We start from the raw sequence: 271,262 nt of genomic DNA on the forward strand, positions 1-271,262 counted from the left end.
ATGCGTGTGAATGCTGGAGAAATAAAACACATTGCTTCTCTTTGCACTACTTTAGCCTCGGCACCTTTGGGTGTGTTGTGCATGTACTGTTCAAATAGCTAAGAGAGGGAGGAGGACCTCACTAGCTAATCCCTGGCATGGTGATGGGAACAGGAAGCAGAGGTGATTGAGCACCCTTAAACTTTTGCCCTGGAGAAGCTGAGCATAGCACAAACTTCTACCCCTTGGGCTGGGGTGCCTCCTTTAACTCCAGGATGCTTATTGTATGTGAGCATTGGGGCGTCACACCCGCCCCAGGCGCACCAGGACATGGCATCCATCCAAAGGTTGAGGCAAGCCGCTTGAGTTGACTCCCAGAAGCAGCTGCTCTGCCAAATCTCCTGCACTGATCTCGTGGCTAAGTTGACAGCGAGGGAGTGTTCCTAGGGGGCAGGGGAGAATAAACCCTCCCCATGAGTAGTACAGGCAGCTACTTGGCTTCGTATCCCTAGCCAGCCCTCATCTCTGTTCAGCTTTGTCACTGTGTGTGCGCACACACGTCATTGTTATCATATGTGTATGAGATGAGTCAAGTAGAATTGGGTTTCCTCTCAGGAAGAGGGTCAAAGCAAATGTGGTGTCAGCAAGCTGTAAAATTCATCACTTTATATGAGGTAGGGCTAAAAAAGTAGTGGGGGGCAATTTTCTGAATACACACCCACCCACCCCAAGGTGGAACCTACAGATACCTGTGTTGCCCCTGCATTTTCCTTTTTCAGCTAATTGTTCTGGCTGTGAGTGGTTTGGATCAAGGCCACAATGTAGGGAAAGGGTTATTCCCTCCCTCTGCCTATGTTGCATTTCAAATCCAAATGGTCTCCCCTGTGGCTGCTTTTGGCCAAGCACACACACACACACACAAAAATTGTTTGGGAGATGGATTCACGCTTCTCGGACATGAGTCTAGTTTGGCCCTGAGTTGACTCCGGAGATGGGAGGGGGAGTATCAAGTGTCTTAGAAACTTGCGTTGTGCTTTTTGGGTATGGAAAGATTGGGCTGTGAGTCACTGGTTGGCTTTCTAATAGTAAGCAGGAAGTGTATGTATTTAAAGGTGGCAAGAACCCATCGCCAAACTTGAGTTCTCTTGCCTGTTTACCTGTATAATCCATGTATTTACAAGTATGTATTTGTTGCACACATGCTGGGTATGTATATACATAAAATAGTTGGCAGTTTATTAAGTGGTCCTCATTTATTGCTTTTTGTAGATGCTATGTGATTATCAGTTGGAGGTCACCATGGGTATATGATGGCAAAAGTCAAGCCGTTTTGTAGCGAGTGGAAAGTGAGCGGATTTAAGCTATGATTCACTCCTGCTCCAGGGTTTTTGTGGAGCTCATTCTTTCATAATTACATGGGGAAATGGGAGGGAACCCCCATTTCTCCCCGCCTGAGGATTTTGTCAATTTCTTAAGTGGAAAAATTGACAATAACCCCGCAAAAGCCCTTAATATATATTTTCTCTTTTAGAATGAAGAGTGGAGTGTTTGCAAAGGGCTATGGCTGTTTGTAAAAAAACAAAAAACAAAACTTGATTTGTCTTTGAGAAAATATGTGCCAGGTCAAGAAACAAGCTAACAAGTGAAACAGTAGAGGGTTCCCCCCCCCCCCACAATCCATGCAAACCTTCTGAACTCCATGGGGATAAAAATGAAAGTTGAGAATAGGAAGCTTTAGATTTGTCTGAAACTGATCCTTACTAGAAAATTTGTTTGGAGAGGGCAATGTTTTCAAGGATGTATTATTTATTGTTTAATTGACATGATGTGGTTTTCATGTGGATACGTTTCCCAAATATAACAGGACACTTTAATGCACCAAGTTATAATCATGTCTGTTAGTTCCCCCCAAAATTTCCAATTCTCATAACCACCAGAAATGGTGGTCCCCTCCCATTACTTCACTTAAAAAAAACAAAACAAAACTTCAACATCTTGTGGGACTGGGGGCTGTGCATTCCTCCTTGTGGGGTCTTGGGGAGGTCACTTGGAAGCTTGTGGGGAAATCGGATGAAATTACTTCAGTTTAACCTTCTGCCTACTGTGCTTGTTGACTGCAGGCGTGTGCTGAGCCAAGATGAGCTGGAGTTTCCTCACCCGCCTCCTTGAGGAGATCAACCAGCACTCGACCTTTGTGGGGAAGGTGTGGCTGACTGTGCTAATTGTCTTCCGCATTGTCCTGACGGCGGTGGGCGGCGAGTCCATCTACTACGATGAGCAGAGCAAGTTTGTGTGCAACACGCAGCAGCCGGGCTGCGAAAACGTCTGCTACGATGCCTTTGCCCCGCTTTCGCACGTCCGCTTCTGGATCTTCCAGATCATCATGATAGCCACGCCCTCAGTGATGTACCTGGGCTTTGCGTTGCACCGCCTCTCGCGCCAGCCGCCTCGAAAAAGCCGCGCCCCCGTGGTGCACCGCGGCGCCGTCCGCGACTACGAGGAGGCCGAGGACAATGGCGAGGAGGACCCCATGATCTTTGAGGAGGTGGAGCCCGAGAGGGAGGTGAAGGAGCCCGAGAGCCAGAAGCACGACGGCCGCCGGCGCATCAAGAAGGACGGGCTGATGACGGCGTATGTGCTACAGCTGCTGTGCCGCTCGGCGTTTGAGGTGGGCTTTCTGCTGGGGCAGTACGTGCTGTACCGCTTCGAGGTCATGCCCTCGTACGTCTGCACCCGCAGCCCCTGCCCTCACACAGTGGATTGCTTTGTCTCCCGCCCCACGGAGAAAACCATCTTCCTCCTCATCATGTACGCCGTGAGCGGCCTTTGTCTCCTGCTCAGCATCTGTGAGCTGTTTCACCTGGGCTTCGGCGGGATTCGGGATGCCCTGCGCGGCCTTGATAGTAAAGATGGTGGTGACCCCCCCAGGTCCCAGTATGTCCAGAAGCATCCCAGTGCACCCCCGACCTACCATTCTATCAAGAAGGACACCTCCAAGAGACAGCTAGCCAAGGACAAGCTGGGCTACGGTGGAGAGAGCTTGGCTGGGCTGGCTGCCGACCGCTATGCTGTCGCACCGACCGTCCCGAGCCATGAGTTGGAGCGACTGCGCAAACACCTCCGGATGGCACAGGAGCACCTAGAAATGGCCTTCCACCTGCAGCCGGAGGACACGGCCAGCCCCTCTCGTAGTAGCAGCCCCGAGTCCAATGGGCTGGCTGCAGAACAGAACCGCCTCAACTCAGCACATGAGAAGGAAGGCGCAGCCTGTGAGCGACCGACTGGTAAGTGAAGCCTGGGTTAGGCTTTCCTAGGATGCCAGCAAAGGCTGTCCGTTGCAGCCTGGAAGAGCCAGAATCATGATGCCATCTAGCCGGTGCTGACTGGTTAAGCTTGAAAGAGCTGCTAGTGTAGAATGGAGTGCTGGGGTTTCCCGCTGCCACCTTTAGGTTCTGAGGTGAGCCTTGTGAAGGATTACATCAAAGTGCAATGTGGTTAAGGATGCTGCCCTGTGGCAATGTGTTTGAGAGAGACAACCAGAAAATAGGTTGGATTAAAGTGAAAGTTGATGATTAGCATCCAGATGTAGCAAGCATCAACAATGAGTAAATTTGACGCTCGGGGAACAATTGGGGAATTCCCTAAAACAGACCACACCTTTTTTTTTTTTTTTTTTTTTTTTTTTGGCTAGAACTTCCAAGATCCACTACCTGGAGGCAGGTACAAAACACATCCACACAGTATTAAAGAATTCTAAGCCTGGGAAATGGTCCTGAGTGCTAGAACTGAACTAAGCTCACGGTCCATTCTCCAGCCCACAGCTTTCTTCACTGATGGTCCTCAGTCACCCTTCCTGGGATACAAACACATTTGTGAAGTGCGGGTTTGGACTGAGAAACTAACATGTTTTTCCTTCCTTTTTCCAGGCCTCTGAAGTACTGGGCCTCACTGGGCAGCTGCACAGATGACAACAGGAAGTGTCTGTGGAGAATTGGCAGTGTGTGAATGTCTGCTCCTAGCCTGAAGTTTGGAAACGCCTGGACAGAGTGGGCGGAGGGACGAGGATGTTCTCTGACTTTTGTTGGGTTGAGGGCAAGGAAGGGAAATGATGGAAGCCTCCTCATCCATGCCTCCTGAGGGGCACGTTTGGAAGTCTAGCTCCATGTATGTATGTATGTGAGTGTGCGAGTGTCTTTTTTTAAAAAGGTTCTAAAAGGGACACTATTTTTTTTACTTTTATACATGTGGTAAAGGTACTATTTTGTTCTCTTCCTCTGCTGATTGTCTCCTCTTAGGAGGGATTTTCATGTTTTCTCTAGTCTAGCCTTCATCAACATGGAGTCTTCCATGTATTTTGGACTACCAACTCCCATCAGCCCCCAGCCAGCAAGGCCATGGAAGTTGATAGTCCAAAACATCTGGAAGACTCCAGGTGACAAAGGCTGCACTAGTGGGACAGGGATAGGCAGCTATATAGCAGCATTCACTGTTTTTGTTGGGGTTTACTGTATAGGGGGGAGAGCAGAAAGAGGAATGAGATGACCACAACTTTCCTGTCTTCTCTACACAGCCGCACACAACCTGGTCATCTCTTTCTCTTGCCCTCTCCCCCGACACCAGATTTTGCAAGCAGTTGGTGGTTGGGCCAAAGATAATTGTACTACATTCCAAGATGCCAGTTTCTAAACGGCATCTGCCTTCCTGCCCTCTATGGGGTGCCGTGCTGGGTTCCCCACTGAATTGCAACGGGACCCAAGTCACGTTTTGATCATCTCAGCGATCAACATGAATTGTGTTTGTATTTTTTGTCTTTTTATAATTTGCGGAAATAGTTCATGAAATTGTGTTTTTTTGCTCTTTTATATGAATATATATATATATTTGGTATAAATCAGGAGATTTGTTTTATAGGAATCCTGAGTTCCTGACTCTGTTTTTTGTTTGTTTGTTTTTTGCGCATCCATGGAGGGGAGGGACAGTGTTTGGACAGTGATGTGCCCGTATGAATCCTTCACTGCAGTCCTAAAAACCTCACTGACCACATGAAACCAAGACTGGGCGAGTTGGATGGGAAGGGATCAATTTAGCACTCTGGGTGTCTGGCCTTGGAGCCAAGGCAGGGAAAGACCAGGCCATTAAGGAAAGGCAGGAGCCAGTCACCCTGTTGGCATGACAACCATGGGTGTGTTCGCTTGTGTTTCTGCCAATCACAGGGGCATCGGGTCCAGTTGCCAGGCACTGGAGAAGTGTTCCATAGTCCTGCAAGTTAACAGCAGTGAAAACAAGGGAACTGAGAAGGAAGCAGGAAGTGGGTGTTGGTTGAAAGGCAAGCATTAAAGGCTAGAGGTGGCCAAACAGGGAGCATTTCCCTGAAAGCTGAGGCTGGGTAGGAGGGGAAGGGAAAAATGATACTGTTTAATCCCTCAAGCTGACCTCTGAGCAGGATGCCCAGGCTGAAACCCCCGCAGTCCCTAGGAAGTCCTTTCATCACATCCTCACAGGCCGCAACACCTCAGGTCTATCACATGGGAGAGCCAGTGTGGTGTAGTGGTTAACAGCGGTAGACTCGTAATCTGGGGAACCGGGTTTGTGTCCCACTCCTCCACATGCAGCTGCTGGGTGACCTTGGGCTAGTCACACTTCTTTGAAGTCTCTCAGCCCCACTCACCTCACAGAGTGTTTGTTGTGGGGGAGGAAGGGAAAGGAGAATGTTAGCCGCTTTGAGACTCCTTCGGGTAGTGAAAAGCGGGATATCAAATCCAAACTCTTCTTCTTTCCAGCCGTGCCTCCCACTGTGAGGCAGATGGTGTATTTGCTGTTGGTTTGTACCACCTCAGGCTTAAAGTGGAGGGTTCAGATATTGGATACACATTCAGTACATCAGCTTTCCCCAACCGGATTCCCTCTAGATTTTTTTGAATGGCATCTCCCATCATTCCTGCCCATTGGCCATGCTAGCTAGCTGGGGCTGGTGGGAGCTGTAGTCCAAACATGTGGAGGGCACCCAGTTGTGGAAGACTGTCCTACACATTTGTATGTGGGGAAGGGATTATACCAGGGCTGGGAAGCTGTGACTCCAGTCCCAACTCCCATCAGCCCCAGCCAGCATGGCCAGTGGGCAGAGATGATGGATGGTTTGGTCCAGCAACATCTGGAAGGCCCAAGGGTTCCTCAGCTGAACTGAGGATCTGTATACATGGCAGAGCATATACTCGCATCTTGACTGCTCTGCAACATCACTGTGGCCTCTTCTCTCTCCTCTGCCTCTCCAGAGTAACACATCCTGTTGTACTTGGGTGGTTTGTAAGCTCAGCCAAGCCCTAAGTGATTAACACTGTTCTGATTCATGCATTGACTTCTCCTGTGAAGGGTTGTCTATCCTGACATCCTCAGAAATGGGTTGGGTTGGTGAACTTGGGTTGTGCAGGCAAGGCAAGAATGAGAGGATGCAGGTTTGGTCCACTCACTCTAGGAACAGCACTATAGCTCTATTGCCTACAATGGCTGGCTGTGCAATTGACACAAGATAATATCACCAAGGCCGCTATCTGTAAACAAACAATAAACACCCCCCCCCAAAAAATGGCAAAAGTAGTTTATTTCCAAAATAGGTTTTATCTTAATTGAAAACGCAGTAAATAACGAGTTCACTTGTGATATACCAGTGGTTCAGTGCTGAGACATCGTTCCGCTAAAGAGCTTAGTCAACGAGCTGGCAAAATCAGTTGTAACAGAATTGCCCTGAATTAACAAGTAAAATAAGGAAAATTAAAAATACATTGAGAATGCATAATTAAGACATACCTTTGTAGTAAATAATATACAAGAGAAGACATTATGTAAATGACTTAAAGCAGGGATACATCTACAAGAATAAAGGTAGTCTATTCGCACATACATAGTTAATACCCCCAGTGCCACTAATACAAAAAATCTCTATAGAAACTTACCTGTCCCTACCTGCGTGTTTCCATCAGGAGGATATTATCTTAGGTCGATTGCAGTAGTCTTTGTATCGCCACCCTGTTCATTGTTTTATTGTTATACACTGACCGGCAGCAGCTATCCCAGGTTTTCAGAGGAGTCTCCCACCCCTTCTTGAAGGTATGCCCAGGATTGAATCCTTGTGCAAAGGAGATGCTGAACCCTTGGGCTATCCCCATCTTGTAAAGCATCCCTGAGAAAGCTTCTATGAAGTGGGGGGTAGACTTCCTGAATTAATGAAATTTGTGTTGCAATGACCCACGTTGGGCATGGATAGAGCTGAACCAGGGTACTGAAAGGAAATGGGTTCTGGATGCTGCTTGGTGCTCATGGTAAGGGAGCATCTCATTCTGACCATATGCAGCAGAAAGTCTCTGGTGGTTGGAGCGGACAGTGGTGAGGATGGCTAAGGGCTTGGTTGGTTTGGGGGGAGGTGGTATGCCTTTTCTTACTGTGCCACTGGGCTTCTCCAACCCCTTCGTACTGACCCCTGCACCTTGATAAATGGAATAGAAACGCTCCTTGCCTCCCAGCTACACTTTTAAGGAATGCAAAGAGAGGCCTCTTCACATCTATGTAATGACTCTAGTGTGTGTAAACACAGAAGAAGGGGGAGAGGATTTTCCTTTCTCCTCCCCCAACATTTCTGAACAATTCAATGCAAGCAGTCAGCCTTGCCTCTCTTCTCCTTTAAGTCCTTCAAGGAGAGATGAATTGGTTTAAAAAGGAACGTCAATCTCAGCCTGAAAGTAAGCAAGCCCGGACCATGTTCTTTGTGCTGCCGGCTGGCTACCTTGAGTATTTTGCTGCCCTCTGCTGATCAAAACCTTGTGTTACAGTCAGAAATTACTACAGTATGTGGTTTGTGTGGTGTGGAGAAGAGATTGTTTTCACACAGCTGCTAGCTCTCGACCTGCCTGTGCTATCATGGAGACCAACCTGGTCCTCTACCTAGCTGCTGTGTACTTTACATCACGTGCAAAAAGTTATTTACAAGCACACAAGTGAAATCAAGAGTGAATCATTCCCCTTCCCCACTATACTGTTTATTCAGTCTGCTCAGCAAACCGAGTGAGTCCAGGATGTCCCAAGATAAACATCTCTTAAAGATGTAAGATAGCACTGAGGTTTCAGGAATACTTTTTAAAATAAGTTTATCTTGCACAGTTTAAGAAACACCTAAATAGCCTTTTTTACAGTGTTGTAAGGAAAAATCTGCCCTTATTCCCTTATGGGGTACACAAGAGCCCTTGCAAAGTCCTTTGCAGGTTCTCCATTGGTAGGAGTAAAAAACAGAGGCCAACCAGAGAAGATTGAGAAGCAAAGCAGCTAGTAAGCTTGATCTTTATTGAAGCTGTTGCAACAGCGGCGATTTTCAGGGGAAAAGACCCAGAACAAAGCAAGCATGCTCTTATAAAGACATTTCAAAATCCCTCCTGGAGTCTAGCCCACCCCCAGAAACATCAATCATGGAAGAGGTGTAACCCAAGCTCATCACCCAGATGCATCACACCTACACCACACAAAAAGGCGTTATCTGATGCCTCTTTTCAGTAGCCTGGCCATTCCTTTGAGATGGTAATCTTTAATTCCTGGAACAATTAAATCCCTCACCCCTCCTTCCTTGCAGAGACCCATTTGGTAAACATTTGGTCATTTTGAGAGTCAAAATGGTGTGAGACATGTCTGCCTCAGACATGTGGCCTGTTTGCTTGGAAAATTAATAACTAATATATATATATATATATATATATATATATATATATATATATATATATATATATATATATATATATATTCTTACAACAACAGCTCAACTGCTGATGTTAAAATACAAAGTTCAACAAAGCAAGGAGACTCCCACACTTTGGCTGTCACGCAGTGTTCTCATTACAAGCATCCAACAGCTGCAGGCAGCAGGACTTGGAAACTTCTGGGTTGCTTTCTGCTCCCCCCCCCCCAGATGCTCTGGCCAGCAAGAGGAGGAGCTAAGTCGCTTTCCCCTTATTGCAACAGTTCTAATAGTGGAGCTTAAACACTAGTGTCGATGTCAGGCCAAGAGGCATCCCCACCTTCCATTACACCACAAAGCTATTACAGTGGTACCTCGGGTTACATACACTTCAGGTTACATACTCCGCTAACCCAGAAATAACGCTTCAGGTTAAGAACTTTGCTTCAGGATAAGAACAGAAATTGTGCTCTGGCGGCACAGCGACAGCGGGAGGCCCCATTAGCTAAAGTGGTGCTTCAGGTTAAGAACAGTTTCAGGTTAAGAACAGACCTCCAGAACGAATTAAGTTCTTAACCCAAGGTACCACTGTATAAGGAATGTAGAGTTTGGGTAGAAAACCCTGCTGATCCCACAGTGCAGTTCCCCTCACCTTCCCCTCTGCCCTGTGCTGCTTCCAAATACATCTCGGGGCTTAAAAGGGAAGGCCCTGAACTTGGATTGCTTAGGTTAAAGACTAGGCTGCCCATGCCTCCTGATCCCTGCAGAGAAGGCAACTCGGTTAGAATGTGGTGCTGATAAGGCCAAGGTTGCAGGTTCGATCACCCTGGGCCAGCATTACAGGGGGTTGGACTAGATGATCCTTGGGGGTCCCTCCCATCTCTACAATTCTATATTGCTATGATTCTGCAATGTGGCTAGATATTGAAGGATGCTGGAATAGAAAGATCTGGTGTAGCAGGAGGGCAACATATTGGGATTGAGGACTGTTAACAAAAATGGGTAGACTTCGGATTGCTCAGACTAGAGTAAAAAGATCTCCTGACACTGTTTTTGTTGGGGCGAGGCCAAGTTATGAAGAATCCTGGAGGCCAGAAAACATGCTGGGCAGGTTGGCTACAAGGGCCAGATTGATCACCTGTGTGAGGGAAGAGCAGGTTTGGCAGGCTAAACAAGCCTTTGCTTATATTTTCAGGCAGGAACCCTATTGCAGATCCAAAGAGCTGTCCCAGCCTGATGCCTCTTGTGACAGAAGTGGTCTGTACTTGCAATGCTAACACAGCTGGGCCGAATGGTCAGCAGCATCAGGTTCTCCATCCCTGCCCTAAATAGTGCTCTGGCATTGGGAAACAAGGCTCGGTTTCTGGCTCTAGCAAGAGAAATGGATCCAGAACTATCTGTTTCCCCACAGGAATCTAATTTACAGTACATGGTTGCTGAAAAGCAGCCTTGGCGGCTACAATCAGAAAAACGCAAGGGGCAGGGTGAGGGTTTGCTTAATCATTTCCCCTTGTTGCCTATCAGCTCTAAATTTCTCCCCAAAATTCTGCTTTTCCTCCTGCGAGGGAAATTAGATGGGATGCCTTTTTGACAGGAGGGAAGCAGGAAAGGAAACTATTAAGCAGCATCTCTGCCCAACATCTGCTTTTCCCATTCTCGGTTGTAACATCAAAAACTGCTCTTCAGTAAAATAAATTAACATGGGACTAAAACTTCAGCTGCATAAGATCTGTTGATCCCTCCCCACACCCTGCCAGCCCAATGGCTGGCTGGAAAACCTTTACAGTGGGTAGGTAATGATCATTATTACTATTACTATTTTACCCACCCATCAATCTACAGTCCCACCATTGCAACACATTATAAACAGCATTAAACACAACACATTAAAACAAAACACATTTAAACAACATTGGACACTTTCCACCAGACATTCAATGGCTTTCACCCCACCATCAACCTAACAATGAACCAATCTATGCAAGAAATACATTTTTTGGACACTACTATACAAATACAGGATGGACATTTAGACACCACCTTATAACGTAACCAACAAACATATCTACATGCTTCTAGCTACCATCTCAAACATACCAAAGAATCCATTGTATATAGCCAGGCCCTACGTTACAGCCACATCTGTTCCAACTTTACAGACAGAGACTCTCACCTAAGAGATCTACAGCAAACCTTTTTAGAACTAAAATATCCACCTGATGAAGTTAAACAGCAGATAAACAGACTGATACCCAGAGAGAACTTGCTGCAAGACAGACCCAAAAAAGAAAACAACAGAACACCACTAGTAATCACATACAGCTCCCAAGTTAAAACAGTACAACACATCACCAGAGATCTACAACCTCTCCTAGACAATGACAGTTGTCTTTCTCAAGCTCTGGGAGGAAGACCTTTCATCGCCTACGTAGACAGCCACCCAATCTTAAACAACTCCTCACCCACAATAATACAACAATAGGACTTAACATGGACACTGGTACCAGAGCCTGCAATAAACCTAGATGCCAACTTTGCTGCCACATACACCATTACTGGCCCCAACAACATCAAACATACCATCTCAGGACTATTTAATTGCTCATCTTCTAACATTGTGTATGCCATCAAATGCCAACAGTGCCCTTCAGCTCTCTATATTGGACAAAACAGGCCAAACCCTACGCCAAAGGATAAATGGACATAAATCTGATATCAGGAATCACAAGACAGAGAGACCAGTAGGAGAACACTTCAGTCTCCCAGGACATTCTATACAAGATCTCAAAGTAGCTGTCTTACTACAAAATAGACTGGAAAGAGAAGTTGCTGAATTGCAACTAATTACCAAACTTTAAACCATGGAGAGACCTGGTCTGAACAAGGACATTGGATTCTTATCTCATCATACATGACAAAGCTATCTTGGACGTGCCCAAAGGTAAAGGAATTCTGGGGAAAAAATTATAACAAGCTTAAAAAAGTGTTGAAAAACACATTTATTAAGAAACCAGAGGCCTTTCTGCTGGGTATAGTCAACCAGGAGATTCCCAATAGAGACAAAACATTTTTTATGTATGCCACAACAGCTGCTAGGATTTTAATTGCAAAGAACTGGAAAAGTGAAGATCTACCGAATGTGGAAGAATGGCAGATGAAGTTGATTGAATACATGGAACTCGCCGAACTGACTGTGAAACTCCGAGACCAGAGGGAGGAAGCGGTGCAAGAAGATTGGAAGAAATTCAGAGACTATATGAAAAAATGTGAAAAGATAGAGATTTGAATGGGAAATCAGTTGAACTAATGGCAACAGCATAGACTAGGTTTAGAAAAAGTAGGATATAATTGTTAGAATTGATAAGATTTATAGGAATGATATAAGTTGTTAAAATTAGAGATAAGGTGATAGATAAATAAGGTATAGGTTAATTGTGAATGATGATTTAAAGTTGTTATAAATTTACCAAAGTAAATTTACAATGAACGCAGCATAGAAGATGGGAGGAAGTCCATTAAGTAAGAAGGAAATAAGTATAAGGATGATCAGGATTTATTTGTTGTATTTTTGATGTCTTAGTTTTTTGTTGTTTAGTTTTATTTTTTGGATTTGTAGTGTTTGTATTTTGTATTTTAGTATTTTGTCTTTTTTCTTTGTTATTTTTGAAATACAATAAATTCTTTTTTAAAAAATATACATGACAAAGCTATATTTAGCCATCTCACCCCTTGCTTTTTCCTGTAAGACCAATTGCAGTCATTAACAGTCAACAGGTTTTCCACACCTATCAGCCAATCGCCCATTCCCACCACCCTTCTGAGTAATACCCCTCCCCACTCTCTCACTATATATAAGGGTCTGGTGACTTCTGTTTCAGTGTATCTGAAGAAATGTGCATGCACACAAAAGCTCATACCAAGAACAAACTTAGTTGGTCTCTAAGGTGCTACTGGAAGGAATTTTTCATTTTTTATTTTTTAACATTGAAACACGACACTTAAAAGGGAATCGGCTTGGGTTTGGACAGATGGGCTCAGTCACAGGTCCAACCAGAAAGGAAACTTGCTCAAAAGCTTAAGGTACATGTGGAGGGGGTGGAGGAGTTATTCTGAAGACAGATCCTTGCTACATGCAGGCACAGTCCTGGGTGAGGATGTTGGGTAATGTCTCATACTTGAAAGAGTAGCCACCGTCTGAAGTAGTGCGGACCCGCAGGGAGCGCATTGTGGCTGGCAAAGCCGCACAGCACATTTGCAAGTTGGGCTTATGGGTGAACATTTGGGCATCGGAGCAGGTCCCGTGGCAGTAGTGGAATATGAAGCTGCTGGGGTGCACGATCCACTTGTCCCAGCCCAGCTCTTCAAAGGAAATGTTGACGGAGGCCCGATGGCAGTTGCCACCCGAAGGTTCGTTAAGTAACTTGAAAGCGGCTGGTGTCCCAGGCACCACGGATGAACGCCGGGCCCGGTCACGTCCTCTGGGCTTGGTTGCTGTGACAAGGAAGGGTATCTTCTCGGCATCCGCCACACAAGGGCAGCCAGGGCAACGGACAAACAGCACAAATATCTTCTGGGAAATGTATGGCAGGAAGGAGTCCCCAAAGTGGAAGACGGTCCAGCCCTCGGGGGCTGGCACTGCCATGGTAGCCACAGGGACCCGGCCTTGGTCAGAGAGCTTGAGTATCTCTACCTGTGGCTCAGAGCCATTCGATGCTGCTTCTGAGAGGTTGCTGCTCTGAACGGTCACGGGGCCTGTGTAGAACCACAGCTGAGCCGAAGTCACCACACGACTCAGGGCGTGGGTGGAGGACTGGAAGATGTAGGTGAAAACTCCCGCGTCCTCCGGAAGCTCATCGGGCTGAGATGGCCCACATGGCACATCTGCAAAGGACAAGAGAGGTCAGCAGGGGCTTTGCTTGCTGTGCAGGCCCAAACTTGGAAAGGCAACAGAAAACAGTATAGACCAGTGTTATGTAATTCTTCCCGTAACACCAGCCATGGAGAACTTGTGGCCTCCCCAATGGTGCTGGGCTACAATTCCCATCATAACTGATCATTGGCCATGATGGGAGTTGGGAGTCTGATAACATTGGGGGGAGGAGTAGATGTTTCCCACCCCTAATATAGGCAAACCTATAGGCAGAAAAGTCAAATGCTGGTTTCCAGATCTCCCTTCTGGTTGCTATTTTTCGAATCTTCATAATAGCTCCCAGCATCCGGCTTGCCCCCCCCCCCCACACACTTTCTGCCTGATTCATGCTCTAAACAGATTTTTTAAAAGCATGAGATCTTGGTCCCCAGTCAGACCCTGTTTTCCTTTCCTCCTCCCAGCAACAAAAGTGTGGGGTCCTCGTTTTAATCTTCATCCTGCAACCGTGGGCTAGGATTTTAAAATGGAACACTGCCTTTGAAGAGCTTGAAAGAGCTGGAATTAGCATGCTTATGTTGGGCTTGCATTTCCTAGTTCCAGCTTTCATGTTTGTACCTGTTGTACTGAATCTGCCTACAGTTTGCCCACTTTCCTGTTCTAAAGTAAATGTGCCTGTGATGTAGCTTGGAGATAATTCTCATCACCGTTATCACATCTGTTGCTAGAGACTTGGAGTATACCTGGGTCAAGATTATACTCACACGCCACAGCAAAATGTGCTGATATTTGCATATCTTGAGCAGCGCCCCCCCCCCCAATGGCTGGGCTGGATTTTCCTTTATGGGACACACTGAATGCCACCCCAGTGTGCTACCTCCTGACCCTTCCTTTTGAAATCCAGTTGGCTGCTTCCACCCTGCCCTAGGTATGCATGCAATCCTGTCTCCTGCATGCCTAGCTATATCCTGGCAAATGTCATAGGTGCATATATTTATACAGACATACTTGGGAAAGTGGTACAAAATTCAGTCAGGTGTTCTCTTTTATTAGACCAATTAAATTTGGTTGGGATAAGGGTAAGCAAACACTCATGGGCAGTGTCACATGAGAGCCTGCATGTCCTTGCGCCAGCGGAAGTTGGGTCCAATAAAAGACTGCTGACTTATTTTTGTTTCTCTTAACATGCCAGCATCTGTATACGAAGACTAAGTTGCTGCAGAAGAGCTAGTCAAGCCATAAAAAAACAACATAATTTTAAAAATCCCCTCCCCACCTCCTGTAAATAAATAACCTTTTTTCGTAGAATTTAAATTACCAATTTCCCATTTTTCTTATGTACATCCCATTTCATGCACAGCTGGAAACTCCCCAGTCTGCTAATCCTGAATGGGGAAAGTCCGGATCTGTCTCAAAGAATGCTCAGTAAGCACTGCAGTCCTATGCACAATGCCAGTGAAGCACCCTGGAAACAATGGGGCTTGCTTCTAAGTTAACATGTGCTAGGTTGGGCTGCAAGGTTGCAGCCCCACTGGAAATGCAGCCTTAGGTGTGTCTGCACAAAAGTATGTCCTGTTGAATTCACTTCTAGGAAATATTGCATACTTTGCATTGCAAAGTCTCTTTAAACTTAGTTGGATATCCAAACTCAGAACTGGGCTACACAGCTACAAGAAGGAAGGGATGTTTAGATGATACTGAACTTCAGTGGGAGTCCCAGTTTCGACTTAAGGCTCAGCAGCATTTGCGGATTTCTATATACAGTATATAATTTTTGTATTAATTTTACAATTTCAAATCAACATTTTACAATGACTTCCCTTCTCTTTCCATGGTTCATTTTACATATAATACATCCCTGCCTATTTTATTATAACCATTCGAAACAGGTTTCCACTTTTACATCCATCAAAAATTATTTACTCTGTTGTTGAATTTATCTTTATGCTGCCAGCGTTTTCAGCTGTATACATTTATTTTCCATATAGTCAATAAACATTTTCCAATCTTCTTTAAACGTATGTTCTTCTTGTTCTCTTATTCTATATGTTAAATCTGCAAGTTATGCATATTATGTCAACTTAAGTTGCCAATCCTTCTTAGTTGGGACCTTGCTCGCTTTACATTTTGGGGCTAACAAAACACGGACCGCAGTAGTTGTTGCATACATAAATAACCTTTTCTGGCACCTGGGAATTTCAGTCTGGGTTATCTCCAACAAAAAGGACTTTGGTTTTTGGGGGGAAGGTTTTGGATTTCTAGAGCTGGAGAGGAACGCTTTAGCTCGGGGAAGCAAATATGTCAGGTGTAAAGTCTGCTAACTGGAGCAGATGGGAGTTGGTAATCTAAAGCATCTGGGGGGCACCAGGTTGGGGAAGGCTGCACCTGAGGCAGTGTGTGCTAGGTGATTGAAATTCCTTCCATGAGAAATCAGTCAATTTTTAAGACGCCACACAATTGCTACTTTGTGTGTGGCTTAACTCCCATAGTAAGCCCTCAAGTAATGGGTTTGCTTACCTCTGGAGGGGAAAGCGATCACCTGGGATGTGTCCTCTTCCTCCCACCTCTGAGCAGCTGGTGTGTCCGAGGCATGGCGGCGGCGGATCCCTCTTTGTCCCACCTGGACCCTTTCACCTTGAAAAGCAGGACCCAGGGACTCCAGGAAATGTGCCCTGACTTTCTCCAGGATGAGCTGCCTGTCAACCTCCCCACTGCTGCTGCAGCCAGCCACTGCACCCGGAGCCAGCAGCAGGACCAGCATGGAGCTGATGAGGGTCCGTGTGCGCAGAGAGCTCTGATCCAGCATGTGCAAATAGAAGGATATGCAGGGTGTGCAAAATTGCTGCTGGATGGATGTAAGAGTGGGCTGAATCTCTGCGGCCAGGAGCTGGTTCGTGGTCCAAGGGATGCGTGTGTGTTTGTGCGTGCACAGAGGTCCTATGTGTTCTGTGATGTGGTCTTGCTCTTTCGTTTCCTCCTGTGCATCTAACTTGCTGGGCTCCTTCTGCCTCCTGACTCCCTTGCTGGAGTAGGATGGCATTGAGACTGTATCTGACACTGACGCAAGTGTCTGCCAGCCATGAATATTATCTCCTGGGCAGCAAAACACAGGAGACGTCTGGAATGCAAGGACAGTGCTGCCCTAGGGACAGGGCTTTAGGGTAGGGTACTCCGAGGGAGAGAGGGAGGCAATCGAGGGCTGGGGTGGCAGCAGTGGGGCACAGCAGAGACCAAGAGGGCAAATGCTTCCTAGTTTTTCTCCCCCTCCCCTCAATAACAGCCTGGAGATCTGTGTTGGTTCTTGAGTTACTAAAATCAGAGCTAGTCAATCTGACCAATCCCAGGAATCATTAGGGAGATTCAGGCTACAATCCGATACCCACCAGCCTGGGATTTAGCTCCCTTGAGCTCAATACTTCTGGGTGTCCAGGTATTGGATTGCACTGTAATGTTGCTGTGCGACCCAGGATCCTGCATTCCTAAAGTCTTCACTAGGCAGCTTGCATGGATATCACACACAAAAGAGCACAACCGCATTGCACGTTGCAACTCACTGGTTCAGTATTCACAGGTGCTGAAGTAGACTGAGGTCTCCAAAAGCATGTGTTAGAATTATTGGAGTGGATTAAAACATTTAAATATGCATTAAAATGTTTTTTTTTAAGTCGCACCCTTTTATTACAGACAGTATGGGTGGTGGGAAGGAGTAACTAATTGCATTTTGCTTAGTTGTGAGTACTGTGGGATGATTAAACCATGTGCACACCTGGAAGGATGCTCCATCCACTGCTCCCTGCTTCTTGGTCCTGGATCGGCTTTCGGAGATGGGCTTGCCAGATCACAGCCTGCCTGGTTACAGGGCTTTTAATCCTAAAGAGACTAAATCCATGGCTGCCCCTGCCCCTTCGGACCCAGAACAAATTCTTACACCAGTGAACCATACAAAGCTGCCTTTGCAATGAATCGGACTCTTGGTCTATCTTGCTTGGTGCCATCTGCTCTGCCTGGCAAGAGCTCTCAAGCTCCTTTTCAGCTTGGTGAAGAGGGATCCCTTTCACCGGAGATGCCAGAAATTGAACATGGGACCTTCAGCATGCCAAGCATGTGCTCTACTGCTGAGCTATGGCCCTGTCCCAGCTAGAGCTGGTCAGTCAAGTGAATTGGGAAGCAACACTACAGATTTCTGCTCATAGTGCTAAACTCAAACCCTTCCCTACATCCCAGGGTTGGGGGCGCAGAATGTGTGAAGTGGTGACTGGAACCCAAGCGCAGACAAATAGCTCATGGTTTTCTGAATACTTAGCAATCTGTGGCACTGCTTGCCAGTCTTTGGGACTGCTGTCCAAGAATTGAGGGAGAGACTACAAAGAGTGTAATTTTTCAAGCACGTATCAAAGAATTCAGAACATCTTGCTGCTCTGGCATTTGTTGGCTGAGGTTAAATTTCAGTGCACTCTCAAACTATGGTGTGATCTGGTTCACACTGGCAGTAGGGATTTGATGGGGATGATTCCCGGACACAAAGGATAAGGAAGCAAGCCTGGCCTGGACATTATCTGGGGTGGGGTGAAACTGCAGCCAATGCCATCTCATCTGACTTTGTTTCCAATTCCTTGGCAGTATTCATGTTCAAACAGCCCAGGGGTCATCGTGGACTTGTATCACAAAACCCTCCCACCTTCTTTAGAAATCCAGGGAAGACCCTTCTAACTAACTTCCCGGTGCTCAACAAAGGCCTAACTTCCCTGTGCTCAACAAAACAGCATCAGTTGGAACAGCTTACATGAAGCAGAATAAATAGTGTCTCACTTCCAAGTACAGGTGGGTACTGTATTATAGTGGGATTAGTTGGGATCTCAGCGGTCATCTAGTCCAACCCTCAGCCAATCCAGGGAAGCTACTGCCTCATCCTTGACAGCTGTTTTCCCAGTCTCTGCTTAAAAACCTCTAAGGAAGGAGAGTCTGCCACATCCCAAGGCATTCTGAGCAAAGCTAATGAATTCACCCCCATGGGTTTTTTTTTAAAGTATGGGGATTTGTTTATTTGCATTATTTGCATTATGACATGTAAGTCCCAAACCTGAGCCTTTGATAGCACAGTTCGGGGTGGGGAGAATTTCCCCTTTAATTCTGTCAAATGCATAAGCTAGCTTTTGCGAACCTGATGTCTTCCAGATGTTCTGGACTACAACTCCCATCAGCCTCAGCCAGCACATCTGGAGGGCACCAGGTTGGCAGAGGCTGTTGTAAAGTGACCTCTCCACCACCGCTATGTGTTCCTCATTGCCGGATCTCCGGCTCCTTCCTTCTCAGGCCCCCACCCTGGATTCCATTCTTTTCTTTTTTAACCTCTCAGCTGAGAGCAGGCTGCCAGTTGTTCCCTCCTGGGAAAGAAGGAAGCCAATCTCTTGGGAAATGGGGAAAGTTGCAAATTATCCTGAAAACGATGTGTGTGCGTTTAAATGGCACCAGTATTGTTTGTTGATAATGTTTGTAACATGGAAAGCAAATGAAGAATGCAGTTTATGGGGAGAAAAACAACTTAACAGCTCGGTACTTGCTGAAATGGTGGCAGTGAGAGAATATTGAGTTTTCCTGTGACCTTCTGCTTCTCTTTTGGCTGATGTTGCCATATCCTTTGTCACCTCCCCATTCCAGTCTTCAGTGATAAAATACAGTACTTTCTAGCGCTGTAGCCTGGTTTCTGATTTTACTTCCAAAGTAGTATCCAGCAGCAGAGATGGCTCCAGGTTAAAGGAGTCCCCAGTCAAAGTGTCCTCTTGTGCCCCCACCTGCTTTTTGCTGATAGGCTCCTTCAGGCTTACAGGCCTCTAAATTTCCATTTCCCACAATGCTCCGGAATGTCCAACATAGCGTCACCTTGGTGCCTTGGGGAAATTAAAATGGAGGCTGGCAGACCCAGTTGCCCCATGTGGAGGACAGGTGTTGAAGCTGGCAGGCCCTATAAGGGCTCTGGGGTCCCAGCAGCTGTCCTCGAGTACCAGGTGCTGATGCCAGACCTCCTGTCCAGCGTTTTAAGCCAGTCACTCTTGCGGTGTGACGAGAACCAGAATTTCAGGCAGCCTTGGGGGGTGGTATCCTGAGGGGTGGTTTACCCTGCTTTGAGGCCATGGTGACCCTTTTCTCCCTGTCCCCTGAGGTGGGTTCTGCCTGAGGCAGCTCCAGGGCTGAGGGATGCCTTTGTGCTCCTCCCTGCTGGGCTCTATACTTAGCCAAGACCCAGCCCCCGCTTATCAGCCCAGCCATGTCATCAGAGGGTATTTTTGGGGACAGCAGCTGCAGGCATTTGTAACGTCGAGTCCCTGCTCTCAGACGCCTGGTGAGGAGAGGAGGAGGAGGAGGAGGCCAGGGACCCACAGTATGTGAGGGGCAGAGGGTAGGTGTGGGGGGAAGTGGTGCAGGATTGGCAGACCGGCAGCAGGGATGCCCAGTCTGGGGCGCCGTGGTACATACACAGAGAGAAGAACGAAGGAGAGCAGCTGGCATGAGGATAGATGGATGGATGGGCAAGTGGAAATCGTCTGACTGGAGGAGGAGGAGCTGATCAATTGACAGAGTGGGGCAGTCGTAAAGTGGATGCACAAGGTGGCTTGAGGTTAGTGAATGCCGGGAGGAAGGCAGGCCGGTCCCCTCACAGCCCCTTACGAGGTAAGTGTCATGGTGGGGATAAAGGGGAAGGAGCTGGAGGGAGGCAAAGTTATGGCGGCAGCAGTGGTACTCTGGAGCTGCTGTGAGTGGTGATGGCTCCTCCAAGATCCTAGTCACTGAGGGATGAATCAGATGAGAAAGTATTGGGGCTGGCTTTGGGATACCAGCAGAAACCACAGCACCAAGCGCCTGGCTAACGTGAAGTCTGGAGGTGGTGTGTGTGCATGCTGCACGGAGTGATGATAATAACCCAGAGCCTTGCTTTGAAGCAAACCCTTTCTCTCCATCCTGTCCCTGCCACTGACTCAAGTACACAGCACACAGACGTACTCTTCTCATCCCCCAGCTCCTTCTGTGCGAGGAGGATGTTCACACAAAAAACTGGAGCCTTTTGAGTGAGAGCTGGAGGAAAAGAGAAGGCTCTCTGGAATGTTCTCCCTCCCTCCTGCTGCTCCATGGGGTGTCAGCCTGTTATCAGTGAAGCATTACACAGAACAGGATAGGGCAGGAATGCATATCGCGGGTGCGAGCCCTCTGGGGGCTGGCGTGACGTTTGGGCACAGAAAGCAAGCTGTGAGGTACCCAGTTCAAATCTCGCCTCAGACTCTATGCTCTTTCTAAGTGGTCCTTGAGAATCCACTATCCTCTTAGCATCAGTTCCACCCCCTCCCCTCCCACACTGTGTGGATGATAATACTGACCTACTTTATAGTTGGTGGATGGCAAAAACATTTCGAACACTAGAGATATGTCGGATGAAGGAATAATCAGCCTCATTTAACGTGATCATCCCCATCTTTGTGGACTGGTGGCCTTGGAACTGTCTCATAGCCATCCTGGCCCAGAGTGGGGAAACCTGGGTCTTCCCTCCCATGACTTTTGTGTCTTGGGGTCATGGGGGGGGGGGCAGAATAGAGTTGCATGTATACATGATGCTTCTTCCCAGATTTCTATGAATGCCCACAAAATGAAGGCGCAATGTAGCCTTGTCTCTCCATTCATTCCCTTCTGATTGACACATATACATTATACAGCATGTGTGAACTATCTTGAGATGTCCAAAGAGAGAGCAGAATAAAAGTCTGATGGGACAGCACTCATGGTGGGTGCAATTGCATAAAGGGGAAAGGGTCACCTCTTCAGGAGGCGTAGAATTGCACACCAAGACCACGTGTCTGCCCCTGACCTTGGCCTGCTGCCAGCATGGAGCAGCTGCTGAGATTAGGGCAAGGGGAGAATTTGATGGACTCCGCCTGCCCAAAGAGCATTTGTTGATATCTTATTTTGTCCAGAGGACCTGCCCACAGGATCATAGAGGCCAGAAGGTAGTCCAGTACCCTGTCCTACTTACAGCAGAAACCTTCTCCTCATTAATCCCCTATAGGCTAACCTAAACCATACAGGCCTAGCACAGGGCACAAAAGGGCCAGCATCACTGAAGCAGGTTGGTATAAAATGGGATTATCTGGCGGGATTGGCCTGGAGGCACAACCAAAGGAAGCCTGTGGTGGTGAGAGCAGCGTGGGTGGGTTGAATGGCTCTGGCCTCCATCTGCCATGTGATAGCTTCACTGGCTGCTGAAGAAAGGTTGGATAGCAGTGTGATAAAAATATGGGTAGGATAAGTGATCGCATGGCCACTTGCCTGCATGCCAAACTGAGCTCTGATCCACTTAAACATCACTGTTGGTTTGAGTGAACTGAATCACAGGGAAGGTCTCCTTCCCCGTCCTTCACCCCAGTTTCTCCAGCAATGGTTCTTTCTTGATCTCTGTAGGTCCCTGGCCTCAGCTGTATCCCGAGTGTGTCAACCATGGATGCCTTTGGGGGAGCTCCTCGATTTCTCACCTACCCCCGTACTTTTACAGTGCCGAGTGGCACCAATGCAGTCCTGAAATGGCAGGTAGCTGGTGAGCCACGTCCCAGCGTCGCCTGGGAGAAGGACGGCTCTGTGCTGGACCTGCCATCAGGGCGGATGTTGGTGGAGGCTGATGGGGATGCGTACAGCCTGCTGGTGTATCAGGCTGGTCCGGCGGACAGTGGGCGCTATGTGTGCAAAGCTAAGAACAGTGTGGGCGAAACCTACGCAGCTGCTACTCTCAAAGTGGAGACAGCAGAGCTGAGACCCAAAGGAGAGCTCGACGCTCAACCTCCGGTCTTCCTGAATAGGCCGGTCTCTGCACGCGTGACCAGGGGAGAGGATGTGAGCTTTGCCTGCAGGGTCTCGGGGGAGCTTGAGTGGGAAAAGGATGGGTGGAAACTGTCCGACATCTTTGAGAGCAGCCATTACAAAGTGGGCAGAGAGTCTGGTGACTGGCACTCTCTGCAGATCTACAACACCCGTCTCCCAGATGCCGGTGTTTATGTATGCCGGGCACAGAACAGTTTTGGAGAGACCATGGCTGCAGCTGTGCTCCTGGTGGATTCTGTAGCATGTGATCCCCACAGGGATGCATTTACACACCAAAACAACAATTTCAAGAAGCAGCTGGAGGCACAAGATGAAAAGTGGAGGTGGCATCATCCTGGGCAAAAGGTGTTGTCAGAATCCAGGCAAAATGGAGAAGTGCTTCCTAGCCCACCCACGCCGAAGGCCTTTACCGTCAATGAAGGGAAGCACGCCAAGTTTCGCTGCTATGTAACCGGGAAGCCCAAGCCGGAGATTGTCTGGCAGAAGGATGGGATGGTTCTGTCCCCCGGAAGGAGACACCTGCTCTACGAGGACAGGGAGGGCTACTTTATCCTCAAGGTGCTATACTGCACAGCTCGGGATTGTGGCCTCTATGTATGCACAGCTTGCAACACTGCTGGCCAGACACTCAGTGCTGTGAGCCTCCATGTCAAAGGTGCGTACACTGTGGGGAGGGGGGACAGAGGGGTGGGTCTCTGAATCCAGGAGTCAGAACGAGAAGGGCACTTGGCATGTGGGAGGGCAAAGCCTGAACAATTATGGGTGCCTCTAAGGGAGAGGAGGAGGAGTTGATCTAGTTGAAAACATGGGGTTTTCAACAGGATTAAAGTATTAGAGGTAGGACAACCGCTTGAGGGTATAGAAAAGCAGAGATAGGGTGGAGTGGTGGGTGTTACAGCATAAATTCTGAGTTTTGAGTTAAAAGTAAACCCTTCCTCTTACACACCCTTCAACATTTCTCTGATGAAAATAGGGATGTCCTATTCTATTCTTCTCCTTCTCCTTCTTCTCCGCCTATCTGACTGGTTTGCCCCTGTCACTCTGAGGAGCTTCCAACATATATAAAAACATAATAAAACATAAATCATTTAAAAAAAACCTTCCCTATACAGAACTGCCTATGGGGATCGCATATCTCCATACCCTCCTACATTTCTTTGATGAAAATATGGGCATTCTAAGAAAAGTGGGACATTCTGGGATCAAATTAGAAATTGGGACGGCTTCTGTAAATCTGGGAATGTCTCTGGAAAATAGGGACACTTGGAGGGTCTGCTCTTAGATTATGAAACCAATTATGCCTGCATGACCTCTGATCCACCCTTGACCTAATGGGAATGATGAACCAAGCTGCCAATTGCTCCAGGCTGGGAGAGTACAGACAGCTTATTATGTAAAATAAGAACCGTGATGCAATAAAGAAGTACAAGCTTCAGAGTAGTTGGTTCACTTGCCAGAGGGGGGGGGGGGCAGGCCTGGAGCCAAAGCAGTCTCATATGGAACTCATATGGCCTTATCTTTTGGGGCCTGAGAGACAGTAGTAGCAGACTCAAAGGCCACTGTAAGGGTGGTGGGTACTGCTCCTTGCTTGTTGTCTGCTTTTATGCTGAGGTGTCTGGGTGACCCTTCTGGCACATTCCTGGAAGCCTTGCCTGGAATGGGGAGTGTATGCCACTCGCCACTGAGAGTGCCTATGAAGTGCTGAGTAGTTTGGGTAGTAGCCAGAGAGACCAGGTCAGATGCCAAGTACAGGGCTGAACATGAAATATTTCCCATCCGGAAGGAGACATGGCATGTGAGATAATGGTCCTAGAACATAACTTGGCAGGATATTCTTCCATCTTGCAAGAAAAACGATAGCCCTTTTTACACATACAATGAAAGTGTACAGAAATTACTCAAGTAATCAATAGGTGTGTGTAGGTGGGGGTGGGGTAGGATAATATCTGCAGCTTTTGTGCCTGCTCACTTCCAACAACTGCACATTGACAACTCTTCTGAGTTATGTGCCTACAAGCTATAAGCCCATGGGTTTTCTCTCCATAATTCCTGATCAACACATAGAAGTTGAGTGTGTATGAAGGTGATGGGCACAATCCCCTCTTTTACCCATTCTACTTAGTTTGTTGAGTGAAGGGGGCTCTTGGTGTCTCAGAGAACTGAAGGAAGGAGATTTTGTTTGCTGGCTAGCAGGATAGGTAAAGGTAAAGTGACCCCTGACCATTAGGTCCAGTCGTGGCCGACTCTGGGGTTGCGGCACTCATCTCGCATTAATGGCCGAGGGAGCCGGTGAACAGCTTCTGGGTCATGTGGCCAACATGACTAAGCCGCTTCTGGCAAACCAGAGCAGCGCACGGAAACGCTGTTTACCTTCCCGCTGGAGTGGTACCTATTTATCTACTTGCACTTTGATGTGCTTTCGAACTGCTGGATGGGCAGGAGCTGGGACAGAGCAACAGGAGCTCACCCCGTCGTGGGGATTCAAGCCGCCGACCTTCTGAGCAGCAAGCCCTGGGCTCTGTGGTTTAACCCACAGCGCCACCCGCATCCCTGGCTAGCAGGATAGTGAGGCCTAGTTACACAACGGCAGATGAGGTGGAAATACTCCTGGATTGTAGGTGGGGATTGCAGGACTGAGTCTTCCTCTATTGCACATGGAACCCTAGATGTCAAGCTGAGAAATTATTGTCCAGCTTGCTCCTAAATCTGTTTAAAAAATAAAAATGAATGAGCATTCGGTGCCAGATTACCAAGTAGGCACTGGCCTATGGGCCCTACGCCTTTTAGGGGCCCCGCGACAACGGATCAAAATAATATTGATTTGATTTTGAAAGGAAATTACAAAAATGTATTAGGACACAATTTGTGCCCCCCACCCCATTCGACTCCCCACAGGGTTTAATCCGGCGCTGTGAGCATTTAGCATTTAGCCACCTGCAGTTTGAAGTGGTTTTTACTTCTTTTGCCCTGCTGTTGAACTAAACCTCTGCCTCTGAAAGGATGTTGAAGGGAAGGATCTGGCTGTGCCAGGGTCAACAATAGCCCGTTCTTTGTCAGATCTGGAAACTGGGCTATGAAAGAGCCTGTTTGGCCTTGGGCTGCCCACAGTTCTTGGTGCTGCCGCAGAAGAAGTAAGAATTCCTTGTAGAAGCTGCTGGCCACCTCTGGGCCTTTGTGGACTGGTATGGGATCCTTCATACTAATGCATGTCATATTGGCTAAAATGAGGACAAAGTGTGACAAGGGGAGAGAAAGGGAAGGTGTGCTTTTTTTAAAAAAAAAGTTTTTCGAAGTGTGACAGCACTTATGGATGGGCCCATTCTTTGATGGCTTGAAGCCCTTAATTTTGAAGAGGGTTCCAAGGTGATCAAGGGAGATAATGATAAAGGCTTTGCTGAGTTGTGCACTTTTGTTTAGCCTGGAGAGCAGTATCTAGGAGGTGGATGCATGATAACAGGCTTCAGTTATACGTCAAAGGCTGTCCTTAATAAGAAATGAACCAACTGTTCTCTGAACCTACTGAGGGTCAGGCAGGAGGAGAAATGGGCTTTACAAGACGGGGGTGGGGGTGGGGGTGGGGGTGGGGAGAGATTGAATACCAGGAAGGTTTTTCTGTCCATAAGAATAGCCACGCAATGGAACATGTTACCCAGAGAGTTTGAAGTGCCTGCATTCGTGTTGTTGTTTTTTGTTTTTAAATAGTTGAAACATCTGTCAGGACGGGAGCCTGAGTGGATAAAGGATGGAAAGAAAAAATCCCCTCAGAAGAAGCAGAGAAAGAGAGGTGGCTAGTTGTACAGAGTGGGCCAACTGTGGCCCATTAAGAATAAGTTGAATAAGTTATTGTGGCATGCTGGTCAACAGAAGAGAAACAGAATACAGATTGTTTAAAGCCTGGATTAAGCAAATAGTAGATGAGGCAGTACAACTGTTCCCTGACTGTACCCCTTCAGATTGAATTAAATGTTTATTATTATTATTATTATTATTATTATTATTAAAAATAGCATACTGCTATATCATTAAAAAAAACCAAAGCAGTTTACAGCAATAAAACCATAAAAACTATATAAAGCACTCTTTGCTCATAGAAAATGGGACATGATAGAAAAGTGTTACAGCCTGGCATTTCCCCTGAAATGCTAGCTTTCTTTCGGTGTGGGAGGGGTGGGGGTTTGCCCGACTGAAGTGGCTCAATCAGGATTAGTTTCACCACCTGACTGCTTGTGTTGACCTGGACCAACCAGAACATTATTTCTAGGGGGAATTCCCTTTAAAAGAATGACAGACATTTTAAATGATTATTTGTTGTTAATCTGACTTAATGTCTTCTCATCCAGGGCTTAATTTGTGCTAGGCCTCAGTCCTGACATCTATTCTCAGTTCTGAGATCTTTGGATGAAGGGCGATATACAAATTTAATTAATAATAATAATAATAATAATAATAATAATAATAATAATATAGGGTGCTGCCTTATACAGAGACAGGCCTTGGTCCATTTAGTTCAGAACAGTCTGCCCTAACTACAACCAGTTCTCCAGGATTTCAAACAGGGGCAGGGCTTTATTTCAGCTGGAACTTGCCGGAACTCAGTTCCAACACCTCTCAGGTGCGGCCTTTGCCATTGTAAGAGAACAAGAGAGGCGTTCATGGTGAGTTCTCGCACATTTTTTAAATAATTAAAAAGAGCATTGGAAAGGGGTATCTCCATGAAGATTCCGGGTGATTGAGTCGGAGGCCTTCTGGATGCAAGGCACATACTTTTCCACTGAGCTATGAGCAGGGGTGGATGTTGGTAATATGGTGCCCTGAGCAAGGACAATTTTTGGCACCCCCTCCCAAATAATTCTTCTTTTCATAATAATTCCTTTTGCTACAGTTACTTTTTTAAATAGATCTTATTATTATTATTACTATTAATATTTTGCACCTCCTCGGTTTGGCGCCCTGTGCAAGGGAACTGCCTGCACCGCCCTAAAACCAGTGCTGCTATTGGAGAGAAGATGAAACTTCTTACCAGTTGGGTGCAAAGTATATTAATCTTATCACTGAGTAACCTTATAGAAACTCCATGCATTGGAGATTAAGGGAAAGGATATTATTTCCAGACTGACTTGAGCCTGGCGTCTTTTTGTCCTGAAATTAATCACTGAGCTCAGCTGCGCCATCAAAGCAACCCCTGCCTGTTCTTCCCAGAGCAATTTGCCCTTGCTGTTTCCCACATTTCCATCTCTGTGTTGCATTCCCTTGGGCTGCTGTGTGGGTGGCAGGTGTCCCTTTGCACTGGGACCCGGATAGCTGACAGTGAAGAGGTTGAGTGTGATAGATACCACATGCCACCCACTTAGCACTCTGCCGCTTCTCAGAATAACCCTTGGTAGGAGAACCTGGCTGCCCTCCCCCCAATTCTGCCTCCCAATTCTACCTTCCAATTCTGCTTCCTCATTCTGCAGGCAAAGGAAGGGCAGGTACTAGCTGAATATTCCTCAATACCTTTCCCCAGGGCCAGCAGCTTTGCAAACAATTGAATTAGACCTTTCATATTTATCTAGTCCCTTTTTCAGTTTGATGGCAAAACATTCCAGAAAGAATGTGGGCAGGAGATAACCACTAGTGCTTGTTAAAACAATTATGTTTAAACCCTTACATTCATATTCCCTTTCAAGGTTTGATGACAAAATATTCTAGAAAGAACATAGGCCAGGGAGATTGCTATCATGTTAGTTAAAATTGCCTTGTGCATTTGTAAATGTTGAAATTCAGTATTCATTAACGCCTCTACTCATCTTACTGATTATTCCATGTGGCAAAGCCCCAAAGAGTTTAATTAGTTACTGATACTTTCTCATGATGGTTGGGGGGGTCAGTGGGTGTCACGACACCAATAAAATGTGGCGTGGTGCTCAGCTCTTTGGTCTTCCCAAGCTCCAGAAAGAAGAACCAGACAGTGGTGGATGGCACCAGGGGGTGGAGAGCAGGCAGGGGCAGGGCTGGCGCGTGTCCCGGGGGCGTGGCGTGCTGCCCGCAGGGGCGGGGCATACTGCCTGCAGGGGCGTGACACCTAGTGCAGGCGGGGGGCAGCCGCAATGGCACCCTGCCGGGATCGTGCTGCTGGGGGCGGTGCGTTCCCCCCCCCCACTCCTCTTCCTCTGCCAGTGGAACCAGATAGGGGTTTCTGGGCTGCAAATGTGCTTGATGGTTGAAGTAGGAGCCCAGCCAAATGGGGAGGAGAAAATATCAGTTGTGTTGGTTGTGAAACAAAACACAAGGAAGCCAGAGGGCTGAGGCAGGAGGGTTGTGGTAACAACAAAGGAATGGACCTTTGTGAGGGAGAAGAGTGATATTTTATGGATCCCAGCACCCTGACTCTTTCCCTTAGCTCTGGGACCCTGAAGATTTCAGTTGTCTCTGTGGAGATGGGCCTTTTCTTATGTTCAGGTTTCCACATACATTCTGGTCCATCTTTATCTCTTTCTCACAGAACCCCGACTGCGGTTCCAGGCACCATTGGTGGATGTGGAAGTGCTGGAGCGCCAGGATGCAGTCTTAGAGTGCCAAGTGCCTCTGGAGACCATCCCTACAGCGTGGTATCTTGAAGACAAGCGCCTGCAGCCCAGCCCCAAGTACCTGATGGAGGAACAGGGCTTGTTGCGGCGGCTGACAGTGCGGGATGCCCGGGCCGATGATGATGGCATTTACCTGTGTGAGATGGAGGGCAAGGGCCGCAGTGTTGGGGAGCTCTCAGTGCAAGGTAAGGAGAGTTTTGGAGTCATGTGTGGCTATGATAGAGGCTCTTCTTCCTGTGCTAACTGTCCAAACTCTTTCTTCAGGTCTGATTGTGAAGCGGTTGCCGCGGAAGTTGGATGTGATGGAAGGGGAGAATGCTGCCTTCTATGTGGAGACGCGGGAACCTGTGGAGGCACCGAGTTGGGGCCGTAATGGTCAGGAACTGGTGGAAGCGCCACATACCCTTATCAGAAGCTTTGGCAAAACCCATCTTCTGGTCCTGGTGCACGTAACACGGCAGGATGCTGGGGTCATCACTTTCACGGCGGGCGAGTCACAGACCTCAGCACAGCTCCGTGTCAAATGTGAGTGGAGAGGAGAGATGGGGATAGTTGCAGGAGGAGAAGGAGCATTCATCTAGCCACAAAACCCATTACGTTTGGCCGTTGACACAAACTCCAATCGTTAGTTTTCTCACTAAAGGAAAAGTTTGTTATTTCCTGTCTTTCATCCTGGACTGGATTGGAATTGATATCTCACAGAAAAGAGGTTTCTGTGTCAAACCAGATTCACCCATAAAGAATAATAAAATCATAGAATTGTAGAGCTGAAAGGGACCCTGAGGACCATCTAGTCCAACCCCCTGCAATGCAGGAATATGCTGTAGTGTTCTAGTTGGTAGGCCAGACCTGGATCCAGCCTGATTAAGACTGCCCTGAATGACTTGGAGTCAGGTCATGACTGAATTGTCACAGAAATTTAAACCAATATTCTAATAATGACTAACATATTTCAACCCCTCTTTTGGCCTCAGATTCTGGTTTTGTGCTGTCTTTTATCCATTCTCCTATGAGAGCCTTTCACAGGTCACACTCTGCCTTTCAGAGGGTGTCACCAGATTGCCAATATTTTGCAGGAGGGATGCAAGCACATATCGTGAAATTTAGGTTTGTGCAATTAAAGTAGGTTAAAGTGCTATGTCACCAGAGTGCAACAAACCCACTTTAAAAAAGAAATGGACTTCTTTGTGTTAGGAAAGTAGCAGGAAATTACATTGAAGCAGGTGGAATGAATGAATGATTAATGGAAAGTTGTATAGTAAACACCCTGCAAGCAAATCAGGATGAATGGAGGATCAATGTTCATTGTTGTATAACCACCCTGCCAACATTTTAGAAAGAATGTTAAATAAAGACCAGGTATGATCTAACCTCCATGTAAGCTTTGTGCAAGCAAATCAGGATGAATGCTCAATAAATAAGTTGTCTAGAGGAGCCCTGAACATCTCTATGCCAGAATGAGGATCAAATTGCTGTAGAATCACAAGAGAAACAAATTGCAGCTAAGCTACAAACTACGGTAGCTACTTGTAAGACTTTACAGCTGAAATCTATGAATAACTGATAAAGAGTTATTGTACTTGAAATGTCTCAGGAACAAAATTAATCATACATAGAAGGCTTTGCTGACAGCAGCTGTTTTTGTTTTCTGTTTTTCCTGCTGTCCAACAATCTAAGCTGCTCCCCGTTCCCTGACGTATGCCCCAATTGTGTGTTTCTTTGCCTTGATGGTTTGTTTTGCTAACAGTTTCAGAGGCTGCAATTGATCATGCAAAAGTACCTAGTTGGAATGGGCAAGGGCTGCTTAATATTTTATCTAGGTGTTTGTTCCTCTCCCATTCCCTCAAGCTTCATTCCCATGCTCTGGAATGGGGGAGGGAGAACAAGGGTTAAATAAGCCATGCTGGCCAGAGTTATCCATGCTCTGGATTATGCCCCAGGTTAATAAGATGGAAAATTGATAGAATTGAATAATTTTCTCTAGGTGCCAAGAGGATCCCACCAAGTGCACCCGTGGCAGCAAGGATGTGCATATCACGCAACAATGCTGCCCTCCTAACTTGGTGCCCACCACCTGATGTTCACCGCAGCCCACCAAGTAGTTACATTCTTGAGAGGCAGGCAGTAGGAGAAGCTGAGTGGGTGCCTTGCCTCACCACTGATGTTGCCAGCATGGTTGAAGTTCCAGGCGATGGTGTGCCACAGGAGGCTGACTACCGTTTCCGCGTGTGTTCTGCCAATCAGTATGGATGCAGTGGCCATGTGGAATTCCCAGGCACTGTGCACCTTGGTAAGCCTCTCTGCCCCCTAATAGTGACTGGACACTGTCCCTTATTCAAGCATGGACATTGCAAGGATCTATGACCTTTTATTATTGAACCACTGGGCACTCTCTTCTTCCACTGTCCTTTGCCATTGGCCTCTGCAGCTGTGGAAACACGATAAGTGTTGCCACTTCCTTGCTTTCCTGGGCTGTGATGATCCACCTGCCTGCTAGACTACCCTTACCATTTAAAGGGAAGGAGCACTACTCTGTCCAGCTACCTTCTGCTTACATTTGCTCAGCAGGACACCTACTAACTAGTATCTTTAGCTTCACTATGTTTTTCCTGCAGCCAGCTTTGGAAGCTTGTGTTTTTCTTTTTCTTTCTTTTTTTGGGGGTGGGTGGGAATGCTCATTTCCTTTTTTCTTATTCAATATGGAGATCTGCACAAATACGTAAAAGTGAGAAAGAGGTCTTGTCTGAGACCTGCCTATTCTTTTTTATTTTAAAGCTCAGTGTATGTGCTGTGATTACTATCTCCACCTTAGGCAATTCACAATATACCGGTACTGTGTGGCGATCGTGTGACAGTATCTCCTTCAAACCAGGCATGCTTCCAGCATGTGGCATATCTGTGGAAGTAGATGCATTTTGTCTGGTACTGGGGCCTCCGTAAACGAAATGGCTAGGTTGTGCTCAGGTGAGGAGCAAACTGCAGTAGCGGAATCTGGCAATACAAGCCACCCACTGAAGCATCACTACAGATGTGACAAACCACCCACCATGAGAAATGTGCTAACAAGCTTTCACAACAGTGAATTGTTTTCACTTATGGATTTTTCACAGTGTGCAGAAATCTATATTAAATATATAAAAAATACAAGTTATCATTTTGATGGTGGTGACGTCATATGGATTCTACCCCCCCCCCAAAAAAAACCACCTTCAGATGTGAGCAGCACCAATTCCACAATAACTTTCCACCTGGAAGTACCCATTGACAGTTGAATGCCTCCCATTCCTTTTCTTCCACAATCTGAACTTCCTTCCAATTTGTGTGTGTCAGTTCAGTGTATGTATACACGCATGCATCACCCATTTTGAGCTGACTTCCTTCATCTCTGCCTGCCTTTGTAGTGCCCAGGGCTCGTATACAAAAAGGACTGCAAGATGTGAGGGTTCATGCCGGAGAGGATGCTACTTTTTCAGTGCAGCTTTCAGCCTCTCAGAGCGGTTGCTGGTTCTTCAATGGGAAAAGGCTGGAAGAAGAGGAGGGGGAAGAAGGCCAGCAGTACCAAATCACACACAGCGGGTTGGACCATGCTTTGCGGATCAAAGGAGTGCAGCTAGCAGCCAATGGGTCTGAGGTGCAATTTGAGGCTAATGGCGTGAAGGAATGTGCTGCATTGTGTGTACAAGGTGAGCCTTTGGTTGGATCTAGGTAATGGGCCAGGAATTGGTCAACTGTACCTAAAATGATTACATGCAAGCAACCATCCCATGAAAAGAGCAGTGCTTTGCCCATAACATACAACAGTGTTCAACCTTGCGTCCCCAGATGTTGTTGGACTTACAACTCCCATTATCCCTGACCTTTGGGTAGGCCTGTTTTGGATTATAGTCCAACAAAATCTATGGACCCATGGCAGAAGGACAGAGGTTGGGCCTATGGATTGTTCTGCTGTGACAATAATAGTTTAGATGGAATTTAGATGGAAATAATGACATGGAGGTTAAGGTTTAAAAAACTCTTCCATAAGTGTTGCTGCTCCAGTCAAAACCAGAGCCCCATTTGCAATTATTTTCAAGTAAAACAAAAAAAATATAGCAGGAGATCTGATTATGAATTTCCTGTGCCATATGTGGTCTAGCCCTCCAAGCTGCCAGCTGTTATTCCGATTGGATTCCCTGCAGCTGAAATCTTTCTAGCTGTAACTGATAACAACTGGGAATCTGGATTCTTCAAGGCATTTTCATCGGATCTCTTTGAAACTCCCCTCTGACAGTTTACTCTGAATTGCATTTGTTTATTTTGAGTTTCTGTGATTTGCACCAGTCTTTGCACAAACCAAAGCCAAATTGGCACAATCCAGTTCTGCCGAAACTAGTAGATAAGATGTCCTCCTGCACATGATACATTTCAGCCAATCTGAAATCTCAGTAAAAACCTATGTTGTCTTATGTTGTCTTATGTATGTATGTATTTAATTTCCAAGATCTCTGTGCCCTCCAAGGCACCTCCCCTATATGATTAAAAACATATAGCACAGCTAAAATACATAAATACATGCAGTAATACAACTGAACATAAAATACATCTGTTGCAATTACAAAACAAGTAAAACAATCCAAAAAACAAATCAATCAATCAGTCAATCAATGAGATAAACAGAGGTAGCAAAAGTTTTAAGCAATTAAAATAAATGGGAAGCTTGTCTTCTTGTTTGCCTTGTCTGTACATCTTAATTTTTATTGCCCCTTAAAAATGTTTTTTTCTATACTATAAAGGCTACAATTCATTGTGCATAAATAGATATAAACATACCTGCTGTTGTATAATATATGTATGAGGCATGACATGATTAAAGGATATTTCCATTGCATTTCGGTTATTTACAAGGATTACCCAAGGAAGGCTTTTAATCTGAAACACTGCTACTAAAGCAGAAACTGTCACAATATTCTTCTGAGTAAAGGAGATTATGAACAGTTGGATTAAGCCTATGGATCCATTGCCTTGGCACCAACTGTGTTGAAAGATGGAACAAATCAACACAAGCTTCGTATCTGTCACTCAGAGTTGTGTGAAAATACAGATATCCTGATGATTCTTCCATACCAGCCCTTTCTTGTGGTTATCACCACAAGTTATTACCATAAGGTAGTCACCTCGGTGCTTTTCACATGTGACACTGGACACAGGTTTTCTCTCACAGGTGTACCTGGTGTTTTCAAGGGGCGTCATCTGTTCTGTCTGTGAAGTTAATGTTTCATTTTGAATAGGTTTCACACACTCTGTCTCCCCAGCCCCACAGGTACATATCACCCCAGTGCCTGAGGCCAGGCGACTCCGAACACTCACAGCTGGCATGCCTCTACTCCTGGAGTGTGAAGTCTCTATACCTGACACCCCCATCAACTGGTTTAAAGAAGGGAATCCTGTGGCCTTGGATGATAGTCGCTTTGGTGTCCAAACTGAAGGCCGTATCCACAGGTTGTTGATTTCCTCTGTTTGCTCTTTGGACTCTGGGACATATACATGTGATGCAGGCGATGATGCCATCAGCTTCACTGTGACTGTGGATGGTGAGTGGAGGAAAAAGAAGTTGGCCTAGTTTTGAGGATCAGCTAGTGTAAGTTCTACTGGGGTCACCAATAGAGCCATTGCTGTGGGCAAAAGGGTGTCATTAAGATCTTTCCCTGACACCTGTGAACCCTCTGAGGCCACCCACTCACTGTCACCTTGGCCATGGGGGGTTAGGATAGTTAACTATTCATTCCTTGAAAAGCAAATTACACAGAGCTGAAGGAGGAAATTGGAAGACTGATACTCTTTCCCACTTCCTCTTTCAACTCTATGCGCTTATCAAGGCTCAGATTAATTGTACGGGGTCAGACTTTTACCAAGATCCCTTTGAAAACATAACTGTGTGCATGCACACCTTCTGTCTTTCTGTCTCGGGGCAAGGAGGAGGAATAGTCCAGGGGAGAGGAGGGAAAAGAGACCAGAATGGGTGGCACCCACAACATTTGCTCAACAACCCGAATGTGCCCATGGGCCTAAAAAAAGTTATGCAACCCTTGCTAGCATGAGGTCTTAGAATCAGGTCTAACCTATTAAAATAAAGGGGTCCCTTAAAATAAGGGACACCTGTGAGATTTCTGCCATCCGGTCCCAGAAGGAGTTTGGCCTGCAGGCCAATCTTTTCCACCCCCAATTCAGAAAATGTGCTCCATCCTCTGAATATTCTCCACCTTTTCTGCCATTATAGTCACTCTTTGCTGTTGCAGAACCTCCTGTGAGGGTTGTTCACTCCAATGCTGAAGAGGCCCATACTTACCAGGTCACAGAGCGTGTGGTGCTAACCTGTGAGCTGTCCCACCCCGATGCTCCCGTGCGCTGGTACAAGGATGGGGAGGCAGTGAAAGAAAATGAGAGCTTCTTGCTGGAGAGTGAGGGCCCCCACCACCGTCTGGTCATTCCTGCAGCACAGGTGAAGGATGCAGGGGAATTTGTGTGTGACATCAGTGGAGATTCTGTGCTCTTCAACGTCACTGTTACAGGTCAGTAATTTCCCCCAAATGAAGGGCCACCACAATCTGATCATGCCCTCAGTCCTTGATAGCTTGGTACAAAGAATCAGATAGCTAACAACCTTTTTTCTGGCTCAGATAATGGGGCAAATGACAAGTAGACTTGTGGCACTTAAAAACAATACAGGAATATATATCTGCATTCATAGGTAAAGAAAGGCCTGCTTCATCCAATGCATGGACAATGAAGATGGTGGATATCCATTTTTAATTCTGATTCTGATGAAATACAGTAGGCTCTTGTCTGTCAAATCTCATGACAAAATTAAGTAGCTTGTCTTTAAGTTGCCACATGTTTCAGTTTGGGGTAGGGTTTTAATTTTTTCTCTACAGCAGACTACTTAGCTCCTTTTTCTGAGGAGTAGGAGCATTCTTCTCAGTCATCTGGACTCTGGCACCTAAGTTGCAGAAGATTTTACAACCGTGATGTAGCAGACCAGGAAAAATAGCGCACAGAGGTGTGTCTGGCATTTTCATTATGTAGTTTTCATTGTATGCTGAAGTTGCACCTCATTGTCCTTGTCTGAGAGATAGATATTTTCAGGATACACACCCTATTATTGTGACTGTTGTTTTTTTTAAGCAATTTTTTAATATTGTGTTTTAAAATTGCTTTCTAATTCACCTTATAGTGAAAGGAGGGTAAGAAATATTAATATTAATATTAATAATAATGTAATCTCTTGGGGGCATATTTGTCAGTCCTTCTCATGTCAAATAAATAAGGCCTCTCACCAAGAGAAACACACTAAATAAGTTAAGCCAAGGAAGATGTAGGCTACATTAGTGTGCATGACTAAGGCTGAAAGTGGATCTTTTATTTTGAAAAAAACCTTGAAGTTCCTTTACCAAAATGTTACAAAATAGTGAGCAAGCTTTTTGAGTCCACAAGAAGTCTTAATCAGGCTGAATGTTAAGCAAAGCAGATGGGCTGTGTTATATGAGGGGGGAAATACATTTTTAAAACATATAGTCTGAGAAGGGGCATAGCTGTGGGGTTATCGTGAAGAGCACTCTTGAATTAACCACTCCATCACTGTTTTACAAACCTGAAGTGCTGAGCTTTTCTGAAATTGTCTACTGGTGCTTCATTGTTCCAAACACGCAATTAGATTTTCAGAGGTTATTTCAAACACACCCCTCCCCTTTTGTTTTTTTTCTCAGCTAAATTGCTGTTGTCACCATTCCAGAAAAAGAAAAGAAACCTGTTCAACAGCATTGTTGGCCCAAAGGCTTAGGAATGAAGCTTGAGTGAAGTAGCTGCTGTGAATGACCTAAAGCAGAGGATTTCAACCTTTTTGAGTCCATGACTCCCTTTAACCAACTACATTCTTTCTGCGGCACCCCTGTGGGGCTCAGGAGCCCAGTTATGTCAACATGTTTGCCTGCAGAGCTGGCAGCTTCTCACACTTCTTCAAGCACCCTCCCTCGTTGAGAAAGGGAGACTTGCCCAATGGCTGGGCAGTTTGAGTTTCATGGCAAATTCAGAATCTGTATGTGGGCCATTCTGTGTCCAAACCCTACATGTTAATGACATTTATAATTTCTAAAGTACTTTAACTGTTTGCTAAGTGAGCAAATTCCCATTCCATAACAACCCTGCAAGATTGGTCACTGTTATCTCTGTTGTGTGTAGATGGGAAAACTGAAGTTGACAAACAGTGGCTTGCTCAAGGCCAAACAAAAAGTCTTCGGCAAAGGTGACGTTTGAAATCCAAGTCTTCCAAATGAAAATTCATCTTTCTGTCTTATAAACCAGCTGATCTCTTAGTAATGGGAGATATGATGGCATGAGCTTCTGTCACTGAAAGCAGGCCTCCTTCCTTTCTTCCAAGGTGATATGCATAGTTCTCTCCATTTTATCCTCGCAGCAACCTTGCGAGGTAGGTGAGACAGAGAGGCAGTGACAGGTCTCCCACGTCCCACTGTAACACTTTGACCACTGCACCACCTTTCCCCCTAACACTGGTTCTTGTTTCCATAAAGCTCACAGTTTTTTGAGTCCGTTTCCAATTCTAGAGTGGGGGTGCAACAGGCTCTGGGTCAGTAATAGACTTTTCATGGTGTGGTTCTCCTTCCTCCTCCTCCTCCTCCTCCTCCCCAGACCCTCCTGTAAGGATCCTGCACTCCAGTGCTGAGGAGACCCATGCCTACCAAATCTCAGAACGTGTAGTGCTGGCCTGCCAGCTGTCCCGCCCTGATGCTCCCGTGCGCTGGTACAAGGATGGGGAAGAGGTGGAAGAAAGTGAGCACCTCCTGCTGGAGAGTGAGGGTCCACACCACCGCCTTGTCATTACATCTGCACAAATCCATGATACAGGGGAGTTTGTATGTGATGCAGGTGGTGACTCTGCCTTCTTCAACATCACCATCACAGGTGAGAGCTGTCCCCTGCCCTTCCCCACTTTTTATATATGTACATTATTTATTTCCTTTATATCTTGCCTTCTTGACAGCCAAGGGGTACTTGCTCAGGGAGGGAGAAGTGGTTATCATTTGAGGGAGACCCTGTCTCCCCCAGCACTGTTCCTTGAAGGTGCCCTGTGCAGCTGCTTTCCACCTCTGACATAGGAGGGCAAAAGGAGCCCCTCAGAAAGACTTGCAACATCCTGTGCAATCCTCCCCATGCTTTGTACCTCTGACATTGTGGGTGGAAAGGAGGGTTGCAGGAGGACCGCAGAGGGCTTTGCAAGCCTCCCCATGCTTCCCCTTTGCACCTCTGACATCAGTATACCTGAAGTAGCGTCTCCACCTCCGTCGTTCTGCCTGGACACTGAGGTCCAGCTCCGAAGGTCTTCTGGAAGTTCCCTCACTGCCAGGGCCGGTGCGTCCATTTAGGCGAACTAGGTAATTGCGTAGGGCGCCAAAATGGAGGGGGCGCTGGCCAGGCTTGGGCGGGACGGGCTAGCAGCAGCTTCTCCACTTTAGCGGAGAGGTGCTGCTTGCCCCCTACACCACCACCCTGGCTCCCGCTAAAGCAGGCTTTGGCGGGGGGCGTGGTGGGCGAGCAGCAGTTTCTCGCTACAGCGGAGAAACTGCTGCTTGCCTCTCCACCCCCCCGGCTCCCACTAAAGCAAGCTTTGGCGGGTGGCGGGATGGGCAAGCAGCAGCTCTCCGCTACAGCGGAGAAACTGCTGCTTGCCTCTCCACCCCCCACCTCCCGCTAAAGCAGGCTTTGGTGGGGGGGCGGGGGCGCCAGAAGGTGGTTCGCCTAGGGCGCAAGAAGCCCTAGCACCGGTCCTGCTCACTGTGAGAAGTGAGGTTACAGGGAACCAGGCAGAGGGCCTTCTCGGTAGTGGTGCCCGCCCTGTGGAACGCCTTCCCATCAGATGTCAAAGAAATAAACAACTATTTGACTTTTAGAAGACATTTGAAGGCAGCCCTGTTTAGGGAAGCTTTTAATACTGGATGAATAATTGTATTTTAATATTCTGCTGGAAGCCACCCAGAGGGGAAACCCAACCAGATGGGTGGGGTATAAATAAATTATTATTATTATTATTATTATTATTATTATTATTATTATTATTATTATTAGAGATTCTCACATAAGCTTGCCTATCTGGCTAGTGGCTGCTCTCCAGAGTTTATTGCTGGCCTCTTCTTCAGCTCTACCTGGCACTTTCTGCATGCAAAGCATGTGCTTTACCACAGAGCAAAGGCCCTTCCCTAGAATCATAGAATCACAGAATCATAGAGTTGGAAGGTACCCCTTAGGGTCATCTAGTCCATCCCCCACCAATGCTGGAATCTCAACTGAAGCATCCAACCACTGCATATAAACCTCCAAGGAAGATGACACTTCTTTTTTTGTCACAGAGCCACCTGTGCACGTTGTGCACTCCAATGCGGAAGAAGATCATACCTATCAGATCTTGGAATGCGTGACATTGTCCTGTGAGTTGTCCCGTCCTGATGCCCCTGTGCTCTGGTACAAAAATGGGGAAGAGGTGGAAGAGAGTGAGGGGCTTCGGCTAGAGAGTGAAGGATCCCACCACCGGCTGGTCATCGCCTCAGCTTGTGTGCAGGACACAGGAGAGTTTGTGTGTGATGCAGGTGGCGATTCCGTTTTCTTCAGTATTACTGTTACAGGTCAGTGTGAGATTTGTTATTTTCCCCCAGACATGCATTTTAAGGCCAATAATGGTCAGCAAATCTTTACGCTAGAGAGCCTTTCACTTCTAAAACTCAAGACAATGCAGCCTTTTTGTAATTTTTCATAGCCATGTTTGAGTTGGCTAAGTAGAGTTAAATGATACCAAAAGAGGATTCAGTCTGTCCCCTTTATTTGTTATTAGTGTTTGTGTCTGAGCATGTAGTTGAGAACTTCTTATTTATCTCTCTCCTTTGTAAGCATTGGTTATTTCTCCTGAACCTCTCTTCTCTGTGACTGTTCCATGACACTTTCCTGCCCTATACTCGAAACAAAATAGGAAACAAAATAGGAAATTCTTTCCAGTAGCACCTTAGAGACCATCTGAGTTTGTTCTTGGTATGAGCTTTCGTGTGCATGCACACTTCTTCAGATGCATGCACACGAAAGCTCATACCAAGAACAAACTCAGTTGGTCTCTAAGGTGCTACTGGAAAGAATTTCCTATTTTGTTTCCTATTTTGTTTCGACTATGGCAGACCAACACGGCTACCCACCTGTAACTGCCCTATACTGAAATTTGTTGAAGGTCTTTGCTGAATAGCTTTAATGCAAGCAATTCAGCCACTTCAGATTCAGAACTCTTGAGTGAATATACAGTATCTTGTCAACTAGGGAGACTTCACTTTGTTAATTATCAGTTCTCTCCAGTGCCCCAAAACTTGGTGGATTTTGCTACAGCAGACAAACATGGCTTCTTCTCCAAAACACTTTGTTGACAATTTCTCACTTTAAAGGCAATCTAGATTATATGTCCAGTATAAATTACAGAATTGGCAAAGGGTTTGATGAGAACACGAGTTCTGTCAAATAATCCTGGGAACTGTAGCTCTGAGAGGTAAACTACAGTTTCCATTATTCTTTTGATGAAGCAGTGTGTGTTAAATGTATGGCGTGTGTACACAGCCTTGGTGTCCAGCAATATATGAAGGGCCCAGAGTCTCCCAGCCCTATTTTATATAGTTCTTTTCTAATTTCCAAGATTTTGGTGTGGTGTTGGTGGAGGGGGCATGTTTCTTTCTACTGATCCCCATCTATAGAATGTCTCTTCTTGCCACAGAACCTCCTGTGAGGGCTCTTCGCTCCAATGCTGAGGAGGCCCATACGTACAAGGTTGCAGAGCATGTGGTGCTGGACTGTGAACTGTCCCGCCCTGATGCTTCCGTGTGCTGGTACAAGGATGGGGAAGAGGTGGAAGAAAGTGATTGCCTCCTGCTGGAGAGCGATGGACCCCATCGACGGCTGGTCATTCCTTCAGTGCAGATGAAGGACGCAGGGGAGTTTGTGTGCGATGCAGGCAGTGATTCTGTTTTCTTCAACATCACAGTTACCGGTAAGAGAACTAATCAATTTGTCTTCATAGAGAGACATCCCCTCCCATACCCATGTCCTTTGCTCTTCTCTGTGCTGCAGTCCATGATGCTTCAAAGGCCTCATTGGTGTACTTTGGTCAGAACCAACAGGGAGAAGAGCATAACTGCCATGCTGCATGAATTGTACTGACCCAGCTTGTTTTGTGCTGTGTTTATGAATAATCATCAGACAGATGCCTGAAGGAAGTTCATGTTCACTGTTGATAGTATCTGGTGGTTAGAGGTCTACTGACTCCAAATAAACACAGGAGTTGCACTTTGGGCTGTTCTGATTAGTAAGCCACTCTATCCTCCATTTGTTATTCAATCCTTTTGCAAAACTTTTGTTGGTTGTCGTCACAACATCCTGTGTCAATCAGTATCATAAGCTGATTATACCTTGTGCAAAGAGGTTCTTTCTTTTGTTTGTCTGAAACCTCCCACTTCTTATCCATTTCAGTGGATTAGTTTACAGTATACATCTTGAGTGGGAGTGAATAATATTTTCCTATTCACTCTTTTTCATGCCATTAGTGAATTCTGTTCATTGGTCTTTCTTCTTTTTAAGCTAAAAAAATAAATAAAATCGAACTACTTCATGTACAAGAAAGATACTTGATCTCCTGAACTCTTTTAGTTGCCTTTTTCTGCCATCATTTGCTCTGTTACTTCCAGAGGAGTGTTAGTCTATTGCAGCAAAAACAACAAAGAATCTTGTGACACCTTAAAAACTAACAAAAGTTATGGCACAAGTGTTTGTGAGCTACAGTCCGCTTCATCAGATTCATGAAGTGTAATCCTCAGGTGCAGATGTATGTATGTAGATACGTAGAGTCTCACACAGAGAGATTGTAAGAGGGGGATTTATAAGCAGTGAGGTCAGAGACAGATGAAATGGAAAAAGTACAGATAATGACAATTAGAGCTGAAATATATGCAAAATAAGCACAGTGACCCTTTACAAAGCAGTGATAGGTGATAATCAGGTTGACAGTGCTGAGTTAATTAACATCTGAAGTGGGAAGGGAAACAATTGAATAGAATTGATGGCCTTGATGAATTGTAATTCAGCAGTTTCAGGCTGGAGCCTCTCTTTGTAATTCATTCCTTCAAGTATGGCAATATTAAGATCAGTGCCAAATGTCAAGGGCAAATGGAGCTAAGCTTGGAGCTCTGAATTCAGACTGAGTCAATTTGAGAAAAAGGTCAGACCTATAGGCTTTATGGGGAGCTCTGAAGATCCTGGGAGCTGCCTTCCAATAACCTAAGTGAGGAGCAGTGTGTGTCTGTTGTGAATTGCCACTTATGTTCAACCTGTAAATTTGCAAATATTTATAAATTCCAGTAAGCTTCCAGTGACCTTAGAAAGGAAACAGAGCTTCAGCCAGTCCTCATTCACTGCACCCCTGAACCCTCTCAATCCAGGCATGCATAACTGTTGTTATAAATGTGGGTTCATCACAGGTTTATATAAGGAAGTTGTGTTATTTGCTACTTTATTTTCAGGCACTTTCTCAAAAATTCCTAGCACGGCATTTGCCTTTCAAAAAACAAAAATGTGGCAGCACGCTGAGATGACATTTTCAATAAGCTTTCCCTGTCTCTTTTGCATGCACTCTGCCCCCACACGTATGCTTCCCATGACACATTGGTTTCTCCTGCCCCCTTCACTTTGCTGTCTGGTTCCTGATCCACTGCTTTTCACTTTGAGTAGAAAAAAGGCAACCTGCCAAGCATCCTCCCCCAACCAGTGGTGTAGTGGTCTGAGGTTTGGGGGGGGAGGGGAGTGCTGGTGGTGGATGGATTTGAAGAAGTTCACTCTGCTTGTCATGTGATACTTTGAGTTCCAAGCACCCACTGAAGCAGGCAGATAGTCGCAGGTCAGCACTTTACTGTTCAGGGGCTATCTGGCTATGAGGCAGGCAGTAGCTGACAAGTGAGACACAATGATTTCTCCCACTGGTGAAGACAACCCATAGCATTTATACCTAATGCCAATCAGGTTGAGCTTATAACTTGTAATTGCTGCCTCCCATGTTGTTTTTGCTGGGCTGCCCAGATTACAAGACCACCACTCTCAGATTCACTGGTGTGATCCAAAGCAAAACAATACATTTGGCACCAGCTTGGTTGCAGGAGTTGCCGGAAGGAGGCATACAAGACACCATCCAACCACCTTAGGGACTCCTGTCTGGATTTCTATAGGGTTTACTCCTTAGCCTTTTCTTCTCCCAAAGATGTCCTGCAAGGCAGCAGGCACAGATTGTTCCTCAGAATTTACTCCTGAAACCTTTCTGAATGAGTATAGCTGTGAGGCAGTGGAGGTTTAGGATCAGAGTTTTCTTTCTCCTAGATGGGCTACCTTCCCAGGTTGTTGACCCCACTACCATTACTGCAGCGGGGTTCCCCTGCAGGGTCTCCAGTCTCCTAGAGCCACCCAATCAGCATGAGGGGGGGGCTTTTTAGCCACTTTTGATCCAACGTGAAGCATTTAGGAACACTGAAACCACAAGGTGCTTCAGTTTCAGTAGAATGGTGTGCTGTTAGCCTGAAAAAAGATATTGAAGCACTCCAAATCATTTTCCATGTATGTATGCAGAAAATAGTAAATCTAACTAAAATGAAGATTTGCATTGATCATAATTATTATTGTTGTATAATTATAAGATTATTGTCTAGTCTTAGAAAGTTGCATACCCTTAGCAGGGGCATAGCTGTGAAGGTGTGTGGCTGTGACACATAACTGTGAAGGGGCCTTGCACTTCTGATTTTGCTACTACACTACTGGCCCCAACAGTCTCCAAATCTGCTTCTAATTCCTGAAACTTCTTGTGCTCTCTCTCTCTCTCACACACACACACACATGCCCTGTAGAGCCACCTGTGAAGATTCTGCACTCCAACGCAGACGCGTCCCATTCTTACCAGGCCTCCGAACGTGTGGTGCTGTCCTGTGTGCTGTCCTGCTCCAGTGCCCCTGTCCGCTGGTACAAGGATGGGGAGGAAGTGGAAGAGGGAGAGCACTTGCTGCTGGAGAACGAAGGGCCCGTCCGACGCCTTGTCCTTGCTTCAGCCCAGGTGCAAGATTCAGGCGAGTTTGTGTGCGACACTGGAACTGACTCTGCCTTCTTTGTGGTTACAGTTGCAGGTTAGTAAATGTACAGTGGCACCTTCCTTAGGATTATTCCCCTGACCACTCTAATACACGGCATATCTTTCCTCAGAGTCCCACTTTGAAGCCCATTGCTAAGCTTCTGTCAGAGTAGACAATACTGAGCTAGATTAGGGGTGGGAAACTGGATTTAGACAACAGGCCAGATTCTGATGTCCCCACACCCTCCATGGGACACTTTGGCAGGTGTCTAGCCCCATCCGCCTGCCAATCACCTGATGTCAGCATGCCATCAGGTGAAATATTTCGCTTTGCACACCATCTTGAATTCACTGTTGGAGCTAATCCCTGCAGGCTGGCATTCGGCACTGAATTTAAATTCATCATCAGCAAATGTTGCAGCAGGGACTGGCTCTGCTTGAGAATTTAGAAGGCACCAAAGGGAAGCCCCACTAGCAGTGGAACAACTGGGAGCTGGCTTTAAGGCTCCTAGTTGTTCCTTAGCAGCCTCAGTTTTACCCACGGATGTCAGCTGTGAGAGAGAGGGTGTGGCTGGGGGAAAATAAGGACTCCTGCCAGGCCAGGCCTAATTTGGCTGGCAGGCTGAAGGTTCCCTAAGCTGAGCTACACCAACAAGTTGTGTGACCTGTTATAAGATAGCTTCCTATGTTCCAAGGGCATGGGCACGTAAGCTCAAATTCCAGGGATCAGATTTGCATTTAGTTTCTATAATCTATATTGCACTTCACTGCTGAGCCATATATGGCAGAGATAATGCCAGTTTGAGCTTTTCCTGTGCTACATCCAGAAAAAAATTCTAAGCCTTATATTGAGCCAGACAACCTGCCCATCTAGCTCAGTGTTGCCTACACTGACTGGCAGCAGCTGTCCAGGGTTTGACACGTTTTTCCTCAAGCCCTACCTGGACACACTGGCGATTGAACCTAGGATGTGAAACATATGCTCCACCACAGAGCTATATGGGTTCAGTGGTTAGAGCAGAAGCTGGTGAATGAAGCCAGCTAGAGCTACACCCAGTGGGTGGTTTTGAAAGTGGAAGTTAATAGACCTGGATTCAGATTTCTATTAATTGATTTATGTATTGGAAAGGGTGGGGAGGAGACAGAAGTCAACTCTTGTCCTCCCATGGGCCACTCCTGAGCCTTAGAGGCAAGCAGAGATATTTAAATGATATTTACTAAGAAGTTTAAATGAAAGTACAATACGTAATTGAATATATATTGAAAGAGGAATAGATGTTGATGAGAAAATGAAATTAAGAAACACTGAAAATAGTGAAAAGCAATACAGTTTGTATATATTGTCTTTCCTACCATATCTGAGTGGGCTCAGAGAGAGTTACAAGATACCCACAGAAATGAACAGAAATGTCTCTCCTAGATCCCAATCCAACACTTGGTTTTGCTGCACAACACGGATCCTGCGCCATGCTGCACATTTGCATCATATGTGAGTGTCTGGCTTTAGTTAGGCGGGGCTGTGCCAGCCATAACTTTTCCCAATGCCAAACCATGGTGCTGAGCCCTATGAGCCCTACTGCAGCTTCTGTGCTCAAGCTAGTCCCTTCCCAACTCTAGAGCCAGGGGCTGCAGTAGCTGTGAAGATCCTGTCATGGCTTTGTGGACCAAAGGTACTGGTATATGTCTGTGGGGTAGCTTCTCCCGCTTAAGCCCTGGATCTTTGTGGAGGTGTGTTTTGGCTTTAGGGCAGGGCAAGCTTTTTCCAGCCTAAAGGGCCACACTCCTATCTAAGCAACCTACAAGGTGCCACATGCCAGTAGTGGGCAGGCCCAGAAGGAAAAGTGGGCAGAGCAGCGAATACAAAATTCACCTTTGTGCAGTAGGCTGGTTTCTGCACACATTCACAGAACTCTCTTTGTCCTCCATCCAGAGAAGCAAGAGGCATTATCAGAATTCTCAAGGTTGCAGTCCCAGCCAGGGAAAAACACTTGAGAAGGATGCAGAGCAGGGCCAGTGAAGGGTGTGGTGGCCTGGGAAGAGGCTGCGTAGCTGGGGACAACCCTGAGAGGCAGATAGACCAGAGAGCAACCATTGGCTCTTGGACTTGAGGTCGGGAACCTCACCCCTGGCGGAGAGGATGGCCGCAGCAAGCCACTCTCCAGCTTTGACTGCATCATGACCCAATGGGTGGAGTTTTCTCACTATCTTAAAAAGGCCACCACCACCACCACGCTCCTACAGTCTTGTGTGAGAGAACAAAGTTCTCATTGCAGCTTTGGGGATCCAGTGGGGATCCATGCAACTAAATGTGCTGTCATATGGCACAAAGCGGGAGGTGAGGTGGGAAGGGAGCATATGGCAGGCTAGCCTTTATCTTCCATTTTCACCCTAAATCCTGGCTCCAGAGGCTGAGGACTGTTCTCCCTTATCAGCGTTTGCTGGCATCATGAAAGCAACATGGCATTCACCCCCTTGTGATTTCTGCAGGTTTGGGTAGAGGCAGGGTTTCCCCCCCTCCCGTCCCTACCTCAACAAACCAAGATTTTGCTCCATCCCTCCTGACTCATCACAAACCCTCACACTCCTATCCTCTTCTTCTGCTAGTTTTGCTGCCCAGCAAACCTGCCCACTAGCTGCCTACTAGAGCAGTGGTTTTCACACTTGAAATTTTTGCATGTCTGTATTTATTCAAGATACTGGGCCAGATTCAACTAAATTGTTGTGTTAGCAGAAGCCAATGGAAGGGCTCCTATTAGTGCAATAGGATTTTCCTCCATCACCCCCCCCCCCCGTGCTCCCCCCACTCCTTTCTCATGTGTTCCCTTTCTCCCCAGATCTACTCAGCAGGGTCAGGAGATCCCCTAGAATAGCATGAGAGGGGAAGAGAGGGGAGATAGTTCCGCTCGGCAGGCGGAAGTGCTTCCACTGACAGTAGTGTTTACCCAACAACTTTATGGACCCCTGTGGGAATCCATCCTCCTCCAAATCTGTTGGATGAGGCTAGCCATGCACTGGAAACATTAACAGGGCTACAGTGGCCCACTGATTGATGATGTCCTTTTCTCTCCCGCCCACCTAATGGTCTCTGCAATTTTTCAGTTTCCAACATTATTATATACGCACATACACCCACATATATTTTATGTAATGAATATATGCAGTAAACAACCAATAGCTATAATAAACAATAAAAGCAAAATCTAAAATAATGATCAAAGCAAATTCTTTCCCAATGGGCGATCAAGTCAGAGAAGAGAATTACGGCTCACCTAAAAGTTACTATCGCTGGTTGTAAATTGAATTACCTTCTGCATACCCCTCTGAATATCAATTCTTCATTCAATACCGATTCAATTACATATTGTGCTTTCATTTTAACTTCTCAGTAAAGTTAATTTAAACTTCTTCGGTTGTCTGTCAGATTCACGGGCACTCCAATAAGCTCCTCATCAGGGAACTGGAGTTCAGCTCTGGATCTTTTCCAAGGCACAATTCAGAGAAAAGTCTTGGTTCAACATTACAAATTGCTGTAACTTGAGACACATCCCACTCAACTGCACCTCTGTTATAAGTTGAGTCTGTTGAAACAGGGGAAGAGAAAAAGACAAGAGTAACATAGAGAGTTCACTTCCTGCTCCCTGTTTGAAAGCCACTATTTGAGAAGCAGAACTATGATGGGGGAAGATGCTTGCTCACACATGAGTTCGGAATAATATCCTGTTTGTCTGCCATTGGTTGCCTTACAAATGGTTATATGCAGTTGAAAACGGGAAGTGCCAATTAAAGTGCCAGGGAGCTGGGACCCCATGGAAGGCTTTCTGTTTCACCTGCGCTCATAACCAGGGCTCTGTTTTGAACTCTAGGAAGCAGAAAAATGATGTGCCTCTGAGCATGTGCAAAGTGTCTCCCCACACCCACATCTCTGAGCAATGACCAGGCCCTTTCATTTGGCATTGCAGGTCAGAGGATATGACATTTAGTTATTCTTGAGCCCACCTCTCCTTTCAGAAACAGAGCCCTTCCTATAAATTAAAGGGGCAACTGAGATAGGATATTTTGTTCCATAGCACAGATTCCCTATAGGTCAATTTGAGATCATGTGTCCTCCTTCATGCTCCACCCATTCACAATGTCTCTCTTCAGCTCCCAAGGTGCACATCGCTCCAGTGTCAGAGGCCCAATGTCTCCAGACAATCCTGACGGGGATGCCTCTCCTCCTGGAGTGTGAAGTCTCTGCCTCTGATGCCACTGTCCAGTGGTTCAAGGATGGAAATCCTGTGGACCATGACATCTTCACGGTGCAATCAGAGGGCTGCATTAGGAGGCTGTTGGTTCATTCGGCCTGCCCCTTGGATTCTGGGACATATACATGTGACACAGCTGATGACACTGTGGACTTCACTGTGATGGTGGATGGTGAGTTGAGTCAAAGAAATGTCAAAGGAGTGCATGAGGCAAGCCCTAAACCAGTAGTCTTCAGCGTTTCCAAACCTGAGATGCATTTTTAACTCAGATGGACCCATTTATCCCTCCCCCTGTTTCACCATCTAGTTGTATGGTGGTGCAACATACCTTATGTTAGGTCATGACCTCTTTTAGGGTCCCAACCCACTAGCTGAAAATCAGAAATGTTATTAGACCTAAAGTGCTGTTCCTGGCTGAAAAAACTCAGGAGCTGGTGACAACTTCTCAGAACAGCTGCTCAATCTCTCTCTTTATTGCCCTTTTAGGACCTGAACCAAGTTTATCTACTTGAGGCCACCCATACCTCTGTCTTTCTTCATGAACTCATAATTTCATTGCCATTTTTGTGTAATTTATAGGTGCCATACCTGATTGTTAATAACCTCAGCCGCACCAGTCTCCTCTAAAGCAGCAGGCATGCTGCAAGCACCAAGATCCCTGCTTCCCACCTGTACCTCATCCAAGAGGTCCCTTTCACTACCTCCTGCTCCAGTGGAATGCACAGCACTGAGCCTCCTGTTCCATTGCTCCCCCAACAACTCACATAAGAAATGATGCCCTCACTCTCTATTCCATGCTTTTGTGACATTTCTGTGCTATGGTGGTATTATGATGGAGATCCAGTGTGGTATAGTGGCTAAGACCTGGTACAACAAGGTTCAAATCTCCAATCAACCATGATTCTCCCTGGGTGATCTTGGGCCAACCATCGTCTCTCAGCCTAAACAACCTCACAAAGTTGATATGAGGATAAGACGGAGGGGAGGGACCACCTTGGAGAAAAGGTGGGATATGAATGCAATAATAAATAAATAAATTTCTCCCCTGCAGAGCTGCCTGTCCGAGTTCTGCATTCCAATGCAGACGCAGCCCATGCCTATCGGGTCTCAGAGCGTGTAGTGCTGGATTGTGAGTTGTCCTGCTCTGATGCCATTGTGTGCTGGTACAAGGACGGAGAGGAGGTGGAAGAAAAGGATGGCCTCCTGTTGGAGAGTGAAGGGCCTCATCGCCGTCTGGTTATTATTGCGGCTCAGGTTCAGGACACAGGGGAGTTTGCATGTGGCACTGGGGGCGACACTGTCTTCTTCAATGTCACTGTCACAGGTAATCAAGACTCCAGAGTTCAGTCCTAGTGATCTTGTGCCCCAATTCACCCTTCCTCTTTGACTTAGGTATGGATTTCTGTCTCTTACTACTAACCAAGATGTTCGTTCTTCGCTAATTAGAGGAAGCCAGATTTGAGATTTCTGGTTCCTATCCTTTCTGTTCTATCTCAGAGCTTCCTAGAATGAAGTGGCTCTAAGTCATCTCACACAGGGGATGAAGCCTCATATATTCCTACATTTGTCTTGCAGAGCCACCTGTGCAGATTTTGCACCCAGTGGAGCGTTCACTAGAGAAGCATATACAGGCATTTGAGTGCCTGGAGCTGAGCTGCAAGGTGTCCATTCCAAATGCCCCTGTGCGCTGGTTCAAGGACGGCCTAGAAGTGGATGAGACAAACAACTTGTTGCTTCAAATGGAAGGTGCTGAGCGTCGCCTAGTTGTCCTGCAGGCAAGTGCTGAAGATGCTGGCGAATACATCTGCGAGACCAAGGATGAGTCTGTCTCCTTTGATGTCAGAGTTTCAGGTGAGCACTCTGATCTTGAACCTGCAGTTCTGAGAAGAAGAAGGAGAAAAAGCACGCAAAACCCTAACCCAGTTTCAACTTTAAACCAGTGCAAAACTTAAATTCTAAGAACACCAGTCCCAACACAGCCCAGAATGAATTCCAACTGGCTAATCTGTAAATGAAGCCTCTCCTGGGATGGGGAACCTGTGGCCTCTGACATTGGCCATGCTGGTAGAGTCCCAACAGCAGGTGAAGGGTCACTTGTTCTTCGCCCCGGTCTAGTCCCAGCCATAAATCTGTGTTTATATATTAGTGTATAGATTTGGGCACAGAATTATTATTAAAGCACTCGCGATGTATATGATACCCATAAAATCTCTGGAAACGGAATTAATGCCAGGGACAAATGGAATAGTACAAGAGACACAGAGTTGCCATTACGCTGTGTCTCTTTATACTCTTTTCTTGTAAGGTGATCCAAAGAAAGTGTCATTGTGCTGTGGGTCTTCCACCCCCTTCAGACAATGTCCAGCCTTCACACACATATATGCCCTTTTAAACTTCTGTCATGTTTCTCACCTTTTTTTCCAAACTACAAAGCCCTAAACACTGTACCTTTTACTTTATAGATAAACTTATTGTGTTCTTGCAGGCAAACCCTGAGAGAGCTCAAATAATCAATACAAAGGAAGGATTGTCATTCCGTGCATGCATGTTACGTGTTCACCGTGAGGTCCCATCTCTTAGGGATTGGCCTCCGTAGTGCTAGTGGTGGTTTGGGAATCCCCACTGGACAAAAATTCACAGGGGCAGTAAAATAATAACTCTTATTTAGACCAACATTTGTTTACAATGCATTGTATGAGCTTTTGCTGGCCAAAGCTTTGGCTTTGCATACTGTGGAAATGCCAGAGCTTTGCTAAATGTGTTTCTAAGGAAGCAGTAAATAAATAAATAAATGGGCAATCTACCTAAATAGGGAATCTCCCTTGTGGTTTGGGGATCCAACAATGCTATTTGCACGAGTGCATCCTTCTATGGCTGCACTTCAAACAGCTCTCAAACATTTATTTTGACCAGTATATGAATTTGGCAAAACCTGTAGAAGGAGTTGAATTCTGCACAGAGGACTCCAGCTACAAATGTTTGGGTGTCAGCTGCTAGCAGGTGCTGCAGCAAAAAGGCCTAATACCACCCCAGGTGTATTTGTAGGAACTACTCTTAACCGTGCAGACACCCTCCAGCATTGCTTTGAGTTCTAGCAGCCCTTTTAAAAGTATGGCTTTAAAATAATTTCTGGAGAGGGAAGTTGGAGAACTGTTGGAATGACCTATGTTTGGGAAAGTCAGGCCAAACTGTATGCGATACTCAGTTACACATAGGGTTTCCTCAGTGTTTCTCCCACATGCCCCTCCAATGAAAAATTTGTGGGTGTGGCCCAGCAACAGCAGTGTTGCCTGTGGCCGCTTCATATCTGGGCTGCCTGCCCTCTCCTTCCAGAGCCCCCTGTGAAGATCGTGCAGCCCCGCAGGACTCCCTCTGTCCTGAAGGCCTCAACGGGGGAGACAGTGACCCTGACCTGTGTGCTCTCTCATGAGAATGCGCCAGTCCGCTGGGTTAAGGACGGTGTCACGCTTGAGGCTAACAGCGGCCTCATCCTGGAGGAAGAGGGTGCCCGGCGGTGTCTGGTCATCCCTGCAGCTGGCCCAGAGCATTCTGGGAAGTACACCTGCAACGCTGTTGATGATACCATGGCCTTCGCCGTCCAGGTGTCTGGTGAGTGCAGTGCTCAGGGACCCTGGTAGCACCAGGGAAGGGAGCTGAGATAAGAGTATGGGTGGGTGGTAGTTTGGGCAGGGGGGTGTTGGAATTCCAAGCCAATGTTGCTGGGATGGATTTCATGTACTGATCCATTCCAGACCCCAGACACTCTCATTGTGGGCCACATTCCTTGCACTGCCTTCTGTACAGAACTTGAGCAAAGTTGTCCTGGAGCTTCTTAATGATGACTGGCTGTACAATCACCAGAGCTGGTGCTCTGGGCATCAGTATGACTTTATCTCCTAAATCCAGACAGGTTCTAATTTGGTAATGAAAGCAGAGGCATAACAGTATTATTTCCCAAAGAACTGAGCCTGCAATCTGGTCTTGTATGACTTTGGTAGCATTCTTTGCCAGTAGACTAATAACAAACACCCCTGGCCATTAAAGTCCACGGGAAGTGTTTGCTCTAAACATTGGCTTTTTGTGATCTTCTCTCCTGGATTTCTGGTTCCTTGGCTTGCCTAGAAGTGTGCGCTGGCTTTTCTTTGTATTTTCTGCATTCTTGTACCGCTTGATGCCGTTGTTCCCGCTACTATGTTTGCACATCATTCATAGTCCAGAGAGAGCTTGTGCATGTTGCTCTGAGCATGAGTTCATAAGCACTCCACATACTACAAATGCAGCCCTATCATTAGTGGCAGATTTTGGGTTATTGCTAATCACCAGTTATTTGTTATGTGCAAGATCAAAACGAACAAACCAAAACCTATGCAGCCAGCTATACAGTAAATAATAATACAGTACATATAAAAAGCCAGGGCAGATAAGAAGAACATCTTAACCTGGAGCCAAAATATAAAATACAATGTTGGAATTTCAAAGCTGGAGCAGCACCAGCAAAAAGGCTCCTCTTCTTCATGGGTATGGGTCTTCCCCCCCCCCCATTACTATGGGGAGCACCATTTGCATTTCCTACACCTGGCACAAAAGTGACTTGTGCTGCCCTTTTCTTTTTCTGAGGCTCCAGAGATGGCCACAACTGGACAAATGGATGTTGTGTGTGGCGAGGTGAGGATTTAGGCTCAGGAGACTTGGGGTTTGAAGTTGGCTTCACACTAAAGGCTGAAGACCCAAAACCACAAATGCTCACTGCTGTCAGGTTCATGGAGTTCTGTGCACAGAAACAATGTGTTCCATCTCATACATATGATTTGAAAATAGTCTTCCTCATGGACACAAGATCCCCTCTTGCTCCATTATCACCATCAGCTTATTTAAAGCACGTGCAGAGCAGTGGTGAGATCATTTTGATGAATGGAAGAAACTTATTTTTCCTTGCTATGCTTGCTTGCCAAAATAAATGCCCTAGAACTCAGTTTTTAAAATGGACAACCCATAAAAATGTAGCTGAACTGAATAAAAATGCTCTCCGGTTCCCTGGAACATTGTAGATAGGAGGGTTCTAATTATGGCCCACATACGAGGTTTCTCCTACCCAGTCCAGAGAACTGCTGTGTTGGGGTTGGGAGGGGATTTGAAACTCTGCTTTTCCCTGATACCAGTTCAGAACTCTTGCTGTTCCTAAGTGAACCATTTCTTTTGCTTTAACTGTCTGGTTTTAAGGATTGCCACAGTATTTTACCAACAGAGGTTGTATGCCTATAGCAGTGGAATGGCAGGCTGAATCCAACAGGTGAAGTTTTTCTTGTCATGTAGTTGCAGTGATAAGAAATGCTGTGGCCACTGAAGGCCATTGCGAAAGTAGCAATTCTGTCTAGGTTGCTTTATTGAGCAGCTATCTTTTGGTGTGAGACTTGTTCTCTGATTGTGATGCACTCTTTTAGTTACCGGTATGTGAAAGGCTAAAACTGCAGGGGAAGAGGTTGCTATGTGCTGTAGATGCATTTCAGCCACAGAGGAGAAGCTGAAGAAAACTTTTGGTCTTGTCCAACCCCTAAGACTTGATTACTCTGAAATATTATTATACAGGTAGCAGCTGCTTAGTAGGAGTGTATGATCTTGTTGGGTGGGGGGTGTCTTTATGATTTACCAGTGAAGTAGAGGTTCATAATGTGAAGGAGATGAATAGTATTTGTTCTGCACTTCCTTGAGATTGAAAACTGCATCCCATCCCCTTGCTGCTTTGCTTAGAGAAGGGTATTCTTAATAGGACTGTTGCCAGCTTTGTAAAATGAAAACTTTTTTATGAGTGCATCTAGCACAATTAAGGTGGGTTAATGCAAAACAATAATGAATAGCATGGATTCAGGGGTCATTTTCTCCTCAGATAGAATCCCCTAGTGGCTTCTTGGTGCCAAAAATGTTTTCCACCCCGCATCACACCAATAAGCAACAGTAGCTTGCAAACAGGAAGCTCAACAGGAAGTACCTAATTAAATGGTACTTCTGGTCACAGGAGCATAGAGGGACCGTTGCCTTTTTTTTGGCACAAGGCTTTCTCTGTTCTCTCCTGCCAATCATGAAGAAAGTGCCTTTCCCTGGTTCGTCACAGCCAGTTCTCCAAGCTGGGCTTTATAGTTACAGTATTGGGGGTGGCAGGGGAATGCAAATTGCACATAGGAAAATGAAGAATTGAGGATATTTTTTTTGACATCCTGTATGTTTTGAGCAGAAACCCAGGGAAAACGGGAATGCTTAGCCACAGGAATGTTATCAGCCACCATAGAGGCTGGAGTATTTAACAGTGGTGTTAGCAGAGGGGGCCCCCTAAAAGAGGGCACAGATTTGCATGTGATGATGATGATGATGATGATGATGATGATGGTAATTTTATTATTTGTATCCTGCCCATCTGACTGGGTTGCCCCAGCCACGCTAGGCAGCTTGCAAGAAATAAAAGCATAATAAAACACCAAACATGAAAAAAACTTCCCTATACAGGGCTGCCTTCAGATATCTTCTAAAAGTTGTATAGTTATTTATCTCCTTGACATCTGATGGGAGGGCGTTCCACAGGGTGACTATCAGCCTGCTCAGTCTGTTGTTCAGGTGTTCACTGTTGATGGGCAACGTCAAGACCCCCACCCGACCTTCCTGCTGCTCTCCCTTCTCAGGGTTCGGTATTTTTAAACATTACTTGGATTGGACCACCCTTCAGACAAAGAGCTCCTTCAAAAAGAGGAATGCTCTATGCAAAGCAAGACACATGGCCATGCCATAAAGTACACATTGGCACCCCTAACACTTTGATGAGAACTGATTAAAAGTGAGCTGGGCTGCATACTGGTACACATTACTGGTTAAAATGCAGCAAGGTCCACAGCCCAACAAGACAATGACAAAAATCTACTGACAGCATACAAATCAATATGGCTAATCTGATCAAAAACACTCACCCGCCCCACTCACACAGGAAACCAAAGACCACCACAGCCAACCACAAATGAACAATCACACCCTATGCCAACCCCGATCTCTCTCACCACCAAAGGAGCACAAGCAAACAACAAAGAACCTGCACAAACAACGCTGACACCAAACCCTACATATACTAAGTAAAATAGAAACATTGTCACCCCATCTCCCCATCCCGCCCACCTCTTTCCCCCTTTCTCTTCCTAATGTCTCAAGAAACGAAACTGATTTGTAAAAATGTTACATGGAAAAAATACAAGAGAGACATTACACATACCTTTGTAAATCAAGAAAATCTTTAATAAAAAATATTTTTTTAAAAAAAATGCAGCAAAGTCTCCTCCCTGCTGCATTTCAGATTATATTTGTGTGTTGTCATACACATCTTTACAGCTGTCTGTGTTTCCAGGTTGCCTGCTGGCTGTCCATGCCAGTGGGCAGAGAGGGGGCGCGGAAGTCTTAACATGACTTACGTTTTCAAATCGTATTGAAGCTCATTTGGGGGGGGGGAAACACATCAAAACTCAGTATTTCTCAAGAAACTGCAGGATAGATGTGGATTGTGAGTACACAACTCTGTGTGCTGATGAGAACAAAAGGAGTCTTGAGTGGGGGAAAATGTCTGCTGTGCTTTGTCATTTTGGCCTCTAGGTGGCACTGCATTTGTGGCAGTGGCGTGTAGTCTTGGCAGTGGATTTGTTTTCAGTAGAATCAGCACGTAAGTGATTATCAGACAATTTCTCAGAACTCATATCCAAATGAAGGGACGGAGGCCAGGGGACAGGCTGTTCTTTGACTGTTTTGGGCGGGGGGGGGGGAGTAAGTAAAGAAGCAAGCAAGCAGCCCCAAAGGAAAACTCCGTCAATTAATAAACTTGAGATAGAGAAAGAAGCATGTTGGTCACACACAGCTAAGGAAAACATACGCCCTGATACACATTTGATATGGGAATTTGTCTCACAAGCCAAAAAGGATTTGTTATGAAGGCAAGGAAACAAAAGGAGCAAAATTCCAGGGCAACTGGCCATCTTAAGTGCCCCCCAACACATACACACGTACGTGATGCTGCTGAAGGTGTATGTGTAGACATGGTCAGCCTCTTGGATGAGAGACCCCTGGGAGGCTTCTGTAAGAGGAGGATAGGGTATGTTTTCATGTGTTGCTTCAGTTGGGCATATAAACCCTACAGTGTCCTGGATGCTCACATCATTTGCATTGACCAGTGCCTCTCCTCCACTTTTCTTCTGCATGAGCAATGATTGGATATCGCATAGCTAGTTTGAGACAGGCGACTCAATTTAAACTTGACATGTGAAAATGGCAATGCCCTCCATATCACGTGCACTTAAACTCCTATGCCCAGTTTATTTCAATTGATCTTAATCTCCTTTAACATTGTAAACCAGCCCATTGGCTCAAAATGCCCAAAGCAGTACACTGACACATTTTTGTATAGAAAATGGAAGTAATTGTTGTTATATTCTTTGCTGTGCCCAGGACTCTTTGCTCCCTGACACTGTTGTGAGCAAGCCTTCTTAGTGCTTAACTGAGGTCACTGGGACTGACCCTAAGCAGCAAGTCATCCCCATGTCAAATGGACCCATAGCCTCAGAATGATATACCATTGGTTAAACCCATGGAATTTAGGTGCCCCAAGTGATACACTTCATTTCATTCCAGAATGACACAGCGCTTAGGATGCATTTTATGTACAACCAGGAAAAGAATAGTCTCTTGGGTAGGGAGGCTGTTGTTAGGATGAACACAATGTGGATTGCAGAATGCTTTGCACGGTAAGAGCGCTATGAAAATGTTTACCAGATTGAGAAGCAGTGAAAAGTTAACAGAACCTTTGTTTATGCTGGCAGACCCCCCAGTGCGGATTGTGGGGCGTGATGAGCTGCAGACTCAGCACCGCTGCCTGACTTCGGAGGACCTGACCCTGTCCGTGACGCTGTCTTGCCCTAAAGGAGAGGTGAAGTGGTACAAGGACGGAGAGAAGCTGCAGGACACAGACCGTGTGCGTCTGGAGCAGGATGGCGCATGTCATTCACTGGTGATTCTGGGAGCCGAGCGCTGTGATGCAGGGGAGTATCTGTGTGACAGTGGCGATGACAGCCTCATCTTCTACGTCACAGTAGAGGGTAAGGTCTGGGCGTGGAAGGAGAGGGGAGGATTAAAGGCCGCTTTTGGGAACCTTAAAATAATAATAAAAATTCAAGGCAAGAATGCAGTCTCACAGCAGAAAGAGCATCATGTTCCAGCATACAGATTGCTTCAATATTATTTCAGTAATCTAAATTCAGTAAAGGAGAAAAAAGGTTTCGATGGGAATTTGTCCTCCCACATACATTTGCAAAAGGTCAACTTATTCACAGTCATTACCTTTTGTTTCGTGTTTCCAGCAACTACAGTTCTGGCTGCTATTGTAATGTTGCCCACAAATTCTCAGTGTCTCTTGAATAGAATCTCGGAGGGATCCTCATAATGTTAGGAAAAGAAAGAGTGGGAAATTCATATACTGTAATTTATTGCCTCGGCTTCTTTATGCCAATAGCATTCAGTTTCTTCTCCTCGCCACCAACATGCATGTAATTAGCTTGCCTTCATAGTTGCATCTCCAGCTTCTATCTGAAATGCCACTGATATAACATCTTGTAACATTTATCCTTCAAAGCACATGTTAAGTGGGATCTCTGCAACAAATAATCTCCCATCATCCATAGTGATTTTATGAGTTAAAATTTGTTCTTATTGATGTTTACAGTAATAATGAGGGTTGTGGATACTTGGTGCTTTAAAAAACAAAACCCCAGCAGCCTAACAACAATCAACATTCAGTACCAAAAAAGCTGTATTCTACATGAATTACTTATGAAAACCAAACAAATGCATATCTATTTGCTTATTTTCAAGAATGCTGGTGGTTTTGGAGAATACTAGCACCTCATCTCCAACTGCTATTGAGAACATATTTATATATTTTTATATATATAAATATTTAGATACTGCTGTATCATAGAAATAGATCACAGAGTTTTACAACAATATAAAACCATAAAATCATATAGTAAAATCATTTGTTTAAAAGAGCTGGGTTTTAACCACTTAATGTGGAAATTCAGAAGGTGCCTGTGAACAGATAGTAGCTGTGGTAGAAAAGTACAAAGGACACGTCCCTGGCAGATTGAGTTCTGTTCTGGGGTCACAACTGTCAGTATTTTTTTACGCATTGCAAGTTGATTTGGTGCTGTCCTGCAACAAACCCAATTTCCCCCAAAACTGGACCTTTTGTGATAAGGAAAGTGATGGGGAATTCACTGGAAAAGGTCAGATAACAACTGCTTGATGCAGAATCGTATAATCTCCCCAGGAATTAGAATGAATACTTAATAAACCACCTCCCCACAGACTTGGTCCAAACATGCTCTATAAGCAGGTTGTCTGGAAGGGACCTGGAGCAGGTTATAAAGCTACTGGTGGCTGCTAATCCTGGTCACTGTGTATTACCTCCAGTATATTTCATACGGTCTGCTTCTGAATGCCAGTTTCTGGGAATCACAAGTGAGAAGAGGGCGATTGCACCCGTGTTTTGCTTGGGCACCTGGCTGACCATTGTGAGAGCAGAATGCTGCACTAGAGAAGTCTTTGGTGTGACCCAGCAGGACTCCTCTTGTGTTGTTACCGCTGCCCACCCAGGAAAGAGACCCAAGGAAATCACTCCATTTGTGGGCAGCATGACAGGCCCCACTGGACAGTGAGAGGACTGCAAGTGGTGGGCAGTGAGAACACCACAGTGTATGAGCTCCAATGCGCTGGTGTTTGGTGTTTCATAGCAAACTGCCTATCATTCCTTCATGTGTCCTCTGAAATCAGTCTCATGTGAATACACTGAGCTTTTAAGGCTCTGCTCATTTAAAGGAATCTGTAGTTTCCCCCTCTCCCAAACCTGGGCCTGCTTCATGATGGAAGGGAAGTGAGATAGGGTTGAAATTTGCTGCCTCATCCTTTGTTGGGTCAGAAAAGCACAATGTTCCCCACCTTTTTGTGTGATATTCTTTTGTACCCCCTCTGCTCCATCTTATCTGTGTTGGTGCCTGTGTTCACCTTCTGGGGGCTCTTTATGACTACCAGGTGCAGGGGTGGAGGAAGGGGGGCGGTGGGGGAGGTCTGCCCCGGGTGCCATCACTGAGGGGGGTGACATTCGGCGCACCACCCGCCCACAACTCCCAAGCCTACCCCAAGCTGTCGGGGGAAGGGGCAGAGCTGCGCTGCCTTGCCAGAAGCCTTCCCCCCTTTCCCCTTTGTTTTGACAGCTCAGGGGAGACTTGGGAGTCATGAGCAGGTGGCACACCATTGCCCCCTGCTCCCGGGCTGCTTCCTGGGTGGGGGAGCCTCCCCTGGGCTGTCAAAAGGAAGAGAGAAGGGATGAAGGCTGCTGGCAAAGCAGCGCGGCTCCCCCCAGGAAGCAGCCTGCCATGGGCAGCTCAGTCCACCTCCCATGGGTGGCTCACTCTGCCCCCATGGGCATCTCACCCCCATGACCCCGCCCCTGGGTGCACAGCATGTGCGTCGCTCTGGGTGCCGGAGCAGCTAACTCCGCCTCTGACCGGGTGGCAGATGGTTGTGTGTGCCTTTCTTTCTCTAGACCAGCAGGCTCTGTCTGTGCCCTGCACTGTGACACCTTGTCTCTTTCTCTGTTTCCTAAGAACCTCCCATCTCCATTGTGGGAAACACAGGGGTTCCAGAGCACCACTCGCTGGTATCCGGAGAGGCTCTGATATTGGCTTGTAAGGTGTCTTCGCCTAGTGCTGCTGTGCGCTGGCTGCGGAATGGGGAGGAGCTGGTACCCAGCAAGCGTGTGCGCATTGAAGCCCATGGGAGACAACGCCAACTCACCATCCTTGGAGCCAAGCCGGGAGACTCAGGTTCCTATGTGTGTGATGCAGGCACTGACCGAATGGAGTCCACAGTTAAAGTGGCAGGTGAGGCCACCTCAGAGAAAGCGAGAAAACTGGCAAGCCATGACTGGGGTTGAAAGTTGGGGGTACAGAGAGGTGGGCAGCTCAGAAATGTCCTTCTTCACTGGATGGAGAACTTAGGAGCTGGTGTTGTGCAATGGCTTGGACCAGAGGTAGTCAAAAAGCAAGCTAACAAATTGCTGCCCTTTCATGACACCCAAAATCTGCTGCCTTAGCTGCCTCACTCTGCCCAGTGGTTGTGCCAGCCTTGGCTGGTTTCATTGCTTTGTGGCAGGGGTTGCCAACCTTTTTGGATCCATGGGCATGTTGTAGGCACCATACCCACCCACTTACCCACAGCCAAGCACACACCATAACCTATTCTACTGGCTATAAAGAATGCTTCTTTCAAACCTAAATTCGATGGGGGGGGCCCTATGGGCACCAGGGAAGGCCTCTGGGGGTGCATGCATGCCCTTGGGTGCCACAATGGTGACTCCTGCTTCATGGATAGCATTTGGGGGGTTAGTACAGAGAGCCGGAGTTGTGCTCCCATCTTCAGGCTCAGAGGAACTTAGTAATGGAATGCAGCAGGTGACAAGTTAAGGGTTCAGGCTGCTTCTCTAACTGCACTCTGCCAGTGAGGGGGTTAAATTTAACTTCGGCCGATTCCCAGGCGCCACTACTTCTGCACCTTCTGCCAACAAATGCTGCCCTCCTTGAAAGCAAGGGAGGCCTTATTGACTGGAGGTTGTTTTTCTTTTCTTAAGTGTGAGGGGGGAGGGAGTTGGCAAGGGCTGCCCCTACCAGGACAGGTGCTTTGAGGAGAGGCAGGGAAGTAATCCCAGTGGCCTCTGCCAAGAAGGTAGGGTGCCAGCAGGCAGGAGCAGTGGCCTTTCCAGCATCTGGGACTGGGCACAGTGCCTTTTTGGGCGAAGAGGAAGCCAAAGAGCAAAAACAAGTGCTTGGAGCAGCGGGACACATTTCTAGAGTGGCTATGGATTTCGTCTTGAGGCAAACGCTCAGCTCCATTCATTATGGCACCCGCTGCTAGGGCAGTTCAGGACTTTGAACATACAAATTTTGCTACCACATGTAAACGAAGCAAGTTTGCTGACATGCACTTGCCCTGCATGATTTATTTTATTTCCTGAAATGGGTATGAGTAAGAAGGGGTGGGGGCAACCATGGAGTCTTGCTATTGACTATTGAGTCCTACTTAGTTTTCCTCTGGATTAAGTGTCCCCTGACATTGCCTATGTTAGGGTTGCCATATTTCAAAAAGTAAAATTCCTGACACCCACAAAGTTGGTTGAGACCTCAAAAATGTTGAGCTTTTTTGCGGAACAAACCCAAATTATTGAGCTTTTCGGGGGAAACCTCCCCCCCAAATAGTGATCTTAAGCTTTTGGAGCTGTTTCCGCTGCTTTTTCCATCACATTGCCATACATCCAGGTTTCCCCTGACATTTTGCCACTTTGGCAAAATTCCCCCCTGACGCCATATTTACACCCGAAAACCAGGACATGTCAGAAATTTTCCTGACAATGGCAAGCCTAGCCTATGTACTCACAAGTCTGTTTTTGCTGTCACAAAAAGAATGAAGTAGAAACTTGGTTTATTACGTATATTTATAAAATGAAAGCTGATGGTATTCTGTTTTCCACCAAACAGAAAATTATACACAGTGGATGTCAGGAATTTTGACTCCTGGGGCAGAAAATCCAAATTGCACTTCCCAGCGATGCTGTTGTATTTGATTATTATAATTTGAGAGGCTGGACCTCTTGTCTAGGATCTTTTCTGCAAACAAAATGTTAATACTTAATAGAAGGAAGCCACATATGTTGTTGTCTAGAAACGCTGAATTTGTGCCAGGCAATCTTAATTATGTACTAAAGTGCTATCACAAAATAAATGATCCAGGAAAAAATATGTTAGTTGGGGTTTATGTAAAATGCAACCCCAGTAGCTGTAGAGCTACAGCTTAGAAAAAGAGCAACCCGTGACAATTTCCTGCCCTTTAATGGCACAAGTCCAAGACCACCTCCTTTCACCAGCCTGCCTGCTTTGCAGTGGGGTTGGCTATGTTTTCACAGGGCAGCAAAATGTCCCCTGCCTTGCTTAAGAGGGAGGTCTTCTATCTCTTGTTACCAGCACCCCCTGTGCACATTGTGAACAAGAACGATGCCCATGTGCCTTTGGAAGTCCAGGAAGGAGAGAACATGACTCTGGTTGCCCGTCTCTCCCAAGAGAAAGCTTCTGTCCAGTGGCTGAAAAACATGCGGCCCCTTTATCCTGGGCCACGCCTGGTGGTGAGCAGCGAGGGGGCTGTGCGCAGCCTCACCATCAGGCAAGCTGAGCCAGGTGACAGCGGCACCTATACCTGCGACACTGGGGACGATGAAGTGCACTTCACAACGTGTGTGCAAGGTAAGATGGGCCCACAAGTTCCCTTTCCAGGCCTGATGGGGTGACAGTAGCAAGGAGAAGCTTCCAGAACCAAGTTCCCCCTCCTCCTCCATCTTCCTTATGTTTCTGGAAGCTTGTGGCAGCCCTTCTGGCAGTTCCATTCTGTGACATTGGCAGTGGGAGGAGCATTGGAAAAGTGTGCTGTGGCAGGAGGAGGAGCATGTGTATGGTGCTAGGAGCTGTAGGGTGGTCCCACATGCAGCCTATGAACTATCAACCTACAATATCCTCCTTGCAAAGGTATTTCCTCCCTGGTGGTGGTGTGGGACAAGGGGGAAACCCATGGTCTGATTGAAGTCTCCTGTGTTCCCCAGTAACAAGAGAGAGTTGGAATGCCGCTCATAGAACAACTGAAGAGAAAAGCCAGAAGTGGAGTTAGCTGCACCAATGGGCAAGCTGTAGGGTGGGGATTTGAAGGAACCACTTGGCTCAGTTGGGCAGATATTGGAGACCATTTTCACCATCTTCTACCCTCTTTAATCCTCTTCTTCCGCCAGAGGCTCCCGTGCTGTTTGTGCCCAAGCCAGAGCATCCAGAGAAGGTGTTGGTGCTGGAGGGTGGCAGTGCAGTGCTCTCTGCCATCGTCTCCAAGGAGCCAGCTATGGTGAGGTGGGAAGGACCTCGAGGGGCCTTGGTGGCGGGTGACCAGTGCCAGCTGCGCAGAGAGGGCCGCGTCCACAGCCTTCTGTTGAGCAACGTGGGCAAAGCAGATGCTGGAGAGTACATATGCCACTCCCATCATGACCAGCTGCACTTTGAGCTGAGTGTCAAAGGTGAGAGGTCTGTGCTGGGGAACATGGGAGGCGATCCCATATGAGACTGGCAGCACTTTGGGGCTCTGTGGGACGGACTGAACAAAAAGGAAGCAAGTCCCATTAGGATGGCTTTTGAGACTCAAAATAGAGTGAGGATGGTTTTTTTATTTAATGCTTCTCCCACATAGTGGCCTCCAGGTGTTTTGGGCTACAACTCCCATCAGCTTCAGCTGGACGCCACTACACAGGGATGCCTGCATCAAATGATTTTATTAAAGGGAGAATTATGGCAGGTGTGCCTGCTTCTATCACACTGGGATAAGCCACATGGGTTGAATTTCTCCCTTCTACACAATGGTCAAAGGAGCCTGCTTCACCAAAGTCTCTGTATTTTCCAGTGAGCCTGTATCTATTCCCAGTGAGCCTTTCACCTTTACTGGCTAGTCCAGCCTTCGCCAGCCTGATATTCTCCAGATGTTTTGGACTACAATTCCCATGCTTGGTGGGAAATGTAGTCTGAAACATCTGGACGACATTGGAGAAGGCTGGCCTGGAGCAATTGCTAGTTTAGTCTTATTCCAAACGTGATGTTTTTCTTTACAAGGGGATGTGGCAAACACAAAACCGTGAGTGAAGGACAGGGGCAGTCAGCAGGAGAGAACTGCAGGTGGAGTGGAAACTTTGCTAGGTGTTATCTGTTTGGTATAGAAGAGACAGACCTCCGGCCAGTTTCAGAAATAGCCTGTATTTTTTCCTCCACACACTGAGAACAATCAGTGGCTATTAGAAGTGATAGTTAAATGGATTGCCTCTATTCATAGAGGCAATATTGACCTAATTCCCAGGTGCTTGGGGCAAACAGTGAGATGATCCCCATTGCGATGCTCTTGTACAGGGGTCCCCAAACTAAGGCCCGGGTGCCGAATGCGGCTCAATCGCCTTCTAAATCCAGCCCGCAGACAGTCCGGGAATCAGTGTGCTTTTACATGAGTAGAAGTGTCCTTTTATTTAAAATGCATCTCTGGGTTATTTGTGGGGCCTGCCTGGTGTTTTTACACGAGTAGAATGTGTGCTTTTATTTAAAATGCATCTCTGGGTTATTTGTGGGGCACAGGAATATAGTCAAAATATAGTCCGGCCCCCCACAAGGTCTCAGGGACAGTGGACTGGCCCCCTGCTGAAAAAGTTTGCTGACCCCTGCTCTTGTATAATTCCAGAGGCTTCTGCCTGACCGCTGTTGAAAACATAATATGGGGTGAGAAGGGCCTCTGCTCTGATCCAACAAGGCAGTTCATGGTTTATGACAATAAGTAGCAACCAAAGCTCTAGCACACAGGCCTCTTCTGCATGCTTTTGTCTCTTCTTTGGATCCCCACTTTAATCCCCCTAATCTGGGTTTGCACTTCAGCAATTGTGGAGTTGACTTTGCTTTGAAGGGGCCCGAGCCCAGTGGTGGAGTATGGGATTTGCATGTCCAGGATTCTTGACTCAGTCCTTGACATCTCCAGTTAAAGGGATTCTAGGGTGGAGGGCTAGGAAAGCTAGTGCAGGAGACTTTGGTTTGTTAAGCAGAGGAAACAACGCTGGCCTGATGCAGTACACAGGGGTTACTTTCTGGAGATGGCTCTTAAAGCTAAAATCGTGTAGAGTCAAAACACTTTGGGTTCAATGGCGCGTGGGTACTGTATACTGAGGCAACTTCATATATACAGGATTTTTATTTTTTTCTCCAACCCCTGCCCCTACTTTTATGAAAGCAGCTTGTACTTTCTACATAAAAAACTAAAATCACTTCTCTGCCATATTATATTTACACAAGTTTTTCTGTTCCTTGGTTCAGCAAATGGCATTTTTGGCTTGGTGTAGAGCTTGGAACAGCCCAGCCCTCTTGTAGCCAAGACTAGAAAGCAGGGAGTCTAGTTCCCTGTGCTCAGATTCTATGACTGGCATAAATAATGCATGTTTGCATGTGTTCACATAAGTTCCTCATTTATTCAGCAATTTGGAAGAGTTAACAGTGAGTGAAGAGTGCTACTTCAGAAGACTTTCCTTCTGATCTTAGTGAAAGCCGTTCCTCAATCTTTTGGGTTTCTTCAGCAAATTATGTCCTCAAATAGTTATTTGTTTTCATGAAGGTTGGTAATTTAGAAAGAATTGTGGGTCTTGGGCTTCTGCAAAAGATATGAGTTGGTGCGTGATCAAGATTTTCTGCAGATTTCCAGACAACCACCACCACTCACAGTATGTAAGACAGCATGTGTTCTGCCTTGTGCCTTCTCACCTCAGTGGTACTATTCCTTGCCCTCCTCAGAGCTGCCAGTGAAGTTTGTTCGGGGTCTCTCAGATGTGCTGGCACTGCAGGGGGAGACGGTGTTGTTCTGGTGTGAGCTGTGCAAAACCAAAGGCGATGTCCTCTGGCTGAAGGATGGGCAGGAGCTGGAAGCCAATGAACACAAGGAGATCCGAGCAGAGGGGCGGGAACGTTCCTTGACCCTGAGACACGTAGGGCCTGAGGATGCTGGTGAATACTCGTGTGAAAGCAAGGATGACCGCACCCTAGCCATCCTCACAGTGCAGAGTGAGTCCTTTGGGGAAGGGCCTGAGCTCAGTAGTTTTGCATTCAATGTTTTGCATGCCAAATGTCCCACATTCCATCCCCAGCACCTCCAGATAGGACTGTGATGGGGAAAGACACCTTTCAAATTTCTGGAGAGCTGCTGCCAGTTGGTGCAGACAGTTCTGAACGGGATGTACCAATGGTCTGACTCAATATAAGGCTGCTACCTATATTATTTTCCATGGAACAACTTGCTCTGGTTCCAATAACCTGTGTCCATAATCCTACTTACATTTTTATTGTGGGCCACTGAGATGCTATGAGGGCTGGGTGCTGGGGTACCCACACTGGACTGACAAGATACTGTGTATCAATAGGCTTCTGGGGGGGTAGCCATGGGCTCCCTAACACAGGCCTAGCCATCCCTGACTCTCAGCACTTTCTTCCCCAGTCCCTAGATCAGTGGAAATCATTTCCGAGCTCCACAACTTAACTGTGCTGGAGGGGGACGATGCCACCTTCAAGGTTGTGGTGTCTCCAGATGACGTGGCTCTCAAGTGGCAGCACCATGGCCAAGATATAGTGCCCAGTGAGCGGTTCACCACCACCAGGGTTGGGCTGTGCCACACCCTCACCATACAGCAGTGCCGGCTGAGTGATACTGGCATAGTCACTGTCCACGCAGAAGGTCTGGTGAGTTCAGCCAGGCTCAGTGTGCAAGGTAAGAAGAAAGGGGATGCTAGCATGTGGTTTTGGGATGGAACAAAGGAGCATCTAAGTAGCCGGGCGGTGGCACGTATTGGTAGTAAGCAGGAGTAGGGACACCTGTATTTACCCTATCTATCATGTGCCCCAACCTGCTTCTGAATTGTGCATTAAAAAGGTAAAGGTAAAGGGACCCCTGACCATTAGGTCCAGTCGTGTCCGACTCTGGGGTTGCGGAGCTCATCTCGCTCTATAGGCCAAGGGAGCCGGCGTTTGTCCACAGACAGCTTCCGGGTCATGTGGCCAGAATTCTGCTATCTGAATAAAGTAAACAAATTAAGAATGATTGCCCGTCTTTGCTTATTTGGCATGGTATAGTTTGCTTCTTTAGCCCTGCAGGGCTGGCAATAGAAGCTTTGTTGGAAGTTCTGCTAAACCTCACCCTCACCCCTTGTCTTATGAGATTTTGCCTGCTGCTACATAATTGATTTTTTTTTTTATTTATTCCCTGTAGCTCTATAGGTCCTTGCACTTTCAAAAAGCAAAAGCTGAGATTCTTGGGGTGCTGGATTCTGTAGCCAATACCAAATTCTGTTCCCACCAGCATGCCAAACGCACCTGGACCTTGATGGTTAGAATTTGGCACTTACAGATTCATGGTTCTCTCCTGATAGAGAGGCAGGGTGTGTGGCCTGGTAACATGCCGGGATAGGATATGAAACTGTAGTTGACCAGATAGGTAGCCATGTTGGTCTGATGCAGTAGAAATATATAAAAAAATTGTCCAGTAGCACCTTAGAGAACAACTAGGTTTGTTTTTGGTATGAGCTTTTGTGTGCATGCGTGGTATCTGAAGAAGTGTGCATGCATATGAAAGCTCATACCAAGAACAAATTTAGTTGGTCTCTAAGGTGCTACTGGACAATTTTTTTATATAGTTCTACTGTAGTTGACCAATCTTTGACTTCTTCCTGCAGAGGCCCAGGTGATATTTGTACAAACACTGCGTGACTTGATGGCTGAGGAAGGGCAAGACGTCTGCTTGGAAGTGGAGCTGAGCTTGGAGAGTGCGGAAGTGCAATGGATGAAGCAAGGCATCCTTCTGCAGCAGAACACCAAATACTCCATGGAGGCATGTGGGTCTCAGCGGACTCTCACCATCCACAACATTGAGCTTGCAGATCGAGGCACCTACCGCTGTGAGAGCCTGCATGACCGCACCCAAGCCAGGCTGAGTGTCGAACGTAGGTGCCAACCTCTGACTTCTTCCCCATCCTTATTTTGTCTCTTTGATCTTAGCTGTAGGTTATCTGCGACTGCCAGAATTTTAACTGGTGCAGCCAGATAGAATCATAATTCACTGCTGCTGAAGAAGTTACATTGGTTGCCTATTCGTTTCTGAGTCCAATACAAGGAGCTTACCTTTAAATGGCTTCGGACCCAAATATCTGAAGGAGCATCCCTCCCCCTACCAAACTGCCATACCATAAGATCTTCAGAAGAGGCTCCTCTGCATGTACCTCTGTTGGAGGAGGTTTGTTTTGTGTCTGCAGACACAAAACTCTACATAACTGAAAACAGGCATTTTCAGCTCTTGCCCCTGTTCTGTGAAATGTCCTTACCTTTGCCATATGTGAAGCAGCAACCATCAGTTGCTTAGGATGACTTGTAAGGACTTACCTTTTGGCCCAGGCATCCCTAAAACTCAAAAGATTGGAGCCCACCTTGTGTATGAATCCCCTGAATCTGTTTTATATGTTTTTAAAATACCGTTTTATTGATTTTAGGCTGTAGTTGTGTTTTAATGGATTTTTAAAATATTGTATGTAGTATGCACCACTTAGGTTTTTTTTTTTTTTTTAATTAAGCAGTTTAGAAATGCATTTGAATTAATACAATAAATCAATAACATTCCTAGCCAGCTGCCATTATTCTTGGGGAGCAGGCTACTTTCTTGACAAAACCAAAATGGAACTTGCACTAATCTCTTAACTTTCTTTCCCCACTACTTCAGCCCGGAGGGTGATGGTGAGGAAACCTCTGTTGGATGTGGAGACTTTTGAAAAGGAGACTGTGACGTTTGAGCTGGAGCTCTCCCATGCCAATGTGGCCGGGGTCTGGACACGCGATGGCATCCGTGTGAAGCCAAGTTCCACCTGCCGAGTGAGCGCCACAGGCTTTGTGCACAGCCTGACACTGCTGGGACTCACGCTGGACGACTCAGGGACCGTGGCCTTCACTGCTGACACTGTGCGAAGTAGTGCCCGCCTTACTGTCCAAGGTACTGGGGCAAGGCAGTTCATGCGCAAAGGGCAGAATTGTCTTGTGCTAGATGAGCCCCACTTAATACATTCAGCAGGGATGGGCAGTCAAGGGGAAGCAGTGGGAAGGAGATGCGAAAGGGGATAGTGCCTGGAATGGCTCTGAAGTGAGGAAAGCCCTGTGCATGCCCCTTCCTTCCTTCCTTCCTTCCCATGTGCAACTGTCTAGGGTTGGAACTGCAGTAATGATGCTTCCTGCTGCCCAGTTGGGCCCCTGGGTCTGGGCTCTTCAGTAGCTGAGCAAACCAGAAACAAAATGCATCCAATGCCACTGTCCTCAGCACCAACACAGAAGTGCCAGCTCACATAGAATGCTGTGTTTCATATTCTCTTCAGCAAGTAGCAAATGCATTCTTTGGGCTGCAGCTCTCCCCACCCCCGGGGCACATCCACTGTGTTTTAGGAGATGCGCATCTCTCCCCTTCACATGCATTGACCACAACAAGCACTAGTTCAGGGATGGGGCATCATTTCCATTCAGCCATGTGCATTCTGTTGTGGGTAGCCTTCTTGGGGTGGTGGTCACATGCCAGTGGTGGGTGGAGCCAGGGAAAAAGATGGGCAGAGCAGTTAATGTTAATTGTGCCTCTGCATAATGGGCCAGTTTCTGTACATACTCACGCATCCCTTTCTATCCTCCATCCAGGCAAGCAAAATGTATTATCAAAGTTCTCAAGGGCACATGCCAGCCAAGCAAGAACATTCAAGGAAGGTGCCAAGCAGGGCCTGTGAGAGATGTGGCGGGGCTGTGTGTGTGGCCTGGAGAGAGTCTCAAGGGCCTGAGATTCCCCATCCCTGCACTAGTCCTACAAGACACTCAACCTGTCACTGCTTTGAGCTGCTTTACACTCAATACAGCACTAGCAGTTACACTAAACTTCTCAGTTGATGGAATTTGCTGGCACAATATGTGGTGATTACTACTAGCTTAGACAGCATTAAAATGGCAAGCTCACCTGGGGTGAGGCTTTCAGTGGCTTCTAGTCATGATGGCGGTGTACTGCCTCCAGTATTGGAGGCACCTTGCCTCTGAATATCCGTTGCTGGGAATGGCAGCAGGAGAAGATGGTTGCCCTCATGTCCTGCTTGTGGGCTTCCCAGAGGCATCTGGTTGGTCAGTGTGGGAGGTGGGGTGCTGGCAAGATAAGCCTTTGCCATCTGATCCAGCAGGTCTCTTCTTACATGTTCCTATGGAGCAATGTCCAAAGCTCCTTATTTCTGCAGGGCAGTGTCAAGTGTGAAGCACCTAACCGTGGGGTCAGGTTGGGAGTGGTGAAGGCAAGAGGTAAGGAAGCTGGGTGAGTGTGTGCCTTCCACACTGAACTTGGGTAAGGGCTGCAGGGAGTGCCCTGGCTTGACTAAGCAGAGCATTATGCTGTCTCAATGATCTTTTCCGTCTCCAAGTCGATGCATCTTTGTGCCACCTGCACCCGCCTTTGTCTCTGTCCCTGCAGAGCCACCAGTTACTATGCTGCGCTTTCCCCAGGATATGGGCATCCCTGACACAGGCTCAGCCACCTTTGAGTGTGAGCTGTCCCGGCCCCTGGCTGAGGTGAAATGGTACAAGGTGAGGGTGCTATCTCTAGCATTGCCCCCTCCTTTAACTCTCCTGGAGCTCCCTGGAGCTCCCAAGAACAGTGGCTTTCCTTCTGAAGAGTGTGGCTTGTGGCAGGGTGAGCCGGTGCTTCTGCAATGCCCACATCTCCCCACTGTGCCCTTAGCGAACCTGAGAGCAGCACCCCATCCCCTGCTCTCTGGCATTCTCCTTCTCGCTGCCTTGCTCAGCCCTTAACCAGCCTCTCTTTTCTGTGTCCCTGGCTGCTGTAGGATGGGGAGGAGATCCAGACAGGGCAAAACTGCCGCATGTATTCAGTGGGACGGCGGCGCCTCCTACAGCTCAGCCACTGTGGCCTTGAAGACGCGGGCGAGTACACATGCGATGCTGGTGACTGCCGTGCCTCTGCCAAACTGAGGGTCTTTGGTATGAATGGCCTGGGGTGCATATGGGATCAGAGGTCGAGGAAGAGGGTTGGGCTATACAAAGCGCCCTCTAACTCCACATTCTCTGCGTGGGGGGTTGTCTGCTGTTCCCTTTTGCCATATGCTGTAGACTCACCCCCCTGCAGTGTCTTCCTGGCAGCTGCCTCTCTTGCGCCTTGGAGGTAGACTTGGGATCGGCTACACCGTGGTGACTCAGAGTCTTGTTCCTGTACAGCTTGTACAGGAAGCTGAGCTTAAGGATAAACATTCAGTGCTGGGTTTGAAGGGAAATCTTTCTAACTTACAGTAGCATTCAGCAATGAAAGAGCATACCCAGGAGAGGAATCTTACTTCCTTAAAAGCTTTCAAGAAAACATTTGACAGCCTCCTGTCAAGGTTGCTTTAAAAGCATAGGATATCCCTTCTTAGGACTGGGGACTGGGCTGGAAGTGGAATGACTCGTTGGGTGATGATGTCTTCCAGCTCTGCGGTAGAAAGCAAGCTGTGCAGGAAAGTCTGGAGGGGATTAGTGGGGAGGATGGGATTCTAGCTTCTCAAGTTGTAATCTGAGCAGGGTTCAGCTTTGAGAGCTGTTTTAATGTCAGGATATCTCTTGAAATTCAAAACGCCATAATAATGATAGAGATGTCTCTGGGCAAGCACAGAGTGCTCTCCTTCATCCCTGAGAAAGGACAGTCAGCTTTCTCATGCACAACTGGAATGAGGAAGCCGGACACACACCCACACCCACACACACCTAATTCAGACAGTATAATTTCCAGGCATACCTTACCCTTGACTGACCAGTTAAGTACTGCAGCTCCTGCCAGAAAAGGTAATGACTGGGGTTACATAGACTTACATTGATTTTAAAAACCATTCTCTCACAGACCCCAGGAACCGTAGTTCTATGATGGGAAAGGTGAATTTCAATCCACCTCACAAAACTACAGTTCCCAGGATTCTTTGGAGGAAATAATGAACATTATGAACATTAAACTGATGTAAAACCAGTTTGTCTGGAGTGTAAATATCCCTTAGGAGACTAGGAAACCCTGGAGTATCTTAAGCTTCTTAGGCACTTGTAAGCTCTTTGATCCAAGTAGAGGAAGACAGAGGAAGTGAATACTAATGGTGAATTCTTTAAGTCAGAACATGAGGAACATCTGGTCCATTAGGCCTGTTGGGGTCCTAATTGGGCTTGTGAGGCTGTTTTCCCCCAGCCGTGGCTAGCTGTCCCACACTAGATATTAGATGACGGTAGGTAAAGATGAAGCTGCAAAAGAACAACTGGGGACCTTGAAGCACATTTCTAATTGTTCCTCTACAAGTGGGGCTTGCATATGGAATTTTTAAAAATTTGGTCCTACATGCAAGCCCTTATGGGATTTGTGCCACTTGGGAGTTCCCAAATTGGATTGGCTCAGTTGTTGCAGGCAGGTCTCCCTGGGGAGTGCATTCCATATTCAGGGAGCCACCACTGAAAAGACCCTTTCTCCTGCAGCCTTTCTCTGTGCTTTGACTGGAGGGGGCACTAAGAGGAGGGCCTCCAAAAATGACCTAAGGCAGGTATATCCAAGGGTAGATGTTCAGGAGGGCAGCACTAAATGGAAAATCCCTGATCAGAGGCTGCTGTTGAAGGCATTTGACCAACCATTGTGGGGAGCAAGCTGCTGGACTAGGGAGGCACTCTGTCTAATCCAGCTCTTTTTTATAGTCTGACAGAATGTATTTACTGATTCTCATCAAATTATCCAATTCATGGAAAAGGAAGTTTGGTTGGATGAGATCAGTCTTTCTGGGCCAGTAATAACCAGAAGGAGTCTTACGGTCAGGGGTGGAAACAGGTCAGATGCAGTATTCTCTGTGGACCCCTGTAAGCCCATATGACACCCAGTAGGAGGCACTCCTCAGCCCCAACTTCATGGCTTTCTCCCCCTCTGTAGAACGCCAGGTTCAGATTGTGCGGGAGCTGGAGGATGTGCGTGTGCGAGAGAACGAGAATGCTGTCTTCATGTGTGAGGTGTCACTCGAGGAGGTGAAAGGCGAATGGTTCCGGGATGGGGAGAGAATCAAAGTCAGCAGCATTGTGAAAATACGTCAGGAAGGTAAGTTGAACCCCTTCTGTCTTGTGGTGGTGCTGGGATGTGACCCCCTCTAACTTTGGGTCGAGGCAAGCAAGAATTGCAGCTGCTCAGGGACAACTGATGACTAGTCAAATTGTGAGACAATGGCTGCATTCGGACTTCATGATAAACCATAGTTTATTGTCAAAACAAAATCGAAAATTCTTTCTAGTAGCACCTTAGAGACCAACTGAGTTTGTTCCTGGTATGAGCTTTCGTGTGCATGCACACTTCTTCAGATACACTGAAACAGAAGTCACCAGATCCTTAAATATAGTGGGGGAGTGGGGAGGGGTATTACTCAGAAGGGTGGTGGGAATGGGTGATAGGCTGATAAGTGTGGAAAACCTGTTGACGACTCTAAACGGCTGCAATTAGTCTTGCAGGGAAAGGCAAGGGGTGAGATGGCTAAAGATGGCTTTGTTATGTATAATGAGATAAGAATCCAATGTCTTTGTTCAAACCAGCTTTCTCCATGGTTTTAAGTTTGGTGATGAGTTGCAATTCAGCCACTTCTCTTTCCAGTCTATTTCTGAAATTTCTTTGTATTAAGACAGCTACTTTGAGATCTTTTATAGAATGTCCTGGGAGATTGAAGTGTTCTCCTACTGGTTTCTCTGTCTTGTGATTCCTGATATCAGATTTATGTCCATTTATCCTTTGGCGTAGGGTTTGGCCTGTTTGTGCATGGATGCACATGCACACATGCTTCTAGCCACTAGGTATCTGTCCTCAGGTCTGTGCCGTGTGGAGCAGTTGCAGCAACAGTGGGACACCCCCCCTGCCCAGCTTATGTACCCTCATCTGATGGGGTGTGTGTGAGCAGCCTGAGGCTTCTACACAGAAGCTGCCGCTGCTGTTCCCTCTTCAAGCCTCTCCTGGTTCTAGGAGGCAGCAGAGCAGGGGATGGTGGGGATTCAGCTGGCCCCTACCTTGCTTGAACAGACTCTTCCTCCAACATGTCCTGCGTGCCCATCTCTATTCCTTCCCCCCCCCCCTGTCCTTGGTCCTGCTTCGCGGCCAGCGCCAAACCTCATAAATCTCTGGTCTCCTCTCCTGGATTAATCCCTGGGCCTCCTGCCTCCACCACACACTCACCAGAGCCCTGCCAGTCCCTGACATAAACTTACCTCATGCCGAGCCTGTACATACTGAACATAGTTGCTCTGCTGTTGGACCAGTCACTGAATCCTACATGCACTCTGCCAGAGAAGTGTAGGGGGAAATACTAAAGAAGGAAATAGAAAACCAGTGGGAGAACAACAGGCATGTTGCCAGCATTGCTGGAAACACTAGCACAATATACCAGTCAGGGACTGTGCCTGCAATGACATCCACTGTTCATCTGGACACAAAGGAGCCAAAGGACTCATGGTGATCCAGGCATACCCCTGGTCCACCTCCTGCATCACCACACCCAGCCATGCCAGAGCATCCTTCCATGGGCTCACTCTAGAGGACAAAAGTTTGGGAACCTGAAGGGATTTTGAGCCCCAGCAAGGGGAAGGGAGCAACATATCCCCACTCAGCTTTAGCATGCCTGGTTTTAAAAGCAAATCTAATGTACGGTCTATAACAACCGAGTAGTATACAGTGGTACCCCGCTAGACGAATGCTTCGCTAGACGAAAAACTCGCTAGACGAAAGCATTCGTCTAGCGGGAGGCTGCCCCGCTAGACGAAAAAGTCTATGGGGCTGCCTCGCAAGACGAAAAAATTTCGTCTTTTTTTTTTTCGTTTTTGCGGAGCGCGGCTCCCATTGCCGCTCCGCAAGACGAAAACCCCGCTAGACGAAAATTTTCGCGGGACGAATTATTTTCGTCTAGCGGGGCACCACTGTATCCAGATTGCATCTGTATTTTACCTAATGCAGGCATACGACCACGTAAAAGAGTCTAACTAAATTAATATGATGATTCCTCACAACAGAACATGGCTGAAAAGTCTGTTTCAATTATGCCCCTGTGAATAATTGACAGCTTCTAATTCCTTGGCGGAAAGTTCTTTGTCAAATTCCAGCTTGAATTACTGCTAAGCACTAGTCTTTGCAAGATAGTTATATCAGGTACACTTCTTCAAGCTCACTGTGTCATCTTGTCACCAACTCTGCTTCTATAAGACATATGAGCTGTCAGTATTCACTCCACAAGCACATATGGATGCATATTTGTATTAGGAAATACACTGATACCATTTGGATTGCACTGCTTTGGTCTCTTGTTTGTTGCATAGATTATTCCTGGGAGACACTTATGGCCAGATTCAACTAAACAGCTGTGCCAGCAGGAGCCAAGCCAATGAGTCCCACTAGTGCCATGAGGTTTCCTCTCCACCCCCTGCTGACCCCCACCCCAAACTGGCAGAGCAGGAGGCAGGGAGGGAAGCTTATTCTGTCTGGCAAGCAGCAATGCTTGCACTGATGGAACAATTGTATTAGCACAACATTGAGTTCCACCCATAGAATGTATATTTTTATCAGTTTAAAACAAAATATATCAGAGAGGGAGTTCCTCACGCTCAAACCCAGACATCAAAGGACAACTTCCTAACCATGACACAGCAATTGGACATGTCATGCAGCACTTTCATTCCCCCAGACCTCACACCCGTTCCTAGGTACCACGAGTGCAAGAGCTGCAGGAGGAGCCCTAGCTAGGTGGAAAAGCTCATGTTTAACAGGTTGGAGATTCCTGGTTCAAATTCAGGGGGTGACCCCCAAAACTAAACAGGAGCAGGGAGGACACTCGCACATGCAGACATACCTGGGACCAATCAACAGGAGTATGGCATTGGCAAATAGAATGGCTCCTGCAAGGGACAACCAGACATTTTGGTCCATCTCTGTTGGCATCCCACATGACCATTCTTCCCCCATGTTGCCTGATAGGCCAGCCGTGCCTGGTAGCACCCCAACAGGACTTGTAGCCCCACTCCATTTCCTCCTCATCCCTACTTCTCCTCATGAATCCCCCCTCCTGCCTTCCTCCAACTGGCTGCCTCACACATCCTGACAGCAATACCCACCCCACCTGTGTACCCAGAGGCATCTGCCGCCTCAGTCGAGGGCATGTGAGTGAGCCCCTCTGCTTTAGATGCCCATTCTGAGACCAGCTGCAGCCAGAGCAAATGAGGGTATGGGAAAAGGGTCTCAACCCCCTGCACCCTAGCAACAAAGACACAACTCAAGTGGCAATGGCAAAGCATGCATTGCCCAGCATGCTAGATGTAGTGGGTCATGAAAGGCATGGAAAGGGAACTTTTGGCTCTCCACATGTCCTTGGACTACAATTCCCACCATCCCTGACCACTGGCTTTGAGGTCTGGGGCTAAAGGGGAGTTAAGAATCCAACAGTGTCTAGAAGGCCACAGAGGTCTCTGGCCTAACTGAATGGGATTGTCACCCCAGCAGGGCACATTGGCCTGACAGACAGCAAGGCAGTGGCTGCAGTATCTTTATGGCTTTAGCTTCACATGCAGGGTTAGAGGAAACTCCTGGAAAAAGTAGGATTTTGACCCCACAGAGGAAACGTCAGGCACATCCGTCCTGGTCTTTTTGCTGGTCCCCCTCAGAGGCAGAGGTAGGGGAGTGCAACTGGTTTGCCCACACTGGGTGCTGAGCCAAGAGGGCACTACAGGGAGCGCTGCAACAATGACAAACAACGGAAAGTGAGAGGTGGAAGGGTGCTGAATGTTCGGGTCACACAGGGCGCTGGTGAAATTTAAAGCCCAAAGCCACTGTTCCCCTTCTAGGCTTTATAGAATAGGGTGTGGGAAAGATCCTTTAGCAATAGGAAAACAGCCCACCAAGGGTAAAGGGTGGCCCAAGAAGACAGCAATGACTGGAGGACGTACTCTCAGGGTCTCCATGTGTTTGCTTGTGAGGAGTTAAGAGAGTGGTGCCACTTGAGTGCCCAGGCAGTGATCATGCCTCAGCCTCCCCACCACTGGAGGAGAGAAAGAGAACGTCCTGACTATAAGCAGACTCACTCCCTTCCCCTTTGGGGGTAGCAGTGGAACTCTGTGTACAGTGACAGCTTGTTCCGCTTCATGTATCTGTGCTGCCTTCTGAAAGCAGAGTCCTTAATTTGCCCCAGTTGGCAAGAAGGATGTGGCCAGATACCAGAGCCTGAATTGAGTCCAGGAAATGTATTTGAAGTGCATCAGCAGAATGCGTTTCAGTTTATAAAATATGTAAGCATAAAGAATATTAAAGAGAAATTAAAAGCACATAATATATTAATGAACTTTGAGAAGGAAAGGATAATATAAAGAACATACAATACAATAAAATTCAATGATCACATGAAAAAAAATAGGATATGAATATGCAATCTGAAGCCCCCAAGTGAAATAAATGTTCTATGTTGTGTTGGGATTAATAAAAATTTACCTTTTAAATTTAGCTCTACTTAGACAGAAGAAAAATATCAAAAAAAATCTGATGGAACAACTATGGCAAACAAAAATTGAGGCATGTAAAACTTAAATCAACTCTACTTTGATTTGTCACCTAAAACTCCCATCAGACCAGTTCAAGCTAATGCTGTTACCTAGTACTTATGATCTACATATTAAGAAAAGAGAAAAGAGAAATGAAAGTATATATCCAAGCAGGTCCTCAAAGGAACAAGTTACTGTGGGCTTAGGGGAGATTTGGAAGATGGGTCCAATTGGTAGGATTCAGAAGAATCCAAGTGGAGGGGAAAGACTGAGAAACAAAATTGTGACATTTAACCCTCACCAGCAAACAAGCAAAAATTAAATAAGAAAACTGTATATATAAAAACTGCTAAGAATTAAAATATGCTCAGGATTGCTTGTGAGCCAGAGATCCAGACCCAAAGGTCTAGTTTAGGGGAATATTATTATTATATTTCTTCAAAACCAAAGAAGGGACAGTTTCAAAGTAAGAAATCCTTTCTTCTCTCAAAGAGAAGGTGAAAAGATAAACTGGGTTCCCAAGGCCCCAGAGTAAGCAAAGTCATATTAGCAAACTGGTGCTAAGCTAAACATAAATTGAAATGAAATGAAATGAAGTATAACCAAATAAAATAAAGCAAAGAAGTGAGCTGTAGCACTAAGCACAATCTCTCTTTGATCCACCATTGACACCCCAAATGTTCTGCCTTTTGATTTATTGTTTGTTGTCACCTCACTTTTTCCTCACAAAAAAAAAAAATCTCTTCTGTATTCGTAACTGGCAGGTCACGGGGCAGACATCTGCAGAAACAGTTTACCATTGTTTTATGGGACTGATGTATTCTCAATCCTTATCGGGGTGCAGGGAGAATCGTGAAGGTCGTCTAGCGCTGCTAGCCAAATTGGAGTAACAAATCTTCGTATCTTCTCTGCACTGGCGTACTGTCTTAGCTTGACTAAGGCCTTGTCAGCATTTTTGCTCCCCACAGTGCAGAGTCCAGGCAGCGAGAGGCATTTTTGCCATCCATACAGACCTTCCCGTCTGCTTAATACCATGAGCCAGTTTCTTGACTGAAGTTTACTTCCTTTCCACTCCATAGCTATCTGCAGGCAATCACCTTCCCCATGCATGCAGATTCCCTTCCGGAATGAGCTACGTAATAAGATCCACCAAGGAAAAAGTGCTCAGGAGTGTTTGATCAGTGTTTGCAATGGTTAGAGTGGATTGCCTGGCCTTTGCCAACAGAGTGTTACCTAAATATGGGAGTGAGTGCCTCCACCTGTGTGGAAGACACTGCTCCCTCCTCTGGAGGAAAAGGGTGTCAGAACTGGACAGTTCAGACATAACAAGTGACAAAGGACATGGGTGGGGCAGAATTGAAGACCCTATCAGAGTGTTTCCTATCCCCAAAGTTCCTTCTGAGAAGCTCTAATTGTGTATGACATGAGGCTAGAAAAAGACAGATCTAGCCTATATATCCTATCATTTGAGCTGTTTTCTGCCTGCATGAAATTTATATACTGGTGGTGGTGGGATGGGGCTGCAGGCTTACATTGTATCCTATGTACTGCCACACCAATATGGGTGGGGCAGGAGGTGTGTGGGGCTGGGCAGCTGTTCCCCTCCCTTGTCACACTGAAGTCCATGGAAAGGAAATTCCTTACAGCCTGAGACTAACGTGAAGTTGTGCAAGGGTGTTAGCCTGGCTGTGGTAGGAGTACAGTGGAACCTCAGTTTTTGAATGTAATCCGTTCCGGAAGTCCATTCGTCTTCCAAAACGTTCGGAAACCAAGGATCAAAGGGCTGTCAGCAAGTTCAATGGGGAAAATTGAGAAACACGCCTTGGAAGCTTCCACCACTTTCTAAAGCCCATCAGCCTGCAGATCTTGAGTATAGGATCATGCACAGAGTTACCTGAATAAGCAGCACAGCTGATATGTGCAGCATCTGTAGTTCCAGTTACCACCATTGCAACATACACCTGTCCTCCCTGGGGCTGGCAGCAGAAACCCTCCTGCCTCCTTAAAAATGTTGGCAATCTTCATGTTTTTGACAGGAACCCGGCACTTTCTGCTCCTGTGCTGTGTCCGTCCTGAGGATTCAGGCCAGGTCCGCTTTGTGGCAAAGGCAGCTGCTTCTGAAGCCCGCCTGGAAGTGGAGGGTAAGGAAGCTGCTTCACCATTGGCCCTCAGCCATCATGTAAGAATGGATCACAATGATAGGCAAACATGGATTGATGTGATTGACCATTGCAGGAGAAGTGTGTGGCCACCCAATGCACGTTATGGATTCACACAGTGTTTTGATAAATGGAGGTCTCTGTTACTCTGGGTCACTGGCTCTATTATATAGAGAGATTTCCATTACACAAGGTTATGAGCATAATCTCAACCTGACCAACCATAAGATACTTTCTGCCACATCTTCTACATTTTTCAGCCTATATACTCTGCAACATAAATGGAATAAAGAACTCTAAATATAGGCAGGTGGGAAGAATGAGCTGGGATTAGGAGGTGTGGTAGGAAAGTGTTTGTGTGTGTGTGTGTGTGTGTGTGTGTGTGTGGTGTGGGGAGTCTGGGTAAGCAGGCCTGTATCTGGGAAGATCTATGAATGGATGCATGTATGAGTTGGTATCAACTTAAGGGAACACACAACTTGTGTGTTGATGAATGGTAGGCAGGTTGCTGGCATGTATCGTATCTAGCAAAAAAGGTCGGTGCCTGTGTGGGGTTTGAGGCTCCATCCCTAGCCAGCTTGAGCCTCTTTGGAGGTTGCCTTTGATCCAACCATCTCTGGAGGGACTGGAACTTGTGCATGTGTCTGCTGCTTCCATAGCGCTGCCCATCCGCATTGTGAAGCCGCTGAGGGACAAGACTGTGCTCGCACGGCACAAAGCCACGCTGGAATGCACAGTGTCTCAGTCTCGTGGCCGAGTGCGCTGGTTCCGTGGGGACACAGAGATCTTTGCTGGCGACAAGTACGAAATCTGCAACTTGGACTGCTACCGAACCCTCGTTATCCACAGCGTTGAGCCTGCAGATGAGGGCCTGTATACCTGCGATGCACTGGACGACCGCTCCACGGCCCGTCTGCTGGTGGAAGGTCAGGGGGAACATGCAAGTACCATGAAGAACTACAGAGGGGTGGAGATGGGTGGGCCCAGAGGGGAGTTCGCAAACAATGCTGTGGATTTGGCATGAAGTTGTCTGCCAGCCAGGGGTAGAGGGGATAGTGATGAAGAGCAGGCAGAGCCACTGTAGGGGGACAGGCAGGCTGCTGTGTGTCACATGGGAAACTGGTGCTGTTCTCTGCCCCTGCAGCTGAAGGGATCCAGGTGGTGCGAGCATTGCGGAACGTAGATGTGGTGGCTCCCGCAGAGGCTCGGTTTGAGTGCGAAATCTCTGCTCCCCCGGCATGCAGCCCGCAGTGGAGTCTCAATGGAGAAGACTTGCAGCCCAGCTCACAAGTGCACATGGAGAGCATGGGGCATATCCACAGGCTGAGGCTCTGCCAGACAACCCCTGGCATGAGTGGGATGGTGAAAGTTACTATTGGCAATGCCCGTTCTAAAGCCCACCTCACGGTCCGAGGTACGTGTGCCTGGCAGCAGAGTGGGTTGGTGGCAGGGAAGAAATTGAAGAGGGTATGTGTGTTTGTGTGTTCCAGGACATAAAAATGCAAGCCATTTTCTATCCTAAAATGGCAGGATGGTGAACACTTGTCCTGTAGAAAGAACCATGGGAGAACAAGACCAGCCCTTCTGCATTGTCTTGAGCGCTGCTGTAGACCTAGCTGGGTCACAACAAGACAGTGAGATGACACATTGGTGCTGGGTGACAAAATGAAGAAGGGAAAGCTGGACAGTGTGCTTGGGTTCAACAAGAGGCTGTGTACACAATGGGTAGCCAGTGTGGTGCCCCCAGTTGCTGTTGGGACTCCCATCTCCCATCAGCCCTCATCACTGGCCCCGTTGGCTGGGACTGAGCACCTGGAGGGTCACAGGTCCCCTATCCCTGGTCTAAGCAGTATCACTGAGGGAAGGAGAGGTGGTTGATAGCATTTCTCTCTAATGCCTTATTCTCTCCACAGAGCGCTAGCATCAGGGAGACCCTGTGAGCAAAAGAGCCACGTGTGGGCATGGAAAGCCCTGGGGCTACCAGGGGAAGGTGGAGACAGCATGTTTGACACTTGCATGGACAGCCTGAAGAATGGACACACACACAGAGAGAATTCCTCTTCCTGTCTCCCTCTTCTGCATGACAAGGGAAGCAAGATCTGCTTTTATTAAATGCTCTCGATTCTTGATTTGTTTATTATTGTTGTTATGCTGGTGCTATTTGATAGGTGAGATGGCTTTTCTGGGCGGGATGTCACATCAGTTGCCTAGACAAGCAGGAGGCTGGTGAGGTGCTGGAGCTGTGCCACCTGTGCCTAAGCACACCCTTCAGCACACTCCAGTGTAAGGCTTTTTAAACTGCAGGGACAGCTCCCCTGCAGTGTCTAGAAAACACAGGCGAGTAGGTGGGTGTGTTGCTGTGACAGGCAACTGCTGTTTCCTTCTTCTCTCAATGCCCAATTGCAGAAGAGAGGCTGAGGCAGCACCCAGCTTCACGAAAGAGGTGGGAAGAGCCCCATGCCAGGGCGAAATACACTGGGCAGCATAGATAGGTGTGTGCATATGTATCTCTAAGCCCCACCCCTCTGGGAAAACCTGAAGTCCAAGAAGAGGAAGGAATGGCCATGGGCTGTGAAGAGAGCCCACAGATCGGGGTGCATAGAAGGGATTGTCTGGGATGTAACTAAAACTATGGTTTAACGTTTGCCTCCCTGCTCTGGAGCAGCCTTCACCCAATAGAATGCTGCCCATGTTTTGGACGACAAGTCTCATCAGTCCCAGCCAGCACAGTGCAGAGAAAGGGCCTAGTGGTAGAGCATCTGCTCTATGTGCAGATAGGCTCAGGTTCCAGCTTTAGCGTCCACAAGTAGGATTGAGAGAACTTCCTGCCTGAAACTCTTGAGAGCTGCTGCTAATCGGTGCAGACAGTACCGAGCTAGATGGACTAATTTTCTGAAAGTGGGACCTCTATGTTCCTCTGGTCTCTTTCCTCCAAACAAGGTTCTGCTCATGCCCCCCTAACACCACCATGTGCAAAGACCCATTGTTTGCCATGCTACTGCCGTGCAAAAAGAAGTGGCGGCTCAGGATCTCTTCTGGTTACAAGGTCTGCTGCATATGCTGCCTCAAGTTGTGGACCCCATTCCTCACCCTCATTCTCCTTCTGTGCCCAGTCCAGGCTTGCCCCATGCCCACGTCCAAGATCCAAGCTCATGCATGTGTGGTAGTGTTTGTGCTGCAGTCCAATGCTTGTGGCCCATTTCATTCATGGAGAGGCTGCTCTGAAAGGCTTTTCTTTTTTTTACTTGCGCAGCCGCAGCCCGGCAGCGTTTGGCACATATACAAAGAGAAAGAGAGAGGACAAAACAAAGAAAAACGAGAGTGCAAGGTTTCTGTGGTGACAACAGTGGCGATTGGTGACAGAAACATGCAGTTTCTCCATGAAGGAGAGGCTTTTCTGAGCTGTGCTGGACCCTCCCTTGCCCCCATCCTGAAACAGATGGTGAATTTTCCCTGCTCCTGTCCCCTTAAAGATGGAGACACTGAGAGACTCACAGCCCCCACCTCCCGCATGATAGATAACAAGGAGACAAGCTCCAAATGTGGGGGCCACCACACTTTGACAGGCTCCTGTGCAGGGGGACACTCCCACCCCAGCTCTTTGAGGCTAGGTAGGGTAAAAAAGGGTGACACCCATCCCCAGGCATGGGCCTGAAGGGAAAGCTAAGAAGACTGCAGGACCCTGCCCCCCAACCCTGGGTCCAGCAGAGCTCTTCAGGCCCAGCTCTTTGTCAATAATAAATTAATACAAATAACTGCAACAAGAATATGTACATGGATGTTCCCCCCCAGCCCCAGTCCCTTCACTACCCTGACCCTCACTTCAGAATGAGGAACAGGGGGAAGGGGAAGTAGGAGGGGGGTATCGAAAAGGCTCATTGCCTGGATACCAGCCGAATGCCCCATACTTGCTCCAGCTCCACCACACACACGCTCGCACACTCACACTTGCACACTTCAACAGTTAGACAGCCCAGCCCAGGTGGCCCAGATGCCCACCCCTCCCTCCTCCCTTCCCTCCTTGAGTTGCCCATTCAAACAGTATGCCAGGCACTGGTATGGGCAAGGGGCCCGGGCCAGAGGACCCCATTTCCCTGAGCTGGCTGCCCCAGCCAGACTAGAGTGAACCGAGTCAATTCCTACCACTTGTGCCCTGAAATAGTCCTTGCGGGGGTCAGTTCAGGCAAAGACAAAACTCCAGGACAAGGAGTGGGTCCATCGTGTGGCAAGACAACAGCACAGGAACACCCCGTTGGCCCCTCCATCTATGAGTCACTCCAACAGTGGTGGGTGGGGAATGTTGACAGTTCCTTGTCATTTTCATGCAGGCGATTGGCTCTTTCCTTTCCACCCTTCACTGCATTCCACAGTCCTGGCTCGGGTGGGTTAGCAACCAGGTCTCTCTTCAGCCCTTTGCCCCAAGCACCCGCTCATGTACGCTTTCCTTGCCCCTTGTTGCAGGGCAGCTTAGCCAGAGCCAGAGTTGCACTGGGGAGAATTCCGCATATCCTTGCAGTGTGAGAGAAACTGGGCTACCACTGCATGTCCAGGCCAGGTCTATGAATGTCAGCAAAGAGTATCTGCAGGTCCTCACGGGAACACAGGCGCTAGGCTAAGCCCACACGGCCTGACCTACGTGACCGTGCAAGGGCAGTGTCCTTGTGACCCGGCGGGAGGTGCTGCACTATACCCGCATTGCAGGGCCAGAGCCCGTTGTCAGGGGCACGGTGGAGCCACAGTCATAGTCAATGTCAATGGCGGCATGAGCGTTGGCCAGGAGGCTGTTGAGAGAGGATCCCGTCTGCCGCTCCCGGAAGCTCTGTATGTAGCTCTACAAGTAGGAGGAAAGCAGAAGATGAGGGTGCTGCCTCCATCCCCCATCTGTGATTGAAACTTCCCCGTGTGGAAGGACTTGCCTGTGACTTGCTCCTGAGTGCTTTGGGCAGGTCCAGCCTCTTCCCACCTCAATTCGTGGGACAAGGCCCTTCCTAATGGCTGCCATATCACCCTCTCCTTGCAAGTAACCAAGAACCAGCTGTTCTTCCACACAAAGCTTTGAGATGTAATAGTATTTATGTTCTCCCACATCTACTGGAAAGGGCTCATAGTGCTTCTTGGGGTAGGGGTAGGAGGAGCTTCTGGTCCTACTGGAAATGACTGGTAGGGAGGCTGAGGTTTGCCTCTCTGTGCTGTGACCAGAAAAACTAAGGGCTTCTTCACAGTGAGGTGTGAACAGTAAAAGTGTGAACAGCAGATGTGCATTATTAGACAGCTAATCTGCATATGTCCAGAAGCCACAGACAGCCATTCAATATTCTATGGTGCATGTCCATAAAAGTTTAAGAATGTGTGTCTGCTATTCACACGTTCCATATTGGCCATACTGGGGCACTGCCAGAGCCCTGTTACCTTGTAATTTTGAACAGATCACAATACTGTACCTTAGTTTTCTACGTACAGGGAGGGTGCCACAACAGAGTACAGCTTGTCCCGGGCTATTTGTACTTGGGAAGACTTTGGGAATGAATTGATGGGAGACTTACTGGATGTATCCATTGGCTGGCATAGTTAAACATGTTCACTTTCATTTAAAGATCACCCTGTTCTTCTGCTATGTCATGAGAAAGTCACTGCCTTTCCCCCGCATCAATTAGCAAAGTACCCCAAGGACCACATGACAACACTATTTGTACTAGGCAGAGAATCCTCCATGGGTTGAGGAGAACTTCCAGAGACACACAAAGAAAATGTTAAGAGACACAGAGCTCTGCTTTTGGCTCCCAACCGAAACTGCCAAATGTAGAGCAAAAAGCAGAACTTGGACAAAGTTTCTCTACCCATCTTCCCTCCATATATGTTATGCCATGGTGTTCTTGTCTCGCACTGGGCTTCCTGCATATACAGGCATCAATGGGGGGTGGGAGTGGCCAACAGTGCTGGGAGTCCCACCGAACTGTTTCCCTGCTCCTCTCTCTATGGGAATTCCATACAGATAGTCTGTATGAATGGAGTGTGGGAAGCAAAGGGTGCAGAAGCCAGAGACACTTCTGTCCTATACAGATGGGTTTCTGAATGTAGAAAGCATGACTGACAGGGCTGGCTCTTAAGGCGGAAGTGTGTCACTGATGATCCAAAAATAAAGGAAACAAAGCAGGAAAGCCTGGAGGAATGGAACTGGGAGCAAGTTGACTCCCATCAGTCTTTACCCCTAGGGAGCTGGATTCTTTGCAGTGTAATACATACAGTCCCACCACCCTAGCCCTGTGCAGGAGGGCACTGGAACTGACTCACTGGGGAGAGCACATCCCCATCAAATCGGCGCACAGGATTAGGCTTGCGGCGGTAGGCAGGCTCCGGTGGGTGGGCCTTGTGTTGCACATGGGGATGGGGGTGTGGTCGCCTCTTCTTCTTCTTCTCCTTGCGCTCTTCTCGTTGCTTGATCCGCATCAGCTGAACACGGCGCTGCTGCCGACTGATAATCACTGCGGGGGGGAGGGGGGGCAGGAGAGAGAAGAGAAGGGGGTGTGGTCAGAAGAGGTGGCCCAAGGTACCAAGCAGATGCCACTATTGGAATGCTTTGCTGTGGGAGGAAGTGAAAGCCAAAAGCAGAGCTGAGATACCACCTCCCATAACCAGGTAAATTCATAATTGGCAGAGCCAATATGAAGTATTAGGTGTGGTCACTGGTGAATGCACCTGTAGCCTCAAGGTGCAAAGTTCCAAACCATTTTTATTCCAGGGAGCTGCCACTGAGATAAATGAGGTGCCATCACAAATAGCAGCATTTGCTACCTAAGGGAACTAGCCTCCTTTCACTACAGGAGGAGTCTCAAGCTGGCTGAGCATGATTCATGCTTTTCATACAAAGCATCACCTGTTAACAGGCTTGTTGCAACTACTGTATATCTCTTTGGATGCAATATGTAGTTTAGCCCTCAGAGAAAAGGTGTACCCTCAGGATGTACCCTCTGTAACTCAGAATAAGGGTTCAAAGCATTAATTGGTTAATTTCTGCTAAATCCTTAACAGATAAAAATAATAATCCTCAATTTAATTGTTAGGGGGCAGACTTGTGTGTCTTCTCCCCTCTCCCAAATTTGTGGAAAAGGGAACTTCAAGATGGCTCCAAGTTTATAACCACAGCTGGGACACAGCCTGTCTTCCTGGCTGAAATCACTAAGGTTTTCCTTCTGGCAATAAGAACCACAAGCAAGTGAAGATGACAGTTCAAATTTTACGCCAATGTCCACCCCCCTTCCTATCCACCCTGCTGCACCGCACTCACCTTCCGTGTGGGAATATCCCTCTGCCGTGACTTTCCACTGCACCAGGACGCCCAACAATGCCAGGACTGGCCAAGTGCCCAAGATGACCCAGCTGTACCAGCAGATGGGCCGGGCAGGAGCTACCTTGACCCGCTCATAGACGTACTGCAGCAGCAGGAAGAGCTCGACGAAGTAGTCGGCAGTGGCGGTCATGACAGCACTGCCGAAGACAGCGGTGGAGAGCGTGGTGAAGAGGCGCTGCCATTGCAAGGTGAGCACCGCACATAGCATGCCCATGCCGAGCAGCAAACCGATGGGGATCCAGACGGTAGGCGGGTGGTAAAACTGCTCCATCACCACCAGCGCAGCCACCGCCAGCAGCAGCCCCAGCAGCAGCCCAACCATGAAGAGCCCAACGCTGCGCACAAGCATGGTCACCAGCCCGCAGAGCACCCCAATGCCCAGCCCGATGCCCACGGAGGCCTCAACGCTCAGCTGGGTGTCCAGCACCCGCTCTTTGTAGCACAACATGAAGATGATCACGGAGCCAAACATCAGTCCTGTTAGGAACATCACCGCCTTGAAGCATCGGTACCCTGAAGAAAGGAAGAAATGGATGCTAGTGGCATTGCTGCAGTCAGGGAAACAGGACGTGTTGCCCATCTGTTTGGTTGAACAGGACAGGCTATCCACATTCTTTTGAGCCACCTGCACTGAAAGTCCTGGCCTCTTGACTTAGGAGGCTCATGCAGAATACCTACGCAATGTCCTACACTTACACACAGAGAAAGATATTCTGTGCTTATATCACAAAGGGATATCTAGTGGAGGCTGGGGAGTCCTAATATCCAGGGCTTCAAAGAGCATGCTGCCTTACATGAGCATTTCCCACACCCCCAACTGATCTGTGTAATGCATAAGTGGATGCACAGCGGTATCTCAGGGAAAGCCAGTGCTAGCTTTTTCTCCTGGGACGCTGTTGCAGTTAGCAAAGGAGCCCAGTTATGCAGTCTGGAAAACCAATACTAGTTCCTATAAGTCACATGGACTGGCAAGGACCCATGCAGGCTAAAGCACCCACTTGGGTGTCTTCTGTAGAATCAAAAGCATTAACACAGCTCTCTGCTGTTGGAACAGCTTGGAATTACATTAGGTTTATTTATTTCCCCCCCATTTCAAACTGTTAGCATATTGCATATCAAAATTATAATGATTAAAATATAAATCAACCCCCTCCCTTTTTTAGGTGTTGAACGGGGAGGGCTAATAGAACAAGCTAGCGGGAGGCTACAAAAATTGGGGACCTGCCTTTTCCATCTCCCTAGCAGCCTCATCCTAAACATGCATATTAAAAAAATGCCCCCCATAGTTTTGAGTGCAAGCTCAACGGATTATTGCTGAGAGTATTTCATGAGCGTGAGTCCCACTTCACGCCTGTTGCAGACATACTGTGACACAGGGCTGCCTTTGGGTGGAATGGGCTCCCTGGGCCTCATAAGGGCATTGAGTTCTATGATCTCCTTTGCCCCCATGACTCAGCTCAAACTGTCCTCCGAGCACCTAGGACAGCACACAGACCCACCCAAACCCCTTCTCACCAAAGAAGCAGTAGATGATCCCAAAGAGGCAGCACATGGCGCAGACCACCGAGGGTACCACTTGGTAGCGCCGCTCAATCTCCTCCTCACAGCTGTATGTCCGGTCTTGGTTTGGCACGTGCGGCAGCAGCGGGAAACGCAGGGTCTGTACCGTTGACGTCATGGCTCTTCAGGGTCTCCTGGGGCAATGTCAGGCTCCCCACTCCCTCCCCGTCACCTGCGGGGGATGCTGTCTCATGGCATTGCTTCCATCTGTGGAGAGAGAGAGAGAGAGAAACTGAGGGTGGATGGGACAAAAAAGGTGAGACCTGAAGGCATAATGTCTTCCGCACTCTGCAGGGCTGTTCCATTCATTAAGAAACAACTCCCACTTTTCTGGAGGCTGCAATGAGGGTTTTAAAAAAAGTGACGAGATTAGAGATGGGAACACCCACCAACACCCTGGGCCCCAAGCCAAGTCCAACTAGTCATTCCTGGCAGGCAAAAAGATGGTTTGAGTGTTGGCAATATATTATGCAAGGGGCAGAGCAGGCCAAGCATCCTAGTTGGGCCTCTAGGATTCCCGTTGATCTTTCTCCACCTCTGTCCCAGGAGTACCAATCTCACTGAGTCACCCCAGCCTCAGCCTGCCAGGGAGCTTAGCAGCATATTCCATGTCGGAATGGAATCAGAGCAATGCTGGGAGAAAGAGGAGGGCGCGGAGCAAGGGATGGGACAACAACTTTCCAAAATGGAAAAGCGGGGGGGGGGGATGTGGCTATAAAGAGAATCACCACCGTATGGTCTCCACGGCAACCGAGCAAAGAACAGATGATACTTTTAACAACGCACATGCTCCCCCACTTCCAACACTCACCCCCCACCCCACCTTCTTCCTCAAAGAACCTGTGGGGTAGGAGAATGAGTCACCAAAGAGGGAGATGTAGCAGTTCGGGAAAGCATCTGCCAGAGATTTGAGTTTCATTAACCCTGTGTGCTGGCTGAGAGCAGCTCTGAAGACAAAGGAGGGCTGGTTAGTCGGCTGAAGAATCTTCCTTCCTCTTTCCCTCTGATGTTCAGCCTTGGAAAGCAGCTGCAAATGCGGATTAGAGAGTCCCTGGGTGCTGTCTGCACCCCAACCCCTCCCCATTTCCTCATCATTTCTGTTGGATTGCAGGCTGGAAGGCACAACAGAGAAAAGCCTTTTGTGTTCGTTCTCCCTTGCTCACACGTGCTCAGATCCGTCCAGCAGGAGGCGAGCCCTCCCCACTCCAGCAGCCCCCAAGTAAGAAAGGACAGGACACTCTTAATTATGCAACTGGGTTTTGGGGTGGGGTGTTTTTGAACCCACTCCCAGACAGGTAGGGTTTTTGGAAGTATTGTAACTAATGCCCCCTTTCACACCCCAGCACAGAAGAGCCGTGTTTGCAGTGTAGGGGCTCAGTGGCATGGGGGTGGGTGAGGAGAATTGAGGAAAGCGCAGCTGGAGACAGACTTGGCCTCTCCGCCGCACTTCCATGTTGCCCACAAGCAGGTCGGGAGCCTGGGAAATCTCATCCTAACGTGCGCGCGTCCCCCTCCCCGCCGCCTCTGTCTGTCTGCATGTCTGTCTGTCTCCCATTCCCCCTTCCCCGCTGCCGCCAGCACCAATGGCCGCTAGTACTGAAAGCATGCTGCCTACGGATTGGTGCACTCTCTGTTGCTAAGGAAAACAAGTCATTTTCCCATTGGATGCTGAGAAATTACCAAACGCCGGCCTTCTCTTCGGCTATATCTTTTTCGCTTTGTTTCAGCAACTCGGCTTTTTCCTCACGAAGCCCCGCCCGCTCTTGGAATGTGGCTTTACTTCTCTCTCAGCCCCCCCCCCCCAATTCTCTTCAGTTTTTATCCCACCTGCAACCACCCTCCCCCCCCCCAAAAGCCGTGTGCCAAATTATTCTTATTCCAAATACGTGTCCTCCCTGCTGGCTCCCCAGACATTTTATAGCCCTCAAACATCCCCTGAAACCCCCACATTACAATTGGCAGAGATAAAAAGGGGCTACCATGCACACACTATTAGTGCAACCACAGACACAACTTGTGTCACAGAAGGACAGAACAGCTCATCCTAGTGCCACTTGCTTCCCACTCCCAAGTGGCTCCTGGCTTGGCAGGAACTGGTGACCCCTGTGGCATGGAAATGCCTGCCATCAAGTTTGGGAGCTACAGATCAAGAGAAAGGTACTGCCTGAGGAGGACTGTGCTAACCCAGTTTTATTCTTAGGAGGATCTAAGGTTCACTTTCATTCAAACAACAACAACATATAGAATATTTGCTGTCAGCAAGTAAATCTTCTAGGTATGTGGGTTACATGGAGAATGGCTGGCACTAAGAACTTTGGACTTTCCCCCTCCACAGCTCAACACACAGAGACAAAGCAACTTCAATTTCTGTTGTCACCTCAAGTCAAAGCTGCCCCACTGTATGGAGAACGTAGTCAGTCATTTGCCAATGGAAGCTTTACTGCGGTAGGCATGTAACCATTTGACAAGCTGGTCATCCATAACATCCTGCCATAGGATATTAGACAGATCCATGGAGGATATCAGTGGCTTCTGTCTTCATGTTGTGTCTCCAGTGTCAGAGACAATAAGCCTTTGAATCCCAGTCATTGGGAATTGCAAGAGGGGAAGGTACTATTACACCCAGCTCCTGTTTGTGGAATTTCCATGGGCATCTGATCAGCCACTGTGAGAACAGGATGCTAGACCAGATGGGCCACTGACCTGATCCAGCAGGACTCTTCTTATGTTCTTATGCTATCAATGAAGACAATTCCCCCCACATCCATTCCCTGTCAGAAATCAAGGGAAGCAATGGGAATAATGGACCCTCCTCACCACCTGGTAGAAGATCACAGATGACTGGCAAGGCAAATTGTTACACGACCCCTGTATCATCACTATCTGGTTGATCATTGCCTCATGATCAGCACATCAATGAATCATGTCACACAGTATTCAGACAAGCTGGATCAAGAGATGCAAAGTAAGTACTGTATACCATTCAGAGGGAAGTGATAATCAAAACTAACAGAAAGTTGCTTTCCCACTTGTCCCTGCAGAAAACAAAGGGCTGCCTGACAGCAGTAAAATGGGCAAAATTGAGGCAGGCTCTTAACAAATGCAGAGTTAATAGCCACACATTGGGATTTAAATTAGAGGTGTGCTGGGCTCATTCCCAACACCTTCAGAATACCAGGTGCCATGTAGGATTTTCCATCAAGTAACATCAGTGGGAAACTGACTGATCTGGAGGGGGTTGATATACATTCACCTGCCATACAATCAGGAATGGTCCATGATCAACAGTGTAACTGAGCCAGGTAATCCAGGCATCCTGGGTGGAGTGATACCCACAATTGTGGCCAATGTAGTTCCTCCTACAAACTTCTGTAGTCTATGTCATTAAAAACAGCTTTTAAATATAATTGAAAATGTAAGGCCATAAGACATATGGCGGATTAAACCAAAGCTCCATCTACAGTATCCCATCATCCTGTGGCCAGCCAATGCTTCAAAGAAGCCCCAAAGCAGAACTGGAGGGCAACAGCCTTTCCCGTTGTTTATTCTTAGCATTTAAGAATGTAAGAGCGGTCCTGCTGGATCAGACGATAGCCCATCAAGTCCAGCATCCTGTTCTCACAGTGGCCAACCAGATGCCCCAGGGAAGCCTGCAAGCAGTACCTGAGTACAACAGTACCCTCTCTATTTGTGCTCCCTGGTGACATATTCAGAGGCATACTGCCTCCAACAGTGGAGGAAGACCATAGCCATCATGGCTATAACCCACTGATAACCTTATCCTCCATGAATTTGTCTAATCTTCTTTTAAAGTGTGTTCAGAGGTATGCTGCCACTGAACATGTAAGCTGGTTTGGGAAAAGTGGGAGCAAAATGCTTGGTCTGTGTACATAGTTCATGCCAGGATCTCTTGTTGAACACTTTGCTCCTGGATTGGAATTCTGGTCCACTCTAATGAGTGTTTACTTAGAAATCCCATTTAATTCAAGTAAGTGCACATGGGATGGCAACTTTAAAATCAATAAAGTATTGCCACCATGTGGGTTTCAGAGCAAAAAATTGCTACTAAAATGCAAAGTAGAATCATAGAATTGTAGAGTTGAAAAGGGATTCCTGAGAATCATCTAGTCCAATGCTAACCAACTTTTTGTTGGTACTGTATATCAATATGCAAGATGTTGAACTAGTCATATCTGTATAACATGTCAGCTTGCATAGTTGAAGCTTGGTGAACCTCAAAAGCTTCCACATTTGTACCATAACAAGATTCAATCAAAAGAAATCACTCACCTAGTTTATATTTCTGAAAATCACACAGATCCATGGAGCTGACACAAACAAACTGTCATGCTCTTGTTCCCAAACAGCAACATTTGGCATCATGCCAGCAACTATCTGCCAAAATCATTCCAAACCTAAATGTGGAAAATCCAGCCCTTAACAGTTTATCTCTAGACAAGCTCCAATTTGTTTTTCTCTGTGGCACAGTCTTTCCAGCTCTCTCCTCCCCCCCACTCCGCACCAAATCCCTGCCAGTTATTCTAATCTCCCTCTTTCCACGTGGTCCTGTTGCCTAGGGAGGAAGAAAGGCCAATGCAGTTCACAGCTAGCTAATGCCTCCTATGGGGCCAGAAGTGGCTCTGATACAGACACAGATACCTGTTCTGTAAGGAGGGGCTCTCGATCTGTAAACCCTGTTAAGAAGTGTATATCTGAACAAACAAGGTTCTGCCCAGGCTGACACCAGGTACCACAGCCTGTGTCCTTTCCTCTCCTCTGTGGGAGCAGGGAAACTCAAACCTTGATATATTTTTTTAGTGTTTAATATATTTGAGTGTTGCTCCCCACCCCCAGGGCAGCTAGAGTAGAATCATAACCCTGCTGTGGGTTCCAGGCCAACTGGCTCAACTGCAGTCCAGGAATTGGATGAATCCTCTTCCACAGCGATTGAGGGCAAGAGTGCCCACTTTCCCACAGGCTCTCTTCACGTGCTACACTACATCAACCTACGCAACCTTTTCACCCTCAACTAGAGCAAGGAGACTGACCTTTTCATACACATGTAATCTTGATTATTTTACAGGGAGGAGGAATAAGGGAGGCAAAGGAACTTTCTTTATACCACTTCCTGGAAACCTGGTTGGAGTATGTCTGGGATAGTCCTGGAAACCAGGCCACTCCACAAAGGAGCTGTGCCCAATACTGCAATCCTAGGTTCTCTCAGCAAGGGAGATGATAAGAAAAGGTTGTGACAATGTAGATTCTGCATGTGAAGTTTTAGGAAAGAAAGACAGGTCTACACCAACAGAAGACATTATGAGGAGGGCATGAGAGCATGTTGTGGATTCTTACTCAGTAGGAGTGGGATAAGTATAGTTGTGGAAGGACTAGGAAGAGACACTGCCTCACCTTTTGCTGCAGGATGCAGAAACATGAATAACCAAGCTGTTCCTATTTTAGGGGAAAGTGCCAAGGCACAATATTATGCCAGGAACTTTTCTTCTGGGCTAGGGTTAGGCACACCTACTCTGATAGGATCTGTGTGCAATATGGAAGGGAATCCTTGGCACCTTATCCTCTTCCTGCCTTTGGGATTACTGTGACAGCTTGCTGAAAAGCTCCTAATGAGAGAATCCTATTAACCTGGGAGTAACCCAGGGGAGTGGCAGTACTTTGAGGAGTATCTGCAGGCAGGTACTCCTAGTTGCACTACAAGGAAATACTGTGCAGAGTTTTCAGAGGTGGCAATAAGGTATTTATATTATGTTCTAGGATCGATCTTTTTTTAAAAAATGATTTTGTAACACTTGTATTGGAAAGCACGCATATCAACCACACTTGGTACAAAAGTCAGCTGCAAGCATCACACACATATAAACACACACTACCCAGAGCCTGTGGCCTGCACCTAAGAGTTTTTGACTCCAGAGAAGGACTAGCTCAGGATCTTCCTGTCTATGCTCCTCTCAGTGGCCGACTGGAGGGCCCTAGCATAGGATAGCTGTTTTGTGTCTGTAGCTAGTGTGTCTGAAGGATATCAAGCATGGGGCAGGCTCAAAGGAGAAATGCACTTTACTGGGGCATAGCCAGGTTGCAAGAACCTGATGCTTTCCTGTTCCATGCAAATCTCACATGACTGTACCATAGCATCTCTTCACATTACCTGGCTCCATGCAGTGCCAGCCCTCTACTGCAATCTGGTTGACAGATTCCATCCCATTCCATAGCAAGACATGCTGGCCGTTTCTATCCCCAAGCACAAAACTTGCCCATCCAACCTTGGACTTGCAGGTGTTTCTGGAAAGGGTTCCTTATTTTGTTCTGCAGGTATTGAGTATGATGAAAACACCCAATCCCTATGTTGACTGCTATTAATTCAAATGGAAAGCAGGAGTGGAAAATGTGATGCTGCAGTGATAGCTCCAGATTAGCCACACTCATACCCCTCTCTAGGAAGCACAACTTTTCTGAAGTAGTTCCTGTGTTGGCGTTATGGTGGCTGGTGTAGATTAGCTCCACCATCCTGCATTCCATCTGTCCCCTCTGCCTGCCCAACACATACCTGGCTTTGTTCATCCATTTACAGCTCAGCCTGCTCCATCTACTTATCAACTTGTTCCTGCCACTAGTACAAGCTGGACCAGGTTTCATTCTTGTTTGGGACTGGCAGATCCCATATAAAAGATCCAATATAATATAATAAGGGAAGCTGCAGAGTTGCTAGGATACAGAGCTGCAAAGACTTCTGGGGGGCTCGCCAGACTCCCTTTGTTTGGAAAGAGGGGGTCCCCAGGGGATCCTGGGCTAGTGGACTCATAGATGCCTACAGATCTTGACTTAGGATACAATGGTTCTCTTTGAAGTGGGAGGCATTGTTTCTAGCCAATCGAGGATTTTGCTTTTGTTTCTTTTAAACTCAGCCTTTGTTGACATAGGTTTATTCTAATTAATAACTAGAAATAGAAGGCTGGGCTTTCATTGTTCTCCCTGCAGGGAATCACATCTAAGCAACACAAGCCAGAAGAAGTAGGGGCTTCATGCAGACACACTTTTTGGAACTACTCTTCCAGCGGGGTGAGGGAAGGCTAATAATCCCTGAGCCTGGCTAAAGTGTGATGTGTGGCTCACCGCAGCACTGGACGAGCGAAGCCTGTTGGGTATGTGTGGGGGACAGTCTGGAATAGCACCCGTCCGCTACCCGCTTCATGCGCATCTCTCTCCACTGGCTCGACGGCCTTCAGGGCTGCTTTAGCATGGCTGCGCGGGTGACGGGCGTCCACGTGAACTCAACCCCGCTGCCTCTCCAACTTCTTCCCACTGCCTGCTGCCCCCGGGCAGGAGAGACGAGGCACGGCCATTCATGGCTTTCCTCTCGCTGGCATTTACCCAGCGCTGCCGAGGCGCCCAGCTCGCTCTTTGTGCGCTTCCCAGCCATTCAGCGCCGCCTTTTTCTTCTTCTTTGCTCTACTTCTCCAACAATCCCGTTCATTTAATTCTCCGTGATCGAGCCCTCCTTCCCTTTTCCCAACCCAGCGGCGGTGGCGGCGACCGTCTCTCTCTCCCTCTTTCCTTCCGTCTCCCTTCCTCCTCCGGCAAGGGGCGCTGCGAAGGAGCAGCAGACCCAGCCAGCAACCCTCTCCCTCTCCTCCTCTTCCCCGCGGCGGTTCCCCCCCTACCTGCTCGGCCCGGCCTCGAACCCGGCCCGCCAGAGCCCGCCCGGCTCGGCCCGGTGCTGAGGGACAGCTCCGCGTGACGTCAGCGCCCAGGTCCTCTCCTCCTCTCCCTCGGCCGCCCCCCCCTCCCTCCGCCGCTCCTCGCGCGCACGGCGGCCGAGAAAGGCTGCTTGGAGCGGATGCAGCCAGGCGCGCGCCACGGGCACAACAAATAGGCGGCTGCTGCAGCCGTCGCCGCTGCTTCTTCCTTCCGTTCCCCTTCCAGCTCCTCCCTCGCCGTCCGCCCCCAAACCTCCTCATCCCCCGCGCCGCTTAGGGCCTGGAGCGCGCGGCGGTGGTGGCGGGGGCTCCGCACAGGCGAGCGTGTGTCACACAGGCACGCACACCCGCAGAGCCGCCTCCACAAGATCCTATCCGCTCCCCCTCCGAAGGAGCACGGGCGGGAGATGCCCTTGTTAGGCATTCATCCCCCCCACCCGCTTCCAATGAGTTGCGTCGGCCGGCCCTTGGCGCTTCCCTATTGTCATTGCACTGCATCAATCGCCGCCTTGGTGGATCCCCCGCTCCCCGCCTCGCGCTCCGATTTTTGTTTCCTCCCCGCCCCCGCGCTCCGCACTACCTGCGATCCTTACTATGTTGTGCACCACCACTGTGCAATCCCGCTTGCCGGACAGCCTACGTTGGCTCCTTCGCCATATGGCACCTTGTGAGACTGTCCACTTCTGCCCCGCCCCCAACTGCATTGCTCCAGCGGCTTCGACGGTCTACCTCTGGCTGGATTGCAACTGTATTGTTTGCATCGCTCCCCGCTCCAGTGCAGTGCATTTCCCAGCCTTGCTGTAATGTAAAAACAAAAACACTCCATTGCATTTAGTCTTGCAGGCAACAGTTACCACCATTTAGAAAAAAGAATTGTTTTGGTTTGGTTTTTGTTTTTTTTTGTGTTTTTTTTTTGTCTAGGAAAAGGTTTCTACTAGCAGAAACACACATGTTTTATGTGCTGAGTGAGACACCCCAGTCTCTGGGGTGAATGCAGCCCCCACCACCTTGGAGTCTCTGCCTTGACTTGCCTCAGGTCTGAGGCTCTCCTAAGCCACCCCTCCTCATCAGCCCTGTTCTGTGCCCCCCTCCAGCATTATTGGTTTGAATGGATATTTGAACTCTGTCTGACAATGCCTCTTTGTGTGTGGTTCTACACCTGCTTGCTTGTTTGGAAGAGGAAAAGATGGGGGTTGGGGTGTGTAGAAACATCTCACATTTGCTTTTTCTGGAATGTACCCTGCTGAATAAAGGTAAGAACCACTTCATTGCTCCATCCACTATTGTCTGTGGGCCTGCATTCCTACCACCATGTGTGATTCCTTGACTTGGCTGTTCTTTGTTAAATTTTTATCCTGGAATTCGTCCCAAAGGAGCCTAGGGCAGCAAACACTTCAGTAATAACAATACAACTGAATACATTTTTAAAACGGTTAAAAACACATAGAAAACAATAAAACACAATAAAACATTTGAAGCGAATTTAAGAACAGCTATAACCAAATGATGTGTCTGGATAGCTCTGCTGAAACAGAAAGGTTTTCAGCAGGTGTCCAAAGGAGCAGTGATGGCACTTCCTTAATGCTGATAGGCAGGGAGTTCCAAAGTACAGGTTGCTGCTGCAAATATCTATTACAATATATATGCTATTAGACTACAACTCCCATCATCCTGACCACTAGACTTGTCACTAGGCATGATGGGAGTTGTAGTCCAACAACATCTGGGGCCCCGTGGCTTAAACTGTTAATGTGGCCTGACCATATGCACAGAAATCTCTAGCTCTCATTGCCATGTGGTCGAGGAACTGCAACTGCTCCATGTCCACAACCATTGAGCTGGATTTTTATATGCTGCCCCCTCACATGTAGGACAGTAGCCAAAACAGTTGCATTTGGATTACAGGAGGGATATGAGCTTGGCAGGGAAGCCAGATATCCCTGAACCCCAGAGGTCAGTCATTCCACTGGCTTAGGCACGTCATCGAAACTGCTCAAGGCTGAATCCCACTTACCATCTGCTGAGCTCCCTGTGTCATGAGAAGGAGGAGGATGTGTGGGAATGATGATGAGGCACTGCTGCTCCTACTGCCATCTCCTCCCTTCCCACTGTCAGCCTTTAGCAGCTAAGACAGTTTAGATCCTCCTCTGCTGTGCCAGGTGATTAGCTCTGGCCTGTAGCCTAGAGAAACCTTTATTTAAAGGTCTTAGTAATATACCATAGTCAAGCAGGAATGCATATGTATGCATATCCATCTCTAAAGGTTATGTGGTTGTATAAGACTTGGTGATGTCACCCATGTATTGTCAGCACATCAGACCATTTTTTAAATTTATTTTTTATTTTTTTTTTTTTTATAAGATTTTATTATTTTCCAAATTTTTTAAATTTATTTTTTATTGTCTGGGCATCAGAACCCTAATCCCAGTCGCTCTGGCCTGTAAAACAGTCTTCTTAGCTGGTCACCAGCTTTACACTTATCTGGATGGGGATAAGCAGCTGATGCACCAAACCTTTCTTAGCCATATTCCTGATGCCTTAAAGCACAAGGCCTACTGAGTTTCAGCTCAGACCAGCCTACCTCTTTGAAGTATATGGCACAAATCCAAGTGCTTTGTTGTTGTTCAGTCGTTCAGTTGTGTCCGACTCTTCGTGACCCCATGGACCAGAGCACGCCAGGCACGCCTATCCTTCACTGCCTCTCGCAGTTTGGCCAAACTCATGTTAGTAGCTTCGAGAACACTGTCCAACCATCTCATCCTCTGTCGTCCCCTTCTCCTTGTGCCCTCCATCTTTCCCAACATCAGGGTCTTTTCTAGGGAGTCTTCTCCAAGTGCAGTAAACACCAAGTGTACATACAGGTGAAACTCGAAAAAATAGAAAATCGTGGAAAAGTCCATTTATGTAAGCAATTGTTTTCATTAGCTACTGGAGTTTAATATATGAGATATACTCATGACATGCAAAGTGAGATATGTCAAGCCTTTATTTGTTATAATTGTGATGATTATGGCGTTCAACTGATGAAAACCCCAAAGTTTAAATTGTTAATTTGGGGTTCTCATCAGCTGTACGCCATAATCATCACAATTATAACAAATAAAGGCTTGACATATCTCGCTTTGCATGTCATGAGTCTATCTCATATATTAGTTTCACCTTTTAAGTTGAATTACTGAAATAAATGAACCTTTCCACGATATTCTAATTTTTTGAGTTTCACCTGTATGTCAAAGGAATTTATTTTTTAGGGGGGTGGGATCAAGGGTAAATGGGCTGAGATAAAGCCAATTAATAGCAGAGGAATAAATGCAGAATGGCATCTTTGCCCACCATAGCTGCAAAGCATACATAGTTACAACCACCCTGGAAATAAGCCCATAAAGGTTACTAGTCTGCAAAGGAGACGGGTGGTCTGTTTACTTGCCTGTGAAAGTTGGCAGATGAAGAACAATGAGCTTGGTCCCTTCTCCAGCAGCCTGCTGCATTTGTATGCTGCTCACAAAGATGGGGGGGGGGGCGGCTTCTTTCCCATGCAGCAGCCCACTTGGTTTCTCTGCTGGCATCAGAGAAGGGATGGGGTACCCCCTTCTCCACCAGCCCAAACCTTTGCCTGCTTGCAGTTACTTGTTGCCTATGCCTACTGCACAACAGCTCAAATGTGAGGCTGAGTGTGAGTTTTAAAGCAAAACTTCAGGCTTTTCTCATTAAATCAGTTTTGTGAGTCTGAGAAGAAAAATAATAAGACTGAATGAATATCAGACTCAGAATTGTTTTCTGGATTCTAATGGAACTTTAATATAATGTGCTTGAAGGTGTGTTTGTGTGTGTGTAAAAGAGAGGGGTTTTGGGGGGTGTTCATTGGGTATTGATAGCCTTTGTGTGTCAATGAGTGATAGTGCAATCCTATGCATGTTTACTCAGAAGTACCAGTATGTCCCACTACATCTAATGGAGCTTACTCCCTAGTAAGTGTGTTTAAGATTGCAGTCTGATTCATTAAAGATCTGGTACATTAAATGCTAGTGGCTTGAGGCTAATGCCAATTCTAGGGGTGGCGCTGTAGAGATGATGTAGGAGGGGAATAAAAATAACGTGTTTTTTTTATGTAGTCTGGCCAGCTGGGAATAACAGGGCTCCTACACCTTATGTAGAAAAGGGAATTTCAGCAGGTGTTGCTTGTCATGCAATGTACACTTGATAGCATGCTTTCTTCTGTGTGGCTGTTAAAGCTGCAGTAGCCCTGTGCCCTTTTCCATCTGGCAGTTCTAGTTTTGTGTTTCTTTGTTGTACATTTAAAGCATATCCAACACATATTTAAAGGACATGATTCCCCCCCCCCGCAAAAATTCTGGGAACTGTAGTTTGTAAAGGATGCTGGGAATTGTAACTTTGTGAGGAAAACTACAGCTCTCTGGCTTCTTGGGGGTGGGTGGGTGCCATACGATTTAAATGTCAGTTGGATATGCTCTAAGTTAGAGTTTTCCAAAGTGTGTGTCATGACACGTTAGTGTGTTGGCTGCAGTGGTGGTGCGAATGCTCCCTGCACTCCTCCCGGGGCAGGAAAGGGGTTGGTTTAACCTCTGGTTTGCTAGTAAAACTGAATTACTGTGTCGCAAAATGATGCATGTCTAAAAAATGTGTCACCAACATGAAATGTTTGGAAAGCTCTGCTCTAAGTGGATGGTGTGGATCTGCCTAAAGTTGTGCAACTTTGCAACCCTTCTGAAAAATGATGTGGAATGTACTTGGATCACATGTTCTGATACTAGTGTTTTAAATGAAAAATGTAAAAGTAATACTGTAGATATATATTGTGTGTGTGCATGTTACATGGTTTTAGCTGGTCTACACATAAATGCAACAATAAATCAAGTTCAATTGGAGCGGAGAAGAGTGCCCTAGATGTCACAACACTGAATATATTCATTAATGACTAGATAAAATAAATAAATAGACTTTGCAGCTAACTTTCAGGTGATACAACAGGAGCAGCTGTAAATGAGGTGAAATTAGTTTTTAATCAAAAGTAATTAATGGATTAATGCATGAATAATTTGGAGCACTGTAATGACCATGATAACAATTTTACAAAGCCAAAAATAAGGCACTGTGCACTGGTAAGAAAAACACTAAAATGGGAATGCTAGATAGCTTGATCCTATCTACCTTGGCTCAACAAAATCATTTTATCCACAGGCCATATTATTTTCTTCTGCAGCTGTGTTCATTTTCAAAACAAGCTGCAAGTGAGTCAAATTAAGTGCATTAGATTTCGGCTAATGAAATTAGTTTCCTGACAAGTACAAGCTGTGGGATCGCCTTCCTTGGAAGTTGTTTCTTAAATGAAAGGTCCCCTTCAGGCATCATTTGTATTAAGTGTTCATCATTATTTATGCTCGTGATCTTCTGGGGCGATTATACACAATCATGCTTCCATAACAATTTGTGCCTGCAAAATGTTTTGGGCATCATGTAGTTTCCTGCTAAAATCCTGTAACTTTTCATGCCACAAAGTGTGCCACAAGGGATGCCTCCTGAATGTCACTGTTTTGTGGGTGGGATACAAGTGTATGCTTGAACTTTAGATTTGCTGGTCCATTGAAGGGCTCCATCATGGGCTTAGCCAGGATTTATTTTAGGGGGGCAGGCTTTATGTTGGGGGGGGGGCAGAACTGAGTTATCTGCTATGCAATTGGTCAGTTAAGTATTTTTATTTATTTACTTGATTTAGGGGGGCAGCTGCCCCCACCCTCACCCTTGGGCTCCATTGCCCTAGTGCAACAAATCCACTTTAAAAAAGAATTAGACTTTTTGCGGTTTGGAAGGCGACATGGAAATGCACTGAAAAGAGGGTAATGGCTAACAAGAAGGGGTATAAAAACTCTACAAGCAGAATCAGGATAAATGCTAAATAAACAGGTTGTCTGGAGGAGCTCACAGTATGTGAAATGGCTTCCCCAACACATATAAGGTCTGATCTATACGAATATGGTAGTAAAGAACTGTTGTGATATGATGTAAACAAAGCCAGCCCTAAGATTAGGCAAATTACCGGTAAAGTGAGCAGCTGGGGCTGGGCAGGGGGCAACAATGGCAGCTCCCTGTCTGTTCCTCTCAGGTCTCCCATCTATTTCCCTTTGTTGGATGACAGATGCTTCAGTACTACCCCTCCTGTCCTCTTTAATCTGGCTTAGGTACAGCAGAGGACCTCATCCCTAGTTGTTGAAGTAAGATTCTGCTGCCAGGCTTGCATGCTTCCATGTGGGCAGCAGGCACCATTTTGCCTTTCACCTATTGGGCTGACCCTGAAATGAAAATATATTAGATTGCATTTGAATCCTGCCCCATATACAAATAAACTCCTGTCTGTAGAGTGTAACTAGTAGGCCTGATCACCTCATCTGTCTCCTGATAAATCTCTATGTGGGACAAGAAGATACAGTTAGAACTGGATATGGAACAACCGATTTGTTCAAAATTGGGAAAGGAGTACGACAAGGCTGTATATTGTCTCCCTGCTTATTTAACTTATATGCAGAATTCATCATGCGAAAGGCTGGACTGGATGAATCCCAAGCCAGAATTAAGATTGCCGGCAGTAATATCAACAACCTCAGATATGCAGATGACACAACCTTGATGGCAGAAAGTGAGGAGGAATTAAATAACCTTTTAATGAGGGTGAAAGAGGAGAGCACAAAATATGGTCTGAAGCTCAACATCAAAAAAACTAAGACCATGGCTACTGGCCCCATCACCTCCTGGCAAATAGAAGGGGAAGAAATGGAGGCAGTGAGATTTTACTTTCTTGGGTTCCATGATCACTGCAGATGGTGACAGCAGTCACAAAATTAAAAGGCGCCTGCTTCTTGGGAGAAAAGCAATGACAAACCTAGACAGCATCTTAAAAAGCAGAGACATCACCTTGCCGACAAAAGGTCCGTATAGTTCAAGCTATGGTTTTCTCAGTAGTAGTGTATGGAAGTGAGAGCTGGACCATAAAGAAGGCTGATCACTGAAGAATTGATGCTTTTGAATTTTGGTGCTGGAGGAGACAAGTCTTGAGAGCCCCGTGGACTGCAAGATCAAACCTATCAATTCTGAAGGAAATCAGCGCTGAGTGCTCACTGGAATAACAGATTCTGATACTTTGGCCATCTCATGAGAAGACTCCCTGGAAAAGACCCTGATACTGGGAAAGATTGAGGGCACAAGGAGAAGGGGACGACAGAGGACGAGATGGTTGGACAGTGTTCTTGAAGCGACTGGCATGTGTTTGGCCAAACTGCGGGAGGCAGTGGAGGATAGGGGTGCCTGGCGTGCTCTGGTCCATGGGTCACGAAGAGTCGGACACGACTAAACGACTTAACAACAACAGTAGGCTGCAACCCCTGTAACTAGCATAAAAGGTGCCTCCCTGCTCCAGTAGTATTCTGCTTGCATGGGGCTTGATTTTGTGTGCCATTTTGCACCCTTGAAAATGGATAATGTATTGTGGAAAAAATGAAAAACACAAAACTTGAAACTGTTAAATTTATTTTAAATTGCAATAATAATACAACGTTTCATTATTTTTTCTCAAATACCAGAAGAAAATGTTTTGACACACAAATCATTTTGAACCATCTTGTGAAGAGTGATGTTAAATTTTAAGTCTCTTAAAAGTTTAAGTCTCAGGCACATCAAAATCTCACTCCTTTGCAAATTTTGCCACCAAATCCTTCAGGTCAAGTGATGCTTGGGCATGCTCAGTTGATACGGTTGCCAAGCCAACAGGTCTCTTTTGCAAACGCTGTTTTTGTAAGTTTGAGCTTTGAGAAATGGCGTTCAAAACACAAAATAAAAGTAATTTATTGTTAGAAATTCACAAGATATAACAAAAAGTAAACTACACAAAACTGCACCCCTTAGAGGTCTGCGAGCCCCGCGAGGCCTCCACCTCTAGCAGCAGTCGGAAGTGCAGCAACCCATTCAGGACTTTGCCACTTATTCTGCTGCAAGCCATAAATCCAGCTTTGAAACGCAGGGCGACACTTTCCGTTCCTCACTTCTTCTCTCCAGCTTTGAGAACGGGTTGCGCTCCAGTTCCCTCCCTGCAGCATCATCACAAGCAGCAGCAGCAGCAGCGGAAGTTTGCCTGGCTCACGCGGGACAGCTGGGCCCGCGGACCCCCCGCCCGCTCTCGCCGCACCTTCTTTCTATCAACGGTTCAGAAAAACCTAAGGCGGGCTTTGACGAGCGCGCATCTTCGGGCGGGCATTGGCTGGGGGTGCGGCCGGCCCAGTGACGTCGAGCGGAGGGGGCGGGAATTGCGCGGGGGTGACACGTCGGACGGCGCCGGCGGCGGATCTCCTGCGAGACAACCCAGGAGCGGCGCCTCCCCTGCCCACCGCCCCTCGCTCCTTCCGCCCTTCTGCTCCCCACCGCGCTCCCTCGCGGGTCGGGATGGGGCGGCTCTAGACCAATAAGGCTCCGGATCCCGCAAGTGTTCCAGAATTGGGCCGCCCCGCCCCGCCCCCCTCCGTTGCTTGGCAGCGGCGGCCCCTCCCCCTTTCCAGGACCCGAAGCCGGGACCCGGTTCGCTCCCCCCACTCTTTGCTCCTACGCCTCGTCGGAGCGGCCCTTCCTGGCAGGAGCCACCGACCCCCATGACCCCTGGGCCTGCCGGAGAGGCCCCTTGGTGACCTTCGTGGGCAAGAGCCCTCGGGCTTCTTGGCCTCAGGACTCCCCACAGCTTCCCCTCAGGAGGTTTAAAGGCACGCCCTTGAGCCCCTTCCCCTGTTTGACCACCGAGGCGCCCCTCCCGGTGTCCCCCTTCAACTCGAGACAGCGCCCCCCCTTGCCCAGGTGCCCTGCTTGTGCCCAGGCGCCCCACCCTCTCCCCAGCGCACTGGCGCCATGCGCTTCTCCCTGGTGCTGTCCCTCCTGCGCCCTGTGGGGCCTGTGGTGGTCGGGGTGTCCCTGGGCTTCACCCTCAGCCTGCTCAGCGTCACCTGGGTGGAGGAGCCCTGCGGCCCAAGCCAAGGCAGCCTGCGAGATGGGGGCATGGAGCCGCAGCAGCACCAAGGCGGGCAGGGCAACGCCGCCCGCAAGCCCAACTCCGTCCCTGCGGGGATGGGCACGGAGCCTGAGCAGAGCTGGGAGCCCCGCGTCCTGCCCTACAAGCCTCCCAACCCGGGCAAGGCTGCCAAGAAAACTATCAGGTATTGGTGGTGGGGGGGGGGAGAAAATGGGGTGGCTTGGGGGAGCAAAGGGTGCATATGGAAAAGGGAACAGGAAAATGTAATCTCAAGGTAATCTGGCCACTGTTTGGGTTCCTGTGGACTTTAGAGGCTCACAGGTACCGGTAGGTGTAATTTGTGGCCTCTTTGTTATACTGCGGGGGTCATGTGGCGGGAATATGCCACAGTATGTGACCCATTAGTGGTTCCATGTAGCTGCTGGCCAGTAGACATAAATACTTGTATGTCAGCAATCCTTTCATAATGCTGAATGAAACCAGTATAACGTTCAATATATAATAGTGTTCACCCTCACAGCAGCCCTGTGGAGGTAGATGACTGGGGACTTGTGACTGGCCTGAGGCCACACAGTTAAACCCTGATATAGGTAAAGATAAAGGGACCCTTGACCATGAGGTCCAGTTGCGGATGACTCTTGGGTTGCGGTGCTCATCTCGTTTTACTGGCTGAGGGCCAGCATGACTAAGCTGCTTCTGGCAAACCAGAGCAGTGCACGGAAACACCGTTTACCTTCCCGCCATAGCGGTACCTATTTATCTACTTGCACTTTGAAGTGCTTTCGAACTGCTAGGTTGGCAGGAGCAGGGACCGAGCAACAGGAACTCACTCCTTTGCGGGGATTCGAACCGCCAACCTTCCAGTTGGCAAGCCCTAGGCTCTGTGGTTTAGACCACAGCTCCACCTGATATAGGTGAGACTTTAATCCATGCCTCCCATGTGCAACACCTAACTGCCTATCCAGATGTGGTAAGCGCATCCATAGTGGGCCTATGTTTAGAACAAACTTCATTCAGACTGCTGCCCTCCTTTTTTATGACATCCCACAGGAAAGCTTGGGGCTGTGTTCTTCCTATTCAGGAAGTCTTTCGGTACAAATAGTTTCCTTTGAAAGGAAATGGGCTTGAGCAGTGCTTTTTTCAGGGGGTTTGCAAGGGTACACAGTACCGGCACCTCTTTTTTGTTGTTGTTAAAAAGTGTGGCACTTACTGTAACAACTTCATGGTGAGTACCAGCACCTATTTTTCTAGAAAAAAAGCACTGGACTTGAGTAAAGAAAAGCAGTGATGGCTACTGCTGTTCCAGAGGTAGCTGAATGAGGGCTTAATCAAACAACAGTGTATATTTTGGGCTTTTGCAGAACCTTTTAATACACTTGTTTCTCCTTTAATAAATGTAATAATATTTTTAATTTTTATATCACTTTAGATGCTCAAAACATTTCATTTATTTTATCTTTCTGTAATCCTTACTATAACCTTTTAAGCTAAGTTAGTATTATTATCCCCCAGATTTGGCAGGTGGGCAGATTATGAGATAAATGAAGTACCTAAGGCCACATATTCTACCCCCAGGACCTACTTGCAGTGGCTGAAAATTACTGAGGCCCACCAGTCAAAAAATAGTGGTGCATTATTATTTTTATTACATTTATATACCACCTTTTCCTCCAAGGAGCTCAATGTGGGGTGCATTATTATTTTCCTCCCCATTTTACTCTCACAACAACTCTGTGAGGCAGGTTAGGCTGAGAGACAGTGACTGGCCCAATATCACACACTGAGCTTCATGGCTGAGTGGGGATTCAAACTCTGGTCTCCTAGGTTCCGAGTGTAGGGGCAGGGGCAGGCACAGGCACAAAATGGTGGCAGATAGGCATAATTTGGCATTAGTTGCCAGTTACTGACATAATACCTAACCTATCTTTGGAAATTGCTGCATTCTTTGCAGCATTTTCTTTGTGATACGGAGTTTGATATTTCAGCTTTCCTCAAGCGAAGTACAGACATTTGCTCTGGAGTTATTTTGGCAGCCTCCCCATTTAAGGCAGAATTTGTTGATCCAGAGACAAAGTGGAAAAAGCTTTTTCTTTTATATTTTCCCCCCTTCTCACGCTTCCTGCCCATCTCCAGTACCGTAATTTCTTCATCCATTCTCCTTCCATACTCAACTTACCCCCTGTCCCCAACCAATTTCTTTCCTCCTTCCTCTGTCTTTATATTCACTTCTTCCTCCTTTAAACTTTCCTCTCATATCCCCTTCCTTTCTATGTCCAGTTTGTTCATTTATTATTTTCTATTACCACTGATTAAAAAATATTAACCTTTTATCTCATTTTCCTTCAGAGGAAGAACTTCCTTTCCTCCAACTCTTACTGAACTTCTCTCTTGCTTTGTCACCTTTACTCATCTTGCAAAAGGAGTTGCTTGTGCTGATATTTGTCCAACTGAAAGGCTATGGGATGGTTAGGGGGCTGGACAGGCAAATGAGGAGGCACTAAGCAGTCTGTGGTTCTGAGGCCCACCTGAAAGTGGACCAAGGCCTATATTCAAAGAGCAATGACCTAAGTTCATTGTAGAGGTGAGATTCAAACCAAAGACTTCTGATTCATAGTTCATTCTCTTAGCTGTTATACTACAGATCTCTGTACAGCTTATTGAGTGAGTTTGGCACTTTCGTTTATGAAAGTCCTGCTGTTCTTGGGGTACTGCATTTATATGTCTACCACCTTGAATTCCATGGAATAAAGGTGGGATCTGAACTTTTCTAGTTCTCCAAAAGACACTATTTTGTCACTGGGAAAGTGCATTTCCCATCGCCACCTACCACATGTTGCAATGACTAATGAATTTTCTCTATGTGTTTTTAAAAAACAATGTGTACAATGTATTGGAGACTCTGCACTCTCCTCCTGTAATAGTAAAAGAAAGGCATACTTGCATGTGTGGGAGGAAAATAAGATCTGTGGCCCTTGTGTGGGTTAATTAATAAAAGAACCAGCTGGATGCCTGGATTCAAAACACGGGACTTTGCACACACTCCGTCAGAGGAGAACCTCCAGCAAAATTTAAAACAGTCATAGAGTTAAGCTGCAGTATAGCATGGGAATATGGGTTGTTAGACCCCTTTTCATATCCTGTTTAATCTGCTTACAGCACTTGCCCCTCTCTGTACCACTCTGTCAATGAGCAAACCACACTCGTTTAAAAGCTTTATTAACAAAACCCAAATGTCGGGTTCATGCATTATTCCATGCAGCAGCAAGGAGAGCACAGGTAGAATACTCTTGGGTACGAAATACAGATAATTAGCTTCAAACACCCAGTCTGAGCATGTTCAGACATGTCCTTCCTGGTCGATTACATGGCACAAAGATAGTGTGAGGAAAGGAAAGGAAAGAAGCTTCACTTCCTCACCAAAGGTGAGGGGGTGTGACCTAACTGAGTCTAGCAATAGAACTGTGGTCTTAACCCCTTCATGCATTGTCATATTTTTCCATGTATAAGACTAAGTGTTTTAACCAAAAAATTAGGTTTAAAATTGGGCCTCGTCTTATACACAGGTAGTGCTGAGGGGTGTTTTCTTAATTTGGAGTCCCCCAAAATAGGGGGTGTCTTATACATGGGGGTGTCTTATACACGGAAAAATATGGTAATTAGCCCTATGTTTTCTAGTTTTGTTTGTCTGCAATTTCCCACGGCATGAATATTTTGGGGCTGTTCCTCTCTGCCTGCTTTTAGCAATGCCTTGCAATTTGAAGATTTTTTTTAAAAAAACCTTTTTATACTTCTTCAATTTCCACTTTTCTAACACAGAAGTGCTTATTTCCTTAAAAAAGTGACCTCCTTTCTTGCAGCAATGTCCATTATTTTTGGACGGCACAGTGCTCCATCTAGGAATATCTCACAAAGGCAAAAAAATGGTTTTGACTGTTTGTTTTAGATAGGTTTCTACCCTTTCTACTTTATTATTATTTTGCAGCCCAAATAAGCTGAGAGCATGGTGGAGTTTTCTAAGTGCTCTACCATATGCTCAGATCCTGATTTACCATGCCCACAAAAACTTAATTTGCAGTTGTGCAGAAAAGGTGGTTTTGCTTTTGTGTTCTCCATAGTCTATGGCTTTTTGAGTGGGTGATTCTTCCAAACTTTGAAAACAAGTAATTTCCAGGAAAGGGCTGGCTGCTATGCTTCAGAAAAGTCCTGTGGCTTCCTTTGTCCATGCATGTGAATAGTCAACACATATTGATCAGCATGCATTCAAATATTTCCTGTAAGGGTCCTCATTGATGGTGGGGCACTTGGACATTTGTATCGGTACAAATCTATTTAATCCAGAATGACAAAAATAGTGCGGATGGTATAAAAGCCCCAAAATGTGATCATGTCAGTTGACCTTTAGGTATATCCATAAATGATTTGCCATTGTTTGGCATGTTGATTGTTTGAGTCCTGCACACCATACAAGGTTTTCCTTCTCCCTGTGTGGAATGTTCCCTTAGTCCAAATTGCTGACCAGGGAAGTACCAGCTTTCTGTGTTTAACAGAGATGATATAGGATATTCTTGCATAGCTTTCTATTGTGGATCCTTCTTTCCACATTTCCAGTTTATTCCAAAATATGCAGCCAGCAGTGCTGGCATCTGAAGTCTGGGCACATACTCTGGTTGCACTTTAATACTTAGTTAATTTTGCCCTTGTAACTTGCTGCTCACCAAGTGTTAGTAATGGTTGTCCCTAGCAGAACATATGAGTGGCAAAGGACATGACACTGCTGTGTGTCTGCTAGGAGGGAGAAGTCATATCACACACCAAGCTACTCAAGTTTTTGATACTAAGTTGTCTGCACCCACTAAGTTTTTTATTTTAAAATATTTATCACTTTCCATTTTACAGCAATACATAAAAACCCCCAAAATAACATCAAATCAACTCCCCGCCCCCAATCCATGGAATAGTGGGCTTCTAACAACTTTTAGCACCCTTTAAAACTCCAGTTCCCATGATTCTTTGGGAGAAACCATGGCCTTTCAGCTGATTCCTTGGTGGCCTGCTGGAATGCGGAATTAACCAGGGCTATTGACTGTCTGGCTCCAAAGCACCCTCTCCAATTGCATGGAGCTCAGACAGCCCTGTGGTTTTTCCCCCGGAGCTGAGGGAAATGAAACAATTGCTGAGTCGGCTGGAGTGCCGGTGGCAGAAAATTCATTCTGAATCAAACTAAACATGGGTTAGAGCTCAAAGTTGAGCCTACCAAGTGCTGATAGCGATGGTGAATAGGACCTTCTAAACGCCTCTATTGTATCTGCAGAAAATAGCAGCATGAGACTTTCAGGTGGTTCACAAGCTAATGGAACCATCTTTGCTATGAGGGCCTGGTGAGGACCCCATGATCTCCTGCAATGATTTTGGAAAGTTTTTTACATATCAAGTCGCTCAGATTTGGAAAGAGGTGGACTCCACGTGGTAGTGAGACCAGAGCAGGAGAGTGCTAGAGTCCTGTCTAGTCAAGTTGCATGGGGTCAGTTCCAATCTGTTACCTCTGAGGATGTGGACAGGCTGCTTGGACGAGTGAATTTGACCACCTGTCTCCTTGATCCTTGCCTATCCTGCTCATAAAAGTGAGCCAGGAAGGGCTGGGTGATGGGCTCCGTGGGGTGGTGAATGTCTTCCTCTGTAAAGGAGTCTTTCCAGACCTGCTCAAAGAAGCGGTTATTAAATCACTTCTTAAAAAACATCTTTGGATCTGGCCAATATGGCCAACTATCGCCCAGTCTCAAATCTTCCATTCTTGGGCAAGGTGATTGAGCGGGTGGTTGCTGAACAACTCTAGGCATGCCTGGAGGATGTGGACCATTTGGATCCCTTCTAATCGGAATTCTAGTCTCATCATGGTACTGAAACGGCCTTGGTTGTGCTGGTTGATGATCTCTGGTGGGCTAGGGACAAAGGTGAAAGCTGTTTTCTCTCAGTGGCCTTTGACAGCATTGACCATGACATATTTCTGGACCATCTAGTTTGGGAGCTGGGGGCACTGTGTTGCAGTGGTTCCGCTCCTTCCTTCTTGGTGGTGTCCAGAAAGTGGTGTTGGGGGATGAGTGTTCAGACCCCTGGGCTCTCACTTGTGGGGTGTCTCAGGGCTCCATCCTCTCCCCAATGCTTTTCAACATCTATATGAAGCCGCTGGCAGAGAGCATCAGGAGGTTTGGGCTGGGTGTTCACCAGTATGCGTATGATACCCTGGTCTACCTCTCCTTTAAATCAGAACCATTGAAGGTCCTCTGTGAGTGTCTGGAGGTGGTTGGAGGATGGATGGCAGCTAACAGATTGAGGTTGAATCCTGACAACACAGAAGTACTATTTTGGGGGGATGGGGTGGGCAGGTGTGGGGGACTCCCTGGCCCTGAATGGGGTAACTGTGCCTCTGAAGGACCAGGTGCACAACCTAGGAGTCATTTTGGACTCACAGCTGTCCATGGAGGCACAGGTCAATTCTATGTCCAGGGCAGCTGTCTACCAGCTCCACCTGGTATGCTGACTGAGACCCTACCTGCCCACAGACTGTCTCACCAGTGTGGTGCATGCTATGGTTATCTCCCGCTTGGACTACTGCAATGCACTTTTTGGAACTAAAATATCCGCCTGATGAAGTTAAACAACAGATCAACAAATCCAGACTGATACCCAGAGAGAACTTGCTGCAAGACAGACCCAAAAGAGAAAATAACAGAACACCACTAGTAATCACATACAGCTCCCAAGTTTAAACAGTTCAACGCATCATCAGAGATTTGCAACCTTTCCTAGACAACGACAGTTTTCTTTCCCAAGCTTTGGGAGGAAGACCTGTCATTGCCTACAGACAGCCACCCAATCTTAAACAACTCCTCACCCACAATGATACAGCAAGCATACTTAATATGCACACTGGTACCAAAGCCTGTAATAAACCCAGATACCAACTTTGCTGCCACACCCACACCTACAACACCATCACTGGACCCAGTTCATCATCTTGTGGCTGATCTTTCTGCTCCCTTCTTTGGTTCAAGGAGGATGTGCTGGTGAAGAGGTGAAAGAAAAGCAAGAGGGGCAGCTCCCTAATGCTTGGTAGTGATCTGTGAATAAATATTATTTATTACACTTCTTGGATGCCTTTCTCAGCTTGCAAGATTATAACAAATCCACGCAATTTAAAACAAAATAAGCACAGCACTATCTGTGCAGTATTATTATGTAATAACAGCTGAAATGAAGGAGGAGGCTTATGGTTTAAGTATATGGGTTCAGGGTCAGGAGAATAGGTTTTTAAGGGAGCATGGCAGTCCCCCCCTTTAGATGATGGGCTTTTTGCCTCTTATCTCTTGGTTCAGCTGCTGGAGCTTCTCATCACTTGTTGCCTTATCTGAATTTGCTTTTGGGAAGATTGAGGTCATTCTGCATGGTCTGTGATCAGCCGTGTCCAATTCTGGGAACATCCTTCGTGCAGCTTTCCGTGAGCATAGTTGAGTTCCGTAGCACACAAAATGGTGTGTAGAAAGTATCAAGAAAATCTTCAATAAAAAATACTTTAAAAAAAAAGAAAAAAAGAAAAGAAAGTACGGTATCCCTTGGAAAGAGGTCCATTCCACCCACCCACCTCTGATGCTCCAGGCACAAAAAATCGCAGTCTCTGCAGCCTGTATAGTCTTGTAGTGGCCCCATTAACTCTGTGTAATCCAGTAGGATACAGGCCCAATTCTGGAAATCGGAGCCATGCAGAGATTTCCATGTGGGCAGGGAGCACTTTCTCCCTTTGGGTCTGGAGTGCTGAAAGCCCAAAGGCACAGACATAGTGAGCTTTAACAGTGACAAAGAACCACATTCTAAAGTTTCTGGCCTGCTTTAGACTATCAGATCCTAGCTTAATGAGCCAGGATATACACAGGCTTTGTGCTCTCAAACGCAGCCGTTTTTCTCTTCATTTCTCCCTTTGTGCCAAGTGCAGAATCAAGCCAGAAAGCTGCAGTTAACCATGCCTTCCCAGGATTTGCAAACTGGGAAATGTGTTTAAGGGCTTCCAAACAAGCCAGGATTTAGAGCCCTTCTTTAAATCATGGTGGGCTCCTTGTAGCTTCCTTGTTTGTTTCGCTGCTTGCATGAAAGGGTGAAGCATGAAAGGGAGAAGCAATGTGGGCACTCAGAGGCTGTGTGCAGTTGCACAAACCTCGTACCTAACCTGGCTCACTTAAGGTAGGCTTTGATCATGCATACCTGGCCACTGTTTCCCCAGAGATGGGAATGAGGGGTGTGTGTGCATGCATTTGTGTGTTTCCAGGAAAGGGAACCAGGAGACTTGCTGCTCCTACAGTCACCCATTCTGTTTGCTGGTTGCCCAGTTCATTGCTCTTTTTAGTTAAGAGTGTCATTTATTCTGACAATTTATAGTGACACCTGCTCCTTCCCACTCTCCGTGTGTGCATGTGTGTGTCTGTGTTTGCTGGGGTTATGGTGGTTAATACTGCCTGCTGGCAGTCCAGAAGACTGCCTTGCCTTTATTATCTTTCTGCATTTTCTTTCTCTCCCTCTCTCCCTCCTTTTCAGGGAATTGTCCTGTTCCTTATAAGGTTTAACTATGTCAAACCTTTATCCTCAGCATCTCTGTGCCGGATCTTCTGTGTTTGCTTTCTCTCCCACCACCACTCCTTCCTTGCCTGCCTCCCTCTGCAGTGTGTGTTGGCCCCTTTATTTCTCACCTTCCCAGCCTTTGGAGTATTGCTTGTCTAAGTGAGCCCCATGAGCACCCCTCACCCCTGTTTCCCATCCCCTTCCCAGTCATGATGTGGGGGGCGGGGAGAAACTCTGCTTTGTTTCTCCCCCTCTGATCCCTGGCACCAGGATTACCATCTCTTCCTTTCTCCTGCGTGCCCTCAACTCAATAACGGGTGAGATCAATGCTAGGGGTTGGGGGCCCAGGGAGGAGGGACTGAATGAGCTGTGTTGTCCCCAGGAGTGAGTGAGTGAGGGTGGGTGGGATGGGCAGGAAGTGGAGGGGCTGAATGAGCCCACTGTGTGAGTGGAATGGGGGTGGGTGGGTAGGAAGGAAGGAATGGTTTCCTGCTGCATTTGAATAATTAAAACCTGAAACTTATTGTAAGAGACTGGCCACCTGCATCCTAACACCAACTGTAATGTCACAGGGAGCAAGACACCCCCATCCCCATTTTCTTAATGCAGCCCCTACCTAACCGGGAGATGTCAAGAGTCTTTCCGCCCCCTCCAGATTCACAATTGCAGCAGTCAAATTATGGTGGGAAGCTGAATTCCCTAGGCATTTGGATTCTAGTCTTGACACCCTCCCCTTCTCTTCACACTCTTGAGCCTTACACTATTGCTCCTTCCTCTTGCTACTCAGTTGGGGATTATGATTAGCTCCTTAGGGGGCCGTCTAGCATGGAAGCTGAGGAGATCTGCTCAGAAGCCAAGTGAGATCTGCTCAGCCATGGCTACCCTCTCTAGCATTTTGCTAATTTGTCCATCTGGGTGTCTGTCTTGCAGGTTGCAGCATGTCTAAAATGGCTTATGAGAGTAAATTTATTATTATTTTATTATTTTATATATATACGGTAATTTTTATGGAGTTTTCATTTTTCTACATTTCAAAATAAACATTTTACAAACTTTAAAATATCCAATGACTTCCCTTCTTCTCCTTCCATGGTTCATTTTACATATCATATGTTCCTGCATATTTTATTATAACCATTCAAATCCAATTTTCCACTTTTACATCAATCAAATATTGTTTACTCTGTTGAATTTACAGTGGTACCTCGCAAGACAAAAAACTCGCTAGACGAAAAACTCGCTAGACGAAAAGCATTCGCTAACGAAAGGGTGACTCGCAAGACAAATTTTCCTATGCCGCGCTTCCTCCAACCGTGCTTTGCAAGACGAAATTTCCGCTATACAACAACACTCGCGGAACGAATTAATTTCGTCTTGCGAGGCACCACTGTATCTTAATGCTGACAGCATTTTCAGCTGTGTACAATTATTTCCCATATATTAAATAAATATTTTCTACTCTTCTTTAAATATACATTCTTCTTGCTCTCTTAGTGAGAGTAAATATTTTAAGAGATGCAAGGAATCTCTGTTGATCATAGGGGTTGCACTCAGATATATGGTGGTGGTACCCCCTCAGCCTTCATGGAAATTTGATTTCTGAGCTGGGGAAGCAGTTCAGATCTCTTTTGGTGGAAAGAACAATGCAGAAAGATGCTGAACCTGAGCCTCATGCTGGAGAATAATGTGGAAAGGATTTCAGAGGCAATGAGGTTGCACTCTGGGATACTCTGTTGCTTTGTGTGAGAGTCTGGGTTTCTTATAGAAGTTGCAGAACACATTCTTAGTTATTGCTGTGGTCAGGGCCGTCTTACACATAGATGTAGGGCTGCGGGGCACCCAGGCGCCAGGCTCTCAGGGGCGCCAGGCCAAGAGTCCGGGGCTGAGATTTGGAGTCTGAGGATTGGGAAGAGCTGACAGCCGCTGCCTCCTCGGGCTCAACTGTTGTTGTGCTGGACTCTGCTTGCCCCCCCCCCCGGGCGCCCAGTCCCGGCCTTGCTTTGCTGCCACTGCCGCCACCTCCTTGGACTACTCTGTTGTTGCTGAGTTGGCTGGCCAGGCCAGCCCTGCCGTGCACGCCTTGCCGGCCTGCCCTAGAAAAAGGTTAACAACTCTGCGCAACTGGGGGGGGGGGCGTGCCAGGCGGATCTTTGCACCCTGGCGCCGCATATGCTTAAGACAGCCCTGGCTGTGGTTGTTCTGATGTTGATGCCTGTGAAAGATCTGGCATCCTCATTGATATGAGTTAGCTCATCTTGCCCTTGATCGAATGCTGGGTCCTAATCCATCGCCAGGTTACTGTTAGCTATGCTTGGATTAATGATGGGCTTAATGAATGATCTACCCCTGTCCTGGTATGTGTCCCCCCACCCACCCGGGGTGTGTGTGTGTGAAATGGACATCCACAGGTTTCGCAAATGTGGTCTCCTGTTGATTTAGCAACTCAAGAACCCAGGGTATCTTGGAAAGCACTAGGAATTTAAAAATTTTGTGCATCCCCTCTACTCTTTATGTCTCAGCATTTTGGGTGCATTAGGGACAGCACATCTCTTTTAATAAGCCCTTGGCACAGTATTCTGAAACAGAAATGGTAATCTGTTTATTTCCTGTACGGTTCTAATGGAGGTGCTCACTGAAACAAATGGGACTTGAGCATTTGTAAATGCTCGACACACCTGAGGATCTGTAGTACACTTACAGAACATACAGGGTTGCTATTATTTATGTAATAACAGTAATGTACATGGGTGCTTTACAGGGTAGCACAGGCAAAAAAAGAGAAAAAAGGACTAATTCCTTTGCTCTGGGAGTGTACCTTGCAAGCTAAAGTGTGACAGTGGCAAGAGAAAGCAGAGAGGGATTGGAGAGGTAAAGGTAGCAAAAGAGCTGTGTGGGCAAATATATCACTTAAGATGCCATTTTGATTACAGATTAAGGCACACACACCCTTGTCCCTGTGCATGCGCACACAGGCCAGCCACTTTTTTGTGTTGTGGTCCCATGTGGCTGTGGTGTGTGTGTGTGTGTGTGTGTGTGTGTGTGTGTGTGAATACTGGAACCTCATGGGCCATTCCCACCCCTTTGTAATGTTCATTCCTGGCTAAGTGAAGGGTTATGCCACGAGGCCCAGTCATACAACACTTGCATTCTCACATTTGCACACACACAGCAGCTGCATGGGATTGCACCACAAGGAAGCAGCTCCTGCACCAGTGCTGGCATGTGCGAGTGGGGCAAGCGCTGTGGTCATTTTATGGAGAAAGTGGGGTTTGAGGAGTCATGATTGTTTGCTGCTTGCAGCGCAAAGCCTTGTCTCAGCAGAGCCCATTCTTCAAATGCTCCAGAAGGTGTTTGCAAGTATGCTCAAAAACGCAGGGCTGAGATGATGCTTCCTCAGTCAGTAGGGGATGTTGGTGGTGGAGAATTGGAGGCTCTTCTTCCCCTCCTTCACTGCCTCACATTCTCTCTTTCTGCCCGCCCTTTCCATTCCCTCAAAGGACCCGATACATCAGCACGGAGCTGGGCATGCGCCAGCGCCTCTTTGTGGGAGTGCTGACCTCGAAGAACACATTGCACTCCCTTGCAGTGGCGGTGAACCGCACCTTGGGACACCGGCTGGAGCGATTGGTCTACTTCACGGGCACCCGGGGGCGCAAGGTCCCTCACGGCATGACGGTGGTGACACATGGCGACGAGAGGCCCATCTGGAACATGTACCAGACTGTCAAGTATGTGCTGGACCATTACGTGGCTGACTTCGACTGGGTTTTCCTGGTGCAGGACGACACCTACACTGAGGCCCACCGTGTGAACCGCTTGGCCTCTCACCTCAGCATTGACACTCTGCTCTACATGGGCCGGCCAGAGGAGTTCATTGGTGGGGACACGCAAGGGCGATACTGCTATGGCGGCTTTGGCTACCTGCTTTCCCGGGCCCTTCTCCTGCGGTTGCAGCCTCACCTGGAAAGCTGCCGGAACGACATCCTGAGCGCCCATCCCGATGAGTGGCTGGGGCGCTGCATCATTGACTACACTGGGGTAGATTGTGTGGCAGAGCGTGAGGTAAGGAGGGCCAGCTGCACTGTAGTGTCCCTCTCCTATGTTCACTTATTTAATTTATTTTGTATATACTACTGAATCATAAAAAACCCTCTAAGTGGTTTACATACAATATACGCAAATGTTATTGGTACAAGTAAAAAGTTAAAAACAAGTTGGCCTGATAAAATAAGCAGGTAACAATTTAAAAATTTAACTACCTGTTGATATACAGGCCAACTTTACACATCTGGGTCTGTATATCAACGAAAAGGGTTTTGGCAGGTGCCAAAAAGCAATATGGCGGAGGCACCTGCCTAATATGAAGGGACAGGGAGTTGCAGTGTAGGTGCTGCTTAGCCAAGGGACTGATAGCCTTGCAAATGTGGAATGAACATGATCATGTGTTTCAAAGATTAGGGGGAGCAACCAAACACTCAATATTACAGGATGAATTATTGATCCCAGTTGAAAGCGGAGCTTCCTCTTCAGACATGCTTTTGTTTCCTTACAACTGGAGGGGAATACTGGCTGGTTGTATGTCATGGTTATATGTACTAACATGGATGGCCTGGATTTCCCTGTCAGATGTGCTTCTCTTATTCCTTCTCCCCACCAGGGCCTGCATTACCAGTATTTTGAACTTGGAAAGAACACTGACCCTGAGAGAGAGAGCGACCCGCGATTCAACACGGCTTTCACTGTTCACCCTGTGCTGGACCCTGTCCAGATGTACCGGCTGCACAGACATTTTGCGCGTGTGGAACTGGAGCACACATACCAGGAAATCCAGCAGCTACAGGTAAGGTGGGGAGGGCGTTAGATCTGGGTCTGTAACTGGCTGAGCGGAGTGGGGGACTTTGTTCACTCTCCTCACGCGCCACAGTTACCAGCTATAGGAAAGTCAGCCATGTTTTGTTTATTTTTACATTTATGTCGCACCTTTTCCTTCAAGGAGCTCAAGATTGTCGTATACTCTTCCTTTCCCAGTTCCATCCTTAGAACAACCCTGTGAGGTAGGTTAGGTTGAGGGACTTTGACTGGCCAAAGATCACTTAGTGAGCTTCATGGCTGAGTGAGGTTTTGAAACTTGGTCTCCCAGGCCCCAATCCAACACTCTAACCACTGCACCACACTGGCTTTCTCCAGTGTAGCTCAGCTGTAGAAAGTAACTGAGCCCATTTCACTTCTGATGTCTTCTAGGGCGGACATGGGGAACCTGGTGCGCTCTGGATTTTGTTAGACACTCCATTCGCTGGGGATGTTTGAATCTGAAGCTAGACCTTTCCTTCCCTCCCCAAGGATTTGGGCTTAACCGTGGCAACCCTCATGTTGGCAGTTTCTGAAATCTCCATATTTGGCAGCACATGCTGAGCTCTGACCCCTGGCTGTAGCTTCACCACTGGAGATTGGCTGGGGAGGGGGCAGGGCTGAATTTGAGGTGGTGATGGTGTGTGTGTGTGTATGCTGGCTTGCTTCCATGCACACTTAACCTTTTCCCCACCCACTGCTTCTCTCATTCCAAACCCATTTCCTCCAGCTGCAGTTCCAACCCCTTAATTCGCTGAACTAGTAACTACCACTTTTTACTGGGAAAATAAAGAGTGCACTAGTGAAACTGAAAAATATATAGAATTTTTGGTTAATAGGTTTGATATATACACACACATACACAGTGGTACCTTGGTGTTATAAACAAAAATCTGCCCTTATTCCCTTATGGGGTACACAAGAGCCCTTGTAAAGTCCTTTGTAGGTTCTCCATCGGTGGGAGTAAAAAACAGAGGCCAACCAGAGAATAATTAGAAGCAAAGCAAGTAAGCTTGATCTTTATTGTTTTGTTGCAACAGGGTTGACCTCCCCACACACAGGAGAGCGGGGGAGGAACACAGAGCCATGCGTGCAAGCACTTAGAAAGACATTTCAAAAAATCCCCCCTTGGAGTCCAGCCCCACCCCCAGAAACCTCACATATACATCACAGAAGGGGTGTAGCCTAAGACCACCACCCCCAGATACCTCATGCCTACGTCACCAAAAAGGCGGCCTCCAACAAATTTCAACAGAAATTTGAGAAGTTTGTTTTTCTCCTGCTTGTCATTTTATATGATAATTTTTATATGATTATCTGATTGCTTTTCCTGGGTAGCCAGGCCATTCCTTTGAGATGGTAATCACTCACCCCCTCCTTCCTTGCCAGAGACCCATTTGGTAAACATTTGGTCAGTTTTGAGAGTCAAAATGGTGTCAAGCCTGTCTTCCTGTGCTGCTTCAGACATGGCCTATTCATGCACATGTTTACTTGGTACACTAATGAACAATTATATATATATAAAACCTTAATATTCTTACAACATTGGTTTACAAACTTAATCCATTCCGGAAGTCCATTCTTAAACCGAAACCATTCTTAAACCGAGGCACGCTTTCCCTAATGAGGCCTCCTGCCACCGGTGCCCTTCCACTGTCTGTTCTTAGACCGAGGTAAAGTTCACAAACCTACTACTTCCAGTTTTGCAGAGTTCGTAAACCAAATCATTTGGAAATGGGGCTATTCTTAAACCGAGGTACCACTGTATATGCATTCCAGATAATCTCAAGCTGAATCTTAGTGTGCATTGTTGCAGTGGGTTTCCTTCAATGAAGGTCTTAACTCAAGTCCTAAGTTTGGAGGTTTAGGCAGCAAGCTTGCATGTTTTTTCAGCCAAGAATGGCAATTCCTAGATTCCGAAATGAAGGTTTGCTTTTGGGGAAAGGCCAGACCAGTCCAGACAGATGTCTGCTTCTTAATCTCATTGCTGAGCACAGCACCGGCTACCACGATGGACCTTGACTCATAGTCTGCAACTCTGCGTGCTATAAGCAGGGAACTGGGTGGCATTATTGATGCCTTCATAGATTCCGCTATTAGCTTTTTGGTTCGTGTAATAAAATCGGCAGAATATCGAGATGTATGAAAACATACTTGAAAAATTGTAAAATATGGGACCGAAAATGCATACAGGTGCTCAGGAGCTACATTAAATTACATCGATTGCTATTGCACATTGGATTTTCCTTTTCTTTGCGCTGCTGTAAATTAATATTTGAGTCTATTGCCTTAGGTTATAATAAGTTTTAAAGTGATTTATTTATATAGTGCCCCTGCCAGTTGGCACTTGGGGACTATGACATAAAAGTAATATGCAGTAATGTGTGTAATAAAAAATGAAAATCCATTTTAAAATAACTTTTTTTTAAAAAAAGAGAGAGAAATGGGAGGAAAGAAAAAGCATATATTTTGGTGGTGGGGGGATGACGTGACGGTCAGTTCTCCCCCATGGATCCTGGAGGACTTGATGACAACAATAGCAAATGTATTTGGGGGCTTTTTTTTTTTAAAGGGGAAGGGGGAGTAATGGAGAGAGAGCATGCCCTGCTTGGAGGGGAAGAGAGTGTGGAGCCCCTGAAGGGCATAGAGCTCTCCCTGGAGTGGAAGCAAGTGTAAAATGTTTTGCTCAATTGCCCACCAGCATAAGGTGTCCGGTTTTTTTTGAGCAGCAGGTGGTGTCTGAGTACAGATAAACAATGGAGAGAGATTAATTAGGGTAATTATAATTTGACCAGGCGAACTATATTTAATCCATTGCAATCTGCTATGAATTAATGGAACTTTTCTTGAATAATGGCAGTATATTAATCTGGACACGAAAATAAATAAATAAAGGGCAACGAAACCTTTTCCATAACCAATGAAAACATTTTAAAAGGTGGTAAAAGCTGTAATTATATGTTTTTAAAATTCACTTGCTTCCTTTGCCAAACCAGCTCCAGATTGTTATAGACTGGGATGTAAACTGAAGGGAGCTGCCTTTTCCACCTAATTTAGACTCAGATCGTCATCTAGCAGTGGGGAGAGCTGCGATGAAGGCTCTTGCAGACTTGAGGGTGATGCAGTTACCAGCCACTTTAGAGGCCTCGTGATGTCTATTCTGATTTTAATTAATTAATTAATTTTTCGTTTTTCTACCTCTTGTCTTCAGAAGAGAGCCCAGGGTAGTGCACAACATGAAAGAAATGCAGTCAATAATTAAAGTATCTAAGAATGGCAGCACTGAAACAGTATATTCAAACAACGTGATAACAGGACTGTTGAATCCCAGAGTTAATTTATGGCCCAAGAGCCTAGACCAGGCATGTCCAAAGTCCGTTTTGAGGGCCTAATGTGGCCCCTCGTGGCAGTTTCTTTATTGGGGTCAAATCCTTAAAAAAACTCAACAAGTTCAATCCTAAAGAAAGCTCAACAACTTTGGGGGGAAATCCCAAAAGAAGCTCAACAACTTCAACCCTAAAAAAACTCTCACGCATGTTCACTTCATCAAATTTGGCCCTCTTTGAAAAAAAGTTTGGGCACCCCTGGCCTAGACTAACAGGTCAACCCAAAAGTATAAGAAAGTACAATGGAAACTCGGTTTTTGAGTATCTTGGAAGCCAAACAATTCGGAACCTGAATGCCGAAAACCCAACTGCCCACTGACCCTTGGTTTTCAAACGTTTCAGAAGTCGAATGGTCTTCCGGAACGGATTATGTTCAAAAACGGAGGTTCCACTGTAACACAATACTGCAGGCACATTAGGCAAGGCAGACCCAACACTTTATTTCCTGACTGAAAGCCAGAAATAAAATTGGAAATAGTTTATGGAGAATTTTCTAAAGGGATCAATATATAAACCGAAAGAGTGTGTTAATTTAATGTGGCCTAATTTAAATGCAACAAATGTTGAAGAATGGGACTCAGTATTTGGGTGTGGTGAGATATACAGCCGCATGTGAGGAGACTGGCTAAAATACAGGCTGCTTGGAACATGTGACCCATCTTTCACCACAATACTGTTTTATTTTTTACTACATGGGGCAAAATAGTGCAGGTAAGCTGGCCCCAGAGCTGGGCTCATAGCGTGGGACCACACTGCCACCAGGTGGCTGGATGGTATAACTTGGCACACCCTGCTGCTTGCTGATCCTTCTCTTGTTTAATGAGCTACTCTTTGGGTTGGGCAGAAGTTCATCTGGGCTCATATGGAGAGGTCTGGTGTCCCAGTGCAGTTTGTCACAGGCTCACCACTTCTTGTGGTCTAGCTGGCAGTGCCCCTGTTGGTTTCTGCTCTGGGGCAGCTATGCTGGAGGCGTGGTCAAACTTAATGGTCATCAAGCACGTAATGGATGCTTTGTCTATTTGGGGAGCGTTGGAGGGGTGCAGGTACTTAGCTTTTTGAAGTGTTCATGGATGCCTAGTCGTGTATTCCGGTCAGGCATCCTAAAGAGACGTGCCTGACCTGACTGTAGTGCAGGGATGGGGAAGCTGTGGACCTCTAGATGTCGTTCGACTCCAGTTCCCATGAGCCACAGCCAGTGTGGCCAGTGTTCAAGGATGTTGGGAACTGGAGTCAGTTACATCTGGAGAACCACAGATCTCTGAATGAAGATTTACCTGGAAGGTTGAGGGGTGTGTGTAAAAGAGAGAGAGAGAAAGAGACAGAAAGAAAGAAAGAAAGAAAGAAAGAAAGAAAGAAAGAAAGAAAGAAAGAAAGAGAAAAGAAAAGAAAGAAAGAAAGGGCTAATATCCAAGTAAATATGGGAGCTGCTCTTAACCATGGGGAAAGTTTGCCTTAAGTGTGTGTGTGTTTCTTTGTGTGCCTCAATTCATTTAGAACTGCTGGGAGTTCTGAAAAACTAAATTCTGAGCCTACATTGACTCTGCTTGCACCCTCTCCTTGCAGCTCGAGATCCAGAACACCAGCAGCCTGTCTGCAGATGGCGACCTGAGTGCCACCTGGCCCATTGGCATCACTCCCCCTTTCCAGCCAAAAACCCGCTTTGAGGTGCTTCGCTGGGATTACTTCACGGAAGAGGCGGCTTTCTCTTGCGTGGATGGAGCTCCCAAGTGCGAGCTGCATGGCGCAGACACAGCCGACGTGGCCGATGTGGTGGCTGCAGCTGTGGAAGAGCTGAACCGCCGGTACCAGCCGGTGCTGCACGTCCGGAAGCAGCAGCTGCTGAACGGCTACCGCCGCTTTGACCCGACCCGGGGCATGGAGTACACCCTGGACCTGCAGCTGGAAGTGGTGACGCAGAAGGGGCACAGCCGGTCGCTGGCCAAGCGGGTGCACCTGCTGCGCCCTCTCAGCGAGGTGGAGATCATCCCGATGCCCTACGTGACAGAGGCCAGCCGGGTCAACGTCATCCTGCCCCTGACAGCCCCGGAGCGAGACTATGCTGCGCGCTTCCTGGAGGTCTATGCTGCGGCCGCCTTTGAGAATGCAGAGAACGCCGTGCTGACCTTCCTCTTCATCTATGACCCCTTTGAGGCTCAGCAAGTGGCCCAGAATGACGTCTTCCGGGCGGTGAAGGCACGCATTGCGGAGTACGAGCGGCGCTATGCGCAGGTGAAGATCCCCTGGATCAGTGTCAAGACGGATGCTCCCTCCCAGATCAAGGTGATGGACATCATTTCCAAGAAGCACCCCGTGGACACGCTCTTCTTTGTGGCTGGTGTGGGCACCGAGGTCACGGCCGAGTTCCTCAACCGCTGCCGCATGAACACCATCAACAGCTGGCAGGTCTTCTTCCCCATCCACTTCCAGGGCTACAACCCCACCATCGCCTTCCACAACCAGCCCCCGCCTCTATCCGGCCTGGACCTGGTGCGGGATGCCGGCCACTTTGACCGCGACGCCTTCAGCGAAGCCTGCTTCTACAACGCCGACTACATGGCGGCACGCACGCGCATGGCCGCCGATGCCCAGGACAATGAGGACATCCTGGAGACGCTGGACATCTACGATCTGTTTGTCAAATACTCCAACCTGCACGTCTTCCGGGCGGTCGAGCCGGCCCTCCTGCAGCGCTACAGGCCGCACGGCTGCAACCCACGCCTGAGCGAGGAGCAGTACCACCGCTGTGTGCAGAGCAGCTTGGAGGGCCTGGGCTCCCGGGCGCAGCTGGCCATGGTGCTCTTTGAACAGGAGCAGGGCAACAGCACATGAGCACGGGGCCGGGGCCAGCCTGCCACCTTCCCTCTCCCCCTGCGCGTCTTCCCTGTAGCGGCAGAGGACGGCGGCCCAGGATGGCTCAGGCTGGGCCACAAGGGAGCTGTTCTGCTTGGCTGTCCAGGTTGCCTTGTGGACCGAAAGCGGGCATTGGCAGGTGGTCAGGATCCAGTCCCACTCTGCCTTGCTCTGCTCCCCTCATGCAGGCCCAGGTCCTCCCCCCGGACAGCAGGATTAACTGTGCCAACCGAGCAAGGGCAGGCAGGGCCTGCTGTGGGACTTTTCCCTCGAAAATCTGGCGGCTGCCTTGGCAGCACCAGGGTTTTTAGAAGAGGTTTCTGTGTGAGGGGTGGGGTGGGCTGAAGCCGAGGTTTTTGGATTCTGGGGCAATAGAGGCAGGAAGGAAAGAAACTGCCCCTTCAGGAGCACTGCTTGGTCCCGTTGCTGCAGTTTGGGTGTTAACTTAATGGACACTCCAGGTGTAGGTGCAAGATAATATTCTGTGGGTGGGAGGGGCAGAGGGATTCTGGTTGGTTGTTTTTTTCTCTTTGTCTGGTGTTGCTCCTTTTGGAAACGGTGACTCGGGCTGCTTTAGCCTCAGATTAGGAGTGGTAGGGGCAAGAGGGTGGCACAGACCTGGTGAGTGCTTTCAGTGGGAGAGTCAAGCAGCCCCCTGATGCCAGGCTGGCTCTGGCACGGTGGGCATGAACAGTATTTCTGGGACTGCCTGCCCTCTCTTTTGCCACCTGCTGGGCTGAAGGTACGTAGATTTCGCCCATCTTGCTGCCATGTGTGGTTGGCCCAGAACTGTTCAGCAGAGCGGGTTGCGCCAATCAGCCTGGCGCTGGGACCAGGGCAAGGCCCAGAAAGGGTGCAGTTGTGTGTGTGCACGTGTGTGAAGGAGTTGGAGCTTGGCTCTCCAGTGGGTTTATATTTAACTTGGGTTTGGGGGTGGGTTGGCGACTAAAATGTTGTTTTGCATTTTAATAAACTGGAGCGAAGCATAAAGTGTTTGGTTATGATTTTTCTGTTCTAGGCTGTATGCATGCCTGGTTTGTATGATGGAGAGAGATTGTGGAATCGATAGAACTTAATTTATGTATTGGAACTTAGGATTCCCTGGAGACGAAAAGAAAGCAGCGATGTGTATTTCAAGGAATGTGGTACAAGTAGTTAGGTAGCTGTGTCCACACTAGGGTGCTAATGTGCATGTATGTTTTCCTCCACACATGAGTGCTTTCAGTTTTATGCCTCCAAAACCTGTCTGTTTCCCATTCATGCTAGTGGGTGATGCTTGAAGGGATACAGTAGCACTGTGTGTTGTTCTTCCATTCACGCAATGAGTGCACCCTACACGCCATAAGTTCCAGGAGCCAGAGAACTTTTGTGGGCATGCACCTTGGTATGTTTACCTGTGTGCATACACCTTAAAACAAGTATTTTTTTAAAAAAATACTAGCTAGCTATGAGATTTGCATAAAAGAGCTGCAAAAAATAATACAAGCAACTCTGACATCTGTTGCAGGTGTGGAGGCAAAGATGGTTTACTTGTGCATGCACACCTTTTTTTTAGAAACAGTATTTTTGAAATACAGGTTTTCTGATATGCCAATTTGCACAAAAGAGCAGCCTGCCCTGCCTTCTTTCTTTCTTTCTTTCTTTCTTTCTTTCTTTCTTTCTTTCTTTCTTTCTAAGCCAAGCATTCCTTCCCTTTCCCTTTCCTGCTTCTTGTACTTGCAAGGGCAAATTTTGTTTTTATTTTTAACTTCTTTTTTGCAAGAGTACTTTTGCACTATGAACATGCCTTCAGCACCAACTGGTGGAAAAAGTGCACCCTTTCCTTTTGGTTGATAGAAAAAAATGGAAGTAGAGGTGTGGGAGCAGCACCCATCAAATTGTCCCCATACATGTAATGGACAGGAAGTGGTGTTCAAAAAATGTGTAAAAAGCCAGCCACTTAAAACGGCATAACATTTTAACACCATAAGTAATCAAAACATTAAAATTCTCACTTCTGTGCATGCTCAAAAGCCAGCCCAGATAAAAAAGTGGGTCAGATTCTGGCCACTCTTCTCTAACCATGAATGGTGAGTGTTGGCATATAAGTCATGTAAAGAAATGATGCAGAAACCCCTTAACAGAGTGATCCTTTTCACCCTGAGAGCCAACAGTTTCTGAACTTCTGATGAAATAGCATCTGATCCTTACTTACATTTTGTGAGTGTTTTCTGTGATGGCCCATGTTTGTGAACACCTAAGCAGTCAGTGTTCTGTTCTGTTTAAAAGAATGGTCCGTATTTTTAGAAATGTAAATCTTCCTTGATGCTGAGGTGCAGGGCAGGCCACAAGTTTACAACTTGAAAGAAAACGTGGTCTGGGGGTGGGTGGGACAGCACATAATAAAGTACGATTGTATCTTATGCAGGGTTCAATTCCAAGGGTTCTGTGTATATGCAAAAATGCATAATACCCAAACCCTTAGAATCAAACCCCTGTGTGAGCTCCAGCAGACCCAGGATACTGTCATGAGGTCTTGTGGGGCTGCCCAAGTTCCTATGAGATCTTGTGGGAGCCTTGCTCAGGAAACAAAAGTAGAGAGCTTAAGTTTTGCTCCAGGGAAATGTGGTGCAGTGAGCTTTTTAAGCTCACTGTGTTGCTTCTCAGGCAAGGTCCTCTCCACGCACCAGCTCCGCTTGTAACTTGTGGGAAATCAACTGCCTATAGTTGACATCACATAAGTTAGATGCATGTAATAAGCGATTGTGCTGCACCAGGAGAAAAACGGCAAGTGAAATATAAATCAATGCTATTCTTTTAGCTCTTGGACCACATGACCAGTCAGTTCACTGTATATTCATACTAGTTCCACACACATAAGAACAGCTTTTTTATTATTGCGATTACAAATTGAGAACAAAAAAATGCAGTGTGTGTTTTTACAGGATACAAATCAGTAATCAGAGCCATTGGAAAGATACCAAAAAATGTCAAAATGGTATGTTGCACTCTGGAGGCTGATGGATGCAACGCAGCAAAGAGAAAAAAATCAAGAGCACCATTGTTGAAGGTAAGAAATAAAATGCTATCAAGGGATGGAGAAGATGACTCCAGAATGTCTTTCTGTAAAGATTCACACAATATGTGCGACACACATGATTTTCACATTAGTTTATAAAGCGGGGGGGGGGGGGACCAACCCCAGTTGCCACGTCTCCTAAAACCTGTCACTCTTGCTTTGCCCCTCAGAAAGGTTACTTTGTTGAGTGGGCTTCCCAGCTAAAACAATTCTCCATGGTGGTTTGTGTCATGAGTTTTATGGAGCACGCTATAGATGTGTTGCAGTCCAGGCCTGTTTCCTGACTGGCTGCAACCAATAGCAACACTGTGGAGTCTTTATGCAGCCGTCTTGGCTGGGAGTTGATGGCAACCGATAAGTACCAGGTTTGCGAAGGCCATGGACAGGATATAATAAGGGCTCCAGGGCCACCTCATAGATTCATAAGAGGAGCAATATTGGATTGGTTTGTAAAATGTGCCTAATGATTTCCTCTATTACAAATTCACTACTCCACCAGAAATGGCATAATTGATTAGTGTTGCGGAGGCTCCCTACATATGGTTTTTATGCCTTCAGTATTTAGATCAGGTATGGGGAATCTCAGGTTGAAGGCATAAATGATGCTCACTAGCCCTCTCACTAACCAGCCCCTTAGGACTCTTTGCCCAGCCCTGTTCACACCTGTGTTCTTGTATATTTGGGAAAGGGTCTTGCTTGCCTGGATGGAGGGGGTGTGTGTTTGTGTGTGAAAACCTTTGGCTGGAATGTAGCCCACTGTAGAAAGGTAAGAGTCATATCCACTGCCCAACTCATTTTTGCTTGTGGCCCTGTCCACTACTGGCGCCAGAGGGTTCCATGAGGAAATACAACACTCAATGTGAAAACCATTCCCCACCCTGTATTTACAAAGTACTGTACATTCAAAGCACACACACACACCCGACTTCTGGGTGCCGTAGTTTATCCCTCACATAGTTACAATTCCCAGCAAACCTTAAGAAACTACAGTGCCCAGAATTCTTTGAGGGAAATAATGTGCTGCAAAGGTATAATATGTTGTCTTTTAAATTAAAGCAAAGAACTTGAGAGGCAGGAATTGCTTAATTTATTGCTCTACTTTCATAAAACCAGACAGGACAATGCAGAGCATAACACACATAACTGACAAGATGAGATTGAAGGAGGCTGCAAAGTCAGATTCTCAACCACAGTTGCTAGAAGTTGCCCCATAGAAATGCCAATGAGGTGCCATTGTAAGAGCAGCTGTGAGTCCACAGTCTGATATTCATACTGGTTTGGTCCAGAGGATTTCAGCTGAGGGAGGTCCATGCATTTCAAATGATATAGGTTATTCTGAATTTCCAAAACAAGTAATGGCCTAAGGGGAAGTATTTACATTCCCTCCTTTGATCTGTTTGCACTCCTGAACTAGATTTAAAATTAACTTCTTCAAATTCTGTTCATTTAATCATAAGCATTATTTTTTTCTTTCCAGAAGATGATTGCTTGCTAATGAACATCCGTTTCTCACCCCTTCTAATCCAGCCCGTGTCCTTCCTCCTAATCCTTTCTGAAATATATAAGGACACTTTGATGTGTGTTGACAAACAACTGAAGATTTTAAAAAGGCTAGAGAATTAGGAACTTGCAGTCAACAAAGCACAGTTTAATGGTTAAAGATTGAGAGGGAAAGAGAGAAATCAGTTTGCTAGAGGGCAAGGCAAGCAAGAATGAAAACTAAATTAAAACTATGATCTTCCTTTCATATGCCTGATGCTGGGTCATAGAATCAGAATTGTAAAGTTTGAAGGGCCCCCGAGGGTCATCTAGTCCAACCCCCTGCAATGTAGCAGTCTCAACTAGATAATAAATGACAGGTGTTCATCTAACCTCTGCTTAAAATAATCCAAGGAAAGAGAGTTCACCCTGATGTTTAGCTGGGTCCTCCTACACTTTGTTTAAATTAAAACTTTACTATGATTTATTTAAATTGCTTAATTTGTTTAAATTGTTGTTGTTGTTCAGTCGTGTCCGACTCTTCGTGACCCCATGGTCCAGAGCATGCCAGGCACGCCTATCCTTCACTGCCTCCCGCAGTTTGGCCAAACTCATGTTAGTAGCTTCGAGAATACTGTCCAAACATCTCATCCTCTGTCGTCCCCTTCTCCTTGTGCCCTCAATCTTTCCCAACATCAGGGTCTTTTCTAGGGAGTCTTCTCTTCTCATGAGGTGGCCAAAGTACTGGAGCCTCAACTTCAGGATCTGTCCTTCTAGTGAGCACTCAGGGCTGATTTCTTTGAGAATGGATAGGTTTGATCTTCTTGCAGTCCATGGGACTCTCAAGAGTCTCCTCCAGCACCATAATTCAAAAGCATCAATTCTTCGGCGATCAGCCTTCTTGATGGTCCAGCTCTCACTTGTTTAAATTAGAACATGGTAAAATCGCAATCATTCAATGCAAATTAATCACTTTATATAATTTGGGCTCTGTATCACAAAACTGATTTGCAAAGGGTGGACTGGGACTTCGCCTGGTGCCCCAAAGTCTTCTAACCAAGAAAATGTTGTCCTTGATAATAGGGTTGCCCACAGAGGAGTCTGGGCAGGAATTCAGTAAATCTGCGAGGTGCTGCACTTCTGATTCAGCCATCACTTGGAAGCAGGGGCAATGTATCAGTAGGTGGGGCAATTGTGGGTTTGAGTGGGAGGTCAAAGAGATGGCCTTACCTGTGGCAGCCCCTACCTGTGGAATTTTCTCCCCACTAAGGGTTGTGTGGCCCCTCCCTTCTGTAGGGTTCTTCATATGCTGAAGGCATGCCTCTTCACTCTGGTCTTTTGATACCTGAGATTTATAGACTTTAGGTTCCACCCAGTTCATCTGATTATAGTAACTTGTTTTAACCATTTCTAAAAAAGTTTTTGTATTATAATGTTGTAACTTTCCCTCGGAACTTGTAGTGAAGGGTGCGTAAGAAACCCAGTACATAATCGTAGTATGCCCAGACTAGAAGCCTCGAGTCAAGCTGGGCAAGCTGGTAGGCTTAATCTCAAAGGAGAGCACAGTGGGCATAATCAAAACCTGGTGGAATGGAGAGATGGTAGAGTGGAATGGGACACTCATCTCTGGATACAGGCTACATAGGAAGGATCGGCAGCCATATACCAGAGGTGGTCTTGCTCTGTATATTAAAGTTCTGCAAAGTAGAAATCCCCAAAGAAGCAGACTCTTCCACAGAATTGCTGTGGGTGGAGATACTGGACCCCCAAGAGTAATTTGGGGGTCCAGTACTGGGAACGTACTGTTGTCTCCCTGACCAAAATGCTCAGGTGATCTTTAAATGGAGAATGAAATCAAGGAAGCATCCAAAGGAAGAAGTGCCATAGTGATGTGTAATTTCAGTTACCCTCACATAGACTTGTGTACACGTGTGATCTGGTCATGACAAAGATGTATAGATACTCCGATTGACTGTGCCCTAGAACAGTTGGTTATGGAACTGACCAAAGGAGTAACAACTCTGGACTTAATCTAAAGTGCACTTGGGAGTCCACTTACACTTGTTTGGTGTTAGTGTTATTGACCCAACTGGGAACAGTGTCCACAGTGCTAGTAAATGCCTTATGCCTTTTCAGCTTTGAATGTTTTTGTACATCACTTGGATAATTTTTTTTTATAGTGAGCAACTAATAAGATTGATGTGATTAATTGGAGCCCTACTTTCTTTTGCAAATCAGATTCTAGGACAAAAGGAAGCAAGTCAACCCATCATTTTTTTGCTACCTGGGAGCGTAAACACATTGAGCCAGATTTTGTACTCACCTGTTGTTACTATAATTTGGTGATGCGTTCTAGCTTTCGAAAGCCTTGTTATTTGGTTTGTGCTTCTTCCAGGTGTAAAAAAGGTGGGCAATCCCTGGAGGGGAATGAGGGGTACAGATTACTAATGGGTGCCAGCAGTGCTGTTTTTCTAGAAAAAGAGGTGCTGGAACTCACCATAAATGCCTCCCTTGTTCTCTTATAATGGCAATGGCACTCACCCGAGAGGTGCCGGAACTGAGTTCTGGCTGAAAAAAAGTCCTAGGTGCTAGTATTGAAAGGATTGGGATATGGTGGCAGCAGCATTTATATAGGCAGAGATTTTTTAGCATATTATTGTCAACTTTGTTTATTTTTGTTGATAAGGCTTCCCATACATTCCACCCAACTTTTTATCTAGCAGTGGGAGTACATGCTGAGTTAGGGTGGATTTGTTTAAAATGGGTTATCAGAACGTAGGCTGGGAAGATAAATGCCTTGGCTGAAGTGGCCCAGCTCAATTATCAGCCGAGAAAAGGGAGGCTTTTGTTTAACTTGCATGTTTAACATTTTGTTGTGTCTATTTGCCTGTAGCTCGAAAGAAATATTGCCTATTAAGAAAGAGCAGTGTTTTCCCAATTTTTCTTCCCCACCATCTCTCTGCCCTTCCTGACAGCTCACTTTATGCTGAGCCTAGAAACTGATGGTACAACAGTGGAGTTACATGCTCCAGAATACTGGTTAAGAAACCTAAAGAGCTAAACTGGCAGCTATTGCTGGCTGCTCTGTATGCAGCCAAGCTTGTACCAATGGTTCTGTATCCAGGACCACTTAGGAGGGCTTGGGTGGTGCAGAATGGCATTTGGCTTCATTGTGTGAACTTGTGAGTTCTCAGAGTACTTGCACTGTGCACGTATTCACCCAAATTGTTCACCACAGGCAAATCTGAAATCTCCTATCATGCTGCGTTTAATATGTACAAAGAGTAGTGTCAATTCATCCCTTTTTCTTGTTCTTTTTTCTTTCTTTTTGGGTGGGGGTTTGTAGATCCTTTGTTTGGCCTAGTGGACAAGGAGATTGACTGGGTTGATCTTGAACTTGGTTACCAGTTCCCTGTTTGCATTGAATGTTCAAAACATAGCTCAGTCAGAACTATTAATAAGGGACCTAAAGTTTATATGCCCCTGAACCCCCCAAATAGCTTTGGTCTGTTCCATATTATATGTACACATCATGACTGGGTGACCATCTTCTTCAAGATGGGCAATAATTGTCCTCCAGTCAAAGCCATAGTTTTGGGACAATGGCCAGTCATATGTGGTAAGCCCAGATGACAATTACAAAGGAGCAACTGGGAGGGGGCACCCCACTGTTAGCTTTGGACCATCCCAAATGATGGGCCCAATGTCCAGGATTGTGTTCTTTGCAATATGGTGTTGAATCATCTTTCCCTTGGGACTGTCAATAATAGCCAAAATATGTAGAAAAGAATAAGGAATGAGAGTGTCCACCCCCACAGTAAGCTTTATGCTTTATCCTCTGTAAGATGCTTTTGCATCCTATCTGTCCCAGTTCTTCAGTGGGGTTACACCCCCCCAACTGTTTAGCAGTACTTTAATTTAACATGAATGAAATGAAACTATAAACATAGCAAATCAATAAGCTTTGACTCTTGGATGTTAAACTTTGTAGGAGGAAGGCGAAGCAATTACTTCACATCTCCAGTGTAAATAGCCATTCTGGATAAATGAATTGTTGTTCATCAAAGCAAACTTTCCTGGGCCAATTAATATAATCAGCCGCCACCATACAAATTTATCATCTTTTTCCAGACTCGAAGCCTCTTGTATGTGAGGTAAAGCTTGTTGATTCATGATACTTAATTTGTTTTTGTTTTATATTAGGCAGTTGATAAAGACTTTGGTGTCAAATGCATTTTATGTTTATAAAATCAGAGAATTGTAGAGTTGGAAGGGACCCAAAGGGCCATATAGTCCAATCCCCTGCAATGCAAGAATCACAGCTAACATATACTTGTACAGGATTTAGCCTATTATGGATTTATTACTGGGAAGCTTGCATATATGGGAGAAAGAATTTAACATACCTTTCCCCAGCTCTGTTCATCCCACTCAATTGGGGTTCTTCCATGGCTACTTTGTCCAACTCCCTGCCCTACAATCAACCAACCAGTAAGAAAGCCAGTTATGGGGTCTCCTTCCCATTTCTTCTAGTTTGGTCTGCTGGCTACATGAGTGTAAGGATTGCCTGTCTCCAGCAGCCAGGGATGGTGTCATTTTGATTGCCTGCAAATGAGCATTCAGCCTGAGTTGTTTGTGATTAGACAATATTGGCTATTTAATGAGCATTCATTTGGACATCATGGCAGGGAGGTTAGGGGACATTGCCTCAATGCAAGTGTTATCTCACATGGTCCAGTGCCTTTCCCCATCCCTTTCCTGATAGGAGCAGAGCTGGAAAGAAACCAAGGAAGGATGGAGCTCTAGATATTAGTGGGGTAGAATCACTGATGACACAAGAAACAAGGCTGGAGTTCTACTTGTGCCTCTTTATTGGGAGAAACTTGTACATTTGTAAAACAGCGACTTGCGCTCAGTAAAGTCATGGGATTAACAGACCCACTCCTGGGAAGATCCCTGGCTGGGTCCCAGTCGAGAGTCTCCTGCAGCCTGCACCCTTGGAGTCACACACATATGCAGCAGGCAGGCGGATTTGATTTGCAATATCCTACTCCCTCTGCAGCAGTGAAATGCCTTGATTGCTCTTGGCTCTTGAAGGTGGTGTATGCAAGAGTTTGGTGTTGTCACTGGAGGAGGGGGGGGCATTTGCAGCATATTCCTGTGCCACCTTCCTTCCTGAAAATGCATCCCCAGAAGTACAGGCACGTTTCTCTAAGTGTGGGGCATGACACCATGAGGTGTCTCAACGGTGCATGCTGGAGCCCCCTCTGGTTTGCTACATGAAGGGCTGAGGACCACAGCTGGGTTCTGGGGTATTCCCTTGTCCCATCAAGACAGCACAAGGTAGGTTGGTTGGCTTTTTCCTGTTGTACCTTTACTCAGGGCCCTGCTGCAAAGAGAAAGTTGACATTCCCCCCCTGCTGCCCTTGAGGAGTCATCGCACACACCCACACTCCCCACACGCGGATGCACTGGGCATGTCTGCTACTAAGTGCTTCAGCTCTAGGGATCAGAGTCCTGGGGGGCTGCCTGGGCTCCTTATCCTCCCCTTGACATTGTGTGGGACCCATGAGGCTCTTCTCCTGAGGGTGGGGTGTTTTGTGTGGCTTGGACCCTGAATACTGCTGGAGGAGGGTGGAAGGGTGGAAGATGTGGGGAAGGGGGGTGTCTGTACATCTGGGAAGGGGCTGCCCCAGGGGAACTCTGGCTTTGTTGGTGCCAGCAGCCTCCTGCAGCATCAGCCTCTGCACTTGAGCTGGGAGGGAACCTGAGATTGGACGTCGATGTCATGGTGTCCAGCCTTACCAGCAGTTTTTAGTGATGCCAGCAGGGGCCAGCTGCAGCAACGAAAGACTGAGTGTAGCCGGCTAAAAACCACAGACCCAAAACAGTTATGTACAAATATACAGTTCTGAGGGAAGAAGGGATGGGTGACAGCTGGCCAGCCATGAGGGTGAGGGGCCTGTACCCATATGGTAAAGGGGCACATCGTGGGCAGGATGGCAGGTCTTTAAACCTCCTTGTGGGCACAGCCTCAGTGTGGGGGGCAGCAGCAAGTGAGCAATGGGGTACATCATGGCACTCACTGCCCAACAGCAGCCACTACCAATAGGATACAGGACCTCTTTCCTGCCCTGAGATACCCCTGTGTGCATGTAAAATAGTGGTACATGGAAATGTATGTTTGTAAGGAGGCTGAGGGAAGAGGTGTAAGTAGGAACAGTAATGATAAGACAGGACAAAGTGAGAGGTGTTGGAGGGAACATGGCTCCCGCTACTCAAGAGTCTGTGGCAGAGGCTGCCACGTGGGGCTGTGTGAGCGGCTGGTTGTGTGGTGCTACTGTGTTATAGACTGGGCCCTGGGAGAGAGAGTTGCCTCTACCTTTGGTGACACCCTCTTTGCTCCCTTGCGTGCTCCATGTCCCCCTTCCTCCCACTTTGTGAAATTCCAGGCAGGCTGCCTGCCTCAGTCAAGCTTTGCTTCCTATCAGTGGAGCAGTTTAGAGTCCATTCCACCTCCCTGTTCTTGGCAGCTGATCCTCGGTCTTTCTCTGTGCTTCAGTATGGGGAAGGTTTGTTGGGGGAGGGGGTGCTGAGCCCTGGAGGGCAGGGGCAGGACCAGCTGGACTGGGGAAGGGGGTTAGTTACAGGAGGGAGGGGGCTATAAAAGCATCATGGTGCTTTTTGGAAGCCTTTGGAGGTGGGAGGAAGGCCTGACCTGGCCACTTGGAAAAGGCTTCTTGGTGCAGGCCGGAGCCTGCTGTGCCCCAAGCTGCTCCAGAGGCATTGCTGCTGTTTGGGGGGGAGCAGCGCACGAGCTGGCTTAGCAAGCAAAGTCTTCGAAGACCCCTTGGCCCGAGTAGTGGTGACGGTGGTGGTGGTTGGGCAGAAGTCCTGTGGGGTAGCTGCCCTCGTTGTGGCGGCCCAGGCTCTCACAGGAGCTCTGAGAAAGAGAGAGAGAGAGAGAGAAGAAACACAGTCAGCATAGCAGCTGGTACCTCTGGGTGGGTGGGTGGCACATAGCTCTATGAGCATTGTGCTGATGTTTCCTAGAGGGAGACCTCCAGGAAGGCTGCATGTAACAAGACGTGATGGAGAGATATCTGCTTTCTTGCAAAGTGATATAACATCAGCATGCTATCTATGCCTTGCCCTGCCCCTTCCAGCTACACAGTGTGATGGCCTAGGGGCAGTGCTATCATCAGTTCAACTAGGCAGCTGTCTAGCACCCAAGCCTCAGAGGAGTGCAGGACTGACCTTTGAGGGGCAGCTTTATTCAGATTATTTTTTGTTATATCTTAAAAATTTCTGATAATATATTGGAGAATTTTATTTCTGCAGGACATCTGTTCTTGAAATTTTAAGTTAGCTATTTTTGGGGGGGTGTTGTGTGAGTAGTTAGCCTTGCCTAGGGCGCCAATAGCCTGGCCGTGGCCCTGGTGATGACATTACACTGTCTGCTGCATCCAGAAATGAGAAAGAGGCAGGATGAAGAAACATGGAACAGCAGGAACTCTTTTCCTCTGGTGGTAGCAAAAGGCTGGAGCTGTTAAGATTATGGCACAAAATGGCAATATTCTTCCACTCCTAAATTTTGTTCTCTGAGATGGGCCTTCAGAATGCTCTATCACAGGCTTTGCCTGTTCAGCTCTTCTTTAAACAGCTCCATCGCCTTCTGACAACCTCACTCTCTCCAGGCACCCCATGTACCAAGCCAGGTTTAGGTAGTCCCTACCTACTAAACCACAGAACCTGGGGCTTGCCGATCAGAAGGTCGACGGTTCGAATCCCCGCAATATAACTCCTTCCCAGTGCAAGTTCTTGAGCCTGTTCTACTTTTGACCCCCTGCCTGTAGCCCTGTTAAATCTCCCACACCCTTAAAGGTGGGGTGGGGTGGGGAATCTCACCCCATGGAATAGGAATCTACACTTGGAGGAATGCCACACTCAACAATGTCAGATGAGATCAAGACTCTAAATATAATTACAGCTGTGGGTATAAAACTGTTAGAAACATGCAGTGCCCTGTGTGATTTAGCGAATGAGTTGAAATGATAGCTCCCGAGGGCAAAGTTGTACCATGGTATACTTCACACCATCAAATTCAGAGAGGCTCTGTGAGCTCAGGAATCATGCTTTAGGGTGGATATTATTCAAAGAGAAAATTACGAGAGAGATTAGAATGTCCAATCTCATTCTTAAATGGACCAGAGAGATGATTCTGAGCTGCTGCATGTATAAATAAGGTGAAGGGGAACAATTCATGTTGATTAAGTAGTAATTCCAATGTTAATAAAATGTGGGATTCCCGGGCAGGAAACTTATTTCAGGTCCTTAACATCGGAGGTCTCCAGGTGCATTAGCAATTTTAATGCGGAGAGCTGAGGCTGCACACAGATTATATTTTTTCAGTGGCATGGAGCTGCTATGTGGGAATATCATTGCCTAAACTACATTTTCTGTTTTCATTCCATATACATTCCCCTGGTCTAATCCATTTCTGCAACATTCCCTTGGTAAGGGACCAGGGCAGACATGGCTACAATTATGATAGAAGAAAAAGGTTCCCACTCTCTCCAGCGAGGTTCTATACCCCATGGATAATGTTTTTGCTGCGCTATAAAGCTGCCACTGCTCGATCAGGATTAATTATAGGTTAAGGTGGAAGTTGCATCCATGGGTCTTCAGAAAGCATAGCCTGTGCACAGCATGAAATGCCTTTCACAAACAGGAAAAACAGAGTTAGCATGTCAAAAACACAAAAGCTTGCATTTCAAATACAGCATCTCCAAGAAACATTAGGCAAGCAAACATGCACTTCATGGAATGTGGATAAAGATGGAACGACTTGAATGAGGTGTGTGTGTGTGTGTGTGTGTTTGTTTGTTTAAATGGTGTTCAACTAAATTTTACTCAGAATAGATCTATCTTAGTCATGCTTAATTTCATGGGTCTTCGCTGAGTAAAACTTAGCTGAATACCACCCTCCATGTGTTAATTAGCTAACCAGCACGGGGGTGAAATGTGCTGGGTACATGTTATGCCTGGCAAAGCCGGAGGTTCCTGGAGAAAACTGCCTCCCTTGACTACTTGATAATATTACTGGACTTGCCACCATCCTTCCTGAAGACAAGGCCTCCAGGCACTTGAGCTGGAAAGGATGATCTGTCACTACTTGCTCAGGAAAAAAAAAAGATATTGTCCACAAGGTGGTGCTGTGACAACACAGCTCCTCAACTACGCCGGAGCTTATTTTGCACTAGCTGTTTGCCACAGATAAGTATTGATTGGAGGCATCTGTTGCATGCATCTAACCTGGAGGGACCGTGAACAACATCTATCTCTCCTGCTTCTGCTTAGATAGACCCTATGCTAAAGCAGAGTGGCATGTCCTAAAGGTGTATGTCGCTCCACTGCTTCTGTGGCCGAAAATGTGTTTGGCATTAGACCCCCCCTCCCATTTTTTTTAGTGGTGGGGGAGATTCTAATCCATCCCCTACAATAGGAACCAACACTTTCTCATAAGGTTTCCACTGTGAGAATTTGGAAAAACAGTGCGGTGTTCTTCACAAGTCCTTTCAGATTCTTCTCCATCCCATCTTATGTCAGAGGACAGGGCTTATATCTGCTCTGGTTTCTGCTCTTGGACCAAAGAGCCCCAGCTCATCCTACGAGTGAGCGCCTATCCCTCCTGCAAACCAGCTGGCACTAGGAATCTTCCTTCTCTGGTATTTTTCCTGCTACTCTTCCATCACTGTAATCTCCCTCTATCCTGTAAGCACCCCTTCTCTCCTCCTTGGTGTTCTCTGCTGTTTATAAGACCCCTTCTGCCCATCCCAGTTGCTGCCCTCCCACAGCCCACCTGGGTTTAAATCCAAACAACAGGTGTGGGCAGGAAGACCAACTGTTTTGCGGTCTCTCCCAACTTCACAGTTGCTCCCCCCCCCCCAAAAAAAAATCAGGTGCAACTGCAATTCTTACTATGCAGCTGGTTTAGGTTACAAGGAGTTACCTTGCACTAGATGGGAACACAGGGCCATCATCTAGCTCAGGGCTGCCCGCTCTCAATGGAAGCGGCTGTCCAGGGTGTCGGGCAAAGGACTCTCCCAGCACATTTGCCTGAGATTTTAAGCAAGAAAGTACTAAACGCAGGGCGGTCCATGTGAATATCAGTTGCTGGACTTGCAACTGAGGGGAGAGTGCTGCTGAATGCAGGTGCTGCTTCTAGGCTTTCCCTGAGCATCTGGCTGACCAATGTGAGAACAGGATGCTGGGATAGATGGGCCTTTGGTCTGACCTGGTAGGCTCTCCGTATGTCCTTATGGTATGTGCTTTGCATTGTATCTAGGGCACATCCTCTTGATTTGTGCAACTCTGTGATAAAAACCAAAGTAATGTGCAACTGCATGGTTATTACAGGAGAGATTAAAATAAAAACATAAAAAGGAGAAAGTGAAGGAACCAAGAAATCACAGCTCAGTTATCCCAGAATAGCTCATCTCTGTGCCAACAAACGATGCTGTTAAGGAGCCAATGTCCAAATTCAACCCTGAGCCACATGGAGTGTGCCAGTGTGCAGTGGATAGTACTGAGTCTACTGCAGTAAAGACATATATCCCATGCCAGGAGTAACCCTGGGATGCTTGGCTGCTATCCTGAGACATTGACAGCAACACCCTCATTGATTTTAATGGCTCAGGATTGCAGCTTTCATGTCCTGAAAGCCAAGATGAGAACAAAGAACTTCCTTCAGGGGGTTGGGTCCAGAGTTAAGCCTGTAAATCCACAACCACTCAAGTGGAATACAAAATGCAGCTTTCATCTGGGCTGGTGTGCTAGGAATGAGCACAGCTTTGCCGGGGTGATGCCCAGAGATCCTGCTGCAGCCACATGGGCCTCTTTTGCCTTCAGTGCCCTACTAGCCAACTCATCAGGGGCGGCATTGGAATTGCCATGGAACGAAGACCAGTCTGGGTAGTTCCGTCTGCACCTTCTTACAGCCCTTTGCTGCAGCCAGGTTGAATTTCAAGGATCCCTAGCTTCTATTGACTTAAATGTTGGCAGCAGCAGGAAATTAAAGTAAACTCAGCTGCTAATTAGTTATTCCTTGTCCAAAGGCTCCAGAGCCAGCCAAAAATCGGCATGTTTGATGGACTTTCCCTGGCTCTGCCTCCTGTGTTTTATCTTTATATAACATCAGGGCTCCTGGGATATTGAATGCAACAGCGGAACGGCTCCCGCTCATGCCGTAATACAGGCATGCGGTATATGTCACTCGCTCACCATCATGCTCACATGAGATTAGAGGCAGGCAATGCAGCTCTCCCTATCTCTCATGCTCACTCACACATGCACACAAACAATTCAGTGCCAGCTCCAGGATTTGGGGAGCATGCGAGACTAGATGTTATGGGACATGCCAACCTAGAATTCAAGTCATGCTGCATCTGATCTTCTTGAATCCTCCATGTAACATGAGAATGGCACTACTGTTGAGGCAGCAAGTCACTTGCTGGCCTTGGGGCCCCAGGAAATGCCCAACCGCACCATTACAGCTTGCCCTGATTACTGTATACTATATTGCTGTATATGCATGACCATGCAGACCTGCCTAAATGTTAAGATCATCCTCTGTGACCTTTCTCCAGGTGGTTCCTGCTTTTAGAGGTTGGTTGGGTAGGAGGCAACTGTGAAAAGGACCATTTCAACAGAAACACCCATGGGGGGGCCCTCACAAGGCTCCAAATCTTGTATCGTTCTAGCACCACAGGAAAGCCATCAGGGAATAATGCTTAAAGGAAAAGGGGGGGGGGGAATCTGTGGCCTTTCAGCTGTTCCAGCTTTCCAAAGGCCAAGCAGTGGAAGCAGGGAACATAGGCTGGAAAACACAGAGTGGGAGGGCTGTTGTCTGCAAAAAAGACTCAGCCCTGACCTGAAATTATCTGTATCCAGGCTGGGTCAGAAGGAACCAACAGAATGCATGGCAAATGGCACCCAGAATAGAAGTGCTGGCCCAGTCTTCCTCCACTCTGCATCTTTGAGTGGCTTACCACAAGTGCTGTTGTGTTCAAGTCCTGTGCACAAGCTCCCCCTAGGCATCTGGCTGGCCACTGTGAGAACAAGATGCTGGACCAAATGGGTCTTTGGCCTGATCCAGCAGACTCTTCTTATGTGCTTAGGTAGGGGCACCAGCCCATCATTTAGAAAGCCACCTGTTTGTATGCTGACATATGATCTCATGCAGACTGCATAGATTCACCCTACAGGCAGCTGCCTTTCTTTGGTAGCTACCACTGATTATTCCTTGCTTCTCCACGCCTGGCACTAGCAGCTCTCAGTACGCTTTGTTCATGTTATCATTGCCTTCTTGTGTAGCCTGTGCCTGGAGAGGGCTTTTCCACTCTCCTCCACCTTCCCAGTCCTCCATGTGTCTCTTAATTTTCTCCTCTCCGGGTTCTGTGTCCTTGAATCTGTTCCTGAATCTCAGCCTCCGAGCCATCCATTCATGTCTAAACAAAGGGTGACCTGGATCCTCCATCTGTTTCCCAACGTCCTCGATGACATGCTACTTTGCAGTGGATTGATGGTGGGGCAGTGCTTCCAAGTTGGTACAAAGAACTGCGCATCTGTGTTGGTCTCAGGGTCCCACTAATGATACAGCAGATACAATTTAGTTCCACATTGATCTTCCTTGCATGGGCTGGGCAGTACCAGGCAGGGAATCAACAGTCAGCAGAGCCAGAGCTGCTACATTTGTGCATCTGTGTACCATTTCACATTTGCCAGCTTCTGAAGCCCAACCACACTATGCTGTTGGTTTTCCTCCCTGGTTTTGGGATTTGTGCCCTGAGCAAGGAAGAGCAGCCTAGCGTGATTTCCAAATAGACCAGTTGCCCTGGAGTTAATGTATTAAGGTGTTTTATTTCCGGCAGTTATCATCATATTGCAAGGGAGAAAGTCACAAGCTGGAATTTGCAGCACACCTTTTCCTACTCAACGGATCTGAAGCATTCCTTTTCTTGCCTAACGGTGCAGAGGTTATCAGGACAAAGATACTTCTGTGGAGGCAGGAAAAAGAAATTATATAAAAAAACCTTTGGTGCCTAAATCCGCGAATGGATCCTCATTCTCCATCTCTGCCATCTATTTCTCTTCCCATTCATCTCGGTGAAAAAATGTCGATATGTAGTAATGAGGCCATTAACCAAACAATCTGGTAGGTCTTAGATATTTTCTCTCTCCTTTCAGTAAGTGTCTGCTGTGGTTCACAGGAGCAGGAGCCTCTGCATAGTCTAGAAAAATGGTACTGGTCTTCCTTACACCTCTGTGAAAACTAAAGTGCCACACCTGACCAAGGCTAGCTAGGCATGAGCCCTCTTCAATTTTTGGTAGCATTTCCTTTGCACCCTTGAGGACAGGAATGTTAAGACTGGTTTCTTTTTAATGATAATAGTTAACAGGCCCAAGAAGAAGAAGAAGAAGAAGAAGAAGAAGAAGAAGAAGAAGAAGAGTTTGGATTTGATATCCCGCTTTTCACTACCCGAAGGAGTCTCAAAGCGGCTCACATTCTCCTCTCCCTTCCTCCCCCACAACAAACACTCTGTGAGGTGAGTGGGGCTGAGAGACTTCAGAGAAGTGTGACTAGCCCAAGGTCACCCAGCAGCTGCATGTGGAGGAGCGGAGACGCGAACCCGGTTCCCCAGATAACGAGTCTACCGTTATTATACCATTGACTACTATATGAGGAAGTCTTGAGACACCCACTTTTCATTTAAAAAGAAAAACAGGATTCTATGTTCACTGTTGTTGCCTATCTTGTTTAACATCTACATGAAACTGCTGGGCAGGGTTATCTGGAGGTTCAGAGTAAGTTGTCAGCAGTATGCTGATGACACTCAGCTCTGTTTCTCCTTTACATCTGCAGGTGAGGCAGTGGAAGTGCTGGACCAGTGTCTTGCCTTGGTAATGGACTGGATGACAGCCAACAAACTGAAACTCAATCCAGATAAGACTGAAGCACTGTTAGTGCGTGGTTCCTTATACCAGATGGGTGGGGGGGTCGCCTGCTCTTGATGGGGTTACTCTTCCTCTGAAGAAGGTTTGTAGCTTGGGGTACTCCTGGATCCTTTGCTGTTGCTCAAGGCCCAGGTGGCTTCAATGGCCTGGAGTGCCTTTGGCTGGTGGCCCAGCTATGCCCCTAACTGGACAGGGATAGCCTAACTACTATGTCTATGCTCTGGTAATCTCAAGGTTAGATTACTGCAATGCGTTATACTGCCTCTGAAGACAGGCAACTTCAGCTAGTGCAGAATTTAGTGGTCAGGTTGCTTACTGTAGCAGGATGGTTTGATCATATTACACTGATCCTGGTCTGACTGCACTGGCTACCAATTAGTTTCCAGGCCCAATTCAAAGTGCTGGTTTTGACCTATAAAGCCTTAAAAGGCTCAAGACCGCAATACCTCATTCCATGTGAACCTACCCGGACCCTGAAATCATATTCTGAACCTCATCTTCGTGTGCTGCCTCCTCAAGAGGTCCAGAGGGTGGCAACAAGAGAACTAGCCTTTTCTGCAGTGGCTCCCCAGGGAGGCTCACCTGGCACCTTCGTTATACACCTTTAGGCACCAGGCAAAAACATTCCTTTTTAACCAGGCCTTTGGTTGATTTGATTGACATCCTTATTGTTATTTGTGCAATAAAATAACAAAGGCAAACAATGATTTTGTCTTCAAATTCATATAACCTTTTAGAAAAGTGAAAAATGCAAAGACCATTTCCTAGACCTCTTCACCCATATATGTGGCACCAGGATCTTTACATAAATCTGCACAGAGCTGCGCTCACAGCTACTTGGAAATTGCTTCAGCACAGGGATCTGGAGGGGGTAATTCAATCAGTTCTATTTTCAGCCATCTCATTCTGGGCACCATCTTTTCCTTCCAAATGGCAGCCTGTTGAGTGTGCACTGCAGCTGATCTGGGTGTGAAAACCTGTTTCTGTGGGTGGAATACTATCACTGGGTCAGGTTCCTTGATTCGGAGGGGTTCTTAAAATATACATAGTCTGGATCTTTATTTGATGCAACTTTAGCTTGCATTTACATCTTATATATTATTCCCAGTCAACTCTTTCTGCAGCTGAATGGCCTTATCAGCTTCTTCCTGCTCAGGGTCTGAGATTTATCAGCATCTTGTTAGATACACATTTTCTAAACAATTCATTTTCATAGGTGAGCAAACAGCCGGCGGGTATCAGGGCTTCTCTTTCTTCACGGGTGCAATGTTGGTTTTTGAATGTTTACACTACTTAACTCCCTGATTTAAAGCTAAATAGAGTCATCGTGGTACAGTGCCAGGTCACATTTTTTGTTTTTCAAATAGTTACTATTATAGATTAGATTTCTTTGTTCAGTTATATCCTGCCATCTTTCCTCTCCCTACCAATTTGCTTCATTAACTGTTAGCAAAGTAGGTCAATTCTTTTGCAGAAACTATTCCTGGAAAAAAACAAGTGTGCATCTTTGATTTTCTTTTGTCTCTTTATCAAGGTTGTGGAAGTGCTCTCTACTCTCTTTAGGATTATTATTTATTTGCAAGGAGACAAGATTTGCTTTCTAAAGGCTATCTTTGTAAATTCCCAGGCCAGCAAGACATTCTGTCTCTGGAATGCAACTCTCGTAATCCTTGACTGTTGGCCATGCTGGCTGGGGCTGAGGAGAGTTGGGAGTCCAACAATATCTGGAAGGCTGGAGATTCCCCTCCACTGCTGTAAGAGGTAGTGGGTCAAGGCACTGGTTTCCATCTCCCTAAGTGGAGGAACCATCTCATACTCCTCAACCGCCTAGAGGGACAGATTTGGCTCAAGACTTCCAGTTGCTGACACCTTCTATAAACACCGCAAACAAACTTCTGGAAAGCATTCCTGATTGGAGACTGGTTTCTTTAGAAGCGCAACTTGCCTTCACTGGCTTAGATTAGGGACCTCATTTTCTAAAAGTCAGGCCTAACATCTCCTTCAGCTCTCAGAACCTTTGGAAAGTACACTTGCCAATTTCACTAGGCAATAACTCATATTCTTCGCTTTCCATATACTGGTCCCTGTTGTAGGTTTCCCATGTCAGGTGGGATGCAGCAACAGGAAACCAGGGAGGAGCTGCCACTTGTCTGGCCACACTGAATTTGCTGCACTTGAGAGATGCAGAGTGAACAGATGCTCAAGCTGAGCTACGAGGTGCTTTCATCCACGGACTGCTCTCTGGGTTTATATACTGTAAAACACTTATTGCCCGGGATGCTTTTGTAGTAAATCCCCAGTTTTAACTACGACAGATTCACAGATGGAGCCAAAGCCTTCTCTGCGGAAATCGCACAAGCAGTCTTGCCTCTTTTATGCACAAACAAACAGAAACATATGTATGTGCATATGTATACATTCATGCACACATGTATGTACTGGTATATAGGCACTGTCTACCCAGATCACAATGGGCTCACACAAATATATAAAAATATACTCATAGGAGCATGTCCACACACTGCTTGCAGCAGCATAGTCAGGAGAACTCATCATGTTGGTCTGTCAACATGATAGCTAAATGAAACTTCAGCAGGATGAAACTTCAACACTAGATAGCCATCAAATCTATGTCCTGCCTATGAGCTTCCAAGGATATCTAGCTTGACACAGTTGGTGGGGAAAAGGTGCTGGACCAGATGGACCTTGGTCTGATCCTGCAGGGCTCTTCTCATGGTCCAGAGCACAAAAAAGACAAACAGAACTGTAAGACTTCAAGCAACATTTGTTGCTTACTACACAACATCACACCCAGCGTTGAGGCACTTTAATAGATGACAATGGCGATGCACTGTTTAGCAGGTCCAGATACATACTGAAGCTTGGTAAGACAGAAGCTTTGTGGGTATGGAGTTCCCAAGTTTCAGAAATTGCCTTTTCTTGATGGAGTTGCACTCTCCCTGAAGGTACAGGTACATAGCATGGGAGTACTCCTGGATCCATCACTGTCACTGGGTGCTTGCTGACTGAATGCCTTTTCCAGCTTGGGCTTGTACGCCTTCTGCAGCCGTTCCTGGACAGGGATACATGGACCACGCTGTTGCATGCCTGGGGGACCTCTAGACTGGACCACTGCAGTGTTACCTACATTGGGTTACCCTTGAGGGTGGTTCAGAAATTGCAGCAAGTGCAGAATGCTGCGGTCCAGTTTTTGGCCAGAGCAGCTCCGCATCAGCATTTTGGTGTGGAAAGCTTTGCATTCCAAACAAAGTTCAAGGTATTACTGTCAGTGTATAAAGCCCTAACCTGAAGTTACCTGAAGGACCACCTTGTGCTTTATAAACTGGCCAGAAAACTCTGACTATCTGGAGAAGCCCTACCTACAGTCTCATAGTTATTTCATATTTGTTTAATTTCTATGCAAACCAAAGCTTTTAGCATGGCTGCACCAGTAACTTGCAACATTGTTCCTGTTGGAAACATTTTGTTTTGCCAAGCATTTCTAAGAGAATTAATTTGATTCAGTACTGGCCATTTGTTTTAGAATCACAGAGTTCGAAGGGACTACGAAGGTCATCTAGTCCAACCCCTTGCAATGCAGGAACCTTTTGCCCAACATGGTGCTCAAACCCACAACCCTGAGATTAAGGGTCTCATGCTCTACCAACAGAGCCATCCCTGAGTTTTTTATGTTACGGTTTTATAATTTTATAGTTTTCGAATTCTTTTTTTTTTGTACACCGCCTTGATGTATTCTATCAGTTAGCAGTTTGTAAATAAAATCATAAATACACAAAATTCGCACAGCAGCTGACACATTAAGCCAATGCTGTTAATAAATACAGACACACATCACATGCAGCCCACATGGCCCAAAGCATGCAGTAGTCCACAAACAAAACTGTCGTGCTTAAATGACACAAACTCTCCAACATCATTTTTCATATCGGTGGGCATTGTGTGGATCTACCCAATACAAATATGCAAAGAGATAGAATCTTGTTCTCTCTTACTCTCTAGCTGACCAGGTTCAAAGCTGGGAAAGCCAAAGAATTGCACTCGCTTCCTTCCAGCGATCCACCCACTCCCCGTTTTATGGCAGCTGCAGGAGATAGTCTGGGTGGCAAGGGAAACAAGTGTACCTGCTCCTTGATCTCCTCCAGTCCCAGGGTGGCAATGCTGCCTGAAGGCTTCTTCAGAGGGGGTTTGGGGCGTCGTAGGCCATGGGCCACCTTGTCACGGATCACCTGGGGCACAGCAAAAGGCAGAGAGCGGCAGCTGCATGTGTGTTTAAACTCCTATATCACTTTGCGGTAGGAAACGTGTGTCATATACACACGGCAACTCCTGCCAACTTGCATTTTGCTCTATTCCCACTTCAGCCTATGATGTCATCAAGCTAGATTTCTTCCTGGAAAACAACTTTAGAGGCCCTAAGTCCTGCAAACAGGTAGTCATGAACAGCCAGGCATCCTACATGGACCATAGCAAGCACCTATCATACAGACTGTGGCTGGAGTTCACTGAAGCTTTCCAGATATAGCAGATATTACGAGCTTGTTCTGTAGGCAGGGAAGACTTGTGGCTCCCTAGCTGTTGTTTGACTCCCAACTCCAACTATCCCTTGTTCCTCATCCTTGCTCTAGAAGTGGTCCAGGTGCTGGTTATTACAACCTTGGGGGGATAGCATAGCCTGTCCTGACGGCAGGTAAACTCATTGAATTTAGGACAACATGGGGAGTTTGCCAGCTCTGTGTAAGGTGTCAGCAGTTAATGGTACAGCACTACCTTAGTGGGGGTGCCAGAGCTATAGGTTCCCCCTTGATGCAACCTCTAAGCTCAGCCCAGTACAAAGTCACAGCTAATGCAACACAAGACCCTTTCTTTCTCCCCTAGGTGGGCCCTCACCTCATAGATGTAGTCCAAGATTTCCAGGACAGTGAGGACGCTGGCCCCGATGAACAGGCCCATTTGGCCTCCAATGTCCCCTGGCAGAAAAGGAGGCAGTTAGGGCAAGGGAGACGATGGTGAAAAGCAAGTCATCTGCTGGACCCTGAGCACTGGGAAGGCCTCTGCAGGGAGGAGGGTGACAGGGCTCAGGCAGGATCCCTGCTGCTTTTATTGAGTATCAGGGAATGGGAGAGGGAGAAATGGTGTCTGAATGTGGTGGCCTGGGGAAAGGCAAGAGGGTGAGCAGCAGGAGCATTGGTGTGACTTTGCTTTCCTGCTCCTTTTGAAAGCAATGGGCACCAGGGTCCTTCTAGCACTGGAGGAAGAGGTTGGAGGAAGACCTCATGGAGAGGATGAAGTAGGTGTGTGAGCACAGCTGCTATGGGAGCAGTACCTCCCTGCACACTGGTTGGGTGCCCAGCAGGGAGTAGTAAGACAGCACAGGCCTCGAAGTGTGGTGTGTCAGGGAGAAGGGGGGTGGGGCTCTATAAAGGCCAGGCCAGGCGCCTTCTTTGCCTTGCTGTGGCGGCTTGTCAGAAGAGGGAACTGCTGTTGGGCCTGCGTTGCCGGCACCACCAGTGATAGAATCCAGAAGTCAGTACTGCAGCAAACAGCCAGAGATGCTGTCAGATGACATGGAAAGGCCAATGAGGTGACACCTGTGTTGCCATAAAACCTGGGGATTCTGGTCAGCCCACGTCATGTCTCTGTCTCAGCAACATAAGGTGTGAATCACAAACGGGTTCTTGCCCATTTGCCTGCCTGCCTGTGTAGCTGCCTTCTCGAAGCTTGCTTTGCCTCGAGAGCACTAGCCCTAACCAAAGGAAGGTGGCAGGTAGAGGAGCAGATTCACTCACCGAGAAGCCCTGCCAGGTTGTATGCCCTCTTCTGCTCAATCGCCTCATAGTTCAGTGCCTCAAAGAAGATGTCTAGCACCAAGAAGTTCTCCCTAAGGGGAGTTGGGGAGGGGAGAGAAAGGATTCAGAGGCTGAGCCGGCTCATATATTCCTCCAACCCAGTTCCCTCCTAGCCCATTTTTGTTCATAATGTTCTGGTGCTTCTCCCACAGCCTGTGGACTGTGCATCAGCAACAGGGCACTCACCGGATGTAGGTCTCATTGCGGTTATACTTGCGAGCAAGGTACCGGGCCGAGCCCTTGTTGGGCATGCGCACCATGGAGATCTCCTTGCCGTAGCGGGTCAAGTTGCAGGGCGTGGGGCAGACACAGCGCTCCTGGGAATCCTCAACTGCTGTATCTGTGAGCAGAGAGCCGTACGTCAGGCACAATAGGAACACTTTGGAACAACAATCAAACGAGCCATTGCCTGCTCATCCCTGACATGGCAAAGGACCCGCAGCCTATTGAGGCAGTCTCATGGCCTAGAAATCTTCTTGGGACTCCTGTTGGGATATGAACACGTGTCTGAGAGGGTCAGTGGAACCCTCAACACAGCCCAACAACGTCATGCCTCTCCATCACACCCCAGGGTGACAGCTGCCCTCCTCTCCTCTGTACCAGCCCACTAGACCCTAGCTGAGGGATTGTGGTATTAGCCACCCTGACTCTTCCTCAAAAGCCATACTAAACTCGCTTGCCTTATGATAGAATTGTTAATTGTTTTTATTGGACCAGTTTTTGTAATGATGTATATTGTTGTTCCCCGCCCCCCTCTGTTTATTACTTTCTTTCCTGCTCTGGGATTGAAAATATTCCATGAAGAGCACACTATAAACACTGTAAAACAAACAACAAAACAAACAAAAACTGTTCAGCCTTATTGCTTAATGGCTTAAGCCATCAAACACCAACTGTTTCCACAAAAAATTAATAGGGGTTCCCCTTCCGTTCTACTGGCTGGCCAGATCCTCTCCCTCCAGGTCCCTCAACGGGCTGCTCAGTATCTGCTGAAGCACCTACCTAGTGTATGGTCAGCACATTCAATGTAAACGTTGGGCGAGCAGATGGTCTCATTACCTGATGGAGAAGGACCTGGTTAGTGAGATACAGAGTTGGGTCCTCTCCTTACCCCAATTCAAGCTCATGCTGTTACTCAGTGGTGTTAAGAGAGAAGGTTGGTCACTTCATTAGGCAATTATAGGCAACTGCCTAGGATTGCTGATGGAAGGGCTTCCCCCTTGCAGATTGCCATTTGCTTTGATTCAGCAGTAAAACAAGGGTTTCCCCAGGGAAAGTGCAGAGACAAAAAAACAAAACAAAACCACTCCGACACAGAGCTTTAAAGCCTGGACATGTGCCTAGAAATGCAGCACAAAAGGAAGTCTGGATGAGTCCTGAGCTGAGGATGGACTGACACTTAACAGGGACACTGTAGTAGTAAATAAGACATTCTAGAGTTGGATGGGACCTCAGTGGCCACCTAGTCCAACTGTTCATTGGATACAGGAAATCCACTGCTACGACATCCCTGGTAGGTGACCTTCCAACCTCAGTTTAAAAGCCTCTAATGAAGGAAAGCCCCTCTCCTCACACTTTCCAAGGCAGTCTGTTTCACTCTCAAACAGTGCATACAACCAGGAAGTTTTTCCTAACATTTAGTTGAAATCCCCTTTCTTGTAATCTGATTGGGGTCCTGCCCTCTGGAGCAACAGGGAACAAATTTGCTCCATCATCTATGTGACAGCCGTTCAAATAATTGAAGATGGCTATTGTATCACCTCTTAATCATCTCTTCTCCACATTAAACATACATACCCAAGTCCTCCCAGGACTTCATCGTCAGATTGATCGCTCTCTAGATCTACTATGGCATGGGGGTTTGTGGACTTCACTTCATGTGATGTGGGTACTGAGATGCCCTGGAAGGTGGCAGGTGGCTGTAGGGGAAATGGAGACTGAAGGAGGCAGAACAGCTGCTGGTGTGGTAGGCAAGGAAGAGCTACAGCCAGCCCAACACATTCCAGGGGCTGTGTCAGAGGAGACATAATTTGAATGATCTTTTCCTAAGGTGCTCACATGCCTGCATGGAGTCACTATGGAGGGTCACACTTCTGCTCCAGTAGGGAGGTCTCAGGGCAAAGATCTGTGCTATGGGCAAGTTGAGCCACAATTACCAGGGGCTTATGCAAGACAGTCTCTTCTCCCACAAGTAACTTGAGCGTGTCAGGGATCCTAATACTCAAGAAGGCATAGAATATGGCAGTGCAAGGTGGCTGAGAGCAGGGTGGGCCCATAGAGGGTATGTGGGAGTGCTACCTCTGTGTTTCCCCCAGCTCCTGTCTCTTTAAAAACTGTATGACACACACAAAAATTTCCTGGCACAAAATTGGATTATGGGGGGAACTTCACTTGCTTGGCTGCCAAATGTCTGGCTGCTCCATTAAAGGAACAAGAACAGTCCAGGAAAATGACAACAGTGTCAAAATAGCACATGGCAGAAATGAATTCATATTCCAGCACATCAACGAGGCAGCAAATGGAGAGAGTCCTGGAGTCTGTGGGACTTACGGGGAGGGGGGGTGGGTCACCTTACCTGGCATGTGCACCATGCGGCACTGGCAGTTCCGCACCACAGCCTCCTTCTCGCACTGCAGCCTGCAAGCAGCAATACTGTAGCTCTCGTAGCCGGGCAGAACCTGTTCCCCCTTCACGCTGGCCCGGCAGCTGCCCCAGGGCTGGGGTAGGTACGTCAGCTGCAGGAGAAGGCGGGCAGGCTAAGAGCCAAGAGAAAGTGGCGCCCTGGCCAGCTGGGGGACCGAAAATGCCTCTCTCAATGTAGCTCTGGGGCAGAGAGTTTTGCTCTCACTGAAGCCCATTTCCCAGCTCAGCTCTCCAGTCCCCATCCGCCCCCATAAGCTCTGTTGTAAATAACCCTAGTGGTGCTTGGTTTTTGCCCCCCATCAGCATGGAAGTTCAAACCCATGCATGAGGCACCACCAGCGAGCTCTGTATTAATGGGAATACAGTTGCATCAGATTTTACAGATTTGCTTGACATTTCAGAGTGTGCACGCTTTGTACTCTCACTACAGATCTGCAGAATGAATCTAACACAGTTTTCATTTGAGCCTTGGAAAAGGGCAGTTCTTCATACAGATCTAGTGCAGTGGCTAAGGAAGTCTGCAGTTCAAATCTCAAATCAACAACAAGCCCACATAAGGAAGTCATTGTCCTCACAGCCTCTGCACCCCTTCCCCTTCCAATGTGCTCTATTAAGACACCAGCCCAACTTACAGGAATGTTGTGTAAGGGTTAGTGAGATAAAGTACTCAGTACCTTGTACTACATTATCAATAAAGTGTACCTTGAATACTTGAAATGTGCTATATAAATACTAAGCAGTAGCCCTACAAAGGCAGGTGATTGGTGTGTGAGGGGGTGGTATTTGAAGATCAATATCTAATGAGAAAGCCTACATGATGTGATCAACTTCTTTCTGGCAGATGCTGACAGAATGCAAAGAAATGAGCCTTCAAATGACAAATGTTGATTTAACACTTTTTTACGGTGATTTTTTTCTTTCTTTCATTGTAATGCTGTGGAATTCTTTGATGAATAATCAGAGTTGCCACCCGGCTAGATGGAACAAGGATTGCTCATCTGCATATGCCAATTCATTGATATGTATGAAAAATTTTAAACTGCTCACTGCCTTGTGCTGAAGCTGAGCTAAAATTAAAACAAAGCTAGGTAGAGTTTAATTTGAACATGGTGGAGGAAGGAAATGAGGCACTAAATTGACACAGTTCAATGCAATTAATGTAACGTCTGATAAAGGAATGCTTCTAAAAGGACGGCAGCTGTCTTGCATTTTTGGGGGTCTGAAATAAGCTTCTGCAATTCGTTCTGATTATGGGAGCTGTGTTTTGCCATTTCGGATTTTCCCTCGGATTCCAATGCCTATGAAGAAACAATCATTTAGGGTGGGAAACTCAATGGTGCACCCAAACCCTGCAGAAAGCAGAACTAAATTCATCACACGTTGACTGAGGCACGGGGAGTTCAATCCTGCCTGGTTGCTATCTTACCCCAACCCTGCGCACCAACATTGACAGGTGGGCAGGACAATCTACACGTCAATCATATGACATCATTATGACATCATATGGTTGATGTGTGGGTGGTCCTGCCCACCTGACAAAGATAGCCAGTTGGGAGGGGGGAGATAAAGATCTGGCCTGATGAGCCAAAAAGGCTGCCCCCTCCTGATTTAGGCATTTCTTCCCGGAGCACTGAGAAAATCAGCACCTTGTATTTACACTACAGACTTATATTGCTTTTATGTCATATTAACTTGCATGGCTCCCCCAAAGAAACCTAGGAATTGTAGTTTGGTTAGGTGCTGAGATTTTTTTCCTCCTAAGATCCTTATTATTCTATTGAATTACAAATGTCATGGTTCCCTGGAAAGATGGAATAACCATTAAACCAGTTTAAGTGTATAGATTTGCTTCTCCTCATTAGAAAGCACAAAACAATCCCTGCAAAAGATCTGTAAACACTTCAGTGTCTTCATTCAAACTGCATTAGAGTTAGCTGAGAAGTTGTGGAGTTTGCTGAATAGCATTAAGATGTGCTGTGCTGCTGGTTTCTGTTTTTTCCCCGGGTGTCAGCAAGCTGACCTATCATTTATATTTAACTTCTCTGCAAGCAATGATCTCATTTTAAAAAAAAATCCTGGTTGACCCATGGTCCAGCCTAAGTGGAGGTCACTGTAACAGCATCACATCTGGTTGCTATCTACAGGCTAGAGTCTGGTGGGAGAGATGTTGAGGTTGTCCAATTTTCCTCATTCCAACTAGCATGAATGAACCAGACCAGGTAAGAGTCCTGGGTCCTAGGCTAGCAAATGCCTGTTACAGTGACATTCAACTCCAGATCCTTTTGAGATGTTTGACTAGCATGTCATTAAAGCCACTGCTTAGTCCTCTCTAACAGCTCACAGGGAGGTTCTAAGAATAAACATTCACTGACTGGGAGCAATGCTTAATCCGTACCTCTTTGCTCAATGTGGCTATGACACTTTGCATCTACCTGCCCCTGCCACCATCAGAGGCCCCCTTACTGTTATCAGACCCCACACCATCTCCAGTCTCACTTTTCCCGAAAAGCTGGAGCCCTTTTCTCCTCCCACCCCACCAGCCCCGCATTCATCTTCCCTTGTCTCATGGTCTTTACCCTCTGCTCCTGGCAGGACACAAAGGTCTGGAAACCTGGAGAGACTCCAAACCCCAGTTGGTGGATGTAGGGTGGCTCATCTTGGCTGTGGATCTGTACTCGAATTCCAGCTTCAAACGACGTCTCATCTGCAAGGGGAAGGAATGAGGCCATAGTTAAGGAAGGTGTTGCTAGACCTTAGCTGAATAAATTTAGCCATGTAATTTAATGAAATCTTCATGTCTATCCTTTGCATGCATACATCCCTGTCCTTTCCAACCGTTGTGAGCAGAGCAGCTGATTGACGCCTAATCAAGGGGGGACCCTTTAGCTGTCAAATATTAAAAGCATTAATAAAAACAAACTGCTCTGGTTACTGCTATGTATTATAATTTTTAAAATATCACAAATGTGCTGCATTTGAACATGCCAGCACATCAGTGTCTTAAATGATAGTATGTGCAAACTGGTGATCCAGGTGACATTTTTTTTAATTGTAATATGTAGCAATAAAGGCATCTGGTTGTTTTAGGAATGCTTTTTATGTTTATATATTTGTAATAAATGGTTTTCTTATGGTGTTTCCTAACTCTTTGATTAGGGTGCAGAACTTGTTCTTTTAGGTGCTCTTTCCCTTGAAAAAATGTTGGTGACCCTCTAGTTACTTTCACAAAACTGCAGCTAACCCCTCCTGCTCTCCCCCCCTAGCTTTTGAGGGTTGATAGTGACATCAATGAGCCATATAAGAGAGAATCTGTTATCGGGAGAGTGAGGACTGAGGTAGGCAGAGAAGGGGAGCTTGGGAGCAGGGAGATTAGAGCTGCTGGCACAGTGACTCCACCATCTTAGCTCAGTAGCAGAACACATGTTCTGCATCCTGAAGGCACTAGGTTCAATCCCTGACATCTCCAGGCAAGGCTGGGAATAGCCCCCCCCCCACTTGAAACCCTGGAGAGCTTCTGAAATTCAGAATGGGCAATAATAAACTGTATCAGGCATGGGAAACCATTTTCAGCCTGATAGTTGTTGCCTCATGGGAAACCTTTCCCAGGTGCCGCAGGCCAGTGGTGGGCAGTGTAATGGAAGTCCAGTCACACACAAGCCAGAGGTTTCTACACCTTCATCGCTCCATCCAGGCAAGCGAAAGGCATTATTGCAGTTCAAGGACACATTCCAGTCGGGCAAAAGAAATGAAGGTGGTTGTGGACCATGGCTGTGAGGGATGTGGCCTGGGAAGAATCCCCAGGGACAGTCAGAGTCCTGGAGGACAGCACTTGGCCCCCAGGCCTGAGCACACACACCCCTTGCGCTAGACGGCGCAATTGTCTGATTTGTCGTAGGGCCACGTCCTTCCTTCTCTCCTAGCACTCTCCCAGCTCTTACTGGTCTCTCTCCAGATGGGCAGGTACTCCTCCTGCTGGATGTCCAACATAATCTCCAACCCGTTGCCCATCCCGCTCTGGCGAGTCACTCGTGGTTTGTTCCGGTCGCCATTGAATGTGTAGCACTTCCCGTAGCGTGTGTAGACCTGGGGAGAAAGGGGCAGATTAGAGAAAGGGCACGTCATGCCTAGAAGCCCAACAAAATACTGTGCATGCCAACGTAGCCAGAAGGAGCAGGAAGCTTCCCCACTCAACTCTGTCAAGGCCTTTGACCCAGAATTGGAACAACCCCTCTGCTATTCCAGCTTCTGGATTATCCTTTACTCTACCTCCATTTCACCATGGCTTCTTCCCCTGACAAGATCTATGAGATCTGCCTTCCTAAGTTGTAAGCCCTACAAGGTACTGGGGGAGAAGTTTATCTGGCATATGAGAGAGGTGGGTATAAAAATCCTGCCTGAACCCAATACACCATGGGTAGGCAAACTAAGGCCCAGGGGCCAGATCCAGACCAATCGCCTTCTAAATCCAGCCCACGGACGGTCCGGGAATCAGCTTGTTTTTACATGAGTAGAATGTGTCCTTTTATTTAAAATGCACCTCTGGGTTATTTGTGGGGCCTGCCTGGTGTATTTATATGAGTAGACTGTGTGCTTTTATTTACTGGCAAAATGCATCTCTGGGTTATTTGTGGAGCAAGGAATTCATTTTTTTCTTCAAAATATATTCCGGCCCCCCACAAGGTCTGAGGGACAGTGGAAGGTTTGCTGACCACATAACTGGAAGGAGACACACAACTGAAAAAGAGGGTCAGGTTCTTCAGAGAGTCAAAGGGCATGTCCTGCTTGCAGGCTTCCCAAAGGCTCCTGGCTGTCCACTGTGAGAAACAGCATGATGGACTAGAGAGGCCTTTGAACTGATCCAGCAGAGCTCTTGTGAGTTCATGGCATACATTGTATTTCAGGAAATAAGTGGATAAATGTTACTTGACCCTTGGAGACTAAGCGGGGGCAGGATAGTGGTGGGAAGATACAGCTACAGAGGCAAAAAAAATATACTGTACCAGCAGGACCACTTCATCCCAGGACAAGGTTGGGACTTGAAAATAACCAAGGGAAATAAACCTCAAAGTCAGGGTCTGATATGTCACCCCTGTTGGTCCCCAGCTGTGATGGCGCCCCCTCCCACATCAAGGACCCTCAAAAAGCCCAGTTGCTCCCTCAAATCATTCTGAGACAAGCACTCCCTGCTTTATGTTTACCAGGTTGGGTCAGGATACTGACCCCAATCACTCTACAGCAACTAACTCTTTTTTTGGCCACCACTATTCTGGTGGTACTGAACCCTTTGGGATCCATCAGCAATATTTTAGGATTGGTTTATTTCTACAGTGTCCAGATAAAAAAAATAATTTGACCGTCCTAGGTCAACACCTTAAGCCACACAGAAATCAACAGTTTGTGCCAAAGCAAGCAAGTAGTTTTTTAAAGTGAGATGATAATAGGTACAAGAGGAATGCTGTTAAAAACACTAGGGAGAAGCAATATTGATCGGCAGGAAAACAAAACTGAAATAGCCGATATTTCTTTCTCAAACACTCCCCCTCCCCACAAAAAACCCAACAAACCCAGTATACTTAGACTTTAGATCTAACTTTAGATTTCAGAGTACCTCAGTCCATTGCAGTGGGACTCATCACTTGCAGCAGAATAACAACCATCCACAGCCACCAAACATTTACCTTGTTTGCCTCAAGCCTTGTAATTCTCTCTCCCTCCTCCTGGGTTGCCCCATGAGGTCTCCCTGCCCTCTCTCTTATAAAATTCCATCAGCCTAAGGCTTAGGGCATCACACAATAACCAGGGAGCTGGGCTGTGTTGCTGGCCCTTGCTTGGCATTGGGTACACTGCTGAACTTGCCCCTGAAAGTCTTTCTGTTGGAATGGACATCTGTACTTAAGAAACCTCCACGTGGGAGCTTGTGCTATTGATGCAGAAGGCCTTCTTGGATGGGGTATCATCATCATCATCATCATCATCATTATTGGGACACCTTTCTGATTGGAAGTGCCCATCACCTGGAAGCCTCCACGCCAGCAACTGCTCATGTGTAGGCTTCTTCAATGCTTATAACTATGAACAGCCATCTTGGAGCAGGGCCAACAGAATGCCTGATGGCAGAGACAGGACCAGCAACATTGTGCTGCTCTCCAATAATTGCACAATGTTCTATTCACACAATAACACCTTAAGCCACACAGAAATCAACAGTTTGTGCCAAAGCAAGCAAGTAGTTTTTTAAAGTGAGATGATAATAGGTACAAGAGGAATGCTGCTAAAAACACTAGGGAGAAGTGACACATGCAGGTGACTCTAGCTTATCCACTTTCCCTATCTGTGATTAGCACCCATTCACAAAGTATGGCTTCAATGAGTATTTTTCAGACTTCCACCCTGCAGGAGATATTTTCCAGAGTGATTCACCTGCTATGGAACCTCTCAGCAGCTGCCATGGAACTCCTACACATTGCAGAAGATGCTGGAGCATGTTCCATGGTGCGGGCAATCCCAATAATAAGCCTGTGTGTGTGCCCCCCCCCACCGTCACAGTCACTTTGGACCAGCTGCCAAGTCAAATGGGACTAAGAGGATAAGGGGAGCAAATACCCTCATGGCAACAGTTCCTGGCTGTTGAAAGTGCCATGTTTGTTCTGCAGCTCGCCAACACAAATCTTGAAGCCAATTGCCTGATGATCAAAGAGAAGCAGCAACAGTCTAGATTGAGACAGATTCTCTGGCAAACGGATGGATGTTGCCTCCCCACAACATAGGAAGGAACTGAACTCTGGGACTTTTGCAGAGTCAAAGTGAATGGACCACAAGTTTCCCTGACAGAGACTCTGCTATCTTCATCTAGGGTGCTGTTTGCTCCCTTGCATCTGCACCCTTAGGGCACACAAGTTGAAACCTTTCAATTCTGGATTGATTTGTTAAAATCAAATTACTACCACCAACCAATTCAAGCTGCTAATGCAGATGAGAGCTGCTGCACTGCTATTCAAACATGCATTGAAAAAGCAAACATATCCTCCAACTCTTCCCTGTTCCCTATTGCATATACACACAAAAATTGATTCCAAGTGTTTTAAGAAGGACGTAATCTGTTTTCCTGACTATTCATCCTTGCAGCCTCTTTACCCCTCCTCCCCAGGTCCTGGTGCAGAACGGAAGCCACTCACAGGGGTGAAGTCTTGGGCTCCGCAAGGTTTGCCCTGGAAATGGCAATCCAGCAGCATGTCCTCAATCTGATGTCCCATGCGATGGAAGAAACTCTCCATTGTGTGTGGAGAAAGGCGTGATGGCAGGAACCGGGTGTAGTTGGCCAGGCGGCTAAGCCAGGGGCGCTGCTCTTCTGGCAACTCCTCCAGGACGCTGGAAAGCAGGGAGTGGTTCTTGTAGGTCAACCCCAGCCAGTGTCCTACTGAGTACAAATCTGGCCTGGTGAGCTGCAGGAAGCGTGCTGGGTTATGGTTGCAGAAGGTGACCGCTGGGAACTGCATCCAGGGGGACCAGCTCATGCGGGCTCTGGTGTGCACCGGTTTAGCATGCAGGTACTGTATCCGGTTGGCTGACCATGTGCACAGCAACCCCAGTGATGTCAAGAAAGCCCCGCTCCAGAACAGACGCTGTGCCCAGGACTGTTGGTGTGAGGCCATGTAGTGCAGCCCGTGCAGCTTGGTCACACGCAGGAAGCGGGAGGTGAGCCGAGCCAGGGAGCCGTCCAAGTTGGGCACAGGAGGGGACCCATCTGGGCAGCAGGACAAGGGCATCTTCACCGCAGCTGAGAAACCCCCGGCTCAACGGATGACGTTGGGCAGAGCGGAGCCCTGAGGCTGAGTGTCGTAGATCTTCCCAGGGGCTGCACCCGAGGGAAACCAATATTCTCATCTGCAATGTTTTGCTTTCTGCAGGGAGCCCCCTGTCCCCTCCACCACAGTGAGCCAATTGTGTCAGATGCCACTGGCTGCTCTGTGATGAGCGAAGGAAGGGGTGGATCCCAGCATCAACACCCCTCCCTTTGCCCTTAATACTTCAAACATCCGTTTCTGTCTCAGGTAAGAGAGGGCTGAAGGTGCTGTCTCATCTCCTGGTGACGGGGTGTGCGCGCGCATGCATCACCCCACATTATTTGTTTTTTTAACTGCCTAAAGTAACCTTGTGTTCGACCAGCGCACTCAGCAATTACCTGCTAGTCAGGACCCCTCCTCAAGACAGAGCACTTTTGCCCCTAGGCATTGTTAGCCTGAGCTACCCTCTGGGTTGTGTCTAAATTGCTAGGTTTGGGTGCCAGATCCCCTGCTTGCTGGTTCCAAAGGATTCTGTGTTCGCCTCTCAAAATCAAATCTCTTGGGCCTATACCCAGTGTGATCAACCCCTTAAAAGTAAAGGTAAAGGTACTCCTGACCGTTAAGTCCAGTCGTGGACGACTCTGGGGTTGCAGCACTCATCCTGCTCTATAGACCAAGGGAGCCGCCGTTTGTCCGCAGACAGCTTCTGGGTCATGTGGCTAGCATGACTAAGCCGCTTCTGGCGAACCAGAGCAGCGCATGGAAACGCTGTTCACCTTCCTGCCGGAGTGGTACCCATTTATCTACTTGCACTTTGACGTGCTTTCGAACTGCTAGGTGGGCAGGAGCTGGGACCGAACAATGGGAGCCCACCTCGTCGTGCAGATTTGAACCGCCGACCTTCTGATCAGCAAGCCCTAGGCTCAGTGGTTTAGACCCCTTAGCCAACCCCAATACATCTGTAGAGACAGAGTTAGGGGACTGCAACCAGTTCGGTCACACTGAGCACAAAGCCTTTGGGAGTTGGAAGTGCTGCAACTATGATATAGAATTGAAGGTGAGAGGCGGGGGGGGGGGCAGTGCTGAAATGTGAGACCCCAAGGTCTGCCGCTGACACTTGCCCCTCTCTGAGATTTGATTTAGAACCCACAACATTCCAGATTCTATGCTTCCTCCACCTCAATCCTATGCACCTGCATCACTTGCCAACAGGACTATTTAATCAATACGGCCTCCACTATGTGGGAGGGGGAGCTTGTCTACAGCGTTCAAAGGGAACCACTGTCATTTCACTGCAGATACTTTGGCAGCACAGAAGCCTCGTTTGCTAGTGTGATGCAGTGACAAGAATTTTACAGGGTGTCCTCCCCAGCATCAAGCACAGCAAGAGTACTGAGTTTTCAGAGGCCCCTTATGAATGCCAAGGGCCTGAAACTACTACCGTCCATTCAGCTGAGTAGCCCAGGAGTGTGTGGTGTGGCTCTCAGGAACACAGCGGCTTGTACCACCCCCACTCTTACAGTGATTGGTAGCCAAGGTGGGGCCTTCCAGATATTATTGGACTCCCACTCCCAGCATAGCCATTGGTCAGGAAAGAGGGAGCTGTAGTCCAACAACACCTGGAGGTCCACAGGTACTCGTTACCCCCCCCCCATGCACTACGTTTCATTAACTGTGTTTGTGTCCTGATCCATGTATATGGTGCACTTTTTATGCCAATAAAGAAGATTGATTGATTGTTGGAGAATATTCACCCAAGGGAATATTCAATGAAATGTCCCTCATCCCTAACTCAATTCGCCCATGAATAGGTGGAGAAATGAAGGTGATGGCACCATGTTTTCATATCACTGTAAGAAGCTGTGGGCTTGACTCTTGCTTTTTCCAGTCCTTCTCTCCATTATTTCACCCATGGAGTTCAAAATGGCACACAGAAGTTTCCCCCCTCCCCACTTTATCCTCAAAACAACCCTGTGAGGTAAGTTAGGCTGAGAGACTATGGCTGGCTCAAGGTCACTCAGTGAGTTTTCTGGCTAAGAGAAGACTTGAATGCTGGCCTCCCAGGTTTACCCACTGCATGGGGGGGGGGGCCCTTCCTCAGCTGCTGGGGAATTCTGCCTTCCCAATCCGCTCTGCTCTGGGAGAATATTCAGCAAAATGCCTTCCCTCCAACTTTGCTACCAGCAAATAGGGAGGAGAATTTTGGGAGGCCTTTTTTGCTCAGACTTAGAACATTTCACTTGTCCTCACAGAACAGGCAGTAAGGGTATCATGAACAGAATAATTCAGAAACAAATCCCCAACCCCTCTTTTCAAATCGAGCTGAGAAAAACAGGAATCAAACTTTATGCTGTATCAAAGTTCTCTATAGCCACGCCTGACAGGCAATGGCAACATACAGGCCTGAGGCTGTCTTGTCATGGCTCCGTGCCTCTTTCCTTCTCTGCTGCCCTACCACATTAACCCAGCACAGTTTGAACCCATTCTGATGCCATTCTGTGAAGTTTTCCCGTCCTCCCTTTCCTTCTCTTCCTCTCCTCCCACCCGAGCCCCTTGCCTCTGTGGACTAAGCTTTACTTCTACAAAGCTGTACTGCTTCCAAGAAGATGCATATACTTTTCCTTTTCAGGCGTCTATGCTGAACCCTTAGGCGTCAAGGGTGGGGCCAGGGGTGCATCACCTTCTCATGATTAATTGTGAAGAGGGTTTACATCAGCTCAGTTCACTGCCAGATTCTGGTGTGGGGTAAAATACACTGCTAGTTTCTCTCAAACATGGCCATACTGACTCCATCCACAAATACAGCATCCCTTCCTCCACCACTGAGACATTTCCTACTCCACTGGGTAAGGAAGGGTCTGTGGCTCAGAAGACCCACTTGCCACACAAATGAGGAGGGAGACAATGTCCACCAGCAATCTGACAATGGCAAAGACTTTCCTTTGGCTTATTAAATGCTTCCCACATTAATATTAATCTGTTCCAGAGGAATGTCAATGGCTCGCCTTGCAAGGTCATCTCCAGGAAATTGAGGCCCTCAAATGAAACTAAATGATAGAAGATTCAGGACAAACAATTTAAAAAAAATACTTATTCACACAGCACTTACAGTTACATTTAGGAATACACTCACACAAGAAATGGTATTGGTTACCCATTTTAGGAGGATAAGGCTACTAGCCACAATGGCTATGTTCTACCTCCACTGGGAGGAATTCAGCATAGCGTTATGGCAATTGTTCTTTCAGTGCAAGCTTTTCAGCTTGTCAGATGGAACAACCCCCCCAACCTCCCCACCCCCAATGTGCAGTTTTGGGGGTTCTCCTGACCACCACCCCTGAACCAATTGTGTGTGTGTTTGTATGTGCAGGCGGAGGGGAAGCCCCACTATGCTAATGCAAGTCCTTGCCCCAGCTTCCTCTAGTCTAGTGGGACTCAGTATACCTCTGTGTACCAGTTGCTGGGGAGCAAAAGTGGAGAGCGAGTGCCGTTGCACTCAAGTCCTGCTCATATTCTCTTCATAAGGATCTATTTGGCCTCTGTGAGAACAGAATACTGGGCTAGATGGGACACTGGCCTGATCCACATTTGCTAAGAAGGTGACAAAACTAATGAAGAAGGCATGTTGGGTCTGCCACAGGGCACAGAACACCGGAACCCACAACATCACTTGTCACAGTCTCTTTATGCACCTGCCTGCTGGTGCTGCCCTATTCCTCCCCCTCAAAGCCCTTCCTATCTGTTTCAGTTGTTCCTGTCACTCCCAGGGGTTCTGGAGTGGCTGCCTGCCAGCTTGCCCCCTGTCTAGCTTGCAGGTTGCCTAACGAGCCCTTCCTGATTACACACTCCACTCATTACCGCCCTAATTCTGCATCACAATTAATTGTGGTAATTAATAAATATTGATTACAGCCAACAATTGGAGCTGATCTCCCTCAGTAATTAAGCATTGCGGAGGTACAAGCCTTTTTTCTGTTTCTGACCTTCCTTTCCCCTTCAAGGCTGTGGGAGGCAGCATTTAAAACCCCCACTTCCTGAAGGCTGGAGGGTGCCAGGGTGCAAATGAAGCTTTGGGATTTGTTCATCCCCTAACAAGGAGTTTATGGTGTTTGCAGTCAATTAGGCCCAGGGCTGCTTTGAAAAACTACTCTATGCTTAAAAGGCTGCCAACTATTCAGGCCCTTCAGCTAGGGTTGCCAACTTTTATGTTGTGCAGAGCTCTTGTGCCTTTAACAGTTTTATCTGTTGAGCTTGTCATGTAGCTGCTAAAGCCATGTAGTCATATCAGGAGCAAAAGGTCACAATCCCAACTTTGGTTCACAGAATCCTAAAGAAGGAATAGAAACCTTATCAAATGGGGAGCACAGCTGTATTCTGAGCACCTTTAAAAGGAGACCCATTCACACACTACATTCTTAGAGGCACACCTGTTCTTAGTGTGCACAAAATAATGTACAGCGTGAAGGTCACATGTAGCATGCAAGGATACTTGCCAAGGGCCCACAATTGGATACAGCTTCCTGTTGAGCATGCACTTGGGTTTGCCTCTCCATAATGTGTGAACTGGACCCAAGATTTGGACCACCTAATTAATATTTTGCTTGAGTCAGACCCTACCAAGGCTCAGCAGTGGTCTCTCCCCCCCCCAATCCTTCTCTCTCTCTCTCTCTCTCTCTCTATTTATTTATCTATCTATCATCTATCTCTGTGAGCTTATGCTAATGTTAGCCAATTTGTGATTATTGCCCACTCTGCCAACTGGCACAATTGTCATGGTGCATCCTGCCTCATTTAGTTCCATTTTCATTTTATTACCCTTAGGTTTCCAAGTACTAATCTTTATGTGTTTACAATTTTTACTTACTTTCTTGTCCTGGAACCGCAAGCTTGGTCTTTTAATTTTTTCTTTATAAACCATGGAGTTTGTGCATTTGTACCAGAACATTCATAACCACACCTATAAATTTGATGTGGTTGTGCAGGAAAGGGGTGGAGGCCTTGAGACAACAATGTGACACTAGTTGGGCTCCAGAATCATGAAGTAGCTAGCCTTACCTTTTGTTAAATAATATTTTTATAAAAGTATCAAGGCATATCTAGGTTAATGAATGTAAACAGGTACAATGACAGAAATCCACTGTAAACAAATAACAAGGAGGGATGGGAAAGTGATGAGGAAGTAGGACAGTACAAGATGTCTAGCAAAACCAATCTTAGAGAGGTCTGTACCTCTTTAATGAAGCTTTAAATTTATACCTTTATGCTAAGCACAATAGAACAGACCAGTTTAAGAAAACCAGTTCAATAGCTGAGAAAAGAAAACTCAACACTAAATGTGGCTTTAAATGTAATTAATATGGATATACCCCTTTTTGTGTGGAATTTCCTTTTTCTTGTGCCATATGTGAATGACTACAGACTATACACAAGATCTGCTCATTTACCTTAATGGCAAAACCATGAACTTTATCCCAACATTATCCCAGCTACAGGATACAGTGAACTCTTTTTGATGTGGTAGTGCAAGATTTCTTATTTGAATTCTATCATTGTTGAATGCAATATTTCAGAAACCGGCTTTTGTTTTACATCCTGGTAATCTGAATAGCTGATTTACACTGAATGAAGGTTGTGATTGGTTAGCTTTTTAATGCAATCCCTCATACTAGATTTTGAGATCTTTAGAAAAAAACACAGGAGGTTCTTGTATTAAAGAAAGGGGGGGAAATGGATCTCTATGTGGACCTTGGCTGTGCCTATGATGGATCTTTGCTGGAAGAGACTCTTATCAATTTGCATCCATGATGTGACTTGGAACTACAAGTGGGAAGCAGCTGCTTTGGACTTGGATTTCTGGCCTTTGAAAATGTAACCTCTTGTACCAATGCAATGGAAGCTTACTGTCTTGTCAAGCCTTGTCACCGCTTGCCAATGTTCATTAGGATCTTGCTTCTCATTCTGGCTTATTTCCATCTGGCCTGGGAGAGCCGGGCCTGCATTGACTGACGTAGGTTTCAACCCGATGCACATTTATTTGGTTTAGGAAAGTACTACATAAAACAATGGGATATATTTCTAAAAGCAAACATCCACTGGAATGTATTGTTATGGGGTTGTTGCTGGGGGCAACATTTAGTTTAGGATTAAATGTGCTCTTTTTGCTGTTTGGATTGTATTTTTCTTTCTATTGTTAGGCCATAGTATGAATTATTAGTGGGGGGTTTTAATCTTAGTGCATATTAATGGGATAAGTTTGGCCTTTTAATATTTACATGACTATTAACTGTAATGCTTTGAGGTTAGTGAATGATCCTGAAATGTTGGCTGTATTTTATTATGCAAACTTTTCTGATGCTATTGCAAGCTGCTTTGAACATGGTTCACCATGGAAAAGTGGCACATGAGTAAACTACTAAACTGAGGAGGAGGCGGCAGCCAGCTTGCATATAGTTATTTTTAATTTTCACACTTCCTTAATCCTATGACTTTTTATTTCTGCTTTCTATATTAAACTAGAAAGTTTACTTAAACATACATTTGCTCATTTCTTTTGATATACCATACATCTCCCAGGCCTTAAAATACAGCTGATAAATCATATTCCGATATAGCAAGATGTTCTATGCTGCTAAGAACAGTTTGAAGAGATAAGATTATCTCAGGGTCAAATACCAGATTCTGCCCTCAATCCAGAGTAATTACTGCACTCTGGCTCTGGTTGGGCCTGCTTTCTGTTCCAATCTGAAGTTGACAGTAACTCTGCTGAAGCCCAAATGGGCAGAATAACACCCATTCACTGAGTCCAGTGTTCTTTAAAACAACCTATCACATGTAGGTATAGATTAAGCACACACAAGGCATTTACTTGGGTAGGGTCCCATGAGTTCTCAGGTCATTTTTTTGGGGTGGGGGCTGGGGTGGGAGTTGTTAACCTTGAATACTGGTTCCTACACATACATTTGTACATCAGTGTGGTTAGGCCATGGATTGTTAGCAGAGAAGTACCATGTGAGGAAGAGGCAGCGACTTCCGGTTGTTGGGATTCCTGTATGGATCATGAGGGTGGCCATTTGTCCTACTTTAAAGTCTTCTCTCTGAAGGCACTCTCTGTTTGAAGGGCTGTCCACTCCATGCCCAGTTTAAACCTAAATAACCCCAGGAAGCTGTGACACTGAAATTGTCCATCAACAGTGAGCATGTGAGTGGCAGACTGAGCAGACACACATGGCCTTCCCCACCATGGCAAGATGCATCGTATTTCTATTTAAATTCCAGTAATGATTTCTAAATATGCATCTATGCTTAAAGCTGTTACCCTAGCATAGATAAGTACTTTAAATGTGCCATGAATCTCTTAAACGTTTGAGCCTGTCTGTTTCCCTTTCCACAGCTATTAGAAACTCCAGCTGTGTTGGTGTTGGACCGTGGCTGCAAGCACAGGAAAAATAGCTGGACTTCTTTCCTCTCATGCCTATGGCAATGTTCCAAAATCTTTCACCAATAGCTGCCTTCTGAAGAATGTGTGTGTGTGTGTGTGTGTGTGTGTGTGTGTGTGTGACACAATCACCCTTAGTTTGGCCAAGTGAGGAGAGAGCTGATGCCCCCAAAACAACGAAAGGATTTCTGACATAAAAGCACAAACATTCATGTGAAAAAAGAGGGAATGGGGGGGGGGCAAATAATGGTGGAAGAGAGAATGCAGAGTAGGCTGTGGCACTTCCTTGCATGATCATGAAAAACAAAGAAGCCTTAAACTGCTGGTCTGAATACCCTTATTAGCAAAATTTTCAGCCAAGGCTGGACTTATTTCAAAGTTCAGCAAAACCAGCCTGTGCTCATTGCACCAAGTTTCCAATTAGTCAGCAGGTGGCAGCACTTGCAAGCGGATGGCAACTGTCTATTTACATATTATAGAGTGACTAAGATTTGGACAGATTCCCTCCACCACCACCCCACTTCCAAACCCTCATGGATTAAGTCTGTACATTGTGTGTATAAGGAGTCTCATGTTTAAAATTGCTGGTTTTAAAATGGCTGCACATGCTTGTTTCACTTGCGTGGAGCTGCATGCTCCCTGTCATGAATGGCCATTTAAAACATAATTGTGGCCACCACATGTATCCATGTTGCATATTCTTAAATTATAACAAATGCCCTCAGCTACAGTCACTGGCCCAATCAGTAGCCCCTATCTGGAGTGTGTCCACCAATCCCTGACCAGTTGCCACTGCACACCTGGTTGTTCAGCTAGGGCTGGAAGTTGCAACTGAAGTCCAGGCCCACACAACACAACCACCCAAATAGCAGCTGATGGAGGCAGAAGTAAACAAGCCCAGCATCGGCACCTAGGCTGGGATAGACATACAGGGGCCCACTGGGCTGACGCTGGTCACAACATTCTCTTTTTATTTTTAAAAACATTGTACAGTACAGTCAGGGGGCAGTCACGATTACAGATGATCATCTTAATTATTTATTTACTTAAAATTTATATTACCCCTTTTTGCAATGAAATGGTGCACTTATTCCCAAGCAAATGCATTAGCATCAAGGCAGCAGAAGAAAAGCACCATGTTATTCTGTAGTGCTATGATTTTGGTGTTGTTGTTTTTTAAAATGTGCAACTGCACATGCTGCAAGAATTCCTTCTTATAATAGGGTTGGCAAACTGGTCTTTTCATTTGGCTTTTTTTCTTTCCTTTTCTTGCTCTAACATATCAGAAATGTAGAAGCTGTTTCAAAGCACAGAATGGTGCCAAGGAGGAAAAATATTGTGTGCTTCACAACTGAAGTAAGGCATAGCCATCTAAAGAAGAGGGGGCGCTAAGAGGACTAAGTCCAGGATCTTGAATTAGACAGGGCCACTGTGCACACTACTGTTGCAGCCAAATCCCCGGGAGCCCAAGGAGGGGGAAATGTCATTTCGCCAATAACCTCAGCGTTTGCAACATTCTCAACTTCTTTGGAATAAGCAGATGCACTGACAAAATATGAGGTCTTTTAGGGTCTGCTTCCTATTTCACTACTCTTTGGTTCTAGGGTTCACTTCTCCTTACTGAGGATTTTTTCTACATTCATATGCACTTTAAATTATGTATATATAACCTTACACAGGGGGAAGTGTATGCCAGAAGAGGTCAGTCTGCAAGGGATACGTAAGAGGGAGCACTGATATGTTTATATCTATAAGGTACTGCTTCTGAATGTCTGTGGTAGTGATGCCCAAGTGCATGTACATATGTGTTGAGAGAAATAGCTCTGTTTCTGTATATGTGTTGGGGGGGGGCGGGGGGAGTAATGGCCAGTGTTGTATTGTGCCCATGCTGGTGAGACACCTGTATATGAATGCTTTTTTGTTTCTGGATTGAAATGTGAGACTAAAATTGTGTCCTTGGGGCCTGTCTGCTCTACGGGGCAGCCATATGCCTCAGGCATGAGGGTTAAGTGAGGGTTGCCATCTTTTGTGTCGACAGGTTGCATGACACAAGGAGCTGCATGGCTGTCAAGAAATCAACAGGTAAGCCTTTCCTTATCACTGCATGTTCGTGCTGTACTTGTTGAATTGTGATAGTAATAGACACAGAGATTCTGTCCACAAAAAGGCTGGCAAACACATGGTTAAGGGTATATTAGTTTTGTAGGTGAGGGTTATCGGTACAGCAGGGAGCAGGGTAGCAGTGTGTGTGGGGAACAGCTACGTGCACCTGTGCTGGGGCCAACAACGCTCCTGCCCATGGCAGCTGGATGTGCTTGTTGTGTAGGGTGATGTGTCATGTGCGACAGAGAAAGACCCAGGGGTCTCCTAAGGAGATATCTGTGTATGGGTCTCTGAGAGTGTGGAGTAGCCGTATGTGTGTGGCTGTGCCCGTCTCAGTGAATGTGTTCCTTGCTGAGATTTATTGCGCCTTCCCTGATACCATCGGGCCCTTCACACAAGGGCAGCTTTATATTAGTTTTTCTCACAGCTGAGGACGGTAGTTCCTGGCTCTGCCGGGCGAGAGGAAATGTCATTTTGCTGGGAGCTTCTGCCTAATAGGTTGATTTAACCCTGCCAATGTGCAATGTCTGTGGCGGCCGTGCCTACCCAAACATGGCCTCATAGCTGGGTGGAAAGTGGGCCAGTTACAATGGGGGCAAGTGGGGAGGGGTCAGCTGCACTGTGTGTGAGATGGGACAGTTGACATAGCTTGTGACTAACCTCCAAATTAATTTCCCCCCTTCCAGCTCTGTGCCTGTAAAGCGCTTAAATAAGCCTTGAAAGCTTTAAGAATCCTTGATTCCTCCCCCCACAAAAAAACCCATTACCCCTCCCCTCAGCTATAGAGCTGTTGTCTTGATGTTGATATCCTTTCTGTGATGTTCAAATACTAGGGGATTTTCTTTCTCCGTATCCATCCTTGCTCTCTCGTGCTGGTGTTGAAAGTCCCTGTGATTATGGAAATATTGAGACAGAGGCATATATTCTTCCCCAAGATGGTGGGGAGGCCCTTCCTTAATTACCCAGGAATTGTGCAAAGTGTCTATATTAAAGTTACAGGTAGGTAGCCGTGTTGGTCTGCCATAGTAAAAAAAATAATTAAAAAAAATCCTTCCTGTAGCACCTTAGAGACCAACTAAGTTTGTTCTTGGTATGAGCTTTCGTGTGCATGCACACTTCTTCAGATACACTGAAACAGGAGTCACCAGACCCTTATATATAGTGAGAGAGTGGAGAGGGGTATTACTCAGAAGGGTGGTGGGAATAGGTGATTGGCTGATAGGTGTGGAAAACCTGTTGACGACTGTTAATGACTGCAATTGGTCTTACAGGAAAAAGCAAGGGGTGAGATGGCTAAAAATAGCTTTGTCATGTATAATGAGATAAGAATCCAATGTCTTTGTTCAGACCAGGTCTCTCCATGGTTTTAAGTTGTGCATGCACATGAAAGCTCATACCAAGAACAAAATTAGTTGGTCTCTAAGGTGCTACTGGAAGGATTTTTTTTGTGTGTGTCTATATTAAAGATTATGGATCGCCGAAGAATTGATGCTTTTGAATTATGGTGCTGGAGGAGACTCTTGTGAGTCCCATGGACTGCAAGAAGATCAAACCTATCCATTCTCAAGGAAATCGGCCCTGAGTGCTCACTAGAAGGACAGATCCTGAAGTTGAGGCTCCAGTACTTTGGCCACCTCATGAGAAGAGAAGACTCCCTGGAAAAGACCCTGATGTTGGGAAAGATGGAGGGCACAAGGAGAAGGGGACGACAGAGGATGAGATGGTTGGACAGTATTCTCGAAGCTACTAACATGAGTTTGGCCAAACTGCGGGAGGCAGTGAAGGATAGGCGTGCCTGGCGTGCTCTGGTCCATGGGGTCACGAAGAGTCGGACACGACTGAACGACTGAACAACAACAACAACAATATTAAAGAGGGGGGGGACTGCATCAATAGGTGTTGGATGGAACCAAACTGAGCTCAGCAACAGATGCCGGGAGTCATTCTGCAAAGCATGGGACTGGGCCCAGTCTAGATCCTTCAGAGATAGCCACTGGGTAGTCCAACTATGATCCATTTGCCATTGCTTAGTTTGAGGAAAGTCTGTAGATAAAATGGTACCCCTTAAATACTCCTTTTGATGGCGCCTCCAGTTTGAGCTCACTTTCATTTTCCAGTGTTACTGAAAGCCCAATTATATGCCTGGTGAGTGAAAAAAATACTTTACTGGGCCCAAAGGTCCAGGGAGGTCTAGTCTGAGGGGCGGTGGGGGGGGGGGTGATTAGCTTAACTGAGGATCACACTTGGAGGTGGTTTATGCAAACTATCCCTCTATATCTATAAAGGGCACCCACTTCTCATATGATCTCATGAGGTCCACCTCTGAGGGTCTTCTGGCAGTTCCCTCACTGTGAGAAGTGAAGTTACAGGGAACCAGGCTGAGGGCCTTATCAGCAGTGGTGCCCTCCCTGTGGAAGACCCTCCCTTCAAATGTCAAGGAGATAAAGAACTACACAACTTTTAGAAGACATCTGAAGTCTGCCCTGTATTGGGATGTTTTTAATGTTTGATGTTTTCTTTTCTTTTTTATATTTTGCTGGAAGCCACCCAAAGTGGCTGGGGAAGCCCAGCTAGATGGACGGGGTCTGAATATTATTATTATTATTATTATTATTATTATTATTAACCAATCAGTAGAAGAGTTAGAACAGAACAAGCAACATCCTGAACCGTGGAGGGTGGGGATTGTATTTTGTATTTCCTTTTCACAAGCAGGATGAGCCAAGATGGTGTGGCAGCTGACTGACAAGAAGGCAGGAAGGACAAGCATCATATTAATCAGGGAAATGGAGATCCCATGGACGCTGGCAGCCAGTACTGTGGAGAGGATTGACAGGCCTCAAAACATACGGGAGTTCTTTTAAAAAAAATAATAATACGGGAGTGAGGTTTCTCATCTCCAGAAAGCATATGGACAAACTAACACTAGATCCCCCAGACATCAAGCAGTGACTAAAGGGAACTTCTCACCCTTGAGAAAAAGGAACCTACAAACCTGAAAGAACACCAAATGATCTTCCAGTTTTTCAAAACAGACAAAGCCTTTTGTGAGGGAGAGGGTGTGAAGGGGGGGCCCATGGGACAAGTTTATACAGGTCCAGAGAAGTGATGCCTGGGTACTAGTGTTATAGCTGTCAACTATTCCCTTTTCTTGTGAGGAATCCTATTCGGAATAAGGGAACTTCCCTTAAAAAAGGGGGGAAGTTGACAGCTATGACCAGTGTCCCCCTGGGCCTGTGGAACTAGGGTTGTCAGGACACAACCTGGAGATCTGCTCTGACGCAGTGCAGCCTGTTTATCAGGAAGGAAGACCCACTGAGCTCAACGGCACTTAGACTCAGGTAAGTGTGCACAGAATTGCAGTCTTAAATTTCCTGAAGCAGCAGGAAGCAAGGCAGCTGCATTTTCTCTTATCCGTTCCTCCCACCGCCCTGTTGTGCATGTCCCCTGCCTCCCCTCGCCTGCTGTAATGAACAAGATTTCAGGTGTGCTACACAGCAGGTGGAGGAAGGCAGAAGCAGGGAGGATAAACCATCACTGCCCCATCCCCAGAGGGCAAATGGAAAGGTGGGCTTCAACCTGGTAACTCTGTGGTGGAGCTCATTGCCATGGGGCATGGAGCTGTGAAAAGCAATTTCCTTTGCTTTGTGGCATGTTCCATATTCCCTTTTATCAGTGCTCTTGCATGTCTTTATTTTAAACTGTATTTATTTTCTTTTACAATTTTCTTAAAAGCATTTGTATTCTCACTGTTCTACCAGGGCAATCAAGGGGGCTAATGGTATATATATATATACAAACAGTAACAAACCAACCAACATTACATATTTCCACCTCCCAAAATTTTAACAGGGAGTGGCCTACCATAAAACATAATTTTAAAGCAACATAATAAAGTCAGAATAATATTGAGTGATCCTAAACTCTTGAGGAGGGCAGTAAAGGGGCCATTGGATGCTGTGGATTTCCCTCTCTGCAGGCGGAAAGTGAGATTCACAGATGGAGACCTCCTTGTTGCCATGGACAGTGGACAGCTCCTCCACCACCACCAACACCACCACCAGCACTGCTCTGTCTGTGGTCCTGTATGAGTGGAACACTTTACAATGGGGTGTGTTGGCTGTGATCTTGGATTTGCAGGGTCCAAAGCTTAATATCCCTGATACCCTCCAGGAAAGGGGAGGGAACCACCCGCCCTCAGTGCCCACGGGAAGAAAAAAAAATTAAAAACGGGGGGGGGGGGGGAGAGACCTGGAAAACACACCTCCAAACCTTTCAACTCTACAGTTCAATGATTCTACCCTGGCCAGAGTGAACCAGCAGGACTGTGGATGAAGCAGATGTTCTGCTGTTGACCTCCAGCTCCTCTGTAAAACTGTTCTGTAGTCTAAATGCCACTTTGACCTTTAATGAAGGGTTCAGATGGGCCACTCTAGGAGAGGTCCACAGAATACAGTATGTGCCATGACAGAAAAAGCCCAACTCATATCTAATCCGTTTTTCAACTAAGCAGAACACAAAGTTGAGCTTCTCCTGTGGGCCTCACAATATACTGGAAAGTGCATGACTGAATGACAGGCCATGCACCATGTGGGGACAGCAAAGAGGTTGTGTGAAGCATACAAACATGTAGCAGCAGTTTGTTCTTCCAAACTTGTGGACTACCAAACTGAGATGTCTGCAAAGTGCTTCACAGCCCCGTCCTGCCTTTAGCAGTCTCAAGAGCCCCCTTCATGACATGTGAATATATGGGCATCTAAAAATGGGGCCAGATAGCATATCTGATGCCAGAGGCAGGAGTGTGCCCCCCCCCCGTGTACTCGTATGGTGCCCCCTTTATACGAATAATGGGGCTAAGTAGGCAGCAAAAGGAGGTTTATTGAAGGATTAGGGGGCAACTATACCTTGCCTGTGTGGTGTGTTCAGCTTGCAAGCTCACCCAGGGGTACCACATTTGTATAGGGTTCATTCTGCAAGCTGCTTTTGGAGGAGTGGGGGAGCACCTAGCTTAGTTGAAGGCAAACACATCATATGAATATATGAACTGAATTCTGATGAGGAGCCAGTAACACACCCAGAAAAAGAAGAGCATGGTACCTGCTAGAAACAGAGCCTGCTAGAGATGTGAAGGCCTGGAAAACACCCAGAAAAAATGTGTGTGGGGAGAAGCCAGCCCCTCCCCAATTTTCTACCCCCCCCCAAAATTGTGAAAAACACCAGAATAATCGGGGTGGCTCCTCCCCCAAATTTTCCACCCCCTGGCAGGGGATTAGGACAGGATTGCCTGCTGGCCCATGGGTGAGAGATGAGCCTATGAAACCTGAGCATGAGAGAGGAGAGGGAGGGTTTACAACACTACATTTTGTGGTGACACCCATTGTGAACAGCTCAGATGCTGGCAGAGATTGATGAGTTGCAGCGGATGCACTTGAGTGCAGGACATGAGTGGGGGCACAGGGTCGGGGGCAGGGCTTTTCTCCTTTAACATCTTCATTAACGACCCAGGGAGGAGAGCAAGCAGCAGTAATGAAATCTGCCTGGCATTAAATCAAGGGGTGTGGATGGTCCAGGGCAGGGCAGGTGTCAGGAAGCGCGGTGCTTGGGGAGCTGCAGCAGGAAGATTTATGGCCAGGGAATGGCCAGGGGAAATTTATGTCCGACAAGGGCAGCCCATAGATCCAGGGAGCTTGGCAGGTGAGAGGGAGGGGGCTCAGGCAGAAGAGAGGAGACAAGGGATGTGGAGAAACAAACCTCAGGGTTAGCAGTTGGATAATGTGGTCGGTGGTGGAGGTGAGGGGCCTATATAGCCAGGGGGAAGCCTTTGGTACTACGCATGAAGGAAAAGCAGGCTATGGAGGGAATGGGCTAAAAACTGCCTAACTGTGGGCACCTGGGACTAGAGAGTGTCCCAGGGGAGCAAAGACAAATGTGAGGGACAACAATAGAAATGAGAGCACCTGAGTGTACGAGGACAAGGGCCTGGGAAGCTGAATATAACAGAAAAGTAGGTCAATGAAAGCCTGATATATGTGGAAAGAATGGCCTGGAGGCTCTGAATGTGAGGGGAAAATAAGATCTAGGTCAGGGGTGGGGATCCTCAGGCCCATGGGCCAAATACAGCCCTCTAGGCCTGTCTATTTGGCCCCTGGGACTTATTGCAGGCCACACACCCTCTCCATACCACACCCCTCTCCCCAGGCCACACCCCTCACTAGCCCTGCTCTACATCCTCCTTGAGTGCATTTGCCAGGATAAAATAGATTAGTAAGGGGCGTAGACTGGGGAGACCTGAGGGATAGATAAGAGGCCTGGAGGGTCATATTCAGACCCCAGGACAGAAGTTCCTCATTTGATTTTAAAGGATGATGACGATGAAGGTATGTCCAAAATGCAGAAGGAAACACAAATGGGGAACCACTGTGTTCGGGGTTAGCTGGCATCTCTGTGGCCAAAGTTGCCTGAGAAGAGGTACTGATTGTTAAAGCACTCTGCAAATTGCAGATCTATGAGGGGAATGGGTCTCCTAACAACTCTCAGCAGCCTTAACAAACCACAACTCCCAGGTTTATTTGGGGGAAGTCAAGACTGTTTAAAGTGGTAAGATAATGCTTTAACTGTGTAGTAAAGATGGGGCCAAAGCAAATTGGCAGAAGCATGATCATTCTAAATTTTTGAAACTGTAAGGCTAAGATATGCCCTTCTCTATAGAAGCAGGATAGGCTGCTTTACCCACCCACCACCCAACAGCTGGCCCTAATATTTCTCCCTGGGGACCTTCATTTCTGCCTCTTCAGTTTATCTGTGCTCTTTTTCCAGCTTGCAGCCCAATCTCTCATTTCTCAGTGACCCCTGTGCTGGTCTCTTGCCTCTGTTTCCATCGGAGCTCTAGAATGTCTGGGATTCCCGCCTGCTGTGTGCCAGGGAGACCCCATTAGCAAGGTAATTTCCTGACGAGATCCCTCATTTCCCTGCTCTACGAAGCCGCTGCTGCCAGTGCCACCTCGGCTACACTCTGACCTTGACAGAAATAGCTCAGCTTTTATATCATCCGCCATCATCAAACATTCTCTCAGCCCCGGCGGGGGTTTTCTCTTCTTTTCTCCAGAGCTGCTAACCCCACTCTGCTGGTGATGGTGTCCACTGAAGATGAAAAGGAATGGGAGACATGGGAACCTGCCTTCTGAGTCATTCTTAGATGTGACGAGCAGGGCAATCTTTTCCCACTGTTCTCTGCCACGGCTAGCACCCAGCTTGTCCATGGGAAGCCTCAAGCCTAAATGGGTGAATTCACTGGGTGAACAGAGGAAAGGAAGCTTAGCCTGAGGAAGGGCACTACCTAGAATCACTAGACCCAGGCTGGCACTTCCAAGGCCTTTTTCTGTGATCTCGGGTTAGTCCATGAGGATGCAGAATCAGTGGACTGCTTGTCCTCAGTAGTAGAGTTCCCTGTTTCCTACCTAATCTCAGCTCTACACATATACCAAGTGAAATATGCAAGCCAACAAGACGTGACCAATCCCCAACAACAGCAAATGAATTAATATGGTTAACCTGATCCAACAACACCCCCACTACACAAAAACAAAACACACTGCAATTAACCAAATGAAATCAACCAAGCCCTCTGGTCTCTTGCATCGCCAGCAAAAATAAAGTAACCACTCACATGACACTGGCATAAAAGCTTTGCTCATGTACTATGTAAAATAATAAAATTTCACTATTCCCCCATTTCCTCCCCTCTCTCTTCCCACTTCTCTTACCTCTCAAACCCATATTGCTTGTAACATTTCACCACAAATGCTACAGATCTGTATGTAAGATTCTACGACTTGAAAACAGAGGCTCTGTATGTACTACTATTACCCAAGTAAAATCCTTTAATTTAAAAGAAAAGAAATGGCAGCTCCTAGATCAGGGGTAATCAACATGGTGCCTTCCAGATGTTTTGGGCTACAATTCCCACCATCCCTGAACTTTGGCCATGCTTTGGGGGACTGATGGGAGTTGAAGTCCAAAATATTTGGAGAGTGCCATGTTGGCTATTCTTGTTCTAAATTAAGTACGCTTAATTATATGCTGATAGGGAATGAAACATTAACATATGAAGCTTACATATTTTCTTTTGAGTCAGACCATTGGCCCCTCTAGCAGTGTTACCTGTGCTGAGGGGCAGCGTTTCTCCAGTCTCAGGCTGGTTGAGATGTTTTTTAAACAGCTAGTGGCAAGGACTGACCTATGACCTTCTACGCCAAGGTTGGGGAATCTGTAATCCTCCAGATGTTGTTGGACTGCAACTCCCACCATCCCCAACCCTGACTGTGCTGACTGGGGCTGATGGGAGCAAGAGTTCAACAACATTGAGGTGGCACGGGTGTGTGTCCCCTCACCACTGTTTTCTACTCAAAAGCCATGTGCTATACTACCGAACTATGCCCCCTCTCTCTCAAGCAACGTCTCTTTCATGGTGGATGGATACAAACGTGACACCCTAGTAAATAGGTGGGACTCACCATATCCTTTTTGTACATGTCACAAATGAGAAGACTATGGGGCAGGGAGAGGAGCAGTTGGAGAACAGGCAGTGCCAGAGGATACAGAGCTCACTCAAATGTATGAAAATAATCCCCTTGAGGTCACCCCAAGGGGCACACTACTGAATGGTGTAATTAATCTGTGAGCATTTATGTGCTATCTCCGTGATTAGGCTGTCTTTCCAAAGGCTGCCTGAAAGACTAGTACATGTGGATTCAGTGACAGTTTCGCTCCAAAGCACTTAAGGGTTTTACTGATGCATATGCGTGTACAGTGTAGCAGAGAACTGGAACCTCAAGTGCTACCAATCAGAGCCAAGCACAAAAGACGTACTGATTTAAAGAAAAGGATGCCTGTTATCACATTTTGAGCCCAGGAATTTGTTTTTAATGAGTTCACAGTTTTTTTTCCACACAAAACTCCACTCCTGTGTAGCTTTCCTCTGTTTTGGGAGCCACACTGAGAGGGGAAAGTTGTTTTGTTGTGCTCACCACTTTGAGCCCTGGTAGGGAACCTCCTGCCCATGGGCCTAGTTAGTCCTGTCAGGACTCAGAAGTTGGCTTGTGAGGTCATTTTGGGTGAACCATGACCCCTTTTTCCATACCTGTCCTCATATGAGATAGCTGTTGTGAGGTACCCAGAAGTCTGTGGCTCCTCATAACTTGGATCACCTGCAGCCTTGGCACAGATACTGGCCAGCCTACATGGAAATGAGCTCATGGCAAATTAGCTCAATTGGCAGCCCTGAAAGCTGGAACCCGTTCATGTTTCTTCCAGGATTTTGTTACAGCTGCTGTACCACTTGTCCAGTCCCTGGATGTTCAGGAAAAGTCTTTCCTACCACACTTGCATGCCAGTATTTCTGTGGCCTCGCTGCCAGTTCTCACTGCATGATCTCCTCTCTCTCCAAGTCATCTTCCAACCATCTTCACCACCACCTGGCTACCAAACTCAGCAACAGAACTGCATGGCCTACAATGCTTCACACAGGAGAAAGAGCTTACAGCAGCCAAATAGGCCTCCCTAAAACTGTTGCGTCCTATTCCCAAAGGCAGGTTAACACAGGGAGAATTTTGTGGGAATGTTTTGGGATGCAGGTGAGGATATATTGTTTAAGATATCCTATTCCAACTTGTGTTTACAAGTCCCAGAAATTAGCAGAGTTCTCATTCCCCTTTTTAAAAACACACACACACACACACACACACACACACACAGTGAAAAGCTTGCTCAGGTTTGTTAAAACCTCTGTAATAAATGTCCTAGTATTTTCCCCATTAATCCCTCTCAAAATAAGACACTACAGTCTTCTATAAAAGCATAAAATGTTTACTCATGAGAAATCATCTGTTCACAATTGGATCCCAGACGGCAGACTTAAACTTAGTAAAAGTAACATTTACTCAGGAGACTGTTCCATAAGGGAAAACAGTTCCTTTGTGGTCTCTTGGCTGGAAGCCAAGAGAGCATCTCAGTGGTGCTCCTTCCTTGAGAACGTGGTCCAAAAGAGAGAGGAAGATGGAGTCTCGCCCCTGTGGTTTTGTGTTAACCTGCCCAGGTGAGACCACACCCATCTCCAGTTACACAGAGGAAGTCCATCCCAGCCCAGGAGAAACAGCAAGTTCCGACTGGCTGGCCTAGAGTTCCCCTTCTATGTCCACTCTAGCAATGTTGTGTTTGACTGCTCCTGTGTTTTACATCCCACACATTTGTGGGTCAGTGGTGGACTTTGGGCTCTTGATTTACAGTGGCAGCCTTTGCCACTCGCACTCTATTCTACATCATTGTTGCGGCACCACCTGCGCTGCTGGTGCCCAGTGAAGCTGAACTGGTCGTGCTACCCTAAAACCGCCTCTGACCCAGTTATCCCAGGGCCTCAAAGGTTCTCTAGGCACTAGTAATGTGTGGTTTCCTGTCTACAGGTGCTGCTCAGAGATTGGGGGCTGAAGAGGAAGCGCACGCAGCAACCATGAAAGCAGCCGTGGAAATCAGAAGCCGTGCCTGCTAAGTGAGAGTGCTGAGCCGGAGTCACACAAGTGCCCGTTGCCAAGGGAGACGGCCCAGAGAGATGGGGACACTAGCAGAAGTTTCAACTTCTGTAAGTGGCAAAGTCAGAGCAGGGGCACGGCCTGGACATCAGCTCTCTCAGCAAATTCAGTGTCCAGCAGAGATGGAGCTCCTAGCTGTCAGAGCTTTTTCTGACTGTCCCATATGCATCTCTCTATCTCTCTATGACAGACACACACGTGCACACACACACACACACACACACACACACACACACACACACCATATTCATCAAATGCCCTTTGTTGTAGTCCATGGATCTTCACAGTTTCAGTCCCCCCGCCCAAGTCTCCCCTCTCTCCTCCTTCGCAGCTGTGACTCCCCTCCCCTCCTCCAGCATGCACACCAGCATACATACCGACATCCTCCACCTGTTTGCTCCATGAGGGAAACACAGCGCAGATACCAGCATCCTATTGCTGTTGGCTTGGGATATTAGATCCGTTTGGATTCAGCAATTTCAATTCATTTCAAGCCTGATTTTGCAGCAATTTTCTGACCCAGTGGGATAGGATTTCACTTCTGATACCTCCTTCCCTCCCTCTCACTTGCCTTCCCCCTCCCCTCCCTTTCCCTCCTCGTCCTGAGCCCCTTCCCAGACAACTTGAATTTCATCTTGCCCCTGCATACTGCATGCCTCTTACACTTGTGGCACAACAGCCTCTCATCTACAGGCCCCTGCTGCTTTTAATCAGCTGCCAGACCAAACAGCCTACTTCAGACCTTCAGCTGGAATTGGCTCAGCTCCTGCCTTTGCCTTGGATCTCCAGGCCTCCTGTTCTCTTCTACCACCAGCAGCTGCCTTGTAGGGCCACCCACTTCACCATTTCTCTCAGTCCACCCTGGCCTTTGCCATTTCTTAGGGATGCCACCGTAGCCATGTCTGACTACAGCACACAGGACATGTTCCTCTGCTGCTTGCTCCTGGTTGCAGTTAACTTGTGCCAGTGGTTGCAGCTCCACTGCAGACATATTTGCTCCACTGAGCCATTTGTAACATGGCAGGCTGCTGCTACAGAGAGTGCTTCCCATTGCTTGAACTGGAGCTGACTGCTCTGCACTGGTGAGCCCCTGGCAGGCAGGTCCCCAAACCAGGCAAGAGTGGCTCAACACCAATAGGAAGGGTGTCACTCTTGCACTGGTCACTGGTTCACACTGCTTGGTTCTGAAAGCCCAGGCATGTGCAAGGTTTGGAAGCCAGGCTAGGTTTTCTGTTAAAAGCACTGGATGTGATTAAGGGGCAGAGGGAACAGCCTTGTCATTTGGGGTCTAAAACAAACCTTTCCTAAAACAAGCTTGTATGAGCATAGTCACAATTTGAGATTGTGGCTCCCAAAGCTGTTTCCAAAAAGACCCCATCCCTCCAGTATGCCTCCTGATTCCTGATTTACCCATAACACTGTGTCCATTGCTGGCACCAGAGAACTCAACCAGAAGACAGCCATGCCCTACTATTAAATATTCTCCTCTCCTCTCCTCTCCTCTCCTCTCCTCTCCTCTCCCCCACCCCACCCCACCCCAAACCCCTGCATTGGCAAAGATCTGAACTAGGAGCCTTTACCTTGCCTATCATCCTGCCACAAGGACAGAAGACATCCCATTGAGATTCATGAACCAGAAATCCCTGCAGTGCGGGAAACTCTTTGTGCATGAAGTGTGGAAGAAAAGTGATTGAGACAGCATGGAAAGGTTGGGAGTAATGAGAGGGTGGAATGGGACTAATTCTGCTGAAGCAATGACTGAGAGCATAATATTGTAGTGGTTGAGAGGATAATATGTGAGTTGGAGGGTCCCTGGTTCAGATTTCACCTGAGTGGGTGAACTTGGGAAAATCACTCAAGTTTCAACCCTAACTTGCCACCATTTGCAATATGGGGAGAAAAAAGAGTTGAATTAGATGAGTGTTATCTGTTTTTGGAGAAGAGGAGTTATTAAAAAAACAACCGTGGGATAACACAATCAGTATAGGCACCATGGTACATGGGGTTTAACCTTCCTACCTCGCATATGAGCTCCACCACAATAAATCACACATTATTTGGTAATCTCACACCCCTAGCAAATAGTAAGGGGGGTTAGAAGTCTTTCACCTACCTGAGAGTAAGCATGTTTACGATCTGCCTGCTTGTTTAGCTGGATGCTAGGTGTGGGCAAAAGGTAGATCAGGATCTAATGGAAGGTCTCCGAGAGATTGGCAAGGGTATCTGAATCCCAATTGTTTAAAATTGGCAGCAGCAAAATGACCCCCCCCCCCCGGTTAAATTGTACTGCTGAAATTTTGTATGCTGGTGAAGGGGTTCCAGGAATGGCTTTCTGTATGGAAGAATTGTAAAGTCAGTTCAGTTCTTCACTGCAAATTCCTGGGCTCAGAACTCTTTTAATTCTTTGAGTATATCTTTTGCACCTGGTTCTGGTTAACAGATCTTGGAGTTATAGTTAAAAGAAAAAAATAGATTTCCTATGCCTGATGTTCCAATGCTGGTGGCATTGTGTTATAGAGAACAGCAACTCTGAGAGGACAGCTGGAAAATGGGGTATTAGGGAGTGAAGGGACTGGTGGTGTTCAGTCCATTTGGATGGCCAAAAGTCAAGGGTGGTTTTTTTTTAAAGAACTGATGGTGTACAAAATAAAAGGTTAAATGAGGACCTGTGGTGTTGATCAAAGCCTCTCCCTGCTCCCTTTCGGAGCCTCCTCACCTGTTTGAGGGGGGAGGATTTTCCATCCTAATGCACACCAGATTGTCAAAGAGAGTATTCAGGTATCTGTATCAGTGGTAGTTTCAGCTGGCCTTCTTTCCTCTCTCTGTAGCCATTCACTCCCCACCTTTCCCCCCCCCCCCATTAAAAACCCTGCAGTCCAATGACATAAAGGACTCTTGTTCCATGGCATTTCAGTTCAACTTCTGCTGGGCAGAGAGGCTGTGGCTGGATAGGATGGCAGACCCTGCCTAATTTTCTGAACTATGTTACTATGGAGCCCAAGTGACACTCTTTTTACATAAATTTTGCATGAAATTTCTTTTAGGGCTTGTTAACACTTTTACTGGCTTTTGCACTTTTACTGAGCAACAGGACCACTGCCTAGCCTTGGATGAAAGCCTGGGGCAATTGTCTCTTAATCCCAAGAAATTCGTAGCCCAATGATATAACGCTAATTAATCCTCCCTAGCCACCCTGCTGAGCTGCACACAATTAATTTAATTTGATTCAAAGATATATTCTTGGCAAAAGAGCACTTAAGAAGCATGGCTGAAGCTGAGTAGAGATTCAACTTGTTTTGAATGCTGGTCCTGAGCAACAACAAAAAAGTGCCCCCAAGAATGGGCAGGGTGCCTTCCATAGTAAATTTCTGGAACTTTTTTTTCAGAACAAGTGTGGTAATGTCATCAAATGAGTGAGGTGATAACAACTATTTCAAGTTTGTGACAAATCAGCATAAAGGATTCGTCCACACTTTGCTTGTCCCGTGCCTAAAAATCATGGGTCCAAGAGGTTTGCCACTTGTTCCATGCTTTCAAGACATGGGTCTGAGCAGTTTTCTGTTTGCTCCGCTTCTTTGCCACTGAATCGGAGCAAATGTCAATCCCCAGAAAACCTGATTGACATTTGCTTTGACTCAGCAGTAAAGAGCAGGTTTCCTTGGGAGAAAGTGGCGGGACAAGCAGAAACGTGGATGAACCCTCAGAGGGTGAAGCAGAGTTGGAGACTTCTTTCCTCTCCTTTGGTGGAGTTCTTACTTCAAGCTAGCAGTTTAAATGGCAACAGTTCTTTCCAAGATCGTTTGCATTTCCATTTAAAAGTTCAAGATTGCCTTTCAGCTCGATGATGGTCTTTTGATACAGCTCAATGTATTTAACAGGTTTAACCTATGCAAATAAAAAGCAAAGTACATCTTACTTCTTGGAAACTATGCATAACCGTCATGCTCATCCTAAGGAATTGAACATTATGCTATGTACTGCTGTTCTCTGGTGTACGTGTGAACTGATCAATATACCTGCCCACATCTCTCTTTGGGGGCTGTTGTGATGAGCTCCTGCACTTGAAACATTTAGCATTACACCATGGAACTCTTCCCTTCATAATAAAGACAGTAGAGCTGAGACAGCAGTGGTGCACCTGGCAATGGGAGGCAGGGCTTCCCTGGTCAGAAAGCATGGCTTCGTGGCTTCTTGGAGCACCAGCATGTCTTCTTCAAAGAACTAAACCTTGTTTCTTATGTGCTTGCCAGGGTAGGGGGATAAGGAAGAAATCAAGATTCTGCAGCTGGGGTCTGAGTCTCTTTGGTCCATTCTTCATCACTGTTTACACAGCATGGTGCCAGCTCTCTTTCTTCTCCTGAGACCAGTTTTCTTTGCTTGAGGAATTCACATGCAGCAGCTCCCTTCTACATCTCTTGGCTTATCAGTGGTGAAAAGGGAGCTCTTCTGTTAGCCCTCCTCTTTGTTTTCCAGGAGAAAGCATAGCACATTTGATGGCAGTGTGCTAAAGAGAAGCTACTGACCCACAAAGCATGTTGTTAATGGCTAAAATGTGGATGAGCTTGACATAGAGGCAGCAAATCTGGGAACATGTGAGGTCCCTACAGACTGGAGGCGGGCAAATGTTGTCCCCATCTTCAAAAAGGGAGGAAAGGAAGACCCAGATAACTACCGACCAGTAAGCTTGACATCGATACAAGGGAAGGTCCTAGAACAAACAATTCAACAGGCGGTCTATGAGCATTTAGAAAAGGATGCATTTAGAAAAGCATGGGTTTCTCAAAAATAAGTCATGCCAGACCAATCTGATTTCTTTTTTTGATGAAATTACAAACTTGGTGGATCAGGGAAATGCTGTGGACATAGTGTATATTGATTTCAGAAAGGCTTTTGACAAAGTCCCCCATGATATTCCCGTGAGGAAGCTGGTAAAATGTGGGTTGAACGAGGTACCGGTAATTGTTAGGTGGATTTGTACCTGGTTGACTTACCAAACCCAAAGAGTTCTCATTAATGATTCCTCGCCATCCTGGAAAAAAGTGACAAGTGGGGTGCCGCAAGGTTCTGTCCTGGGCCTGTTGTTGTTTAACGTCTTTATAACTGACTTGAATGAAGCAATTGAGGAGATGCTAATCAAATTTACAGATGACACCAAACTGGGAGGGGTAGCTAATGCCACAGAAGACAGAATCAGAATTCGAAATGACCTTAACTGATTGGAGAACTGGGTGCAAGCTAACAAAATGAATTTCAACAGGGACAAATGTAATGTACTGCACTTAGGCAGGAAGAATCAGATGCACAAATATAGGATGGGGGACATCTGGCTTACTAGCAGTACATGTGAAAAGGATTTAGGGGTCTTGGTGGACCACAAGCTTAACATGAGACAACAGTGTGATTCAGCAGCAAAAAAAGCTAATGCTATTCTAGGCTGCATCAACAGATCCAGGGAAGTAATAGCACCACTCTATTCTGCTTTAGTCAGACCACACTTGGAAAACTGTGTCCAATTCTGGGCATCACAGTTTAAGAAGGATGTTGACAAGCTGGAATATGTGCAAAGGAGGGAAACTAATATGATAAAGGGTCTGGAACCTAAGCCTTATGAGGAGTGCTTGAAGGAGCTGGGTATGTTTAGCCTGAAAAAGAGGAGACATTCAGAAAAACCTTCTGACAGTAACAGCTGTTCAGCAGTGGAAAAGACTCCCACGAGAGGTGATGGACTCTCCTTCCTTGGAGGTTTTTAAGCAGAAGTTGGATGGCCAACACTTGGCACCAGCCTTGCACCTTCATATCTAAGGTCAGGATTTCAGAAATGTAGCAAAGTCTCACTTTCCTCTTTGAAGAGATGGTGCTCCTCATTGGCATCTGGTTGGCCCCTGAGAGAACAGGATGCTGGACTAGATGAGCAACTGGCTGATCCAGCAGGGCTTTCTTTATGTTGCTCCCACCTGACTACTGGCAACTGGGCCCCAAGCCTTATGGGGAAATGTGTAGTGATCAGGGAGATAATCTTGGGTAGGTGTTTTTTTTACCCATTTGTTTACAATAGGGATATGCTCTTAAGACTTCTGGCCCATTTTAGAAAGCAGAGAGGCAGGCAACATCTTCCTAACACAATTTTGATAGGCAGGATGACAGTCAATTGCTATAGAGCTGTACCCTAATATTCATACAATTCCCCTACTTCTTCCCCCCTACCCCACTCCACAGGGACAGTAGGGGCAAATTCAGACAGAGAAGCATCTTGGAGAAAGAAAGTGTGCAAAAGCACAAAGGCAGCCACCAACACTTTCCTCACCAAGATCAGGAACAGCAACTGAGCCTGGCACGTTGCAGGAGCTTCTGCTCCCAGTAAGAAAAGAACAATGCCCTCCTTAGCTGAGGAGAATGATTTCTGCACAGAGGGGGACAGGAATTTATTGGGACTCTCAACAAAGCCTTTGACAAAGGTCTCTGCTCGGCAGAGTCTGCGAAGAGAATGGAGCCATCTAGAGATGAGAAGCAGAGGCTTGTCATGGATTACAAACTGGCACTGAGGCAGAAAAGTGAGGAGGGATAAACACAGGGATAAATGGTCCATTTTCAGCCTGGCAGAAGGGTGCCAGCAGAGCCCACTCTAGGCCAGGTTTGCTCCAGTATCTAAAAAGGCAGCAGTGGGAGCGGGGAGCAGAGACAGAAGAGCAGCAGAAGGGGGGGGGGGGGCTGTGTATATTTGAGGTAAAATGATCCATAAGAGAGATGGGAAAAGTCACAGGAGAAGATTCAGACGGAATAGCTAGTGGTATGCTCAAAAAATGCTCAAAAAAGTGTGGCTCCAAAGAGGATTGGTTGCTGGCTCTCTGGTAGCACGATAGGGTAACCTGGTCCTGCCTGGCAAGGAGCAGCAGTAGATGAAGAATCAAACTGGGAAGCCAATTAAAGTGCAAGGAACAAGCAGCAGTGATCAGGATAGCCCACAGTGGCTGGAAAAGAACTTGACAGGAAGTGCCTTAAAGACCACCAGATAAGGGTTTTGATCATGGTCATCTCTGAACAGCTACCTGGAGAATGGAGTGTGGACCATCTACTCAAGAGAAAAGATGCTCCCTTTACCTGAACAGAACTGACCTCAAGACAAGGTGCTCATGATCCAGTGGGTGGAACATCCTTCAAGCAATTAGTAACCTTGTGAATTGTTTTTTAAAGGAGTAAATAGCAGGTGTGTCCCCTTGATCCAAATCAGAATACGGGGGTGGGGGGTGGGGGTGGGGAATAACCATTTGCTCTGCTCTGCAGTCCCAATCCAAATCCTGCTACTTACTCTAAAAGAGCCATTCACAAAAGTGCTAATTGCATGAATGGTATCACATCTAGACCATGGGTAGGCAAACTAAGGCCCGGGGGCCAGATCCGGGAATCAGTGTGTTTTTACATGAGTAGAATGTGTCCCTTATTTAAAATGCATCTCTGGGTTATTTGTGGGGCATAGGAATTCGTTCATCCCCTCCCCCCCAAAAAAATATAGTTCGGCCCCCCACAAGGTCTGAGGGACAGTGGACCGGTCCCCTGCTGAAAAGGTTTGCTGACCCCTGATCTAGACTCTAGAGGGACAGCAATGAACTGACAGCATTAATGGCTTGCGGGGGGACGGGACGCTAGCCTGCCTTTCAGCTTTGCATACAAATATTACATACTATAACTCATGTTTTTTATGGCCTCAGGGCCCCATTGCCATGTAGAAATGTATCTACTAGCACTTTATTTATTTTCTATAAACCACTTATAAGCTGCTTAGTATTTTTTTAAAAAAATCTTGCGGTAGTGTACAACATAAAGCCAACAGAAAATATCGTTAAAACAAAGATACAACACAAATCCAGTAAAGCAGTAGTCATTGTGTATACAAACAAATAGAAATGGGAATCCTGAGAATTCAAACAAATAAAAAGAGGGTCCCATCCCATGGGTCAGGGGAAGCCTGGGCAAAAAGATATGTCTTTACAATACAAACCCCTCATGCAGGAAGTGGCTCCTCCTTGTCCATGAAAGCTTTGGCCAAAACTACCCTTCTTTCTGATCTAGGAGGACTGGAGGGGGTGGGCTGGTATGACATATGAGTGAAGAAAAAAGAAGCTTCTTTTCCCCCTTGGAGTGGGGTTGCACAAGATGCTACTGTTTGGCGTCTCCAGAGATGCACACCAGCTTCTCCTAGGCTGCTCTGTTCAAAAGGTCACAATTATATTGGTGGTGGTGCTGCTGCTGCTGCTGCAGCCCTGAATTGGATGGTTGAGGGGGGGGGGGGAAGGACCGATTTCCTCTAGCTAAGGCATATAACGGGACTGGGGGGGGGGGCGTGCGGAAAGGACCAGCCTACAGGGTTCTAGTCTCTTCCCTGGACAGCTAAGAACAGGAGTCCCCACTCACCCACCCCCTGCACGTCCCCGCTCCGGGGCTAAGATCGGCCCTCAAAGGGTTAACAAGCAATTTCTTCTCTTGACAGCTCTGAAAATGTTCGCTATCAAGCGGGAGAATGAGAGGGGAGAGCGCTGCGGAGATAAAACGCCAGCCGCGCTGGCACCGCCTGCTTAATCCCAGCATTTAATCTGCTGGGGCAGAGCTGGCTGCCTTATCGCACCGTCCTTCTGCTGCCTCCATCTCATTACCGCTCCCAGGACCGCGCCGGCCGCGCGCGCGAGCAAGTGTATAAAACTAAACTCGGCTAAGACCTGCCTGGGGCAGCGGACGCCTGCCAGGCCAAAGCAGCGCCCTCGGCACGCTTATCGCTGGCACAGGCGCTTCGTGCTGGGGAGGGACACACACACGCACAAATATTGCATGCCTCTATTTAGCAAAGAAACACACACACTCTATGCCTACATCTAAGCCAGAGACGCCCGAGTTTCTCCCGTTTGCTTTGGAAGGGAAAAGCACAAGCACTCCTTATGCTTGTGGTGCAGAAAACACATGGGTGCTCCTATCCACCCAACTCAAGAGGGCAGTGTGGGTTGTGTGAATGGGGTTGGGCTGACTTATCTCGCAAGAAACATTTACAAGCCTATTTTCACAACTGTAAGGAGTAGTACCTTGCCTAAAATAAAAATAAAAATCATGAGTCCCAGTTCTGCATTTCTAAGCAGTGATTACAGCATTACATAGCACCACCTCATCACACAGTCAAGGTACTGTATGTTATATATACTCTGAGGCTGTCTTTGTGCCTGTCCCAACAAATGCATGAGCTAGGTTTTGTGACATAAACGACTTGACTTCTGTACTCTCTGCCTCATGTTACACCAAACATGATCATCTGCATACAGTACACTGGGAATTTGGGACTCCTTTCCTCTCAGCTGCCCCCCCATAGTAGTTTATAGACCCCCGAGTTTGCCCAACCTCTCTCTGCCATCACACAAAAAGGAAAGCTAGTCCATTGCTTTACCCTTTGTTAAGAGATTCAGGCATTGAAAGATACAAGTCAGTAACCTGCAACAGCCTTACTTCTTATGCATTTGGAACCAGGGCTCTCTGGGGGCTTGCTGCAGAGCGGGGACTTGCCTTTGTCTTTTTTGTGTCTTTGTAGCTTTCCTTAAACTAATTTTTCCACTGTCCCATCCCCCTGCTAATAGCTCAGCTGCATCGCAGATTTAAGGAAGAGGGAAGACCTAGACAAAAGGCCTCATCTCCTATCGCACTTCTGGGCGCTGGTAGAGAATCCATCTCCTACCCAGCAGTGGTGTTATCTGCAAAATCCTTCACGGTGACATTGTGCAGATGCAAGACTTGTGTTCCAGGGTGTGCGGAGCAGGGCCTATCTCTCCGGGAGAGGATGTGCTTCTGCTGATAAGATTTATTGTCACACCAGCTCCCAGATGATGGTGCCAGAATTTCCATGCCTGGTTAACAGCGCAAGGCAGCTCTCAGAGTCAGCTCGGCAGGAAACATAGGGAAAAGTGGTTTTCCGCGGGGAACCCAGGGGCACGTCATCGGCCCTGGTGGCTTGGAAATTAAAGCCAGCCGGGCAGCCATACAGAAGAATCTCAATAATGGTTTGGGAAGTGAAAGAAAATCCTGCACTGCAAGAGGTCGACCTGGCAGGGCTGTTTCACATACTACGGTTTCAACAAGCATGTGTAGTGGTAGTGCAGAAGGTGAATAAATTTGGTTTTTTAAATAATCTGTATATGTACCAGGGGACTGGCCACTGGTCAGGGTCCCCCTGGTGTGCATACATGACTTTTGAAAAATATCAAGCATCTCAGAAAGAAAGGCAAGAGGTGTCTTGGGATATGGGTGTTATAGTTTAGCAGTAAAGCATATGCTGCTCATGACAAAAAACCACTTGCACCCCCTATTCCTTCCTCCAGTTCAAGAGAACTGGAAATTTCCCATGTAGTTCAGAGGGCATCACTGTTCTTGCCCCATCTATCTTCCTCTGCAAGTACCAAGGGCAGCAGGGGTGGGCAGGGGAATGGTTCACCATCATTTTCTACTACCAGAATCAGAAGGGAGTGAGCTTCACACTGCAACTAGCCTGAAATTATGGGAGATGGGGCAATAAAAATCCCTAGCAAGTGATCATGAGTTTATAACTCCTGCTTTTGTGTCTAAAATCCAGAATCCTTTCCCTCCAAGGTGTTGTCACCTCATCCCAAGATGGGAGAAATTTGGAATATATATGAAAAACCAGTGCCCGAATATAAAAACTTGGATCCATTTCTAACATTCTGTATTGGTAAAAAAGGGAAGGAAAGACAAAAAGTCGATAAATTCACATGAATTTTGGTTAAATGATTGGATAATGCAGTAACGAGTAAATTAAGCAACCCGGGAGGAGGGCAGGCGGAAGCCTAAGTCAAGTTTACAACTAGGTATTATGATTTATGATTAACTTGGATCGGTTATGATTTATTTATTTAAGTAATGAATTTTGATATTTTATTAATAGATAGCATGATTGAATGAATGAATATGTATGATTTGTTTTGTTCAAATTTCTTTTTGATGTATTATGGTTATGTGTGTGTGTGTGATGTTTGTTTTGTTGTGTATTGTTTTTAATGTATGAATGTTACAATTCTCAATAAAGATTTATTTTTTAAAAATAAAATAAAAATAAAAAAATAAAAAATAAAATCCAGAATCCTTTCCCTCCAAGGTGTTGTCACCTCACCATGGTCAAGGGTAAAAAGCAAGGATAGGGAACCTCCATGGCACTCCAGATATTGTTAGACTCCAACTCCCATCAGCCCCAGCCAGCATACCCAGTGGCCAGGAATGGTGGGGATTGTAGTCCCAAAAAATCATCTGGAGTGTTGATTGTTTCCCCACACCTGCCATAAAGTGTGCATACAGGGAGCTCAGTAGATATGGACATGCTGCCAACTAGGAAACACAACTAGGGAAGTACCAGCAGGATTAGGACAGACAAGGCAGCCCTATGAGTGCTCCCTGTCTGGACAAGTTGGTCCCCTTCTGCACCTATCAAGGGATGTGCCTGCCTGAATTGTAGCTGCAGAATTGGCACACATGCAATGGGGTGAATGAATTGGCAAGAGCACAGGGTGAAGGATCAGCAGGACACTCTGAGTGGGGCCCTCGCTTGCACAGTTCATAATCTCCATTCCTCTTCACTGTTAAACACTGTTTCAATATAGGTAACCCACTCACCAAGTGGTATGAGGTTTTATACTATGGTTTACTTTGGTCTTCTGAATTAAGGAAATGTTGTTGTTGTTGCTGTTGTTATTTCCTCATGCCACACACTGTAATGCCATGGTAAACAGTGGGGGCCTTATCAAGCGCTGAGGCTTTCCCACATTTACCATGGCCAGGTAAAGCCCTGGCGTGAGCCTTTAATTATCCTTTTGATGCCCCCATTTCTCAACTACAGTGCTCTTCTGTTTTTAATTTGCTTGCAACCATAGTGTCTCAAGCAGGGGCGGAGGAAGGGGTGGGGGCGGGTCACCCCGGGTGTCACCACTGAGGGGGTGACAAAATGACGGGCGGCACTCACTGAGGGGCCTACAGTGCACCCAAGCCACGCGTGTCTCGTGACGCTGTGGCTTGGGCGCCCGCAGGCTCCGCGCTGCCCCAAACAGTCTCCCTGCCACCTCCCCCTCAGCTGTAGGGTTGCTGAGCGGGAGGAGGCAGGCAGACTCCTCAGAAGCCCCGCGGAGCGTCCTGCCCTGGCTCGCACTGAGGGGCACAGGGCACGCATGCCACCCCATGCACCCGATCGGCTTGCTCCACCGCTTGTCTTAAGGACTGCTACTTTGCTGTGTGCCACAATTATCATTTCTACTGAAGGGACCCCCTCAGATCTGCTAAGGAAGCGATTAAGAAGAAGCATGAGGAACACCAGACAAAAATGATGGCCACAGAAATCTACTATGGATGGCAGAATGGGCTCAGGACCAGCTCCTCACTTGCGTATCACCAGCTACTCCTCCCAATCTTACAGCTCACATCAGTAGGGATGGTTACATCACTCCATTTCCAGTTCTATGCCACTTTTGCACAGGATCATTCATAAGCCTGTTCTGCCCCATTTCTGCATTAATCTGCAAACTTTCTTAAATACAAAATCCGCACCAACCCCTCATAATTAAATATACATTAAAAAAACTTTATTTGAATGCTTTTTCTCATAAGATACAGAATTATAAATGTGTTTTCTCTCAAAGTATGCATTTTCAAATGTATTTCACCCTAAAATCTTTATTATTTATTAACATTTATTAAATGGTTATCCCACCCTTCACTCTCCCAATGGGTGGCAAACACTTCAGGGATTAAACAATGCAATTAAAAATAAAATAAATGTATTTAGAAAAATTAAAAACAAGTAGGCTTTTTGACCTGAGAACTACACCACAAAATTCAAAGAAGAGCGAACTCTGCAGGATAACGATGTGTTCAGGTCTCCATGATAGCCCAGGAGAAGGCGGATCAGGTCAGCTCACACCAGAATTCAGAGAGAACAAATCCCTCGAGCATCTCTACCCACCCAGTTCACTCACGCCCTCATACCACTCTCCCATACACAGCTCTCCATAAATTAAATATGTCTCTATTATTTTTTTATTTTTGTTTCTAGATAGTTGGGTCCCTGCCTCTCATTGTATCCCTCATTTCAGGTGTTTTGTCTCCAATCACAGCTCATTTGTGCAGCACAAACAAAATCACCCTGTTGCATTCCAAAATAATTAACATGAAATTAACTATCCACACCTCCTGACTCCATGCAAATCATTACTGTGGATTAACCCACCCACCTACCCCCGTTTGCGCAGACACACAATACAGAAAGGGGTGAGGGGTCCCTCCATGGCTAGTGATCACAGGGGTGGGCGAGTTAAATGGCAGGGCAAGCATGTCTCTGTGGGAGAAGGATACCCAGAGAAGGGATAGCCAGGGTGTTGGCAATGGTGGGACTGAGGAGCACATTAACATTGGGTGTGGGGTGGAGAGATGCGAAAGAAAACAAGGCTCTCCTGCATCTTTAATACTTGTGTATAGAACAGGGAATTTTGGCAGGTGTTGCTTGCCATGCTGAAATCCTCTCTTCCACGCAGCTGCTAAAGGTGCAGGAGAACCTAGCCCATTATACAAGAATCTTTCCCCACTCTTTCCTCTCTCTGATCTTTGGGGAGTCATGATAGATGGTATGTATGTGTATGTGTGGTTGTAAATGTGGGGTGGCATTCAATTTTGTTGTACTATGTACAATGACAATAAAGTATCTATCTATCTATCTATCTATCTATCTATCTATCTATCTATCTATCTATCTCAGACACGACATCTCTCTTCCTCTCTCCCTGTGGTTCGATTTCGGGGGTTTGTAGTTTCTGCCAAGGAGAATTTGACACCAACACATTAGAGAGGAGAGAAAAACAAACAGGGCGAGACCTTCCCACTCCTTTGCCTCTCATCCTTCCCCCTGCAGCCGAGGTGGTGGGAGGGAGGGAGGAAGGGAGGGCACAGCCTGGCAGCCTCATCAGAAGCTGCAAGTGAAGTAGGGTGAGCTACAAGCCCAGCTCGTTAATAATGGAACCCTTTTAAGGGAGATTATGCCAACTTCACGGCTTTGATCTTTGATTGCCAATTTGCATCTTTAAAGAGTTGGGACCGCTCCAGCCCTGGGCCTGGCCCTTTGTGGTTCTCTCTTGGCTGATGGGTTTGTTCTTGATGCCTAAGCAGGCAGCTAACGGCTGATTAAAACCCTTTCGGTGGTGCTTAAATCAATGAAACAGACATGATAGGACCCGGCATTCCAAGGCAACAGTGACTCCCACAGAAGCGCCTGCAAGCCTAGCTTGGGCAAGCTCTAGGGCAGCTGGCAACCTGTGCAGCATCTGCCTCATATCCAGGAGAATGTGAGCAGGGCCAGCCCTACCATAAGGCAAAGAGAGACGGCACCTGAAGCAGTTGATTCTGGGTGCTCTGAAATGACGGCAAATGGCAAGCTATTATTGTTGTTGGATTTTTCCTGCCAGGGAGGGGGAAAGGCACTTGTGGGATTAATTGCTTCAGGTTAAAAAATGACTTGGTGAATATTGGATATTATGCACCTGATCTTGCGGGTGTGGGGAGGGCTCCACCTCAGGCAGCAAAATGCCTTGGGCCAGCCCTGAATATGAATGTGGATTCAGGCACTACCTTAAATATTGTGGTGCAGGTGACAGGGTGACTGAGTAGTCAAATCTGTATAAAGCAGCCATTGTCACACACTCAAGACTGTTGCTTGCTACTTCATTGTTCAACCTGCTTTGGGAAGCTCTAATACTGTGTTTAGTCATGAGCTATCTATTGAGTGAAGCAATTAAAATGCAGTTTTCTGGAGCATTCACCACTGACATTGCCATTCCAACTGTTCACCACACTAAAATAGTTTTGCAATTCAACCATGTGTGCATTTAATTGAGGGTGGTACTATAGCAAAAAAGTGAATATGGAAGTGATCCTCCAGGTCAACCTCCTTAATAGCAGAGAGATCTCCTATCCAACTAGCCTGTTAAGAACGGGTGACAACTTTTCTGCCAGGATTGTCCACGAATATCACTGCAATGAGGCTTAGCATGTCTCCATCAAGGAACTTGCATCCCCCTGAGTGCTGCTTATCTTTGGCTAAGCCCAGGATACAATTCATTTTGCAAGGTGTATGTGTGTGAGAGTGTGTTTTTTTCTAGCTGATTCACATTTGCAAAATTTCATTTTTCTGGAAGTTCTGCAAAGTTTGAAGAATACTGAAACTATTAAATATTATGAATCGTTTTAGATTTGTTTTGTGCTCTTCATTTGTATTAATGCAAACTATATTTTTAAACGTTAACATAATAACAATAACAACAATAACCATTTTAAAATGGTTTTGACCACCCCTAAAGATATTGGTAGATCAGCTGCAGGTAGAACAATAGGGGCAAGGCATAGCAAATATTACCTGAAAAACACCTCCCTCCCCACAGTGGCGAAGCTGCATGCTGCGCTACTGGGGGCGCAAAGCAGGTGGGGGCATGGCTGGTGCCCCGGAGGGGTGACACACACCCCAGGGCGTGCCGCGCATCTCGAGGGTGTGGTTCGCCACCTGCGAGGGCGTGGTGCACTGCCTGTGGGGGCGTGGCGCGTGGGGGTTGCGCAGCACATGTCCAGGGGGCCGCTACTATGGCACCCTACTGGAATAGTGGTGATGGGGGTGGTCCATTCCCTCCGCACCCCCGTTCCTCTGCTAGTGCCCCCATGCACATACACACACACACCTTGCATTGCATTACATTGTACTGCATTGCGTTGCAAAGTATCACTGCCATAATAGCTTGTGCGCGCAAGTTAGAATTGGCCCTACTTTGTGCTCCCCATCCCCCCACTCTCCTGCCCTATTTCCGGCGCTGAAGTAAAGATATAAACATTTATTTATCCTTTCATTTTATTTATATTCCGCTCTTCAGAAAGTGCAAGAGTGGTCTGCATGAAGCTGTTTCCCCTTAAGGCACTGATCAAGTCCCCACCCCACATCAGCAGTGTATACAGTATACCATCCAGTAATAAATGAAACCAATGGGGTGAGCTCCCATTGCTCGGTTCCTGCTCCTGCCAACCTAGCAGTTTGAAAGCATGTCAAAGTGCAAGCAGATAAATAGGTACCGCTACAGCGGGAAAGTAAACGGCATTTCCGTGCGCTGCTCTGGTTCGCCAGAAGCGGCTTAGTCATGCTGGCCACATGATCCGGAAGCTGCACGCCGGCTCCCTCGGCCATTAAAATGAGATGAGCTCCGCAACCCCAGAGTCATCTGTGATTGGACCTAACGGTCAGGGGTCCCTTTACCTTTAATAAACGAAACAGAATGTGAACACCGACCACTTCCATTGCCTTTGAAGAATCATCCATCAGACCCAGAGGAGTCCCCTCCCATTGCTGTTGGTACAGGGCACCAATCTCCCCCTTTGCTGTGTCACAATTTACCCAACCTCCCCATTTTAAAAGCCAATTACCCTACAGCACCTCTCCACCATAACCAAGATGCCACCTACATTTTCACTCTTGTAGAAGGGACAGCAACAACAGAGACCCCTTACTGGTAATTTGAATGTTGCATCTGGTCTATAATGCCTTTGGAAATTCACAAAAAATGGCTACTGTTTTCAAACCAGGAAAGTATAAGTGGTATATGGGAATAGGTCTACGTGTGCCCCATAATGTAGGGGGGGAACACCCGCATATTGTACTGGAGCTGCTGGCATTGAGCAGAGGGAGTGAGGAGGGTAGGCAGAGTGACTTGGATGAGTCTGAAGAGATCAACCATTCAGAGATATCCATCAGCAAACTTTGCTCTGGAATAATCTCCCTTTGGCTAATATTTGCCAAGAGCTGCGGATGAACTGCCAGGAATGTATCTGAATTGCCACCCAGTGATATAACAATTGACTGCGCTGAGGACAGGGAAAAGGAAGGCTGGAGAGCTCAGGGGCAGATTAAACCCTAGTCTCCACCAAAGGGCAGGTGCCCAAACTGGGCATTCATCCAAACCACCAGTTTCCCTAGCCTAGAAATTGGTTAAGGGAACAATGATATTGGGCATGTCTTTTGTCACCAATGAAGAGCTAAGAATCAGAAACAAAATGAATTTCAATAGAGACAAACATAAGATTCTAACAGTAAGGTAGGAATAATCAGCTGCACAAATAAATATAAGATGGGGGAACACCTGGATTGCCAGTAGCACATGTGAAAAAGATCTAGGGGTCTTAGCAGACCACAAGCTTAACATGAGTCAACAGTGTGATGCAGCAGCAAAAAAACACAATGCTATTCTAGGCTGCATCAGCAGAAGCACAGTGCTCAAATCAAAATAAGCAAAAGTATCACTCTATTCTGCCTTGGTCAGATCACACCTGGAGTACATTGTCCAGTTCTGGGCACCACCATTTAAGAAGGATATTGGCAGGCTGGAGTGTGCACAGAGGAAAGTGACCAAGATGATAAATGGTCTGTAAACCAAGCCTTATGAGAAACAGTTGAGAGTGTTGGATATGTTTAGCCTGGAGAAGAGGTGATATGATGGCCACTTTGCTGAAGGGCTGTCACATGGAAGATGGAGCAAGCTTGTTTTCTCCTGCTACAGAGGATATGACTCAAGCTGACAGATTTAAATTACAAGAAAGGAGATTCCAAGCAAACACCAGAACTTTCTGACAGTAAGAGTTGTTTGACAGTGGAATGGGTTACCTTGGAAGGTGGGGACTCTCTTTCACTGGAGGCTTTTATAAGCAAAGGTCGGATAGCCATCTGCCAGGGATTCTTCAGCTGTGATCTTCTGTGGGAACGTTTATATAATATAGTTGCAGAGTTAAACGTTCCTTATTTAAACCTGCACAGTGGCCAACGGCTTGCTGACTCATTTGAGTCTTTCATCCTTTATTGATTGTCAATCCCTTTATCCCCCTCAAAATTAAGATACACATGAATCTGATTAATAACTGAAATAAAGTAATTTACTGACAGATTCATTCATGTACATATTTAGGTTACAAAACTGGAGATTTAAACTATATAAACTATATTAGTGAGTCTCTTAACACATCTTTAAGCAGCAGCAGCCTAACCGACCAACAGACCAAAACTAACTGACACAAAGTGGCAGTTGATCCTCCCTTAGAATGTTGGACTTGACTGACATCCCACAATTTCTGCATTGCAGGGGTATAGATGATCCTTGGGGTACCTTCCAACTCTACAATCTTATGTTTCTATTACTATGGTGAGCCCTGCCTCACACAATTTCTTTGGCACCCCAGAATGAACTCTTGTCCTCAAGTCCTAACATGCTGCATGCTACAAATTGTCTCCTTAGACCAGGGAAGGGGAAACCTGTGGCCCTCTGGATGTTGCTAGACCCCAGTTCCCATCAGTCCCTGTCAGAAAGGTCAAGGGTCAGGGATTATGGAAACTGTAGTCCAAGAACATCCAGAGGCCCCCAGGCTTCTCATTCCTGACTTAAGCTCTAGGCTGCTTTGGTTGCTTGCACATCCACTTTCCTTACCCTGTTGCCTGACTCTAGCTTCAGGCTTTGTCCTTCCTTCACTGCCTGTTGTCACTGAGCCACTGAAGCACATTGATCCCTAGACAGCAAATGGAGAGGGAAGATCCTTTCATCATTTGCTGAATGTGTTTCACTGCTATAAGCACTGCCGTAGGCAGTCACCTATATCATATATGTAATCGTAGGACCAGCTCATAGATGCATTTAGGAGCATTCTGAAAGGCATCCACAACAAAATCACTTTAAAGGGCCCCACTCATCTCACCAATGTTGTCTAGAACAGATGTGAGGAACATGTGGTTCTCCAGATGTTACTGTGCTACAACTCCCATCGTCCCTGAACACTGGCCATGCTGGGCATTGGAGCCCATCAGCAGCTGGAGGGCCCCCTTTTTCCTCTCCTGCATAATAAAATGTTGTTTGGACTGAAGTTACCATAGCTGTGTGGATGACACATATGTAGGCGCATAATGCTTAAGCACTGGCTGGTGTTCCCGGACACATACATAATCCATGTTGCAGTGGAAAGGTCAATGTACGCACAGCAATCATGTTTGCCCCCTCATATGGACAGCTGCCCTAAGATCCCTAGGTTCTGGAATGCCATTTGCAGGCTGATGCTGGCAGAAGGGATGCAATACACTTCAGACATGCTGCTTTCCAAGTTACACCCACTGACAAAGGTTCATACTGTCTTCCTCGGAGATTGAGGCCTGCTCAAAATGTACTAGCTGGCTTTAGTACACCAATTAAAAACATGTGTTTGCACCATGAATTGCAGTTATGAGGGCTCTTAGTCACATGTCTTCTATTTTGCACATTATTTGCAAATTGTAGAGATGTGGATTCTACACATGCGCGCGCGCACACACACACAATTTTGGCAAATGTGCACTTGCTGTATTTGTGCATAGGTGAAGGGGTGATTTGCACCACTTCTAAACACACTAACCCCTTCCATTCTACCATGACGGTACACATACACACTCACCTTTCTGAGGACAATCACAGGATTGCCTTGAGTAGTGTGTGTCAGTGTCTGTGTGTGTGTTAGGATGGGGTTTGTGCAGAAGCAGCTGGGCGCGTTATCAGGCCAGAGTTAATTAAGGCCATGTCAGGTGATAAGAGAACAGGATGTCGGAGCAGGAACTAGGCAAGCAGAGGGGGAAGGGGGGCTCTGGGCTGAGGGAGGAGGCAATGGTGTCGAGCTGAACTCTCCTAGGGAAACATCCTTGCAACGCTCAGCGCTGAGAGATAATAATAATAATAATAATATTTATTATTTGTACCCCGCCCATCTGGCTGGATTTCCCCAGCCACTCTGGGCGGCTTCCAACAGAAACCAAATACAACAATATCAAACATTAAAAACTTCCCTAAAAAGGGCTGCCTTCAGGTTTTTTCTGAATGTCAGGTAGTTGTTTATTTCCCTGACCTGTGATGGGAGGGCGTTCCACAGGGCGGGCGCCACTACCGAGAAGGCCCTCTGCCTAGTTCCCTGTAGTTTTGCTTCTCGCAGTGAGGGAACAGACAGAAGGCCCTCGGCGCTGGATCTCAGTGTCCGGGCTGAATGATGGGGGTGGAGACGCTCCTTCAGGTATACAGGACAGATACGATCAGCACCAGCAGCACCAGAGTGATGGAGAGTCTCCCAGACAACAGAGCAAGTGCACGGCCTTGCTGCTGTCAGGGCCAGTGCGGAGCACAATGTACATCACTGAGGGGGTCACAGACAAGCATAAAACTATCCAGTGGGAAATGGGGAAGAGGGAGGGTTAGGAAGCCAGGACCTTTGTTTCTGCCCCAGGTGCACCTGCATCTCATGGGAAACAGCCCCCCTCCCCATCTTCAGTTCTGCTCCTATTTTAAGTACTGGCCAGGAGAAAGTGGGCCTTTTGCCATGTGAATCTGTGGTACTCCAACTTGGGCAGGGGGAGAAGAGATACACTGAACTTTCTTCAGTTTCCCCTTACTTCTCTCCATGCCTAGCACTAGTAAGGGGTTAGTGCATAGCTTTGGTCCTATCTGGGGAGATGGCCCTACTCACAAACTGTCCCCACAAGGCTGTAAGCAGGTGACCCCCCCCCTCTGATATTTCTGCCTGGATGATTCATTATCATCTCAAACTCAATATTCTCAAGAGAGAATGTCCTATATAACAACTATTTGCATTACCAGTGTACATGAAAACAATGCACAGAAAATGGGACAATAAAACAATAAAATTTATCATGAAACTGCGCACTACCTTAAAATGTCTGCTGGAACAAGAAAGTCTTAGCCATGCTCCTGAAGTTCAACAAGGAGGGTGCCTGTCTACTCTCAGTTAGGAGTGAGTTGCACTGGTTTGGGCCACTGCACGGAATGCACAGCTTCTAGCAGTTAAGAGCCATGCCTCTGAGTTAGTCTTTCCACAGAGGCGCTCTTGATCATTTTGGAATGCCCCTTTCCACCCATTTATAGTTAGTTTATAAAGGTTGCAAAAACATAACATGCATTCCTGCACACACAGATAAGCAGTGCATATATGTATGCAGACATGTAGCAACACTGTGCACAAACACCCCACAAGAGCCTCAGATTTTATTTCAATAAGCAAGGAAACATCTAGCCTGTATGACAGTGGAGATAAGTTTGGAAGTGTGTGTGCACTGCCTAGTGACATTTCAGGAGCCAAAAGGGATGGAGAAAGACCTTCCTTTGACAAAGGGATCATCTGCCATATTACTTGCCCTCCTGCACAGCCAGCAGAAAAAGAATTATTCCAAAGAAACAGCTACAGATTTGTCTTAATTTGTATAATGCCCCAAACCCCTGCCCGGTTGTGATCCCAATCTCACCCTAGCTTGCAGCCCATGTGGGTTCAGGGTACTGCATGGACATGATCTCCCCATGGCACTGTGGACAGACCTGTCTGCTTAGTGGCGTTACTGGATAGATAGTTAAGGCCAAAGATTGGGCTCGTTTGGAGTGCTCCTCCACCCACATCCTCATTCCCCCGTCCTCAGTCTCCAAGGGCAGTGGAGCCTCTGCAGAGTCCAATCAGCATTTTGCTGGAGAGACAGAAAATACAAAAGAGTCTTTGCAAATAATTAGTGAGTGTAATTGTAGCTGATCTTTGATTAATGAAGAGGGATTCTCACCGCCTTAGGAGTCCCGGACGCCGTGCACAAGAGTGTGTGTGTGTGTGTGTGTGTGGGGAGAGATGGGGGAGCAAGAGGCCGCCACATGCAGCCTTAATTGTTCTGTTTGGAGATTATTTATCACCCTTGCGCTCCCTGCACAACAGAGCTGGCTATTAGTAGCTCCCAGGCTGTGGACAGACAGGCAAATAGGGAGGAAGGGTGGAGGGGAGAGAGCAGGAAGTCAGGGGCCATGGTGGGGCACAACCACCGCAAAGCTGCTGTCGCAGCAGGGATTCTTCCTTTGCTGAGGCTACTTTGACAGCATCCGTGGCCTGGAGAGCCTAGGATGGAGAGGGGATAATGAGCAGTTGCATCAATCAGGGCCCCATTCACACCACTTTGCTGCCACCTCTCTCCCAAGGGCACTGGCAGCTGTTGAGATGGGCCTACCTTCAGTCACAGGGGTCACAAGCCATACTTAGCTTGAAGCCGGTGGACGTTCTTCCCATACACCTCTCTGCAGTCCCTCTGCATCACATACCACCCCATTCCAATGCGATGGGACTGGGAAAGAAATGCTGAGCTCAATCCGCCTGTCTCCCAGACATAGGCTTAGCCCTAGAAGCTGGTTAGGGTTGTAAATCAAGGCTTCCTCATCACACACCTAGTGACTTCTTTGAAGACAAGTAGCATTAGCTAAAGTATCCCAACAGCTGATAGATGGAGCTCCTCTTTTCATGTCAGAACACAGTGCATTCCCACCTATCTGGCACTAACTACCACCACTTGTCCACACTTGCATGTCCTGGATATGGGAAATAGAAAAGCTGGAGCTAGGGTTGCCATATTTTGATAAGCATAAAAGAGGACCCATTGGCCGACTTCTACCGTTAACTATGGATCACTATGACTACCCATGAAAAAGAGGGTGTGTCCTGGGAAAAAGGACATATGGCAACCCTAATTTCACTATCTATCCCCTTCCCTTGTCAATCCCTGAAAATAAAAATCTGAGCTAAACTGCCCTAATTGTGCAAGACAAAAAGCCTCTAAAAGTGTCTTCACAGGCACGCTTGGTAGGGACGTGGGAGAGGGCCTTCTTGGTGGCTACTCCCAGGCTTTGGAACTCCCTTCCTAGAGAAACTAGACTGGCTCCCTCCTTGTTGACCTTCTGCTGGCAAGTGAAGATTTTTTTTATTCCAGCAGGCTTTGAGAACTGACTGCTTTTAAGGAAAGGACTCCTAATAGTATGCTGTAGTGTTTGGCTTGGTTTCCCCCCCCATCTGCATTTTAGTAAAAAAAATTTTTTAATGTTGTTTCAGTTTCAAAGATAGTTTAATTATTTTTTTAACAAGAACATTTAATATGTTTTTAACTAAGTGCATTTTATCTGCATTTGTTAGAATTTTCGTGAGCCTCCTAGGGTCCCAGTTTTGGGGGAAAGGTGGGAATAGAATAGAATAGAATAGAATAGAATAGAATAGAATAGAATAGAATCCAAGCCAAGCCAAGCCAAGCCAAGCCAAGCCAAGCCAAGCCAAGCCAAGCCACAATGACTGAGCTAGGACTGTAACAAGGCACACAAGAAGTGTTACTCCAGTAACGTAGTGCCCCCCCCCATGCTATGTAAGATTATTTAAGGCAACTAGCGCTTAGGTGGAAAGGAATTTCCCTCCATTGTGGCACCAGCAATAATTACTCTTAGGGTGTGCAGAACCACCAACAGAGAAAAGGCAAAAAGGGGATGTGGAAGATCCCAAGTGAAGTTGCGGGGGGGGGGGGAGAGAGAGAGAGAGAGAAAACAGATAAGAAGATGGGTACAAGGCAATCAATTTTCTCGGAGGTTCTCTTGATAAGTACTGAAACTGGAGGCTTTTAAGAAAATTAAGTAGCTGGGTGAGATAAGATCAGGGCTCCTTTTCATAGATGAGCAACTGATTACAAGATAAGACACAAAGGGCAAGGATCTGTGGTCCATTTTCATCCTGGAAAGAAGTAAACAATGGAGTGTTCAATAGTAACTCAGAAAAAAAGATGGGCATTTAAGCAGAGGGTTGGGCAGGGTTGGGGGATGCCTGCAGTTGATACTCAAGACCATTTAAGTCTAAAGCAGGCTACTGGGAGGATTTCCCAAAGGATCCCATAAAATTGGGAAAAGGTACTATGAAATGGGAGATTAAATTTAATGCCAGTAAGTGCAAAGTGAGGCATCCTGGGAAAAGCAACCCTTATTTTTGGGCTAAGAGTTATGATGGGCTCAGTGTAATGTTGCTCCCACTGAGGAAAGAGATTTAAAGGAGTCCTTGTGGCTAGCTGCCGGAAAACACCAGATCAATGGCCTGCAGTTGTCAAAAAGCAGCCGAGATGTTAGGAGCAATTATGAAAGGGATAAAAAAATAATAATACAGAAAATAGCTTCAGCACTTTTATATAAGCCAATGGCATGTGCATACAAGGGGTGCCCATGCACAGCTTTGGTAACCCCTTACCTACAAAAAAAAGGAGGAAAGAAAGGTAGGAAGAAAAGACACAGCAGAACTGGAAAAGATTCAGCCCACAGACAGGCTGAATCAAAACAGTTCAGGGAGGCAACATTTCCATACCGCAGAAGATGCAATAATAATATTAGGACATCAATTTATAAAGGAGACAAAGACAAAGGATGAAACAGCTACAAGATAATTAACAGAGGAGACAAAGTAGGGAAAGGAGTACCTTGAAGTGGAACAAGTTTGGCAAGGCTTTGATCTTTCAGACACAATGAGGAAGGAGCAGCTAAGTACCCTTTAACACACATCAATCAGGAATAATAGAAGATAAGTCAAAAGAGGGATGGAGGTGTCACAATGTGTCCCAGTGACCCAGGGAGCAAGGCTTCCATGCACTTCGGCATTTTCAAGATCCACCAGGTTTCTGAATTTTAGTGCCAAGACATGCATTTTTTAAAAATTCAATACAAGGTGTATAATTTCCAGAAGAGCAACAGTGTCAATAGTGTCAGTCACAGCTCTTGTAAACACTGGGTTTAATTGTTTGGGTTTATTTTTTTAGTATGTTGTTTTAATGAGCTGTCTGTTTGAAATGCTGTTTGCACTTCTAAAGTTTTAAGCTGTGTATTTATATCATGTATATGTTGTATACATTATGAGGTGTGGCCTCTCACACAAGCACATGCAGAATGGCTGGCCGGCCAGTTGGGAAAAGGAGGCGGTTGCTCTCTGTTGACACCTTGCAGAGCAACAAGAAGGTGGCTTCGGAAGGGGGCCGTGATGGCTATTGCTGCTGCAGCATAACACCTGCCTCCATCTCCCTTCCTCTCCTCGGCCCTAAACTGTGGGCTTTCCGCATCTGTCAACCCTGAGGGAGACCTCAGCATGTGTCCTGCCACCAGTGGGAGGTGGAGAGCGAGGGTCGCGTCCTCCTCCTCCTCCTGGCCCATGGCAGAGGCTGAGGGTGAGAGAGCAGCCGCTGGCCACAGTGTTTGGCTCCATCCCCTGGCTCCTCCCAAAACACAACATGTGCGTCACACATGTGACATCATGCGCGTGATGTCGGCCCCCTCAATCTTTGGCGCAAGTTGGCACCTCTGGCAGTACTAGTCTTTAATATTTCATAAGACTCTCATTACATATTTAGCGGTATATTAATTATATAAAATAATTCTGAGCCTGCTCTCCATCACTACAGGCAATCCCAGAATGGGGTACAAGACTGAAGATTTTAAAAAGTATATAGTAAGGACATACAATAAACAACATCAGATGTAAGAAGTGTAATCCTGAGTGGGCAATCACATGTATCTTCCAATTTGGGATTGCTTTGTGCATCAGATGAAGTGGACTGTAGTCCACAAAAGCTTTTGCCTGGGGTCCTCAATGTGACGCTTGTGGGGAGTATGGCATCCTGATACACACACCCCATCAGTGCCCACCAAAGCTCCTTGCCCCTCCCAATCTTTAGGAAGTACAGTGGTGCCCCGCTAGACGAAAATAATTCGTTCTGCGAAAATTTTCGTCTAGCGGGTTTTTCGTCTTGCAGAGCAGCAATGACAGCCGCGCTCCGCAAAACAAAACAAAAAAAGACGAAAATTTTTCGTCTTGCGAGGCAGCCCCATAGACTTTTTTGTCTAGCAGGGCAGCCTTCCGCTAGACGAATGCCTTCATCTAGCGAGTTTTTCGTCTAGCGAGGCATTCGTCTAGTGGGGCACCACTGTATTCAACTAAGGAACTCCTAAGGAATCCTGCATGTGGTAAGCTTGCATAGTAGAACATTTATCACTGAGCGGCACAATTCCACCCTTTCTATTTTAAATTGAGACTTATTTATTTGAGTTGTTGTTTTGGGGGGGGGGTCCCTCTTTTTTCATTTGTATTTTATTTGTTCTGGGGTGTGTGTAGCTGTTCTGCCTGGTTGTTTTGTGAGGGACTCTGAACATTGTCAGTTTCTCTACTATGAAATTAGTATTTTGTGGTGCCCATGTCTGTTTCTTAGATCTCCAAATGTGTCCCAAGCCCACAAAGAGTGCCCCCCAGCTTATGTCATAATGTGCAAATCTTCTAGGTGCTACATTATTTTTTAATTTTCATAATTCCTGAGATGATAGTAATCAGTTTACATTTATTTTTTATTCTATTTGAGCAAGAACTCCATTAATCCCAAGAGCCTACACCCCTCCAAGATGGTCTAACCAAGCAATGAGATTCCCCCTCTATGTTTTCCATTGCTGTGAAATACTTTGTACAATACAAAAGGCAGCAAACTATGAGATGATATAAAGAGTCGGCAGTCTTAAAGAAAACAAAAGGCAGGAATTTTCACACACATTTAACTTTAAAAATAAAGAAATCATTCAACCCTATAACCAAAAACAAACAAACTGTGAAGCTCACTTGTGAAGGGAATAACAATTTTAAAACCCAGTGAATGAGTTCCAATTGATACAACACATTCACAGGACAACTAACATTACTGACAAATGACAGAGATTGTTTTAGGGAGGGAAGGGACAGAGAGAGGGCAGGGATTTGCTCAGAAAGCTTTGATGAGCAACACGGGAATGTCAAGGCTGGGCACTGTTGCAGATGGGACACCTGCTTGAACAGACATGGATCTAAAAGTGATTCTGTTTCTACCACTCCCCCCCCCCCCAGTATGGGCTCATATCCCTCACAACTTCCATTCCTATCAGCGCTGTGCAGCTCTTCAGCCATGAAAGCCAAGCCATTCACATGCTGGACGGGTCACTGAGTTGCTGTTCAGTTCATTAGGGGATCAGATGAGGTGGGATTACAGGTCAAAGCTGGGGAGCTGGGGCAACAATCTCCTTTCCTATCAGACCAGGCTTCTTAATGCAACAAGGTCAAATCCCACACTCATTTTGTATAGGTTGGAGAACCTGGGTGGAACTGGAGCAGCTTCCCTGCTCCTTCACTGGTGAGTTTGCTCCATCTTGCTGATTCCCTTCACCTCGCCTTCTCAGTTCCTTCCTGGGAAGGCTCACATTTAACATAGAGCTTCTAACAGTTTCCACAGCACTATTCCCCATCCCTGCCCTGAACACAAATGCTCACTGGAGTAAATTGTGTAACATGTACAAAAGTAAACCTGATTTGTATAATCACATTGCCTTGTCCCCTCCTTTGAGCAGGTAGGATCACAAGAAGTGGGGAGGGGAGGGGAGGGGAGGGGAGGGGGAGAGAGAGAGAGAGAGAGAGAGAGAGAGAGATATCATGAGAAAATTCACACACACACACCCCAGCATAGTGTTCTTGGGAAGATAAACTGGGGGTGAAAGAGACCATGTATTATTCTGAGCTCTTTGTAGGAAAGGTGATATAAAAATGTAATAAAGAAATGCATATGTACAACGGGGCATTGTCTGAAGGCAGACACATGATGCAGCCACCTTGCTGAAGCGCAGCAGGCCTAGGCGAATTGTTGACATGGGGCCCCCAATGCAGAGCAGAACCATGGACCTCCTTACAAAAGGTTAAAATGCCCTAGACACAGTTTGACTACAACCCCCACCTACCCTCTCCATTGGCCATGTTGGCTGGGGCTGATTGGAGTTGGGAGTCCAATACCATATGGAGGGCATCACATTAACTATCCCTGCACTAAAGTCAGAATCAAGCCAACCACACTAGCAATTTGTTTTCTTCTTCTTCTTCTTCTTCTTCTAAAAACTGTATTTGAGGACACAAATACAAAGCTAATATATTGTCTAATTTGGCCTTCATGGGCCACCTGCTCCCATACCAGCCTGTCCATATTCTAAAATCTGACAAAGATTCCCTTGTGTCCAGACTATGGTGGAGGCTTAGCTGATGGGGACTAGAGAAAAGGCCTTCCCTTGTGACTAAACCTAACTTGTGGAACTCTTTGCCCTCTGGTTTGGTCAGACATTTGCTTTGATTATTTATTTAAATCCATTTATAAACCGCAATATAGTTTACAAAATCTCTAAGAAGTGATTGAACAGGTAAGTATTTGGCCAAAGGCTCTCTTTTATCTGTTGAACTTCTCTCTCTCTCTCTCTCTCTCTCTCTCTCTCTCTCTCTCTCTCTCTCTCTCTCTCACACACACACACACACACACAGAGTATTTTTAATGTTTGATTTTTATTTGTTGTTAGCTGCTGAGTGGTGCGTAGACACCAAAAGGGCAGGACAGAAAATTCCGTATAAATAAATAACGATAATAATACCTCTGTATCTCATGCCCTCTTTGTTCAGTATTTGTGGCATATAAAGCTTCCTTCAGCTGACTGTAAATGTCACAATCAGGTCATGAAGACACAAAACCATTACTCTGATTCTTGGAGCTGTCCGTATTGCTTCTCTAATCGGTGTTCAAGGGACAATGTGCTAAAAAAGCCTCCCCCAGCAGCCTGTGGCCAGGCTACAGGTATTCATAGAATCATAGAATTACAGGACTATAGAATTGGAAGGAACCATAAGGGTCATCTAGTCCAACCCCCTGAAATACAACAATCTTCTGCCCAATGTGTGGCTTGAACCCATGACCCTCAGCCCCAGCCAGCATGGTCAATGCCCTTGAATGATGAGAATTGTAGTCCCACAACCCCTGGAGAGCACTGGATTGGGGAAGGCTATTAAACATATGCACAAATTGCTGCTGGACCTTTTGTTTCCCGGGTACACCCAAGCTGTTGTCCTTTCACGAGACATGACTGCCATTAGGGCCCTGTGAGCATGTAGGAACGTGTTGTGTGCCTGTGCTTCTTCCTCTACTGCCCTCCACTGCAGAGGCACTAAATATGGGCTGCCAAAGAGGCAGAGACTCTTAGAGCCCAACACAAGCTCAATGCAGAACGGCAAGGGGACAATCCAGGCTCCCTCCCTCTCTCATTTGCTAGGCCTGACTTGACCTTTTGGCCCTTTGTTATCTCAGTGCTGCACGCATGTTGAGAGTCTCAGGCGGTCTGCGGTTTAGAAAGGGGGAAACACAGTTTTAAACAATTATTGTTTTTTCCACCTGACTGGCTGCAAACTTGTTAATTTCCCCCCTTTAATGTGTGAAAGCGGAGACAGCAGCTGCATGGAAATGAGTCGCCCTCTTATCCCCAGGCCCTGGCTGGCGTTCAGAGTATGCCGGCCTCTAGCGCAATCAGGGCCTTCTATAAATAAAGCCCAATATCTCATCAATGGCAGAGCAGCCGTGCTTTATAGAGTCGTCTGACATAAAACCGTCCCTCTTTATGGCCCTCAAACCATTTGCGTCATTTAGCGCAGCTCTGTAAACCTTCTGTTCTCCACGCTAAACCGTGTGGAGTGCCTAATGGCAGAGGCACTGTCACACAAACCCTGTTCCAGGGAGCTCGGGAACCCCCGATGCGTAAATATGGTCGCCTCCCACACATCGACGACTGGTGGCACCTGGCACCAGAATATACCCTGACTGTACTGCCAGGAAACCCCCGAGCCCAAAGATTCAGCCCACAGTTGCAGCTGGGAACATCTGGCACACATTCAATCCAATACAGATACACTCTCAGAGAACATCTCTCAATGCCCATTCTTCCCCTCCCCAAAAAAGTGACAGGCAGGCTACTCACTACTCTCTCCGTCAGGTCATAACTCTGTAAATCCCCCTCCATTTCTCTATTTCTTCTTCACTGTCTTGGCATCTATTAGAGTCTGCAACAGCTTCGTCCATTTATTGCCCTCACACAGCCTGTTTTTTTTTTAAAAAAACGGTGGTTCGGTGCAACAGTGGAATAGGGATGGCTGCTCACACAACTCCTACCGGGCCATTTCCTATGGCTACTTTGGAGATGTAATACTGTAGTCATAAAAATTCCCCTGTGGTTTTTTTTTTTTTTTTGAAGTGTGGATTATAAGATGCAGATTGCTACTCCTCCTGCAGAACAGGAGATCAACCCTTACAGCAAATGGGGAACTCATGACAGCCTTCCAAAGGTAGGTGGCCCTAGACACCACTGGTCACTGGTCAAGGATGATGGGAGCTGGAGTCCAGTAACTTCTGAAGGGCCACAGGTTCCCCATCCTTGCCTAAAAGGACCTTTTCAGTGGTTATGCTACCCTAGAGAGAGGCCTGCCTGGGGCTTACAATGACGTCTTTTCAGCAGTAAACACCTTTTTCTCCACCCAGGCTTTCTAACATATTTTAAAGGATTTCGTATTCTGCAACTAAATTTTAACTTAAACCTGGTATTAATTATATTGTGTGCCCACCGCCTCCCAATACAACGAGCATCTCTTTTATTTGAGGTACATTATGGTATCATTATTATCTAAGCTACTGAATAAGTCCCATCAGTCAGTTTTGGATTTAGAGGCAGATCAACGAGGTCATACAAAATCACGTACCACTCCCCTACCACAAGACAAGAGCAGGGAACAACGGCTCTTCACAAATACTTCTCCTGACATATATGCAAGCCAACATCACCCATAAGTTGCAGGCTTACACTCACCAATATGGGCATGCATATACCAGCAGAACACTGATCCCTGGCAAAGGGGCCTTTTATATATTCTAGCAGGGGTATGGCTTTACTCAACAGTGCTATGATAAAGTTTGAAAGCCTTATACCACATGTCTGGGGTCAAATTATGTAAGTTTATCTCATTCTGGGCAGTCAATTTGTGTGACTGATGCCAAGCCCTTAAATGTTGATTGCCATTCTTACTTTAAACCAGGGACAGGAAACCCCTAGCCCTGCAGCTGTTGTTGGACTACAACTGCCAGCATCCCTGAGTATTGGCCATGCTGGCTGGCTGGGACTGGTGGGAATTTGAGGACCACAAGTGGAAATGTGAGTTGCTCACCACTGCTGTAAAACCAAAAGGGAATTTGAGTAATATTCAAAACTACAGAGATACAACTTCATCTTAGTCTACCACAGCCGGTGAAGCCTAACTCTATGGCATGGTTTCAAACCACAGTCCTCCCTTCCTTTCCGTCCATCAGAGATCAAACATTGGCTTCCAATCCTGGACTGCAGGAAAAGTGCAAATGGCATTTAGATGAAAGGACAACTATGACATGTCACAAACCAGAAAGGGAAGGAACCCCGAAGGGGAGTGGGGAGAAGGTAATGTGCAAACTCCAGAATACTTCAAAATCATGATTTAGTTTTACACTACCAGAACAACCAAGAAAACCAACCACAGAAACACACTTTATTCCATGCAAGGAAACACAGTTCCACGTGGATGCCGTGTGTCTCCCTCCATACTCTACCTCACCTTAGAGAGAGTTCACATCGGCTCGCTTATAATTCAGAAACTACAACATCTACCCGTAGTGATGCCTCACTTGCATGAAACAATCACGACCACAGGCAAAGCTTTCATATCGCTGACTTGACATTGCCTCAAGACACTATATCCTTCAACGGAGGCAGTTCACACATTTAGTTGTAAGGATGTGTGAATCAACCCTTTCGGCTTACAGTTTATGAAAGTGAAGGGTGGGTGGGAATTTATGGCTGGAAGTGTTGTAGGATTCTGCCCCATCTAAGCTCTTCCAGGTCTGGTCAGGCTGATGAGGATGCACACAATTCTTTCTTCAATCAAGTTGGCAGCTCCAGAGCTACTAATCCCCATATGGCAGAGTCAGGCCCCTCGGGCACGCTCAGGGCACTTGCCACTGCATCTTTCAGAGCAGGAAGAAAAAAGGGGGAGAGAAGCATGTAGTGGAGCTGTAGGCTTTCCAGAGTCACAGTGTTTGGCTTGGCCTCTATCTCACAGGGACTATGACCTCCCTCCTTTAAAAAAAACCAAAACCCTTAGGCTTTGTTTAGTAGGCTATCACTTTGCTACATAGCAGGCTATTCTGTTTTATTTGGAATAAGCTTTCTAATTCATCAGATGATGAATTCAGTGTAACTTGAAAGCTTGCCTACTGCTACACCAACAAAGGTTGGCATTTTTTCTTTTTTTTAAAGCAGATTTTGCCTTAATATTTATCACTATTCTCAGAGAGCAGGACTGCAACAACTGTCCATCCTTTTCTGGCATTTGTAGTGTGCCAGCTGACAAAGGAGGAGATGCAAGGACAGTGTCTCTGTGTCCTGGAGCCCTGACCTCGAAAAGCACCCAGCTGCCAGGAAAAACAGAGCAGCTATGCACTCCTCTGGCAGCTTGAAAGAGCCTCCGTCTGTGTGAGAAACCAGTGTCTGTGAGCAAGCATGCTGCTCCGTTAAAGAAAGATCAGGCTTGTAAGTGATCCAGAGAGAGATCTAGGGGTATTTATGTTGCTCCAAGGCCACTCTTGGTTCCACAAAGCATTTATTTGGGCTGAAAGAGCCCAGCAGGAACACTTCTCTCAATGTATAAAGATGACGGCTCCTAGAGGCATTTTCAAGACTTGCTAGGATTGTTGTTTTATGGGAATAGCAGGGCTTGAGAGGGGGAGGGGTTTTTCAAACCAGACAGGGAGCACACTTGTGGCCCTTCTCTCTATCTCCTATGTCTAGGGCAAAGGAGAGGATGGGTAAATGGAAGACCATCCAGAATTAACTGCAGGGAAGAGATTCCTCAGCCCAGAAGCCCTAAGCCAATTCCTTGGTCCACTGTGAACCCAGAGAATGGAGCCTGATGATATTCCTGTAGGAAGCCCAACACTATCTCTACAGGCAACGGAAAAAATCCCAGAGTGGGAACAGTTAAGACTTCAACAAAGAAAAGCCTCTAAAGGATTCTGAGCAGTTTATCCCACTTGCAGGGGGCAAGTCCCAAAGTATATTTTCCATCAGAGAGGGATCTTGATGCAGATTAGCAGGGATCAAGCAAGGGATCTTCTCAGAGCTGTCCCAGGCTCAGCCGCTTTCTGGTCACATGCTCCTTTTGGCTGCTGTGTCCTCCTTTCTTATCTTTTGTCCCCTGTAACTGAAGGAGCTGCTTGCCCACAGAAATGGAAACTATGCTCCAGTCTCAAAGCCACAGTGAGGAAAGCAGAATCAGTGGCACAAGGCTCCAAAACCAGAGGGTTAGGTTGTTCCTTGGCACCAGTGGATAGGCAGACCCGGGCGCATACATACACCTGCTGCCCTCATGCGCTGAGTGGGAAGAGTGGCTTGAAGGATGCTCCTTGGGCCCAGCGCTCATGCATACCCTGACAGTATTACAGACAGGCTTATTAAGTGTGTAATATTAAATTAACCCAGATAAGAGCGTAAGAGCTTTTAAAGTCAATTCATTAAATATAATTATGAAGATAGCTTTTTTATGCGTGGCAGCAATCTGATCTCAATCACGGCGACGGTGCTGAGCCTGCTGGCCCCCACAGCATCTCTGCTCCCAACTGCGACTGCTCTTGGGCTGTGCCACCATTCCCAGGCAAGCAAAATCGCTCTACACCGACACCCACCCCAAGCCCTGCTGTTAGCGGAGTGGGGTGTCAGTAACATATACTGACCACACCAGGCCCTCCTATCTGATCTGGGGTTGCTGTCGGCCTACCTTAATATTCATGGGCTGCTTGCTCCCTTTCTGACTCAAGTCTACCTGACACTCCATTGTTACTATCCCAGGCTTGACTCTCTCCAAGTGTGGCTGACTTCTTATTCATTCTGGGATGAAATCTGAAGCAGATGGGGGAGAGGCAATGAGCAATGCTATCTTATCTCTCTTGGTGGGTGGGTAGGGATAAAGACTTGGATTCCTGCCCAACGGGGCCTACTTTGACTCATCATACACACACCCTGGATGAAGAATGCCCCCGCATTTCCATCTAACTGCTTCCTTCCCTCTCACTGCCCTCCTCCCCACCCCCACAGGAGTTAATGAGGCTTTCCGCTCTCCCAAGGCTGCTTGCGCTCCTGCCCCAGTTAATTAACTGCTCCTGGGAAACAATTAATATCTGTCAGGAGATGTGGGGTCCATGCCAGCCACTCTGCCAAGTTTTCGCTCAGCAGCGATTGGGGGGACAGAACAGGGGAGCCTAGCCAGTCCCATACACCTTGAAGGTCAGACTCTAGAGACAGCTCTCTGCCCTGCAGATAGCATGCTTTTGCTGATGCTAAACTGGGGGCGGGGGGGCGGGGTACCAGCTAGGCTTGGTCAAGGATATTGTATCTCTTAAGTGGGCCCAGCAGAGCCTTGAGGATTTTGTGACACTCAGCCTCTGCCTATTGCCCATGGCAACCGGTTCTCTTGCAGGTCCAGAAAGAGGCATAGGCTCTCAGCCAATTGCAGCAGCAAACACAACTACGGTTAGGTTGCCCTTTGCCTTGTGATATGTAGAAGTGCAGACTATGGAAACAACCAAAGAGTGGGAGATCAGCCTGAGTCACCCTCTGGCTTCCTGGCTTCCAAATCCATCTAACCAAAGGAAGCCCAAAATGATAATGGTGGTGATGATCATTAATTTATTAATTGTCTTCTATACAACCATCTTAAGGCGATGCACAATAAAAACCGTTTAAAACAGTTAAAAGCATGCCAAAAAGAAAGAAAGAAAGAAAGAAAGAAAGAAAGAAAGAAAGTAAGAAAGAAAACCCCTCAGGGAATACATTTAAAACAAAACTGACACCATACAGAAATAAAGACTCAAGGCAAATACCCCTTTATCTGGCTGGGAAAAGATGTTAGAACAAAAATGTCCTCCATTGTTTCCAGAAAGTGAGGAGACTGAGTGCCTGTTGTATCTCTACGGGAATGCTATTCCACAGAACAAGGGCAGCCCCATTAATTACACTTAGGTAGCACAGATACGGGCTTTGCATCCAACCAAAGACTAGCCCAGATATACTGGATCCTGACAAAATGGACCTGTCTATTCCTGTCCAAGTGAACAACACTGAGAGTCATACACAATGTCATACACAAAGGGCTTGTTTGCCCAAGAGGTATAGGTAAGGTTTGAAGATACTCTGTTAGCTGGTCTTACCACAAGTCAAAGAGGTTTGGATTGCCAGGTTCTCCTGAGCAGAGCCTGAACCAAGAGCTGATGGCAGGGATGGAGGAACCTGCAGCCCTCTAGATGTTGTCGGGTTCCAACTCCCATCAGTCCTGGCCAGTATGGCCATTGATCAGGGATTATGGGAACTGGAGTCTAGCAATATCAGGAGAATGACAGTTACAGGTAGTTAAGGATTTTTTTTTTAGGAGAATGACAGGTTCATCATCTCTGGCTGGAGTACCTTCACAAAGAGTCTGCTTGTGTGAGGGACATGCGAAACAACTTCTGGGTTGGCAGGACAGAGAAAGCATCACTCAAGCCAAAGAGATGCCAAAATTGGGGGACATTGTATCTGCAGAATGTATGCTTTCTGCAATTTGTGGAGTCATAAAAAGGGCCAAATCATCCAGGGCAGACTCAGAGCAGCAAGCATACCCTGCAAGAAAGTAGCTTTGCACAGAACCAGAATTTATTGGTTGAATGGAGAAAGGGGTGCAGAGGCCTGGAGGCTGCATCGGCTCCTGGGACTGGTTACTTATTCAGATGCTTTGGACACAGATTCCCTCTCATTGCTGGTTGCTTATTAGCATTTTCCAGCCTGTGGGCAGCTCTGATGGATGGAGCATAGCATCGGCCTCCTCTCACTGCAGAGCCAAGGCCAACAACCCTTCTGCGGCTACAGCTCCACTCTGATCCCTTCCGCTGCCCCTTTCCCCCATGCCAGAGCAGCTAGCGGCTTTGGAACAGAAAAGTTACATAGCCTCCAGATCCCAGGGATGGGTGGCCTCTCCTCCTCTTCCATGTTGCAAAGTAGCAGAGCATGTGGGTTAACAGATTGGTCCGGCCTTGGGAAAACCCCCACAATAGCTGGAGGGATTTGGCTTAGGAGGTAAAACTAGAATGGGGTAGGAATCGTGGGGAGTCTACTTGTATACACACCTCTAAATCACTATCTTGCCAAAGAACAGCACACAAGTGTGACCATCACTCGCTGACTGTACAGTCAATATGACTTGCTTGCGTTAATGAAGTCATCGTAGAAGACGGACCTTGCATATCACACAGGGCTGAATGAATTGTTTCCAGGCAAGAGACTTCACATGTTCTGAGTATCACCGAGGACTGAATAACCAATGATGTACATTTACATGTGTGAAAAAGCTCAGAGATGTACAAATGACCTTATGGGTGTTCAGAATAAAATTGTTTATGGAAGAGGGGAGGTACATTCCCATCTTCTCACCTTAGAGCAACAGGGAGACTCACAAATCATTGGTTCTAAAATCCACATGGATTTCCAAGCAGTCTATGGGCTCCAGTATGAGCACAAGCAATGAAGAGTCCTGTGGCATGCTGAAGACATATTGTGGCATAAGAAATTTTTGTGGTCTGCCTTCATCGGATGCGTGCATTGCTCCATGACACACAACTGATGAAGCAGATATTGTGCTGCAACAAATCTGTTAAGCCTGTAAAGTGGCATTTGTCATTTTTTGCTACAACACCTCAAACACAGCGAGCCTTCAGGAATATGTCAGCATTAGCACAAGACAAGATGGTGACCTTGAACCAGTCACTCTTTTGCAACCTAACCTACATCACAGGGTTGCCGTGAGGATAAAACAGGTTGGGAAGACTGGGAGAACCATCTATATTGCCATGAGCTCCTTGGAAGGAAGGAGGAATACATAATAAAGAAGCAAATCCACAGCTCAGTGATAGAATATCTGCTTTGCATCCAGAAGGTCTCAGGTTCAATCCCAAGCAACTCCATATGGGGTTGGGAGAGTCCCCTTGCTTGAAACCCTGGAGAGCTGCTGCCTATCAGTGTAGGCAATACTGAGTTAGAAGAACCAAGTCTCTGACTTGGTACAAGACAGCTTCCTATGTTGCTAAGCAAACATCAAATAGGATGGGATATGGAGATGTCATCTGCAACAGACGCAGACACCACTCTGTGCCGGCTTTGGGACAAGCAAGGGAACTCTAGAGAAGAGGTGGTGCAGCCAGCATGACAAAGCAGTGTGGCAATGATAGCTCCTTAAGCCACCAGAGGACAGTACATTTGCTAAGGATGCAATCTGCACTGGGGGTGAAGAGAAAGAGATGGTGGAGAGGCAAAAGGGCTCAAGAAAGGGAGGATGGCCCTTGTATGCAAAGGCAGCTCCCAGCCCCACCTTTTCCCTCTGCGAGATGCCAAAATGCAAGAGTTGCCAACAGGTCAAATGCATGCCACGGGCCACATAAATCCAGCCGCTTGTTTAAAAAAGCAGAACTTGCCTCTGCCCACTCTTACATCCTTTTGGGATTTGTTCCCTCCTCAGGCCAACCCATGTCCCTTCTGCTGGCAGGAAGCAGGCCATCCTCCCTCTCTCCCCCTCTGCCACCTACCTCCCAACTACAAGCCTCCGACACTAGCAGGACTGCCTGCAGCCTCCTTTTCTCACTTCTCTCCATTGTGCGGGTTTGGGTTAGGGAAATGGATTGCGCAGCTGCCTCTGAACAGTGGTGGACCGGGGAGCTGCACCAATGGGCAGGCAGGAGGTGGCAGGTGGAGGGGGAGGCAGCGCAGGGAACTCATTTACCCAGAGTAAAAATAGGCTGGAAAATGTGACATTTATTAAGTACGATTGTGGAGGAAAGGTCATTGCCAGCCCCAGCACCGAGACGGGGTGCCACTGATTATACAGCTGGGGAACGAGGCGGCAAAGCCAGGCTGAGCAACAGCAATTTGGGGGAGGGGGTGGTGTGTGTGTGTGTGTGTGTGTGTGTGAGAGAGAGAGAGAGAGAGAGAGAGAGAGAACACATGTGTTCTTTTGTGCTTTGAGCCTGCAGCCCACCAGGCAGGGATCCCTGCTGTGTAGAGCCAGGGATGCCTTAGGATCAACATCTGCCTACACTCTCTGACCCTGGCTCATTCTCACCTCTAAACACCCTGAGTTCCAGGCAAGGAACCACTTTGGAGAAGCTGAAGCAAAGCAGTTTAGTGGAGGAAGCACCCTCACATCCACAAAGCCCTCTGAAAATGTGGAACTGCAGGAAAGTCCTCTGTTAGGCAGCACTTTTTAATCAGGATCGCAGTCCTTCCTGCTTTCCCCACGCTATCTCATCCACACATCCTCCTCTAATTCTTTGGATGATTTGCAAGACACAACTGCAGCATTTTGATTGTCTGCACACCCACGTCACCTTTCCCTCTACAAACACATACGCACACACTACTCCAGTCTCCCTACGGGTAGCTACAGCTCGGAAACTCTGCTATTCCCATGGAGAGTTGCCTTCCAAATGCCCCACAAATTCCCCAGGACTGAAGAAAAGAGACTTGATCTGATGGGAAATAGAAACAACCACCAATACTTAGGAACCTTCCCCAGAATGCTCCCCCCCCAAAAAAAAACAGGATGAGATTGGCAGCAAGGGATTTAAAATAATAAGAAATAGAGGAGGAGGAGGAGGAGGAGGAGGAGGAGGAGAAGAAGAAAACAAAAAAACCACCTTTGACATCGATTCCAATTTTTTAGAAATGCATTAGCCTCCCCTCCAAGTGCTAGAAGAGGAACCCCTGCAGAGCAGGTGCCAGCTGGGTAATTGTTCTTCTGAGTGTGCACACTGGTGTGCTTCAGCATATCCCCCTCCTGTGGATCTGCACAAGCTTCCATTGCCCCCCCTCCTCACAGAGCAAAGTCCCTCCCAATCACTTCCTTCTGCCCTCCCTTCATAACCTCTCCATCAACCGCACCTCTTATCCTTGAAAAGCTCTTTGCACCTTGCACCCCTTTACATAAACATATGCGAGAAAGGGCCCAAAATGTTAGGGCCGCCATTGATGGGAAGCTGCAGACCACCTGCCCTGTAAATAGGGGGGCTGTCCCTGGCAGCTATAGGAGAAGACCCCCTTCTGCTTATGGACACAATGGGGTCCAGATCCACTCACAACAGCCAAGGTAGGGCAAACTGAGCCACAAAGCGTCAGGTCCAGTCCAAGTGGCTGGCTAGGGGCTGCTACTGCAGCCTGATGAGTGCCGAAGGAGTTAACTACCCATCCCATTTTTGCCCAGAGGCAAGTGCCGGTGACCCCTCCACGCCCCCTCCCCCTGCGCAGACACTGGGGAAGGAAAGGGGCTGAAGCAGAACATGCCAATCGCTCCCTCCCTCCCTGCTCAGCTGGTGCAAGGGAAGGACAAGGCTGCTGGGGAATCTCCTGTCCAGCAGAGGACAAAAGAGCCCATTGATTTTCCCTGCACAATTCAAGCGATGGAAGGAGGGGTGGGGGGCTGTTCTTGAGCCGAAGGTGCAGGGTTCTCACACACACACACACACACACACACACACACACACACACACAGCGGCCATCACTGCAGGCAAGGTGGTGGAGGAGCAAGACGTTTCCTGTGTGCATAGCCCACTCACCAAGGCAAGTCCTCCCACCCACCCCAGCTCCAACAGAGCAGAGGGTGCCCTGCCCAGGAGTTGAGGCCGGTGCGGGGAGAGGGAGGCTCGCTGCTGCGGCTCAGCAAACGGCCCACCAAGATTTACTACGCTGGCCGGGCTTTACTGCACACGAGATGCTTACGCTGGGGAATCTTCCCGGCGGCCCCTTAATTTGCCGTCCCATAAAGAATGTGGATTTGTGACGCTAAATAGAGGGAGATCATTTACCGAGCGCGGCTCTTACTTACAGGATCTTTAAAGGGGATTCATCATGCGATGCAACGACGCGAGCGGCAGGCAGCTCAGCAGCCGAGGCAAGAGAGCAGCCACAGCGATGGGTAGGCGCTGGCGGCAGCTCCTTCCAAAGGAGAACTGTGACTATGTTTGCCTCCTCAGGGGGCCTTCTGAACCACACGGTCACTTAGTCCCTAATTTCTACACACCCACCCCACCCCACAAACGCCCCCATTTCCCTTCGTTTCTGTGGGTTCCTCAGAATCCAGAGCTGCAGCTGCTGAAACTGGTTAAAAGCAGAGATCGGGAATACCCCACGCTACTAACAAAACCGGCCCAAAAGTGAAGATTTAGGTCCTGTTCCGCCACCCCGCTGCCCTTCAAGTGTGCTGCCCCCAAGGGGCCATCGCAGGATATCCCTCCTGAAACCACGCGCATCAAAGCAATGACTTTGGCACTGGGTGCCCACTGGAGGGGCATCCCCCATCCATCAACATTCCCCACTCTTGCAGGAAAGCCTGCTTCCTTGCATAATGGCCACCACTGCCTGCATTTCTGTGTTCCATGAGCACAGAACTTAGTACTGGGCCAGAATTTAGCATGCTGGAGGGGGGGAGAATCAAAGCTTCCATTTAACAATTAAAATAACAAGTTTCTAGCCCTCCATGAGACAAAAATCTTGTTTGAAAATGTAGACAATTTCTGGTAAAATTCTGGGGTCCATGACAACTTATGTGGGAGAATTGTGACTGGATTTTCCAACATTTATTTATTTGCATTTGTTTGCTTGCTTCCTTGATTTTTACTAAAATGCAGTCACAGGGGACTGCCAGTTCCTTCAGCGGTGGGAAGGGAAGGGGGGTGCTTAACCCTTCCTTGCTGCATCATTTTTTGCTCAAAAATCCTTTCTTCCTGAACTGCTGGAGCAAACAGCAGCTGGAGGAGGGGGCAGGTGTGGATCAAGAAAATAACATAGGGGAGGAATATTAAACACCCCCATACTGCTGCTCCGAAGAAAAGCCCTCTGTAGCTACATGCCAGTAACGGCAGCAGCAAAAAGGTTACAAAGTCAAGAGGTGTGCAATGGTACTTAGAGCAGGATTTCCAGGGGTTACAGCTTCATTTGTCCAATATTTACAGACCGCAGAATATTCTCAGTGTTGATTTTGAGCAACAAAATTGAACTGCAAGTGCAGCACAGACCCACAAAACTTAGAGAGTCTCTTGGCATTCTGACACAGCCCGCAAGGGGTTCATGCGACCAAGGACAGCAGACAACCCCTGTCAACTGTGGGGCAGGTTTCGCATAGGGCCCAGGGGAGGTGTGGTGTGCTCCTGGGTCCTGAGCCGTGTGTTTTCTCTGGGTCTGCCATACCAGACATGCACCCCCATAGCAGTGTTTGGGACAAGAGAGTACATCTGTGGCAGGCCCTGGCAAGGAAGATGGTCTTTAGATCCACTTGGCGTGTGTGCTCATGCATGGCCCTATCTTCTCTCTTCTCAGTCTCACCTTCTAAGCTTCTCCCTGCCCTGCACCACCCTCCCCCCCACCCGCCCCTTCCGCACACAGTGATCAGAAGGCGAAGCAGCCTCCAATGTCCGCAGGAGAGAAGCAGCTCATTTCCAGAGTCATTATGGTCTGAAAAGGGTCCCATCAGGTATTCCGCCCGCTCAGCACATTTATTTCCCCAAACCACAGCGGGGATTTGTGATTTTCAGACTCAATATTAGAGCAAGCGCGGGGCCAGCTCATTCCACCCGGCAGGAAGCCTCCCTGATAGTTGCAGGCACAGCCATGCCAGAAAAAGTGCCATGAAGAGGAAGGTGGAGTGGTTGCTGTGCCACCCTGGCCGGGACCGTGACATTGCCACCATGGGCACCAAGCTGGGGGCACAGTCTGCTTGGAACTGGGGAAAGAATGGCATCTCTGAGGATACAAAAGACAAAATCTTGGAACCACCAAGTGTAGCCAGCACTGTCCAGGGAGTCCCATCTTCTCCAAGCACCTGGAGAGCTTGTGGCAAGCATGCGGGAACCTGCAAACCCCCAGAGACAGTTGGACTCCAGCTCCCCTCTGCCTCAGCCAGCTGGGCCAATGGTCAGGGATGATGGGAGTCCAACAACACCTGGAGGGCACAGGTTCCCCATCCCTGACTTAGAGCTCCCCTCACATAACTTACAGGGTTATCCCCTCCTCCTTGTCTCAAGCTACCGGTACTCTAGCAAGATAGAAAGAATTGCCTAGACCAGAAGTGGGCATTTCCTTTAGTACCTGATCTGCTTATCTCCATGCCTCTCTTTTTCCTCATATGTGTTACATACAGCGGTATTCCCTGCCTGCATCTTACCTGACGCACTTGGTGTCCCATCACCCATGCTCTACAGCTGTTCATGGGCCACAAAATCTGCTCTTTAGGGAAGGGCCACAGCTCACTGGCAGAGCATCTGCTTTGCACACAAAAGGTCCCACATCCAATCTCAGGCATCTCCAGGTAGGGCTGGGAAAGACTCTCTCTCTGAAACCCTGGAGAGCCGCTGCCAGTCAGTTTAGACAATACTAAGCTAGGCAGAACAAGTGTCTCAACTTGATATAAGGCAGTTTCCTATATTATTGTACAGTACTTTCTCCCATAGTGAAACTTGAGGCGCAAACTCAACTTTAGCATAAACGTGTGTACCAGCAATGCATTCATTCCAACCAGTGTATGATGGAAGGGCTTAGAGAGCTCAGGAAAGGCACAATGAGTACTCACCACCGTGAAGTTCCCCGCAGAGCAGTTTTCGCCGCTGAAGCTGCAGTTCTTGAGCATGTCCTCAAGCTGGTGCCCAGTGCGGTTGACAATATCGGCCATGTCAGGGTCAGGGTAGAGCAGGTCAGAGGCCTTGTGTCCATCACGGTCCTTGGGCGGCAGCCCAGTCATGTTGGCCAGGTGGAAGATGTCGGCATCAGTAAGGGCCGAGTGGCGGAAGCGGTTAATGTTGCAGATGGTCACAGCCGGGAATATCATCTTCTGGGTTGCCTCCTCGTCCAGGGTGGTGACGTGCGGGTGCTCCAGGTAGAAGAGTGCTGACCGGGCCGCCTGGTACAGGAAGAAGGCCAGAGAGGCCACAAATGCGAGTGCCCAGAGGGCCTGGCGGACCCCCAGCTGCCCTGGGCGGCAAATGTGGCCCAGGCCGTGCAGGGTGCTGGCCCCGGCAAAGGCGGCCAGGTCACGGTGGTGTGGCTGGCTGGGCTCCTCTAGCAAGCTCTCCTTGTCCCCTTCCTCTTTCGCCGCCTGCTTCTCATCCTCCTCTGCAAATTTGATTTTGCAGACAATCTCAATCGGCATCTGTGCTGAGGCACCAGGCAGCACGCTACCCCCCCAGCGAGGGGAGGCAGCGGGAGCCTGGGGTGCCCGGCACCGGCCGCTCTCCCCTGGCTGCTGCAGGACGCCCCTAAATTAGTAAGCCCAGCTGAGGAGGTGAAGCAGGACCGGGGAGCCTGGCCCAGCCTCTTGGGAGCTCCCAGACGGAGGGCTCTGCCTCGGTGCCTTATCTCACTAGTGATCTCCTGGTGCTTCCGTCCGCTTATCTGCACAAGCCCAGCTGTCAGAGCTGCCCGCCGCTGCCGCCGCTCCCTGTGCCGCTGTGTGTGCCGCTGCCGCTCCTCTGCACACCCGGTTAAGACCCCACCAGATACAGGCAGCATTTAGGCATCGTGTGCTAATAAAATCCAGGGGATACTTAATAATTCAAGGCATGTCAACATTATTTCATCCTCAAATAAAAAAATAGAGGGAGAAGGAGGGAGGAAGAAGCGGGGGAAGCTCGCAAAAGACAGGCAAGCGGCAAGGAGGAAGGAAGGAAGAGCCGGGCAGCGGGAGCCTCTTCGCTCTCTGGAGCCACCACTCCAAAGTGATGCTGGAGCCACTTGTTTGAATCGCTCGCAAGCTGGCAAAGTCTGTGCCAAGGAAAGGAGGCAGCACAAGGCAGCCTCTGCTGGGGTTGCTGCTGCTCAGGGCTGCTCAAGCTCTTCAGGCAGGGCAGGTTCTCTCTGCCTGCCTGCCTGCCACCCACTTCCTCCAAGTGAGTACCCCTTGCTAGTGCCCAAGGCAGCTGCCCACTGACAGCTCCCCGCCTAATTCCTACCTTCCTCCATCTCCGCAGATCTGGAAAACTGCTCGCTAAAGATGCAAAAGGAAAGCAAAGGAAAACGAGAGAGGGGAGGAAAAAGTTGAGAGAGGGAAGAAGACGACAAGAGGTCTGCGTTCCTCCTGCGTCGTCGTCTAGTGCTCGGGTCCAACGGGCAGCGACGGCACAACAACCCCCTACACGCACACGCTCTCGCACGCAATACACCCCCCCCCCCGCCCGCAGGCTCCAGGGCTGACTAATTGGAGAAGGAGCGGCCAACGAGGGGGAGCGGAAACGAGGAGACGCCCCCTCCTCCCATCGATCCCGCTCCCCACGGAACAAACAAGAGGCAAAAAGTGAAAGGCTTATTGATCGGAGGGAGGGAGGGAGCGCAGCTGCTGGGGATTAGGGCAGGAGCAGGCGTGCGGGGCGCGGGGCGCGGGTATGCAGGGTGGGGAGAAGCGGGTGCGTGTGTATGTGGTGTGTGCTTTCTGGAGGAAAATGAAGGCTGCGCAGCCGGGACCGCGGCACTGCCCAGACCCAGCCTGCAGCGCAGCCGCTTTCCCTGCACCATTGATTCCCTTCAGTCCCGTTTGCTTAGGAGGCAGTTCTAATTGCTTTTGCAAAAGGGTCTGTTTGCCGCCGCCTCCTCCCCGCCCCTGCTTGGCAAAGTGGAATCAGGGCCAGGGAAAACCCCCACCGGCAACTGCAGCTGGCGCGGGACCAGGGAGGCCGAGCAGAGGAGGAAGGAGGCGGGCCAGGGGGTGCACCGGCCGCCCCCAGTAGGAAGAGGTGACCGAGACTGCGAGGGGAGGGCGGGGAGCAGTGCGGCCTAGCGGGTGGGGCGGCGGCCAAGAAAGACAGACACGCCAACTCTGCCCAGTTGAGGAAGCGCCGGCAGCCAAGGACACCGGAGAGCCTCAAGCCAGCAAAGTTCTTGCCGGCAAGCCGAACCACACGCGCTGCGCTCGCTGCGAAGCCGCCCTCTTGCGGAGCCAGGCCATCGGCCCACTTCGCTCCGCCGCCGGTGGCTCTTGGCGACTTCTGGCAGCTGCTCAGCTAGGGAGATCCGGGGGTTGCGCCCGGAGACCCTTCTGCACGCCAAGCGCGTGTTCTCTCAGCTGTGGGGAGGTGATCCCCAATCACCCCCGGCTTGGGTTGGGGCAAGACCCGTGTCCGACTTCCCCGAGAATGGGATGTTGTTGTTGGGGGTGGGGGGGAGCAGCGGCGGAAAGCACGCCTTGCGAGGAGACAGGGACCGCGCGGACTCTCGCACCCAAACACGCGCCCCTCTCGCAGTCGGAAGCCACGCGGCACTTGCCACCCCCGCTCCGAGGCTCAGCCGGTCACAGCGACCTTCACTCCGCCCGGCCGATGCCAGCGGGCAAATCCGGACCGAGGAGCACCACGCTCACACGCCTTCGATCCCTGCAATCGACTGGCACGGAATACACACGTCCCTCCCGCGAGTCAATACGGAAGGACAGGTCTCTCCTGGCTGAGCAGCGGGCGCTGATCGATGCCCAGAGCGGAAGGCCAAGGTGGCTCCAGGCCAGCGGGAAGAGGAGGAGGAGAGGGCGATGAGGACGGGGGACCGGGGACGGAAACCACCGAGGCAGGGGAAAGGGGGCATAAATGGGGGGGGGCAGGGAACCACCATATTAATAACGGGAGAGGGCGGGGGTCCTAAAGCAATGGGGTGGGGTGGAGGGACGAACCCGCCCGTCTACCTTCTTCAGGAAGCACCGTCCCGTCCCCCCGTCCCCTGCCCGGACTGCTAAAGTTTATTTCTTGGAGGCCACATTCAGACATCCAGAAAGAGTCTGGTTCAGAGGCGGGGAGCAGGCGGGGGTCCCTTCCCTGGCCTCCCCGGCTCCGAATCCCTTAATGCCGATGAGTTAACCCTTAACACTCTTAAATCACTCTGCCTTATCACAACCGTGTTAAACAATGCATTTCTTCCATCCGTTCAACGTTTGCGAAAATTCTAGTCAGTGAGTGCCAAGTACGGTGTCAGGAGGTGATCGAGGCGATTAATCAATGCAGAGACGGAAGAAAGATAGAAAGATTCGGGTGAGGGTTACATCCACTGCTAGGTTTCTGCCTGGAAAGCAGTGGAGGGGTAGACGCCAGGAACAGGTGATGCCGACTCCTTTACATGCTGCTCTCTCCCCGCCCCCGCCCCAAATTCTTCCTTCCTTCTTTGGAGCCCACATTCATTTATTCATTATATTTCTATGCTGCTTTTCACTCAGATGGGTCACAAAGCAGCTAACAAACAATAAATAATAACATAATGAACATCACATTTATAAAGTAAGTCATATAAAATAATTAACAAATCATCAGTAAAACAATTACAAATCAGTAGAACAATCACATTCTATTTACCAAACAACTAAAAAAATAGGGTAAGCAGCACAACCACAAGAAAAGTCATATTATAAAATTCACAAAGCATTACAGCACTCATAATCCACAAAACAATACCAACAACATAAACTAACAACCAAAAACAAACCAAATACTGTTTGTTTCTGTTTAAAACTGCTGGTCTAGACTGAGGGTCTCTAGACTCTTCTGTACTCACAAGGGCAAATTTTAATTTTGCTGTTAATACACTTAACACTCAAAAGCAGTTCTGCACAAAAAAGCTATTTAAAAATACAGGGAATGTGCTTTCAGCAACAACTGGTGGGAAAAGGCAGGCTACATCTTCTCCTTTGGGCTGATGGAAGCAAAATGGAAGTAGGGGATGAGACAATAAATGGCAAAATGTCACCACACATGTAAAAAAACAAACAAACCCCAAAACGTCCACCCACACTATGTGCTTCAGTGGATCCTCCTCCCATCAGATTATTCAGGGATTGGGAAAATCCAAATTTAGCAGGGAGAAGTGCAGGCTGCCACTTAGGGTTCATCCACACATCCATTTGTCCAACTGAATCCAAGTGGCTATGCCTTTGCCCCACCACTTTCCCCTAGAAAGCCTGCTCTTTAGTGCTGAATTATTATTATTTTGTTGTTATTGTTTGAATTTATATACAACCCTATACTAGCGAGTTTTTCGTCTAGCGAGGCATTCGTCTAGCGGGGCACCACTGTACCTGGAGGTCTCAGGGCAGTTCACAGAAAAGATCGCAATATATAAAATCAAAATAAAAACAATAACCCAATAACACCCCCTGGATCTTGCCAGCAAAAGGGCTAAATGTTCCCTGTTGACTGAGCATCCCATAGCAAGAGGAGGCAGTATCCTCAAACAGGCATTGTGAAGCATAAACATGCCCCACTTTAATAGCAGCTGTGCCTTACCATTTCCCATAGTTTGAGAGTGATGAAGTAGGCAAGCCAGTAGCAGGTGAAAAGGCATTCAGGTGACAGATAAAGATTTTTATTTTTATTTAATTTTAAGGAAATATTAAGTAACCCAGCTTTAAGCCTGACAAGGTAGTAACACTTGCTACTCCCGTGCTGACTCAGGCAGAGCTGCTGCCCTGGGTGACATCCTTGCCCCATCATGACTGTGGGCAGGTGGCAGCAGCAATGAATTAGAAGCCACCCTGGGAGCTTGTTGGTCCCTGGATCCTGGCCCCATCCTGGCTGAAGCTGGCACAACATTCCTTTCCCAGGTCCCTCTTCTGCCCTGGTTCAGACCATGCCAGCTGCATGCTCAGCTCATGCCTAAAGGGGCTCAAATTTGGGAGTTATCATTAATTTTGATCTAATTGAAGGCAATGTGGCTGCAGAGCCCAGCTGGTCGAAGCATGAGTCTCTCTGCTTCATGCCAGGCAGAGCCTTCTGAACCTGCGGCAGAGAGAGAAAGAGTGAGTGAGTGTGTGTGTGTGTGTGTGTGTGTGTGTGTGTGTGTGAGAGAGAGAGAGAGAGAGAGAGAGAGAGAAGGGTCGGTTGGTGCCCCTCCTGTAGTGCTTGTTATCACAGGCAGGTCAGGCTCTCAATGAGGGCAGCAGGCAGCACCGCTTTGGGGAGATCCGGGATGACAAGATGTCCAGTCTAATTATACATGTGCCGCCAGAGGGGCTGGTGCAGCCATCATGGTTGGTTCCTCTGCAGGCTGTTCAACTCTTTGCACAGAGAAGCCTAAGAGGAAGGAGCATGGGATGGCAGGCAGGCGGGTGCATAGTGGGGTGAGCAGCAGAGAGGGCAAGGGGGGGGCACCCAATACATCCAGGCCCCATGCAACATTAGTCAGGCAATGGGGTTTCTCTTTTTTAAAAAGACCAAAAACCCACATACACCATGCAAACATTACTAGACAAACAGCACAGCTACTATTCCAAAGAATGTGGATACAATCAAAGTGTCATGCCCAGCATGATTCAATGCAAAATAAAAATGGGGAGGGAATATGCATTGGTTAAGCTGCCTGGGAAGTTGTGGATTTGGTTTCACAATTTGCAAATTCCAATTCAAGGTGATGGATGCTTCACAAATAATGATCAGAGCACTTAGCATGTATATAATAATTTTTAAATCTTCAAAACAGCTCACATATATTAATCTCAGTAATTCTTACAAGAGTCCTGGTAAAGAAGTCTTGGCCAAACATATTTAATGGAGTGGGGGAACTAGGGTCAATTCCAGCCTAGACATTTCCATCTAACATACATATCTATAGGGCACGAAGGACTTTTAAAACAGTGGAGTGTGTGTGTGTGTGTGTGTGAGAGAGAGAGAGAGAGAGAGAGAAGGTAGGTAGGTAGGTAGATATCTCACATACTGTGGGTGTCCTCTTGTACTCCATCCTTTCTTCAGCCTTGCCTATTTACCTCCATCCAAGTTAACTCACCAACAAAAATCCAGTACGTACAAAGGAAAATGGAACCGGCCCAGGGCTTCACTTATGCCAGAATGCAACCCAAGAATCTGCTTCCAATACTAGAGCTGAGTCTACAATAAAATTGCCTCTGGGCATACACAGGGTGCATTTCTGTCATCACTGAGCAACAACAGCTTACTTACTCCCTACACCCTTAAAGAAAAACAGTGGCTGCTTACCAAGAAACTACCATACCACTGCTAAGGTTTATAGGATCATTACCAGAGAGTAGTCCTTGACACCTGTTTGAAACTAAGATATCTAAAGGACTTCACAATCCCACATGTATCTCTTTGTGCCTTCAGTGTCAAAGGATCTTCTCTGTGTGGTATGAGACAAGACCTCTTCAGTTATTGTGCTATGGTTCTTCTAATTTTCTTCTGCGGTGGGCCCACCTGGCCCAGTCATCACTAACTTGGCTCTTTAAGGATGCTTTTGGATGCTGACACTATGTTTTTTAAGTTATGATGGTGGTGGTGATGTTGTTCTAAACTGTTTTACTAGATACTGTTGTATTGCTTTATTATTTCTTGCTTGCATCTGCAAGCTGCATGGGGAGGAGGTCATTTGGGATCAAAAGTGCATGGCATGAAATAAGGTAAGTACATAAATAAGTCCACCAATTCTTTAAAGATAATTACATCTCCTGCATGGACCCAGAACTCAGCATAACTCTAAAACAACACTGGCTAGATGTTCATTTGAATTTTATCATCCACACATCCTGAGGATGTGCCTCCAGATCTTCCCTGGAAAACTTGTTCCCAGGTCTTTCAACAGGTGCAAAGTTTATTCTAGTGTGTGCTAAATGTAAGAGCTTATCCACACTTACCTTTCCTTCACTCTTTCAAGGAAAGGTCCGCACTCAAAAGCTCAGTGTCCAAATGTGACATTTTTTGTCCCAGAGTTTTCCCCGTGGAAACCCGCTCTTTAAAGCTCAATCGGAGCAAACCAATTTGGAGAAAATCCAAATTGACATTTATTCTGACTGAGTGCTAAAGAGCAGGTTTATGTGAGGAAAGTTCTGGGGTAAAAAGAACAACAACAAAAACACTCAGACAAGGAGTTTTTAAGCATGGACCTGTGTTTGGAAAGAACGGGGCAAAAGTAAGTTTGGATAAGCCCTAAGTCTCCCTGCAGTTTCCAATCAATAGGCTTTATGGGTAGACTCGAACATTTGCAAACCTTTTATTAGCTGCAGACATATTGCTCAGTGTTTTTACGTTTAAAATTGCTAAACTGCACCTTCATCCACACATATGAATTACAGGGCAATGTATATAAAAAGACAAATAACAGTACAATATTGAAACAAGCAATAAATATCATAACCACATAATTAACTGTTCAAAAGTAAAAAGCCAGAAACTATTTAACCAGCTAACATGGTTGGTGCAGTAGATTGGGGTAGCTGTGGTGGTTGAGGCTGATGGGAAGGTGAGTCCAAAAACTTCTGGAGGATATTGTGTTGACTACCTTTGCATAAAAGCCGGGGCAAATAAAAACATATTAGCCAAAAGGAGTACACGGTTGGTGCCTCCCATATTCACTCCAGGAAGGTATTTCAAAGCACAGTCTTCTTCAAATATTTCTATTTTCCTCTCTGAAAATATCCAGTTACCTCCATGTTTCCTCCACTTTCCTTCCATCTTTCGAAGTCCAGCCAAGGGCAAACTAGAGTCAGGTATTGTGTGAAGACACACAACAAAGGTGTATTGATGTACAGAATATGGATGTACAGAAAAACCCTGAATTCTGGTGTCAGAATTATATTGAGAAATTCAGCACCTTTGCTCTTTCATTCCAGGGGCAGGGGAGATATAGCTGCATGGCAGAGAATATGCTTTGCAAGCAGAAGGCCCCAATTTAAATCCCTGGCATTTCCCTTTATGCATCTTGGGTAACAGGAATGGGAAAGTTCTTAATTTGAGGCTTTAGAGAACTGCTACCAACCAGAAGGGACAATATTGGTCCAGATGATCTGAGTCAGATCACTGGTCGGTTTCACAAATGTAGGTAGCAGGGAACAATGAGCAACCTCAGCAGCCTGGTGTGCTGCCTGTCTTTTGAGAAGACAGTGCAGTTTTTCTGACTCCAGTGCAAACCCAGCTTCATAGCCTGAGAAGTAGGGCAACCAGTACCCTATTGCAAAGTTGCAATCCATGCACTTCATCCGCTCACATCAGTGGGCTGAACATAGGGACAACATGCTTGTCCAGTCCCAAAGAGGCATGTTTTGCATCTACAGAGATTATCAATGGGGTGTTGGTTCTATACTTGCTCTACTGTTCAGTTGAACAGCTTGGGACCCAGATCTTCCAGAAAGACCCTCCCCACTTTAGCAGAGGTATACTATGCTTCTACAAAGGAGAGGGCTTTTTCTGTGGTAGCATCTTGTCTTTAGAATACCCTCCCTAAGGAGGCAAGTAAGCTTTTTTTGGCACCAGGTGAAAACCTTCCTTTTTGTCCAGGTATTTTAATCATAGATAATTTTTGGAATGGTGGTTCAATGGTTTGTTAGCTTTTGGTGTTTTGTGTTCTATTTTGTTATACTTACTTGTTGGTTTAAATTGTACTCATGCTGTGTGGTTTTGTTTTATTTACGTTTTTTGTACATCTTTTGATGAAGGATGGTTAAGAAATATTTTAATTAATAATAAGCCAGTGAGATTTCATTTGAATTCTCATGGAATGTAAATGCATCCACATATTCATCCATCATTTGTATGTTTACCCATCCCTCCCTCCATTGTTCATTATGGTTAGCAACTGTGCTACACTTCTGGATTGTAACAATGGAATGTATTCTACTCTTGCTATGGCTCACGTGCTGATCCCACAATATGGTGTTCTTTCATTTATGAACATTCGTGGCTATATCCTTTGTGCCTGCTGCTGCACCATTTCCTTCAGCACTATAGACAGCAAATGCTAGTATTTCTCCTCTGAGACCAAAGATGTTTCCATGCAAAGCTGTGACTTTAAGCAGAGACTGTTGACTCTGTTACATCAGTTTCCACTGGATCACAGATTCTAAACAAGAACTTTCCAAATTGTGTCGCGACACATTAGTGTGATGGCTGCATTGTGTAGGTGTGTCGCATGAATGCTTCCTGCACTCCTCCCAGGGCTGGAAAGGGGTTAGTTTAACCTCCAGTTTGCTAGTAAAACTGAATTACTGTGTTGCAAAAATGATGCATGTCTAAAAAGTATCGTACATCTGACAACAAATGCTGGAAATGTAAAGAAAAAGAAGGAAACTTTTACCACATGTGGTGGACGTGCCCCAAAGTAAAAGGCTTCTGGGGGGAAATTTATAATGAGATGAAAAAAGTGTTGAAGGCACTTTTATTAAGAGACCAGAAGCATTTTTACTGGGGATTGTGGGGAAGGAAATTCCCCAAAAGGACATTACATTCTTTCAGTATGCCACAACTGCTGCAAGGCTACTACTTGCTAAGAACTGGAGCAGTCAAGAATTACCAACAATAGACAAACGGCAAATGAAGGTGATGGACTTTATGGAACTTGCCGAACTGACTGGGAGACTCCGCGATCAGGGAGAAGAGACGGTGGAGAAAGATTGGGAAAAATTTAAATTGTATTTTTAAAAAAATATTGTAATATTTAGTAATGCTAACAGAGGTAGTTACAGGCTTTTCGGAATTTATTTAGGATATAGGTTAAATTTTATGTTGTTTTATGGTATGATATGAAGTATAGTTTAAAGAGACTGCCATAGAGGATTAGTTTAGTGAAATCAGATGGAGGGGATCGGAGGAAGTAATTTATTGATGTAAAGGAGATATTATGATATATTAAGACGTTTTTGTTTACTTTTCCCTTTTTCTTTTTTTTTCTTTTTCTCTTTTTTGTTGTTCATGTCTTTTTTATAAAATGAATAAAAAATATTTAAAAAATAAAAATAAAAAGTCTGTCATCAACATGAAAACAAAATTAAAAATATAAAAATATAAAAAAATCCTTCTAGTAGCACCTTAGAGACCAACTAAGTTTGTTCTTGGTGGGGAGGGGTATTACTCAGAAGGGAGGTGGGAATGGGTGGTTGGCTGATAGATGTGGAAAACCTGTTGATGACTATTAACGACTGCAATTGGTCTTACAGGAAAAGGCAAGGGGTGAGATGGCTAAATATAGCTTTGTCATGTATAATGAGATAAGAATCCAATGTCTTTGTTCAGACCAGGTCTCTCCGTGGTTTAAAGTTCGGTAATTAGTTGCAATTCAGCAACTTCTCTTTCCAGTCTATTTTTGAAATTCCTTTGTAGTAAGACAGCTACTTTGAGATCTTGTATAGGATGTCCTGGGAGACTGAAGTGTTCTCCTACTGGTTTCTCTGTCTTGTGATTCCTGATATCAGATTTATGTACATTTATCCTTTGGCGTAGGGTTTGGCCTGTTTGTCCAATATAGAGAGCTGAAGGGCACTGCTGGATTTGATGGCATAATAATAATTTTTATTTTGTTTTGACTATGGCAGACCAACACGGCTACCTACCTGTAATCAACATGGAAAGTTTTGAAAGCTATGCTCTAAACCTTCCCAATTAGCAACAAGAATTGAGAAACTGCCCTTCTGAGCATTCTGCAGCTAGAACAGCTAAGGTCAGAGATGGTCAAACTTTTTCTGTTGAGGGCTGTTCTGGGCTGCAAGGTGGGTGGAGCCACCCATGTTCTCTTCTTACCACCCCTTTTCTCCCACCCATTCCCCTCTATGTCTCTCTGCAATATCCCTTGTATTCTCAATTTAAGTTTGTTTAACAAATTAACATTAATTTCTAACAGATCACATAAATTACCAAATGCAACACATGCATTTTGTTTACTTGGCATAAGCCAAGTTATTATTATATCTTTTTTGCTACCAATAATCACTGGATTTGCCAACACGGTTTCCCTACAATGCATTACAGTAAGCCTACTATTTTCCACTGCTATGGAAGTTACATGTGATCACAGACTGGTCATTTCATAGGGGTAATTATTGGGATGACTGCTATGTCACATGATGTTCTAGTTATGCACCAGTCAGCTTTGACTGATGCAATGGGCAGAGGTGGGTATGTTTAGGGAAATTGCAACATTAACATGAAAGGTACTGAAAGCCCTATGGCTTGTAGTTGAAATGCTGCCAACCTACAGAAAACATGGTTCATGTTTTCAATTATATTAGTGGTAAGTGAGTGTGCAATTCTGCCATGGCAAGTGTGCACCCCAGGTTTAACTACAGCATTTGTCAAATATGAAGAGCCATGGGGAAACCTAGTGACAGACATGTAGGTAAATCTCACATGGAAGAATTAATATTTAAACCAGGTGAACTATTTCCACTTCCCAGCAACATCCTTTTAAAAAGTTAATCAATAATGCCGGGCTGTCTTACATTGCAGGTATCCAGTCTTCTTCTCCTGAGTGTCAGAATTGGGTGGCAATGACCCCCAGACTATCAAGGAGGAACCAGAAGGGAGTTTGCTTGGGGAGTGATGAGCAACTGAAAAATCCCCCACCCAGCTGTTTTAAACCAAAATAGCATCTACCATGCCCCTACAAGCACCCTCACCAAGCCCCATATTTCTTGTTGCCCAAGGATCTTAGTAAGTCCCCAAATGTTGGTGAGGAGGCACTCCCAGGCATGTCCTCCCAGCACATATTGAAGCAAAACCAGCACAGGCAACAGTAAAAGGTAACTGTCCACCAGAATGATCAGTGTTATCCTGATAGAAGGCTTCATTACTCTATAATCCTAGATGTGATTTTTTTGAGGGGGGAGGGGAGTTTGATTTGCTCTCCAACTGGGAAGGGAAGGAAGCATGTGCTCTGAGAAATTGAGAGTACTATTAACAACCACTGAACAGAAGGGAATTTTTAAAACAAGTCCCTTGGGAAAGTACAGAGCACATTTCAGAACCTGCAAATTGCTACTGAGAACGATCTTCATTCTATCCTCTATCCACTCCACATACACACACACCAATGGGGTATAAGGAACTTTCTGGAATGGTGGGGGTGGGGTGGGGGAAGTGGTGCACTTCAGCCACTGTCTTGTGGTCACTGAGACCCAAATCAACCTACTGATGTTGGGAGTTCAGTTTTCAAAAGATTCAGAGGAATGAATGGTTTGGTTGTATAATGAGATAAGAACCCAATGTCTTTGTTCAGACCAGGTCTCTCTGTGGTTTTGAGTTTTTTCCACACCCATCAGCCAATCACCTATTCCCACCACCCTTCTGAGTAATACCCCTCCTCACTCTCTCACTATATATAAGGGTCTGGTGACTTCTATTTCAGTGTATCTGAAGAAGTGTGCAAGCTCATACCAAGAACAAACTTAGTTGGTCTCTAAGGTGCTAATGGAAGGATTTTTTTAATTATTTTTTTGTTTTGACTATGGCAGACCAACACAGCTACCTACCTTGAAAGAGGCAGTGGTAATTTTGTATTTTTACATTGTAAACCACCCTGTGATTTTCATATGAAGGGCAGTATAGAAATTTTATAAATAATAATAAAATAATATTTGCACTTTTAAATTCTATTTTCAAGAAAGTGAGTGTAGCTAACTGACAAACAATGGGGCTTTTTCTTTGCCAGATTCCCCCCCCCCAAATAGTACAGAATATTGAGCAGAATCAAGACTACAGCAAGCACTGTTAACTCCTCCCACTACAATCAAGGGAACTTAATGAGTACACAGACATTTCTCCCATTATAATCAATGGGGCTTTAAAGTGCTAAACCTAGGCTATAACATGCCCACTGTGACCCCTGATTATGTGAGTTTATGTGCTGTTTATTACTGGACCCTAGTTGGATTTCTATTTTGCATAAACCATTTATTACAAAAAAGTGTTCATTCTAAACTGTAGTTATGATAAACCATTTATATATTTTCTCCTGTTATGCTCCAATTCCCCCCCAGTTTTTTTTATTAAGATTTGTGAAAAAGATGATTGCACAATGTTGAAAACTAAAACATATTATGAATGTAAAAACACCCCAATACAAAATGAACAGAAAAAGAAACACATATATAAAACTAAACAATCAATTCTTGCCTGCCACCAGATAGAGCAACACAAGCAGGAATGTTTGTTCATATACAGCAATTCATAATCACAATCTTATTTGGGGGCTGTATTTTTCTGGTCTTTTCCAGGGACAGAAGTGACCTCTGTGGGCTATTAATACATATTTGTAGTTTCCTCTTTTTGGTTAAAATTAGCAGAAAGGGGGTGGACTCTTTTTAGCATTGGCCAGATTTCTTTGCATCCTCTTGCTCCTGTGCTGTGGATATGCAGCAACAGAAACTGATTTTTTGGTTCCACAGTTCATTCCACCTGCTAGCATGGCCGTGAATGAATACTGCTGCTACAAGAGAACAGAGAAAAAGCATTGGCCTCACTAGCAACTAGACTGGCCCTTTGGTCTTTCTCTAATTGACAATGACAAATCAAGAGATTTCAGCAGGTTGCCAGCCTCTTCAGGCCTATAGCCTCACTTTTCAGCTCAAGCTGCTGCTCTGCCATAGCCAGGGATTCTCTCTCGTCTTCCACCATGCTTCAACCCTGCAATTGGTTGCCTTTGCCAACTCCAAAAGTGCATCCTCCCTTGGTCAGTAGGGCAGTCGGCCACTCTACAGTCAACAATGCTGCCAGCTCAGAGGGCACTGGGGAGTCCCCATGTGTACAGACATAACTCTTTTTATTGTGCTTCACTTTATTGCGCTTTGCAGATACTGTTCCTTCAGAGGATGTGGGTGTAGCTGAAAGCAGCCCAGTCGCTTCCAGGGGAAAGAAGCCTCCTGTCATCACTGCCCATCCTGCCCCTTCAGCCATAACTTTTACATGCACTAAGAAACAAACAACAACAACAACAACAACAACAACAACACCACACCTGTGACTTGCTATATTGCGATATCCACTTTATTGCTGTGGCCTGGAACTGAACCCACAGTATATCCGAGGCATGCCTGTATCTACTCCAAAGAAAACATCCACTGAGTCTTCAGGTTTCAGGATCACCTGTTCATAATTTGCTCTTCTGGCCTTTTCTGTGCTTATCCATGGCCACAGAAATATTTCAGGTGAATATTCCTCCACAGGAGGAAATGAACCCAGAGATGTGGCCACAGGGGGGGGGGAACAAGGAAAAGGAACTTCTGGATGGGCTGGCTTTTTGGCTTAAGTTACAGGTACGTAGCCGTGTTGGTCTGCCATAGTCAAAACAAAATATAAAATCAAAAATCAAAAAATCATTCCAGTAGTACCTTAGAGACCAACTAAGTTTGTTCTTGGTATTGTTTTTGGCTTAAGACACACTTCTGAAGTTACCCAGGCATTCATAACAAAGCCAAGTTCAACCTTGTAGCATTTTGCAAAGTTCAAATTTGCAGCACTTTCCAGGCATTTTCCATGGGGCTGGAGCAAGCACAAGTGTGGGTGGTTTGTAAACAAAGGGCTGGATGCCACGGAAAGAAAGATAAACCGTAGTAGGTGGGTACCGGTATTTGTTTTTTTGTGCCCCCCCCCCCAGCAACAGGCTTTCCCAGCTGAAGAAGAGGCAGGGAAATACATGAATTCCTTCTATTGAAAGCTGAAATGCCATCAATCAGCTGCCATGCAGGGAAGGAGGAGCAAGTGGGTAGGTGGGAAAGAGGGGCTGAATCACCAGCCCCTTCTTCTTGCTGAACATCTGGTTGCTTCTGGATAAGAAAGAGGAACCATGTACCCTGCACTGAGTTGCTCCTGTAGTTTGTGCTTCCAAGGCACAAGTTGGGAAGCAAAAGAGACTGGCTGGGAAGTAACATAAGGCACGAGCACCGTGCACTGCCATTGACCCTGTGCCATTTATCATTTGAGGTAGGGACTCAAACTAGTGGTTTATACCACTAGTTGGTGACTGCAAAGTACTTTTATTAGAGGCACAGAGCTGAGGAGTAGGTGGAACAAGACAAAGCAGTAAAGCTCATTAAGCAAAAGGAAAGGGGGATCAATGGAAATACACAAATGTAGTTTCATATATGTAGGGTTGAAGTACTAAGCAGATTTCCCCCCCTGTGCCCCACCTAATCCTCCAGGGCAGATTCAGGGAGGGCAGGAGGAATGTGTGGAGAAAGGAGAAGGGGGGGGGATCTCCCTGTGCTAATGCTAATTTTTGTACTAATGCAAAACAAACAAACAAACAAAAACAGTGAAATGTCTCCCACAATGTGGACTGGGTGAAGGTTTTTTTTACCTAACAAATAGGTTGGGGTTTTCCACCTTATCTAGCATCATGATAAAAGGGTCAACGGTACCTAAACATATATAAATCAATGGGCTCTGTTCCAAAAAGGAGATAGAATTCCATAAGTCAAGCCACAATGTCATGAACAAAGAGTCCCTAGAAGCCTTGCACTAGTGAGGGAGGTTTGACAGGACTGACCCCAAACACACTGTATGAGGCAAAGGACATTCCATGTACTGTACACTTGAATTTTACAGGAAAACCTGCAGTGTCCTCCACCACAATGAAGGGAAGCAGGCTAGTTTGTGATGCACTGCTCCTTGCCTTGCTACACCTGCTGCCTGAGGCATCTGCCTCCTGCTGCCTAATGGTAGGGCTAGACCTATGGCTTGAGCTTTTACTGCTGGCTCCACTTTGGAGTTCTCAAACGTCAGCAGTGGCGTTGGTTCATGTCTGCTGCAAAAAGAGCAATCAAGTTGATTGTCAATTGGGTGTCATTTGGGGCCATTACTGGATTTCGCATTATGTTCCTTGACACGTTAGATATTTCATTTCAGGGGTTTGCTCTTGGTATGGCGCTCTGCTGCTGTGCGCGCGCCTGTAACCTCACTGGGCCATCCAGTCATCGGCTTCCTAGAAAGCATTGATGTTTCTCTATACGTTTGGTTCAGCTCCCTTTGAACTTGCTCTTCAGCCTAATACTCAGGATCTCATCATTCTTACATGTCATACTACATATGCCACTGGAGACTTAAAAAATAAAATAAAACGAAAGGCGATACTAGCAGAGAAGTATTTACTTTTGGGTATGTATGTACGTGCAAACATATATTCCACCTTTCCACACACACACACCCAAAAGGGGGGAGAATCTAGAGCAGCTTAAAACATTAACAACATCCACAGTTTAACTATTTATTTGTTTGTCTGCATTTATATCCTACCTCTTCCTCCAGGGAGCTCAAGGTGGCATGCATACATAGTTCTCCCCCACCTCATTTAATCCTCTCAACAACCCTGTGTCGTAACTTGGGCTGAGAGGCAGTGACTGGCCCAAGGCCCAATGAATTACATGGCCGAGTGGGGAATCGAACCCTGGCCCACCATCAACTCGTCCAACACGGCAGCCAACAAACCCCCCCCCCAAATAATATACTTAATCCCCCAAACCAACAAAATAAAACACAAATAAAAAAAGTATTTTGCACAGAAGAAAAGAGATCTCAGCTATACCCTTTCTTAAATACTTAGTTACATCTTAGTCAGCAGCAGCAGAAAGTATGGTGGGGCGGCACTACTCCTCTGAGCTCCATTTGGATGTATTGCTGCTACTTACTGGGTGGGACAAGGCAGCAGCAAGGTCAGCATGGTCCTACGGAGCCAATCTGGTGCTCCTGCAAGTGTGTTTGCACCATGCCACCCTGCTTGCTGCTGCTTTCCCCCTCCCGGTAAGCAACAGTGGCTCATGTGCCAGGAGGTCAGGTAAGTGTCTCCTCCCCACCACTACTATCCACTGCTGGAAGGTCGCACCACTACAGATTAAGATATTGCACATGGTGAATGTGCATTCACACCACAACAGCTCCTAACATGACATGTCAGCATGTACCCCAAAGCATGCATTTGCAAGCATGTGCTCAGCATGGGTGCACAAGCAACATGATTTACATCCAAACCCAGCTATTTCTGTGTACATTAAAAGAAAAAGTTAATGGTGCAAAGTGAGCCTCAGCGCAAAGCATCTCCTATTGTTGTTGTTGTTGTTGTCCATATCCTTCTGCATCTCATCAGCCAGGTAATTGCGCATGATTAACTCTGCTCATACCAGAGCACTCATTTTCCAGGCTGCCGGGTGGCACACGCCCCTCCCTCTGTGATGCCTACTTCTCAACTTGTCACCTGCGCAGTGCTTTATAAAACTTTAAAGCTAATGGCACCATAAACTTCTGTAATGATACTGCAGCAGTATAGAGCAGGCCAGAATGCACACATGATTGGGGAGCTGCAATGGAATAGTGGCCCCCCTTACTGCTTAGTCTACCAGCCCCAGATCTCTGTCTGTTTTGGGGTGTATGGGCCCAGAGTGCAGAGGGGTTGTGGAGGAAAGGAGAGGAGTGAAAACAAGCTGGTGCGGGTGGGGAGAGTTGAGGCTCAAGAAAAAACAGTCGTCCCCCCGCCCCAGCTGCGAAACCTGTGCCTCGAAAGGTCATCTGCCTGCAGCCACCCACCTCGGGCTCTTCTCTCCTGTCAGAACTCATAAACCGAGCAATGTTGGGCCTGACCAGGGAGACCCCGGAGGAGAAATCGACCAACGGGAAACATGAATCTTTTATTATGCACCTGCTGAGTCACCAGCCCGGGAGGGGAGGGAGGGCTGGCAGGAGAGCAGGGCACTCCATCAGGGAGATGGCAGTGTGGAGGGAAAGAGGGTTCACTCCCTCCTCCCCTCTCGGAATAAATACCAAGGGAGGGAATGGAACAGGGTAGAACTAAGAGGGGCAGGGAAGCCCCAGAAAGTCATTTCCTTGCCAGCCCTTTGATTTACCTGTGACAATCCCCGCCACAAATCCCTGCTACTTCCAAACAGCCAGAAAGGAATGAAATCACTGAGTACAGGAGAGTGCTCCAAGTCTGGCATTTATACATTTTAAATACCAGAAATGGGTCCCTGGACAAAGAACCTGAGATGCGCCAACTCTGAGCCTTTGTTCAGCAGGTGTCAGAAGCTTTTCACTGATGTTTACTATGTTGACTCAACAGAAAAGCTAGCTCAGGGGGTTCAGTATAAACCTGTTTGCTTTATCAACAACGTCTCCCTGGTTCTCTTACACTACCCTGTTACTGAACACCTGTTCTGTGTGACTGCCTGAATTTAACACAACAACAGGTGAAGGCAAGTCCTGCTTTAAGGTGCTGCAAACCTCCCTTTCTGTCTGTGGGCTGCCCTTGTTCTAGCCAGGTAGGGCTGGGAATGTTCCTTGCCTGAAACCCCAGAGAGATGCAGCTGTTCAGTGTCTAAAGTACTAAGCTAGGTGGCCTGACTTGGTCTACGGCTGCTTCCTGGGTTCCCCCTTGTCTGCTTTCTCTCCTACAGAAGGGCTGGGGAGGAGGGAAGGAGCTAGATGGAGCAGAGCCAGCAGAGCGTGAGCGCACAAGGCAGTGTGTGCAGTGGGAGAATTGCTCAGATGCTCTTATGCTGGAGCTCAAGGGGCCAGACTGTGCGCCACACTCCAGATGGGGACTTTGCTGGGGTGGTGGCTACGGCGGAGAAAGTGCGAGCAGATCAAGTTGATCAGGAGGACCCCGCTTGCCTTTTCTGGCAGAAGAAAGGAGCGCAGGGGAACACAGCCAGCACGCCGTGTGTGCATGTAACCATGCGCACACGCTTCCTGTGAAAACAATGCCTCCTGCCAATTTTACATTTGCTGCTCTATGCCTAACACATACATATAGACACAAATTCCCCACCACTCACTCCTTCCTGTCCCCCAAAACAAAACAAAACAATAAAGCTCCATTAATGCTGCATTTACAGCCAGGATTCTGAATGTACGCAAGCTGGAAAATTCAAAGATATGGTCCCCAGAACAGCTATAGCTCAGTGGCACACGGAGCCCAATCAAGGCACCCAGGCATCGTGGCACACACGGGGCAGAGTTAGCATCGTCGCGGGAACCATCTCTTTGAGTTGCCTGACGTGTCTGTGATTAAAGCCTCAATTTTATGCCGGCAGCCACAGAGGCTCGGTGCCCATCACAGTAATCTCAAGCGCTTGGGCTAACCAAGCCTCCGGGAGCTGTGGTCACACCCACACCACTCTGCCTCCACTTGGCTGTGAAGCTAGGCAAGGAGGCGCTGTACAAAGTAAGCCCCAACACGTGCCCTGCTAACTAGTTTCTGCCAATTCCAGTCATGTGACAGGGGATCTTAGCAGAGCATCAATATGCCCTCTGGAGCAAGAGAGAACGCACGAGATACAGATACAAAATCGTTACATCCTTTTACGGCCTTTTCACAAATGACAACAACGGTGGTTTTTCATTTCACGCATCTGTATTGCAAATGCATGAACTGTACTAACTGGAATGTACACACTTATATTTCTTCCGCACCCATTCTTTACCTCTGAATCAGAGCAAACGGAAGTCTGCAGAAACTTGCCATTTGAACTGCCATTTGTTGAGCTTCAGCTTTAAAGAGCGGGGAAAGCTTGGGGGTGGGGGTGGGGGCAAGAGAGCTCAGACATGGATCTTTAAAGCACAGACCTGTGCCTGGAAAGAGCTGGGCAAAGGGTTTAAGTGTGAATAAACACTTCAGTTTAATAGGGCTCTTTTTCTGCTTTCTTTCCCACACTAACAACATTCACACATGGTCACCAACAGTTCAAGAGACAGTCTCAAAGGCACCTTTTCCCATCATATGTGCCAGCAGCCTTATTTGGGCATGCTCTGTAATAATTACCAACCTCCTTTCCTCTACTTACAAATCACAAGAGAGGGTTTCAACCACCAACCCATGCAAAAGATCCACCTTCTTCAGCGTATGTTAGTTCAGCCTGATTGCAAATAGACAAATTAGTATTGTTCAGTGGTCACTACTTCCCTAATGGTGAAAAGTCCCAGGTCAGCAGCCGGGGGTTTAATCTCTTCCAGAAGAGTGAACACTGCAGACTTCTGCCATTTGTGTGTGATAGTTGTTTACAAACATTCAAAGAAAGAATATTAGTCACATTAGGGTACTTCCAGACTTTTGCTATTTGGGGTGGGATAAACTTTCATAAACTTTCATATTCAGGTTTCACAATTAAAGTTGATTTGGAGCTCTTGTGCAACAAACCCACTTCCCCCAAAAACTGGACCTGTTTGCGATAAGCCAAGTGATGGGGAAATGCACTGGAGAGTGTTGGTGACAACTGCCATCAGGCAATGTCATAAAACCTCCCTGCAGATAAATCAGGATGAATGCTCAATAAACAGGTTGTCTGGAAGACACCATAAACTATTTAAACAGACTGCAAAACCACTGATCCTGCATTGAATTCCCAGATTGCCATTGCATCCCAATGTGATTAACTTTCTGCTAACTCATGGCTGTCTCCCTCACCAACCCCCAGTTCAAAACTGCAACACTTTCCCCTGCCTCTCCCATTAGTTGAAGCATTTTGCCTTCCAAAGACAAACGAGGGAGATTTCCAGTCATCAAGAAACACTAATGTTCTATTGTAGAAGTTCCTGACCATCCACAAATTGCACAAGATCCATGTTCAACACCTTCACTATATAGTTGAGCAATTCATACATTCTGTATCTGGTTTTTTTTTAATGGAAACCACCGTGTGTGTAGATATGGGGAAGGGATAAGCTAGAGGTGGTAACTTTGGGGTATAGTCTGTCCTGAAGATGCTAAATTCAGGTCAGCTTCAAAAATCTTAGGGAAGAGAGTCCTCCCTGCAAGCCCATGACACGGGAACTGAGGGGCTACTGAAAGCAAATCCCATTGCCCTCCCCAGCTCCTGCTAGCTGCTCAGAGCTCTTGGCACCCCTGTGTCTGTCTCGCAAAAGGGGCACCTGCTCCATCAGCCCGTTATTTCATTCGCGCTTGTCCCTTCCCATTAGTGCAGCTGTCTGCCACCAGAGAAGGGAAAATTGATGCTAAACGGGATATCAATTTATCATGGAGTCTGTCACCCGCCACGCAGCTCTGCCAGGAGAGCAACGGGACATCGCTGCGCCAGCCAAGCAGCACCTGTAATTAACAGCCTGCCAGCATTTCCACACATACCCCTCGCTTCCTCTGTGCTACGAGTAGCAAAACCCTCCAGGTGAAGTGCTGGGAAATCCAAGTTACATGGCCACTTGCTCTGATGGCTTGGCTCATAACTGATGGCTGTCAGGTAAGTCAGGAGCAGAGCTAGCCTGAAAATTAATGATCCAGAAGGGGGTGTTCTAGGTAAGCTCTGCGCTCACCCCATCTTTCCCTACGACCAGCCATTTCATGTGGACTTCCTGAGATCTTGCACTGACTTTATCTTCCTTTGATGCCATCTAGCACTCAGCTCTTTACGTCAAGCCTCCTGTACATCATCTTTCTCCACCAATCTGCATACATGCTGTTTCCATTAGGATGCAGGGTAGACTCCTCTGATAAGGGCAATCTACTCTCCCCAACCCACTTTCGGATTTTATCTAACATCCTGAAGTTGGTTTCAGCTCTCATCCATTTCATCCACATACTACCTAACCATTTATTTCATCATTTGTGGTTAGTGTGAGGAAGACCTGGTTTGCAGGACCTGGGCTGCAAGATCAAAGCAGAGCTCTGTGCAAGAGCTCTGTGTTTCTCCGCAGACTTAAGGAAGATAAGATTTGCAGGTGGCCAGCTGTAAACTGTTTAATATTAGAAGTTACAAACTGAGCAGAACAAAAACAAAGCACCAACACTTAGCCCACTCTTCAGTCTTAAAATAGCCCCATATGGTGTGTTTTAATAGTATTATTTAGCTTTTTGAATTAATAGAATTATGAAAACACCAACAGTCTGTTTTCTTCACACCACTTCTCCCCCACTTTTGGTTTCATTTTCAGCATTGCCAGGCACTGGTATAATAACAGTGGGGCAGGACTACAAGAAGAGAGGCAAGGGGAAACAAAATATGCCAGTTTAGGGTATTCAAATGTTGGCAGGCATGAGTCCTGGAGCCCATCAAGCTTTGTCTAAACTCCACTCTGGCTTTGCACTTATTTTCCTCTGGCCCCTGCTCCATTCCGAAAACCAGTAGCTTGATGCACCGATTTAACTGCTCTGGTTGGAACTCACATGCTCAGTTATGTACAGGGCCAGCTCAAGATATTTTGCTGCCTGCGGCAAAGGACAAAATTCCCTCCTCCCTCACCATTCCAACTAGTGAAGTTAACTGGACTGCTAATTGAATCTTACTTCAACACTAGTAATGGGGCCCTGAACCTGCGGCCAGCAGGTTCACTTATGGGATGTTAAGTGGCACACAAAGCTCTATCCTAAAACATCTCATCAGAACTACCCACCCCCAGCAATTGCTGCTTGAGGTGGGTGCTTCATTTGGCCTGATGGTAGGGCCAATTCTAGTTATGTCAGCTGTGAGGAAAAAGTTCACAGGAAAATGGGTAGCCTGGGACTTTGAAGCTGCCTTCTCCTGAGTCAGACCATTGCTCTATCTAGCTCAGTATTGTCTACACTGACTGGAAGTGGATCCTCAGGTTGTCAGGAAGGGGCCTCCTCCAGCCCTACCTAGAGATGTTAGGAATTGAACCTGGGATTTTATGCTGGCAAGGCAGATGCTCTACCACTGAGCTACAACCTTCCTCCTAATTATTACCGGTAACTGTTCTAGAGTAGCTTGTTTACCAGGGTTAACAACTGCATGAGAAAATTATTTGGCTATAAAATCTCACTAAGTTTGCCAAACTGAAATTTTTCCAAGAGATGCTGTGGACTTGTAGTGCTTATTCCAGGGAATGCTACCCACACACATCACCCTGAAATAAGGGCATTAAGTTATATCAAGCACCCTTCACCTGTAATAAAAAGACTTCCCCTTCAAATGATGGGATAACTGGCAACCGTAGACCCACTGGCAAGGACCGAAGGATCTGCGGGCACATATTATTATCTATATCTATATCTATATCTATATCTATATCTCTATCTCTATCTCTATCTATATCTCTATCTATATCTATATATAAATGTTCCCATTGCGTGTGCGGTGGTTACCACCTTGCTCCGTAACCGCTGGACCAAACAGAATCAAATTAGGATGCAACATTCCATGACCATTAGGGAATAATCTGGCAAAATTAAATTTCAAAAAAACCACACTTGTCATACCTAAAATAAAGAATAAACGCAAAAAATGGCGCACCTATTAGATGTCACCAGCAACAGCACTGACATCACAACCAGAAACCAATAGAAAGGCGCCACCCAACTCCCAAGGCGACAACTTACAGCCGCCACGTCAAAGGGGCCTAACTTTTGCGGCCTAACTTTCAGCCGCCGCCTCAAGGGGCCCGACAACGCATAACAAGTAGGCAGCTGTTCGCAGAGAGGTGGGTGGGGGGCGATAGAGCTGCTACTACACGACCAAACCTCAAGAGACAGGAGAGAAGCCGGGCTCTGAGACCAGGTGGCGTTGTGAGGACAGGTTGGTATGGTAACGCAGGGCAAAAATGGAGGCCACTAATCCCCGAAGAAGCTGTCTGCATGTGCGTGCGTGCCTTCCCAGGCCACAGCAACCGACAGCCGCTTTCCAGAACACGAGCTCCATTTGCAATTATACAGCAGTAAGCAACAGCGTTTTGGGGTGACCAGGGAAAGTGCGGGGGAGGGGAAGGTAGCAGGCAGAAACGGGGGGAAAGACGGAGAGGAGGCAGGTGGAAATTCAACGGGAGAAGCAGTGTGGAGGCAGTCAGAAACGGTGGGAAAGACGGAGAGGAGGCAGGCGGAAATTCATTGGGAGAAGCTGTGGGCATGGACAGTTTACATTTATATATATATAGATCTTCCTTTTCCATTTCACAAAAAAGCCATTATTATTATTATTATTATTATTATTATTATTATTATTATTATTATTAATTTGTACCCCGCCCATCTGGCTAGGTCCCCCAAGCCACTCTGGGCGGCTACCAACAAATATTAAAATACATTAAAATGTCACAGATTAAAAACTTCCCTAAACAGGGCTGCCTTCAGGTATTTTCTGAAATGTCAAGTAGTTGCTTATCTCTTTGACCTCTGATGGGAGGGTGTTCCACAGGACGGGTGCCACTACTGAGAAGGCCCTCTGCCTGGTTGCCTGTAGCTTTGCTTCTCGCAGTGAGGGAACCGCCAGAAGGCCCTCAGCTCTGGATCTGTGTCCGGGCTGAACAATGGGGGTGGAGAGGAGACGCTCCTTCAGGTATACAGGACCGAGGCCATTTAGGGCTTTAAAGGTCAGCACCAACACTTTGAATTGTGCTCGGAAACATACTGGGAGCCAATGTAGATCTCTCAGGACCAGTTTTATGTGGTCCCAGAGGTCACTCCCAGTCACCATACATTCCTCCAAGCCCTCTAGCTATCCAGGCTAAAAGCTAAAAGGCAAGAAGAGGGTAGACAAGAAGGATTCCCCTCTCCTCTGTCCAGGCCTGGTTCATCTCTCTCCCTCGGCCGTCTGCCGGCCTGCTCCACGCACTTTTCTCAGCAAAGCGAGGCTGTAACTCACAGGGCTGACACCAACCTGTGAGTAACGAGCCGGGAGCCCGAGTCACGGGTGTGAGTTACGGCTGCTGCCTGCGTACAGGGGGACATCAATCGCGGGTGATGCACGGATAGAAATGTAACCATAAACGCTGCAGGGAAGGAGCTGCAGGGCAGGAAATAAATCCTGGGCAGCCGGGAGAGGAGCAAGATAAGGAACTCCCTCTGCAACCTGCTCTTCTCCACACCAGTGACCCAGCAACATCTTGGGGGTGAGAGAAGGGAGAGAATGGTCCCTTCCAGGAAAATGCGCCACAAGGATGGCCACGCTGCTGCTGCGTCGGGACTTTGAAATCTTCCTGCTGTCCAAGCAGCCAAAGTGCTGGCTTGCTTTTGATTAAATTATTACAGATGTGCCATCTGGCCTGACCCTCCTTTGGTTTCAGTTTAGCCTGAGAATGAGCTCCAGTTACGACTCCCATCAAGCTGTTTGGGCTTGGAAGTGGGAGGCCTGACTTGATCTCTGGGGAATGCAAGGAATATTTGAATTCATACCCAGGTAGCTTGTCCCACTGCTTAATTAAATCCCTTTCAATCCTCTCTCCTCCACAACTTGCTTATCTTCCACAGGCAAGGAGTTTGAAGGAATGTTCGAACAGTCGATCCCGGGAGGATGGCACCACATCACCCCACCCCACCCCCAAATTGGCTCCCAGGCCTCGCTTCTGAGGGGGATTTCTCACAGGGAATCTGCTTACGGTAGTTTGAGCTCCCAGATTGTGATTTCTGTTTTGAGTCCCCACTACTTAATCAAAGCATCCACTGATGATTAACAGCACCCATTTACACATTCAGCAGCATCAAGTGGTAAAGCTTTTCCTGAACTGTACCTCCCCATGTGTTTGGGTACCCTCCATTTATATATATATTCCCACTTTTGAGTCGAATGATTCTACAAGAGGCTTATAAGCAACAGGCTGTTATAATACCCCCCCCCCCCACACAAAGCACTCTCTCATACAGAAAAACCTTAATTCTCTGGCTGGTGAATGAAGACGAGGCTGCGTCTTCCCCTTCCTGCCACAATGTTTTTGGGTGGGTGGTGATTCAGCTTCCCGAAGTGGCCCTAGATCTCCTGGCCAGCGGCAGGCACCGGCGTGCTTCTCTTTAGCTCATTAGTCCCTAGGGGACATACAGAGCCGGTATGTCCAAGGACGCTTTCAGCATTCATTTTGAACTGTTTGCAGGGAGGTTAGACAACACTATTTAATGAGCATTCAACCTGATTTGTTTGTGGGGAGGTGAGATGACTGTCCAGTTTTTGTTTTTGGGGAGTCCCCATCAGTTGCTGAGCCCACTATGTCAAGCAGCTCTTTCCCACATGTAGGAAGATTCCCCCCAGCACGATGGCCGAATAGCTCGGCTGCCTGTCACACAGCCGTTGCACATGGTTGTTTGCTGTTCCTCTCCCAGCAGCAACTATGCACTGTCGCCTCATCTGCTCTGGCTGCCTGCTTGGCTTCAGGGGTTCTCTGAAGAGAGACAGCTCAGATTTTACCCCTTGCTGCTTCTGAAGGGAGTGGAGTTAGGATAAGCACCCCCCCCCCCCCCGCTTCGGGCACAAGTGCCGCCAAATGTGCAAGGGTCATTAGACTGCAAGCGGGCAAGCTGGTGTAATCCATCCTCTAAATCCCGGAGCCACACATGGGACTTGTGCTGGGAGAGCAGGGGCACAGAAGCATTACAGCTTACCAACTTCATCACTCTTCAAAATTTCCCTTGCTCTTTCAGCTCCAAAATTTGCAGAGTAGAAGGCCTCTTCCTACTGAACCTTAGATGCTTCTCTTAGCTGCCATGATTTTGAACTGCACTGGGATCTGAAAGGGGACAATGTGAGCAGGATACTGAGCATACCATACCTGGGACAGCGCTGTGTGTATTTCCAAAGTAGGAGAGGGGTGATGGAGTGAAACAGGTAGGTGTAGTAAGTGATGGAACAGTACTATCAGGAAAACATCTGCTTGAGAAAGGGCTGGCATGTCCTCAGAGATGGGAGAAGAGTTCCATATTTCCCACTCCATAAAGATGGCAGTTGTGTTTGCTGTGGCTGTACTGGTGCTTCACTAGTACTGTATATTCTGGCATATAAAACTACTTTTTAATCCAGGAAAATCTTCTCAAAAGTCGGGGGTCGTCTTATACGCCGGGTGGAGAATCTGTGGTCGAGTAGTATATCTCAAACTCTATATTTTAATTGGAAAAGTTGGGGGTCGTCTTATACGCCGGAAAATACGGTACTATTTTTGCTGTGGTGAACATGTGGATTGCAAATGGCTGGCATTTATTTTCAGAATTCACTGTTCATGTGTGTCAGGAAACTTCAGACAATAAGACAGTGGGCATCTTTTGAGAAAGTGCCAAGGGCCTCAGCCACAAAATGGCTGTTGTGGGGATGTGACCTAACAAAAATGAGTGCTGCATCTGAAGAGTAGAAAAAAGACAGGCCCACAAAATGGTGTGAGCACCTCCCCACACCCGTCATCCAGCCCTCGGGGGGGGGGGGCACAAGGCATCTACATCAGCCACTGCCACACCCAATGAGGAGTTCTTTGCACCTCTGCTCTGTTCAGAAGGGAAGGGAGAGTGGGGATCCAATCCTGTCAACCAATTAAATGTAGGTTTGCTTTAAGTAGGAAAGGCTGAGTCAGTGCAGATAAAAACTGAGCAGGAACAGCAGACAGTCTCGGATGCACAGTGGATTTTTAAGGGGACATTTACTGAGACCTTTCGCAGGAGCCGTAAGAGGTACCACTGACTTCAGTCTGTAGGTGCCATGCTGGCAAACTGCCTGGGTCACATGTCCCTGTTAATAATCTATATCAGGCTTTTACAGCAGCTTGCTAATATAACACCAAAATATATAAAAATTAAAAACGACCCAGGCATCAACATGCCCTTGCCATTTGCGCATTATGTGGATACAAGAAACTTGTGTCAGTCAGCAAATTTAAACCAATCATAATGCCCCAGTCCCCTTATGAATCTGAACACCTGTTAGGGATGGGCAGTGGTGGGTGTCATAAAACAGCAAAGCTCATCTCAGGCTATTTGCACCTATGACTACCAAATAAATGCATCAGCACAGATTTAGTGGCTGAAACTGGTTAGGCACGTTTGCCCACCGCCTGTGAGCACCAGAGACGCAATGGGCTAATAATTGCCTGTGTTCTCCCAATGAGGCTGTATCATTTTTATGTAAATATGACATTTTCCCTGATGCTCTTGAAATGTGCACAAAAAAAGAGGAACATTTAATCGAGTCACATCGCGCCTGCCGCGGGCCAAAGCTGTCCTCTCTCTGTCTCGGGTGCTGTGTTGTTTTAAGAGCTTGGCTAATGCGCACCATCCACCCCCATTAGCCAGCAAAGTGTATTGCTGGCCTTGCTCAAGTGCCACCTACTCTATCCAGACCCCAGGGAGCCATAAGCACAAGGAACACAAGCCCTGCAGCAAGGTACTAAGAAGGGATGGTGACTCAAGCAAGCACCAAACCACAAGTAACACCCACATCTGAATCCACAGGCTAGAAGCTCCCCTCCCCCCCCCATTATCACCTATACCTCCTTATTTCTTATGATTTCTATCCTGAGACAACTACATAGATGGGAGAGATACAGTGGTACCTCGGGTTACAGACGCTTCAGGTTACAGACGCTTCAGGTTACAGACTCTGCTAACCCAGAAATATACCTCGGGTTAAGAACTTTGCTTCAGGATGAGAACAGAAATCGTGCGCCGGCAGCAACAGGAGGCCACATTAGCTAAAGTGGTACCTCAGGTGAAGAACAATTTAAGGTTCAGAACGGACCTCCAGAACGAATTAAGTTCTTAACCCGAGGTACCACTGTATATTCTGTGACAGAAGTGAGGTATTGAAGATGGTACAGTGGTACCTCGCAAGATGAATGCCTCGCACAACAAAAAACTCGCTAGACGAAAGGGTTTTGCGATTTTTAGGTGACTCGCAAGACAAATTTTTCTATGGTCATGCTTCGCAAGACGAAAATTTCAATGCATTCCTATGGGAATTAAATTCCTATGCATTCCTATGCATTCCTATGGTCGTGCTTCGCAAGACGAATTTTTCGCAATACGAAACGACTCACGGGACGAATTAATTTCGTCTTACGAGGCACCACTGTAAATGGGGTAGAGAAATTCAGCTTCCAAAGAATCTCTTCTTTAAAAAGCATGTTCTAGTGCTCATGGATGCAAAAATGTATGTTCAAACATACAGGCAAAGCCTGTAGAAATCTCAGGAGCTAGACAAATGCTGATTTAAGATTTCCAGTGGTTGGGAGCAGGGCTGTAGTATCTTGCATTACATAGACCCCAAGGCCTTTTGGGGGGGGGGGAATTATGCAGAACAAGTTTTAATTCGCCTAATTTATGCATGCTAAAGAATTCAGTTCTTCTGGGTGTAGAATTTTATTTTATTTTTAGTGCAGAAAAGAAACAGCCCTGCTTATATCCCCTTTGCTCTGCTTCCTAACTATGACCATTACAGAGTTAAAACAAAATAAAAAAACAGAAGTCACCAGACCCTTATATATTACAGGGTTAGTACACCCTTTCTGGAAGAAAATTAGAAGAATGTGGATGCAACCTCAAAAACAGTCCCTCTTGCACAGCCTCCCAGAGCCTCAAAGCTGGGCCTCCGCCAGTCCTGCTGGATTCCACTTGGAAGGGCTTTACAAAACAGGCTTCTTCCGCTCTACCCCCTGCCCATGTCTAGCATAAGCCTTCTATGTGCCCCAGCTGATAACAACTGACGCAGAAACCTCGGGGAGGCAAAAGATTAGAGTGACATCTATCACGATGATATTCCAGTTGCCAGGACAGCAAATCAAAGCTAGAAACAAACAAGACCAAATCTCTGCCCTGAAAATTACCGTATCCCAACACCATTTACATCTCACCAAGCACCAACTCAGAAATACAGATGAGAATACAAACCACGAGACAACCTGAAGCAGATTTGGCTCTTTCACACAGACACCTGAGAACAGTGTTGGGTGACTACAAAAGCAAGTACCTTTCATAAAAGCATGGGAGAAATTCTCTCCTGGTATCTTTTAGCATGGGAGCCCACTGGCACAGAGAATTCCTGAACCCCTCACGGCCAACAAATGATCTACCGGTACTTCAGTAGTTATAGGAACAAAAAAGAGGCTTCCTTATTGAGGACACACAATACCTGCGCTGACTCGTCCTAGTAAGCACCCTGGTTGGACCAGTTCAGAAAATGGGCAGCTTGTTTGTCTGGTATTTCTTGCACTGCTGACAATTCTTATTTTTTAATTCCCTGAAACTCCTCATGGAGTCCTCTTGCTCCTGCCCCACACATTTCATTTAATTTCATTTTGTTTTTTGATTAGCTTTCACACCCATTTGCATCTCTGGTGGAAGGCAAGGATGAGCACTGTCTCCCCTCCCCTAATTTTAGGTGTGGCTGGCATGGTTTTGTGCTTTGCATTCATAATGAAAAGAAAACAGACAAAATACAGATTTGTTCTCTCAATCTCACATCCTTCCTCTCTGGCTCAAGTTACCAATTCTGAATGAGAGGGAACTGAGGGCCTTGGACTGGTAAGGGTAAACTGAAGTCAAAAGAACAGGGAGGACTGGAGGAAAGGGTGTGACAGAGGGTGAATAGAAAGAGACTATGTATGCATATGTGTGTGTGTATCACACATGCTAAATATGAGAGTGAGCATGGCAAAGTGCTTTGTAATACCAATGGCAGGCTGGACTGAAGACCCAAGGACAGGCCTTGAAGCTGCTCTCTGTTCCTTCGCAAGGGCTCCCCACACCCTCCTGCTCTCATCAGCAATGAGCCTCTCTCTGCACCCTATGCACAAGCATTCAGCTGACATAGCCATTTCCCTATCCAACTGCCTCGCTGCATTACCCACCCCGCAGGCGCCCGATGCTGAGCCGATGCAGCTTTCACGGGGCATGGAGCAGCTCGGTGCCAAGCTGCAGCCAACCCTCCAGGGGCTGCGGCAAAAGGGGCCAGCTTTAGCATGGCGAGGCATACAATGCCAAGTGTTTATGTGTATGTGTGTGGTGGAAGAAAGAATGCATAGGGAGTCGTGTGGCATGGACCCGGGCAGAAGAAATTTCCACAGTGGATTTTGCTCCGATGCTTCAGAGGACAGAGCAGCAATTAATATCCGGGTCTCAGAGGGCTCAAACCCACAAGCAGCTGTACCAAAACAGAGAGCTCACAGAGTTTGGTGTAAGGGTCTCTGCCCCAGCAGGAGATGACAGGCTGCTCCCTCCTGTCATGGACTGTGACCTTTAATATGCCCACCCCTGATGTAGGTGGAGGGGTGGGCCCAACACTGAGAGACATCCTTTCCATATAAGCAAAAGGAATGCAGAGAAGAGTAGTACTTTCACACATGCACTCTTAACTGGGAAAGGTGTGGTCACACAACGGAGTGTGGACTGTGCAAGGCATTATTTGTAGCTCCAAATATGGAATACAGGAAAAATTGCCAGGACTGGATATAGCCTGAGGTGCCCCAACCCTCTTTTGTCTTCACTTTTCCTCAGGCAGCAGCCACACACATGGATGCATCAAGTTACACAGGGAAAGCCCAAAGCGCTACTGGAGCATTTGTATCCCTTCTTGATCACTTCGAGCCTCCAGCAATTTAAGGCTTAGGAAACAACCTGCCAGGAGGTAGCATTATTCTGGCCACCTGAGCTCATAGCTGCCAGTTTTCCTCTCCTTCATGAACTTGTCAAATCCTGTTTTGAACCTGGCTACAAAGTACAGCATTAGGCCGTCTCTATGCCCTACATGACAGACCTTCATATGACAGGGAAGACGATGCAGGTCAGAAGGCCTGGATTCAAGAGATGGCGAGCAGCCTGGGCTTTAAATAGAGAGAGCTGCGAGGTGAGCTAGACTTGAAGGATGGTAAGGGGGTGGTGGGGGTGGTGCCTAGCAAGTGGGAAAAGGCAGCATTTGTTCAAGTATATTTGTTAAAATTAGGATCTTTTTCTCTCCGACTTCCCAAGAGGAACACAAAAGGGCAGGAGAAATTATGTAGCAGAACGGGCAATTTTAGCAAATTATTAGGGAAAATTCTTGGTATGAACGACTGAGCAGAGGAGACCTTAGGGAAGGGGAGGGAAGGGGGCAGTCAATGATGTCTTTAAGGAGTGGCTCAGGCTGAACTGAGGGCTGCTTCCAGGACTTTGGGGCCAAAATCCAGGGCCTCACTAGCAGAATGTGCAGAAAGTCTCCCCCCCCCCCCCGGGCTAGCTTACCACATTTTGAAGCAAGCAAAGGGACATATATTACCTTCTAAAAAACATCCCCATCCCCAGCAGTACATTTAGTCCACAGTCTGAAATTAGTAAACCAAGGCTTCTCCACATTTAGATGTTGGTGAACACTGGAGTTTGACATGGCAGAACAAGTAAACCAGAGAGAGACTTGGGTCACTCAGTTCTCAGAAACACACACTTGGCTACTGGCTGTAGCTCCCCGGTGCATGCCCACCAAGTGGTTAGACAGGTGTGTTCCCCTACACACATGTGCAATACCAGGGGGCCACAGCACCTGTTGAAGACCTCCCTTTTTCAACACACCTAAAAGGTGAAAATTTTTGTCCCTGGCTTGATCTGTACTGTATTGGATTTGAAATTGTTTTAATATGCTTTAGTTTCAGCATGTTTCATAGAAAGTGTTCATAAAAGAAATTAATTAATTGATCCATTGACTGATCAATTATAACAGCTCTCAGGCTGTCCCAGTGCAAGGATGGGTCTTATGAAGATTTCTCATGCAGTGGATTTCACCCCACACCTAAAAAAAACACACTCAGGAAACCAGGGAAGGTACAGAGTGTGTCATGAATCAGGCAGGAGGGAGTTTCAAAATCTGACTCTGCACTATAAATAATAGGAGAGACCTTCAGATGTCCTGAACAGGGATGGCTTAGCAATGGCACCACAGCCAGTGAGTCAAAAAAATAAGGCCACTGCCAATTTGGGGTCCCAGCTAGAGTGCAGCCAGCTCAAAATTCCGACTCTAAAGGGCACCAAGCTATGTTTCCTCCCCCCCCCCCCCAAGTCTCCTTCCCATGAGACTGACTCAATGCAACATCAGATATTTGAAGGAAGTAGGGGAGATGATGCCTCTGGAAGATGCAGCAAGGGAAAGAAAAACTTAACTGGTTCTATCTGCACAGAAGTCTTAAAAGGTTACACGAGCCTGAAGCAGGTCAGCTAAGTGTGACAGAGGGGGCTGAAAGAGGATGCCTTGGTTTGGGCTGGGCAGTGTGGAGCAAGTGCTGCAAGTTCCCCAGGTCAATCACATGCCCAGAGGAGCCAGTTTTTCCAGAGAAAAGTGTGCTGTGCTTTTCTCCTCCCAGCCATCCTGGGGAGGAGAGCTGCTCTCTTCTGCTGCAATCCTTTGTGGACGCCCTCCCACTCCCACTTTCCTGCCCACCCTTTCCCTGCTGAGATTTCAAAGGGGACTCTGGGCTATTTCCAGCCGCTTTGTTAGCGCCTGTGACACCAGCAGCTGCAAGAGCGCATCCGGCCCAGTCCTCCCTAATGAAGAGAGAGCGCAAAGCTGCCGCCGCCTCTTTGTCCTAATCACAAAGCCATTTCCCAAACACCTTCTTTCCCCCACAAACCAGTGCAGCTATTTATAGCCCAACTGCCTCTTGGCATGCTGGGAACTCCCACCCCCCCCAACAGAACTGTTGCCTGCCCCAAGCCCCTTTAATATGGAAGGATGCAAGATAGTCCTCTGCAGGATTGTAAGATCCAGAGGCAGCTTGCTAGCACCCTGGGGTTGGCAAGAACACCTCTAACAGGAGGCCAAGGCTGGGGGTGCTTAGGGAATCACTGGCCCCACCCTTGCCACACCCACAGCCTGAAAATGCTGCTTTGCACCCACACCCTCTGTTGGGTCTCTGTTCCGTCTGTCTGTCACTCTCCCTCCCTCCCCCCCTCTCTCCCCCCCCCCCCAATACACACCACAAAACTAGCTTTGTTCCAATCCAGTTACCATGCCTGGAGGGTTGCACTTCAAAGTTAAACAGAAATGTCATTCTTAAAGGCCCTCTAAAATACAGGGTACAGATGAAAAGTAGATGAAAGCTCTTGGTATATACAAGAGCTGGTGTACCCTAGTGGTGAAGGGACTGAGCTATAAACATTAAATCCCCCCCCTCACTATGGGTGGAATGTGATGTAGCACTAAATGGGATATACACACACAGAACAAGGTCCACTCATGCAATGGGACTTTCCCTCTTCTCCTCCTCCAGAGCAGATTTAGGGTTGAGCAAGCAGACCTCGTTCCATGTATGCAACAACTTAGTCAAATCCTGCCCTATACAGTATCTCCTTCTGCAAGTGGTGCCTCAGTTGCCTTACAGTGGCAGTTCCATGTGGCCGCCTCAATATTCTGGACATACCATGTGAATCTGTTTCAGTTTGTGGACCACCTTCATTCCAGACCCATCCTTTCCCTGCTGGATCAGTACCACGGAAACATTTCAGGGGTAGCATCCCATCCCATACGTTACAACAACTGTCTGGAGCCTACACAGCTGTATTCCCCTACCTGGCCTCCTCCATATGTTGCTGGACCAGCTCCCATCATCCCTGACCATTGCCTAGAATGCTGGGAGTTGTAGTCATAGAGGATAAGACTATTGATGGCTACTAGTCATGGCAGCTGTGTAGATATGCCTCTGAATACCAGTTTCTGGAGAGATTAAGTGGGAGTGTGTTTGTGTCCTGCTCATGGGCTTCCCAAAGGCGGGCCACTGTGGGAACAGGACAGTGGACTAGATGAGCAGTTCCCTTATGTCCTTAGTCCAAAACATTTGGAGGGCACCAGATTGGGGGAGACTGTCCCATGTAGCAATAGATGGAAGTGGTTCTCAGTGTATGTAACCATTGCCCGTAGCTTGAGATGTGCCCTTTCAACCAGGGTACATGCTTCTGCCACCCCTCTTCCTCCATAATCACACCATTTCTTGGTAAAAACACTCTTTGTCTTCCCAGTTCTGGATCGCCTGACCTATCTGGGGCACCATGTGGGAAGAACTGCAAGCAAAGGCTGTTGTTGCATTGTGAGAGAAGGGAAGAAGAGCACCTGCCAAGCTGAGCCATGTGTTGGAAACTCCTTCCTTCTTATAAGGCCCAGAAGCATGCCTGGCTCTGGAGCAAACTCCCTCTCTTCCCTCTTGGCCCTTTCAAGCCCCAGCTCTGTGATCATCCCTTTGTCGCTAGCACAAACAAAGGGCCGCATGCGTGGCATGCCCAGTGCCAAGATCAATGCCAGGTCTCTGGCTGCTCCTGCCCAGCTCCAAGCACCAGAGGTGAGAGCTGGTATTTATAGCTGCTTTCAAAAAATGCCAGAAAAACGGAAGGCGGAGGAAGGGAAGCAGAGCCACGGCCTGATTTCCGATCTGATTCCTGCCACTAAAGATAACAGCTGTGTGGAGACAATTAAAGGGAGAACTGGGACGTGTTGCGAATGGCAAAGAACTGCAAGGGGTGGCACAAGGGGAGGGGAGCAGAGCGGAAGAGGAAATGGGCAGAAATTTAAGGAAGGAGACCCTAAGAAGCAGTGGGCAGTGGTTGGGCCACCCTTGCACAGGTGGAGTAGTCCTTGGCATCCTCTGAGTTAAGAAGATCTGAAGGTGGTACATGGTAGAGGCATCCTCAACCATGATAATACATTCACACTTCTTTCCCCCCACTGTTCTCTACTGTCAAACAGGCTTTACAGGCCTCTGAAGCACTGAAAACCCCAAAACACTGTTTACCAGAGATAACAGAACATAAAACATAGGCAGTGGCATCTGTAAGCTATCATACCAAGTTCATCAATCTGAAACCAAGATAAACTCCAGCCAGGGAAGTGGCCTTCCCAGTTTGTTACTAAAATCAGTATTACAGCAATGCAACCTCTGTTCTAAGACCAGACACCCAGGGATGGGTGACCAGATGTTGTTGGAATACCACTCCCATCACTCCTCACAACTGGCCATACTCTTTTAAGGCCTTCAAGGACAGAGATCCCACAACTCTCTAGAGGTAACTTGTTTCCCTGCTATTGAACATTGTTCTTAAAATGCTGGGCACTTGTTTTCCAATGCTGAACATAAATCTGCCACCCTTTAATTTTAAATCCATTTCTTCTTATCTTATCTTTAGTGGCCTGGTGAACAACTGTCTGCCCTTCTGCTAAATGACCTATTAATGACAGGAAAATATGCAAAGGTGCATGTTACAGAGAGGTCTTCTAGCAGAAATGCAATGTCTGCATTTAACTCAAAAGCCCACATATCGTTATATTCAGACCCTTCTGCATTCAGCCCCTTTGAAGATGACATCTCTCATTCTGAATTGTATCTTTACATCATTACCCACCTAATCGTTTATTTATTAGTATTATTATCACTCTCTAAAATAAAAAACACAGCAATTACTATTTATACCAAACACTTTAGGATGCAAACTAGGAAGGCATGTCTGCATGCTAAAGATAAAATTCCAGTTCAGACAAATTTTTTCTAAGTATTTTTTTTTAAATAGTAACTAAGTTGGGAAACAGGACCATGCAGTAGAATGAAGTAGAATTTGGCTGTCTGATATGAACGGCTACTAGTGCTGGGTGACAGGCCAGGATGCAATCACTCTTGAGATCAAGTAGGCCAGTCATAGCTCCAGGGCTCCAAACCATATTCCTGTGCAGCATCAAACAGGAGCATTCTACATCAACAACAAAAGGAACAATGAAATCCAGATGTGCTTGTTTTAACTATTATTACTATTCACAATGTTTGCTATCTGAAATGTACCAATACCACACTCCAAACTTGCATTCTAAAACATTTGGTCAAGACCTGAGTTTTTAACACTCCTCGTTTAGGACTTCAGGTCCCTCATTAGCCCCAGGATACCCAAGGTCCATAAGGCACAGCTAACTGAATTAAGACATGAATAAGGAAAGAGAGATGAAAAAGATTATTTGAGCTGGAGCGCTGCCAACCTGGCGACCATGAAGCAAAGCATGAAAGGCTGGGCTAAAGCTATGCTTAGCATAACAGTCACTCCTAGGAGACCAGCTCTTGGAGATCTGCCAGCCTAACTTTGGATTTCCCATGATGCTTTGCCAAATGTTATAAGCCCAACTGGATGAGATGGGGTGGGCAGGTGTCAATATGGGAGAACAAGATGTTCCAATAATTGGAATCAGGCCCACACCATCCCTAAGACAGACACTCAAGTGCAGGAGAATGGTATCACCCCAGAATGCCCCACTGCAACCAGATCCCAGCCCTTCTGGAAGAACCATTTCACAGCTGCTCCTCAATTCTGACCCCAGCCCTGTACATTGGGTTTAGGAGTATAAGACTTGAAGCATGTCGCTCCTCACCACAGACGTGAGAGAGACATGATCCTAGCAGGAGACATCAATTGAGTCCATCCACTACCCCTGTAATCACAGCTGGCATCAGCTGCACCTCAGTGCCATCGCCACTCTTCGCCATCTAATAGCAGCCAGAGATATTGACAGGAAATGAAAGATTCATGCTTCCAACAGCACCTACAAGCAGTGACCTCACCTGCTGCCTCCCTCTACCTCCCTCATTGGGGGAACGTGCTCAGCATGGCAACGGGAGAAGAATAAAGTCCAGGGGGCTCCAACCCTCAACCTGGGACAGTATTAAGCAAGTGCGGATGTGAAGTACGGTAATCAAAAGAAGCACATGCGAAGAAGCAGCTGAATGTGAATAAGAGTCTGTGGCTCTGTCAAGCATCCAAGTTAGCAACGCCCACCATAGCCAGCATCCTATTCTCACAGTGGCCTGCCAGATGTCCACAAACAGGACCTGAGTGCAATAGCACTCTCCTCACTTTCCCTATACCTCTGCTACATCTGCTTTCAATATCCTGTGCCCCCAGCCCAGGCACAAGCTGATGACCCCTCAGTCCAACCCACATTGCCTTAATGCTGGCATCCTTGATACAAATGTGTGAAGGAGGAATTGGGGACCATCTACAAGACCCCAATATCTATTCCCAGTATTTGTAAACCTGGTAAGGGTTGGGAGTGATCCAGTTTGGGTCAATTAGCTTCCTGCAGCTGGTGAGAGGTCCTGCATGTGGGACTGGGGCAGTGGAACAGAGAGAAAGGAGAGAGAGAGGATGGTGTAAGGAGCACCTCAGGATCCAGCAGGCTGTCAATACTGCAGTTCTCATTCCAGAGCCTCAGTGCCCAGTTTGCCCTGACTGCATTACTGTTCCTTGAATATAGGTGGGCTATATATATATGCATGAGTGTGCCTGTAAACTAAAGCAGTTGAGTGAATCTTGACCAACAGGAGGATCTCAAAAGAAAATAAAAAGGCAGGGTCTTAAGAGAGGGTGAGCAACACATCGCTGAAGGTGGATTGACAGATTTACTGTTAATGTGCATGAAGCTCTCTCAGCTCTCCATACATTGATCAAAGGGCATCTGTGTCGTTCCAATGAAAGCTGGTGTAAGGTACCAGTTAAAAGCACAATTTGTGGCAGGGAACTGAAGCTAAGTGTGGCAGCAACTGTGCTTTGGAACGCCCTGCCTATTGACATTAGGCAGGCACTGTCCTCTTTTTGAAAACTTGCTGAAAACTTTTCCGTTTCAGCAGGCTGATCCAGGCACATGGTTTGTTTACATCTGTTTTTCAATTTGTTTTGACTGTTTTAATGTGTTTAATTGTTTGGGTGGTTTTAACAGCTTTTGAATGCTTTAAAGATAAAACAACAAAAAGTATTTAATTGTACATTTTTTGTGTGTTTGCCACGGTCAGCTCCTTTGGGAGAAAGCAGGGAAAGGGGATATACATTTAATTAATTCATTAATTAATGTCAGCCACAGGCTTTCATGGCTACATTTGCCTCACATTAAACATAGCAAAGCCTCAAGCAAGGACTCCAAAATTCTGCACAATGCCAAGAACGGAAAGCAGCCCTGGAAGAGGCAGGTACATACTTCCCCTCAAACACGTGCAAATAGACCCTGTGCTGATAGTAGGAAGCTTGCTGTAAGTAGTGCACAGCCCACACTAATCCTCTGATCATCCCTACCAGCTGTGGAGTAAAAGAGTGGGCTGAAGACCTGGCATGAGCTGACTGCAGGGATTGGATGTTATGCACAACTGCATGCAACTCCTGAAATAAGCAGCATATTGATGTATCCCTGAAACATCAGGTGTTCTCAAATTATACTTGCCTTAAAATGGTGCTGCATATGGAGCGTGCAAGGGAAAATGTGGGAGAGTCACAGATCTTAAGGCCAGCAGGCATGAGAGGGAGATCACCAATTCAACAAACAAGCTCCTATAAATATTCCCTATAAACCATTAGGACTGCAAACATATTAGGCAGGCTTGCTCCTGTGCCTTTAAAACAACAGACAGAAATACAGAAATTAAACAACCAAAATGTGACTTTCCTTCATAGAATCAGCACTCAAGGAAAAGTGTCATCTGCTCAGGTCCTGTACTCCAAGCTGCCGTGACTTTACCTATCTAACTGCATCTGTTGAAACAGTCTCAACAGTCCAGTTTTTGAGCACAAGTCTCTGGTCTGAAAAGCTATTGGGATTTTTAAGCCATTTCAACAGTCTGTCACATGCTGCTCAAGGTTCCAGGATTATCTATTTGATTACATGGATATGAAATGAAGGGTGGATTTTACTCCCGTTGCACAACTCTTCTACAGACTGGCAGTGCCCCATGTTCCACTCCACCTGTCTTTCAATTGCTTGTACAGAATTTCCATAATGAATTTTGGAATTGGTGCGCACACAGTGTGTGCTCTTCCTGCACTGCTTAGTTACTTCCATTTCTCACAATTTCCAAAGTGACCCCATCATCAGCTAAGCCATGCACATGAAAGATTGTGCACATCATGCACTGCATAATTTAGTTTGTGTTTGAGGATGTGATCTTGCACATAGCCACATCAACATTCCTTGGCAGTTCCTGTTTTATCCAAACTTTCAGCTGGTCATTTTGCCAATGCTCACGTAGTTCCCCATTCAAGGCCTTTGTGGGCTTGCAAGTGCTCATCATAGGTTCCCATCACAATTACCAAATATTAGCAAGCTGCTCAAAGCTTTCAGTGGGGAACCGTGCACAATTAAAGCAATCTTTCCCTCAAATGGAAGCATTAAAATTTTCTTTTTACAAAAAGGAAGAATATGCACATAAGTGTAATTTCAAAAAGCGAATAATGAGCATGGGGATTCTGTGTTCCAATGACTGTGTGTAGATAGAGGTGGACAGAGAGATATGGAAGTGGGAATCTACAATGAGACTGGCAAGCCAGAGGCAGCAGACAATGGGGACTAGCTGTTGATCAATAGAAAGATCAGGTCAAATGAAATGAAATGAAATGCAGTAAAGCCACGTTGATGTAATAGTGCACACAATCACATGTTCAAAACACACAGACACACACAAATGAGTGAAGCTTTAATGCACATGAGTAGCTGGAGGGGAGGGCAATATGAAATGAAAGCTGCACACACACTGGTCTGTACAAGTTTCCAAAATCCAATTTGGAAGAATGACAGGAAGCAAATGTATTGATGCCACTCCATGACCAGGATAAGGTAAATCATAACTGCCAATTCCAGAGGGAAATCAGGAAGCATGTATATTTGTTGTACTTGCATGAGTAAGTTATTTTGCTCTGTTTGGTGAGCTACTAGTGCAATGGAGGACCTCTGTGTAATGTGAGTATGTGCTGAAATCAAACCTTATACTAACAAAAGATGGATCCATAAGAAGGGTAGCTCTTTGCTATCTTTAAAAACATTTTTTAAAAATGTTTGGCATGAATGGAAGATATGGATGTAAGTATATTGTATGTGTATAGTTTCTTTTTTCTTTTTTGTATTTGTATTGTTGGTCGTTATGTTTGTATGTATGTTGGTTTGTATGTGTCTATTTTCGTATAATAAAAGAATAAAATTTAAAAAAAAAACCCTTAAAAAATGTTTGGCATGAATGGGCAGATGATTGTCAGAATTTTGTGAAGACCACAGAGCTGTTGCTGTGGCAAATTTTCAACATTTATACCCCATTCATACAGCTGATTTTGTGCAACTATCAGAACCACAGCAAACAGGGCAGATCAATTGCTTGTCAGTCATATCGGAATATCAACTTCTTCACACACGTCCATGGGCAAAGTCTGATGGGTCAACTCTTTGGAGGCTACCCACCTGTCAATAACCTGGTGGCACAATGATGTCAGGTATTCCATTTTTGCCTGCACAGTTTGAAATCAAAAAGCATGTGCAAAGAAGTGTGCCCAGCACTTTCCAAGTCAACCACCACCTAATAATCAGCACTTTGGAAGCACAGTGCAAGGAGCTTTGCAACAACCACTGATCAACTGAAAGGGCCTGCAATGCTCCTTTTGTCCAAGCCCTGCCTTTACCTGTCCCACACCATATATGTTGTTAGGTGTACATGGCTTGGCCAAAATGGCCTGATGGGCCAAATGGGAAGGCCTGTTGGGCCTAATTAGGGCTGCCGCCTGGAGGTTTCCCACCCTTACCTTAGGTCTCATGGCATTTGGGAGCAAAATTAGGTAGGAGCATAACTGGAATGTAGCAACCGAATAATATCAGTTACTAAAAAATAAAAGATACAAAACAGAAAGGAAGAAAGGAAAGTATTATATGTCAAAAACATGTATCCCGGCACAAATATTTTCAAGTGCAGAAAACATCTGGGGAAAACTAAATGGGCAGATCACAGGTGCTTGCAAGGAGCTGTGTGTGGCTTCAAAGTGCAACAGCCCCTGTATGGTTTAATTTCAAACTATGATCAATACCAGAGAACAGACTACGAAGGATTTAAATTATATGCATCTTAATAACAATGCAGCAATTAGTAGCAAACACTATGCATTTCTCAATAATAAATCTTGCCATATCTTTATCTTTTTAAATTTTACTCACTTGACAGATTGTGGTGATTCTGTGATTTCAAGTATTTTGATTAGCAAGCTAGTTAAATGTAGACTAGATTCAGGTGTCGGGTAGATTCTAAGCTGGACACTCTTTATGCAGAGAGTTTCTTTACGCAATAGTTTCTCATCAGGATTAAGGAGGTTCCACAGGGCTCTGTCCTGGGACCTGTACTCTTCAAAAAAAAGTAACACTAATTAAGATGAAGCAGAAGGAATATCTACCAAATTTGCAAAAGTCACAAAACTGGGAGAGATACTTAACCCCTGGACAAATCGAAACAGGTTTAGAGGAAGGCAACATAGATGGTTAGCACGGAAAATTGGTCTTAAAAATAAATAAATGGTAGAAGGCACCTTAGGGATTTTTGAAATATTGAGCAGTAGATAAATGCTTTTAAATAAATACATTAATAAATTGGGCATGTTTAGCCTGGAAAAGAGAGGACTGAGGAGAGAAATGGTAGCATACTTGCAGGACTGTCATACTGGAGAAGATAAATACTAAATCTAACGAGTTTAAGTCACAGGAGGATAGGTTTTGACTGGACATTAGTAAGACAATGTTAAATCAGTGGTGGGGGACCCTTTCCCACCCAAGAGCTGCATTCCCTGTAGAGGTTTGGAGCTTTTAGAGTTAACAAGCTCAACCGGTTGTCCCACCCACAGGAGGAAGAGCGTCACCGGATGCTCTGTGTACTGTTGTACTGTGTAATGTGATACTTTCTGTTTCTGCTGTCCGGAGAACGGAGAGAAGGGAGAAGCCATCAACATGGCTTGCGACTCTCCCGGAATGTAATGATTTATGCCTTGTAAAATAAAGCTTCTAGATTAGAAAGAAGCCGGACTCTGTTGTCTGTAATATGCTGGCATGCACACAACCCGTTGCGTGAGAGAAGATAAGAAAACAAAACTCTGCTGAATAGCACAGGAGACGGCATCAAGGAAAAGCGCTTCAGCAGGTACGCGCAGAGGAAGTGTGCCGGGCTCCGTTAGTGTGCAGAAATTGGTTTGAAGCGTTTCCAACAATCAAAAACACTTCAGGTTATGGCAGTCCCATATTTGCGCTTGTTTATGATTCTGGACTGATTCTGGAGCAGTTCCAAGGATCCAGAACGTGTGTGCCAAGCTGAGAAGTGCCTCCCTGGTTTGGACTGTGATGGAGCATCCAGGGAAGTTTGCTTTGCCAGCAGGAGCATTCAGCAGTCTGCTGAATGGCTCAGAAGCCTAAAACCTGCTGCCAGAGGTTGGAAGGCAGCAGGGAAGCCCAGATTGAGGTGTGCCCAAGCAGTGTACCCTCTCTGGTGAAACCCCCATCTGTGGAGCCGGGTGAGAAGCTACAGATTCGTAAGTACGCTACCCCTGGGCAAGATGGAGGGAGCCATAGCATTCCCAGCAAGGAGGAGGGAAGTTTTTGTTTGCAAGCACCTCCAGCCTCACAGCTTCAATGCAGAGGGCTGTTCCCTGAGAGCGTTGATGTTCTGGCCAACGCCTGTGAGGAGGAAGGTCTGGCCAGTGCTTGTGAAGCCTGGAAGAAGACCCTAGCCCAGTTTCACGGGGCTGAGGGACTGGCTGAAGTGGCTTTGGAAAGCTCGCCCCCAGCTCGGCTTATGGCTGTTGAGAAGCAACAGTGCCATGGAAAGCAGGAGGGGGGCCAGATCGCCGTGGGCTTTGCTCCCAGAAAGGGAGGGGCTGTTTCCAAGTCTGAAGCCAGCATAAAGGCATTTACTGTGGAGCTGTGTTTTGTCACGTCGCCTGCACCTGGTCTTTTGTTGACGTGCATGGCTGAAGATAAGGGCAAGGCCGTTTCTCACAGCCATCAGGTCACGTGCCCAGCTGAGTGAGAAGGACGGAGCCGAGATAAGCCCTACTGTTGTGATGCAGTCACCGAGGCAACGCTGAGAGAGGCCAACCCTGGTGGGCTGCGTGTGATGGTTGCCGTCGTCGTCGTCGTTCCTCCTGGTGGACTTGTGAGGAACTGCGAGTCTCCTATAGAGCAGTTTGGAGAACTGACTGTTGGAGGCAAGAAAAGGCTTGACTTTTTGCTAACAGTCAAGGGACAGATCCAAGGGACAGAACTGGCGTTTTCTGTGGCTGTTGACATAACTGTGTATTTGTTTATGTCAAACCTTCTGTCCAATGTTTTTGCTGTTTGCTTTGTGATTATCACCTGTTCTGATTGCAGGGGTCAGAAGTTGCTTCTACGCGTGAAAGGCAGCCAGGACGGGCTGTTTGCTGTTAAGAAGTCTCAATCCAGAACAGGGGGAGGTGGCACTGATGGAATGTTTGCTCAGTGCACCAGTGTGCCCGTGCACCACTTACGTTTGTGTCAGTGGTACCAAAGGCTGGCAAGTCGCCACTGGGACAGTGTGCTGAGGCAGCCTGAGTTCTCTGAAGGGTGCAAGTTAAGGGCATGTAACAGCTTTCTTGATTGCAGGGTTTGCAAGGTCGAGGAGTCGACATCCTGCTACCCCACGTCTGAAAGGGAAACCACGCGTCCCTTTTCCCTGGTTCATGTGGCTGTTTCTGAAGGGATGCCAGAAGCTAACCTGGGGGGAGCGTGTTGTTCTGAGTGTTTGGCTGATGTTTTCTTTCACCACATGTGGTCTGCGTTGCTCAAGGAGGCAACTGAGGCAGCACCACTGGTTGCAGTGGAACAGCAGGTTTCTACTGGAGTAGGCTGTTCCCAGGTCCTCAGTGAGAGGGGGAGTAAGCACAGTGTGACTAACCTGCTTTCTTCACAGGTATGTGGTCTTGCAGAGAGGCAGCAAAGGATGCTGCATGCTGCCACTGAAGACATGCTCTTGGATGCAGAGCTTCCACAAGGGTTCTGGGTGGAACTGAGTGGCAGTGGTCCAGGTGGATCAGCCCCAAGAGGGGGTATTGCTGTGGCTTCAGCACCTGCTGGTGGCTCGGGCCGAGTTCCCGGCCATCACCAGGGTGCAGCGCAGCTAGGGGCAACTCCAAGGCAGCAGCCTGAGAGTGCTCCCGCATCTCCTATGTCACGGACTAGGAGGCAGGCCACGCTTGGCGACTCTTTGTGTGGCAACTCTTCTCCAGGAGAGCCTGACGCAGGTCTCGTCCTGGGGCAAGAGCAGGGTTCTTTGGGAGTGAAGCAGGAGCCCAAAGGCGCGCCAACGTCATCCTTGAGTGGTTCAGTTAGGATGCACAGGCGCAGCAAGTCTGTAGGTGAGATGCCTGACGTCAAGGACGTGCAGGTGGAATCCAGTGCAACTGGAGCAGAGGGAGAATCTGAAGTGGTATCACAGCAGTCTGAACGATCCACTGAAGGGATTCTGCCCGAAAGGTTCACGACCACTAGCGTGAGTGCTTGTTTGGTTCAGTGTGAACCGGAGAGCCTCGTGAAGGTTCAATGGGTATCTCAAGGTGAGGCCCAGAAATGGCAGGATGCCATGGTAGAGCAGGTAAGCTCAATGAGGTCTTTGGGTGTGTGCACAACCACGACGCTGTCAGAAGGCGTTGGGTGTGCAGACTCAAGACGGCAGCAACTGGCGAGTTGCAGTGCGAGGCTAGGTCAGTAGCCAGAGGTTTCACTCAGGAGGAGGGGGTCCATTGTTCCGAGGTACTGGACGCGCCCTCTCTCAGAAGCGAAACCACGCGCATGCTGTTAGCGGTCGCGACTCAAAGCAGCTTTGAGGCAAGCCACTTTGGTTTGGATGCCTGTTTGGATTCCGACCTGGATGAGGAGAGGTACGAGGTACCTCCGCCAGGGTTCGAGGACAACGGGCCAAATCAGGTGTGGAGTTTGCACGAGGCAATCACTGGCTTGAAGGAGTCAGCCAGAGATTGGTCCTCAGGCGTGCAAGAAGCTTTGAGAAAGCTAGGTGTCAGCCAGAGTTGTGCTGATAGCTGCCTGTTTCTGGCAGGAGTAAGTCCAGAGCAGGAGCTAGTTCTGCAGTCCAGTGCGGACATGCTTTACCTGGCGGAGACCAGGGGACAGGTGCAACGGTTCACAGAGGAGCTTGGTCAGTCTTTCCAGCTCAGGAACCTAAGCCCTGTTGCTGTTTACCTAGGTGTGCAGGTAGACAGAGCCGAAGACGGTAGTGTCTTGCTCAATCAGACTGGCAAGGTAGTGCAGTTGTTGAAGAAGTGTAGAGTTTCTGAATGTGCTAGTGTCAGAACACCCATGGAGACGTGTCTAGGTGAGGACAGTCAGACCGGGGAACGCTCTGAGTTCGAGAGCCCCGAGGTGTTTAGGTCAGCTCCTGGGAGGCTGTTGTTTCCTTCCTAGTTGAGCAAAACCTGACATAGCAGTTGCTGTGGATCTGTTCAGCAAGGTGGCTGCAAATCCCAGCGTGCATGCCTGGAATGGCATGGTGAGAGTGCTCCAGAGTTTGCAGGAGACTAAGGAGTTTTGCCCGGAGTTGTCAGCTACCGGTGAGCCCCAGCTCACGCGCTGGTGCAACGGCGGTTGGGCAAATTCCGAGGACAGGAAATCTGTGTCTGAAATGGTTGTACAGTGTGGAGGAGCTCTAGGCGGGCTGAAGTCCCGGTGCCAGAGCCTCATTGCTCGTTCTCGTGCAGAAGCCAGGTACAGTGCGTTGTCAGTGCTTTGCAGGGAACTGGAGTTCTATAGGTGTTTGGTCCAAGAGATCTGTGTTCAGAGTTGCCTGCCCGTGATGGTTTGGGAGGACAACCAACTCTGTTTGTTGGTGGCAGAGTCTGGACAAGTCAAGGCCAGACCCAAACACCTAGACGTTCTCTTTCGAGACGTGTGTGTTCAGACCGGCTTGGAGAAGCTGAAGTACTGTCCTGGTCAGGTGAACCAGAAGGTTGGGTTCACGAAGCCCCTGAGCTTCCAACGTCATGGGGAGTTCTGTGAGGGTTTGTGTGAGGTAAGCTGCAAGCTTACAATGCCCCTGTGTGCGGGACAAGAGGGGGTGTAGAGGTTTGGAGCTTTTAGAGTTAACAAGCTCAACCGGTTGTCCCACCCACAGGAGGAAGAGCGTCACCGGATGCTCTGTGTACTGTTGTACTGTGTAATGTGATACTTTCTGTTTCTGCTGTCCGGAGAACGGAGAGAAGGGAGAAGCCATCAACATGGCTTGTGACTCTCCCGGAATGTAATGATTTATGCCTTGTAAAATAAAGCTTCTAGATTAGAAAGAAGCCGGACTCTGTTGTCTGTAATATGCTGGCATGCACACAACCCGTTGCGTGAGAGAAGATAAGAAAACAAAACTCTGCTGAATAGCACAGGAGACGGCATCAAGGAAAAGCGCTTCAGCAGGTACGCGCAGAGGAAGTGTGCCGGGCTCCGTTAGTGTGCAGAAATTGGTTTGAAGCGTTTCCAACAATCAAAAACACTTCATTCCCTTCTGGGCAACCTTTGGGAGCAATGTGCCAGTGGTGAGCAGGGCAGATGCAAACATGGGTGGAGCAATGAATGTGAATTTTACCTTTGCGCAACAGGCTAGTTTCTACACACTCATCCCTATCCTTCACCCAGAAAAGCAAGAGGCATGATCAAAGTTCAAAGGTATGTTCCAACCAGGCAAAAACACATGACCTGGGGAGGGTTCCAAGGGCCAGACAGAGAGACCTGAATGTCTGCATCTATCCCACCCCTGGCCTTATTGGTAAGAGAAGTGGTTGGAGTGGGCCTTTCCCTTACCAGGAGTCTTCAAGCGGAGACCAAACAGGGATCTGCTGAGGGTGCTTTAGTTCTGGATTTCCTGCATTAAGCAGGGGGCTCGACTAGATGCCCTCCAAAGGTGCCTTCCACTCTGAATCTGCAAACATCAAACTGGTGGAACTGGGCACATGAGCAAAGCTAAACTTTAGCAATGATAACAATGAGGATACATACTGAATTCCCTCTAGGAACTCAACAGCCTTGGAAGCTCTTTTTAGAGCCTGAAGGCAGAAAAGAAATAGGGTAGGGTTTTTTTAATTTAAAAAAGAAGCTGTGGTTATATATAAAAAGTGAATTAATTCTGATTTTGTCTTGTCAGTTCATGTTGCGAAGTTGTATCTAAGCTCTCACGTATATGGTGCTGTCAATGTGCAGCAAGGTGGCCAAACTCCAGGGATCTCCTGGCCCTGCCAAGGAATCTCCTCTCAATTGAAAGAGAAATTTGGCTGTAGTGTGTTGCTCAGGCTGAACACTGCCAAGAAGGCTCCCTTCTTGTGCCTGAGACCTGCCTCACTTATTCACTTAGATCATATGCTTTTAAAAATATGGACCACAGATTGGAGCATGATACCCAGCCTTGTGCAAGGGAACAGAAATCTAATGCAGAACCTAGTCGTCGTCGCTGTCCCCCCTTTGTCTAGCTGCAGGGTATTTCCATGACCTAGGAGTTAACTGTGCTGCTGGCTAAGGGCAATGACTTCCACCCAGAAAAGTTAGCCTCCAAGCACAGTGCCCACAACTGGGTGAATCCCTTGGAACACACACAGGGTAGTCCCACCATCGCTGGCATCCCCAGAGGCGTTCAACACTGCCTGTTTGCAAAATATATATCCTCAATAAATCCTGGCTTGCGCATGTGGTAATTCTCAATACATTTTCAAATATACTTCAATTATTTCCCCCATATATCATGGGGAAATTGCATTGGCGAGCAGCAGCGGTAAGCAGGGAGTGCATGGTGGGGCGGCGTTAATAAGATTGGGCTTGCTATTATGCATGAGGTCGTTGAGGACACAGTGGGGAACCTCGAGTGCCAATGAGAGACAGAAAGGGAAGAATAAATGAAACTGCCTGCCTCCCCCTACCATCCTTCCCCCACCACCTTGATCAACTTTGCTAGGATTAATCCACAGAGTCCAGTCCTTCTCTTCCTCTCTCCCATCTCAGTGCCTGTGCTGTCCACAGCTAATGCCATATGCTTTTTTTTTTTTAAAGGCAGTACACAGTTTGCAGA

The 271,262-nt window shown here is 46.9% G+C and overlaps 6 protein-coding genes across 19 annotated transcripts in view; 3 read left to right on the top strand and 3 right to left on the bottom strand.

Annotated features, from left to right (window-relative positions):
• Positions 1 to 4,893, top strand: part of LOC117052720 (gap junction gamma-1 protein-like) — a 9,341-nt gene extending 4,448 nt beyond the window's left edge. The window contains exons 2-3 of the mRNA XM_033159804.1: positions 2,100 to 3,263; positions 3,906 to 4,893. Of these exons, the coding sequence (XP_033015695.1) occupies positions 2,117 to 3,263; positions 3,906 to 3,913 (1,155 nt within the window). The 5' untranslated portion in view covers positions 2,100 to 2,116 and the 3' untranslated portion in view covers positions 3,914 to 4,893. The remainder of the gene's footprint in view (positions 1 to 2,099; positions 3,264 to 3,905) is intronic.
• Positions 4,894 to 5,711: 818 nt separating this feature from the next.
• Positions 5,712 to 16,644, bottom strand: INHA (inhibin subunit alpha). Its single transcript, XM_033159817.1, has 3 exons — positions 16,080 to 16,644; positions 12,807 to 13,576; positions 5,712 to 5,750 (listed from the first exon to the last, which is right to left on the bottom strand). The coding sequence occupies exons 1-2, from the start codon at positions 16,600 to 16,602 to the stop codon at positions 12,822 to 12,824; spliced, it is 1,278 nt and encodes a 425-aa protein (XP_033015708.1). The 5' UTR covers positions 16,603 to 16,644; the 3' UTR covers positions 5,712 to 5,750; positions 12,807 to 12,821.
• A 3,227-nt stretch (positions 16,645 to 19,871) lies between these two features.
• Positions 19,872 to 81,985, top strand: OBSL1 (obscurin like cytoskeletal adaptor 1). Of its 8 annotated transcripts, none has more exons than XM_033159830.1 (31): positions 19,874 to 20,231; positions 22,008 to 23,076; positions 28,906 to 29,175; positions 29,255 to 29,515; positions 30,975 to 31,280; positions 32,392 to 32,673; positions 34,282 to 34,560; positions 35,266 to 35,538; positions 37,673 to 37,945; positions 39,388 to 39,660; positions 40,782 to 41,054; positions 43,948 to 44,220; positions 48,309 to 48,581; positions 49,461 to 49,733; positions 49,985 to 50,260; positions 51,743 to 52,018; positions 57,250 to 57,525; positions 60,091 to 60,366; positions 62,500 to 62,775; positions 63,312 to 63,587; positions 65,881 to 66,147; positions 66,578 to 66,847; positions 67,809 to 68,075; positions 68,846 to 69,112; positions 70,607 to 70,719; positions 70,980 to 71,133; positions 73,079 to 73,240; positions 79,734 to 79,838; positions 80,516 to 80,782; positions 81,001 to 81,270; positions 81,770 to 81,985. In XM_033159830.1, exons 1-31 carry the CDS (start codon positions 20,187 to 20,189, stop codon positions 81,775 to 81,777), a joined length of 8,229 nt encoding a protein of 2,742 aa, XP_033015721.1. In that variant the 5' UTR covers positions 19,874 to 20,186; the 3' UTR covers positions 81,778 to 81,985. The 8 variants fall into 8 exon arrangements, with proteins under 8 accessions (XP_033015740.1, XP_033015750.1, XP_033015721.1 ...); XM_033159839.1 differs by having other exon boundaries at positions 19,874 to 20,178; XM_033159849.1 differs by lacking the exon at positions 81,770 to 81,985 and having other exon boundaries at positions 19,872 to 20,231; positions 80,516 to 80,796; positions 81,001 to 81,178.
• Positions 81,986 to 83,078: 1,093 nt separating this feature from the next.
• Positions 83,079 to 97,181, bottom strand: TMEM198 (transmembrane protein 198). 5 transcript variants are annotated; one of them, XM_033159950.1, is made up of 5 exons: positions 97,070 to 97,181; positions 88,720 to 88,971; positions 87,142 to 87,717; positions 86,148 to 86,338; positions 83,079 to 84,687 (listed from the first exon to the last, which is right to left on the bottom strand). In XM_033159950.1, exons 2-5 carry the CDS (start codon positions 88,880 to 88,882, stop codon positions 84,541 to 84,543), a joined length of 1,077 nt encoding a protein of 358 aa, XP_033015841.1. In that variant the 5' UTR covers positions 88,883 to 88,971; positions 97,070 to 97,181; the 3' UTR covers positions 83,079 to 84,540. The 5 variants fall into 5 exon arrangements, with proteins under 5 accessions (XP_033015841.1, XP_033015832.1, XP_033015823.1 ...); XM_033159941.1 differs by having other exon boundaries at positions 97,057 to 97,177; XM_033159932.1 differs by lacking the exon at positions 97,070 to 97,181 and adding an exon at positions 96,441 to 96,850.
• On the top strand, positions 95,781 to 125,468 carry CHPF (chondroitin polymerizing factor). Of its 2 annotated transcripts, none has more exons than XM_033159916.1 (4): positions 95,781 to 95,921; positions 117,603 to 118,167; positions 118,763 to 118,945; positions 123,903 to 125,468. In XM_033159916.1, the coding sequence occupies exons 2-4, from the start codon at positions 117,631 to 117,633 to the stop codon at positions 125,166 to 125,168; spliced, it is 1,986 nt and encodes a 661-aa protein (XP_033015807.1). In that variant the 5' UTR covers positions 95,781 to 95,921; positions 117,603 to 117,630; the 3' UTR covers positions 125,169 to 125,468. The 2 variants fall into 2 exon arrangements, with proteins under 2 accessions (XP_033015807.1, XP_033015798.1); XM_033159907.1 differs by lacking the exon at positions 95,781 to 95,921 and adding an exon at positions 104,766 to 105,682.
• Positions 125,469 to 134,574: 9,106 nt separating this feature from the next.
• Positions 134,575 to 224,377, bottom strand: ASIC4 (acid sensing ion channel subunit family member 4). Of its 2 annotated transcripts, none has more exons than XM_033159989.1 (10): positions 222,623 to 224,377; positions 156,191 to 156,335; positions 154,829 to 154,956; positions 152,185 to 152,344; positions 150,612 to 150,668; positions 149,796 to 149,949; positions 149,550 to 149,641; positions 148,651 to 148,730; positions 147,885 to 147,989; positions 134,575 to 136,669 (listed from the first exon to the last, which is right to left on the bottom strand). In XM_033159989.1, exons 1-10 carry the CDS (start codon positions 223,196 to 223,198, stop codon positions 136,550 to 136,552), a joined length of 1,617 nt encoding a protein of 538 aa, XP_033015880.1. In that variant the 5' UTR covers positions 223,199 to 224,377; the 3' UTR covers positions 134,575 to 136,549. The 2 variants fall into 2 exon arrangements, with proteins under 2 accessions (XP_033015880.1, XP_033015871.1); XM_033159980.1 differs by lacking the exon at positions 222,623 to 224,377 and adding an exon at positions 159,428 to 160,054.
• Between the last annotated feature and the right edge of the window lie 46,885 nt (positions 224,378 to 271,262).

The sequence above is a fragment of the Lacerta agilis genome, chromosome 1 (assembly GCF_009819535.1).
Source record: "Lacerta agilis isolate rLacAgi1 chromosome 1, rLacAgi1.pri, whole genome shotgun sequence".
NCBI classification, from domain to species: domain Eukaryota; kingdom Metazoa; phylum Chordata; class Lepidosauria; order Squamata; family Lacertidae; genus Lacerta; species Lacerta agilis.

What these genes read in the sequence shown, in the direction of transcription:
- INHA (XM_033159817.1), bottom strand. Translation starts at nt 16,602, where the DNA reads ATGCCATCCTACTCCAGCAAGGGAGTCAGGAGGCAGAAGGAGCCCAGC. An exon ending in GATCGCTTTCCCCTCCAGAG is followed by an intron (nt 13,577 to 16,079) that starts GTAAGCAAACCC and finishes TGTCCTTTGCAG; the next exon opens with ATGTGCCATGTGGGCCATCT.
- OBSL1 (XM_033159830.1), top strand. Translation starts at nt 20,187, where the DNA reads ATGCCGGGAGGAAGGCAGGCCGGTCCCCTCACAGCCCCTTACGAG. An exon ending in TGTGAGCCTCCATGTCAAAG is followed by an intron (nt 23,077 to 28,905) that starts GTGCGTACACTG and finishes TCTTTCTCACAG; the next exon opens with AACCCCGACTGCGGTTCCAG. An exon ending in AGCCAGGCTGAGTGTCGAAC is followed by an intron (nt 68,076 to 68,845) that starts GTAGGTGCCAAC and finishes CCACTACTTCAG; the next exon opens with CCCGGAGGGTGATGGTGAGG.
- TMEM198 (XM_033159950.1), bottom strand. Translation starts at nt 88,882, where the DNA reads ATGACGTCAACGGTACAGACCCTGCGTTTCCCGCTGCTGCCGCACGTG. An exon ending in GGGATATTCCCACACGGAAG is followed by an intron (nt 86,339 to 87,141) that starts GTGAGTGCGGTG and finishes TCCCCCCCGCAG; the next exon opens with TGATTATCAGTCGGCAGCAG. An exon ending in ATGGGGATGTGCTCTCCCCA is followed by an intron (nt 84,688 to 86,147) that starts GTGAGTCAGTTC and finishes TCCTACTTGTAG; the next exon opens with AGCTACATACAGAGCTTCCG.
- CHPF (XM_033159907.1), top strand. Translation starts at nt 105,378, where the DNA reads ATGCGCTTCTCCCTGGTGCTGTCCCTCCTGCGCCCTGTGGGGCCTGTG. An exon ending in ATTGTGTGGCAGAGCGTGAG is followed by an intron (nt 118,168 to 118,762) that starts GTAAGGAGGGCC and finishes TCTCCCCACCAG; the next exon opens with GGCCTGCATTACCAGTATTT. An exon ending in AGGAAATCCAGCAGCTACAG is followed by an intron (nt 118,946 to 123,902) that starts GTAAGGTGGGGA and finishes CTCTCCTTGCAG; the next exon opens with CTCGAGATCCAGAACACCAG.
- ASIC4 (XM_033159980.1), bottom strand. Translation starts at nt 160,018, where the DNA reads ATGCCCTTGTCCTGCTGCCCAGATGGGTCCCCTCCTGTGCCCAACTTG. An exon ending in TGTCCTGCCAGGAGCAGAGG is followed by an intron (nt 152,345 to 154,828) that starts GTAAAGACCATG and finishes CTTCTCCTGCAG; the next exon opens with CTGACGTACCTACCCCAGCC. An exon ending in CCGCATGGTGCACATGCCAG is followed by an intron (nt 150,669 to 152,184) that starts GTAAGGTGACCC and finishes CTTCTCCATCAG; the next exon opens with GTAATGAGACCATCTGCTCG.